The sequence below is a fragment of the Conger conger genome, chromosome 2 (assembly GCF_963514075.1).
Source record: "Conger conger chromosome 2, fConCon1.1, whole genome shotgun sequence".
Classification (NCBI taxonomy): domain Eukaryota; kingdom Metazoa; phylum Chordata; class Actinopteri; order Anguilliformes; family Congridae; genus Conger; species Conger conger.
In genome coordinates this window covers 52,425,604-52,713,961 of record NC_083761.1, presented here as the reverse complement: position 1 = coordinate 52,713,961, position 288,358 = coordinate 52,425,604, and the positions used below count along the sequence as shown (strand labels likewise).

Genomic DNA, 288,358 nt, shown 5'->3' with positions numbered 1-288,358 from the left:
ATATAGTAAAGTATGTCCATAATGACTGATTGCTGTTGCAGTAGTTGAATTTGCATACCTTTAATGCCTACTTGGAAACTGTTCAGTGGGAGCGGCAATATAAACAGCAGTGTATAAATTGAGTATAATGTTCTCTCTAAATTCTGGGCATGAAGCTCAATTTGCTGATCTTGAGTTTGGTTTAGGCACTGACAGCACAAATAAAGGCTCATTCAGTATGATCTTAACTCTGCTGCAGTTATTTAAAGGGCTTGCCTTTAGGACCGTTTCCCTGCCTGATGTAACAGTTCTGTGTCTGTCTCCTGGGGAAGGTTCTACTCGCATTGTCAAGGCTATGAGCCCACTCTGCTGCTCATCAAGACTACAGCTGCAGAGGTACAGCATCCCACCCCCTGTTCACTTACACTGTGACGCCCCTGATCACACGCACACACGCTCAAGCACGCACAAGCACGCACGCACGCACGCACGCACGCACGCACGCACGCACGCACACACACACTGAGGCCCCAAGACCTGCCTCACACACACTGGGGCCCCTCACTCACCTGCTCTCCTGTTAACCCATCTCTACAGCACCTACCCTGTCTGTCATCTCATTCTGAATGGTCCCAGTTCAAACTACCTTTACTCTATCGATAAACTGCATTGTTCGCTTGTGTGGTCTGAGTGAAAATGTCCCTACACACAGTCTTCCCTGACCTGTATCTGACTGTCTGGGGCCTGTATCAAGAAGCAGGATTACTGAGTTAGCTGGATAAGTGCACTGAGTAAAACCCGGAACAGCTCTATTTACCTCGGTCCATGTTCCAGATTTGTGACGATTCCGGGTTTTACTTGGTGCAGTAGCTGGGTAATCCTGCTTGGTGAAACAGGCCCTTGGTGCAGAGCTTGTCATGGTCATGGCACTGCCCTGTCTGTGCCCAGGTGTGTGGGGCTTATCTATCCAGCGACTGGGAGGAACGCAAGCGGGGAGGTGGCAAACTCAGCTTCTTCGGGACCGGAGAGTGCTTTGTGTTCAGGGTGAGTTCTGCGTCGCTGCAGCCAACGGATGCTTCTAGAAAGAAATACCACGGTCGTCTGTTTCTGTCTGTTTGTCTTGCATTCCTTACATATGTGTAAAAATATGTTTTCACTTTATGCAGATTTTAATATGTAAGGGTAGACCAGTGCTGATTTGAACGCCCAGCGGGCACATAGGGATGCAGACTTGGATGGACAGAGAAATAAAGTTTGGTCCCTGAAAAGAAATTAAAAAGGACCACTAGCAGACGCTACGTATTTTGAGGTCACAATAGTTTCAATGCTTTAAACTGTATTGACCTGTCCATAAACACTTAATCATATCATATAATGAAATATTATCTGCTTATATAAGTAAACATAAGTGAATTGCATTCAAAAGTAAATATTTTACATTAAAATGGTTTAAGCAGGTGATTGATCAGAGTACACATTCTATATTTACTGTTTACTACATTTAGAGGAACTTTACTGCCTACTTAACAACTTTCTCATCCTGTGTACTCAATTTACATATGCGATAAGTAAACCGCAAGTGTGCTGTTTTGGACTTGGCCGTTTGACTGTTTTTGATATGTTGTCTGTGAGATGTGGGTTGGTGAAACGCAGCGCAACGAAATCATATGAATATCTGAGTTTAAGATTATTAAAATTTATCAATGATATATTCAGTGACAAATCTGTTAACATAAATTTATCTGAGAAGATAATACTGTTTGTTCCTGATTCTTCGTAATTGTGACCAGACAAGAAATATTTAAGAGTAATGAGTGATGTGGTCACTAGAGGGCGCCAATTTCTTAGGTCTTCATCTTGTGTCAGCGTAATGAAGTGTATCAGAATTGAGCTTCTTCAAAAATATGTGCAAGTTGATTTTGCAGTCAGGAAAGTGTTTCTGGATTTGAATAGGTTTCATTGTGTTGTTGGATGTCCTGTTGTCACTGGCTTAATACAAACCATGAGAAAGTTGCAAAAGAAAAAATTTTGCTCATCCGTGCATTCTTATTTAATAGTCCTATATATGGGCAATTCCACAGTAATGTCAACCTAAGCATGAAAAAATAGATTTACTTACTTCCCAATTAAACATATTATGTCCCAAACTGTCAATTGTGACCATTTTGAAATCTGATAAAATGTGTTATGTGTTATGTGTTATGATAAAATGTGATTGGCAAGTAGATTGTCAAACAATTTCAGATGTGTCACATCCGTAACTCAATTCCATCACATCCATAACGCTGATATCTCCTCTTAAGAACCAAGATGAAGAAATTCATATTTTATAAATTGCTATTTTTATGTTCAGCCAAGCTTCCTACATTACTTGGATATCAAACGTTCTGCATTAGACATTAAAATTCATAGTTTTCATAAAGTGTATAGTCTCCCCAAAATACCTGTCTTTTTGCATCTCATCCATAACACAAGTTATTTGTCACATTCTTTCTGGCTTAACAATGTTTTTAGATTATTGTTTTGGCCCTTCCCCCTCAGCCAAGTGGGTGCTATGATAATACATAAAAAACATTTTTTATCATGTAAGAGGCATAGTTTTTCTGAGGGATTTCATGTCCAAATGTCACATCCGTAACCCTGGAATTGCCCATATATATTTCGCTGAAAAATGGCTGGTAAACATTTTTAAAGCGGTTGCAGAAAAGCTGCAGGTGGAGCCATTTTTCCATGCCCTGCATGAATCATTCAGCTTGTGCTGTGCTACTGCCCTCAATGCTGCAGCCACCAATATCTAGTACACCCGTAACCTGATCCCCTTGAATGAAGCTACCTGATCTGCTCTACACCTGACACCTGACATGGGCTCCAGGCAACCAGACAGTAACAGTCATCTGCCCCATGCCCAGGACACAGTGACATCACCAGCTCTGCTATATGTGATATAGGCTATAACGGCATGAGCCAAATATGGCTCCTCCATTTTGTTTCAAGCTCTTGGTTAGCGCCACGGGCCTTTTCCTTTGAAAAGCCCTAAATGGAGGGGGGTTAATATGTTGCTCTGCCCATCCAGCTGAAGCCGGAGATGGAGAGGTACGAGTGGGTGGTAATACGTCACCCAGAGTTGGCCTCCGCCGCCCAGCCCAAAAACGAGGAGTCCTCGGAGGAAGGGGTGCCCGCCCAGCCCCAAAACTCAGATGAAAACACCCTCCCAGTGGCCGAGTCCCAGGGCGACCCCACCGACCGCCTCTCGCCCTTCCTCTCCACTCGACATGTCCACCCCAACTCCAGGAACACCTCCATGTTCATGGCCGGAAATATGGAGTCCATCATCGTGGGTGAGTGCAAGGAGGCGGTCTGTTCTGCGGTAGCTTTCTCCAGTGCCTCTGGGCACTCTGCTCTTCTGCAGTCTTAATTACATCATATGAATAACAAAGCAGAGGGGAAACGGTCTCCTCGCCAGGGCTTAATTACTACAATGTCTACAGTATATGGAAAGCTATGTCAAGAGTGCCGCTTTTCAAATGTAACCGCTAACGGTTGCGGGTGTGAAGTGATTGCGAGTGTACCTCTCAATCGTGCTCCCCCTTTTTCTGTCCGGCCAGGAGGGGGCGACGGCAACGCCTTGTACATCGACGCGGACCTGAACCACGGCCGCACTGCGCGCTGCACGACGTTCGACAACCCGCCACTGTGTAGCGAGACCTTCCAGGTCTCCCTGCTGGAAGTGTGGGGCTTCCAGGACGGCATGGCGTCCTAACTGGAGCTGAGACGGAGAGGGAGCGGCCCTGACAGCACTGCAGCGCGATGTAGCATCCGGTTCTTCCCAGCATATCAGTTTAACAGGGCATTTCCGGTTTCAAAATAACCAATCATTGCCCCCCCCCCCCCCCCCCCATTAGATTGCCAATCAGAACCAATCAGCTTGATTTATTGTACAGCTGTACAATGTTTTACAGAGGTACAGAGTGTTGGTCCTTCAACTGTATATTTTGAAATGCAAATTTAAGTTACAATAGTCTTGTAACAATGTTTTAACAGAAAAATCTTACCTATTGTACCTGTAAGAAAATGTTCAAGCACATTTATAATAAGACCAGCTAACTTTTTGAACCTTACCCAATTTCGTAGTTTGCATAGTACCAGCTACGTTCCGAACAGGTGTAGATGCATACTCTTAAAAGCTGCATTAAACATACTCAAGCACGTCATACTGTATATACCTGAACATACAAGACCGGTATATATTTCTTTCAGAAGTTTATTCACAGTTAATTTTTCAAGTACATCAAAAATAACCAGGGAACCGGAAATACGCTGCGGAAATTCTACACTGGGGAAAAATTCTACGCTACACTGTACTGGGGCTGGGTGAGAGATCTGGAAACCGATACTTTTGTAGAGTCCAGGGCTATGATGCAGCAAGTGTGATGTTATAGTCTTATCTATTTATTAAGAAACAAGCAAGCACATATACATATGCATTTTTATCATAATTAGTAAAATGTCTTGTTTACATTTTTTTTTTGTTACAGAATTTTAGTAAAATACAGTATCTCAATATTTCTTTTTTATCGTTTTGTTTGCTTGAAGTGTACCAACGTTCCGTCAAAATGGGCAGTGATATTAAGAACCATTGTAGCTACACACTGTTCTTTGTGCAGTTACCTTTCATTCTGTTTTTCTTTTTATTATATGCAGTATACCGTATAATTGCCCGTTTTGCACAGAGCAATCATGTAGACACTTAGGTTTCTTTTAGCAAATTGGCTGCTTACCAGTGGCCAAATACCAGCTCTAATCCGGTATGGAATAAACCCATAAAAGCCATCTTTGGTGCTTTTAGTGCAGTGTATAATGATTAAATATTGGCTGTTCTGTGGAAACAAATAGTTTGTTTTTGTCTGTAATGTATGCAGTTTTTGTACATAGTCAATTGAATTTGAGGTTTGTCCAAAAATGAATGGTTGCACTTTAAAGTGTCCTATTGATTTGGGGGAAATAATTATTTACCATACATTTTAAAGATACTTTATTTGTCTCATGCTTATACAAGAATGTACAGTGAAATCTTTCAACAAGTTGTTTTAATGGGAGCTCAAAATTCATTCAAATGTTACTGATAAAAGGTTAGTGAATTTACCCAGGCAAAATTTGCAATGTATCAAACACTCTGGTGTAATGCCCGTTGTACTACACCATATCTAACCAAATGCTCTTTTTTTATAATACTGCCGTTTATTTACTCATGAACTCACATATTTTGTATTTCAAGCACAATCTTTCTATTTACCGCCGTTGTCCTAATTATCAGGGATATACCGAAACACTCAATGTTGTATCGTAGTACATAGTCATATACTAATGTTCTTTTTGTGAGTTTACTACCCTCTGTATGTGGTTCTTGGTATGAGAAAAAAAAATCTGAACTAGAGATTTTTTTTGTGTTGAGTGTGTATTTTTCATGAAGTAAGCCGATTTTTTTTTTCATTGAAAGTGTTTATGGATCTGATTAAGTCCATATCAGCACAAAACTTGCACTTACGCTAAAATGTATTATGCAATTTGCTCTAAGTTTGGATTTACATTGAATTATGGTATTTCGGAGATACTTATCCTGAGCAACTTGCATAACTGTATCCAAAACGGTGTAGGCAACAAATACCTGATGCTGTTTAATGCTCTGTGCTATACTCCTAATGCCAGCAGATCGTATTGAAGAAGTGACTTGAGATGAAGTATTGGTGATTTAACGGATCAACTCGGTTGTGTATCAATGTATTGTGACATGTATTGTTAAATGTCCCAGTGATGTGAGTAATTATAGTATTTGAAAAACAAATGCTTCTTTGTTTTCCTTTTTCTTTTTCCATTATCGTTTTAAACATGCTCGCAAGTCGCACTTCAATATCAGAGAACATGCAATATCAGTGGAGATGCACTTTTCACATCCGTGTGAAATGATTATTGAAATGGTAGAATACTCGATAATGCGATAATGGGGAACACAGCAGTGAAGGGCAATGGTCCTCGAACAGCGGGAGGAATGTGACCACTCATCTTGTTGTACTCTACCCTGTATTAACGAATATACAATTGTTCGTTTCTCTTCCCTGCAAGTCTAACGAGAATATGCGTAGGTTATATTGTTTTAAACGTTACTGCTTTACGGTAGTAGGGATTACAGCTACTGTCAGTATGTACTCGAGATGTCCTTGAAACCCGTACTAATTACTGAACGGACTTCCATACCCACACGCTTTTACGCAAGCGCATCTCCGCTGTTGACGCCCAAAAGGATAAACCCATTCATGCCGGCACGGCACTACCTCTAGCGTTCAGCGACACTACGCTATGGCTCCTTCGTGCAAGGAAATGAAACTAGTCTTTCCAACAAAAAGCGCTTTAATCCGGTGCAGGTGTTACGCCATTGAAGCATCAGTGCTCGGTCAACATTCACATAATTTCAGGTTTTAAATTATTGGATCGTGTCTTGTGTGTTTTTGTTACCGTTCACGAATTTCATCAGGGCATAGATATTATTCGTGTGTGAGGTTCAGCAGGAAAGCAATCACGCTGACGTAGGCTTGGCAACCCTATCCCGACTGTCGCCAACCCAGCGAGACCGGTTTGTGTGAACTCATTCGACATCTTGCACGTCCTGCTTGAGTCAATGGCTCGACTGCGCACCGCAAAATCTGTACTCAACCCGATTTACAGCGTTCTGCGGTATTTTCAATTCAATTTCATAGCGTAATATTAACCGTTTAATAACTCACTCCAATGTGCCCACAATTAGCTGCAGTGCCATCAGTAAAACAGCGCCTTTGTAGCATATTGAGCATGCTGGGACAATTTCTGAGCACAAATCATTTGAGATGACGCAAGGAGATCGACACTGGATAGACAACATTACAGTTTAGTATATCGTAACACTTATAGACACATCTTGAAAATTTCATATCAAATGTATTAACGCCGCTGAATAGCTTTTGGGCTGTAGAACTATGAGGGAATTTACCATCGCAACTGTCAGTGTCAAATTCCCTGCCTTCTCTGGTTTTTCCACTGTAGTTATCACTGACGATTTGAGCTGAAGTTGAGAGAACACATAGTGCGTGTCACACCTGGCACTTAAATGCTGTAAACCAAAAAAGATAGTTATTGACATAAGCTGCAAGATGCGTAGTGTGCTTTGTTAACGATTCAATGGAATCAACCAAAGTCTTATTATTTTATTTTTTTGTAATTTGAAAAATAATATGTACATAAATGTTCAAACATTAAGGGTGCCAATGATTCTGGAGACCACTATATTTATGTGAAGATTTGGGGCAGGGGGGTTCGTGTATATCATGACAGTAAACCATAATAAGCTGCATTTCCTCTATGTCTGCATGTTCTTCTTTTTTTCAGCCTGCGCATAATGCACACACACACTTTTAACTGGGCACCCTCTATTGATGACATGTTATGACTCGGATCCTGGATATTCACAAGCAGAAGATATTTACTCATGAGGGCAGACTCATGAGACAGTTTCTATATTTGCTGCAGCCTTCCTCTATTTTTGGGATCTGCTGTTAATATACAGTTAATGCAAAAATATTGGGACAATGACAAAATGTTTTAGCTCTACTCTAGCACATTGGATTTGAAATTAAACAATGAATATGAAGTCATTTACATCCATATTGGGTGGTCCATGTAGGAATTACAGCCCTCTTCATACATTGTCCCCCATTTTAGGGGAGCCAAAGTAATTGGACAATTGGCTGCTCAGCTGTTTCTTGGAATGCTGTGTGTCTTTGCATCATTTTTATGCACATGAAAACTAACAAGGTGTTTAGAGTGGATTCTAGGTGTGGAATTTGCATTTTGGAGACTGTTACTCTTGTCTCTCAGCATGAGGAAAATATTTGGGGAGCATTTGCATTTGATGACTGTCTTTTGACAGCATAGTGAACACCACATCCTACTTTTCAAAAGTTTTATTCTTTTTTTATATTCATTTCATATTCATTAACAATATGACATCAGACAATGTTACAACATTTTAACAGCCCCATGGATGAAATGTAGAAGCCAGGCCTAGATGTAAGGGTCAGATGCCAAATCAAAGTAAACACAGGCCTACCTTTATTTTATTTGTATTTGTTTTGTTGAAAATGGCGGAAGGGACACTACCTCTTCTCCTGGCCCATGCATACTTAATGAGCGATCAGGGGAGAATACATTTAAAAAACAGCAGTAGAAGTCTAAAAACGTCTAATAAATACCTAATAAAGTGCTCCACAATGTTCCATCTAAATATTATATTCGTACCACATATTTGTTTTGGATTTACTGTGATGTCACATGTATGTTTGTTTAATTGAAATTAACTTGGGAGGCATTAAGTTAGATGGAACATGACTCAGTGAGCACTTTATTAGGTATTTATTAGACTTATTTTTTAGACTTCTACTGCTGTAACCTAACCACAGAGTTATGATGCGCAGTGTGTTCAGAGATGCTCTTCTGCATATCACTGTTGTATGGTAATGTGTAACTGTAATGTTTGGTTATTTGCGTTACTGTCACCTTCCTGTCAGCTTTGACCAGTCTGGCCCTTCTCCACTTACATCTCTCATTAACAAGGCATTTTTGCCCACAGAATGCTCGCTGGATGTTTTTTGTTTTTCGCACCATTCTCTGCAAACTCTTGGAGAGTGAAAATCCCAGGAGATCAGCAGTTTCTGATATATTTAACCTACCCTGTCTGGCACCAACAATCATTCTGTGGTTAAAGTCACTTAGATCACATTTCTTCCCAATTCTGACATTCGGTCTGAAAAACAGCTGAACCTCTTGACCAGGTCTGCATGCTTTTATGCATGTAGTGGTTGCCACATGATTGGCTGATGAAATATTTGCATTTACAAGCTGGAGTAGAGGTGTACCTAACAAAGTGCTCAGTGAGTGTATGTTCAGCTATTTCACAGCTGTATTGTAATAAAGGACATTTTTGGTAAAATGCTAATTTCACACTGATGTGCTCAGATCAGTTACACAGACAGTATCGCTACAACAGTGACAATTGTGGTGGAAAACTGTGACCAAGTGGTTATGACAAGCAAACAGCGCACACTGACATGTCACATGGTTGTAGAAAGGATCTATTTCTTCAAGTTTTTCCACATGATCTCACTCATCACATGACTTTGTACAAAAAGAATAGAAGGGCCCACATTTTACTGCAAGAGCCACTATGTTTGCACACAGCTGAATTGAAAGAGCTATCACGGACTTTCGATTTCAAGTACAGTAGAATCAATATATGACTGTACAGAAATTCAGTCTGTTGGTCTGACTGGTTACGAAATTGAACATGGTCTTTCACACTTATAACAGTGGTAAAACAGTTTAAAACTGTACAGCAGTCACAGGGCCATCCAGTATGGACATGCCATTGTATGATTGTTCTTAGTCTACTTGAAAGTGTTTCTATGTGTGGGTGTCCATGCTTCAATTTTTTGAAAATCATGCAAAACACATAATTGTGCACACTACTTTTGATTGATATGGCCCTTTTTGTCCCTTCCTCTCATTACCTCAATGTGTTCTCACAATTGTGGCTTTGACCTAACCTCCACAGTTTACCAAAGAACATAGGAATATGCTCACATGCATGCCTAACAGTTAATTTAATGCCATTGTTCACATCCCCTACTTTAACAATTAAATGGTTAAAATGTAAGAAAATGTTCACAGTGAATAGGACCGTGGTCAAATTTGGGAAGTTTAATTAAGCTGCTGACTATAAATAGATCTGATCCCAGATGACTCTTGAAGGAGAATAAATCATTGAGTGGGGCAGATTCTTAGGGCATGCTCAGAAAATAAATAACCAGTAATGCATCCTAAACTATAGGCATTTCCCAGACATATTTAGATAATTCTCTTTAAGAAACAGGAGAAACACCATTAGGATTAATGGGATGGAATGTATATACTGTATGGCTGCCCTCTTGACAGAAGGAAAACACATGCAAAGCAGCTATCAATATATAAATTTAATATATTTCAGGTTGTGTCTTGTCTGTGCAAAATAATTTCAGTTGCCACATTTCAGCATGTCATCTCAATGTACTTGGTAAGCTATGCTCATTTATCTAAATTCATCTGAGATTTTTAAGCAGCTATATTCTTTTTTTTCCATAAAGATAGATGTAAAAATGATTGGTAATGGTTCAGTACTTTGTGTGTACACGGGTACAAGGGTAGCACACAGTACTCAGAAGTCTTCCATTATGTTTTATGAAATTAATAATCATATTGGGGGGATCCTTTATCGTTCCTCAATACACTATCTTTCAAAATACTAGAGCCATGCTTAGAGACCTTGCTAAAACTTGCCCAATATTTTTGCTAAACTACATTTGAGCCCAGGTGCTAGTGATGGGTTTGGTATCAGAAGGCTGCTTATGTTGAAAAGGACGGCATACCTATGGTGAAATATGGTGGTGGATGTTTCATGTTATGGGATTGTTTTCCACATGCTGTTCCTAGCCTCCAGCCTCTTAAGGGCAAAATAATCGTTCTGAAGAACTCAAGTATTCCTCAAAATCAACAGAAAGAGGGTTCATGCATGTGTGAGTGTGTAGTGTTTAGTTCTTGAAACTGCACATTGTTTTCAATATTCAAACAAATGGCTGATTTAAAATATAACTTTAATAAATAAATGTTGAATCAATGAAGAAAGAATATGAGCTTTGTGACCTTGTTTTGATGGTAAACTGCTGTTATATAGCAGATATCGGCCTAAATCAAAAAGCTTTTGTATCGACAATATGAAATATAACAGCAAATAGCTGCCAGAAAAATGCAATTAGGGAGGGGTGCGAGAAGACAAGCCTGCCTGGCTATGTGAAGATTCAGGAGTAAGACGTGGTGGGGGAGGAGCAGAGCTGTTTGATCTCTCTTACTCACTCGCTCCCTCCCCCGTTGCAGGTCCCGGTCTTATGCGCCTGTGCTGGCTGAGAGCAATATACGGTAGTGGGAAACCTCATCCCTCCCCCCTTTCGGCCAAAGGCACGCATCCGTATTTATCCTATAGCTTTCATTGCAGAGCCAAAAACCCTTCTGTAATCACTTCCATTTCACACATCACTTGAGTGCAAAGCCAAGGACACCGCCAAGGGAATTGTTTACAGATAAAATAAAAAAAGAGCTTCATGTTACATGGACACAATATGCACAATGCAGTCCATAAGTATTAGGACAGAGATGCTATTTTTGTTGTTTTGGCTCCGTACTCCATATGAAACAATGAATATGAGATTAAAGCACAGACTCATGGTCCATGTATGAATTACAGCCCTTTTTTACATCGTCCTATTTTAAGGGACCAAAAGTAACTAATTTGACAAATTAACAATCTGAAATAAAACCATACTTGGATGAAAATGATTTGCATTTGATGACTGCCTAAGGCCTGTGACTTATAGACATCACACTGTAAAATTACCCTTGTTAATACAATTCCAACAGAATACATATGAGTCCAACCAAACCTCAATCCACTGGAGAATATAGATTTTGTTGTCACAGAACCATTTCTGTGTAGACTTTGAGGTATGCTTTGGGTCATGGTCATCTTGGAAAGTCCACCTACAGCCAAGTCTCAGCCTTGCAGTAGAGAGAACCTAAAAGCTAAAATTGCCTGATATCCATTACCATTTTATCCAGTGCCCCGATACCTCTTGAATTAAAACAGCCCCACATTTTTCGGACCCACCACCACATTTCATGACGCACATCTCCTTTCATGCATCTGTTTCGACTCTAAATATACTGATGCTGTATCTCACCAAAATTTTCTATTTGGTTTAATCTGACCACAGCACCTTCGTTCAACCATAACTTACCAAATGAGACCAAAATTGAATGTTTTAACGATGATGATTAATTGTTGGGGTTTTTCTGAATCTATAATTACATGAGATTTTTCTGAATCAATTGAAAGTTTAAATACAAAAGCCAGCTAACATTAGGCTACTTCACTGACTGTCATCTGGCGTTCTCTAGTTTTAAGGAATGCAATTTTGACCGCTGACGATAATACAATCGAAATCATAACATACTATTTTTCCGAGCATGGCTTGATTTTACATCTGACAAAAACCATCATAATAACCTAGATTCCCAGCTATAATAACTACAGGAATACTTCACACGCTTCGGTCACAGAACCTGCAGCGGGGCACACCACCATCCATTTAAAACAGGGGATGATATGCGTGTAACAAAAGTAGCACTATTCTCTGCTTTTTAATTTTAAAAAAGAACATGGATTTTATGTAAAGTCTATTCAAATGATAGGTGATATAGTAAACCTATCGGATACGACATGGGTTTGATGAAGCACGTGTAGTTGCATTATTCATCCCTTCAAACATAATGAACTAGACTCTTAGGGTTGGTCAGGTGATATTTTCCGCTTCGCCATTTTGTACTGCTGCACCGGTATTTATCAGAGGAGAGGAAGATTCGTGACTTACTCACTCTCGTAGCTAGCTAGGTAGTCTTTTTACAGCGATAGGTTCCACGTATAATTAAAATAATAATAATAATTACACCGTACAGTATTTAAAAGGAACCCATTTAGAGGACGCGACGACTGCAGTCTTGTATTCTTGTTTTTTTTTTAGCTGTGTGTGAGAAAGAATGGCGTCCGCCGAAAGTCCTCTGTACGCACCATTCTTCGCAGTGATGGGTGCCTCTGCGGCTATGGTCTTCAGCGGTAACGAAACGATTTTCAATGTTTAATTACAAGTAGTGTTATAAGTATGATGTATTGCCATATTTAATAATGGTTATGTATGTAAGGAGCTGTCTGTTGTTCAGCTAACCTACCCATATAGACTAACTTAATTGCTTGTGTGGAAGAGCAAAGGGTGTGTGTTTGGACTGGTTGATCGGCTAGCTAACCAGCTGGGCTAGCTAGCCACCGTAGCTAAATTAGCTATCTAATACTGTGCCTCCTGCTGTACTGCTAACTGCTAGCTATTTGTATAATAATATTAGTGGATGTTGGCTATCGCGGTAGTTGGCTACCTAGCCAACGTTTTCTTCATTATGTGACGGAGAACACTTGGCTAGTCAAACGTTACTGCTAGCGCTTGAGATAACTAACTGCTTGTTGGCTAAATTCTTCAATGTATCGCTGCTTTAAATTCGCTAACACGTTAACATAGCTAACTTAGCTGCGTAATGTCGTAAACGTAACAGAGCAGTCAGAATGGCTAGCCTACTGGGTGTCATGTTAGCCATCGTCTCACCTCCCTGGCTAACTTGGCTGGCTAGGTGGTTTAGAGGGTATAACCATAGAGAATAATGCTACACTTAGCCAGCGTAGCTAGGTAACGTGGAATGGCATGTAATGACCCTTTTTTAATCCCCATCGCTAACGTAGCTAACCAATGAAATGTCCTGCGAGTCTAGCTAACGTTATCTGCCGATCGACAAATGACATGGGCTAGCTAACGTCTACTGGCGAGCTAGTGAACTTAGCTTAAATGCATAGATATCGCAATTGGCTAATGTTAACGCGAAACGGCTACACTGCATTGCTGGTAACTTTAGCTAGCTCCGTGTAAGTGCTAGCTGACGTTAGCTACTGACTAACTTTAGCTACCTATTCTAGATGCGTCGACGTATTTAAGACTAGATTAATTTATTGTTGGCTTCAGGTAGTTAGCTAGAAATCTAGCTACGTGCCTACTGACGCACCGATTTAACACATTATGGGAGCCAGTTATTTAACTTAGCTAAAGCACCTTCGATTATTCCCAGAAAAAACCGTCGCATCCATGTTGCAATTGGACTAAGCACGAAAATCCTGCCTACATTACGTGCATCACCTGCGTTAGCTAGCTAGTCCGAGTTCGAGGGAAAAAATAAAAAATGCTATTCCGTGGATCAGAGTCCCTGTACTTTGTCATAGGAATGACAGGTTTCGACGTAGTGAAGGAGACCATTCTTATCTTTGAAACCAGCGTTGTTGTATGTTGGAAATCTTGTGATAATCAAGACATGTTGCTCTTTTTGTCAGACTTTAATGTCAGTCTCTAATCCTTCCGCTGAATTTCACCATGACACTTTTGTGTATCCCAGATACTTCCTGGGTATACACCTTTTATACACTTTTATACAGCTCCACATTTTGAATAAATTGAATCTTGGTGATGTGCATTACAGTTAATTGATAACCTGTCAAACAGACAATTGATGAATGATTGAATATATGAAACAAATTTCAAAATGGCAATGCAGGCTTGATGTGACCAAAGGGAATTTTTGGAACATGCCAATGATATTTTTCTTAACGTTGATTAGAAAAACACCTCCCTAATAATTAACAATTTGGCCATATCCTGTTTCTATTAAGTCCAGTGATAGCAGCTTGAGTTTGAGAGGTACATGAGCTGGTGTCTGAGATGCGATGTAGAATGGGGGTGAGTTTGTGTCCTGGCGTGAATGCTGCATGCAGACAGGAAACGACTCGGCTAGTCTGCTAACCCCGCTTTCTTTCAGGTTTGCCTGTTTCGATACCGAAAGCTCGTAGATTGCTGGAATGTGGAATGTGACTCCATCTTCAGTTGATAGGAGCATAAGACTTCTTATGGCAGATAAGGTGTTCAGTTGCTTGAAACTGTCATAATGCTCCAGTTAGTGCTGACGACGTTCATGTGAAACCTCTCAACTCACAGCTCTGTGAATGCTAAGTGTTAGTAAGCTGTCTTTAGGCCTGTATTCAAAAGTGCAGCGAAGAACTGTCATTAAAGCCATTCAATAAAATAGGCCCTGCAGAGCACATGGTATGATATTATAATTCAGAATTAACAGGTTCAGCAAGTAATCCTCCTTTTCTTTCTGTAGTAGTTATTTACTGGAAAAACAAGTATCCCCACTTGAGCTAGTAGTCAATCAGGATGTGAGTTACAACTTATTTTGTCACACTTCAGTATGTTTAAAAATAAATTCATAGTATGTATTGATGCCTTTCACTACCTACAGTGTACCTGGGATCATTTTCTGCGGCGAACTGGTCAGCATTGTGTCATACTTGGTACATCAGGACTTGCCCCTTCTCAAGTGAAATGAACCTGCACTGTGAGGGCAGAAATGGTTGGTGCATAGAAGATGCGTAATTATCGTACCATATTACCATCAAACCTCAAGCAAACCGCAGCGACAAACGTGACATTTTTGTGGCATGAGTGCAAGGCTCTTTACACAAGGATAAGTGTTAACTAAATCAGTTCTCTTTACTACTACTACTACTACTACTACTACTACTACTACTACTACTTTGTTAGTCATTTCAAACTTTGTTGAAGCTGGGCAGGTTCTGAACAGCCAAGCTCTTTTTTAGCACGTGTGAACAGTGTGTGCAATGTCGTACCCTGTAAAAACAAAAGGTTTCCCGTGCCGAACTGCTCTAGGAATGAACGGAAATGAAATGTCTCCGTTCATGTTCTGTGACCTTGCAGTGAATATGCAAGGGAGGATGAGGGACATAGGCGTGCAGTTCGCTGTTAAAGTGGTAGGTGTTTTTTTTGCTGTGGCGTTCGCTTATGGTTTGAACTGAGCTGACAACTTGCTTCTAGCCGCAAACTTTGCGACCTTGCACGCTTTGTGACCTTGTTGCAGCTATGCCACTGAGGAAGAGGGACAGTTTTGCTGTTAAAAGGCCAGTAGACAGAAAGCCTATTATTTTGCTGTGGGGTTGGTTCATAGTTCTGAGCTGAAATCTAACTTACTGGTTTAATGGTTGGAGATGACATTCAGCGGAAGCCCAAGGAGAAACTGCACAAGCAAGCTGTTTTTCATGGTCACGATTTTATGCAAGTCTAGCAGGCCTTATGAGTCTTGCAAACTGCTTTCTCTGCATTCTCTGGAGAGAACAGTATTGCTTAATATTGTCTGCTTTTACCATAAAGTCTTGTGTATGGAGTCCTAAGTTTTTAAGATAACCCATTGGGAAAATGCAAGCATTGCCTATATTTCAGATATATTGTTTGCAAACCCATAAGATGCAATATGAAGCAGGACTAAAGTGAGTCCCTGCATCAGGTGAGGTTGCTTGTGAGAATGATCTGTGAGGGTAATTGGCTGGCTAGGTGTCCGGATGGGACATTTGGGGTGGGCAATATGAGATGCTGAGCTGCAACAGGAATCTGTTATAATTGGCCTGGGTTTATGCATGAAACCCAATTTCAGGTGATATAATCTCAGAATGCAACCGTGCAGTTTGCACTAGAGATTCTAATTTAAGAAAATCACCATTTGAATGTCTAAGTGTGTATTCTTTTCCTGTGTCATCACCGTACAATAGCACTCATTGATTCATTGACTCATTAGAAATGTCAAGAATTACCGCCATTGTTTTCGCCATGTCTTTCTCCAATATGGTGGGCAAAGAGCAGAGTTGTAATGGTTCTCAGAATAGGTCTGAGCAGGATGGAATGCTGTCCTGATGGTGGTTATAGCACATGTGCACATGCACTCATGACACGGGGGTACATCTGCTGGAGCTGAGTGTGCTACTAGTTTCCGGACTGGGTCTGGCTCCACGGGGCGCTGAGTCACTGTCACTGGGCAACGCTAGTGAGGATGGGGGAAGTGTGAGCTGTCTGCTCCATCAGCAGGCCTGCTCACCTGTGGGCACGCTCTGGAAGACGTACACATACCCTGCTGCTGCCCTGAACCTGCTGCACCTTCATCTTCTCCTCTGGCTCAGTTCACTCTAAGGGTGCTTCAGTGGTACACACCCAACCTGAAGAGCAATAACAACAATCCTCTAAATCTAGACACAACATGCAAAGGTGTTTATCCCACCTCGTTAAAACCTTGACTTGTTCTCTCTCAGTAGTCACAACGTAAAACAACCGCACCCTTTTATTTTTCAACAAGGAGGAAAATGTTTATCGGTAGAATTCCTCGGATGTTTCTTTTATCTAAAAAACCGACTGCCTGTTGCTGAAGGCGTCTGGCAGGAAGGTGGTTTTCAATCGTTAGGTGAGTGAAAATGACACTGTTGCCGGTGTTACTCCAGCTTTAGCGTCTGGGTTAGGCCTGGTTCTGGTGTGCTGTCTCTGCCGCAGCTGTCAAAGGGGAAGTGTGAACACTGCATTGCTTTCAGAATCCCGTCTCCACTGACTCCCACTTTTCTTTGTACACACAATGTAATGTGAATCAGTGAATTTCTATATGTATTGGTAATTGAGTTAGGTGAAGCCTGTAAATATTTTCAACAAACTTTCAAAAACACTAGGTTTCATAGATGTTAGGATTGATTAATGATTGTTTTCTGTCAGGGGACTCAAGTATAGCTGTGTATAGAGTTAAAAGTAGCCTAATGAAGATGGTTAGGAAGACCCGAGTCATAGTTTCCCCACGCCATGCAAGAGTCTGGTCAGTGTCTGTGTCCTCACAAACAGGCAGTACCACGTAAGGGAAAGTAAATGTAATTTTCTCCTGTTACAACAGTAAGTGATTTTCTTGATACGCATGGGTCTATTTCTCGATTCACACATTCAAATATTTCACGTCTAGAGCACTGCACATTAAAACGTTGCTTGGTCTTTAATTTCGCAACTCAACATTTCTGCTTTAATATGGCATATCCAGATCTATTAAAAATGTAATGTACCTTTGTTCGGAGGTTGCCAAAATCGATTGTTGAAATAGGAACTGGGTTTTGCGTTCCTAGCCAAACTAGCGTCTTGGAACAAGAGACTGCCTGCATGTGTCCTTAACAGAATATTTTTACCATGCTTCCTTTAAATTACATGTTGTTGCATGTAATTATATGTTTACTGTTGTAGTAATGTTTAATGTATGAAAACAAAGCTGTAGTGGGTAGACCTCAAAGCCAGTCGCAGGTTTAGCTTGCTCTCATTTCCCTTATACTTTTCCTATAAACATCATCACATAAACATGCACGATATATATAACTTTCTAGATAAGATAATCTAGTCTATCCTAGATAAGATAACTTCTGAGATAAAAGATAATGGTGTTGACACAGTAAATTGCTTTATGGGCAAAGGACAAATACTCGCTAAATCGTCAATGATGTCAAGATTGCAGGGTCATAAAACATGAGCTGGTAGCTTCTTGCCTATATCGTCCAGTGTAATTTGTCTCAGTTTTAGGAGTGCTTGGTAAAAATAGTATTACATGTATGTGGATTACCTATGACAACAAATGCATAATTTATACACTGCCTTTTCGGGAGAGTGTCAACCACAGTTCTCTTCCAAAATGCGTTTTGTCCCCAGTCTGCTTCTTTTCAAACCTCAGACTGTAGCTAAGCTCATAGAGAGAACCTTTCATATTTGGCTTTAACATGCAGTCTATTTACATTGCATTGAATGTTATTTAGCTGACTGTTTTATCCAAAACGACTTACAGTTGATTAGACTAAGCAGAGGATAATCCCCCCCTGGAGCAGTGTGGGGTTTCTCAAGGCCCAACAGTTGTGCAGATCTTACTGTGACTACACCGGGGATTGAACCACCAACCTTGGTCCCAGCCTTAACCACTAGGCTACAAGCTGCCCTTGATATGGGTGCCCAATTAACCCACGGGGAGCGCTAGATCGTGATGAACCACAGACCCGGGACCATGAGGCTTATCTGTTCACCACAGCGTAGTACTTTAACTGAACAAGCCTTCCTGCAGCCCCAACAATTGCTGAATTTAGAAAAAAAAATGTTCAAATGCGCTACTGTACAAGGGTTTGGCCTCTTCCTTAAACCGAATACTTATGAACTAATGGGTGCTAGCACTCTTATTTCGTTATGTTAAAACTGCAACAAAGAAGGGAGTTTCCTGTCGATGCAGGAAAGCCTGCCACACTAATCTGCCTTGTGTGGCATCTCTAGCCAGCTGCCGTTTTCAATGTTACTGTGTTGACAACCCATAACACATTAACTTTCAACCAATCTAACGCCGACACCGATGTAAAGCCTCTATTTGTTTGGTTCGCTTGTTCACCGTTAGCAGCCAATACAGATAAAGGGAAGTCACACACAGCACAGCAGTTTTTGTTAGATAAAGTAACTGTGTAGGTCGTGACAGGACGCTTATTCGCGGGGACTCAAGTGCGCCTAATTTTACTTTCCAGTCGCACAGTTTAAGTTTTGGTAGCGACCGTGACTAGAATGTTCCTCGTTGCTGAGTCAGTGCTTTTTTCAGTTCTCGTATGCACCCTGCTGTACCAACGGTTCCATCTCTTCCGTTTTCTTTTGTGTTTTTAAACAGTCCTATGAGGAGCTCCTCTGCTGCAGTAGTTGTGTGAAGGCCTCTGGCCCACCGTGCCTGCCTTCCTGTTGTCCTTGGCTTCTGCAGCAGTCAGCTGAGGGGACACGGTACACTGGCTGTGTGGTGCCGAGTACACCATTATAACACATTTTACCTAGAAGTGCTACCTTTTCACTTCTGTATTTCTTAGTGCTTTCGTTTCCCCTAAGGCCGGTCCTCTCATGCTTCACTAAGACGCTTGAACATGGTCTGCTTCTTCTTTTTTCTTCTTTTGTAGCTCCCCCCCACCGTGTTAATAAATCCACTCTTCAGCTGTGATGCGTGTGGACACTAAAATGCATTAATTTGTGTTTTTCTAGGATTGGGTTGGGGGTAGCCTAATCTTTAGCACTTACCTGGGGAGGCTTTTTGTGTACAGCTGTAATCTGCACATCCCCTAACACACCTCTTGTGAATGAATTCCATTATTGACCAACTTTGTTTTATAGCTGCAGTGCTGATATTGTTTGCCACAGATGGGTTTACATAGGGGAAAACACTGACATTCAAAAGCTTTAATTCACAGGCCCTGGGTGTATAGTTTACAGTACATATTCATTCCGAGCATAGTAAAAGCATTTCTGGTAGATTTTTCCATTTTGTTCTATAACATAAAAGAGAACTGGAAAAGTAGACTCCGTCTCCACACCCTGCCGATGTCTGGATCGTCACCACCACCAGTCATGTACTGTTTGCTCAGCATAGGCACAACCTCCTGACTCATCTTGAGATCCCTCTACACTTCACTTGCCGTTTAATTCATTTCGTACCCAAGTGCCACTTTACTGCACTCGTGTAGCACTTGAATTTAGCTTGGTTGTGATTTAATTTTTGCAGTGCAAATGGTTATACAATAAAAAAAACCCTGCAAACCAGAAAAAAACCTCTGTACCTAAGCACAGGATTAGGATTAAATCACAGGGTTTTCATTCCACACCAATTCATTCAGCCCCCCTTTTCTTCACACATTCATATTTTGTTTGGTTTATTGCATCATGCCCTGCTTCTAGTCTGTCATACTATACCCAGACTTATAGCCTATATTTACCATGTTTACTAGATGAGATGTTCATGGCTATAAACAACTGCTATTTTATGGAAATTGTATGTTATCCGTCCCATGTTCTGTAGTTACTACTATGACCTTTGGTATACACTTACTATATGTTGCTTTGGATAAATGCATCTGCTAAGTCTAATGTAACAGTGGGTTGGGTTCAGCAGGCAATAGGTGTGTCTAGTCTCTCTGCCTCTACCCATTGATGGTAGACTCTGCTAAACGTCCTTGTGAGGAAGACTGACCACCATTCCGCTGCCTTGTGAGAAACGTGTGACGTGAGGGAGAAAGCAAAGCCACAGCTCTCATCCGAGTGCCTAGAAAGTGTCTTAAGATGGAGGTAGCGTATGAAGACAGGCCCGTCTGCAGGCCACGGACGGGATAAAGGATGGTCTGCTTTCCTCCCTATTCATCTTCTATTGATTGATTGAAGGGAGGTTTTAACTAAGGACCCCCTTATGGTTTCCCGCTGGCCACAGTTCAGCACTGTGGTTTCAGAGCGTTTGGCGAATCTCTTCTTGTGTCTTAGGCAGAAGTATAACTGGGAAATTCTCCAGGGCAGGGAGGTTGAGGCAAAGTGGATTAGTTCAGCTATGAATGAACAGGTCTGTCAGAGGGCTGTGTTCGTCATCAGGGAGGGATCATTTTTTCCCTCTCTAGTACTTCCTTTCTTTACGCCTTGGTTTCCGCAGTGACACGAAGTAGTCTAAATGTTTGCATTGGTTTTGTTGCTTGGTTGTGGTTTATCGCTGTAAGACAATTTTCTGATGAAAGCTCTTGTATTCTTCAAGGAATTTAACAGACTTCTTAGCTCAGCCACTGATGTCTCATGAAATGGATATTGCGGTGTAGCTTATTCTTTTTACTCCTAATAAATTAAATTAACTCCGATTAAATACGCCGGAGTGTATTGCAGCCTCGTATCGATCCTTTGGCTGGTTGAGTAAATGAATGGGGGAGCTGGGCGGCTGCCATCTGTGCATTTAATACAGGCCGGGGCTTCCTCCCGTCTCTGCGGCCATCTGTCACTGGGGGGCGGAGCTGCTGTGAGGCGCTCAGGGCTCCTGATTCGTGAGAGGGCTTGCCAGCAGTCGGATGGACAGCCTGAATGACACCAGGATTCTGGAAACTTCCGGGCGATTTCGTGGCAACCGACGTCACAAATGTAGTGTATCTGCGTGGTAAAGTCCAATAGAGCTGCATGAGAGACCAACAAGGTTATGTGCTCCTGATGGTTATATAAGCGTATATCAGTTTATTATGTAGCTGTATATCACACACATTTGGCAGTTGTAACGTCTGTTACTAAGGAATTGCCCTTCCCTGTAAATGTAGAGCTTTACGGTTAGCTTTCTGCTTGCACCCAGGATATATTTGTGTGTACATATATATATAATATAGCTAAGAGATATCTGTTGGTATCTGTTTTATTTTTATTCTTCTGTATTTAAAGTGTGTGAATGGCGTGTCTAAGGCTGAATTTCTCCTGCTAATATCAGCCCTGGAGCATCAGGGCGCAGCCTGACGGAAGTCCCTAATCCTGTGTGTCGCGGTGGGGTGGGGGAAGGGGCCGGACCCTTGCCACGGATGTGTCCACTCAGTCCCGTCCTCGCAATCCACCGAACCAATGAGATTCCGCCTCTTCCGCCCCCCCTTCCCCCCCCCCTCTGATCTAAGCCTCTCTCGGCTGCCTGCTCCATTATTTAAGGAGCCCTTTTTCTCCGGTGACCTTCGGAAAAACGCGGAGCGGCGCTCGCTCCGTCTCCGCCGTTCCTTCAGCAGATGGCTGCTGAAGAAGCGCAGGTAGCTACAGAGAGCTATTTTTAGATCCTTTTTGGCACGGCGTCGAGAGCCTAACACCTGGGGCAGGCTGGAAGTGGAGCGCGCTCAGATCTGACGGCTAGCGCGTTGTCAGCCGCAGTGACGCCGGGCTCTGCCGTAACGCAGCTTTGACACTGGCTGCAGCCCTCGGCCGGGCCCCGTTGTGGTTCCGGTCTGACTGCAGAGAGGAGGGAACGCTGATTAAAATGCTGCATCCTGGAGAGGTGTGTGTTTTCTGAGTCATTTATCACACAGCGTCGAGGTGCTCGGCGAAGCCCAGCCCTCGTGTTCGAGGCGTGGGCGTCGAGTCCGGTGTGACGAAACGGGACGGACGACATCTTCACCTCGCTCCGTTTCCGACCCCTCCCTGCCTCATATTCTGCCTCGTTTGCCAGGTCTGCCGTCCGTGTTCAGTCCTTCCCAACACTGAGTCCAGTGACCTCCACTGCCCCCATCACGCATATATAATATCCAGCCTTCACAGTGATGGGGGTGATTATTTTTGGCATAATAGGTGGGGACAGTTGAAACATCCTGTGAGACTTTAGGTTTAGCTGTAAACAGCAACCCAAAAACATGGTATGCTTTATTGCGTAAATGTGTATGTGTGTGTGTGTGTGTATATATATATACCATGAATCCTCAAATTGTGGCCAGGGTCTTTTATTTACTTAGGCTGCACAAAGCACAGGCCTTTATTTGGGGCAGGCTTGTATCCGAGGCAGGCCTTTATTTCTTATTAGGCTTCTGTTGTAGAATTTTATTCTTAAGGATCTTTTTTTCCTAAAGTGCTTTTTATTGTGAGACATACGTTTCGTTTGGAGCAGCATACCGGTAGGCTATCAAAAGATTTTCACTTTGGTTTGGGATTTAATTGACTTTTGGACTGTTTGATTCTATTGCTATTCTAATGTTGGGACTGATGGGCACTGAAATCTGGGGGGTATTTGGTGGTTCACTGTTAAGCTTTATGTAGTTGAAAGAGTGTCGGGATTTCCACCCATCTGTTTATTGCAAGCCAAGGCAGCCGCTTTCATTCATTCATTGAACGTGCGCTGTGCTGTAAATACATGGAAACCTTATTGCATAGCCAAGTAGCCTAAATTGAGTTAATTTTTAATTTTGCCTGATTTACTATTTATTAAATTCGTAGGCTGAAATACCTCCCGGCAACAATTGTGTTTAAATGTATACTGCTTCAGCCTTTGGCAAGCTACTCAGAAGGGGGCGGCAAGCGACTGGTAACTTGAGAGCAACGTGTTGGAGACCCATGGTGTAGGACGACGACTTTTCATTGGCAACAGTATTAAACCAACCAACAATATAAAATATTAAGAAGAGCTCTTTTATTTAATTGAGTTCATTCGAAACAATGTCTTCTAGTGCTCATGGACTGATAGCCCTACTGGTAGGGAATATTACCCCGGCTTGTATTTGGGGGCCGGCCTTTATTTGTCCGAATCGACCACGCCCCTGGCTATTATCCGAGGCCCGGCTTCAAATAGAATCCCGGACACAATTTGAGGATTTACGGTACACGCACACGCACGCGCACACACACACAAGTAATTTAATTTGTAACACAAATTCAGAATCCAAATGTTTAACACCTCAATGACCTTGCTAAGCACTAATAATTTTACAAAATGGTGAGCTAGTTCAGTGAATGCTGCATATGACTGTAGTTGGCCACCAGAAATGTAGATTATGTATTAATTGAAAATGGATTTACTTTGCTGGTCAGCTTGCAACATAGCTAGTAATGTTGTCAGTGGGTTGAGCAAGCTAACTAACTAGCTTTCAGACTAGCTAAATGTATAACTTGGTTAATTTAAACAATGTTAAATTGCTAGTTGAATAAGCTGGAAATGGTTTTATCCAGCCAGTTAATTAGATTGGCAGCTTCCTGACTTATATATATAGAAAATGAAATATGTCTGGCTGATTTTGTTTACAGTTGCACACTGTAGGACAACACGCATTTTCAGTGAAGAATGAAACGGCCACACACAGAGCAAATGTGTCTCAGACGCATAGAAAAGGCTCCTGCCTACTACCCCCTCAATGCCTCCAAAACTACCTGCCCAGATGGGAAGATTACGACATGGCCTAGATGTCATTAAACAGTCATTTACAACCTGATTTTGGCAGCCATTGGGCCAGAACATTCCGGAGTTTGAGAGCGATGCTCTTGGCTCAGAGGCTGGCAGTGACTCTGATTGCGGTTGTGGCCTAGTTGTAGCCGGTGAAGAGGTTTGCGATCGATGCCGTCTCTGGTGTCTGTTTCACAGGGCTGGTGGGGACAATGCAGAGGGGTCAGAAGAGCCAGGGACCAGCTCTTTGCATGCGATTGACTAACATCGGTTACATTTAGTTTATTCAGATGATTAAATGTTATAGGCTGCTTGTGAAGTTACATAAATGATGCAAGAATGCAGTGAGCGATGTGTAGTGAGTGGAGCCATTACACAATGACACTGTTTGTTCATCAGTATGGTCAACGTTAAGCATATTTCTGCAGGTAACACCCCAATCCAAAATGGCTGTAGCTACCTGTAGCACTGTGTGGTGTTGCTTGCAGGAATTGGCTTCAAACAGTCTGATTGCCTCACCAAACCTAAAATGGCAGGTTTGCTGTGGCAATCGCTGACTGAAGAAGACTGGACTGGTTGAATTCCTGCAAAGTTGGAAGACAGTCGGAAGACGTTTTAGCATTTCAGTGTCAGCTCACAGTAGTTATGTTCATTCTACCCCTCAAGCTTTCTGCCATATTAATTTTCATTTGAAAGCGTATTTAAGAAAGGTATAAACGGTTTTTTAAAAATGGATGGATGATGGGTGAGAATGTACACATAATGTTTTTTATCCTTTTAAGACGCTTGCTGAAGTGTGTTTTTAATGTATTTCAGCCTTGGGGGCGGCGTATGGCACGGCGAAAAGCGGCACGGGAATCGCCGCCATGTCGGTGATGCGGCCAGAGCTCATCATGAAGTCCATCATTCCTGTGGTCATGGCCGGTATCATAGCCATCTACGGCCTGGTGGTGGCTGTGCTGATCGCCAACAACATCTCGGAGAACGTCACCCTTTACAGGTGAGTGTCCGTCTGCCAACTGCTGTCATTTTAACTTGAAATTTACATTTTGTCAAATGTATTATTGGAAATGTATTGTGCGCCCTTTCTTGTGCGTTTTACTGTGGGTAAGGTCTCCCTTACAAACATTATCCCAACCGAATTTATTTTGGCCTGTAACATTGTTCAGATAAAATGTGGCTAACCTGTTCATCAGATGAAAACATGCAGTGGCCTTTTTTGGTTAATAGTATTAACAAATCTTAAAAATATATATCTGGACTCCGATTAAACTGTTATTTATTAAAAGGTTGAAAATGCAGCTATATTTTGACTAATAAGCCTATGGATAAGGTCCTTTTTATTGTTGGAAGGTTATTAGAAATGAGCCTTTTTAAAAATAAAAAAAATAAAAAAAAAAGGTTTTGGATTACCAAACGGTTTTGGATCACCACTTGTGCAGGGTAGGAAGATGTCGGTAAAGACACTACACAATCAGACCTGGGTCAAAATCCTAATGGTTTTGTATTCAAATACTTTTTTTATACTTTGCCGAGCTTATCTGGTGTATTATAACCTATGAAACTTGCACTTTCAAAGTGCAAACCCTACCTCCCGGTCCTCTCAGTTGGCTCAATTGTCTCCAGGCAGGATCAATCGAGCACATACAGACATGTGAATCCAAAACCGCTCCGTGTCAGACCCGGCTCCGATAGGGAGACCCCTCAAACCCTCTAACCCCCCCGGCTCCCCTCACACCCTCTAACACCCCAGCTCCGGCAGGGAGACCCCTCACTCCCTCTAACCCCCGGCTCTCCGTCCTCCCTCTAACCCCCCGGCTCCCCACACACCCTCTAACCCCCTGGCTCCCCACACACCCTCTAACCCCCTGGCTCCCCACACACCCTCTAACCCCCGGCTCCCCACACACCCTCGAACCCCCCGGCTCCCCACACACCCTCGAACCCCCCGGCTCCCCACACACCCTCGAACCCCCTGGCTCCCCACACACCCTCTAACCCCCCGGCTCCCCACACACCCTCTAACCCCCCGGCTCCCCACACACCCTCTGACCCCCCGGCTCCCCACACACCCTCTAACCCCCTGGCTCCCCACACACCCTCTAACCCCTCGGCTCCCCACACACCCTCTAACCCCCCGGCTCCCCACACACCCTCTAACCCCCCGGCTCCCCACACACCCTCTAACCCCCCCTCCCTCCGTCCTCCCCCTGCAGGAGCTTCCTGCACCTGGGCGCGGGCCTGAGCGTGGGGCTGAGTGGCCTGGCCGCGGGGTTCGCCATCGGCATCGTGGGAGACGCTGGCGTGCGCGGCACGGCGCAGCAGCCCCGGTTATTCGTGGGAATGATCCTCATCCTCATCTTCGCTGAGGTGCTGGGGCTCTACGGCCTCATCGTCGCCCTCATCCTCTCCACCAAATAATCGCCCGGAGCCGTCTTACTACATTGCTGCTGAATGGGGGAAAAAATAAAACTTAAATTAAAAAACAACGTGGAAAAAAAGAGAATTAAAATAGTTCCATAAGTATGGTCTTATCTCCAATGTGTACAGTTGTCTCGGTTTGGTAGTCATTCTCTTGTAAATGCGCAATGTAACTTAGTGAGTCGTCTGTCCTGTGTGTGTGTTTAGATATATGAAAAAAAACAAAATCTTTTCCTACTTTTGCTCGTACTTTCAGGTTGGCCAAAGTAATTTGTTATCTTGTATTTGCTTTGACTAACCTTCCTTTTCTTGTTTTTTTCTTTCCTTTTTTTTTTGGGTCAATTTCCATATTGATGTTGAGGAACTATCTGTAAAATATATATATGAAATAGCTTTTGTTTTTGTTTTCCACTTTTTATTTATGAAGATTTTGAAATGTTCATAACACTGTTTAAATGGAGCAGTCTTTAATTCCCCTTGATAAATATATATATATTATAAATATATCTATGTATATGTAGATCTATTGCACTGTGGGTATCTGTAATAAGTGATTGGAATTCCTCTGGATGTGATGATAGGTCAAAGTGGAGAATGCCTTTACTGTCCAGATAACGGAGTGAGAGTTTTGTGTGTTTTAATTATGCTGACATTCTCGACACACTTGTAAAATGTTTTCCTGTAGTACAGCTGTTTGATTGCATTAAAGGTGTGTGCCCTATGTTGGGTCTCACAAGTCAAATTTCCAAATAAATTTCCTCAACTTATTCTCACCTCCAAAATTGGGATTATTTTTGGCTCAGAAAGGTATTCACTGAAAAGGTTGAACCAGATTACCACCGTCCCTGATAAAGACATCAATTTGAGTGTGGAGAGAATGCTGGGTGCTCATTGGACCAAACGCAAGGAAAACGGAAGAAAAGTGAGAAAAATGGCTACTAAAATTTGAGGGAAGTGTGAAGGATGTAATGGAGCTTAATTCTCAGGTGTCTCAGGCACGCGTGTGAAAGAAGAGGAAGATGAAAATGCTTTTAAAAGAACTTTTTATCTTGCCATGTTGCACAGGAATAATTAGAGGAACAAAAACTTGCTGATTTCATTTTGAACACATGCTTCTTCATCAGAGCCTGTGTAACCAACAGGACATTGTACATGTAGATTTGCCCATTAAGCAGAGAAAGACTATCGCATGAAAGCAGAAGGAATCACGTGATGTATGAAATATGAAACAATACATGGAAATATGGAACAGTAAAATATTAGAGTAAATTAATACGGATACATTTCATCATTTATATCTATAGAATGCTTTGAATTGCCCCAGATTCTGAAACCTGTACATTTAATCTTGGTCTCACACAGGGTTTGATGAATAATCTTGTGGTCAAAATGTGCTGGTTCATTTCTGTTCTTGCTCTTTCAAATATTCTGGTGGCTTCTGTTTTTTAATGAACTAGTTGGCATGTGACCTTTACTTTATGCAAGACCAGCATCCCCTTTCCATTGTCCAGCTAGTTCCACAAGACATTAAGAAAAGGCTTCAATGCGTGTAACTAAGGAAAACTAAGGAAAGCAAAGTATCTGTTTATAAATGGCATCAGTTCTCTTTTGTTCCACAACACTTAACTGTGGGGTTGTGAAAGGTGACAGAACAGGATTATGGAGCTGGGCAACTACACAGAGTAAAACCCGGAATGGCTGTTTTTACTTGTTTCATTGTTTCTGCTTTACTCGGTTATGCAGGACCCTGGAACACCCCCGTGTATGGAGATTCTGTTCAGACATCTGAGCAGTATCTTAAGTACCAGGAGCTGCATTTAGAGACTTTAAGGTGCCAAACCTTCATTTTATTATATTAAAAAAGCCATATTTGATACCTTTATTATGCCATTTTCGCCATTTTGCTCCTCCGCATGGTTGTCAGGTGTGAAAATCCAAAAAACCTCAAAAATCCCAAGTTTCTTTAAAAATAGGTTTCATATGCTGCTCAATATTTCCATGTCAGACATCATTGTTCATATTCTCACCGGCCACTTTATTACGCCTACTTACTCATGCGATTATGTAATCAGTGGTAAATGGCAGGCATTTATATAGCACCTTTATCCAAAGTGCTGTACAATTGATGCTTCTCCATTCACCCATTCATACACACACTCACACACCAACGGTGATTGGCTGCCATGCAAGGCCCCGACCAGCTCGTCAGGAGCATTTGGGGGTTAGGTGTCTTGCTCAGAGACACTTCAACACAGCCCGGGCGGGGGATCGAACCGGCAACCCTCCGACTGCTCTTACTGCCTGAGCCATGTCGCCAGTGGCAGCAGTGCAATGCATACAATCAGGTAGATACGGGTCAGGAGCTTCAGTTAATGTTCAACCATCAGAATGGGGAAAAGATGTGATTTAAGTGACTTTAATCATGGGATAATTGTTGGTGGCAGACCGAAACTGCTGATCTCTGCTGAGTTTGCAAAGAATGGTGCAAAAAAACAAAAAATAATCCAGTGAGCAGCAGTTCTACAGACAGAAACGCCTTGTTAATGAGAGATGTCAGATGAGAATGGGCAGACTAGTCAAAGCTGACAGGAAGGTGACAGTAACCAAAATAACCACACATTACAACAGTGGTATGCATAAGAGAATCTCTGAATACACAACGCATCATAACTCTTTAAGTGGATAGGCAACAGCAGCAGAAGTCTAAAAATTAAATCTAATAAATACCTGATAAAGTGCTCCGTGAGTGTATACTGTAGGCACTTTCTCTAAAATGTGCTTCTGCTGGATTATCTTCTTAGAAAAAAGAAGTGCTTGATGTGCTCGGAGTAATAGCTTTGTTTCAAATGGAACTCTGGTATTTAGAGTGTGGAAACCACCACAGATGTGGCCAAATCCCCCAAACTGAAGTAATTAGGATATACACTTTCATCTTCTGAGGGATGATTCACCTCGTAATGACAATATGGTCTGTATTGAACTCATCTTTAACCTTGACTAGCAAATAAAGGAAAGCTTTACACTTTTCCAACAAACTCAACTTTACTAGTTAGTTTTAGTTAGTCCTGGTGCACAGAGCAGGATTGCAAAATTGGCCAGGTAACCGAACATGAACAGACATTAACTGTTCCAGGTTTTACTTTGCAGTTTTCTGGATAACTGTAATCCCGGTCTGTGGGACACACACCAGGTCTTGTAGAAGCACTGGACAAGATCAGTTGCATGCTTTGTATGAAGACAAAGACATATTTAAGCAATCATTCACAAAAATTTCTGGACTGTAATCCAGAACCTGAAACTACCCTAACCCAACACTGGTGAATTGAAAAACATGCTGCAGAAACTGATTTGGCCATCCTATACTAACCCAATACTGGTGTATTTAAAAACATGCTACAGAAACCGATTTGGCCCTCCAACACTAACCCAACACTGGTGAATTTAAAAACATGCTGTAACACTATAATTCCATGTCTGCTTTTTGCTGTGACAACAAGGAGCACCTAAAGAGTGTGGTTGTTGTTTTTTTTTTTTTTTCAATCACTAGGATGTTCTGCCACAACAAGACTTCAATGTTAGAAGTACACATCCGGTACTTTTTACATAAAGATAAGCAGCACTCAAAGCCATAGTTTCACAAGTTATCGGCTTGCTAAAAGTAACCACATTACGTGCACCAATGACAACCTAATGAAGCAGTCACAATGCTTGCTCTGATTTTGATTTATTTATATACATAAATTTTAAAAAATCAAGATCATGACAGACACTTTTTGAATTGCTTTATGCATTGGTGGATTCATTTACTGCAGCGTCGGTTATCTTGGCTGACTCTTCTGTCACAAGCATCTTTGGTCTTCTGTGAGACCTTAAACTCTCAGTGGAGCCAACCCAATATACATTACATTTAAAACGAATGTTATTTTATCGGGAAAGAGCGCTTGTAAGAACAGGGCATTTACAGGTCTACTCAGGAAGGCTCTACACTGGCCATGACGGCTTGTGCGATGGTGTTGATGGCAGCAAAGGTGGCACTTTCTGGGAATGCTTGAATGAAATCTTTGCCACTCTCTAGACTGGCGCCGAGCTGGGGGTCCAGGGGCACACAGCCTGCCAAAGGGACAAACGCGCATAGCATTAACGCAACAGCTCTCTCTACACACTCAATATCACTCAGTTTAGCAGTCATTTCTGCAGTGCATGTACATATAGAAGGACCATGGCTATAATCCCCTCATGTGTAATACACTAAACTCAGTTTATTACTTTTCAAAACCACTTACTATTGTTCTGTACGACAATGAATGTTGCTTTTGCTTGGCAACAATTCAATTCATCCGTTGCCAATTTTCCTAGCTGACAGCAGATGCCACTGTAGGCAAGGGTGTGTCTCAATGGAGCTGGGCACTGAGGTCAATAGGACTGTACTGTGATTACACCGAATCACCTGTGTCACAAACCTTACAACCACTAACAGGCAGTTGAGACATAAAATATTGCCAAAATGGAAAAATGCACCACTGACCTAAAAACGGCGTTCCCGTCAGATTAGCCAGGTCCTCCCCTCCGCCTTTTGAGAATATATTGCTGCACTCCTGAAAGGACATGAAAGCACACAATATTGCTCTCTACACAAAAACCATTTCACTTCTGAGCATTGCGCTGCCAGCCTGTCTAACCTGCATAGCCCAGATGTGCATCTTAAGGTGAGAAAAATAAATTGCAACAAAGGCAGCCAATTGTGTGCGTGTCTGTTGGTGCACTCACCGAGCAGTGAGGGCACACAAAGCCACTCATGTTCTCCACAATCCCAAGGATGGGGAGGCCTACTTTCTTACAGAATGTGACCTCCCGCCTCACATCGCCTGTGGAAACAGCCTGCAAAAACACCAACGTTACATCGATGTATAAATATGCTCTTGTCAGAGTTCAGACTAACATATTACAACTGTTGATCATTTACCAATTACATGCACTATTAACATTAAAGAAATTAAGCTAATTATGGAAATTATAGTTAGAAAAAAAGAATTATAAAAGATTTTGGGAAGTTTCACCGCATTGTTGGGCCACACACAAAACCACAAAATGGCTGCTAAGAATTGAGGAAAGTGAGAAAGATATAATGGACATAATTGAGCTTAATTCCCAGGTGTCTCAGCCACTTTTATGGGTGAATGAACACTTTCAATTCTGAAAGGACAGCCCAAAGTGCACAAGGGTGGACCTTTAAAAAGGTAGGACCGTAGCCTTTTTGTGAACGATGCGTACTTGTGGAGTCGTGACCAAGATCGCTCCGTCCAGCTTGTGTTTGCGTAGGTTCTCCACGACAGAGATGTGTTCGTCCGATGTTCCAGGGGGCGTGTCCACCAGGAGGTAGTCTAGTTCACCCCACGCCACGTCCGACACAAACTGACCAATTAGAGCTTTCCCAGGTACAAAGGTAAATGCCATGTAGTGAGTGAAAAAAAAAAGAAAAGATTAGCATAATTTTGTAGTGTCTACACCGCAGGACATTTTATTCTCTGCTCCTCTAAGACAATAACTTGGAGTGACTGAGCAAACAGCAACAATTACCAAAAATGGATACATTAAATACTCAAATGGCCTACTGCATCCAAATTACTTGCATATTAATATGCATACAATTTCACACATATTAAATTATACATCAGTTTCAGGAGCTGCATCTGCTTTAAAATGTTCAAGATACACAACTCTTTTCTTATGACTCAGCACAATGTAGTTTTATTTTGTTCCCCAGACTGTTCTTACAGAATTATAATGTTGTGGTCAATATCAAATAATTTAAAATAATACATTTCATTGTTAGATTAAAATACATGATCTACACCCGAAGTAGGCAACCAGGGCCATGTCGATTTCTACTTTTCATACCAACTTCTGGTCTTAATTACATAATTAGCCCTAACATTATAGATGGCGTAAATGATATCTGACATTTTAGCTACATTTCTTGATAAGTATATGAATGAAAGCAAAGAATGTTTTTGTGCCTTGGTGTCCCTATGTGTCCCCTATGTAAGCCAATTAACGACTTCCAGGGTATTTAGTGAAAACGAAAACATACACAATCTGTCGTCTGGGACCATGATTGCCCAACCCTGATGTAGACTATCAATACATGATTTAGACAGGTTTTATTTCAACGTGATAGTCTAGCTTTTTGCTTTCTTTGCCTTTGTGGCTTTCTTGCACCCCCTTGTGGACGTAACACTCATAACAGGAAACACTAAAAGATTATCCAATACATTTTATGACATTGCATTATGCATATACTGCAATAACCTGAATATTCACATATAATCCAAGCTCTTATTTTTTTTTGTTATACCATATTTAAATATCATTTTTATAAAGTTCACAGCACTATTTTCCTATGTAACTACCATTTTTCTTGGGTCCCCTCCAGACCACAGCATCATCAGGGTTCTCCAGAAGGAAGCCAATCGACATGAGGGCCAGGCTCTTGCTAGAATCTACGTAGACAGGCACCCAGCCAGCATCACACTGGTGAACCTCCGGCTGACCCACACACAGCATGCGGGGGATACTGGGGCCACACAGGTCAATATCCAAAATACCCACCTGACAGAGACAAAGCATACAGGTACTGAACACATCCAGTATACCCGCCTGACAGAGACAAAGCATACTGGTACTACTGATGTGACACAGAGACACAGATACTGAACACAGAGAGAGCACTCACCTTCTTTCCTGCATGACGAAGTGCTAGGGCCAGCTCTGTGGTCATGGTGCTCTTTCCCACCCCTCCTTTCCCTGACAGCACCAATATCACATGGTGAACATCTGCCAGGCTCCCCTGGTCTGCTAGAGAATAGGAGACAGGTCAAATAAATTCCAAGACCAAAACAGACAAAGTGACAAAGTCCTGGACAGCTACACAAGGGATTACAAAAAGGCTACAAGGTGAGCAGAGTATAAGAAGGGTCTGTGTCTCTCTGAAATGATGTACTAGCTGACATGCTGTAACTGTTTGTCCATGTTCCTGCTATTAAGGCCACGGTGAGGGTCAGCAATTTTGTTTTGCTAAACTCAGCCTAGTCACAATTGTGTAAGAGTACAGGAGTAAACTTTAGATTTTCCATATAGGTAACATGCTGATATTGGGCAGAACAGATCAACTCCATTACTGCTAGCCTGTAGTGCCTTTTAACCAAAAACAGTCTAAACACTGGCCTCTGTCCGATTAATGACATGTATTGCTCGATTTTTGCGTTATGTATGGCCGGTACCTGTAAGTAGACGAGACAGATATTTAACGTTATCGGATATGTCCGTAAATTAGTGATATACCACAATTGTGGTAGATAATGCGTCTTGTCCTCCGCTTTCCGTGGGCTCTTTTCTATATGTAACAAAAACTTGTCTTGTAACGTCGTTATGAAACTCAACTAACTACGTAGCTAGCTAGCGGTGTACAACTGAAATTATACGGAATAGTAAAGGAACACTTTGTGATACCCATTCCATTATTTCCCAATGCACTAATACGTAAGAAATCCAATACATTGGAATCCGTAACCCTTGGATAGACATTCGCTGGCTACCTAATGTTATGTTATGTATGTAGTCAGCCAACTTCACAAGCTAGTCAACAACGTGTGAAACCAATGCACTTTAGACACTTGTGCTGTATTCTGTCACAACCTCTTTAATGTGTATTACGGCTTTACACTACAATGCCTGGCATAATCATGTATGAATTATTATTAGCCATCGTTACTCACCATCACTTAGATCCATGTGTGTAAGCTAAGCTAACGTTATATTGTTACGAGAATCAAAATTGACCGAATTGAACAGGCTTCCGTCTCTGCAGTAAGAGGAGCACAAACTGTCCAATGAAATCAGCATGAACAACGTTCAGTGTCCAGCCTCCCATGGAAAAGACCAACCAACTTGCCCGTCTAACCTGACGCGCGGACATTCGCGCGTGCGCCGTCCAATTATTTCAAGTGACGGACGGTTGTTTTCTCCAATGGATGTCCAATCTTTTGTTATTATTTTATTTGTGTGACGCTAAGCTGTATTATTTTCTTGTATTTTAGAAAACAGGGTTCAGGACCGGCGTGTATCTAAAAATTGACTAACTATCCTAGCAAGTAAATTACATTTGGTGATTTTTCATAAGCATACGTTTTTAACCCTTGCTGCAACGAATCAGTCAAGTGTTAACATCATAATGGATAACAACCGATGAATTCCCCTGCCAACTGAAGCATTTTATCGTTCGTTTGACCTGAAAGCAAAACTGTATACAACCACACATCGCTGGCTAATAAGCCACATTTAAACAAAACAACCACATTGTATTTCTAGATGCACGTGATTTGGTACAGGCAATATGTCCGACAAGGTGCAGTTCCAGTTCTTCTTTTCCTAATGCTATTTGCCATTTCCAGAGCCACAAACTAGCCTTTCATTTGAGTGACGGTCATACGGCCGAATCAGTCGAGACAGTCTCACAGTGACTCCACCCGTATAGTATAATGTCCAATCATTGGTAGGTTTAAGGCGGATCGCTGAAATTTATTGTTTACGTCTGTCGTGGAAGTGACCTACTTATAGAGTGAGTAGAAGCTCAAAGAGAAAGAGTTGCAGTAGGCTATTGCGAGTTGTGTCAAATGAATAATTAAAAGCAGCCCGCTGAATACAAGAACAACATACCTCATTGGATCCGACAGGGCGTAAAACACGAGCAAGCTGGTGTTATTCAGGTATGAGGGGATCTTCTAAACCTGCAATACCGAGCTTTAGGCAAATGGGATAGCTTCTCGATTGCGAGGGAGGAAACCTAGCTAACTGACGTGATTTTCGGACAGTTCGATGCAAAAATGCCGATGACCGTATCTATCGTCACACTAGTTACAGTGGTAATAGCTTTTTCTTCACAAAGAGCAAACTGGGTCACTATGCATAGATATGTTTTGCCTTGCGCGGTTATACACTGTTGTGGGTCAGGGAAGTTCCACCAGCAGACATGCATCAGTGTGCAACCGTATTCAAAAGACACCGTCTAGCTGTTCTACTCTGCTATGGTGGGTACGCAGACCTTGATAGAAAAGATACATCGTAAATACTGATTGACAGAAAATTCAGATTAGAGCAGGGAAACCTGTTCCTGGCGGGCTACATGATTCCATGCGTAAATTATTAACTGAAACCTTAAGATCAAATAATAGGAAATAAATGATCACCTCTAAATTGAACGTGTAGGCGAACTTGAATTAGTATATTATTATGCCTGTAAAATGAACATATTATAATTGGGTAACTTTTCACAAACAAGTGGCCAGTATGTTACTGCTCCTAACGATGTATGCATATTTGAGACCCGTTTAGGAGACCTGCCTGGACAGGTTTGGCCGGTACTGCATTTTATTCAGTTAAATTAATGTTACCTAGGTTTGCAATGTTATCTCTATCGCTTGTAATTTCAAGTTATCTATATGAAATCCCAGCTGTCAAAGTAAAGCCTTCTTGTTAAGGTCTAGATATTGCCTCTTGGTATTTATAGATTGCTTGCTAATTTTGAAACTATTGAGCGTGTTCCCCAGATAGCTGTGGATACTGGTGAAGTGTGCACTCTGATCTATGAGTTTCTATGAATTAAGAATCTATTATATGTGATTTATGTCCTTTTTTCTTCCCGTTTTTGAGTTTACGTGGTGATGTGGTAATTGTAGAATTATGTACTATGGTGTATCTTGTTTTATAGTTTGAGGCTATAGCTGAAGATGACGAAAGCCTGTAAAACGTCCCAAACGTCATTGACACTTGCTTATCCGAATAGCACAATTACCTACTCTCTGGCACATTTTTAAAAATTTAAATATGTATTGTGTTACTGCTTTAAACTATACATTTTTAGAAGAACAAACATGTTTTGCATTGTATTTCTTTTTTGACAGGAAACTGTGATCTTGATGTTGATATTGTGTTTGATGTAGCTATCCAGAAGTAACAACTGAAGGCATTGACTTGAGCACTGTACTCCGTAATATATCTGCATCCAGCCAATGAGGGTTACGATGTCATTATCCGCTTGTGTCAGTGTCTCGTATCATTGATTTAAGTTTGAGCTATTTTTCTTGAAAAGTCATTACTTTTTGGATGATGGCTCATGGAATTAGTGATGAGCAAGTCTACTGCCTTCAGAGAACCAATTTCTCCTAGTAGCAACCACACAATCCAAAAATGAGTGCAAAAAGTCAACAAACACGATCCAAGCCCTCACGTCTGGGGAAAAAAAGAAAGACGTTCCTGTGTGATGTTGGCGAAAAGACACAACGGCCACACCGAAAGCGACGTTCCATACAGCTTTGTCTTCTCCAGGGACTTCTAATGGTATTTAGTTTAAGCCTCCATCCTCGTGATGTCAGCAGCTACAAACCTGAAATTGTTTCATGGACCTGTGCACCGGGTTCAGTTCCTTGTTTTGTAATGTTCGTGTCCAGACCTAAAACAGAAGTATGGATTAGCATCATTGCGCATTTCATACTTGAAATAATATTCATATCCTCTTTTATATGGCGTTCTTTCATTAGACTTTTATATAAAAATCCAATGTACGTGCGTTGTGTTGTGTTTATTGTATCGTTCATCTTGTCGGTGAGCATACGGATTCTGTTGCGGCTTGGAACTGGAAGAGATACTGTTGTTGAAAACCAAAAAATCTATGATTCCAAATATAGGCTTTAGGCTTATTTCCCATAGCATTGTACACATTGTACAGCTAGCTGGAGTTTCAAGTTGAAAAGAGAACGCGCAAAGTTATCAAGATGATTCCATGACTCACTGACCGCTGCATTCGTGGTAGTTACGCACATTTTGGTTTATTCCTTGGCTGACATTGTTGAATTTTCATACATTCATGGAGGCAATATGACTGTAGAACTAGCCTATCCAGGGTTAGTAAAACGCAGGTCTAATTCCTTCATTCATTCCACCTCTTACAGACATGGTTATTAAGCAAAAGGCAGATGGCCTTAGGGCTCAAACCTTGCATAGCGTCGGTTGTAGTGCAGACAGAGTTATTTGGGCCAAGTGGAGTGAGCCTCGACTAACCATTTAAGTAAGCCCCAATTCCAGTGCTCAGTTAGTGTGTCAGTGTAAATATAGTGGAGAGAAGCGGGGGCTTACGAGCAGGATGAACATGTGTTTATGAGTGCTGAGAGCGTGCTGAGGCATGCGCGACCCACGTGATGTGATCCTGAATGTGTTTTAAACATTTTTCTGCTATTATCTTTAATATTGACATATTGACGGGGAATAATCAAGTTTAATTTTTTGCATTATAAATGCTATTGATACAGATGAGAGAATCAAATTATGGATAGTTGCTGCAATGAACTGCCTGTTTTCCGTCATACTTGTTTGGGTTTGACTGGCCTGCCTGTTATTATTCATTTACATTTTACATTTTAGTCATCAAGACGCTTTTAATCCAAAGCGACTTACAAGTGCATAGGTTCTACCACAAGTCAAAGCATCACATCCAGAACTAGAAAAATACACCTGGACTGCTGTTCTAAACATATAGTCGTCATCATAAGTGCAAATTTTTTTTTTTTTTTTTTTTTGGGGGGGGGGGGGTTAGACAGGGATAGGGGTATCACAAGGGGGGGGCGGGGTAAATCAGGAGGGGGGACTAAGGTAGAGTTTGAAGAGGTGTGTTTTGAGTCTGCGTCGAAATAGGGGGAGGGATTCTGCTGTCCTGACAGTGGTAGGCAAGTCATTCCACCACTGAGGAACCAGAACGGAAAACAGGCGTGAACGTGCAGCTCGACCGCCAGGTGCCCGTAGAGAGGGAATCGTAAGGCGACCAGAGCTGGCAGACCGGAGTGGTCTAGCTGGGGAGTAGGGAGTGATCAGGGATTGTATGTAATGTGGGGCAGTCCCCTTAGCAGCCTGAAATGCCAACACTAGGGCCTTGAATCGGATGCGTGCGGCAATAGGAAGCCAGTGGAGGCCAATGAGAAGCGGGGTGACATGAGCCGACCTGGGCTGACTGGTGATCAAGCGGGCTGCAGCATTCTGGACCAGCTGGAGGGGCTTGATGGCGCACGCTGGGATACCGGCTAGGAGGGAGTTGCAGTAATCCAGGCGGGAAATGACGAGCGCCTGGACTAGGAGCTGGGTGGCTTTCTCCGTCAGGAGATGACGGATGCGGCGTATATTAAACAGAAAGAACCTGCAGGTTCTGGCAGTGGAGGATACTTGTGGAGCCAGGGAGAGGCAGTTATCAAGAGTCACCCCAAGATTCTTTGCCGTACGGGAGGAGGAAACTACAAAGTCCTCCACAGTCAGTGAGAGGTCGATTGACGGAGAGGACTTAGCAGGGATGTAGAGAAGCTCAGTTTTGGCAAGGTTGAGCTTCAGGTGATGGGAAGTCATCCATGCATCCATTCATCTTTAATTAAGACAGTTAAAGATGAATGGGAGGTCTTGGGTGGACTCTGGCGACGTTTGGGTGGGTTTGGTGTGTTTCTCGGGTTCGATGTTATCCTCTCGCTGCTCGCTCGCGCAGGTCCCCGGGCGCTACCTGCCATGTCGAGGCGGAACAGGAGCAGCCGCGCGTGGCGGCACGTGTGGAGCGACATCCAGCGGGACGCGGACGCCAGGGCGCTAGTGCTGGCCTCCGAGAGTGAAGACTGGGGGTACGAGGGGCTGCAGGTGAGAGGGGTACGCTGTTATGGGGCGTATTTGCATGTGACTGGGGAGGGGGGTATCATCGTGCTGAAAGCTGTATCAAATGGATACGTGTCAGAGTATGAATGGGTCTGTTTGTAATGGTAGTCTAGTTACAGTGTCTCCTCACTAGTGTCAGGAGAGGCGAGTGCCACCTAATGGGATTGTCTGTGAGGTGTGTTTGCCTGCATCTCCTGTAGCCATGATCCAGCACAGTAGCTAATGTTAAACAGGACTTACACTCCTGAGGGCTAATGCATGCCAGCTAACTCCTTCTGAATGCACATCCTTACTTTGGAGGGTGAGTAAAGTTAGATGAGAGAATGCAATGCCAAGCACAGTGTGGGTGAAAGGAGAGGGAGAGGTGAGAGAAGCACACCTAGGTAAAATATGTAGTTGTTATGCTTTGCTGAGCTTGTTTGTTGTACACAAAGTGCAAACCCCGCCTCTGGCGCCCCCCATGCTTCAAGCAGAAGGTGACGAGTGGAGGAATGGAGGATACATTGTTTTGAGCGTCAGGATGGACCCCCTCAGTTGGGTCCCTTCATTCCAAAGCTTCTCCTGCTCCACTGACCTGTTACTCGATCTCTTCACACCGTAAATTTGGCTGCGTGCTGTTTTTAGCAAGCCCTTGCTACATTCAGTGCTGCTGTCTCGCTAATGGGAGGCGTTGACCACATTTTCTAAGGCTCTGCGCTGGTCAGCCAAGCTCTGGGAAACCCAAGCCCTCCTTTTTGGGCAAAGGGTCACTCCGTGTGGACTTTAAAGAAATCGGGCACAGTCCCAGAGCGGGATATCGACTAGCCAGCGCAAGAGCTTCACTTCTGAAAACTGCTACTCTGTGTGGAGGTTACTCTTACTGGCAGCTTGGCCTGAGGCCATGATATGCAAACATTAAAATAATGTTTTGTTATTTTATATACTGTTTTAAATTTACAGTCGAGTGCTGTTCAGCGCATTGAAACAAGGTGGCTCTGAAATGGGGCGTGTGTCCTGTGTTTGTTAACCAGTACGGCGACTCTGACTCGGAGGCCAAGTTCCCTGGCATGGCCCCGGCAGTGCCCAGCGCCGTGCCCGTCACTGGGGAGTCCTACTGCGGCTGCGACTCCCTGGCGGAGCCCAGCTACAGCTCCCGCCTGAGGGGCTTCCACCGCACAAAGGACTGCCACTGCGGAGAGGACGACCAGGGTGCGTACCACGACCACCACTGTACACACAGCGACTGTGGGGATGTCAGCGTTTTCTCATCATAATAATGATGATATTACCGCAACAGCATACTCCTTCACCGGCTGCCACTGTCCGCACAGTGACTGTGGAGATTTCAGCGTATTCTCTTCATAATAATACTACTATTATTTTTTGTATTACATTATTATTATATTATCAATATTAAAAACATACTTTAGCATAGTGGTCTTTTAGTCTTTGACTCATGCTCAACCATGTTTTAGCTGACCGTGTGTGGCTGAACTTAACTGAACTGAATTTTGATGTAAAATGATGAACCAGTATTCGGTTCAGCGTACCTAAATCAAAACCTACTGTAACTCAAAAGCATGTCTAAATCCTCTGAGATTAGTGGAGGTCTTTGGCGTCTCTAGAAGGCAAAAGAAGAGGGACAGAGTGCTATTTATGTGACTCACTGCTATAGTGGGGCAGCTATAGTGTTTCCAGTGACCTTTCACCAGCATTCAGCGCTACAGTCTCAGGGTTCATTGGGTTATAAATTTTTTTGGAGCATGTCAGGTGTGACCGATAGCTGACCGTAATCTAGGCCAGTGTGTCTTCTGTTGTGATTGACCTGATTAATGAATTGTCACAAACCGATTGGTCTGCTCTGGATTTGATAATTTCGTATTGGTCACCATGAAAAACATAAAGTTACATAAAGTAAACATAAACATAAAGGGGATGCAAGCTGAAATTATCACAAACTAAAGGTGTAGTTTTTGATATGCAATGTAACGGAAATGTAACCGTAAATGCAGGATTCTGCGCTTAAAAAAAAAAAATTAAAGGGGCAAAATGCATGGGAAATATGCACTGCATTCTATTAACGCGGATATTAAAAAATATTTTTTAAAGATTACAATGGGCGATGACAGAACAGAATAATTACTCATGTTTCTTTGAGCGAGTCATCTTTTTGTTTGGTATTTGTGTTTATTGATAATTCATAATAGTAGCTAGCCTTGTGTGGTGTGTGTCTACAGCTCTGTAGAATGTAGACAGTGAGTAGCTAGCCTTGTGTGGCGCGTTTCTCTTCAGCTCTGTAGGGTGTAGACAGTGAGTAGCTAGCCTTGTGTGGCGCGTTTCTCTTCAGCTCTGTAGGGTGTAGACAGTGAGTAGCGAGCCTTGTGTGGCGCGTTTCTCTTCAGCTCTGTAGGGTGTAGACAGTGAGTAGCTAGCCTTGTGTGGCGCGTTTCTCTTCAGCTCTGTAGGGTGTAGACAGTGAGTAGCTAGCCTTGTGTGTGTCTACAGCCCTGTAGTGTGCAGACGGTTAGTAGCTAGCATTGTGTGGCGCGCGTCTCTTCACGCAATGGTCCGTGCCCTGCAGGAAATGATGACAGTGTGTCTACCCTGACTGCCGGCCTCCCAGACGTGAAGGTGTCGCTCTGTTTCTGCCCAGACTTCGACTGGGTGTGGGACGACGGCAGCAAGTCCACCGCCTCGTTGCTAAGCAGCGACAGCCGCAAGGTGAACTTCCACACGGAGTACAGCTGCGGCACGGCCGCCATCCGCGGCAACAAGGAGCTGGCCGACGGACAGCACTTCTGGGAGATCAAGATGACCTCCCCCGTGTATGGCACGGACATGGTAGGTAACGGTCTCGGTTTTCCTGGGTCGCTGGTCGCTACGGCTACGGCTACATGACGCACCTAATAGGGCTGCTGGGTTTTTGCCGTTGCAGATGGTTGGCATCGGGACGTCGGACGTGAACCTGGACAAGTACAGGCACACCTTCTGCAGTCTGCTGGGGAAGGATGAGGACAGTTGGGGACTTTCCTACACAGGTACACTGCACCGCAAGACCAGCCCTGTGGTCCTCACAGTGTGGATGAATATTTTTACATTCAGTCTAGATTACAGTCATGGCAATGTGGTAGAACCTCGGATGAATCGGAAGTATAACAATACAAAATTAAGACTTTTAAAATTAGACAAGGGAGTGAGCTTAACAGCTGTTGCGAAAGAGTAGCAAGATGCAAGCGGCAACTTTTTAGTTTTGCGTACTGTTGGTGTACATCCATATGAGTGTGAAAACTTGTCATTTTGCCAATGTCACTGTATGGATTTGTAACTGATTTGGCTGATTTGGAAGTTCACAAGTTTAGCTTGTTCATTATTCAATTGTACTTTACAGGACAATTGAACAATTGGCAAATTAACAATCTTCATTCCCAAAGTGTTCGGTTCTCCAAGGTTCTTCTGCATATTGAAATTATTAATCAAAAATAATTTTATTATGAGAAAAAAGAAATGTGTAATAAGGAAAATAATTGATGATTTCAACAATTTATTGTTGAGAACTGTAAATCTTAGAATGACTTAGATTTGTGGTAGTTGTACAGGTATTATTCACACACTGGGCATTGAGAGTTGTGGTTATATGTACTTTCAACATAACATGGTTTCAAGCGAGTTTACATGAGTGCTCACTGTCACAGGACTGCTCCACCACAAAGGCGACAAGATGAACTTCTCGTCCCGCTTTGGCCAGGGCTCCATCATCGGGGTACACCTGGACACCTGGCACGGCACCCTCACCTTCTTCAAGAACCGCAAGTGCATAGGTGAGCACTGGAGGGAGAGGAGAGGAGAGGTGGTGTGTGTCACTGGATTGCCCCTGTTACTGCCCCTGTTACTGCCCCTGTTACTGCCTGTTATTATTTGTGTCCAGCAGACCTGGGTGAAGTGCATAATTGTTTTGGATTCAAATTCAAATTTAAAAAAATGTGGTGCAGTTGAGCCAACCAACAGGACCAAAAGGTGCGGTTTGCACTTTTTGGGACTGTTTCATAGGTTCCAGCTCAGTAAACCATCAAAAGTATCTGAATCCAAAACTATAACGTATTTGACCCAGGTCTGCTAGTTTGGGCATTTGTGAAATGCCGTGCCGGTGAGCTCACCCCTTGCATCCCACGTTCCTCTGCCACAGGCGTAGCTGCCACGAATCTCCAGAACAAGAAGTTGTACCCCATGGTGTGCTCCACGGCAGCCAAGAGCAGCATGAAGGTGATCCGGTCCTGCTTCGCGCCCACCTCCCTGCAGTACCTGTGCTGCGCGCGGCTGCGGCAGCTCCTCCCGGACTGCGCGGACACGCTGGGCGTGCTGCCCCTGCCCCCGGGCCTGCGTCACCTGCTGCACAACAAGCTGGGCTGGGTGCTCAGCCTCAACAACGGCGCCCTGGACGGCCCCGACCGGCCCGAGGACTCGCCCTCCCCCCCGGGGCCCTACGCCTCCCCCCCGCCGTCCCCCGGGTGCGACTCGGAAGGCTGTTCTTCCGACCCCGAGGCCTGCCAGAGGAAGCGCTGCCGCTGGACGTGACTCCCTACAGGTCCCCCCCCCCCCCTCCTCACCTGGACCTGCTGAACTCGGAAAGGCCGGGAAGAGCAGCTCACGCTGTGAACATTCGGCATTCGTTATTATTATTACGGGACGGGAACGGGACTCTACTTGCGCCGCGGTCCCCGGAGACGTTGTTTGTTGACGGTTTCTTAAGGAGCGGGAGCCGGTGTTGACGGTGCTGGGCTGTGCTCAGTTCTTGCGTTTCCCTGCCCAGGGGTCAGACTCTTGTCTGGCGAGGGAGCCAAAGCTGGTTATGAGGAGTGCCCATGCCTCACGGTAGAATGGCCCAAACCTGTTATGTGTGTCTCTGCCAGCCTAAATACTCATGAACTCCTCTACATCTGAAGTGGACCAGGCACAGCTCTGTACGCTTCTCTTACTCTGTAACATATAGTCATTAAATATGGAACAGCATTCTATTCTTTTGTGCTATTTGCATAATGTGAATAGCAAGCTTTGCTGCATTGGTCAATAACCATACAATGATGCATGTGTAAGGAGCTTGTAGCTGTCTTATCGTGAAATGATAACATACCACAGAATCCAAGAGCTTACGATATGCTTTTCAAACAAAGTTGGCTAAATAAATTATTCAGAATGGAGCATATACAAACCTTTCTAGCGACTTGCAGTTTTTTATACATTGTGCAAGGCTGAGCTACTCTGCGGAATGAGAGCTGTAGCTAAATCTGGTGGAAGTAGAGCCTGCACACAAGAACTCAATATAATAAATAAATAAATAAAGAAAGAAAAAAATATATATATATATCTTAATTTGTGTCAAACATTTAGATCCATAGTGGATCTTTGTCAGGTCGCAAGCTTGACGTGACGAAGATTCAGAATGGACTGCAATGTTGTTTGATGCAAATAAAGGTTTATATTGAGTTCTGATCTGCAGGCTCTACTTTAACTGTAATCTTAACTACCATTAAGATACTGCGTTTCTCCATGCTATTATACCTGGTGGAAAGAGCCTGGTGGAAATGGAGCATTTTCACAGTGGCTTTGATGTGCGAGTAGTGATGTATGGGCACTTCCCATTTCTTGGCTTTAACTCTTTCCCCCCACAGCTGTTATTGGGTGGAACAAAAGAACGCTTGTTGGGTTAAACTGTACATCTCCTTCCTGTACTGGACGTCAGTCGTATCTGAGCCAAATGCAATGCAAGTGCACTGTTAACCTGCAGAGTAGAAGTAATCGTATTCACATAAGTGCATATAGGAAATGTTGAAATTGGTCCATTTTTTTGTTAAGTTCCATCATGTGAATAGAGGTATTTTTATTCATGTAGACATTTCAACATTTACAATGAACCTGCTCGTAGTTATTTTAGACATTTGCTGAAATCCATGTTGATGACTGTAGGTCTGATAACACTATGCACCCAGTTCTTATAACGGTCACACAAAATAATAGCCCCGGTTATGGACTGAATGTGGAGGAGCCTTTTATATTGTTGATGGAATGACTGCTGGCAGTGCTGCAGTTCACAACATCCTGCTTTGTCATCAAGATTTAGTACAGCATGACGAAAGTCATAAGATCCACTGCGGCTTGTTTACATTTTATTGCTATTTACAGGCTCTGAAATGGACCACAGATAATCTCTTAATATATTTTATTGCAATTTAGGAAGAATACAAAATCCAGTGTGCAGGATAATGCAGATGGTAAAACTATGAAGTAATCTGGTTTTCAGGATTGCATACTGGTCACATGGGTATTATCTGGCCAGTTTCATAAAAAAGAAGATGTATTTTGCATTCACTGGCCACTTAGAAATAACTGGCCTAACAAATCATTTTCCTGACCGTCACCTGATATTGTAACTGTTATTTTTGTGATTATGACGATTGTCATCATAATTCACGATGATATTGTTCCTGTTACAAGCTTTGCACTGTTTCTCTTTCGTGTTCAGTCCTAGGCTACTAGGACAGGTCAATGCTGCTTTATAGCACAACTAGTCCTCAGAACATGTGAGGACTAGTCACATCAAAAGAATCCCCTTTTCTCCTGGCTTCAACACTGTGAAGGGGGTCTGTTGAGTTGCTCAGATCTCACCGTCCAGGGCAATGTGGTCCACAGTAGGTGGAATTGGCGGCGGATAAAGTGTTGACTGATGAAGACCTGCAATTCATCACACGATCCCTGCTTGCTCAAATTAAAGGTTGAGGCACAGAATTGTAATAAACACACTTTCCTTTGGTTTGGGGAATAACACATTTTAATAATTGTTTGATCTTGTTTTTACTTAATTTAGATTTTTTATAATTACTTTGATACAAAGACCTTTGCTGACTAACTAATTTACACAAGACTAAATCATACCCTTATTCTGCAATGATTTCACCTTTGGCTGTTTGGCTAAATTCATGAAGCAATTTAAGTTGCAGTCCATATGAATGTAATTTCCTGTAAAAATACAATTCCTGAACAAATTAATGGTCAATACCAAGTTTGATAACTTCAGCAAATATTATTAGGACAGTTTGGCTATTGTGTTATCTTCACAATACAGATTTGTTTATTCATGAAATTGACGGTTTCAATTATGCATTTGAATTTTGAAAGCAATGGCTGGGGAAACTGACTTTATTCTGTGAAATTTGCCCCTTTAAACCCTATGTGAGCTGTCATTTGTAAAGTCCATAAAATATGCTGTCCTTAACTAACACCTGGACCACTATTGAGTTTTACTCAGCTGGCAGGGAGAGGAGTGGTGGGGATTTTGGGAAGAGGGATGTCATGGTGAAAGTTATCGTTTAAACTCCCACATAACCAACACCCTGATACATGACCAACTGGATTTCCCAGCACGTTCCTGTCAATTTCTAATTTTAATTTACAGCCTGGCCAAGTGGTAAGATGGGACTACTGCACCTGCGATTGTCTACAGTCACTGCGCTGGGAACAAGTTGTTTCCCCCCCCAAATAATGTTTTTGCATATTCTCTCTGAAATTTTATCAGCTGCCATGCATATTTTATTTTATTTTAACATATTTTTCCACAACCTTTCATGTACCCACCTCCCCTCTGGTCCCATTGCACTAAGTTATGTGGGAGCTTACTTGTATATTGTAAAACATTTTGTTCTGCAGAAGAACACTTTTGCTCACTGGTTTAATGTATATAATGCATGTCATTATTTCATATCTGAAATACCATTGCGTGGCCCTCAAAGCATGATGCTTCATTTGCAAATAAGACAAAATAAGCCATTTGTACAAAGTTGTAATGGCTACAGCTGATTTCTTTTCTAAATAAATGGTCTCAGATGTTAATATAGTCAATATGGCATCATGTCCCCTCCCCCAGCCTGTCAGATACTTTCCTGTTGCAGCGACTTCAGGATGATGAAAACAAATCAAAAAAGCATTGTTCTCATCTTTATTTTTAATCACCTCCATTTCAAGTATAAAGCCTTTGCAAATATTTGTATCAAAGAAACTCATTGTAAAGGCATTGTAAATAAAATCTAAAATGTCTGTTAAACAAAATGTTAGTGTTTTTGATATATCCTCTAACACAATGACGCAACAATCTTTGTGTTGAATGGTCTTGATACATTGCTGACGCAATTCTGTTGGATAATTTCCTGAACAAGGTCAAATTACTGGGAACAATATTTTCACCACAGTGATACTTCAACTGATAGACCAGTGTAAATATTCTAATCCCCTTAGTCCAGGACGAGTTCAGGATTATGCGCTGTGAGAAATCGATAAACTCTGTTGGAGATTTCTGGTCCGACTCGCCTTTCCCTCTCCCCGCTCTTTGCCAACAGACCTGCAAGTAGTCCTTTCCTTTCACCTTCAGAGTCCAAGTCTTTGTATGCCTGGAAATGGGTTGGATACACAATAAACAAGGTAACTATCAAGTGAAAATGAAAAAGTATTCCAATGTCTGACTATGACTACATTAAAAATAAAAAATTCAAAATTATGTTAAGTGTTCACTCCCTTTGTATTACCAACCTAAATTGGCCCAGGTGTATTCTGTTTTACTTTAAATATCAAAGTAAATGCATTAGTTAAGTCCACGTTGATTTTGCATTCACCTGTATTTGGTTAGAGAATAAATATAGTCGACTTTGTGAGGTCTCACAACTGGAACCACATTTCTCATTAAAAGGCCTAATACTTCTAATATTTGAGAAAGAAAAATCCATAAATTAAAAGATAAGAGGGGGTGAACACTTTGTGAAGGCACTGCAGACCCTCACAGACCTATGAGTAAGGGGCTAACACAGAACAAAACACGGAACAGCTGCGTGCTGAATGTTTTCATTCCTCCTACGAGCTGTTTTGAGCCGGAGTAATACGTACCTTTAGAAGCAGCTGAGGTGAGGGGAACGCTGAAGACACTCCAGCAGCCACTGCAGGGCTCACTCGATTCAGCTGCTGGATCTGCCTGCTCCAGACCTGGCTGAGTCCACTCCCATCCCTCTCAACTCGCACCCCGCCGGCCCATGAGCCATCCAAGCAGAAAGGCAGGTAGTCCTTCTCCGTCAGCTGTCTTGAGTGTAAGTTTAAATATACATTTTTTTAAAGTCATGCATTGATAAGAAAAATTACAGTTAGCTAAGTGACTTACAGTTGATTAGATGAAGCAGGGGACAATCCCCGGGCGCAATCGCAATGTGGTGTTAAGGACCTTGCTCAAGGGCCTAATAGATGCAAGGATCTTATTGGGGCTACAACCACCAACCTTTCAGGTCCCAGTCATGCATCTTAGCCACTAGGCAACATGCTGCCCTTTGTTTTATTTTATTACTTTTTTTCATGGCATAGGGGGAGATGCGGCTTACTTGAATGGCCGTTTGGACAGGGCCTTGGTAATGGCACACGCATGGTCTGTAAGAGCCTGCCAGCTCTCCAGAAAGATGACGGAGGTGTTCCTGTACAGCTGCAGGAACACCAGGGCCTAAGTGAAACAGAAGACCACAAAAACCACCACTTTTCATCTGTGCACTAAAAATGTGTCATAAAAATAACAACTGGTATAGAAGCCAAAGAGCTTACTTCCTCAATATCAGTGCCCTCCTCCCCTATTTGTGATCTGAGCATCTGGTCCTCGTATCGTTGTGAACACAGAGTCCTGAAGACATACATTGTCCAGGTTAATTCATGCACAATCATTACTTGGAAAATGGTAGTAGAAAACGTGAAGTCTTGATACCAGCTGCTTGGATTTGGTCCCATCACTGCCAAAGTGACTATTTTCTCTCCATTTCTGTTGAGATATTCAGATAGCTGCTTGAATAAAGTGTCCACAGTCACCTCAGTCCCTTTCTGTTCAGCCTGTACCAAGGTTAAAACACATAGCAGCCAATGATGATGTATTTGCCTCATTACAGCATTACACATGCAAACAATGTAAATGGGGAGCATACTGTACATGCTTGATGGAGACAACCATGTCCAAGAAGTCATTCAGAGTCAAAACCATGAGAACTTGTTCCTCCAGAACTGGGCTCGGCTTGTCTTCACCCTACATTAAAAACATTGAAAATAGGTAGATCTGGGATCCATGCCATAATACTGTTTATAATACCTGCTAAGTGATCTCAATAATCTTTTTCATTTTCTCAATCATCACTTTTCCCTAACTCCTAAAATCACACATGTAACATTGGATTATCATGGCTGTTGTGTTATATATACTACCGTTCAAAAGTCTGGGGTCACCTTGTCTTTTTCTGCCTTTTCTGATTTAATTATTTATTTTCTCTGTAATCAAACAATTCATACATGATCAAAGCTTTTATTAAAGGGTATTCTTTATACATTTTGGTTTTACCATGTAGTAATTACAGCACTTAAATATTAAAATGTAAATTGTGTACACGGTGACCCCTGTCGTGAGCCCCGGACCCCATGCCGAGCTCAGACCTCACGTTCCCACGAGCAGTACCCCACGAGGAGGTGTCTCGGAGACAAACTCTCTTTTCCTTGAAGTACTTTCGAACGTCCTGGAGAACTGGTAAGTTCTACTGAACTTCCAGCCCAGTCTCGAAGTGAAGTGGTGTGATGCAACGCTGTTATATGATTTCCTGTATTCACTGTATTCCTCTAAAAGACCCTTTCTTTATTAATTCACCCTCTCTCAGATATGATTATAGTCAGATATACTTTATTATAATCAAAAGAATAGAGTTATACAGCTCACAGGTTAAATATCATCTTTCAGTTTGCTAATCACATACATTGCTTTATATTCTTTCAACCGTATACCGGTGCCTTTACGTGATTCACATAAGGTTCATATAACCCCTTTGTTTTTCTAATTCACCTTTCCACCAGATGTTAATGTCAAGATACACCCTTCAAATATCCATCAGATGTTAATGTCAAGATACACCCTTCAAATATCCATCCTCTTTGGCCTTTACCTTATCCTATGGCTCCCCCTTCACGGAGATAAAAGCTACTCCTAGAATATTGTGGGCACGAACACCCCTAAGCTTTTCTACTTTATTCCTACCTTATATAATATCTTACTGAAAAATAAAAGACATAAAAATGAAAGGAAATGTATAACTTTAAATCACCTAACAATGCTACCTTCTACCTTATAAGTAATATAAAATATAATTACCACCCATGCCCCAAATATAGTTGTCTCAAATATAGTTGTCTCACTTTCCGCGGGATTTGATCCCTCCTCCTTGCTGTTGATGAGCTCTTTGAACAGCTGCATTGGTTTGGGAATCTGGGGCAGGATCAGGACCCAGACTTTCGAAAGACGTGACTTTGCTCCAGTCACTGGCTCCTGCCAGTCAGAGGACCCGCTGCTTCTGTAGCGGTACGTGTACTTCCAGCAGTCTTCGAACACGTCGGGGGGGGGGGTTGCAGTGCAGCCGCAGCATGTGCCTCTCCTCACTGACACTGAGGTTAGGGGGGGGGGGGGCTTCAGGTTCTTGGGTGGGTCCAGCAGGAAGGTGTTCTGTAGCGTGGAGGGACCCCGCGTCCCGTCTGTTGGCCACCAGTTGCAGTTCATGGCTCCAAGCATGTCATAAACTCTTTCACCAGCTTTTCTGTACGATGAGGGTTGCGCATGAACACCTCTTCGCTATCAGTCCTGTTGCCACAACTCTTGGGCTGAGTCCGCACCGCGTACGTCACTCCGTTCTCCATATCCAGACATTCCTGGTAATGCGTAGATTCCTCCGTACAGGACTCCAGGTCAAGTTCACGCAGAAGTCATTGGGGAATTGCAGATACACATCACTCGGCAGAGGGAGCGCCCCTCCAGCTTGATTATAGTCTACAGCCCATAGATATCTTGTTAAGCGAAATCCTAAGAGGCTTTTTTAACATCTAAAAGCTCACTCCTTATATATCCTGAAACTTGTATAGAAGTGTACTTATTTTGGTAAGACATTCATCCAGAAATATCCCCATTATACCGACTGGGAAAACACTAGCTCTTATGCAACTTATTTAATGAGCCTATTCATCACTGTTATCTGCCTCACTGTCATATTCTCTCTTAGACTCTCTCCACACTTTGACATCATACAAGCCAGCAGTAAATGCCTTCCACCAGCTCAATACATTCTTCAGGTGCTCTTTCTTGTGTCGCCTTAACGGATCCACAAAGGACATTCAACTTATAGCCAAGTGTAATTCATCACCCAACTCCTCAGACTCTTTAATTTCCCAATCGTCCACATTGTTTACCTCATCTCTTTGCTTTAACCAGGCCTTATGTTCCTCCCCTGTAGGAGCAAGCCCACACCTCTCAACCAAGAATGTTATTATACATTCATGTTACGCATGGCCTCAGTCAGACCTTTAGCCTTGCTCCTTAGTACCCTAAATCTAAGTCCTCCTACTTCAGACTCCTCTGCTGACAAGTAGGGCTGCTCATTATCTCTGAACCACATATTTTTCCTCTTACGGGCGTTCTTACTACCACCTCAATGGCGTGTGCGAGGGGTTAACAATGCATTCCTGCCTAACCCATCTTCTGTCAATCTCTCATCAGGCGGGCCTAGGGCCGGGTCCTCGACACCCCACACTTTTGAATGGTAGTTTACAGGTATGTATGGATAGCAAAGCAGCCAGTGAATCTGTGGCTTTAAATATATATTTTTTGTTGGTGCTAACCATCCAAACTTGCGTAATTACCTGTGGAAGGTCCCTTCTCCATGTGATGCTGTGGAGAAGTTGCTGCTCTTCAATGGCGGTCTTCCACTCCATGGAATACAGAGACCCCAGTAGAATATCTGACCTTTCATCCTGTAGTAAAGCTGCAAAACAAAATTCACTTTAGATGTATTTCAATAACGCAAATAAAATATATTCACTATGTATAAGTCTAGGTGATTGTTTATAACACGTCATGGGTAGGGGACTCTTGGAGACCACATGGAATCCATAGCAGCTGACTTCTGAACTTACCGGAATCGATGCACACTGTCAAACATTTTAAACAGTTCTCGGGTCGGTAACACTTTAGACGCTCTGCGTCTTGTTTTCTCCTTTGCTGCTCATGTCTTTTCTTCTCTTTTTCTTGAGCCTTTTCATTCCTCAGTGTCTCTCTGTCCTTTTTCTTCTGTTCCAAATTCAATTTATCTGCATCAATCTCTTCCTTAGTTCGCCGTCGTCTCTTCCCAGGACTCGGAGTTGAAGGGACGGCCGTCGAGGGAAGGGGAAGGCTGTCTCTGCGGTTTTGCCTTTCAGAACGCCTGACAGGACCATTGCATTCCTCCGTTTGATCATTGTTCTCTTTGACAACATTCTGTGAATTGGGTTCAATTGGTTCATCAATTTTAGGGCCACCACAACTGCTCGTTGATTTGATTTCAGAATCGCGTTCCTCCTCAGATTCAGATATTTCCCATGTCGCTGCCCTCCTTAAAAGTGACATTTTTTCCTTTTCATCTTAAATGTTCATAACACTTTATTCCTCTACTTAATAGCCGGACCTAATACTATCCGATGCCATGGTGTAACGACAGTAAACTGCAATACCGCTGCTTAGAGATAGCCTATGTGAACCAATATGAAACAGGTTGAATTTCCACCATTATAATTAATTAACTTGACTTTTATTTTTAAATTAAGCGCAGAGAGTGATGTCGCTACATTATATTTACCAAAGAAAGGGATTTCCCTTAGTTCGGACGGAACTAAGTTGAAACAAGGTTGCTTGTGGAACACGGAAGAAATGTGTGGAGAAGCAGGGTAGCGAAAAGGGCTGCCATGATCTTAAAAATCCATCTTAAAACGAGGATTAGAAGCCACTTATTTTCGTCGGTGATAACAATGGAAATCTTTTATTATAGTGGTAACCTTCAACTAGTTGGTAAAAGAGCTTTCGTCCGTCGTAAATTAGTAGTCAGTAGGCTACTGAGAAGTGGTTTTGCTTGTATTATTTCGTGCGTTAAAAATGCTTCATAGAATTGAAGACATACAGTGCCCTCCATAACGTGTCTTGATTTGCCACTGATTTGCCAAATTTTTTAGATCTGCAATCACACAATTAGCATGTGGTTAAAGTGCACATTCTTAAATTTCTATTAAAGGGTGTTCTTACACATTTTGGTTTCACCATGTATAAATGCGTTAATACGTTAATACAACTGCGTTAATACGTAGTCCCCCAATTTCAGGGCACCATAACGTTTGGGACACATGGCTTCACAGGTGTATGTAATATTGGTATATTTAATTTCCTCCTTAATGCAGATCTGAGACAGCTCCCAGCAGCTAGTCTTTCCTCTAGTCTTTCGATCACCTTTGGAAACTATTATTGCTGTTTATCAACATGAGGACCAAAGTTGTGCCATTATGAGACTGAGAAACAAGGGTGAAATGGTTAGAGACATTGGCCAAACCTTAGGCCTGCCAAAACCAACTGTTTTGAAAATAATTAAGAAGAAAGATAGCACTTGTGAGGGACCAGGCAAAGAAAGACCTCCATATCTGAGGGCAGAATAATTCTCTCCATAATAAAGAAAAATCCCCAAATACCTGTCCGACAGATCAAAAACAGTCTTCAGTCAGATGTGTCTTTGACCACCGTCCACAGAAGACTTCATGAACAGAAATACAGAGGCTACGCTGAAAGATGCAAACCACTGGTTAGCCACAAACACAGGATGGCCAGGTTACAGATTGCTACGAAGTACTGGAAAGAAGTCTTACCTGTATGCAACTATCGAATGTGTGATGGAAAATGCAATACCATATTATTATTCATTTCTCTAAGCACAAATTATGTAGAATATATTGTTACTGAGCCTGTAATCATAGTCTGTAATCAAATCATATGACCTGTAGAGCTATAATGCATTCTGACTACTAGATAAACACTGTACCACTAGATGTCACTGTAACCTCCATAAGCATATAGAAATGTTTAATGAGTCCATATTTGAAATTAATATTATACAGAATAACTATACACTCAGTGGGAACTTTATTTTTAGACTTATTGGTCTTCTTGTACTGTAGTCTATCCACTTAGAGTTTTGACATGTTGTGTGTTCAAAGATGCTCTTCTGCATACCACTGCTGTATTGTGTGGATATTTGCATTATTGTCACCTTCCTGTCAGCTTCGACCAGTCTGGCCATTCTCCTCTGACCTCTCTCATTAACAACGTGTTTTGGAATGTTTTTTTGCTTTTTTCACCTTTCTCTGCAAACTTTAGAGACTGTTGTACGTGAAAATCACAGGTGATCAACAATTTCTGAGATACTCAAACCACCCTGTCTGGCACCATCAATCATTCCACAGTCAAAGTCACTTAGATTTCTTCCCAATTCTGTCATTTGGTCCGAACTGCTAAACCTCTTGACCATGTATGCATTTAGTTGCTGCCACATGGTTGGCTGATTAAATATTAGCATTAACAAGCTGGTGTACGGGGCGGCACGGATGGTGCAGTGGGTAGCACTGCCGCCTCACAGCAAGGAGGTCCTGGGTTCAAATCCCCGTTGGCCGGGGCCTCTCTGTGCGGAGTTTGCATGTTCTCCCTGTGTCTGCGTGGGTTTCCTCCGGGTACTCCGGTTTCTTCCCACAGTCCAAAGACTTGCATGTTAGGCTGATTGGAGAGTCTAAATTGCCCGTAGGTATGAGTGTGTGAGTGAATGGTGTGTGTGCCCTGCGATGGACTGGCGACCTGTCCAGGGTGTATTCCTGCCTTTCGCCCAATGTAGGCTGGGATAGGCTCCAGCCCCCCTGCGACCCTGTTCAGGATAAGCGGGTTCAGATAATGGATGGATGGAAGCTGGTGTACAGGTCTCCCTAATAAATTGCCCACTGAGTGTATATCGCAGTAATTCCAAAATGATAAAAATTGAGGTTGCCTGGAACTTCAATCTAAAAAAATGGAGTGTGTGTCAAACAATTTCCATGAATGCTGTAAAACAGTTACAGCCTGAATTTTTTTTGCATAGTTTGCAACACAATTACATACATCTCCATTAGGCAGAAACTGGTTATTAGAACAGGCTAGTCCCATCCATCCATCCATCCATTATCTTAACCCGCTTATCCTGAACAGGGTCGCAGGGGGGCTGGAGCCTATCCCAGCATACATTGGGCGAAAGGCAGGAATACACCCTGGACAGGTCGCCAGTCCATCACAGGGCACACACACCATTCACTCACACACTCATACCTATGGGCAATTTAGACTCTCCAATCAGCCTAACCTGCATGTCTTTGGACTGTGGGAGGAAACCGGAGTACCCGGAGGAAACCCACGCAGACACGGGGAGAACATGCAAACTCCACACAGAGAGGCCCCGGCCGACTGGGATTCGAACCCAGGACCTCCTTGCTGTGAGGCGGCAGTGCTACCCACTGCACCATCAGGCTAGTCCCCACTGTTTGAATTCAAAATTACAACCTCAAAGCAACAGGGGGAGAAAAGAGAGCCATTCTCCTCTGGCAATACCCGACTGTCAGTGCAAACCTACCTGTAGAGATAAATGGCTACTCAAAAAAAAAACTTCCAAAAAGAGAGTTCACTTTAATTCATATAGTAAATGAGAAGTGACAAGCTGTGACTGCAATGGTATAAACGTGTTTTGCCGTCAGTAAATTTCAGCCTGACAAGCCAGAGCGAAGTTAATTTCACGCAGAGTGACCTGGAAGGGACAAAGTGCTTCAGAGCGGCATATGTGAATGATGTGTTTTAATGGAGGAAATGGCTGAGCGCATATTACAGCAGGGAGAGGCAGAAGGCAGGGGAGAAACAGTGGTGAGGGATCGTACGTGAGGCTGCAGCTGTAAGGAGGTCAGAGGAGACCTTATTCTGACCCTGAGCGATGTGGCAGTGGCACTTATAGTGGTGTAAAGAAACCCTGCTGCCTCTATTATGCATTCAGTACAGATATCCATATTCACAGACATGAAGGTATAATCTCATACTGAGTATGACTGATTTGCACTGAGCAGTCAAAAGAAGCAAAAAACTGATGAATTTCAGTCTGATGTCTTTCAAACAGTTTCTCTCAAAAGGTCAGTGATATTTAGTTCATTTAAAGCAAAATAACAGGTTATGATGAATTTAAAATGATTTAAATTTTACTCATTTTACATCCTCTTTCACTGCTGAAGAATGAATGTGGTTCATTGATGTTCACCTTATTGCCAAATAAAACATTATTTTCAAGCTTTCTGACATTTTTCTTCTTTGCAAATGGTTATGAAGTATGCTTTTGTGACAATGGTTCTTCACATTCAATATTATCATTCACTTTTCCTTGTTTGGAATTAGCTATCTGTCCTTTGCACAACATATCAAGTTATTTCAGAAATGTTTTTGTGTAAGAAAAACATCTTAGAAAAGTGTACAGAAGACATCACACAAAAGCTAATGAAAACACAGGGGTTCATTGCACAAACAGGTTTAATACATTACAGATAAGAGATGTTTCAGGAGTTAAGTACATAGCAAGGAGGGTAAAGAGGAGAGGAAGGGGTATCCTTACTGCCTCCTTTCAAAGGGAACTTAGATGAGTGAGGCATCAGGCCACACGGTTCTGCTGCTTTACATACAGGGAGGTTTACATATGAAACACAATGGAATCTCACTCAGGGAGTTCATGGGCCAATCAGCTCACAGCTTACTGATGGTCACAGAGGAGAATCAGGGCACTGACCAATCATTAAGTGGTTTAGGTGTAAACACAAGGATATGAGATAGAGCTCTGTTCATGCAATCCCCGGTCTGAAGAACTGCTACTACTGTGTACAGTGTTGATGCATTGCATTGATTTTGGTATTTATGTAAACATCAAGGATATGCATGTAAATGTATTATATCTATTTTTCACAATTTTGTCAGGTTTATGGTTTCATTGATACTGCTTGGTAATTTGCAGCTGTATCACAATCTTCCTTGGTTTACTAGTTCTCCCCGTTTAAAATATAAGAACCTATACCACTGTTTTGCTCCCTGTAATCTTTACTATATGATTTCTGAGGCACACTTCACAAGACAGAGAGTGTCAAGGGGGAATCCCTTAAAAGCAGGTGTCTTGGTCCCCAAAAGGGTTGTCATTCAAAAACAACACTATATCCCTTTTTCTCATTATCAGTGGTCTTTGTCAAAAGTTCAGTGCAACTTGCTGTACTATTTGTCTACAAACTGGCCCTTTTCATGCTTTCGTTTTATTTTAATATGTATATGTTTATAAATATATATTTATGTACACAATAAATCCTGCTATTTTCGGTTCAAATATACAAACACTTTGGCTTCCTGATAAAGCATCTAGAGTCAGTACTGTAATGCTGGTCTGTAGGTTTCTCAGTGCAGTATAAATAGTCAGATTAAGTTAAAGTTACAGTAGTCATGCAATTAAGGGTAAGTAAACTTAACCAGCCATTTGGCTACAGAGATCACTGTAGCAATAATCTGTATGCTCAATGGGTTTAATGGGTTAATGATGTAATGTCAAGTCCAAATGTGTTTCTCCTCTGAATCCCTGTATGTACCCTCCCTGCATGCATCTCTTCTTCTCTGTGGCTCTTCTCACCAGTCAAAACTCGTCATTCTACCTGGAACGCTTCCATGCAACTTCCTGCACTTAAGTTCACACGTTTTTCTGTGTATGCGAGAAATCAACTTGAAAAGCTTTGCGAAAGCTCCCTCATCAACATAACCCTCAACCCTGTTTCAACTTGCTTTGATCCTCTTAGCTTCCGCCCGTTGTGACTAAAAGTCCTTTTCTTTTAACTTCTCTATTCCCATCAGTCTGACCTAACTTCTACATTTTCCCTCGAAACCACACCTTTTCCATTTCCTGAATTCTCCCTTCCGGATATGTCACGCATTAAACCCTGTGTCCGTAGCTTGCATATGAGGAAGGCGGTCATTCTGGAAGTTTGGCGCCCCCTGTGGCCATCAGCAAGCTGCGAGCAGAATGTGGCAGGGGTTTACTGGGTGGGCTCTAAATAGGTCAGAAGCAGGTCTGAATAGAAAGGTTTGGCGGGCAGGGCAGGTAGTGGGTTTAAAGAGTTAGATTCAGCTGTAGCTGAGTTAATTTTATGACTGTTTATTGTTGGTACGGTGCAGGGGAGGTCCGGCTGTGGTTGTGGGGTGGCTGGGGGAGGCGGGTGGGATGGAGGGAGGCTGCAGGAGAACTTTGGTGTCACTCTGGGACGTAGGACACCTGCCACACGATGATGTGACTCCTCTCTGCCTTAGACAGGGCAGGCTTCATCTGCTGCACCTCGCCTGCGTTCTCTTCTGTCTCATCATCCTCTCCGTCCCCTGAGAGAGAGAAAGAGAGAGAAAGAGAGAGAAAGAGAGAGAGAGGGAGAGAGAGTGAGAGAGTAAGCGAGAGAGAGAGTGGGAGGGAGAGAGACAAAGAGAGTGGGAGGGAGAGAGAGAGAGAGAAAGAGAGAAAGAGAGTGGGAGGGAGAGAGAGAGAGCATGAAAACACTCAGGATGAAACAGAGAGCACATTTTGTTTTTGCAAATAAAAATAACACTGGTGTTACTGTAAATAGAAGTAACGTGCAGTTCATATCTATGGTGTAGATAATGTTATCACCGTGTGCTTTGTGCTCACCGATGCGGAAGTCGATGTAGCCCTCTCCCCCACTCAGCACCAGCACGTTCTGTACACTCTGCGCCTCAGACTCAGGGGGCACTGTTGAGCCAGGGTTCTCCGTGGGGCTGTCCAGCACGCTGCCATTCAGGGTGGCCAACACATTGCCTGTGAGACAAAGACAATCAGGGTCAGCAGAGCCACACAGTGGACACAACCAGCACTTTAACAACATACTAACACACCATTAATCCATGAGAAGACTAAAATCCTATCTCCAGATGAGAAATACAAACTGCGACCAGACCTGGGTCAAATACGTAATTGTCTTGGATTCAAATACTGTTCTGTGCTTGAATAATCTTTCCTGGTGCCATTGAGCCAACCAAGAGTACCACAAGGCGTGATTTGTCAAGAGTATTTAATAGGTTCCAATACACCAAACAAGCCAAATAAAGTGTAGAAAAGTATTTGAATCCAAACCTAACTGGGACCCGGAAGGTTGGTGGTTCAAGCCCTGGTGTGGTTATGATAAGATCTGTGCCGCTGTTGGGCCCTTGGGCAAGGCCCTTAACCTTGCATTACTCCAGGAGGGATTGTCCCCTGCTTAGTCTAATCAACAGTCACTTTTGATAAAAAAACATCAGCTAAATAACAAATTATCATTATTATTATTATTATATTATGCTATTGGCTGGGCAGTGATGGACTGAAGCGGGAGGGGCGAACCTGGCACGGACACAAAGAACTTGACGGCGTCGCGGTGTCCGTGGAAGCAGAGCTGGGCCTGAGCCATGGAGCAGTACGGGATGAAGCTCCCGCTGGTCTTCTCTGCGCTGTCATCGGCGTACACATGGATCACCCCGCCTGACGACGTGGGAGACACCTTGTTCGCTGGAGACGGAGAACGGAAACGGCATGAGCGACTGAGCAGGGGGTGCACGACCACACAGAGCAGAGCGGCCCGTTGCCATGGAGGACACAGCCCTTCCAACCCTGCTACCAGACCTGGGTCAAATACGTAATGGTCTTGGATTTACATACTTTTCTGTACTCGACTGATTTTGCCTGGTGTTGCACAGAAAACAAAACAATTAAGTATCTGACCCAGGTCTACACCAAATGGGTATGAGCGAATGACAAAGAAGGAACAAAAAAGAAATAATAAATAAAAGCATACAACTCTAAAGAATGATATCTCCAGAGCTGAAGTTGCACCAACGCACTGCTGGTGGACAGAGCCAAAATGAGGCCCTTAGTCCGAGCTGTACATGCTGCATGCAGATGAAGAGCAACATCCAAATACCGCATCTACAGTGCGACTGTGATTAATCTGATGAGCCAAGCAGGCAACAAAAACAGTACATGAAAGATGCAGAAATAATAGTGACTCAGACAGCTTTCCTTCCACGCCACAAGTAAAAATGCCATGTTACAGTAATTATTTTTTCATATGTTAACCCTGCAGTCCGTAAGTATTTGGACAGTAGTACAAAACCTAGAATCCAGACTAGACGCTGACTACCTACATTAAGGAAAGTGACTGAATACACCTGACTAATCAGAAGGAGCTTAGAAGCCAGCTGTCCAATTACTTATGGTCCCCTAAAATTAGGGGACTATGTATATAAAAAGGGATACAATTCCTACATCGATAAATAAATATCCAGAAATGAATGCTGACAGTCTGCACTTTAACCTCATGAGGCAAAAGAACAAAAATTGTACCATTGTCCAAATACTTACTTGACTGTACTGTACAACCTGTAACTTGCTCTTTTGGAGGATTGATAGCTTTTTCTAATAGGTGTGTAGGCCTCATTTCAGATGGCATCCAGCGACCTTGTTGCTGAAAGAGGGAAGTGACTGAGGCTTCCTCAAAAGGACGTTCCTCTCATGGGCCTTTTTAGCCAGGATGGAAGGAGTTGCTGGCAAACTGATGCCAATGATGAAATGATGAGAAAGAAGCCAGTGAGAGAAGAAAGGAGGGAGAGCTCCGACTTACCCCTCAACCCCAGGAGCTGTCCCCGGTGGAGGACTACAGCTACAGGAGGGGGGGGGGGGGACAGCAAGAGGGCGCAGCAGAGAGATGTAGACACAAGAAGTTCAATAAAAGAGAACCATTTGGGAAGAGCACACAATGACAGGACTGAGAAGCCATTTTGAAGTCAGGAAATATGATGCTGACGACAATAGCTAATAGAGAAAATATCAAAGATAAAAATCAAGACACAGTAGAAGAGTGAGTGTGTGTAAGAGAGAGAGATAAAGAGAGAGAGAGGCCAAAACCTCAACAGTCAGAAAAAAAAGAACATTATATGTTATAAGGGAGAATTAAGATGTAAACTATGAAGTAGTATAGTACGGACTATCTGCAAATATACGTTTTGATGGTTTTTTTCACCTTAATTTATGCTCTCATTTCCTGGATGCAGCAACACAATAGCATTATCCAGACTGAGAGCTGCCAACTTAGGCCAGCTGGCTAGAGTGAGATGTGCTCCATTCACTTACAGGGGGCAGGGAGGCTCCTTTTGCCATGGGGCCCCCTTCTCTTTTCTTTAATCAGGGAGAGCTTTGTGTTAATAGCTCTCTTTTTATTGGGTGTGAAATGTCTTTGGCTAGTGTGAGAGCGTGAGTTTGAGCCTGAAAGCATATGTCTCACACCAAAAGCTTGAGAGCTGGCAACCCTGCATATTACTTATCCTAACCCCCAATCGCTGCTGAGGAGCAAGTTGGAGCCTTGCATGGTAGCCAATCGCCGTTGGTGTGTGAGTGTTCATGTGAATGAGAAGCATCAATTGTACAGCGCTTTGGATAAAGGTGCTATATAAATGCAGACCATTTACCATTAGCACAGAGCTAGCGGTTGACACTGGCAGTGGAGCAGTTTTGTGCTGCTCACATAGCGTGTGTGCGGAGTTTGATTGCTCGTGCCTGAAAGGCTGCAGCCGTACTCACTCTCGGTGAGCGGTATGGAGATGACCACTCCGTTGCCCGTGCCCACCCACAGGCGGTTCCCGGCGATCAGGAGGGCTGTGATTCGCACAAAGGAGAAGCCCAGCTTTCCCGTTCCTGCCCAGGAGAAATAGCAGGCGTGAAATAACAGACAGGCACTTTGGTGGACACCTCTTTAGCACCGCTGCACAACTTGACAGAGGTCTTTTCACTGTGAAAATTCCCCCCTTCAGAAACGCTGAGTAGTGACAGAGCAAACCAATTAAATTCAATATGAAATATATATTATTAAGTACAATTATATATTTTGATAATTATATAAAGCCTGGTGTAAAGATACATTTAAGCATTCATTACATAAACTGAAAAATGCGACCGTCTTTTACATTACATTACATTATTGGCATTTGGCAGACACTCTTATCCAGAGCGACGTACAGTTAATTAGACTAAGCTGGAGACAATCCTCCCCTTAACCTCCCCAGGGTTAAGGGCCTTGCTCAAGGGCTCAACGGCTGTGCGGATGTTATTGTGGCTGCACCGGGATTAGAACCACCAACCTTGAGTGTCCCAGTCATTTAGCTTAACCACTACGCTACAGGCTGCCCTAACAGCCGTCTTACATTCCTCTCTTCAGTTATGTGTGTAGGTAACCTATATAGTCAATATGATGTATCTAATAGGTGAGCAGAACAGGCAGACCCACCGAGCATCTTGCTGACGTACGGCTCGATGTCCACGTCCTGCAGGTGCTGGTGGGTGAGCGCGTGGAAGAGTCGCAGTGTGGAGTCCAGCCGAATGGACACCCACACGCCGTCCCCGATCCAGGCCAGCTGCCGCACCTGGCTCTCCCTGCGCGGGTGCGCGTCGAACGATTTCTAGCAAAGCAGGAGGGACACGGACACACTCAGCATGGAAGCAGCTATAACAAACGCTGATTACATTACATTACATTACAGGCATTTAGCATTTAGCATTGAGCGTACAATAAAGTGCAAATCAAACCCAGGGACGAGTGCGTTGAGGACCATAGAGGAAAGTACAGTTTCGAGTCGTAGAGTGAGCACATAGATACAAGTTGAACCCTTGAAGAATACATCAACTTACCAACTAGCATACCATGGTTGGCAGCTAGAATACACTCTAGAATACATTCAGGAGAGTAACTGACACTTGACTACTTTCAGGATAGAAACTGACACTTGGTGAGTAGGTATATTAAGCCGTTTCATCTGGTGATTGAGGCATTGTGACTTTGATTTAGCACGGGGTGCGACCTACCTCTATCTGCATGGTCTTGGGCTGGATAACGTGCACCTTGTTCTTGTAGCCGCACCACACCTTGTCATGCACCACCGCCATGCAGCGGATCGAGTGGTGGGGGCGCCCAAGGTCCATCAGGTGGTAGTTACTGAGGTCCCACTGGCCGTCTACACACGCACATGCGCGCGTACACACACACACACACACACACAGTAATGTGTTAGTTGTCTCGATACTATTTTTTAAATCAAAATTGTCCTCCAAGACCATTCTATTCTCATCAATGGTTACATGGTCTGGGAATGCAGTGGACTCCACTCCAGCTAACAAAATAACAACACCACCAATCTCGTTGCCATTTTATATATTTATATTGATATATTTATGGAGGTTTATGGATGTGATTAAGGTCATTTGACAAGAAAAACTGTGATTTTGATATCTAAGGGCTCCACTTAAAAAGAATCAATGGAATATTTTGCTTGTCCACATTCTCCAGAACTGATCAATGAGGCTGTGGTGAGCTCTACAGCGTGAACGTGATTGGGTGATCCAAAATTGGGGAAAAAAGAGAGGAAAAGCTTAAAAAAGGCTCAGCTGTGACAAGTGTACACTCATGTACTCTGTTAATGCAAACCCTGGAATAACCCATCTTCCTTTGTGCGTGCACAGTACCTTCTGATCTGTGGAAGATGGCAAGTGTCCCATCTGCTAGAGCCACCAACACTCTTCCCTTCACATGCCTGCAACAGAGCAACACAACCCTGGTGTGAAAGATCACTGAAGCACAGGGACTCTGCTGCGGAGGGGATACTTCTACACATTCTATGGTATAAAACAATTAGTGCTTCTTAAAAGGCAATATTCAGCATACAGTACAGTCAGTCACAAGGGTGTGAAAATGGCCGCTGCCATATCCTGTGGAAAGGCATACATACACAAGGCTGAGTACAGAGTCTTTGAGCTTGATAGAGTGCAGACACTTCTTCCAATTGGAAATGGCAGAGTGCACGTACAGCCTGAGAGAGAAGAGGTACAGCGGTCAATGGGCATATCAGTCAGAAAGTGCTGTTGCCCCCTACAGTCTGTGACAGTACAGCAATATTTAAGTTCTATTATACCCATATTACTATTTTTTTGTTTCAAATAGGAGTGTAGCTATTGCTATATCAGAGGGATAGACAAATACCACACCCACATATTGCCACATATCTAACCGAGCCTGATGTGTGGTTAAGGATAAGATGAATACACACCAGCCATTTTGGGCTCCCAGCCACATTGTTGGAGCAGCGCTGGTGCCTCGGGACTCTTCATCTCCGTCCCCTGTGTCATGGGCTGAGTTCGCCTCTCTTGTCTGTCTGGAATGCCTGCAGGTTGGGGGGTGAGGGCATAGGAGGTTAGAGCCCTGCTGAAAAAAATAGCTCAAGCTAGGTTTTGAAATAGCTGATTGCTGGTTTACCAGTTCAGAGCAGCTCCTAGCTTGACATGGTTTAACTGCTTGACCAGTTTAGACCAGCTCCCAGCCTAACATGATTTGACCAGCAGTTTTGAAACAGCTACCAGCTCAGACAAGCCACCAGAACTAGCTGCTTGACCAGCTCATACCCAGCTAGGCCAGCTTATGACCAGTTTGACCACCACAATTTTGAAGCTGGTCATGCTGGCATAGCTGGATTATACAGCAGGGAGATATACAGTTCAACACTCAAATGGAGAAACCAGGGCAAAACCGAGAGTTTCATTCCATATTTGAAACATTTCCTTCAAAGCCATTGGAAGTGGCTTCGAAGGAAGTCTTTGTTTGTTGGTCTAAGCCAGTTGCATAGCAAATGCTTTAAAAGGAGACAGAGCTTTGGCCTGTGAAGGCTTGGGCCTGCCTAAACACTCACCTGCCCTGGGAGTCTGCAGGAGGGGGCTGGGGGTCTGTGAAGATGTGTTCGGTGAAGGGGCGAGGAGGACCCGACACCTCCTCACTGCCGGCAGGGTCGGGCACCTCCGTGGCCTCCGTGGCCTCCTCAGCAGACTGGGACGGGTTCAGCTTCCCGTTCATCTGCGGAGCCGCATGACCTGGAACACACACTGACACTCAGAGCCGAGCAGTACACACGCAAACACGGATGCGTGTTCAGAAAACACACTCAAACTTATAGAGGCATGTAATACACAAACACAGACATGTACATGGGAAAGCACGCTAAACTCATAGAGGCATGAAATACACACTCAAACTGCAATGTATGTACAAATCACTCAAACTCAGATATGTGAAACTAATGCATTGCCACAACACTGATGAATTTCACAAGTAATAATGAACAAATATCAAAACCAAACCAATAGTGACATACTGTATAAGTGCATGCCAGTTGCAACATGTGGTGCATACCTTGGCCTCTGTCCACCACGGGGGTGTCAGTGCGGGAGGAGCAGTTGCTACGGACGACGCTGCAGTTAGTGGCGCAGCCCACCAGCGTGATGCCCGCCAGCATGCCCTCCATGCCCCCCGCATCCTCCGAGCCCCCGTCACCCTGCTCTGGGAATATCTCCCCCGCAGGGTAGTCATTCTCACTGGCCGCTGAGAGAGAGAGAGAGAGAATATAATATTCTAATACTCAGAACGGCTAACTCATCTTTCACTCTCATGAAAGTGATTAAAATACATACATAAGCAATGTGTACTTACTAATGAGCTATCTGATAGTTACCCTGCTGAAAAAAACAGCTCAACATGGTTGACATGGTTTGAACAGGTCAATGTTTTGAAACAGCACTAGCTGGTTGACCAGCTCAGCTAGACCAGCTTATGAACAGCTTGGCCATGCAAGCTCAATTTTCAAGCTTGTCAAGCTGGCATAGCTGAATCGTACAGCAGAGTAGTTGAAGACTGTGGTCTAAAACCCAAACAAACAGCATGAATGTGGATGTAATGACCGGGCACAAAGTGCAGACCTGGCACGCTGGAGATGCAGAGCACGTGGGCGTTGCAGACGTTGAACTGGTCAACCAGAGAGCCTGGCTGGTTGGCGTCGATGACCACCACGTTGCTGGCAGAGTGGGTGCTGGTGAGGATCCACACTCGGCTGCCCATGGAGTCCGTCTCGTGAAGCTCCTTGGTCTAGGCGTGGCAGTGCAGCAAGTGCAGCAAGTTAGAGAGCGAGCTGCCTGAGACTTGCCAAAGTCCGAGGCAGGATTTGATCCCTGGCCTCACTCACATGCCCAAAGATTTGCAAGTCAAACACAGGCAAATTCACCCCTAGGCCAACAACGTTAATTTGTGGAACCAGGGCAACATTATTTTGAATTTGAAGGTTATGTACAAATTCAAAATAACAACCACATGCCTTCACTTTCCCACATATCATTGTGCTTTTTCTAGCAAACTAGCCGAGCTAACCCTGCTGCAAGAGCATGGTGAGATCATTACACGCTTGCAAGAAAGGTCCAGACATGCAGTGACTTAGTAGACAGAAAGGTGGGCTGCGTACAGGTGGACTTTAGAACATATTTGGAAGAAGACCGATACACGCTGACTTTCAACTGAACCGTTGTGGTAAACCTGAAGGGACGGTACCTTTTTCTTCTCAGGGGAGCTGTGATTGCTCTTGCTCTCCTCTCCGCTGCTCTCTGCCGTCAGGGGGTCGCTACTGCCGGACCGCACTTCCTGTGAGGCCACCTTCCACCCGGTCAGGTCCACCCCGGCTGCACACCACAACTTCCGACAAAAAACACAGGGCATCACACTGTAATAGTCATTCGGCGCAATTCCAGCAGCTGAGACACAGAGAGAAGTGGTCATGATACATCACTGGGTGAACCAAAATAACCCTCCGATTCATTGAGTTTTGGACATTCCAGGCAATGTGGATAGCCCTGCCATGCTATTGTTATACCTTCCTGTTAGGGTCCTTCTCCACCAGGGGGCGACAGTACACAGGAACAGGTACATTCTTCATGCGGTTATCCTCCTTGTCATTGGGGCTCAGCTAAAGGGAGAGACAATGTTGCAACAGTTACATAGAGAGAAACAGCTCATTGTAGGATGCACTTGGAGCTGCGGAAAAACTCAGAGCTTCACTTGTTGAAAAGGATCGAAGCTTGGAGTTTTATTTTTATGTCATCCCTTTCGAAACTACTCAAATTCCTGATCATGAAAGGCTACGGGATTTTAAAGTTCTGGTTTCAGTTGGGACACATAATAACATAACCCAACTAATAGTTATCCGGGCTGAAGCAATTCAGCTTCCTTACTCTGCTTTGGGAGAGTTCATGCTTTAAGAAGAAAAGAAAGTTCCTGCTCTCCAGTACCAGTTGAGCAGCCCTGCGAAAAAAACCTGGGCTGACGGCCATTGAACACGCTCTGCACACCTGCGTGTGACATTCTTTTACTTTTCACACCTCTCCTGGCAGGGCAGCTTGAGACAGACAGAGATGCTGAGTGATAGGGGTAAGAAGGACTGGCGGGAGGAATGGGGAACACAAGGACAATTTTCAGAAACTGTTGAGGGCCAAGGGTTGCAACCGACAGGCAGGTTGACGGTTGGTTTGGAACAATGGAGGGGGCTACCAATGACAGTGTTGTTTTTATGGGGGTAAGGGTTCACACTGAGCTGTGTGTGTGGGGGGGGGGGGTGCAGTGGTTCATGCTGGGACTCTGTCGGTCTCACTTGCCTGGTGCTTCTTCAGGGGCCCCTCCTGCGAGTGCTCCAGCAGAGGGCCTGTCTGTGGGAGATTACAGTTAGACCGCGCCGTCACGCGACCGCCGCGACCGCCCCCCGGGGGCGCCGTCATCACGACCACCCCCCCTCCGCCCGACGCCGTTACCCGGCAACCCGTTTTGTGGAGCGGACAAAGGACGAGGACTCACGGGAATGCCAAGACAAAGAGAGCGGAAACCGGCCTGACTGGTTTAAATCTCCCTAATTATCGCTATCGGACCCAAATGAAAACATCACACCTCCCAGCGTCCATACATCGCAGGACTCAGAAACCTCAAATGAGCTCTGCACTGTGGCTAAGGTGACCAGGAGTCCCGTTTCACACTGCACTGAACAGCATTTTCAACTCAACAGCTCTGTCCCACATCCCACATATTGAGACGATGTTTGCGTTTTTAAGCAAAATAACTCAATTATACTTAAACGTTAACCGACTGATTAAGATTATCGCCCATTAATAATGTCTGACATGGACGTCTCCGCTCTCCAGCTCTCGCTCCTCATCTTGTCCACGTGTTCCTCGTATCGGAGTTCGATTTGTCGTGAAATGGGGCAAAATACATCAACAAGGAGCTAGCCAGCAATATCTCAAGATGGATACTAGCAAAAAGAAAATAACATGCAGTAACAACCAAGAATGTGGAGTGACACGTGCCTGGGTGAGGCTGGTCCCAGGCGATGCTCAGAGAGCTATGTGCATCTTTTGGCATATTCATGCATACTCAGGACAGTTATCCAGTTAACTCGGTAATCATGCTTTGTGATACAGGCCCCTGATCTATGGTTGCATCTTTACTCAAACACAAATACGATAGCCAGAGAAAGTCACTGCAGCTGAGATAACAGGCGTGTATCACACTGTGTACCATTCCTATTCATACAAGTCAGCTGACTGTGTGGGCAAGCTACAACCTGTCATTTTGCCAGACTCTGATATTGCAAAGAAAATACCATTTAGGTGTACAAAAGCCGATTTATATTGTATTTCATTTTTTAATCTTCTTAACCATCCAATTCAGGTCCAGTCGAGTAGATATTTTTGATGTTGACATGCAAGACATCTGCTGAATTTATTTTGTTTTATGCCTAATCATAAAATCAGGTCAAGATTCAGAAGGTTGTGATTGAGCTTTACTGTTAATTCTGACTGTTTTTGCAGACTGTTCACTCATTATTTCTTTTTCTTGCATGTCGGATTATGTATCAATAAAAACCACTCTTAACATTGGTCGTGTCTATAAAGTTATTTTATAATCTGTTAGTTACTCAATAATATTTTACTGTGTGTGCTGACTAGTGGGCAAGAGTGTCACTGCAGGCAGGATATGTGCCTAAGCCTGATACACATCAAAGTTCAATACATTTTGCATTAGTAACCTATAAAGAATCGATCTGTCCCACATAGTCCTGCAAAATCTTACTATTTGTCCTGCATTTGGACTGTATCTGGTAAAGCTGTGGCAAAAAAAGAAGCCCTAAAGTCATAGTCAGACGCCATTTTGGGTCTTGTGCCCATACATTTACTTGGCAATAGTACACAAACTATATACCCATATATCTGCTTGTGCTAAACCGTGAACATAATGGAGAGAAAGCAGAGAATACAACTTAAAGCTCCTACAGAAAGCCGACAGATCCAGTTTCCCCGGCGTTCTGTTTGCTCTGCTCTCTGGAGGAAGCGGTGTTCCTCACAGAGCTGAGGGCCACGTGAGGAAGAAGCAGCTGGGCGGAAAGTGAGCGGGCTCGGCCGTTGAGCGCAGGGCGGCGGGAGGGGCCCTGCGGAGGGGCCCTGGGGCCCGAGGGGCCCTGCGGGAGTACCTGTTTGAAGCGCGGCGGGAGGCTCCAGCCGCAGGCCTGCACCAGCCCATCGTCCCTCAGCATGTGCTCGCGCACCTGCCGGTACTGCTCGCGCCGCTGCTCCCGCCGCACGGACAGCGCGCCTTCGCTGAGGAGAGACGCGACACCGTTACTGGCCAGGCTACAGGCAAGGAGAAAACAGAGCGGGTCAGGAGAGAGCGGCGCGCCGGCGTTCAGCTCAACACCAAACATTCAACACTTCAACACGCCGTGCAGGACCACTCAACATGCAACCTTCACGTCCCACGAAGCCACAAATGTGTTAGCTCGGGAGGGCAGGTCTGTTATTCATTCATCGAGGCATTCCGACATTGTGTAGGCGGCCTGTAGCGTAGTGGTTAAGGTAAATGACTGGGACACCAAGGTCGGTGGTTCTAATCCCAGTGTAGCCACAATAAGATACACACAGCCGTTGGGCCCTTGAGCAAGGCCCTTAACCCTGCATTGCTTCAGGGGAGGATTGTCTCCTGCTTAGTCTAATCAACTGTATGTCGCTCTGGATAAGAGCGTCTGCCAAATGCCAATAATGTGTGCGCGCTGTCTCAGATGACAGACATAAACTCAGACCTTGAAACATGGCTGGTGTCTGTACTAAATTACAATTGGTTCTGAAGGAAAGCCTGACAAATCCCTTTTGAATTCATTAAAGAATTAATGAGGAAGTGAACATATTTCATTGTTAAAAACATTTGAACAAGAATCTACTTCTTACTTGGGTGAAAGTACAGGAAAGTGTACAACAACACACACTACTTTTTCACTGTTAATGGTTGACGGTTATGCCCATTAATTAAGCAGGTGTATTGCATGTGCAGTGAATTTTATAACATTGTGAAAATGTTGGCCGGGTGGACTTGTATCAATTTTAGTGAAATTTGCATGTCACTTCTGTGGCCTGCATGGACACAACACACAGAAAAGGTCCTGCATGGCAACATAAAAACAAAGAAACACCAGGGAGCTAAAACAACAACAACAATATGGAGAAGAATGGAAGAAGAAAGAGCCCTTGTTTGTCACGTCGACGGCAGGGCCATTCCACCGGATAGTGAGGCCATGAGTTGACATTATTTTTCCGAGACAGGAGCTTATCTGAACATAAATGAATGGCAGCCAACCTACTTACCCCTTATACCACAAAGCAGTGGTGTATACTCACCGTGACTACAATATCATTTTACCACAGTGCAATATTCTAGCTGTAATGCTGCAATATGACCCCTACCCTTATTGTACTAAAGTGCAATTTTCTGAGTTAAACAATACAATTTGACCCTCGGTCTATGGTACCACAGGCGAGAATTTTAACACTACACAACTATACAACACAACTGCACATGGCTCAGAATTCAGTATAAACACTACAGCAGAAGCCTTATAACAGGGAACCACGGTCGAGTATTAACTGTAAATATTGCAATGGTGCTCGCTACAGTATATGGAACCGCAGCAGGGTATTTTAACTATAAACACTGTCCCAAATACTACTACACAAGAGTAATAAAGAAGGTTAGAGTTACTGATACAGATTTAGACAAGGATTGGGATTAACTATACATCATCAACAGGTTAAGAGCTAAGAGCTAAAAGATTTGGGCACTATTATGGTGGTATTCACCATGGGATCTGGTTCTATTATTTGCGGGTTCTAACCCCAGGGCATACAACCAAACCCTTGCCATACGTTGCTGGCACTGTATTAATTGCTTCAGGAGTCTCTTCCGGGGCATGCTGGGTCTTACTGGAAAAAATGAACAAAAACACGAGTTAACTGAAGAATGAAAACAATGTGATTGGGAGGTCCCACTGCTCAATCTCACGTCTTTGCAAGGTAACCGAGGAGAACCTCCCAAAGGGGCAGGCAGAAACCAAAAATGAGACACTTTGCCCATACAGAAGAACTGTGCATTTTCAGTGCCATATGTATGTAAACATGTTGAGTGTGTATCACTCATGTAGACAGATTTAAAGAGCGTGTGTACATGTGTCAATGGTTTATTCATGTGAATGCACAGGATATGAATTCGTCTGAATGCTTTGGGATTAAACAATGTGTTTCAATTACATATTGCGCATTATACAACACGTAGTTGCGACCTTGCCATTTTGGCTGAGACACGTGACACAGTAAGTCACTTCTAACTTAGCAAAACCAAACAGCTCTGTTTCTGGCCTTCGGCTTTTTGTCTGCAAACGCAGCACTGCAATGGCAGTATCTCACGGTAAGTCACTCCTAGTGTAGCATTGCATAATTAAGGTTGTTTATTATCATCGTAAATCTCGTCTTGCGTCTCTTCTGTAATGGGCAACAGTGAGAGGACAGGGGTGCAGGACAGACAGACAGACAGACAGACAGACAGAGGTGGAGGACGGGGGGGGGCTACACACTCTTCAGGGAAGAATTCCAGCGTGCGGTTGGCGGTGGAGATCTGGCACATGGTGTGGCTGCGGCGCTGCTGGAAGCCGGCCGGTGAGGGTGACTTATAGTGGATGTTGACGCTGGTGTAGAGCCGCTTGGCCGGGGGCGGGCTGGCGGACGTACTGAAGAGCCGGGCGAAGCTGAGGGGAGGGGATGTACACAACATGCTTAGGGCCTCTTACAACAAATCCTTTATTTTCTACTCCTAACCTCTAAACTAGTCACCACAAGCTCCTCAGTGTGCTATTGTGTGATGACACTGTAACCACAATACACTCTCTCATGCGTGAAATCATTACATACTGCCCTTCAGACAAAACCCTGTGCTCGTGATGGAGATTTTGCATTTGTTTAAAATGAAAGGTTTCATTCTGGACACTCACAATTGCCAGATAGTGGATTTCTTCTTTTCCTGCATCTGGGGACTCTCTCTGGATGCTCTACGAGAGGAGTGAACAGCGCATGTGAACACTGGCATTCCCCCACACTACTGAACACTGCTCACTGCACACCAACAACACTGGCATTCCCCCACACCACTGAACACTGCTCACAGCACACCAACAACACTGGCATTCCCCCACATTACTGAACACTGCTCACTGCCCACCAACAACACTGGCATTCCCCCACACCACTGAACATTGCTCACTGCACACCAACAACACTGGCATTCCCCCACACCACTGAACACTGCTCACTGCACACCAACAACACAGTCATTCCCCCACACCACTGAACACTGCTCACTGCACACCAACAACACTGGCATTCCCCCACACCACTGAACACTGCTCACAGCACACCAACAACACTGGCATTCCCCCACACCACTGAACACTGCTCACTGCACACCAACAACACTGGCATTCCCCCACACTACTGAACACTGCTCACTGCACACCAACAACACTGGCATTCCCCCACACCACTGAACACTGCTCACAGCACACCAACAACACTGGCATTCCCCCACATTACTGAACACTGCTCACTGCACACCAACAACATTGGCATTCCCCCACATTACTGAACACTGCTCACTGCACACCAACAACACTGGCATTCCCCCACACCACTGAACACTGCTCACTGCACACCAACAACACTGGCATTCCCCCACACCACTGAACACTGCTCACTGCACACCAACAACACTGGCATTCCCCCACACCACTGAACACTGCTCACTGCCCACCAACAACATTGGCATTCCCCCACATTACTGAACACTGCTCACTGCACACCAACAACACTGGCATTCCCCCACACCACTGAACACTGCTCACTGCACACCAACAACACAGTCATTCCTCCACACCACTGAACACTACTCACTGCACACCAACAACACTGTCATTCCTCCACACCACTGAACATTGCTCACTGCACACCAACAACACTGTCATTCCCCCACACCACTGAACACTGCTCACTGCACACCAACAACACTGGCATTCCCCCACACCACTGAACACTGCTCACTGCACACCAACAACACTGGCATTCCTCCACACCACTGAACACAGCTCACTGCACACCAACAACACTGGCATTCCTCCACACCACTGAACACTGCTCACAGCACACCAACAACACTGGCATTCCCCCACACCACTGAACACTGCTCACTGCACACCAACAACACTGTCAGTCCTCCACACCACTGAACACTGCTCACAGCACACCAACAACACTGGTCACACTGATACAGGCCTGTCTCACAGAGTTGTGATGATCAAAAGCGAGAGGCTCACCGGATCATCTCAGTCCACCGCACGGCTTCCTGCAGCTCCATCAGCCTCTCCTTGTACTGATTCCGCTCCATCAGGACCCGGGCCATCTCCACCCGCGTGAAGCGTCGCCGCTGTGCCATCGGAACATCGTCCTGGAGCGGAGACGAGTACTGCCACACACACAGGGCCCACCACGGTCAACACAAGTACTACCTCTGCTGAACAAAACAGCTCAAGCTAGGTTTTGAAACAGCTGATAGCTGGTTGACCAGTTCAGACCAGCTCCCAGCTCGACATGGTTTCACCAGCAGAAGCTATGTTTTGAAACAGCTGGTAGCTGGTTGACCCACTACCTGCTCAGACAAGCTACCAGCACTAGCTGGTTTCCCAGCTCATCCCCAGCTAGTCCAGCTTCATGACCAGTTTGGTTATGCTGGTTGCTGGCTCAAACTGGTCAATCTGCCATAGCTGGGTTTTACAGCAGGGAGAGACACCAATACTGAAGAACAATAATACAATATGGAACATTACAGCTATGAATACAAGTTGTGGGATGAACTTGAGCTGGCAGTGTCATATAGGGTTCTACAAGGGTGACGGTAGAGGTGTAATCTAGTGTGCACTTCTCTGGCTTACATCATCGCCACCTTCCTCCTTAGAGTCCTGTGTTGCTCCCAGTGCCTCTGCTCTCAGCCTATAGGGTGAGGAGGAAAGGTACGTGTCAGAGATAACAGGCACAGAGGCGAGTTGGTCATGGCTATAACCATCTTTGTATCCATCACCTCTTGAGCTCCTCTTCCAGCTCTTTGACCCTGGTGTCCACCTTAGTCTTGGACTGTTTCACAGCCTCCAGCTCCTCTCTTAAGACCTCCTGTTCGCTGGACAGCTCGTCCACCTTGGCAATCAGGTCATTCTTCACAATGTTCAAGGCATTCCTGTGGAGATGAGGGAAGCCCCACACAAGATTGACAATGACCCAGAAAGTGCCCTCCCCCATGCACAATCTCAGAAATTAGGGTTCTTTGGCTCGTCTCCATAGAGGAACCCATTTTATTTATTTATGGAACCTTCCGTGATAGGTGTGAAGTGTGAACTCTTAAAGAGAAAGAACTATATTGCCTGACAAAGAATCCTTTAACTAGATAGGACTTCTACGGAATCCCAGGCTTCCTTTTGGAACATTCTTTGCACCAGCTCTGTGAGGAGAGAGATTGTTACTCTCCCTACTGGTTTTGCATCTTACTTGGTTTCCAGGAGCTCTTTGTTTTCTGTGAGGAGGTTCTCCACTTCTTTCCCCATTCCTGAAATAAACAGCCAGGTGTCATTATCAAAGACTCACAGTCCCTGGGCTTGGTTAAGCTTTCCCGTCACCAGAAATGGGTCAAATACACAATTGTTCCAGATCCTTTCTATGCTTTACTGAGCTTATCTGGTGTACCAGAACCTATGAAATACTCTTAAAAAGTGCAAACCCTGCCTTCTGGTCCTCTTGGTTGGCTCAATTGCAACAGACAAGATCAGTCAAGCACAGAAAAGTATTTCAATCCAAAACAATTTTGTATTTGACCCAGAAGTGAGTCACACCCATAACAGTGCAGTGAGTTCTAAACAAGCTGCAACTACAAAGACACCATTCATAGCTATCTTACAGTGTCACAATCCCCAAATCTGGTTTTCCGGATATTGGTGACATGGGAATAACTGCCATCTAGCAAAGAGTACAGGTAAAGTGAGAGAGCAGAATGTCGTTTGTAATCACAGAGACTGAAAATGAAACATTATTCATTCCACTGAGATAGAAGAGGCACTTTAACATATGACAGGGAGAAAGGCAGGACAGGAGGAAAAAAACAAACATCTAGTGGTTTTATGTTAAAATGTTGAGGACATAACACATGCATCCCTACATATAGTTACACGTTTGCTGCATAAATGAAGCAGCATGTGTGTGTATGTACAGTATATACATATATATACAGTGCAGTTTGTAAGTATCTTGACACTAATTAGTCAAAATTGTATTCACTAATTAGTTCCCTCTTCTCTGGTTGAAGGTGTGTTAATTAGTGAAATTAGCAGGTGTAGTGACTGGTTGGCATGACAACCTGCATACTGTCAGCCTTACTAATTACCTCACAGGGAGCAGTGAATTACAGAACTTTTTTCAGAACGTTATCTCCCTCTATGGGGGCAGAAGGGCCAGAAAAGTAACTGCCATCTTATATGGCACACTTTTCACAGTATATTCCACATCATACCAGGATCAAACACAGCATGGGCCAAACACAATCGTTCCACGCTTAAAACTGCTTACTGTATGCAGACCTCAGTTGTGTTTTTACAATGGGTCCCTATGGGAATGAGTCCTTATTTTATTCAAACAAGTTGTTGGATAGCCTAGCCTGTTAGGTACCAAAAGGAAGGTTTATTTTTGCGAAATATAGCACCATCGCACATGGCCAGTGTCTTGAAATTGAACATTTTCCCAGAAGACTTACGTAACTACTACACATGCACATGGCACTTCTGAATAGGAGCTGATAGCTGAGATTGCCTTTCTCATTCTAAGCTCTTTGGCTGAACTGGTACTAATTTATTTAATTAAGAAATGTACAAGTCACAAGTTCATGTAAACTGCAGGGAAAGACGCAAAACTCTAACTGCAAAAAGAAGACCTACAGTATCCCAGACATGAGCTTGTAGATAACTAATTTATCCAACACAGAACATTTCTGTTTACCTGAAACCTCAGCTGCAGAATTGTAACTGTGTTAGTATTTTGATGCATTAGCTCTGCTCTGTTCAATTCTCCAGTAAGTGGCTGATGCTTTTTAGCAACACAATGCTAAAGACCTGTATTATCTGAAAATGTAAAAACTTACACAAGTGCAAATATATCGAGCCAGAAGGCTATGTACTCACTGCTATACGCATTATGATTACACATGGAGTATTTCTCTGCAACTGACATATTCATTTTCTTGTCCTGTTAAGATGTCCCTTTATAAGGTAATTTCATTCACAGAAATACCAGTACTTGCCTAGGATGCAATGGGGTTTAAACGCATTTCACTTGTTCCGAGTAAAGTATTTTAACCAATTTAAGCAATCAGTTTCTTTAGAGACCGAAAGATTGAGCAGCATATGATGCTACAGTTCCATGTAAAAAGACAAAAATTAATTCACTTAACTGCTTTTTTATTACTTGTGTTCCAGGCAGTGAAACACTCCCATTACACCCACCCGCATTATCCAATTTGAAAAGACTGTATCTGGAAAGCCACAATGCATTCCTGAGGTCTCTAATTACCCTCTTTTGTGAATCAGAATGAATTAGAGATACTAAGTACAGTCCCAAACAGACTGCGTTTCCGTCCCTCCTCTCAGTCCTGTTCAGCCGAAATGCAAGCTGGGTAACCGGGCATAAACCCTCAGCGAAATGCAAACAGCACCAGTGTAGCTTTGTGCTAAGCTGAGGCTGCACTGCACCTTAAAAAGGCTGCTGCTACAGCTTCAGTTGTAACACCGTTAAAGCTACAGATCTGATACACCTTCATTAATGAGACGGCGCAGATCAGGGAGTAAGAGGTGTCACCCAACAACATGAATGGTAACAGAAAAAGATGTTTCATATAGAAGATATTACACCACCCAAGCTCAGCCATGATGACAGAGGGGGCAGTTCACATACGCGCAAACACACACACACACACACACACACACACAAACAGGAAGGAGTAGAAAAAAAGCAGATGAAGCAGTGCCATTGTGCAGAGGGAAATGGATGGAAGCTGGTAGAGGACAAATAAGGCCATAGCGCCTTACCGAAGAAATCATCACGCACTAAGTGAAATCCAGCAAGGGGGTAGGCATTAGATAGAACAAAAAGGGGGGAAGGGGATGAGAGATAAACAGAGAAAAAGAGAGGCCAATAAGTAATACAAATTATAGCTATCAGAAGAGAGAAAGAAAAAGCAACTATCGATTTGGGGTGGTGGTGGTGGGGGGGGGGGGGGGTTGAATCTGGATGTGATCAGGATACCTTTAAATGTTTCCTTTGGTATCGTGTACTTGAAAATACTGAATCTAATTGGCTTTAATGAAAATGTGGTTTACAAATAAACTATTCATAGTAGCTGGGGGAGACCCAAAAAAGCAAGAAAATAATAATAAAATAATAATAATAAATCATTTTTATCTGATGCAGTTTAAAACCATACTAAATAAAGCCAAATAAAGGAATACAAAAAAAAGCTGTAGGCTAAAATATGGCCATCAGCATTTAGCTATAGGTTTGTCAATAATAAAAACATAATGACATTATTTATATTGTCTTCGTGGTTCATTCATTCCCCACAGAAAAAAATTAAACAAAAAATCAACCAAAAACCTATATCTAGCCTCATTTTAATTAAGGCTACTCCACTTGTATATCAGGTAGAATCAGCCTTCTGCTGTCAGGTCTAACTGTAGAGCATTGTTCTATTCTAAACCTAGAGCCAGGGGTTGGACTTCATAGTTGAAAAAGGTCTGAGGATGTAAAAAGACAGCATAAGCTCAGCGGCGATTGGAAAAGATTTTAGGGGAGGAGCATCAAAAGATCATCTAAATGTGAGACAAGAAATACCAACCAATCCCGTGGGCGGATACACACCTGAGAACTCCCCTATGGGCGTGTCCAGCAGACGCACATTCCAGGGAGAGAAGGGAAGCATAGAGAGAGGGTCAATCAGTCGCTAGGAGGGGATAAAACAAACCATCTCCAGAGTGAGCAAACCAACAAAAACACATCCATGGGCAAGGAAACTGCAATGGCGGAGGCGCGATTTCTCGGGAGCCTTTGCTGGAAATGACGGGAGAGCTTGGCTGATTGGCGCCTGGCCGGGGAATCACATGCAGGCTTTACATTCGGGAGTTTGCCATGGGTTCAAAGCCACGCTGCACAGTCACCATAATGTACACTGGGTGGGGTGTCTTTATGTGGTGCGTCAAACTTTAAACAAAACAAACAACAGAAAAAGCTCTTTTCTGCTGTAATGAGGTGAAGCGTGCTGCAGGGTAGATAACAGGTGGACTGGAGAGGATTAGGATCAGGAGAGTTTGAATTTTGACCATGAATATGTACACTGTGCTGTTTAGCACTCCAAAAAACACTAGAGCAGTGGTCTCCAACCTTAGTCCTGGAGAGCTACACTGTGTGCTGGTTTTTGTTTTCACCTCATAATCAGCACCCAGTTAAGACTCAGGTAAACCAGGTGAGGTGAGTTAACTGTGTAATCAACTGCTCTGATTGATTAAGTGCAGAATAACATTGAAAACCAGCAAACCCTGTGGCTCTCAAGGGCCAGGGTTGGAGACCACTGCAGAAGACCTTCAGATGTTGCCCCTGCTCCCTACACTGAAACAGTCTATGTCCTATTTAGCATGGGCCTATCTACAGTAGGGTCACCTCCATCAGCAACCAGGAGCACACACTGCGTTACATACCAAGCAACTCTGCCCCAGCATCCACATCCCCAATGATGTCAGACTTGGCGTCCTTGATCTCGTGGTACAGCGAGTCTGTGTTGATGCCAAAGGCCTCATTGACAATCCCTTGAGTGGGGCTGAAGGTGAGGGAAAAGCAACAATAATGAATACCATTAAGCATTACGTACTTCAGCTACGTAATCTATGTGACAGATATAAATAATGGTAGAGGGTGGTAGAGGGAAATGGTGGAAGCTATGAAATGAGGGGTAAGTGTGATCTCACAGAAACCTCCTGTACCTGTTTCCCCCACCGTAGAGACGTGGGTCCACACACATGTCCAGCTCTGGAGTGGAATCAATGATCTCCTGGAACTCTGTCCATTCATCACTGCTGCCCATCCCTGCAAGGAGATACCACACATTACGCACGACAAGGACTGGACCTCACTATTCCCAATCCATACATCACACACTACAAGTGATGGACCTCAATATTCCTAATCCACGCATCACACACTACAAAAACTTGACCTTACTACCCCTAATACACACATCAGACACTACAAGGGATGGACCTCAATACCCTTAATCCACATATCACACACTACAAGGGCTGGACTACCCCTGCCCATATCCTGTTAACTCTTCCCGTGGCTCTCTCATTACTCACTGTCTCAGTAACCTAATTAAAGTGAACTACAGTTAGCGAAGGGCATGTGCAGACCGAGTATAACATCCTGAAATTTATAACTAGCATGTCGAGGACGGGGGGGCGGGGGTTTCATCAAGGGACCTCACCGATGCTAACGTTCCTGGTCTCCTGAGAGACCTGCACCTCCATGTTCCTGCTGAGGTGTTTGCCACCCTTCCTCCGGTTGTTGCTGCGCACTGCCTCAAACTCGGACATGGAATGGAAGCACTCATTCAAGGGCGTGACGCTGGCTGAGGGCACAGAGGAGGTGGGGGTGTTGGACTTGGTGCCCGTGCTGCTGGGTGTGGCTGCCACAGAGGACTGGTCTGATTCGGATTCATCCTCCTGTGGGATTCCAGGAGGCAGCCAGCCACAAGCAAGAAGAAGAACGACCCAACAAACAAACAAACAAACAAACAAACATGAGAAGTTTGTATAGACCCTAACCCATAGAATCCACTTTCTCCAGTACTAGTGTGGTCTACCCTGGTGTAAAAACCAGCTATGACCAGCTTGAAATTACCAGCTATCAGCTGTTTCAAAACATAGCTTGAGCTGGCCAAACCATGTTGAGAATGGAGCTGGCCTGGACTGTTCAACCAGCTATCAGCAGTTTCAAAACATAGCTTGAGCTGGTCAAACCATGTTGAGTATGGAGCTGGTCTGAACTGGTCAACCAGCTACCGGCTGTTTCAAAAGCTACATTGAGCTGTTTTTTTCAGCAGGGCAGAGAAAACTGACTGCAGAACCTGGCCGTTTTAACTGTGCATTACAAGAGCTCTTCCAACTGTGACCTATAACAACAATGTCAAGCTGGGTTTATAAACTGCAACAGCTTACAGTAAGACATCCTATTTCAATGTAATAAATGTGTCAAGAGTTGCCCTTTCTCTCCCCCACTATCTGACAGAGTATCATTTATGCATTTTATTGCTTCACAAATCCTTTACCTCTGGGCATCTCAGTAAACAGGATTATCCAAGCATAAAACACTAAACAGCCAGCTTTTCACAGAAAACAAATCCAATTAATTCTCTCCTACTCTGCTTATTTTCTATAATATGGTTCTTAAAATAAATTAGCAAAAAAAGCTATTGCATGGAATACATGTTGTCATCAGAGTGTATATAAATATAATCCACCTAATCCATTCTCCTCTTTATCTCAACCTCACCACTAAAGCCAAGCACTTCTACAGAAAAGTTTATTCTTTACGCAGCAACATGCAGCTATAATTTCACTCTCTGACACAAATCTAAAAATCATATCCTCTTTGTTCAGTTCCTTATTGTGAGAATTGTAAAAAGAGGCCATACATATGAAATGTATTCACATTAAAACAATATATCTACTGTACTATTTAAATTTGAAGTAACATACAACACAGGAAGCACATCAAATATTGCAACACAAAATACAAATGAACACAGTATGGTACATGTCAACAAACATTCAGTATGCTGGGATGTAGGAAGCAACCAGAGTATTTTTTTTTAAGTAGTTCTTTTTTAATCTGTAAATGAATCTAATAAATGAATACCTGCAGTGAATAAATTAATACCTGCATGATCACAGTAAGGTACCTATAGTGCCTTACATTTCCAGTGGATATTTTTGATACTACCATCTTTTAAATAAACATGATAAATTATGAATGATTTACAGCAATCAAAAATCTTGAATTATTTTACTATATTGGAATTGCAGCGGGGGACATTTTTGATCCGACTATCCATTAAATAAATCTAATAAATTATGAATTGGTGTACTTTCCTGATTTACAGCAATCAAGCAATTATCTCTAATTATGTTAACTGTACTGGAATTGTACTCCCCACTCATGTGTACCCACTGTTTAGTCTTGAAAATGCCATAGGTACAGTGACTTCTTGGAATTGCCAGGTAGGAAGGCATGATTAATTTGAGTGTCAGTCATGAGGGTGTTGTCTATTAGATTACTGTGGTCATCAAGACCACTTTATCTCTGCGGCTTTTGTGCTTAAGGCTACAGCAGCGCTAATCTTCCCTGCACAGGCTAATTGAATGTGATGCTGAAACAAGCATTCTACACTGTACAGGGCTAGAGAGATCTCCCTGGGAAAACATGGGATGGGGTAAATTACCTGCTGGCTAAATGCCTACGTTATGTACAAAGTTAATATAATGAAATGGAAACAATTGGTTTCAGGCAAAATTATGAAATTAAATTTGAATAATATAATCATCAAAGGCAATTGCGTGAAGAGACTTGGGTTCTGAATAAAATTAGATTTTCAGCCACTGAAAATGGCCACTGAAGAACTATAAATATGCATCCTCTTAGCATCCAGCTACTTCCAATACTAGATTTCTGTGTTTGTATTTTGCACATTTTCAAAACAATTGCAAGCTTATATAAATCAGGCGATGCTGATTTAGGTCACTGTAATACATTGATTTTCCTTTCCTTTAACAACAAAACAAACCCTGACCCCTGGAGAATGGCAGTACATGCCCTGCAGGCTGTCTCTCAGTTTGAGCAGGGGCATCTCATAGAAAAGGACACCAATTCGATCAATACCCCACAGAGGACAAGATGAGAAACATAATACTATTCTCCCCGAAAAGTGCCCCAGACAGTGAAACAAAGCAAGGGCCATGTACAACGAGGAAACAACTCAACGTCAAAAGTGTCAAAAACAATCCAGCTACCTTGTTTTTGTGAATTATACCCAAAACAAGCACATGTTGGACTAGAATACAGTCATGATATGCAAAACATTGATACCTCAAATATTGTAATATAAGTAATGTGCTGTACCAGGCCCTACTTGCATATATACTTTCTGTGCATAACACCCCTCAATTAGTTCAGATGAAATAAGGTAAGCTGGATTCGGAGAGGTATTATTGAAACCGAGGGGATAATTGGCTTCTCTAAAGCCTCAGTATAGGATAGTACACGTATAATAGGTTTTATGAATTGTAAGCGGGTGAACTGTGAGTAAACATGATGTACTTTAAGGCTAAGCTACTCAGGAATGGGGCTCAGAAAACATGGAGTCAGAGTGCCACTGCACAAGCAATTCTCCCTTGTAGCCCCGATTTCATCAACTTTGCAAAGCACACATGCCCCAAATCCCCACCACTGAACAGTAGCCTAAAAAAAAGGTCTATTGCTACTTCTGAATTTTAGGATTATCTTTCACCTACATAGACCCCCTGATTTTATAAGAATGTTTAATATATGCAAGATTTAGTTGCAAATCTTTTGCAATCAATGACTTCCTGAAGTCTGTGACCCATAGACATCACCATGCTTGGTATCCTCAGTATAGGCCAGAACTGCTCTTCAGCTCCTGCTTGTTGCCACTGCTGAGCTCACCAGTGTGTTCTTGGTTCTTAACAATGTAACAAACAGTTGATTTTGACACAACTAATTTTTTATGGCTATGTCTCTAATTATTCAGCCGAATGATGTCCTGCTTCCCTGGCATTGACACTTATTTGGTCCTCATGTTAAGAGACAACAGCAGCAGACAGCAAATGGAGAAGGAACTCTTTGAATCAACTCTAGACCTTTAGCTAGCTCTTTTAGGCATGAACTAATGAAGAAACATAACACACCTGTCCAAGAGACATTTGAGCAGCCACTTGTCCAATTACTTTTGCTCCCCTAATATTGTGGGGACTATGTATATAAATGGCTACAATTTCTACATAGTTGACTCACATTTAACCACATAGTGATAGTTCTATTTAAACTGCTGGAATACAGAATGAAAACAACAAAAAAATGTGTCACTGTCCAAATACTTATGTACTCCACTCTATAGGTTCTCTATAGGTTGTGTGTCAAGGCTTCAGTAACTGGCCTGTACTGCTGCACCTACCCTATCTCATCTCAGGCACTGCTATTGTGTTTTTATAGCAGAAGCCATGAAGAACAAAACCCTGCTAATGAGCTCCATTTTATAAACAACCACTGAGTCAAATCAATATAGAATTCAATGACCTTTCACGACACAATGGGAAGCAATGGACAATTACGAGTATGATTTCACCAGAGAAAGTGCAAAGAAAAATAACACAATAACTGCTGCACGAATACAGTATGGACCCCAATAACTTGCTTGAGTCGTAACACAAAACCTGGCAATGCCTTGCAGTTGTCAACCATTAATAAATACTTGCTAATATCAAAATTGCTAAGTTATCCAATCATCTGCACAATAGTCATGTATCAATAAAGCATTTTGAAACCAGATAACTGAAATACATTGTATGAAAGATTTTATATTTTAAATGCTTGGATTCTGAGTGGATATGCAGTGTTATTCATTGAGGTTGCTTCCCATGAATAGACATGGGGCTGACCTATCTGATATTTGCCACCAACCACCTACAGTCTTAGAAAAAAGGGTTCTGAAAGGGTACTTTGGCTTGTCTTCAGGGGGACAAGACAGGTTTGAACCATTTTGCCCAACAAAGAACCTTACACTAGGCATGGCTCCTCTATGGAGACACAGAGGAACATTCTGGAACCCTTTCTTCTGAGAGCGCACATGGGGGGCAGCAGCAGACACTCCGGGTGGAAGACGCAAGCAAGCATATCTGGGGTGTTTTGACGCTGGCTGGACGTGGTCTGACAGGATGAGTGTGGCCTCCTCCCCCAGCCAGGAGGAGTCGGGGGCTTCCGTCAAACCTTGTAGCTGGAGACGGATCGCGGGCGGCTGAGCTCGCAGACCTGCCAGACGTCAGACCCGGGCGTCATCCTAGCCCCCCCCTGACACCCACGTACCGTCCCCTCTGCGCTGGGGAACAGGCTGAGCGATGGCGGCCGCTCCGTCTTGCTGCGGGCGGAGAGAGAGAGAGGGGGGAGGGGGATGCTTCAGGGACTGTGCCAGAGGGCAGGCTGCAGTGACTGCAGAGCTCTTCTACAGAAGGATTCAGCTCTTAATTCACTTCCATATACCAGACACTGAGTCAGCCAGACAGCGCGGAGCAGTACAAAGCTAATAAAGTGTGAAAGCAGACGCATGCACTACATGGATGACTTTGCAACGAGAACTGAAAAGCCAAGCCCACGAGTAGTCAAACAACATTACAGTGTAGGACAAACAGTACGGGAGAAAGGCCAGATGGATATTTTCTGCACAATCAATAGAGGCATAAGGAATGAAGGAGGAGGCCATCTTAGAAGAAGAATCGACTGTGGTAACGCACTCTGCTGTCAATCAATACCATTGGAGAAGTGATGCTGACTCACTGAAGTAAAGGACTAAGACTCAGCAAAATATGGAAAATCCAAAGGGCAATGTGGTCATGGTTAGGGAAGACCACGGAACTGTCGAGTCTTAAGTACTGAGGTCACATGATCGGTGGGGGAAACAGGAGCGGGAGAGGAGGGGGAGGGGATGCAGATAAAGTTCAAGCATACCTTTTCCTCCATGTGTGACGCTGACTGCAGCCACACACAAGACAGAGCAGCACGTGCATATAGAGCGAGACAACAAGAGAGACAGAGATTAGAGATCTCACACACGCGCACACACACACACACACGCACACACACACACACACACGCACGCACGTACACACACACACACACGCGTACGCACACACACACACGCACGCACGTACACACACATGCACACACGTACACACACGTACACACACACACACACACACACAAACACACACACGTACACACACACAGGCACACATACGCGCACACACAGAGACAGGACATAGGCGCAAACGCCACACATACAGGCTGAAGCAACGCCACGCCCCAGGAGAGCCACCCGCTGCATGGTCACACTGCACTGTGCAATGTCACATGACCACACTGAGTCACTGTCATGATGAAGCACTGGATATGAATGCCTTTTCAGATCCAGCTCATTAAGCTCTAGCTTCAGTTAAGTCAGAGTAGATGTAAGGCAATTCTTTCACAATCTGAAAGCAGGGCTTTTTAATTAAATATCATCTATTCTTTAATGTGTGTTTTAATGGATAAACCCAGACTAGAAAAATATACTGAAAATGATACTCGTTGAGGAGACAAATTCATTCTTCATCACTCATAAGACGGATAAATTATGTGAGAAGCTTTCTGCAGGCACAAAGCAGGGATCAGTGAAGACACGCCCCACTTTAAATTCACAATGTATCTCTCTTTAGAGTTCCCAAGGTTGAGCTCCCCTGGGAAGTGATGTATGGACCTTCACCACCATGCAGAGCAGTGTGTGACACAGCATTATTAGCCCAGAATCAAACATTAAAATATGACCTTTTCCAGAGTACAGAAATGATTCATAAAATGATTATGACAAACCAAGAAGCCCCAACACAAATGCACATACTGTATACTCTGGTAAATTTACATATACTCAGGTGAGCCAGAATACAGTCATAAACAGTCAGCCATTTTGAATTTGTACACTTACTGCTCTAATACTGCACTCGTCAAAAGCCTTTTCAGATTTTTCTGAGCGGGACAAAGGTTTCTATTCAAATTCAAAACCAATTACATGCCATCATGTGAATTTGGCCTACTTCTGCCAAGCAGGAGAGGCATACTTAGCGGGAGGGGTACAGCAACTACAGTAAACAACAGTTTAGAAGAGGAACATTACACATCTAGCAAAATTCTGCATCACAGTTTAGTACTTATTCTCTCAATCTATTATAAAGCAGCCATATACTAGTGTTACCACAGCACTTGTACTGCTTTTTTGAGTAACAGCATAAATATACTTTAGGACCCATTCTTAAAAGCCAGCCAGCATGTTCCTTACGTTCTTCCACCACCGGTGCCCTCCGACTGGCTCCCAACCTGCTGCATCTTGGACCTTTCAATGTGTTCCACATACGTCTGAATCATCTGAGAGAGACACACACTCAAATCAGCTTTTTCGGCATGTGTTATTTACAGTGTTAACACAGTGCATTTTAATTTATATTTGGGTGATAAATAGCATAAAAATGTCTGAAACATACTTGGTCAATGTATAAAACACTGTGCCAAAAAAGCCATAAGGCTTCATACCACACTTCATGCTTAATGTACAGTATACACCCATTCCAATTTTACTGAGTAAATCATTAATTTTCTTTGGATAATGAAGTAAAGACAAACAAAAACAAACAAATAGCCCTTGAGTACAAAGGGCTTTCCACATTGAGTGATGATAAGGAAGGCCGTCTCCCCTGACCAAAACTGCCAAGCACGTTCCCAGCTAACACAAAATGTCCTCAGAATGTTACTGGCATTGTCAGTATTTATTTTGTCCAGCATTGACACCTTTTGTAGATGACATTACCATTACATGGCAGCAAAATTGAGAGGATGTTTTGTGTTCGCTGGGTCGAAACTGAAACGGTTTCATGAAGTGAACAGGTGGTGATAACACCACCCTGGTGTAAAGTCCAGCTATCACCAGCTTGAAATGACCAGCTACTATCGGTTTCAAACCATGTTGAGCATGGAGCTGGTCTGAACTGGTCAACCAACCCTCGGCTGTTTAAAAACATAGCTTGAGCTGGTCAAACCATATTGATTATGGAGCTGGTCTGAACTGGTCAACCAGCTCCCAGCTGTTTCAAAACATAGCTTGAGCAGGTCAAACCATGTTGAGTATGGAACTGGCCTGAACTGGTCAACCAGCTTCCAGCTGTTTCAAACCGAGCTGGAGCTGATTTTCTCAGCAGGCCAGGCCCAGCGACTCAACAATGTGCATTTCCAGCCGGTGTCACTGAAGGGATGCGCCTGGTGGGCGGTCGGACACGGCGGAGAGAGGCTACCTCTGTGTGCCGCTGATGAAGAGCGTTGTACTCCCTCTTCATGTCGGACTCCCGCTCCTCCAGCCGCGATACTAGCAGAGAGGAGAGAAGATGAATTACCTTCTGCTCTGCGTGACCCCGAGACTTGTCTTCGCCAAGCGTGCAAAACCTAAGCAATATAATCCTGGTGATTAAATGAAGGCAGACATTATCAGTGTTCCTAGGCCTAGCGTGGCAGGGCAGACATCTGGATGACACTGGCAGAGCTAAGCTGCCCTGTGTGACAGAGGAGAGCAGAGGCCAACACAGCTGCTCAGATACAGCAGGCCGCTCAGCTCCTGCAAGCGCCGTGAGGGGGACGCCATCTTGTATCCGCATCCTCTCCAGGCCACATAATGGACATAACAGCATAGACCCAATAGACTCAACAGATACTCTCTCCGCTTGGTAACACAGGGTAACAGCGCTACATTACAGCACAGCAGGAATCAGCAGCTCTGTCACTTCGTTGTACGTTGCTCTGGATAAGAGCGTCTGCTAAATGCCTTGTAATGTAATGTAATGTAATGTAATGTTGCTTATCCACCCTTGAGTCAGGGGGGAAGGAGAGAAATAAAACCAGGGCTGGATTTGGATTTGAGGGCCAAAGTTGATGATCCCTGCCGTACAGTACTTTGTCATGTCCCTTCACAAATGTTCATAAGAATGATCCAATAGGAAAGTAAGAAGACCTTGCACTGTTAAGAAGAGTGCCTGGTTCAAAACTGAATAATATATGGTAATAAAGAAACTGACCTACTTTCCATTCACTTGCCAGATCATTGTCACTTTTTCCAGATGATTTTCTGGGTCATTTTCTACCTTTTATGTGGTAGTCTGGCAGCCAACACCAGCCAGGATCCACACTCAGAAGAAACAGGTATGAAAAGTGGCTAAAGATGTACAAATGCCTGTCAGGGAGGTGATGCCCTATAGTTACCTACAATTGTACCCCAGCCTGTAAAAGTACAATTGTACTTTTTTGCCTGTAAAAGGTACTCAATCGTGCCCAAATAGAACACTATTGTACTTGCAGGGTACATTAAAGCACTCAAATGTACCTCCACTATTTTCCATTAACCATTATTTTCTGAGATCTACAGAATTCTCATCTTTTGTAAAACATGCATGAGGAACACAGGGGTGCACAGCCAAGGGCCGATCCGTTTCAGGATTTAGAGACAACTTCTGCTCTTAATTATTTAACTAACTCAACCGTATTTGATTTGAAGTGCAAGTGTATCCTAAAGTTAATGTGTTCATGTTCAGGAGTAAATCAGGTCTCCGTAGTTTATAGAGCTGTCAGAAAAGTCAAACTAGTAAAGGTACAAAAGGTAGGTACAAAAACCGGCATGCGGACCACTGCACCCCTGGTGTAAGGGATATGTGCAGCAGGATGTTGATGTGGGGGTGTTGGACACACACAGAGCCGCAGCACAGCGACGGCGTTCCGGTTCCCACTCACTCTGATCCGCATAGTTTTTGGACTTGAGCTCCAGCTGCTTGCTCTGGAGTTCCAGGCTCTCCACCTGAGTCTGCAGGTCCTTCTTCTCCGCCTCCAAGGCATCCTCAAACTCGATGAATTTCTGAGAAGCACAAGAGACTCAGTCACAACACCACACAGGCTGGCAGGCTAGCACCATCATTATCACTGTATGACAGAATTACCACTCATCTCTGGTACACCCATCAGCAGAAAAGAGCTGTGTGTTGACATGAATTATAAAAAGAATATTGTTACTATTGTAAATATAATATATAATATAAATACTTGATGTCTACATTAAAAAGAGAGCTCCCCTTTAAAGCAGCAGGTGGTGAGTGCAGGCCAGCCCCTTTAACTGACACGTCATGTGTTCATGTCTGGGCTGTGCATTTAACTCCCAATGAATAGCATTGTGAGACACCAGGGAAAGCATGGGTTTGTAGTGGGTGCGAAAATAAACCACATCTGGGTTTGAGAGAAAGGTGTAGCGGTTTAGTTTAATCTCAAGTAAAGTTAGTTGTGTTCGCACAAACAAGCAGGTAGCTGATCATAAATACCAGATGCGCTAATAACACGTCATCGCATGCTGCGACTCTTAAAGGAACAGTGCCCGCGAATTGTGCCATTGTGAACATTGTGTGCTCACTCGCCACAGGTTTAAGTCGGTCACAGGGTCCATGGGTTACTGCTGCAATAACTCTTCCTAAAATGCAACAGACAGCTACACGCTACCAGTTGTTATCATTGAGGAATGTGCTTCATTCGCAGTGTGGAAGCAGTCATTGGCCCAATCACACGTCAATGTGCTTCATTTGCAGTGTGAAAACAGTCACTGGCCAAGCACACATGAATGTGCTTCATTTGCAGGTGGAAGCAGTCACTGGCCCAAGCACACATGAATGTGCTTCATTTGCAGTGTGGAAGCAGTCACTGGCCCAATCACATGTCAATGTGCTTCATTGGCAGTGTGGAAGCAGTCACTGGCCCAAGCACACGTCAATGTGCTTAATTTGCTGTGTGGAAGAAGTCACTGGCCCCAGCACACGTGAATGTGCTTCATTTACAGTGCTCCTGGGTTCACATGTCACACCAGTGGCCTGAGAGGACCAACTTCTTTAGGACAGAAAATGCATTGATAGCTCACACACTGGAGTCCTTTTCCACTTTGGCTGTAATACAAAGTACTGTAATGCGGAAATACTCAAAGTGCTGAAATTCCATAATCCTCTGAAAGTATTCATTGTAGGCCAAGGTTCTGACTGGCTGCAGGGATACCCAGAGGACAGAGTGCATCCATTTCTCTTTGAAACACAGGGCACTTTCGCAGAAAGTTGCTTCGTAAGCAAGAAAAAGTACCTGCAGTTGTGGACCCCTTTTGCTATCTACTGTAGTCATAGCTGGATATAGCATATCATAGCATAGTCATCTATTAAAAACAAAACCGTGAGGCCAAACCACAATGGTATGCAATAAATGAAATCCAATGATAACTGTAAACAATGCAGAACGTATGTTATCTTATATGATGGCCATTAATACAAATAATAGACATGAAAGACTGAAAATTGTATTATCTTTTATAAATTCAAGAAACTTCTAGTTATTGTTTTTAACAAGGAAAAAGATAAGATATCACAATCTCTTCTTTTCCCTTCATTTTTGATCAGATATTCCTCATTTAAAAGGGTCCAGTTGCCTTTATTAATAATTACTGCTAGGAGACAGGTTACAGTATCTGGGGCTGACTGCACCAGCTAGATGTAAAGAAGTTGGTCTGTTAAGTGGTTATAGCTACGTCAGACATAGTTTTCAACATCTAAAAATATGACTAGCCGCAGTTACATCCAGCGTAGACAGTGCACGTTCATGTTGATACATTATGTGGTGCGAATGTTGGTACACAGTGCTCGTTGCCTTATTGGTAATTACTGACAGGGAGCTTGGTTACAGTTCCTGCTCTCCTAATGCAATATTGATCTCTCATGAACATCCTGCCAGATCCCAACCACTGTTATACCCTACTTTCTGGAACAAGTCTTTTATGTTACACAGACAAGAAGGCCGGTTGATGTCTTTGTCCAATCTTATCTAATGCTGGTCATACACTACTCTACTCTACTGCAGTTTAACTAATGAAAATTGCACTGGGGTGGAGTGTTATAATGAAGTGCATTGATAGTGTAATATGCACATAGCAATATTTTGCATTTTTGTTGAAGGACATACACCTTGAATAGAGGATATTATTCCCAAATGACTGGTGCCCACATGTGAAGCCATATACTGATAATATATTTCACATTCAACAAACTTTAATGTGAAGGACAAACAGAATTGACAGTATCACACTAGTTGAATATGAATTGCGTTATCAGTATATGGCTTGGGGGAGAGCACCAGCTGTATAACTACTCCGGGAACTAGTCCTCTTTTCTAATTGTATGTGTGCTTCAATACATTTCACATTCTACAAACTGTACTGCGAGTTATTCAGCCGTGATTTTGGCATACATCTGTGGATAGATGTGTACACTCACCGAGCACTTTATTAGGAATTTATTAGACTTATATTTTAGACTTATTCACCTTCTGCTGCTGTAGCCTATCTACTTAGAGGTTTGACGCGTTGTGTGTTCAGAGATGCTCTTTTGCATACCACTGTTGTAATGTGTGGTTATTTACATTACTGTCACCTTCCTGTCAGCTTTTTCCTGTCAGTCTGGCCCTTCTCCTCTGACCTCTAACCATTAACAAGGTATTTTTGCCAGCAGAAATGCTGTTCACTGGATGTTTTTTGTTTTTCGCGCCATTCTCTGCAAACTCTGGAAACATGAAAATTCCAAGAGATTAGCAGTTTCTGAGATACTCAAAGTACCATGTAAACCATCATTCCATAGTCAAAGTCTCTTAGATCACATTTCTTGTCCATTCTGACAATTGGTCTGAAAAACAGCTGAACCTCTTGACCATGTCTGCATGCTTGTATGCATTTAGTTGGTGCCACATGACTGGCTGATTAAATATTTGCATTAACAAACTGGTGTACATTTCTACCTAATAAAGTGCTCACTGAGCATATCTACAGATTTGATAAAGGTGTAATAATCGAAAGCTTAGATGAGAAATTAGATTTGTAATTCAGTGTGCATACGGTGCATTAATTTCTTGGTATATTCTTAATTTTCTACATACATGTGCAGAGATAGTGACAGGTGTACAAATGGTTTCCTTCTCTTGCAAGCTTTTAGTCAAGCCATAGAGCAGTACTGTGCCTAAGAATAGCCTTCTAATTACAATTTAGGGGAAAATAGTCTATATACACATAGGCATAAGCTATTAATTTGCAGATTCATATACAATAGCATTAGTCCTTATCCAATTCAATTCAAACTCAGACAAATTACCAGTGAACATACATTACATTGCAACACATTTTAACTATATGACTTCAATTAACTGAATTCATCATTGATTGCTTTTCTGCTCTTAATTAAATATATCAAAGCAGTAAACCCTCAGCCATGAGTACAGCCTTTGGTCACACATAACTAGGGTAGAACATTTGTGAAGGCATTGTAGGTTACTCTGGGTGGGAGCATCTGTTCTGCCAGCAAAGTAAAGAACCACAACCACAAGAGCGGAGCCACAACAGTATCAGTGGTAACACTATGGTTTCCTCAATCAATTTGGTGTCCCTCACTATCAGAGAGGCAGGTCCATCAGAATTGCACTCTTGTAGTATGCAGCTCTGTGAATCACTGTGCCTGGTACGATCCCGCTTCACCAAACAACACTGAGGAGCCAGACTGTGTGCAAGTTGTTTGCTCACTGTTGAAGATTTCCCAATTATCCCTCATACTCTGATCTTCCAAAGATTACTTAAAAGATTCTTACATTTGAGAGCAAATGTTTCCATGTTGCACAAACTATTAAAAATAAATCAGTAACTGCAAAGTTTACTTGTGTAAACTTTCTAAAAACTACATTTAACTGGGATCACCAAAACTTTTACAACAAACAATCAAAAACCATATGAAGCCAAACACCTCTTTAAAATCTTTATATTACTCATTTTTATCCAGAAGGCCATTGGATACTCAATTGTCATAATAATGTCATTTCTGACAGAAATATTATATTACATGTCACTCTGCTGTGTCCATCAAAGTAAATGTCATCGAGCCAATGCACCGTATTTAACTTAGTAGTTCTGTGTGACAGGATGGACAACAGGGTGAAATCTTAAATATAGAGGTTTACTCTAGGTTCCCCATAGCAACAGAAGGAAGGAAAAGCAGAAACAGTGTCACACCCTCACATCTCTATTGGAGCAGCTGTGTTTTCATCAACTGATTCCTCATTTTCTATGGCATCTGTTGAGAGGGGAAGAAGAAGGTTCTAGATGAAGGACACTCGTCTCTTTTCCCTTTGTTGGGTAGAGGGGTGACACTAAAGGAAGAGGATAGATAATACCACTGTATCCCTTTTTAGATGGACAAGACAGAGTAGGAATGAAACAGGCCATCTCAGTTTCTACTAAAGAAAACTAGCTCGAATTGAAAGCACCCACACTACTCCACAGTGTACAGGATAGCCTACCTCCTCAAAGACAACATGGACATAAAATGTGACAAATCGAAAACACTAGAATAGGCTCTGAGCTTGATTCCCAGCGAACTATTTGTAAATTCTGAATATGTTTGCAACATCGTCAATTGAATGTCAATGCAGAAGGCGAGTGGCCGGGTATGTGACATTTACCCTGAGCGTATTCTAAGTTAGTAATGAAATGCCGTATTTGACTAACTGTAATTAAGAAAGATGTAAACGTGAGATTAGTTTTTTCATGTGATTGTATAACACATTTCTTGAAGTACTTTCTGGTAAGTAGGCCTAACATATGCATTGTTAAAAAAAAGTTTAAACTGCTAAGAGTTTTATGCAGTATACACAGACATACTCAACCTCCTTAAGATAAACCTTACAATAACCTACAACATTAACGCCATCGTCGCAACGCTCTGAAAAGAAGGACATTAAATATTGTTTACAAATTGTCAAATAATGATAAACACCGCACCTCCTCAGCTTGTTTGCGCAGTGCCTTCTCACGCTCGTATTGGGTGATCAGCTGCTCGTTGTCTTCCTTGAGCAATTCGAGTTCCACCTCGTGCTCCTGGTTTTCCGTAAGTACAGCATCAAGATTCTCCAGCACGTTCACCACCAATGGCATCAGCTCTTTCACCACCTCCTCGTCGTAGCTACGGATCAGACGCTCGAACTCCCGATAAATGCTGTTGGCCAGGCCCGACACACGCTCCGACATCACCGACACGGAGCCATAATCGTCCTGGTACACCACCTCGTCGATCTGAAGCTCCATCATTTTGGCAACAGAACCGGGTTATTGCTGCTCGATGCAGCAGTTTACTGGCGTGAATAAAGGCTCTCACTGAGGAGAAATGGGCTGTCCTGGTGTTACTACTCTTGTGTCCAAGCCACTTGCATATAACTATTACTGTATTTATCGCTTTATTTTCAACAATGTATCGGTATAGCCTAGCCTACTTGTTATTAAAATGACACTAAGCTACACGATACACGAATAGAGGCGCAATGGACATCCCCTTGGATCCATTAACCGAGGAGACGGGCATATTTGTTCGATATGTACCCTGAAATCATTTATATTTAAATGGATGTTAAGTACAAGGACTGTACTCTCTCGTTCTCTTGCACCGCAGCCTTACTGAAAGCTCTCTATACGCACCCTGATAACGCTTTCCTCCCGATACCAGCATCCATTTCCTGATGAAATCGGTTTGGTTTGTTTCGACCCATCTTTCAACTATATTAAACACCGCCATAAACAAGTAAACGCTCTCAACAATACACCTGCCGTTCAGCAGCAGCCATGGATTCCGACCAGCACAGTGAGAAGTAGCCTATCAGAAAGAAAATAAATATGAATTTGAAACGCCGAGATGCAACCTATTTTCCTTCCGATAACCCCTCTCTCCATCTAAATCGTTTTTTATTGAGATTGTGGTACCAATCCTCTTCACCGGGTTGTACCGGGCAAGCAACGTCGTGCCTGTGGAGCGATCAGGACCCTCCCAGGATAGATGGAGGTGCCAGCTGACCGATCAGGGGTGACGTCACGCTGTCTGCAGTGAGCAAGCTCGAGCCGTGATGTCTCACAGTGGTTCCCTGCAGCAGTGTCAGGACCAACGCATCACAAACGAACTAACGCTTTTAACACGTTTCATTTACAATAATATATTCTCTGATTTTCATTAACTATATTAGCCTATGCAAACGATTTGAATTTTACGATTGAAATGACACATTTAAAAGTTCAATACATTATTTTGTTAAATCTGGCATGCAACTTGTTAGACACCAAGACATGTCGTGTGACTTACGGCACAAACACTTATGATACGCCAGTATCATCACTATCAATAAATATACACTAGATTCAGCATACCTTAATTGGTATGCTTCATGAGGTGATCCCATTAAGTTAAGGGTGAACTTCATGAAGTTGCTGAATTTTATAATGGCTATTCAGTTAAATCTTTACCTGATTCCAAGTTCCCAAATCAGAGCCCTTTCAAACAGCACAGTGGTCATGGATAATGTATGAGCACCTTGCCTTTCTTAAATAGAAGAGCTTAAAATGCCAGGCACTGATGCCGTTCATATCTTGAACCCTCAGAGACTTAAGCATATTTTGGTGGATTTTCCCTCCTCTTAGTTTTTAACTCATACCTTTTTTTCATAACAGTCTCAGCTACATGAACAAGCCATGCCATTTTATATGTGTGTGAGCTGCAATGAAAGGGCCAAAAGACACGCAGCCAATACATAATGTGTTCCAAGGCTTTTTATTCATATTTCTGCCACACCAAGGCCCAAACACATATTATTGCCCTTACAGTGATAAGTGGCATGTTGAACCATTTATGTATTTTTGTACCCATTAACAGACTTGGTCAATTATCATCTGTCTCTTCTGAATTGACAGCTCTTTGGCTCTTCCCATGCTGATGGATTACAAAGGGATTTTGCATGCTTGTTACCTCATGTTTTTGCTCTAGTGGAACAGCAAGTGATAGAATGACACAATATAGTTCCTTTAGACTGAGATCAACTAAATTAAGTTAAAAAAGACACCTATTGTTTTCAGAAAAAAATAAGATTATTCCATAAAAAACATTGAAACACGAGAATAAATATACTGAAATAAAAATCTATCATTTTCCTATTTTTGAATGTGACATATAGACTATTATCAGATTTTTTTTTTCTTAATACAGCCTTTTTTCTTCATTTTTATCAAGGGTGCCAATAATTCTGAAGCCCACTGTATATCCCAATCAGAACATGAAATCCATATCTTTATTAAATGAAATTATGTTTCTCATCATTATGCTGTATTACTCACTGGGATTTGCCCTGTAATATTAATTATAATTATATATATAAAAAGGATCTGCAATAGCTTACTCCTTTAATGAATCATCATTGCCGCAGCAAAGGATAGCTTCATTTCAATTCCATTCAATTGTATTTGTATAGTGCATAGAGGTCTGCACAAGATGCTTTACAGAGTAACAGAAGGGAAGAAAAATGGGAATTACCAGCCCAAACCCTACAAATAGCATATGAGGTAACCAACTCCCTAATGGGGACAAAAATCCTCAAACAGTGACAAGGAAAAACTGCCCAATTAGAAGAAATCTCGGGAGGAGCCTGGCTGTAGGGGGATGCCCACCCTCTGCTGCCCTATAGGTTGAGATGGTAACAGGTATTACTCTTAGCAGGTACCAGAAAGCCCACACAGAGGGGTGTAAAATGCAGTTCAGAGGGTATCTGCAGCTCTAGAATGTGCCAAAGTGTGGACACAAACCAGGGCAGGAACAGGGCTGCAGTCCACGAATCAAGCCCAATAATTCGATGAGTTAGGTACATTTCTGAGTGTGTACAAAGCTTATTCATATTGTTGTCCTGCGGCCGATCTGCGATAAATGACGCTTTAATAAGCGGTGTATAAATGCGAAAGAAAGTGGCAGTTAACTGTATTACAGACGTTAATGGTCCTTGTATATGCCATCACTCATTCTCTCAAAAAAGTTTGTTTCTTCGCCCAACTATCTCCTGCAACTAACAAGTCCCGGATCAGCGTATTCACACTGTAGACCGCGCGACAAGCTAATGGAGCTGATCCAGGGTCAGCGCTTGTGGTAGAAACTTTGTAACACTCCATCCATAAATCTCAGTATTTTTACGTGTGACGTAGAAGCGTAGTTGCGCACGTGTGATGACTAGGCGGGTCCTATCAGCCACAAAAACAAAATGTTCTTTTAAATAAATAGCTAGCCGGCTTGCAAGTGGGAGATTAGTTACATATATTACAACATGGCACCTGCTGAAAGAGGTAAAATTAATTTCTATATCATTTCATTTGTCACTGGTATTGGTTGGTAACTTGCCTTTGTGAGCTAATTCGTTCAGCACGTTTAGTTGGTTACTAGCTATTGTTAGCTAGGTCAGGAAAATACAATACATCATCGCTCATCAGGTTTATTGCATTCAAAACACTGTAGTGCATTAAAATAGTCGATTTACAGGGCTTGTTATACAAAATTGAAATGTATTAATTAATTCGTTTCAAATCTTGCAGCTGCTGAACCAGCCTTCGCTACCTGGTTTGCCTAGCTAACTATGTGGCTCAATCAATATAAGAATATGAATCAAAAGCTACAACTTTGTCAGACCCTTCGCCGTTAAATAAGTCATATAGCTATAGTTACATAGAATGGTGTCATTTCATAATGAGCAAAGTTGTGTGTTTAAAGGTTTCTTTGAACTTTGAGTCACTGAGAAAATGGGATGTTTAAATGCTGTGCTGTTAATTTCCCCACTCAGCTTTCTATCGCTTCTTGGTGCTGTTCTTCAACTGCCTGCTTACTTTCGGATCTTACTTCTGTTTCGACATCCCGAGTGTTCTGCAGGATCAGTTCCAAGGGGTGAGTCAAGATTTGCCTTCCGGTCACGTGCAATTTAAATGACAGCGGGCTCCAGAATTATTGGCACCCTTAGTGACAAAAGGCTGTATATAATGAACTACACCGATAATAATCGAAGTGTTACGTTCAAACATATGGCAAAACGACATACTTTTATTTTAATACATTTCCGCTGATGTTTCAAACTATATTCACAAGTATAAACGACTAGCTTAACTATAGGAATATATGCGAATTGTCGTATACACGAAGTATACGGTGGGATCCAGAATTATTGTCACATAAGTAAAGTGTAAAATTAGTGGAGGCAAGGTGCTACATGTCTGCATCTGAACTCTTCAACGAAATAATCACTTTGAGAATAATATAAACTATGTAATAAATAAACACCCTGGATATCACTGTGAATCTTTATAATGTAATGTGTGAACATGTATCTTTAGTCCACATGATGAGGTAGTTGTGCTGTCTTGGCCATAGTCATCAGTGCTATGGAGTGAGGCTTCACTGGCTGAAGGGATTTTACATCAGATTTTACAGTGCATCTTGCTATTATCTCACAAGGTTGTTTCCCACACAGAACCTGACATGTCTCAATTCGACTGTGGCAAATAGCACAGTGGAATGCGTAGAGGGTCTGGGGATGACCCCACAACAATATAACCTGCTGTATGCCATCTATGCCTGGACGTGAGTCTCCCTCTTTCAAGCACACTTATGCCCTGATCTCCGAAGCACGTTCTTCATAACAGCGCGTGTGACTGAGCATTTGATACACTGCTATATCAGCTGTTTTCATAACCACACGCATCACACATACCCCCTGTTTTTCTGTCACCACACAGGAATGCAGTGGTGGTGATCATGGCAGGATTTCTCATTGACAAGTTGGGAAACCGCTGTAAGTCCAATCTTGAGGTTTTCAGTGTGCCTACACGATGGGGGGGCCATATTGCATTTGTATACTTGTAAGTTGCTGTAAGCACTCCCAGAACACAGGCTGTGAAATCTGCCTCAAATCTTTTGTGTGGAGAGTGAAAAGGGCAAGTCTGACAGAGAGGGGGTACTTTGAGGCCTGCTTATGTGAGTAAGTAATCAGGCCGGGCCTTAAAAACACTGACTGTCTGTAACATGCATGGTGGCAAGAGGTTTAGGATTTGTTCTATGCAGTGCTGTGTACATCAACATTACATTACATCACATGACATAAGAGCTGGATAAGAGCGTGTGCTAAATTGCATTCACGTGCTTAATATGAGCAATAGTGCCAGACCAGCAAGTAAATGTGCACATTGCACATTGCTGAAGCACTACTGGAAGTTGACTGATACATACATACATAGCTCTAAGAAGTTAAACTTAAAGCCATAAAATGTATCCTAAATGTATATAAATATTTAAAAAAATGATTCCGCTGGTTCTCCTGCAGTTGGCGTCTTCCTCTTCTCCTTCCTGACGGTCCTCGGGTCTTCCATCTTTGCCCTGGGCTCTCACTTCAAAGGAACAAAGTACCTGCTGCCTCTCATGCTAACGGGCCGTCTGCTCTTCGGATCCGGCAATGGCTCCCTCACCAGTAAGGCTTCTGCATACTGTCATCCGCCCCCTCCCGTATCCTAGAGGGAGGAAGTTGGGAAGTCCTCTGTATGTAGTGTTTGAGATGTACTGTGACCAGTTTGCTGAAGCGCTCCAGGGACACAGTCCTGTTCCTGTTCTATTTGACATTAAGACTGCTAGAATGGACAGTTCCCAAACAAAATGGGAGGATCTGATTAAACTTCATGAGTCATGGTTCATTATGAAGTGGTATTGATTGCTGTGCTAGCTAAAATAAAGACACTATGCCACAGTAAAGGCTTCACTCAGTATGAGGATGTGATCAGTCTGGAGTCCAAAGGTTTGGTTAAATTCCATAATTTGGTGTCAGTTACCAAACAACTGTGTTTAAGCTGCACACACAAATTATTGTGGATTTCGCAAAGAATAAAAGCATACCTTTGAGTTTGCAGTCGTGACCCAAGTTGCCCTGCATTTTGTTATCAGGCCAGATAAGAGGTGCCTAACCTACTCAGTGAGGGAGAGGATGAAGGATACCTAGGGTAATTCTCTGAAAACGTAGGCCAAGCCTTATTCTGATAATATAATTGGTTAGCTTAACAATGTGAACTATCTGTAAAAACAGACTTTTGGTTGAGCATAGGAAGTATCCAAGTGGATAGGTAGGTCTTGCAGAAATATTTGTGTAAAATATTCTACAACAACTAAACAGTTTATTTGCATTTTTTATTTGTTCTGTTCAGCAAATGACCACGGGCCTTCTAAAATAAAATTGATTAGTCCACATCCCCACATTTACAAAAATACATAATGAAAATGCTATCTTTACTTTTTAATATGAAAGATGTGCTAGTGATAGATTTGTTTTCTTGAAATCATATCAGTAGCACCTTTACATTTCTTCAAGTTTTCAGTCATTTTTATTTTGTATTTTTGAATGTTCTTATTGCAGGTCCAAGCATTTGCATTTTATGTACTTACCCTAAACACAGATTGGACTCCAATGAAGATCTTGGGCCTTTCAGTTCATGTTCCAAACTAGTCATGTACAATAATATTAAGTGGCTCCATATTCATAGATAGTCTTGCTACATTACACACATAAAACACATTAATTTGCTCTTGGCAGTGGTTGTGGTTTCACGTTTGACCTGTATTAATGCAAAGCATATTAAATTATTCTGATTGTGGCTTAAAAAAAAAAAATGTTAGTATCACAAAGATAGTAAGGACTCTGTATATACCAAGTATGAATTTAGAATATTTCCAATTATGGAACACATAAAACATGTGGTTTTGTGTAGTTAGTCAGTACACCTTCAGCTTTTCCCCTCTCTTTGTGTAGTTAGTCAGTACACCTTCAGCTTTTCCCCTCTCTTTGTGTAGTTAGTCAGTACACCTTCAGCTTTCCCCCTCTCTTTGTGTAGTTAGTCAGTACACCTTCAGCTTTTCCCCTCTCTTTGTGTAGTTAGTCAGTACACCTTCAGCTTTTCCCCTCTCTTTGTGTAGTTAGTCAGTACACCTTCAGCTTTTCCCCTCTCTTTGTGTAGTTAGTCAGTACACCTTCAGCTTTTCCCCTCTCTTTGTGTAGTTGTCCAGAACCGAATCACAGCCTTCTGGTTCAAAGGGAAGGAGCTGGCCCTGGCCTTTGGCCTGACCCTGGCCTTCTCCCGCCTTGGCTCAGTTCTCAACTTCTTCTTCACCCAGAGGTTTGAGGCAAATTTTGGGATGCAGTGGACACTTTGGGGGGGTGAGTGAGCACTTTGATTACTTTCTCAGGTGACTTCGGTTTCCGCCGATATGTTATAATTCTGCTTGTGAGCAGCACCCTCTATTGGCACCACAAAGAGCTGACAGGTTTTGAAATGCTGTGGGGCGAAACGGACTGAATTTGTCACCACACATTTGTATGTGTGTGTGTGTGTGTGTGTTTGCACTCAGGTACCCTCCTATGTGTCATGGGCTTCGTGTCAGCCATCGTGGTCAGTAGCCTGGACAAGGTTGGCATGAAGCAGCTGGGCTTGGATGGGGCCATCCAGGCAGAATCCCGCAAAGTGGTGAGTCAGGAACACCCAGACACACTGCATGTGTTCTTCTACCACACCCCAAAACACACTGTATTACTCATATACCTGTGCTTCCAATGACTAAGCACTGTTAGAAATGTGTGTGCCATCCCAGCTATGCTAATAGGAGTAAGCTCCAGGGCTTAGTACAGTGGATGAGTAAGATGTGCTGGTGTGTCTGCAGAGGGTGCAGGACTTGGGCCAGCTCTCCCTCAGGTACTGGCTGCTGGTGCTCACCATCATGTTCTTCTACAACGGAATCTTCCCCTTCATTGCCGACGCCAGGTAGGAGAATGCTCTTCCTGTTGAACCTGAGTCAATCAGATATCGTAAAAGGTCAATCTTTATGTTCTGTACAATGGCATTTTCATGGGGTTTTAGATTTTATTAAAGTTCAGTAAGGATCTATGAAGGTAACAATTATTGGTATAACTTATACGATCACAGATGCATTGCAGAAATCAGTCATTGTGATCTGTGAAGTGCAATATGAAATTAGGTGAGATTTTCATACTTGTGAAACCTGTTCTTCGTGGGTGTGTAGATACTATCAGAAGCCCCCCTCTTACCTGCACCCACTATGACACATTCCTAGACTCATTATACTGATTCATCTTTTCTCTTTGATGTCATTAAAAGCTCTTCTTGGCTATCGGCCCAATTTCAGCACGCCAACTTTAGTCAGTTTTGCTTATATGGTTGGTTTGTTAGTGCTCTCTGTGTCTGTGTGATTGTGATATTTACCAGTTCTCCCTTCAGTTGGAATGTAAAGCTCACACTACAGGCTTAGTAACTGCTAGTTAGTTTACAACTAGCAGCTACTAAATTCTGCTGCACCATGTGTCCTTAACACAAAACTTACTTAGTAGGGCATAAGTAAAATCTCTGCAACCGATATTGTGTCCTGTGCATCGCACTTCTCAATTTCTCCATAGGCTATAAATGAATAAACTTGCCATTTTCTACCAAACTAAGGGGTTCACTAATATTTTCAACCCAGTTGACGAGGTTTCAAGCAATTCTACAATATATTCAAATCAGTCTACCATTGAAACCTTATTAATTGTGCTGTAATTCCTGGTCAGTGGCTTGTGTAAATAATTTGTAGGGTTATGTTCTATGTTATGTGGTGCAACATGTTTTATTTTGATAACCACTAATGTGTGCACTAACTTACCGATTTGCTCTACTATTAGACTTAATTCTTATTCACAGTGCTGCTTTTTCCACAGCAAGTTTATCCAGGACAAATACAGCGGGTACAGCCAGAATGAGGCCGCCTACATCGCCGGGGCCGTATACGACAGCTCCCTGGTGCTCTCAGCTACCGTGGGCATTCTTATTGTGAGTAGCAGCAGCAGGCGCCAGCCTCTCCGTACAGCTATGAGCAAGTGCCTGCAGTCTCGCCCCCTCACTGTGCCACCCACTGTGTCACCCACACTGGAACAACACCAGTCAGGGATATACTGGGTGTACCTGTAGAGAAGAAATTTAAGAAATGAACAGTGACTGACAAAATAGGATTTGTTGTACTGGCAGATATATCACGGATACATTACACGTATGTACACGCACACCTTTTAGCAAATGTCCTGCTTTCCTGGTGCCAGTTCCTGGTGCCAATAGTTTGGCCAGTTCTGTTACAGGAATAGGAGAGGTACAGAGTAGAGTGGAGATTAGAGATATTTGTATGTGAGCAATAGGTGTGAAAATGGTTCCTGGCAGTTTTGCTCCATCTGGGACTGACCTGTGACTCACAGTTGTTACCATCTGGCCATTTTTCACACTTGTATATGGTCTGAATAGCTAGTATTATTCAGACATGCGACTGCATGCATGCGTGTATTTGAGGAATGTCACAGAACTGAAATTGTACACATTCTATTCATAGTTAAAATGTGGTTTGTATTTATTATCTTTTCAGAGTTATCGTTTCACCTCTTCGCTACGGAGTGCGGATATGTTCAGTATCTATGCATGGGTACATGTAGCCGATAGGGAAGCAAATAATAAAAAATAAAAAAAACTGAAAGTCAACCATTTAACCTCGTATTCATTGCTTTATCTCAAAGCCATGAGCTCATGTGCCGGAGTGCAGAGCCACAACACAAAATTGTGTCCCTGTCCAAATACTTACGGTCTGCACTGTATACTTTCATATTTCTAAGTACCGCAAACACATTTTGAAAGACTTATTTATTGCCACAGATGGTAGATAAATCGTATTTCATGGTTGAAAACTCTATGTGCATCTCCGTTGTTTGACGAGCGGCTCTGTGTGTTTCAGGACTACATAGGTCGGCGAGGCGTGTTTGCGCTGGGCTGCGCCGTGCTCACTCTGCCCGTCTTCGCCCTCCTGGCCTTCACCTACGTGCCCCCACTGGTCTCCACCATCTGGCTGGGGATCACCTATTCCTTCGCTGCGGTGAGAGGCGTGCACCTGTTCACAAGCAGACTGTACCATCCCCACTCCTGGGCACTCAATTAACTCACCGCGAGCATTAGCGCTGGCTGTCGTAATGTCGTTATGTAATTTCCAGTGTTACTAAACGTAGCTAACACACACATATTGGGAATATCATTCTTGTCAAAGTTGAAATTTAATCAGAGATTGAGGATCAGTCTGGGAAAGATAATGCTTCTTCACAAATTATAAACTTTCTCATGTGACCCTTAAATGATGAGATGAGAGCAAAGTACACAAGCTCATGTGAGGACCAGCTACTGATAACAAGCATTCGAGTCAGCAGAGAAAGGGCCCGTTTGCCAGCAGCAGTCACATTTAGGGCCCTCCATTTTCTGTCTGACAGAAGAGAGAAGTCTCATTGGCTAACAGTTGATAGTGAACTCTACTCACTTGACTTAACTGCACTCCCATTTACATGGACATTTGAATGGCATACAGTAGAATGATTGATATAGAGAAGTCATTATTATGATGCAGGGATGATGCTTTAGTTGAGTATTGTATTTGCAGCTGATAAATTAGTCAACTGACAGGCATGGCCTGTAAAATTTAGTAAGATCATTTGACAATGGCTCCCAAACTGTAAGAAATGCAGTAAAGCATTTTGCCCAATTTTAGTCCACAAACAAATTATCGGAAGGTAAGAACATAATGATGTTCAGTCTGTAAAACATGAGTCAAAATGTCATTTTTTTTATGTACTTGTTCCTACAGGTTGAACTAAATGCAATGTCACCATAAGCCAGGGGCAATGAGGTGTCCTAATAGGATAATGTAATGTCCCAGTGTAATTTTTAACTCCATATTGAAAGCTGTGCATGCATACATTTCCCCTAAAATTCACAAAGGAATAGTAAAATAATTAAATTCCCATTTTTAATGTACATTTTGTGGATGTTTGCTGGAATTTTTGGTCTGAAAATGTTAAATGGCTGTTTGGATCCTGATGGCAGAACTGTCAAGTCTAGGCTCTCTCGACATTGTGGCGTGCACTGTATGATAAAGTCAAATATTACGATAAAAGAACCACCCTCCCCTGGATCCAGATATTCAGGCATTTATAACCCAACATTAGGCTAATTAGCATTTTGCCAGCCTTTGGTGAATGGTGGCTTTTTAGATTCACTTGATTGTTGACAGAGCATTTCCATTTTAATAACTATCCCCTTTGTTCATTCCTAGCCTCTGTCCATAGGCCTGTTTGCTTCGGCAAAGCCGTGTGACTGAAAGCAGAACCGTGTCTCACTGATGTGAAATGGCTGAGAAGGTGCAGCCGTGTCCATAGGCGTCACATTGAATGCCAAAGTACACTGAACCTAAACAGAATTCTCCGGCGTGGTGAATTCACTGGAATTTCAGAGCTGTTTAGTCTGTTTCTTTCTTCCGGTCCCAACTTCTGTAGTATCTGGGGTGAAAAGATATTTATAGAACAGGATTTCAAATTGGTCATACGGTTGTTTGCGCCAGCATACTATTGTATTCTGTTGTCCGTTTTAACATTGTCTGTTTCATAATAACTAGTTTTTCTGAGAAATATCTAGTACTTTGACATCAGGTACTTAACATGCCATTAGCTCTGTTGGTTAATAATATGCCTTCCTTCTCCAGTCAAGTATGTGGCCTTCGATTCCACTGATCGTTCCTCAAGCAACCCTGGGCACAGCCATGGGTCTGGCCACCTCTGTGCAGATGATTGGAATTGGCCTCTCCAACCTCATTGTGGGCCAAATTCTTGGAACTACATCCAGGTATAGCCCTGAGAACAGATTATGGAAAATGATTTTTACAGTAATAAACATTAACAAGCCTTTAAAGCACAATGTTTTTTCTTTAATGAGTGATGCTTAACTCTGTGTTGTGTAAATTGGTAAGTAAAAGCAGTAAGTGAATTGTAGTGCTTTTGTGTCCTTTTGTGTCCCTGGTAGTGATGCCAAGATCCCCTTGTGGCGCTGGCAGAGAATGATGGTGTTCATGTTGGCCAACACCGTGAGCTGCATCATCACCGCTGTGCTGCTCAACATCGTCGACCACCGCCAGGTTCGCCCACCGCTCTTCTGCCCGTCAGGAAGCTGCCTTAGCTTCCTGTTTCCTGTTTCCTTCCAACTCATCCACTACTAAAAAAGATAGGAACAGAAAGCGCACTCGTTTTCAACCCGTCGTATTCGTGTAGTATGCGATGTATGCCGTCCCTGTACTGCATGTACGCCGTTAACTGTACTGTTTGAAATCAGGCCATTTTGGATGTTTAGAAATTACTTGTATTTATTGGTTTCCTAACAGATTTTACTCTCTTGCTCTGGATTTGTATTCTATGCACTACTTTCCATTTGAAATGGTATTGTATTGTATACTGTTCATTAAGGCATGCTTCATACCTTCATATTTTGCTTAGAATGAATTGCTGTTTTTGTTTTTTCGTAGGGTGGGACGCTAAATAAAACCACTAAGAAGTCGGCAGCGGAGCAACCCCCAAGCCCTCCAGATAGAGACCCCCTGCTGGAGGGAGAGGAAGTACCGGAGGAAGAGGCATCTGAAAATTCCCCTTCCATCAATGACAGCTAGAAGACTGGGCCGGTAAAAGCAGGACATGGATGCTGAAGGGAAGCCACAGCTTCACACACCACCAGTGTGCCTCTGGATCCGCAGTCCGCCGGCAGGGCTGGAGGAGACAGCTCTGAACAGTGTCTAATGTAGGTTTAGTTTTTATAGTTTCGTTTTTACATTTAAGCCACGGTTTTATTAAAATGACAGGATTCATTGGTCCTCAAAGTATTAAGATGAGTTTAGCAGCTGGCATAAAGAATTATGCAGATATTCAGTGCTATACTGTGTCCCTGTATACCAGGCTGTAAAACATTCTGTACATACTGAACTGAAATGCTTTTCACAGAGTGCAAGGCATACATTTCAGGCAATTTTATGGGTAGTGACTGTACTTTTATGGCTTTGCATGAGGGAAACACGGTCTCAATATTTACAGAAAAATGTCCTAGTCAGACAATGCTGCTGGGTACTACGTATCTGAGGGGAAAAATTTAAGTTTTCAAATATGTACAATTTTAGATTTTTAAATGTTATTTTTTACTCTGGAAAGGTTACTGCTTCTTACTGTACTGTCACTTTCACATGTTGTTGTTCATTTTAATTACAGAAACTGCTCAGTATTGGAAAATACATATTAATCTTTTAATGGCCAATTTTAATTGAAATTGTCACACATTGTGCCTGAAATGGAAATAAAGTGTGTTGTTAAACTAAAAGTGTAAATGGAGCAAAGAAAAGCAAACGAGCGAACAAATATTTAATACAACCATTTTATTGCAATACACAGACCACAGGGATTTCACTCCTCCTGCACTACTCATTGCCCGTCAGGCACAGTTGCATGTAGAAAAGGCACGCATGGAAAAGGCTGGCACTTAGGCTGGTAAGAGTGAACACATCTGGAACACGTCTGGAACACCAGCACACAGTGAGACTTCCTACTTACCGAGGAATCCTCATCTTGTTCGATTTAGGATTTTTATTTTTTATTTTTTCACCCACCTTTGAGAGTTCACATTTGTCTTGCAGTTTTAATTTAAAACATAAAATGCCTTTCCGAGTTTTAATACCACATTCTTTAGTAGAACCAGCAATGGTAGAAATGGGAGATCCTACATAATAGGTATTGGCTTATTTTCCCATATGTAAGACCAACGATAAAAGGAAGTATAAAGAATTCCATTTTGTAGGTTGGCTACCCACTGATTTTTTTTTTTTTTTTTCTCGTTCATTTTTGGTGTTGCTTCCCTGAACTTTTTTCACATTAACAACAGAACAAGACAGAGACACACAATGGAGCTCTACACTAGCGTAAGACTAAAAATACATGATGGCGGTCAGAGGAAAAACACTTCAAATCAAACATTTCTTTGTTCTTATTTCAACACATAGATTTGAAAAGATATTATTTGGTTCAGCTGGATTAGTTTTGCAAGTGAGGAAAACAAGGCCATGGAGTTGTTTAAACTGACACCTTGGCACAGTCTTATCTGGGGATGGATGGGAGAGGGAAAGTGAACCCTTTGAAGTACATTGAAGATCTTCATTTTTAAAACTGCATGAATGAAAGTTTTGCAATTCTGTCTGGTTGTCAAATCAGTGTATGTTAAAAACGGTGAAGACATCATCCAAATCAACACCCATTTGACAGGAATCACAAGAGAAAGGTTTGAAATTTGAATTTGGCCTTTTGAAGCCATTCCTATAGCACCACAAAGACAGGCCTTTGGTCAGTAATTTCAGAAAATTCCTCACTGCAGAGAAAAGAGAAAGTGCAAAGGACAGCTGTAGATAAGAGAGATGGGGGGCTGGTGGAGGCGATCAATAGAAGGCCACGCTGGACTTGCCCCCGGGGGGGTGGATGACCTTGTTGTGGGACCGAGGGATGGGTCCCAGCCGGGGTTCGTGGCTGTCCCCCGTGGGCTGAGGCGGAGACGGGCCTGCCTGTGGCTGGGGAGACTCCTTACTGGGAGTCGATGGCGCTGGCGTGTTCTCCGCTGGGCGTACCACCTGCCGCGGAGCTGGAACGCAATGAAAGGGGGAGAAAATCACGCTGATGTCACTTCCTGTGGCGTGAGACTCTGAATCAAAATGCTGCCGAGTCTTGTAGATAAAATATCTACTATATATTTTTGCCAAACAATATCCACATACTGCTATTCTTCCCAGTGTGGTTAAACCAGTCTTTTTGAATATGGGTAAATGTGTATTTTAAAGTGCAAGGTGCAGGAAATATAAGCCGATGAGCAGATATTTGTAAACCACCCATTCTGTCTCCTCTTGAAGGCCCTTTACCATCAGAAAGTTTATTATGTTGTAGATTTAATTGTAAATGGATAAAAATACATTTTTGCTCATCTACATGAAATCTCCCATAATAACAAAGTGAAAACATGTTTTTAGAATTTCTAGCAAATTTATAAAAAGTCTGGACTTTGGCTGGGCCACTCAAGGACAGTCAGAGACTTGTCCTGAAGCCTCTCCAGCATTGTCCTGGCTATATGCTTTGGGTAATTGTCGTGCTGAAAGGTGAACCATCACCCCATTCTGAGGTCATATGCACTCTGGAGCAGTTATTCTTCAAGGACCTCTCTGTATTTGGCTGCATTCATCCTTCCCTCAATTCTGACCAGTCTCCCTGTCCCTACCACTGAGAAGCACAGCATGATGCTAACACCAGCATGATTCACCGTAGGGACGGTATTAACAGATGGATGAGCAGTGCCTGGTGTTCGCCAGACATAGAGCTTGGTGTTCTGCCCAATTTTTGTCTCATCAAACCAGAGAATCTTTTCCCTCATGCTCTCAGAGTCCTTTAAATGGCATTTGGCAAACTCGAAACTTGAGAGGGGCTTCCGTCTAGCCACTCTACCATAAAGGACTGATTTATGGAGTGCTGCTGAGATGGTCGTCCTTCTGGACTTCAGAACCTCGGTTAGAGTGACCGTTGGGTTCTTGGTCACCTCTTACTCAGTTACTCAGTTTGGCCAGATGGCCAACTCTAGGACCAGCCCTTTCACAATTATTGAGACCACTGTACTCCAGGGAACACTCAAAGCTTTAGAAATGGTTTATACCCTTGCCCTAATCTATGCCTCCCCAGAATTCTATCGCAGAGAATTCCTTGGACTTCATGGCTTGGTTTTTGTCCTGACATGCAGTGTGATTTGTGGGACCGTATTTATACAGGTGTGTGCCTTTCTGAACCATGTCCAATAAAATTCAATTAAATTTGCCACTGGTGGACTCCAATCCAATCAATTTAGACACATCAAGGATAATTAAAGCAAACATATGTACCTGACCACAATTTGGAGTGCCACAGCAAAGGGGTCTGAATAATTATGTAAGGGGGGGTGCTAATCTCAAAATATTATGTAGTAACAAATGGCAGGATGGCAAGCACCTCTTCAAATTAGAACATGTATTTTTGTTCCTCTATCCTCCATTAGAACTGGACTTGGATTGGCTTAATTGTTTTCGCTGACAGGATGTAATGAATACTGCACATCTCCAAAAGAACACACTTAAATTAGCACAGCCAGTGAGACTTCCTCATTCACAATGAATTTTCTACAGTGTTTCTGTGCATCTTCATCAAGGGTGCCAAGACTTCTGGACCTGTAATAGAATCTGGATTCTAATATACAGTGCCCTTCACAATGTTTGGGACAAAACATATTATTTATTTGCCCCTGTATTCAATTTGATCACATGTGATTTTTTATTACAAATTACAAAGTGCACATTGTCAGATTTTAATAAAGGGCATTTTTATACATTTTGGTTTCACCATGTAGAAATTACAGTAGTGTTTATACAGTCCCCCAATTTCTGGGCAACACAATGTTATGTAAATGAAAGCAGTCAAGTTTATAATTTTGTTACAAATCATTTGCATGCAATGACTGCTTGAAGTCTGCCAAATGCCAATAATGTAATTTAAAGACTAGAGGAAAGACTACGTGCTTTCAGTTCTCTTATAACTGCATTAAGGAGGCAATGAAACAAACCTGAGCAATTACAAACACCTGTGAATTCACGTGTCCCAAACATTATGGTGCCCCATGTATAAACGCCGCTGTAATTTCAATATGGTGAAACCAAAATGTATTAAAAATACCCTTTAATAAAACTGAGAATGTGCACTGTAATTGTAACACAATTGTGTGATTCCAAATTCTGGCAAATCAGAGGCAAATCAAGACATATACAGTCTTTGTTCCAATTATGGAGGGCACTGTACATATAACAGTTTATTTCTGAGTCAAAGTTGTCGGCAGAATACTCACCTTCAGGTTGTGGTTTGCCGTTCACGCCAATGTTGTCCTGTGTTACAGACAGACACAAAAATGACATTATATACACAAACATACTCAGGCTTAAGAAATGTATTTGACTTTGTTAACTGGGTCCTGAAGGGCTACGGTGGTGTGCAAGCTGAATACCTTTGGCTTGTTTGGGTGGCTGCGGACAGTTGGTAGATTTTCAACTGCCCCCCCAAAAATATTGCTGCCTTTCCCAGAAGAGGGAACTGGTCTCTGCTGAGTGACAGCCTTTGCGTCATCGAAGATCCCACTGCTCTTCCCTCCTGCACTCACAACAGATGAAAGCACATGCAGTTAATCATTCATGGGCTCACTTTGAGGGGTCCAAAACCAGACATTTGATGTGTACAAACTACATTGAACGGCTTAAAGGTCTGAATGCTGTGTGGGTCCTATGTGGGAATGTTAGGGTCCTGTGACATCCACTCAATATTTCTCTTAAAAATAGATAATGATGTGCCAGGAACCTATTTTAGATCAAGATGCTCTGTATATTTCTGAAGCATCCCAACAAAAAGAAAATATTCTCACAACATTGCTGCCATGTAATGGCAATGTTATAACTGACACAACATTCCAGTAACATTGTGAGAACATTTTGCGAAGTTCAATTTTAAAGGTTGCTGGGACAAGGGCAATTATAAATTTGTTTTCACCATCAGCTACACATTTACGGAAACATTGTGACCAGAAGGAGAGCAAAGTAACGTGAAGGCAATAAAGAGCGTGAGATCCTTCTTTGATCATAGCTTCAGTGTGGGGATCATTTTCATACTTGCACTCAAAGAACCCACACATCAAGACAGAGAACCCAGGTCAGGTCTATTCAGATTATCCAGCAGGGCACACCTGGTGGGTTTGTCCTCTTTGGGCCTCCCAGAGGTTCTTCTGGAGGTGCAAAAATGGTGGAGGCCATCTTGTGTGATCGAGTGGGTGCAGTTGCTTCATCACCACCCCCAAACAAGTTACTAGAGCCTCCTCCAGGGGGTCGGAGTACCCTGAAAACGAAGCCCAGTCAAGTTGTCAACTGCTCAAATACCCAGTTCGCCTTTCTGTCTTGAGCTGAGGGTGTAGAGTAATTTTCCAAAAATATTTCCGTATTAATATTCTCGACCTTATCATTTTCTTGATCACGTCAGTAAACGATACGCCTATGACTGAGGGCTTGATTCTGTTACCAAGGAAATATTCCTAGCGAAATATTTTTTATAATACGCATATGTGACGACATAGCCATAAGCAGCATGTCATCCTGGAAGAACAAATTACCAAAGACAAATACTCGGCAATACCAAGTTCACACCTCGCATCTTGACTTCTTGAATCTGAACTGGAAAAATTCTATATCATATCGTTAACAATGTAAACGGCGTACCCACACCCATTCGTTCCAAGCCAAAAAGGAGTACCCGACGCTTGTAAACATTAACATAACCTTAGTTAATGTAGCCTGTGAAACTAACGTTAGCTAAAGAAATATCGACACCAGTTATTTTGCCGTAATTCAGGTGTAAATAGAACGATCGATTTTGTAAACTACAGTCAATTTCAAATCAGACTATTCTTGCACCGGAATGCAAGCAATGCCACGTGGGAATGTAAATAGTCAGAGTAACAGCACGTTCGCTAGCTCCACCGAACAATTTTTGAACGTTCCACACAACCGGAAGTTACAATATTACGTAAAACGGCCTTAGCGCGCTAGCCAGCTATGTTGGGAGAAGTTAACAAAAAAAAAAAAGGAAGAAGAAAGAATCTCAATCTAAACTATATAACGTCATATTACCTTACTGGTGGTTCGCAATGGAGTTGCTGTACAACTAGTCGCCTAACATGACAGCTAGCAATCCAAAGTTGGATTACATTTAATGTCCTTACTTGGAAATAAAGGAGACCATAGCCAGTCAACTAACACAACACAGGAAGAAAAGATTTTAGCACATTGACTAACAGCAGCGAGAATAACTCAGCCAGCGACGTAGGCTTACTTAACACAGTGCTGACGCAACTAACAGTTTTCTCTTCAACTAAATTCTAGATTAAAACTTGATGAAGAAAGTTAGCTGATGGGCAAAGATGTGTCGTCTTGAATAGTAACAGTTGGCTAGCGAGCTGTAACGGCACTATCCGCAGTTACTTTGTTAAAGTTCTAGCTAGCCGGTTTGCTATTCAATGTTAACCTTACCTTGAGCTTGGTTTGGCACTAGAATCAATGCCTTGAAAATTATTTGTTGAAGTCATAGTTCTGGTTCTTTCCTCCGTTCCACGTTATACTCCGAACTACAGTCTAGGCTATTGAACGTACTACCGCTAGATAGCCACATTCGTTTTGATTGCGTCTAGGGGGGGAAAAAACCCAAAGCGACCCCGCCTAGTATGGGTTGGAAGCTTCTTCCAAAAACCCAAAGAGTTAAAGAGGAGGCGAGGTGTGAGTGGCTCATGAATACATCAGTCAGAGAAATTACTTTTTCCATTGGATGCCTCATTGAAATATTTACTGTATCGTGTCTTATTCTTTTGTTCCTCATTAACTGGCAGAGTAGCCTGGCTTTTGTGTATTACAGTTCAATGGTGTATGTATGCTGATATACAAAATGGGTGTAGGCTATATTTGAAAATTCAACGAAAGCCCACCGTATATTCCTATCTGACTACCCAGGTTCTCAACATATGCGTCTTGTCCAATCAAAGTCGACTCCGTTGATCAGACGAATAAAAAACGCCAATCCTAGCCTTAATACTCAATCATCTTAATACAAAATAAAATGTGCAATTTACGTCCCTGCTTGAAAACAAAAATGGCTGATTCATTAGCATACACAGAGAGTGAGATCGAGAATTACGTTGGAAGCTACATTTATGGCAGTGGTTTATGTCCTGTTTTACCATGTTCTCGTCTCAACAGGAACATGCATGCACAAGCTCCACATTTTAGCTTTCGGAAGGCCTACTCTGGTGATTAATCTATAATTGTTGCAAGTCACCTCAAAATTAATTGAACCGTGTGATAGTTCTGCTTATTGGGATCTTTCGTTAGCAGTTAGCAGCCTATTTGTGTGATCCAGCCTTATTTTGCGAATAGCATAGCTATTATAATTAATTGTAACTGTTATCTCTCTGCCAATGCTTGTTATTAGCAAAGATAGTTATATATTTGGTGATACAAATGCCAGTTGTGCCATATCCTCGTTATTGGTCTGGGTCTGGATTCATTACGACAGTATGTTAAGCGAAATAAATTGACCGCAGCGCCACAAGAACATTACCTTTTTTCTTAGCATGCTGGGGGAGGTTGGATGTGTGGTGCAAGCTGTCAGTAGGTGCGAATCAGTTCAATGGCGCGACTGTGAAAACACGGCAGTAGCCACAAATGAATGAAATTACGTGTGAGCAAAGAAGGGGAGTTGCTGGTCCTGAATGGTTCGTTGTTCGAGTTAGGACATTGACTCTCAAAATACATTGGTATTTGGCCTGCCAGTCAAACCTTATTTAGGCCTATCGTCGTCTGAGTGGCCAATCAGAATGTTTGTTTGTAAATCGTAGTGGGCGTTCTGGCCGCACGAGAAATTTTGACAGAAAGAAGCGGAAATTAGGTGGCTGGCTGCCGTTGAAGGCGAATTCTAGCAGCTGGGATAATCTAAAACCTTGTGAAAGAATACGACTAAAAGGGTAAGGATTATTTCAGATATCTTTGTGCACTTGTAAACAAATATTCACATAGGTTTTGGTGTGCATGGCTTGTGTTCTGTTGGCGGATGGACTGTGTAGCCCCAGTCTAGCTGTTAGCCATGCACGTTAGCAACGGTCCAAAATATAATTTAGCTAGCTCTACCGTAAACTATCAAAATTGGTTTCTGTTTTGAAATAACTGTATGGCACTTTTTAACGGGCAGATGGCTAGTTTGCTGGTTTAACAAGTAATGTGTAAATTAAATTAAATATTTTCTGTAAACATCGCTAGCTAGTATCTTTAAGAATTTAACGTTAAGTTATCTCGATGTATGCTGCAGCGAAAAGTCTGTTAAAATGGGAATCTGTGAGGGAATTCAAGAGGTTGAGATTACTGTTGATTTCATTTTTCATTCCCTCTCGCCTTGCTGGTAAAAACATAAAATTAGGGAGCAGGCGCGGGAGATAACCTTACAACTGAGGTTGATATAGGTCATGTTGCTTTTTAATTGAATGCTTTTACTCCTAGCCACCTTGATGGTATCATTTACTGTCAATGAGTGTGTCTTGATGGAAAATGTTTACGAGGAAGAGAGTTGCCACAGGGTAGTTACATTTTGTTACATTCCGTCATCAAAGAAATAGCTATATTGCAAGGTATCATATAACGTAATCTAAATTGTATGTGTAATTAGGCAAACTATATCTCAAGAGCATTACACTGCAACTGAATTTCTATCATTCGTTCTGTGCTTTCAAAATGCAACTTATTGTGCATTGTTAGAAGTGACCTTTGTAATATCTATGCCTAATACTAATACTTTCAGCTATATAATCCATATTTGTACCATGCAGTCGTGTTTATAGGCCTACTTAATTTCTATATTGAATGGATATATTTCTGTTTTCATTGATAGAATGAAATGCAACTGTACCGCAGACTGTAATGCATATCAATGTAATATTTGTTAACGGAATGCAGTACTGACATATAGTTGTTTGACAATAAAATACGTTTTCCTTCTGAAATGAAACCCATTTTTAGTCGTAATTCTGCCACATGTATTAACTATATGGTGGTTCAGTTTGTTTATTGAACTTAGACTGCAGCGTTGTGATCTAAAAAGGCTCAATTGTTGCTTTGCTATAAAAATTAAGAATTGTGAATATGTCTCTACAACATGACGGTTGTAGGTTTAAAATGTCACATATGTTATTAATCACATGTAAAAATATATATGTTTATTGAAGAAACAACTTTTGAGAAATTTGAAGTGATGACGTAGCAGCAAGCGAAGTTCAGACCATGAGTGAGGTGAAGATCAGTTGCTGCTTTGCTTTCAGTTCAGTGTAAAAGTACATGAAAACAATCGATAGTATCAGTACATTCGCAAAGATTTGGCTGTCTTAAATGTCATACTTAGTCTATACGTTGATCTAAATTAGAAGACCTTTAATTTCAAAAGTCATTAGTTATAACCGTGGCGAGTTTGGACAGAGCTAGTTGCTGCGTTCTACTGGAACAGCGACGAGTTTCAGCCTCGGAGAACCAGGAGCGAGACGAAGATAGTCGCTGGCAGATCCCCGATCTTGCTTTGGAATATGCTCAATTTAACCAAGTCTTATATTCCTAAAACCTCGGATCCATGGTGAGGAGAAAAAAGACACCATCTGCTCCCGAAGAACATCAAAATGGGTAACATTCTTGCAAAATGAAGCACTTTAATCAGCGGTTGATTGTAGCGAAATGTTTTGCGTTGTCGAGAGGTTAATGTCGTTTGGGGTTTTTGCAGGGCGCTAAACTGAAGGCGTTTGTATTTCCACTGATCTTGGATAAAATACAAGTAAAAGCGCGACCAAAGTATAACTAAAACTAAGATAAAGAACGATATAACTGCCTTTCGTTTGAATCGGTATATTTATTGAGCATAATAAATACAATGGGAAAGATTTTTCGGGTTGTTTTGTCGGGACGGTGAAAGGGGATTTGAAACAAACAGCGGCGGCCATGTTGAGAGGGAAAGATTGTCGCCTTTTTAAGTTGTTTAAAAATATGTACTCTTTTAAATGATAAACATTTCGCTTTGTTATGTTTTACCAGGATGACAGTGAAGCAGGGGGATGGCAGTGGGGATGAAGGGGTGAAGAAATTGAGCCGAAAGCTTGAAGGTTGCGAGGAAGAGGAGAGCGCAGACCAGGGGAGTGAAGAGAGCAATACAAAGAGAAACGGAGATGAAATTCCTAATCCATCATCTACGGGTTCGTCAAGTTCGGCACCAATACCCTCGACTTCTTCATCGAACCCGCCGGGACCTAACGTTAGTTCGAACCAAGATACATCCACACCTGTCCCTCAAAGCCAGGATCAGCACCATTTCCTAAGGTCCAGCGTACGACCTCCTAGCAAACGGCTGCGGAAGGATCCCATTGCCTCAGCTATCAATGGTCACAGCGGTGTCAAGGGGAAAGGTAAGGCGAAGGGGGACAAGACTGGTGTACCTATGGATGTATAGTGTACCTTGGGCACCCACCAGACTTTCCTACGTATATGTCGAAGTGTCAGCGGTATTGGTGGAACAAGTGGCGCTTACATTCGTTTGGAGTGGAGCTGTTGTGTGCAGAGTTCAGTCTATAAAAACAGTGGGATGGTTGTTCGTGCGCGTCAGCCGCCCTAAATCACAACCGTCCGCCTTCTATTAATATTACATGTGATAATGCTCCTCTGTTTTATACCACCCTCAAGTAGGCTAACGTGTTGATTCTGACAGTAAGGGGTGACATGTAATTATTTGTCGTTTAAAATGGCCCAGTGCTTAGCCTATTGGACGGTCGGTGCCGTTGTCTAGGTTGCTCAGTATGTTTTAGCTTAGGCATTTTTGATATTTATGATGCTTTATATTAGCTTGCCAGGGGTCACATTTTGGTGCTCATTGCCAAATCATCAGCGTATTGCGTTTTATAGAGGAGACGCTTAATTGTTTTTCGTTTGTTTGTTTTTCGTCCCGGAGATGGTAAATATTGCCAAAACAATGCGTCTTTGTCTTTTAGCTGATCCTGATCCTGAATCTTGTTTACTTCGGCTTATTTGATTAGATTTTTGAATATGAATAATTGATTCCACATTATATTATACTGATGGGTGGGTTTTCGAAATAACTGAGCAATATTTTTTCTTTATACGTAGAATATTATTTGTAATGCTAGTCTAGTTTACACAATTTTGATGCAAGTTATTCTTCCCGCTGTCTTATTTAGATTGATTCATATGAACGTACTCCTGCTCATTTAGATTTAATTTAAATTTGTAGGCTAGAACACCAATACACTTCATGTTGTCAGACAATATGGTTGCTTATAATGGGAGTGCCTCATTTCTTTTCATGATATTCAGTGTTCTCCTCCATACCGTCTGGGGACTCCTGCAGTCTTTGTCAATGCCAGAAGAGTGTTTGCCTTTGCATTGTCATGTCAGTGCAATACTCCAGGGAGCGGACCTGAAGCTCCCAGCTCATTACATATGTTGTTCTGAGTTTGAGCCCATGTTCCCTAGACACACATGCCTACAGAGTAAACCCGATTCGCTATGTTTTATTTTGAAGGAACTGAAGGGAAACCCATAGTCATTGAACTGCATTCTCTTGACGTGATCACACTCCTTTGTGTTCGCTGTTCAGTTTTGTACTGTTAAGGTCATTGTCATGGGTATTGTTCAAGGAAAGCTAAATTCTCACCCTTGGACAAAGAACGTGAACACTCTGTTGGTTAATTGAAAACGAGGTTATGGTGATCGATTCTTGGCAGTGCCATGGGAAGTGTTATTGCAGTCTAACTTCATAGGTAACCGGTTGCTTGGCCCAAATTTCTTGAGCATTTCTACAGCACTTAGACATTATTACTTAGTGTTCCAAAAGTTTTATGATTGACCTTTTTCATTTTTATTTTGGTATTCTGATTTCTTCAATGCTGTGGAATATTTTACTTTGGGTAGAAAGCTTTGATGTGCTTTTAAAGTTAGAGCTGCATATTAAAAATGCCATTGATCATTGGGACCAATCGCCTCGGGTTGCCAGATTGATCTGTAATTGACCTTTGGTACTTAGCTCTGCCTGTAGATTTGAACCTGTGATACTGTGATGTACACTTTTGGGTTCACCCTAACCCTAACCCCCCACACTTACGCCACTGCTGCAGGTACTGAGAATGGGCCTCCTGCCCCGGCCGGGTGTGCCCAGTCCGGTTCCCCGGGCGGGTCAAGCGGCGGTGCGTCAAAGTCGGGGCCCCGGAGCCTGGGGGCCGGCGAGAAGGACGAGGCGGGCAGCAGCCAGAAGAAAGTGCGCAGACAGTGGGAGTCCTGGAGCACGGAGGACAAGAACACCTTCTTTCAGGGGCTGTATGAGGTAACGTCCTGCGTTTCCCTGGATACTACGGGTTTACAGGAATGTTGGCAGCCGCCGCCACAGGTTTTAGGGACACTGTGTACAGGCCCCTTCGCTGTTTGGATAGCTGGGCTACGCCAGGCTCCAGGGCGGCCGCTGAGGGTTTCGTTTCCATCTCCCGCAGCACGGCAAGGATTTCGAAGCCATCCAGAACAACATCGCGCTGAAGTACAAGAAGAAGGGGAAGCCAGCCAGCATGGTGAAGAACAAGGAGCAGGTGCGCCACTTCTACTACCGCACGTGGCACAAGATCTCCAAGTACATCGACTTCAGTAACGGTGAGCACGCTCTGCCCCCCGCCGTCAGCGTACCACACACGCTCTGCGTGCTGCTTTCATCGTGTTCATTTCTAATTTTAGGTGGGAAATGGATATTGTGAACTGTAGGAAGCTTTCTTGTGTTTGTGTAAGTCCGCCAGCCCAGTCACATGAAGGGCCCAGAACCTTGTCTTTAGGAGCAATACTGGTCGTGTATTTGTGTAGCTAAAATACCCGGTACCGGGCGAACTTGAACAGTGCTCCGACACCAGCGTTGCAAACTCTCTGCGTGTGAGAGAATTGGGCTGTGGACTTGTGTGCGTGGCTGCGTGCTCGTACAGTGGCGTGCTTCTGAAACCTGCCGTGACTCTCCTCTCCTCAGCCTACTCACGCGTGCTGAAGAAGTCCTCCCAGGAGCTGTACGGACTCATCTGCTACGCCGAGCTGAGGAAGAAGGTCGGCGGCTGTAAGTGCGACCGTAGCAGCCGGGCACATTGCGGCCATTTTTATTAGTGTTGGCACGGGGCGCAGAGGTGCCAGAGTTCCTGAAGAAATAAATCAGAGCTTTCGCTCCAGAGGGGCAGATTCTGTTCTCTCACGAGCTGAAATGTGAAGAATCTGGGTGATTTGAGGAACGCTGTGAAGCCGCACGAGTGGTGTGAAAATAAACCAGCAGGGTACAGGTAATGATTTCTGTAATTTTTAAACCCCCTGGTTCATTTTCACAACTATGTACTTTAGCTAATTTTATTTTGTTTCATTTTTTATTTTTTCTGGGGGGGGCGGGTGTGGATAGGCACTGGATCGTTTTAGGAGGAAGTTCTTTACTGTTTGCTTATTGCATTTCTGTCTCACTCAGTAATGGACGACAAGAATGTTGCCAAACTCAACGAGCTCATTCAGCATGGGTGAGTACCGTGCAACGTTTCGTTTCAGAAAGCCATTACAGCAGAACATGGTAGTGAGAACAAAATAAATCACATCGAGTCAAACGCCTTCTTTGTGCAACCAAACAAACCTGTATGGCACATGAGAAACATCGAATCTTCATTATTTTGCATGAGGTGGGTTACTTTTATGAACACGTATTCATCATATCGTCTTGGCTCCTTTTTGACAGGGCGACCACCGTACGCTCCAAGGGCAGGAACCTGAGGATTAAAGTGCCCATGTGTCGAGCGCTTAAAAAACTGTGTGATCCTGATGGTAGGTAATGAGTAATGAATTGTCATGGCAGATAAAATTCTTAATAGAAATCTGTTTTCTCTTAAATCCACTCTGGTCGGCCACCATTAACACAAGCATAATTTCAGTGAATATTTCATTCAATATGTGGCCTGTCTCGGGACTCCAGTGGTTCCTTTTGGTTTGTGGTTTAAGGTGAAAGGGTTTAAATCACCATATTTATCAGCGCGGTTTGTTAAATCTCCATTTTGATTATGGTTCAGCATGAAAGCCTGGCACTGCGGTTTGCTTCACACTGTGTTTTACATTACATTAGTGTGTTGCTGAAGCCATAGGCTGTGAAATCAAACTTTCACTGGAATCTTCAGTTCCACTGGTGGTGTTTATTGTGTGTCGCAGTTTGACTTCAGAGTTGATGTACCTGTTTTCTTGTGGTTTTAGTGCAGTATTTGAAATCGTTTTCAATTGATGCCGCCTACTACCCTGCAAACCAACATCAAACATTTGGGCCTTCCCTGTGCATTGTGGTGCATAGGCAGTTGGTGGATTTGAACATAGGAGTTCTGAAAATAATTTGTTTTCAAAGACATTGCACTCTTAGTTATCTGGTAATATTGTGTATCTGCAACCTAAGGTGGCTGAATTAGCCTCCGATCGGACAGAACTGGAAACATTTAGCTTAATTCAATGCAGCATTATTCCTAATTCCACTTCCCTTTCTGTCAGGAATATTAACTGTTTTCATTATCATGTGCACTGGTCCCTTGTTCTTGATATCGTAGGTCAGTATCTTATGGGCACTTCAGTGGATGCATAGACTCAAGTGGGAGCAGCACAAGTAATTGATTATGTCATGGAACGAGTGACAGCAAATGGATTAATTCTCCTGAACAAGTTCATATCGGGAGCCCAACAAACAGATGGGGTGGGAGGGCGGGGATTACAAATCTGTGGTTTCCATGGAAACACGTTTTAAAGCAATTGAAGTGTTAAGTGTGGGATGTGTGATGCATTCTGTGGACAGTTTCAGTTGTTTCCCTCTCTGCTCCTCTCACCTCCCCCTGCCTATCTCTACTTTTCTCGTCTCTTTCTATCTTTCTCTGACTTCTTCTTTCTCTCTCTCTTCTCCATCCAGGCGTCAGTGATGAAGAGGACCAGAAGCCAGTGCGGTTGCCCCTGAAAGTGCCCATGGAGCTGCAGCCCCGCAGCAACCACTCCTGGGCACGGGTCCAGAGCCTGGCTCATAACCCCAGACTCAGGTATGACGATTTATTATCCACACACTGGTGTCTCTGCTCCACCCTCTCATTCCACACACTGGTGTCTCTCCTCCACCCTCTCATTCCACACACTGGTGTCTCTCCTCCACCCTCTCATTCCACACACTGGTGTCTCTCCTCCACCCTCTCATTCCACACACTGGTGTCTCTCCTCCACCCTCTCATTCCACACGCTGGTGTCTCTCCTCCACCCTCTCATTCCACATGCTGGTGTCTCTCATCTACCCTCTCATTCCACATGCTGGTGTCTCTCCTCCACCCTCTCATTCCACACACTGGTGTCTCTACTCCACCCTGCTGCTGTGTGGACCATAGTTGGACACAGAGAAGATATTGCTGGTCGACCTCTCACCCTGAGCTGCTTGTCTTCTGCAGGATGATGGTGGAACTCCACAGGAAGGTGTCCAGCCTGATCGAGTTCCTTAAGCAGAAGTGGGCCATCCAAGACCACAGAATCGTATCCCTTTCGCACAGTTGGCTCGGTGTGCAGCTCAAAGCTATGTTTTTCCTCAGTTTCCTCAGTGCATCATATTTTTATTTTAGGCATTTAGCTGGTGCTCTTATACAGAGTGAATCATAGAGCTTACATTCTTTTTACATTAACCCATTTATACCACTGGATATTCACTGAAGGGTTTCTAGTTAAGCCCCTGGCTCAAGGACTCAGCAGCAGTGCCCGTACTGGGAACTGAACCAATTCCCTACCCAGTGTGCCCTTGTGCTACACTGCCATCCGTATTCACACACATTTGTTTGCATGAAGTGTATGAGAGCATACGAATGCATACGACGGTGTCTGAGAGCGTACGAATGCATACGACAGTGTCTGAGAGCGTACGAATGCATACAACAGCGTCTGAGAGTGTACGAATGCATACAACAGTGTCTGAGAGCGTACTAATGCATACGACAGTGTCTGAGAGCGTACTAATGCATACGACAGTGTCTGAGAGCGTACGAATGCATACGACAGTGTACGAGATTGTACAAATGCATATGACAGTGTTTGAGTCTGTATGTGTGAGTATGAGAGTATTAGAGTGTACATAGACAGCCCATCTCTGAGTATTTGCTTTAACTCATGGGGCCCAGTGGAAGAGCTTGGAGGAGCGGGATGCTCTGGAGGGGCAGCAGCACTCCCCGTGGGGCCAGGAGCGGGAGGAGCTGTTCCTGTACCCGGCCGAGAGCAGCACCCTGACGCCCCTGCCCGGCGTGGCCCGCGTGGTTCACTCCAAAGCCTTCTGCACCGTCCACTGGCTGGAGAGCGGCAAGTGCCGATCCGGGGGCAGGGACCTCCCAGCCGCCCACATGCTGGGCATCCAGGCGGCCCCCAGGGGCCTCGGCAAGCAGGGCCGCGCGGGCGGGGCCGAGGTGCGGCGAGCGGAGGGCCCGGCCCCCGAAGCGGCGGACGATGCCTCGACTGGGAAGGCAGACGACAAAGCGCCGGGCTCCTTGAACCCCCCGAACCCCCCGCAAAACAGCCTTGCAGCTCTCCCCCCTCACGCCCCTGGGCAGAAGGAGGGAAGTGCCCCAGGCCTGACAGAGGGGGCCCCTCCTCTTCCTCAGCTGGAGAGGAGGAGTGGCCCTGGAGAGGAGTCAACCGGAGGCTCCTCGGGGACTGGAGACGCGTCGGGGCCGGGCCTCGCCTCACGGGTGAAGGAGGGACCGTGCACGGAGGTTGTCCTCTCTCCCAAAAATGACCCGCCGGACTCCTCTGGTGACGGAGGAGGAGGATGTGCAGAGGACAGGACTAAAGGGTCGGGCCTCTCCCTAGAGGGGCCTGCTGACGTTTCAGAGTCCCCCCCTCCTCCGGTTCCCGCGCCGCCACCGGGGGACACTTGCACTAAAGAAGACCGGCCCCCCGAGGACCCTGGCGGCCCCGAGGCGGGGCGGGGCAGCAGGAGGGCCGGCGGGAAGGAGGACGCGGGTGCGGCCAGCGGGAGGCCCCCGCAGCAGATTCGGGAGGAGGGCTGGTGCGCGCGCAGCACGGAGAACGTCACGCTGGCCGAGCTCTACCTCATGCTGGGCAAGCCGGGGAAGCTGCAGCTGGAGTACGAATGGCTGCCCGTGTCCCAGGAGGAGGGCCGGCCTCACCCCAGCCCCCGGCCCCGGCCCAACACCCACCGCGTCCTGCGCTGCCTGCTGCGCCTCGTCTCCTCCGAGGTCAACCCCAAACCCGTGAGTTTCCCCCAGCCCGGTCCCGCCGCGCGGTCACTACTGCACCACCCGGCACACGGTCACTACTGCCTCTGTTCTACAGCCGCTTCTACTTCAAGGCAGTGTTACGGAAGTGTGTAGAATGTCTTCTCGGCAACCGGTTGTACTGGTAGGAGATTTGTTTGAGCTTGTGTGCTCCGTTGTAGGCTATTCTAGGCTATAGGGCTAAAGTGCTTGACTGGGACCTGGTGCTTCAAGCCCCAGTGGAGCCGCAATAAGATCAACTGGGCCCTTGAGCAAGGGCCTTAACCCCACATTGCTCCAGGGGGGATTGACCCCTACTTTGTCTAATCGTTGAAGTCACTTTGGCTAATAGTGTCAGCTGAATAACTGTATTATTTCATTGGAGCCCTACAGGGATGTTTGAAGCTCTCTCCACAGTCTGAGGTGCTTTGCGGCACTGAGAGGTGACCGGCTGTAGCCCGTAGGGCCCTTTCAGCTTCTGCCTGTTCTCCTCTCCCGCCTCAGGCCGCGGAGCTGTGCTCCACCGCCACCTCGCCGCTGAAGCCCGGCTCAGAGGAGCAGTCCGTCACCCCGCCGGGGAAGAGCATGACGCTGGGTGTGCGCAGTCCCAGCTGCGGCCGCCACCAGGGCTCCATCCGCGGGGGTAAGTGCTCTCACACACATTTTAATACTTTATTTAGGTTCACATTCGTGAACTACATTATACAGGCTTGAATACATTTCAATTGCATTCTGATGTCCTTCATTCGAGTAGCAGGAAGTATACTAGTCGGGATCTAAACATTCGCATCTCAATTGCTCCAGCAAGGAACATTATGGGTACAATATATCTTCATATACAGCGACTGCCTATAATGGAGGAGACTGAGCAATATTTTGATAGTCGCTTTGCTTTCCATTTAGTCAAAGATTAATCTTAGACCTCTGATGACTAGCCTGTGGACATGGCCTGGCACTTATAACCTAGTTTAGTTTGAACATCATTTTGTAACTGACAACATTAACGGCGGCACTTATGACGGGTAACACACCTACGCACGCGTGTGCTCACAGCTGCCCAAGGACTCGCCCCCTCTCCTCGAGTGGGCTAAAGGTCGACGCTTGCGGTTTCTTGTCCTTGCATGAGTTGTCAATTGGGGCAGGGCGCACAAAGGCTAACGCTGGAGCCTCTGCTCTCCCAGGCATCCGGAACCTTCCCCGCTCGCTGCTGGCCTCAGGAGACACGGACAGCAGCCTCTTCGCCGTCCCCACCACGCTGCCGCCCAACAGCCGCCACGGAAAGATGTTCTCCCCCAACAAGGAGGCTGAGCTGGCCTTCCGCCAGCAGCTGCACTCCTTCAGCGTGAGTAGAGGAGCCCTCGTACCCGGGCTGAAACACCGAGCGAGATGTGCGCCAGTGATGTTCCTCTTATGTGTGTCAGGACACAGAGGAACAAAATGGCTGACTTTCGTAGGATGGAGGTCGCTTCTCGGTTATCGGACGGTAAACTGAGATCAAGGAATCGGTCTACTGATTTTTGGCTTTTATTGCAAACGGGCTGCAGACAAATGTTTGGACCCGCAGTGTCTACAAGTATGTGCTCCAGTCTGATTGGTCTGCCTCACATTCTCCTTAGTTGCCCTTTTGGTGGTTTGATGTACGTTCTTCTAAAACACAGACTGTCATTATGCATTAACAAGCTTGTCACTGAAACAACTGCAGGCTTAAAACAATTTCACACTTGTCACACTTCCCAATGATTAACAAAGTCAGAATTCTATCAAAATTACAGAATTGCACTATTGTAAAATAAAGTCCATGGTGTTTGATAAGGGGAAGAACAAAATCAAACAATTTGCCTGTAAGGCCAAAGCATAATTTGGAATCCAGTTATTATTGAGGAATAAGCTGAACTAAGAAGTAATACTTTAAAAGTAGAAACATAATGTAGGAAAATCATTCCAGTCAAGAACATTCAGATTATAAGAACTGGTGTGTTCATGTCGCTTACCGTAGTTCTGAGTGACTTTGATTCGCAATGCTTTCGTATCTCCGTGCCTCTTCTGCATTTCATCATCTGTCTGATTTGACCGACTGAATATTTCTGTTGAAATTGTGGATTCTGTTTTTGTAGGTTAGTAATGGAGTGAAGCTCTCCAGCTTTTCAGTCATTTGTCCCATGAGCACACACAAAGTGGAAATGTTTTTTCATGCGCTATGGAATGGCTCCTGTTGTATAAGCACCATGTGCCATTATGGTGAAACAATAGTCTGAGAAACACTATGATGTTTGGTTGTTGGTGTGACCTTTGACCCCTGTCAGCTGACCTGTGTGCATTCCTTTTCCAGATGCAATCTGACCTTTTCCTCCCAAAACAGAGGAAGGTCAGGAACCGGCACCTACGAAAGCCTCTTGTGGTGCAGGTGGGTGAGGAACCCTGGGGAGATATGAGTCGGAACAGTTACATAACATTACATTACATTACAAAGCATTTAGCAGACGCTCTTATCCAGAACAACATACAAGGAAGTGCAGATCGAACACAGGAAGAAGTGTGACGAGGACCCTAGAGAACAGTATGGTTCCGAATCTCATCATGACCATACAGATACAATTGGATCCCTTGAAGAATACATCAACTTACCAACTAGCATACTACCGTTGGCAGCTAGAATACCCCGAGTACAACAATACAATATCTAATACAATACAATAGTTGGCTTACTGGCAGGGACAAGCAAAACACAAACACAGTATTCTTTTGACCTGAAAATGTGAAAGTAGTGAAATGAACACTGGGTAAAATGGTAAAATAGGTGCATGGTTACCAGGTGTCTGTTATAATCCTACACTGTCCCCCCACAGAGAACTCTGCTCCCTCGGACCACCGGGGACTCCTCACAGCACGTGTGCTCCTTCTCCATCCTCTCCAACTCCTCCATCGCAGGTACCCCTGCTCCCTCACTGCCATACTGCTCCTGAACATACAGCCATCCCACTGACACATTCTATATGGCAACAGAGATGAAGGCGTCAAGTTACGAATCGGTTTATTCTCCCTCCTTGTTCTCTTCTTTTCTCCTCCGTCCTCTCACAGGCTTAGGCTGTGTGATTAAACGTGCTTGACACGGTCAGCGCTAAACTTAGCACAGAAACGTTAGCGTCTATAAAACACTGTCATGTTTTTGCTGCTTCAGTGCACAGCATTTCTCTGCCAAACTGAAATGTAAACCAGATACAGTGAGATCTGTCAAACCGTGAAATTATTGCAGCAGTTTGGTGCTGCTTAAAGCCTGTTCAAGTAGGTCAACGCGTGCACGCACACACACTTTCTCACTGCTTGCGTGGTACAATCCCACAAGTGGTGCCAGTGCACCCTCCCACACAGTCCACTGCTCTAAGGTCTTTATTTCCTCCTCAGATCGATATTTTTGTCTTCTCAAGCCAGGCTCGAGAAGAATGTAAAAAGATTATATCTACTTCTCAGATTTATAGCCGTCGCATTACATGGTCGTGTGCGTATTATGTTTTGCGGAATGGCAAAGGAGAAAATGAGGGATTTAATACGCCAGGTGGCCATGCCTGAGACTGTCTCAGATATGGGTATGATGTAATGCTGTTTGGTTGATTGCAACGCTCCTGTCCCTCCTCCCCTCCTTCTCGCTCAAGGTACCGGCTCTTTCCGGCCCCTCCAGCCTTCCATGCAGGCCACCTCCCGCCCCGTCCTCCCCAAAGCCACTCCGCAGACCTCCGCAACAGCCAGCCAGCTCTCCAGTAAGGAACCATGCCATGTTTTTTATTTTAAAGAGAGAGAAGGACAGCAACTCGTTGCATGCCGACGAAGGCAGAAGCCGAAAGCGTCCGTGCCCAAATAAAACAGAAAAAGACTGAGTTGCTCTCTCTGCTATATACACACTCACTGAGCACTTTATTACGTATTTATTACTTTTTTTTTTTACTTCTACTGCTGTAGCCTATCCACTTAAGAGTTATGATGCGTTGTGTGTTCAGAGATGCTTTTCTGCGTACCAATGTGTGGTCACCTTCTTGTCAGCTTTGACCAGTCTGGCCCTTCTCCTCTAACATCTCTCATAAACAAGCCATTAAAGTGCTTGGTGAGTGTATACTCCAGGGATTCAGCACCAGTTAAATTTAACGATACAAAGTTGAGCACATTTAACCACATTTAACCAGTTCTCATGATTTTTATTTAGCATTTCCTGTTTGGCTATATTTGGAAAACCTACACCGGACGTGCGAACGTTTGCGGGGAACTATGTTTGCAGCAAACAGGCACAGCTGAACGATTTTGAATTCACATTACATTTCGTTTGCCACCTACGCCTTTTTAATACAAATGGATGCGACTTGAATCTACCAATGAAGCTAGCTGATTAACTGAATACCTGGGATTTTTTGTTATCCCAGGAACAAACATTATTTTACTTAAAGTGCATTATAACAGGCGAATGATTGTGAACTTTTGTGCTCTCGTCGTCATTCCTGTCGGGACCCATTTTTATTCGCCCCACCTTTTCAAACTGTTAGCCAACGTTCGGTAGCGAATATAATTTTTGTTTATATGTTGGCGTACTTTAGCTAACATTTCGAGCCTTGAACGCATGTCTGTTAAATCTAAATAATAGGAGTTATTAGTCTAACTGTATTTAATGCGGTCCATATTTTATGGTTGGAATACAGAGTGCATGGCAATGTGCAGCATTATGGAGTCCGAACCGTCGGTCTGATTCAGGTTACATTTGGCCGTGTTCTGTCCGGTTCGCAGGCGCCATTGACTTGGCCGCCAAGTCAGCTGGTATCATCCCCGGCAGCCCGTCTCACGAGCCGGAGGGACCCGGTGCGGTCGGCCTCCTCCTCGCTCCGGACGCGGTGACTCCGGAGCCCAAACGGGACCACCTCCCTCAGACCCCGGCCGCTGTCGTCCCCGCCGAGGTGAGCAGATGGTGGGAGAGATGGGTATCGCAGCGAGTCCTTGGCCCCAGTTAAACAATTGGCTGCATGTTTTCAATGAACGCCGAGAACGGGCTTTACGGGCTTTAAGTAATACGAGCGTGTCTCTGGTCATTCAGGTTCCCTCCAGGCTTATACATATGTCTGGCCTGGCAATGTAATTCAAGACATGTTATTTGCATTGCGTATAACAGACAGTGTGTAAATGATTAAAAACCAGTTTAACCAGATTAAAGAAGACGGTCGGTATGAGGACGTTATGCTCTGTTCACTTTAATTTCATTCCTTCTCACTTTTGATGAAATGCAACATTTCAATCTTGGACTTAATTATTTGTTATTATTTAAATCGATGTTATAGATTCAGTCCTCTCGGCCTAGCTAATATTGTGGTTGTTTCTGAATTAATTTTGGATTATTTATTGCGACCAAAATTTATTACTGTCCCAAATGTTCAGCCATCCACCACGGGTAGCGTGGGACATGTGGTGAAAACATGGTGTGAGTAGAAATGAGATGTCAGCTCACACACTGCTAAACAGGCTGGTGAGACTCCATTTTGTGATTAATACATTTTACTAGGGCCCGTTGGGTATGTACATGCTTTCATAATGGACATTACCAGCAGACACCCGAGTCCCACACAGAGACTCATTATCTCAATTTGATCCAGATTATTCCGTCCTTTGTCTAGAACCATAATGGCTTCTTGATTGAAAGCAATATAAACGGTACCTGGGAAGAGACAAAGTGTGCAGCTGTGACATTACCCGTCACTAGTAAAGGCTGTAATTGTACAGAGATGGCTGATGTAAAATGGAAGAAAATATGAGTTTGAAATGGGAGGTTACTGAGAGCACCAGTAAAAGGATCAGCAAGCCGACCTGCAGCAGGGGGAAATGAATGAAAATGGCCTTTAGTCTCACAAACCTACCCTCCTGCACAGTGATTTTATTTAGTCATTTTCTTGCCGTTTTCAGTTGTGCGTATTAAAGGTGGGACGCCATCTTACCTCTTATTATCCATCCATTCGTTCTTATGAATCTCAAACAGAAAGCTGTGACGTCACAAATCACATCTCAGTAAGGTTTTCAGTAAAACGCTAGACTGCAAAATGAAAAGATGCCAGATGAAAGAGAGTGCATTGTTGAATTACGTTTGAAGTAAGGTAATTTAATATCATTTCACAGGGTGATACGGGATGTAAAATTGCATTGGGAACTGTAAAATTCCCACCACCATTTTGCACCATTTTCTGTCTGTGTGCTGCCTCTACCTGCTGAGTTGCTCAGTCAGTAAAACACCATGAACACAGGCAGAGACATGAGTTGAAGTCTAGGGCTGCATTGGCTCCCTCTATGCTTTATCATGCACTATGTAGGGGATTAACCTTTTGTGTAGGGTGTCAAATTGTGTTTTTGGTATCCAATTGTGACAACCTAAGTGGTTCACTCTACTCCCCACAATGTGGTGTGGTTAAATCAGTCAAGGTGTAACCTAGCTACACAGTGTGTGGCTAGTGTGATACTTTATTGAACCCTGTGGGCTGGTTAAGGGCCTCGCTCAAGGACTCAACAGCTGTGCAGATCTTATCGTGGACCTGGTCCTGGTCGTGTACCTTAGCCACTACGCTACAGGCTGCTACAGGGTGCCCTGCACCACTCCTCCTATTAGTTGTACAGTAAATTGCCCGTAGTACACTGTGTAGTTAAAATGCTCACTTGCTTATGGGTGCACATGCCATTTCTATTAGCTCATGTTATTATATTCATTAGTGTGCATGATGAAGACCTGTATATGTGAGCTAAAAGTTCAGTGCGCCGATGCTTGCAAGTTGCCTATATAGTCCTGCACCTGTCCCTAACTGGGTTGGATGTACCCACAAACTTGCTGTCCTTCCATATGAAATAGAAACATGACATGCTAAAAGCGTGAACCTTTTCAACACAACTGTAGCTGTGTGAATCTGGACTGGTGTGTATCTCTAGTGTTTTTTCCCCTCCTTAGTTTCTTGTCAATGATCTTCTTTTATTTATTTGTGTTGTAGGTGACGTTGGACAACGGGCTGTCTCCCCTCTCTCCTGCGGGGGACACAGACACTCTCCTGTCCCCTCCCAGCGTGGCGTCTCTGCTGGACATATCGCTCCCGGGCCCGCCAGAGGAGGCCCTGTCCCAGGGCGAGACCGCCACACACATCAGCGACTCCATCATCGAGCTGGCCATCAACTCCTCCACTCACTCTTATGGTACGCGTGTGACTGTGTGTGACTGTGTGTGACTGTGTGACTGTGTGTGACTGTGTGTGACTGTGTGTGACTGTGTGTGACTGTGTGTGACTCTGTGTGACTCTGTGTGTGACTCTGTGTGACCGTTTGTGTGATTGACTGCGTGTGTGTATACCTGTGTGTGTGTGTGTGTGTGTGTGTGTGTGTGTGTATATTCCTGTGCGTGCATATGTGTGACCGTTTGACTGATTGACTGCGAGCCTATTGGATGACCAGTTTGGGTGATTGACTGCACGCGTGCTTGTGTGGGGTGCATTTTCGTGCGCTGACACTCGGTCTGTGCCCTCAGGCGACAGCTCCTCCCTCTCCCCTGCCAAGCTGAACGGCAGTGAGGGCCCGCGGAGCCTCCCCTCCCCCGCCTGCAGTCCCCAGAGGAGCTGGATCGCCTCCCCCTCTCACGACCCGCAGTGGTACCCCAACGAGTCCAGCGACTCCACGCTGAGCTGCCTGCTCTGTGAGCCTCCCCTTCTCTCTCCTGGAGCTCTCGCTCACTGGCACTAGATTAAAGACAAGCTGAAATCAAAATTCACCTTTTCCTCAATTTATTTTTTTATTTTTTATTTTTTTCCATTCACTTGGAATTCAAGATTTTACATCAATGTGTAGTGTACCAGTGGACGTTTATATCAAATGTCTGTCAATTTTCCATTCCCCTCCAATCAATTATCCTTCTCACACAGCGGCGTGCATTCTCATTTGATTTCAGTCAAATAGACTCCCCGCTCTTCAAATCTTTCTCCGAAAGATCAGTTGCGCTCGTATATAAGCCTAGCTAGTGCTGCTCTAACTTCCGTATCAGCTTGTCTTTAAATCCAGTTCTAGCACATTTAAATTCCCTCTTGCTCATTTCCCCTTTGCTCATGGCGTGCCCCTCTCCGCACAGCGAGCCTGATCTCCCCGGAGAAGGGCCGGAAGATGCTGACCCCCTCCGGGCCCTCCAGCGGGACCTCCCTGCTGGGGCCCAGCCTCCTGGACAGCAGCTCTCGAGACTCCTTCCACTCCCGCGGGCTGCCCGACGTCGGAGAGGTGGGCCGAGCCTCCACGCTCCTCCTTATCGCTGTTCACTCACCCTGACATTATTATTCATTATTAGCTGACGCTTTTATCCGAAGCGACTTACAGGACATTTGGTTAGACTAAGCCAGGGACAATCCCCCCTAGAGCAATGTGGGGTTATGGATTTTATTGTGGCTACACCTGGGCTTGAACCTTGAAAACTTTCCGGGTCCTGGTCATGCACCTTAGCCACTAGGCCATGGACTGCCTGTATATGATGTCATTGGACATCACTTCATACACATGCGTCTAGCATTCTCCTGCTATTTAAAAATTAAGTTCAGAAACAATGTAGCAAAACACTACAATGTATCTTACATTTAAGGCTAAGAGGCTATGGTTCATGTCTAGGTTGGTTCAAGCTTGGTGTAGCCACAGTAAGATCCACACAGCTGTTGGAATCTTGCTCAAGGCCCTTAACCCCACATTACTCCAGGCAGGATTGTCCCCTGCTTAGTCTAATCAGCTATTGGATAAAAGCGTCTAGTACAAATTGTTAATTTGGGAAAATTAATTGTTGGAAATCTCAAGTTTTCTGCTGACACTATCATGCAGAAAATTTAAAAAACTTAGTAAGTTTTCCGGTAATCCGGTGTGCCTCAGACTTTTGCACAATGCTGCACATGTACCATCCACTACAGGAGGACTTGTACAGCTTGACACTGTAAGCGGCCATGTTCTGTCCTGCCCTGGATGCTGAGCCGTGCCCTTTGACCCCTCCCCCCGTACAGGTGGACTCCCAGCTGGCCTGCATGATGAGTGAGAGCAGCGTGGACTACATCGCCCGCTTCAACGACCTGGCGCACGAGCTGTCCGTCAGTGAGCCGCCGCCCCCTCCGTCCGCGGGCCAGGGCGGCAGCGGCTGAGAGAGGGGTGGGGGGGGGGGGGGGGGAGCGTTCACTACCTTTCCGTACACGGCTCTCGAACGTGCACGCTGTGGAACACCTCGACGCCATGGGAGCCGGTCTGAGCGTGTGCAGCAGAGGAGAACGCGAGACCGAGCGCGCTCGCTCATCAACGAGGCGGCCAGCCCCGGTGCTGCGGGGTAGGCCGTCTGTCCCCAGTCTCCGCGTGCCCCTCTGCGCTCCTCTGCGCCCCTCTGCTGTGACTGTCAGTGTCACCGGCACGGCGCGGGGCGGGGCGGGAGGAGCCATTCACAGACCTCGGGTCGGTTCTGCTCACACGCGACATGGGAAAAGCCAGTCATCAGCGTGCCCTCTCCTGAAGACCCCTCCAGCAAGTCCTTCTCAACTGAACGTTGTTTACAAAACAAGACGTTTTTCTTTTTTTTAATTAAATGTGCACTGTCTCACTTAGCGGCGCCAAGCGTGCTTGCAGGGCGAACGCCATTTTGTCACTCCAGAGAGACTCGTCATCTCTCGGCCTCTCGTTTTCGGTATTTTAACATAAAATTGGAACAAATTCAGTCTGGAAAACGATATGAAGTAAAGTGCATGACGTTGGTTGCTTCGCTGACGGGAAGTCCTTGAGTATGGTCAGGAAGCGTTTCAGGTGTTCATTCCTTTAACTGAAGAGATTAGTATACAGCCATGCAGTTGCAGCCTTGTACCACAAGAGATGTTCACTATGTAGAATGCTATGGGGTAAATAGTGTTCGCTCCGTCATCTCGACCAGCGCCACTCGACTCCACGTCCTGCGGGCCGCTGTCTGCAGGCATTCCCTCCTACCGTGCGCTACACCATCTGATTTCAGTAATTAGCTTATTATCTGAACCAAGTTGATGAGATGATTAGTGAAATCAGGTGGTGTAGCGCTCGGTATGAGCAAAGACCTGCAGACACCGCGGCTCACAGGACGTGGAGCTGAGTAGCGCTCATCTACTCTGTTCCAGTGCGATTATTTTTGTATCGGACATTCGACGGCACTACAGCAGTTTGTGTGTGTAGCCTCATGTGAATAAATGTGTTTTATTCTTGTGGGTTTGTGCATCAAAACATTAACGGTTGTATGTATATATTACAAAAAAAAATAATTGTGAATACAGAAAAGCCATATGAGAATAACTGAATAACTGGTTTAATCTTTCATGCTGAGTGTGTTGCTTCCGTTTACTGTTTTCGGATGTTTCCTTTACTCTTAGGAACTATGAAAGACAGGAAGGCAAAGTAAATATGAACATGCATTTTCCCCTCAGTTCTATGAATGGAAAGCTTGAGTGGTGCTTAAAGGAGAGATTAAAGGAGTATGCTGGATAGGTTTATTTTCTAGCGTGTTCTCGCTCCGTCTCACCAATTCAATACAGCGTCTCCAACGGCAACAGCAGCTCCAAATGGGGGCTGAGTATGAAGGCCACTGGTCATTACCTGCAACTTACAGATCCACTGGTTTTTCCTGCAGAAAAGATCAAATGTTCAGTTCACTAGCTCTTGCAACTGCATTTCTGAATTTGTAATAAGTCCCCTTAATCAAATTGTGAGTCACATTTTGAGAAATATATGAGAAATATACTTGATAACTTCAAGTTGTTTCTGAAAAGTAATACTTAAATTCAGTATCATAAGATTGATATGGCTGAATATGCGCAGGGTATCACTAGATGTGGCAAAATACTTGTGAACCTGACCAATAGGCGAATCTATTCTAGTCTGGACTATTTTCAAAGACTACCTACATGAATGGATCTGCTAGTGTATTAACAGGAAACAATTGCTACCCGAGAATGCTTGTGCTGCTACAGAAGTGTTAAATGTTTGTTGATCAAATAACATTTTAGTTCCATTTGGAGGAATTTGAATCTTGTGTGTATATACATCCTACTTTCTACAACTTGTATAATTGCATAGTGTTTTCACTATTAGCTTCTGCTTTCCTCCATATTAACTCACACACTTTGTACTTTGAAAACTGGATTTGATATCTGGGGTATTTCCTTATAAAGATAGGTATGTGGAGTTTGTGTGAAGGCAAGAGAGAGATTTGGGGTCCTTCCCAAATGTTCTGATCTTGTCTAAAATATTGTACATTACTTGGCTATTTATTGTTAACAATTGTAAAGGGGGTTGGGGTTTTTAATTTTCAAAGAAGAGTTAAGCTAAGGGTTTACTGTTTATATTTTCCATGTAAAATATGTTTTTATGCTTGTGCTTCTAAATGCAGTTTAGGAAAAAATGTTTTTCTGTTTGTAATCAGGATCATGGTTGAGTAAAATTTTATTTTTAATTAAATTCAGGACAATATGTACACTCCATGACTTATGCTACCATTTTATGTCCCCGAAGAAGGATCTGCATATTTTGAATATCTTTATTGACACAACAGGAATGGGTGAATAATAAAAAAGAAAAAAAACTGATATCCCACTGGACATTTCTTTTTCTTAGGTTCTTCTACAGATTATATTTTAAAGTTGGTTTACTAGACGGGGTCATATTCTGTGTTCATGATCAAACGCTGTATGTATGATCAGTTCGTACACACTTTCCAACTTCGCTCTCAGCCATGTCCAATTTGAGATGTTTTTTGTGGGAAGCCTTCCTCTGACCCCTTGAAGTGGTGGAATATCTTGAGAAAGCCTGCTCTGATGCCTCGGTAGCTGCATGCTCCTGTGATTTAGGTCTTCGGTGGGCGCTCCTGGATGACTTCCTCAGTCCCAGAGTGCTGTTCGGGTCCTTAAAGGGCCGGAGCTTCGGGAAATGAAGCCGCCAGGTCGGGCACGTAACATGGATGTGGACAGGAGTCTTGGTGGTCGCTGCATCCACAACTACAACTTCATTGCAGTCCTCTATTGCTACTTCTGGTCTATCACGGTCTGTGGCAGGCTGGAGGCCACTCTCACATGAAACAAGGCCTTGGGGCTTCACTCTCTTCAGGATAATTTTTAAAGTGCGCTGTGTGGGGCACTGAGAAGACTCCCATAAGACGCAGTCTGAATTCTTGGCTTCATTGGGATTGAGAAGTTGGTTTGGAGGCTGGTCATCCTTGTATGAACCAGACAGTTTGTCTGCGAGAGTAGTAGGGAGACTAGTGTCTTTTCCACAACAGCATTCTTCAGATAACTGAAAAATGGACATATACATTAGCATTGCGTTCTTGATTTATGTGCATTGAGTTTAGCTTTTGAAAATACACAAACACACGAAATAATATATTACCCTCTCATCTAAACTTCCAATAGAAATATAATTTAGCTAGTTTTGTGTTTTCTTTTAATAATGAAAGAAAACTTAAGGTAAACCACTTGCCTTGTCCATTTTTGGTCATTTCTTGAATTTCAGACCATGTATGTTACTGTTAGCTTGTGCTTTTCTGTAAAAAAAAACCCCGATTGTTTTCATTTGTTGTTTGGCAACGAAATATTTCAGAATATGACATGACCATCTTTATTGATCTTCAAACTGTTATATTCTAGAATTTTTAGAATGTTTGGTCAGTACATTTTGAACAACTGTTCATCCTCCAACATCAAGTGTTACTGTATCTACAACCGGCTATTTTTCAGCTTAATGCTTATTAGCAGCATATTTTACTAGTTGCTTTTCTTTTTTTGCTGTCACTAGCAGTTGTTTGAAAATACCACACCATGTCACCATGTCAACGTCAACAGCTGCCCCTCACACAAGGCAGAACCTGACAAAATAAAACTTTTCATTTGCTTTTGCTCTTACATCATGACCATGTATCTTACTCTGAATAGTCAAATAAATATATGAATTAAGCCTTCATGTTAGCAATTTGAGTTTGCTTCTTGCGCTGAATTTTCTCCCGTTTTCTCCCAATTTGATAGCCAATTGTACCCTATCTATTCCAATTGCCGTGGATACACCGCAACATCCCCGTCACTCGGCGGCCCAGGAGGATCAGGATATTAGACAGTCATACGCCTTCAACAAGCCGCATCGTCTCTCAAGTTCCCGCGACCGTGACTCCGAGACGAGTGCAATCAGGGCTCTATTGTACACGGCGATCCTGTACAGCGAGCCGAGTCACACCCCCCACCTTTTACCATTAAAATGATTACAAATCTGTACAGCAGCACAAGCATTACAAGCAAACTTTAAAAAAAAATCTATTCATGTTATTAACAAATGATAATATCTAAACAATTTGGCCACTATCGGTCAATCAGTTATCAGTGGGCATGTGACAAGCATGATCGTCATTAAATGTGTATGTATGTTAGCGCATAAACTAGAGCACACCTGGTTGTGATTTGCACTTTATTGCACGTCGCTCTGGATAAGAGCGTCTGCTAAATGGCTATAATGTGATGTAATGTGTCAAATTGTGGGACAAAAGTTTTGTACCATTGGTCTAGAAGGCTATGTGTCCATACAGTTTAAAGATAAATCATTCTGCATTCTGCTTGGTTCCCGTTAATGGCCGCTTGTAACTATATTTCTATTATTGTCTTTGTGTGAAGGAACAGGCTGATAAGTGTCAGTGGACACACACACACACACACACACACACACACACACACACACACACAAAGCTGGGGTTTTTTACGGACATACATGCACGTGCATTTTGTTGTCTTCGTTCTAACCTGCTTGATTCCAGCGAACACAAAACATTCTCACTATGTTGCTGTCATGTAGCAACATTATTAATATTCCAGTACCATTGTGAGAACATTCAGTGTTGGCTGGGATGTCTGAATACCGTATAGATTTTAAAAAACGTTTGATGTTATAATAATGTTAATTTTAGTAGGCTACTCAATGTAATCTGAATTTGATAGTTTTTTCTTCTGTAATCTGCAATTATTTTGTTGTATTTGTTCATGTAACATGCATACACTATTGTATGAAAAATTTCATTATTAATGGCAGATAATTTGCTAAAGAGCTTTTCTGTAAAGTCTACATTGGAACAGGCTCTCGTTTAAATAAGGAAATCTAGCCCCAGGAGCAGGCACTTTGAGTTTGCATTATGTTCATTTTAGTCTTATGAAATGCAAACATTTGTGAAAGTTTTTCCATATTAAAGAATGAACGGCAAAGGCAAGTTCAAGGAATGAACAGTTCCCCAAGTGCTACAAATAATCCACCACGTGCACAATACAGCATACAATTCCTAAATCAAAATGCTCTTGGAAAGAATGCTTATGATAGTTTTTTGGTAATCCTCCACAGAATGCACATTACACCAACATCATATGCTTGTTCAGCCCATTGTGAGTTACAGGGATGAATAAGTGCAGTTACAGTCATTGGCTTAATCCCCAACTGCTTTACACTTGTGTGACAATTCCCTTTCATCACTGTTATCTGCAACATGAATGATGAAACAAAGCCAGCTAATTTAATCCAAGGGTGCATTTCAGTTGTTTCCACTGGAGTAGTTTGATAGCAGGGAGATTGTGCAGGGGGTGGGGCAGCCTGTAGCCTAGTGGTTAAGGTGTACATGACTGGGTACATGACTGGGTACATGACTGGGGCCCTCAAGATCAGTGGTCCGATCCCTGCACAGCTGTTCGGCCCTTCAGCAAGGCCCTTAACCCCACATTTCTCCAGGGGGGACTGTGTCCCACTTAGTCTAATCAACTGTGAGTCGCTTTGGATAAAAGCGTCAGCTAAATGATATATAATGTAATGTGTGCATAATATACAACCATGTTTTCAGAGCAGCCTGGGGTTTCTGGCGCATCACAGAGGCCATGACAGTGGGACCATGTCTGGGTTGCAGGGTTGTTGAAGATCCAATCTCCACTCGCTCAACTCCCCTTTAAAGCTTTTTCCTTTAATGAATTTTGATTTCACTGTATTGAAATCTTTAGTTGTCCAAGTTTCCTGTTCACATGTCAACACTGAAATTGAAACTGACAGTTGATATGAATAGGGTTTGAGTCGGGCCCCGGTGTTTCACGCAGCTGTGATTCTCTTGAGGTGAAATCCGGCGTGACTGTAGCAGTTTGTGAGAGATTTCATCAGGGTGAGAAACATCCATCCATCCATCCATTATCTGAACCCGCTTATCCTGAACAGGGTCGGGGGGCTGGAGGGGGCTGGAGCCTATCCCAGCATACATTGGGCGAAAGGCAGGAATACACCCTGGACAGGTCGCCAGTCCATCGCAGGGCACACACACCATTCACTCACACACTCATACCTACGGGCAATTTAGACTCTCCAATCAGCCTAATATGCATGTCTTTGGACTGTGGGAGGAAACCGGAGTACCCGGAGGAAACCCACGCAAACACGGGGAGAACATGCAAACTCCGCACAGAGAGGCCCCGGCCGATGGGGATTCAAACCCAGGACCTCCTTGCTGTGAGGCGGCAGTGCTACCCACTGCACCATCCGTGCCGCCTGGGTGAGAAACAGCCTGAGTTTATTCCAAAAATCTCACCCTGCTGTTACAGTACTTTACTGTAAGTTAACATTACAATGCATTTTGATTTCAAGTATTACAGTAGTTCTCTGAAGCTCTAATATGTCTGTGTTCTGCCCGTTCTCTGCGTTTCCCCCATCCCCTCGTGTTCTTGCTTGTATCTCTAACATCTGTGCACACACTGTAGGCAGGGCAGTGCTGAATAGCCTGGGGTGCAGTAAACAAATGCCCACTGTTTATGTACACAAGTGTAATTACAGCAGTTCTGGTTACCACACAGCCATCCAGATGATCTGGACAACACACGCCACCTCATATGTCCAAATCGATTTCCAAATCACAACCTAACACAGGTACAAAACATTAATAAAATTTTAAATATTTATTATATTGTATAATTGAAATTCATTATCTTCATTATGATGGAAACTTTCTCTTAAATCCCACAAACCAATCATTCTAATTGTAATTAGACACTTAAAGGTACAATAGGTAATTTCCCACCCCTTCTCTGTGAACACGCTGATATTGAAATGCCATTGGCTGTGGCAATTAGAACCAATTTCCAACCAATGAGCTTGAATTATTGTACAGCTATAAGGCCCATCAATTGCATATTTTGAAACTACACTGATGGTAGGTATGGACGAAGAAGTTGAAGATATCCAGCCAGTGGGGTTACACAGTTCACGTTATTAGTGGAGTGCCTAGGCCTAGTGGTGCTTCTGTCCAATCTACAGACCCCCTCTCGGAAATGGAGAGTAGAGGGCAGCAGCCCGTGATGACCATGGCGATCTCTGCCGTCAAGCAAAAGGGTCAGGACAACCTGCAGGCTGGACCACTGCCCAATACAGCTTTCTTGAAGAACATGGCTTTGTGTACACTAATCCCGAAGCACAATGCCCATGCCCCACTGCATAGGGAAGGGGAGCGAGGGGAAAAAAAACTGAAATCTTTCTTTCAGCTTCCTGGCAGTGCTGGCAAGCGAAATGCCGCAGAGCCAGCAACTAATCTGAGCCAGTGAACAACATGCCTCCACAACTGAAACGAGGCTTTCATGAAATTGATTTAACACGTGAATGGAAAGCTTGATAAGAAACTTCCCCCAAAACACAAACCCGTGTAATTTAAGATTAATTGATGCTAAACAACAGTGGCGTCCTAGTACTGGTACACCGCCCTCAACATTGTGCTTTTCAAGTAGTACACTTATCACCGTGCTCCAGAGAAACATGCAGAAAAATACATGTACACAGAAACACTTAGAAGATAAAGGAAATTTATTAGAGCTATAGCGCTAAAAATTCACCTTTAAAGAAATACATCTTAACATAATACTGAAGTCTAAAAAGACTTTTATTCTCCCCTTCAGCAACTACAGCCACATACAACTGAGGAACAGGTGACGGTGTACAATGTCTACATTGCAAAACACATGTAAACCTGTACTGAGGTCCAAGGACAACACAGGTGGCATGGCTGAAGAGGCTTTCATTTTCACCTGTACAGGGAAAGCCTTAGTTCAGGATCAAGGTCGGCTGTGAGAGAAAGGTCCGATTGCTGAAGAGTCGATCCTCTTTGGAGCGCTCCAAACGTGTTCTTCCCTGAAGCACAGTTGACATGTCGCTGTTCTCTGCTGAGATAAGAAGCTACTCTGAAGAAGGGGAGAGGACATGCTCCTCTTATTAGTGCTCTGTAAAAAATGTGAAAAAGGTCAGGTCCCTTCATTCAATGTTCAGAAACTGCTGAGAAAACGACGCTGCTTAATCTGCACACGTCAGAGTAGAGTCAGTTTAAACAATGCGTCAAAGCATACAAGACCTCCGCGTGGTAGCTGTTTGATAACCAAAATGAAATGGGCGCCATTTTGATTTTTTTGTGTGCTGTTCTCCTTTTGAGTCAGCTCATTCTGAATGTCATGGGAGGGGACTCCAGTGCTTCCATGGAAACGTCAGCAAAAGTTTACAAGTAGGGAACCTCATTTTGGAGCCTGAGTGAAAGGGAGTATGTTCCACTGCCCTAGAAACTGCTGCTTATTTTAACATGATGCCTGGATTACCACAACGGTGAAGAATGCCAGTTCTGGGCAGCATTCCTTTGAGGGGAAACAAGAGGTCCCAAGCAAACACAGGCTCTGTGATTCAGTCTTCCCTTGCCACTCAACAAAAAAAAGAAAAGAAAAAAAGAACACCACAAACCCAGGACATGCCCCAACATGTCTTAACAGAAAGGGACTGCAAAAGGGTTGAAAAAAATGACGTGGGCCTTTTGTTTTATTCAAAAGGAAAAGGCCTTCAAAACAATGCTTCATTCAACAAAACAAGGACAACTCAAACACCCTTTTCAGAGAACTGTCAGCCTAAATTAAGAATGTCTGTTCCGTAGTATAGAGAGGGTGCAAGTATGATACATCCAAGGAAATGGGGACAATGTCCAAATCCAAAATGCCCCATCAATCAGGAAATGGACTGGATTCCCACACCCAATTACATTTTGGCACAGCCATGCAGTTTCAGATTTCAGGGCAGATCTGCTCATTAATGATTAATGCTTCGTACATGTCTTAAGAAAAAAATGTAAGGAGTTAATCATTTCAATAAAAAAAGTAACATATATACAAAACAAAGAATAAATGACAGTCTGAAATCAGAAAAAAAACTTTTTTTGAAAAAAACTTCAGTTTTCCAATATTAGTATTTACACTACCAACATAAGGATTACGCTATACTGAAGTCAAAGTGCAGTGGGAGAATGATGATTAAATATCCCCCAAAACAGGTACTGCGGGTGATGAGCACAAGTTAATCGGTCCCATTGTTGCATTTCGTCATAAAGTATACCTGGAAAGGGGTGCAATAATTTATACAGCCGTGATTCACAGTCGGAAGGCTTGGTGCCAGTGTACATAGACCTGCGGTTGGCTTTTATTGCGGTAAAACCGGAAAGCAGCAATGCCGCACAGTAAATAAGCTGCAAGGGCATGAGGCTGTGGAACAGGAATCCTACCTTGCATAGGTCTACCCCTGATTTGATATGAAGTGAGACCGTTCCTTCAAAGTTGCTCTTCAGTACTCCCCATGACTTCTTAAATAAATGTAATGTCTTTGCAAATCCAGGGGAACTACTTTACTGAGACACACTTTCATTGAATTGAAAAATACAAGAGTCCAATGCTATTAAGGTTTCCTTCAAAATATTGCTCCTTAATAAGGTTAATTCACAACTTCAGCTACATTTATGCTCTACGTGTCAGGTTTGGACTTTCACATCAATGTTACACTGAAGAAGCTAATAAAATAACTGCAAGCCTTGTTTTGTGGATACAAAAAATTTGAAATGATATCTGGTAATGTGGACATGAGACATACATGAAAAGTACAGACTGCGTTCTCTTATGTTCTACTTATATAATACTGGCTGAAAGTTCACAAAGATTCACAATTCGGCAATAAATCCAAGAGGGCAACCGAGAACACTTACTTATTCTGGAGGGGGTATCATAACCAAGTCATTAGCAATTAAGGCCCCTCACCATGATCTTGAGATACTCAAGAAATGAATGACCCACCTCCATTACAAAATAAAGACATGACCGTATTAGATTGAGAATGAAGATTTAGAAATAATAATGGTCAGTAAACATGAATGTTCAAAATGGCTCCTCTCACAAAGCTCTCAGCACATGCAATGTACTGGAGAATGTAAGTTTGGAGAATAAAGCAGAGGTAAGCCAACCCCGGGGGGGGGGGGGGGGGGGGGGGTGACACTTGAGCAGTACTAAAACAAAATACAATACAGATAATGGTTTCAAATATCCTAAAGTTTAATGAAGATGTGACTTTATGACCTTCATAAATGGTCACAATAAAGCTACCAAGACAGACAAAAAATATCAGGCCATTGTTAATACGCAAAACATTGTCAATTTTTCATCACACTGTCACAACCCTCAAGATATTTTCAATCACCAAACTCAACTTTAGTGTCTAGTTTACCAAGAGTGCTTATGCACACATGTGCATATGTACCCACTGCATGTCACTCAGTGCACCAAAATGAAAAACAGGAGGGGGTGAGGGTGGGAAATAATCATCTTAACCATATCTTTTTGTAGGCAAACAACCAAAACTTGAGTGTCAAAACAACTGCAGAAGCTTAATATCTTTGTCTTTCAAGGTCTTTTCCGCCATTGCCGTCACATTATTTCTCCATTTGTATTTTTCCTTTTCGATTTTTTAAAAAGGAGCTCAAACGATGTAAAGTTCGTAGACCTTCTTGACGCAGTAGGCCAGGGCGGCCAGCGCTATCGTGTTGTGGAGTCTCTTTCTGTGGACGTCGTCCTTCCGCACCAGCACCACGGGCGTGGAGGAGGTGAGCGTGTGCAGCGGGAGGCGGGACAGTTTGTGGCTGTCGTACTCCACCTGGTACTTGCAGCAGGGGTCGAACTGCCAGGAGATCCCGTAGAGGGCAGCGCAGGCTACGCTGAGGGCGCCGGCCGGCAGGGCAACGTAGCGCGAGTACTCTGGCGGCAAGGAGAGGGGGGTGAGGAGGCAGGTCGCCCCGGCCAGCACGGCCGACTTGTGCAGGCAGTTCCCCACCGCGACCCAGCGCGCCGTCTCGTCGCCGATGCGCGTAGGCTCGATGACAATGTACTTGTACTGGGCCTCCAGGGCCTGCTCCAACTCGTACTCAAACTGGTCCTGCGCGTTCTCCCCGTTGTAGATCTCGTGCACGATGTAGCAGTCCGTAGAGCCCATTACTCCCCTGCGCATGGAGGACACGACAGGCGCCAAACACAGGAAAGAGGAGGGGGCAGTTAGAGTAAAAGACAAAAGATTTAATCATTTCTTCTGACTATTATGACATGCGCCTGAACCAATGAAAAGAAATGTATGTTTTTAAGGACTTGCACAAGACGCAGACTCGTAACAAGTACTAGGATTATTACACACAATAATCAGCACCAATTTTGACAGGAACAGATCAGGGGCATCTCAACTGTTTCTTGTTTTCATTCAAATCCTAATGGATTAATCTGTCCATGTTGGTTGGACTGCTGATGTTGATTTGCAATTTTATGCTTTTTTTTATATGTACCTAACTGCGACGCAAAACATATTGATGTTTGACTTCAATTGCCAGCTGAAAAAATCTAGTTTTTACACCACATTCATACCGGTCGAAAAGACCAAGAGGCTACACCAATATATTAATTATGTGTATGACTGGTGTAAATCAGCCTAAATATCTCCTGGGCTTGCAGGAAACTGCAGCGGATATACATTTTCTCTTACTTTCTCAAATTGTCTGTGCACACAGCTGAAAACAGAAAAATCAGTATTCAGCTGTGTGTATCCACCGATCAAACATTTGGGATAATCATGTAATGTTGGTACGCTGCATTCGGGATGTTTGTGTAGGTTACCCACTGCACAGTTCTGTAATTTTACACATCAAAAAAAGATTACCCAACCCCCCCCCCCCCCCCCCCCTTACGCGAACACTAGTTAGCTACATTACAGTTTGCTAGCTAACTTTGCAGTCCTATTGCGGCCTTTATTTAGCCACTAGCTTGCCGAAGCTAACAAGATAAGTAGTTGCTAGCCAACATTACTGGATGGTAAGGGCCACCCAACAAACATATATTGCATGGTGTTAAACGTCCATTGGCTAACTTAGTTGTCAATCTGGTTGGAATTTTTGTAGCTAGGGTTTAGCCATGTAAGATGCTAAACTAAATTTACCCACATGTAACGTTGACAAACGTTAGCTAGCTTACATCCCATACATAACTTGCTAAAATTAGGAGATTATAATATTTAAAATGCAGTAGCTAACTAGCTAACAAAGATAATCACGAGTCACGACAGAAGTGAACAACGTTTAGTTAGCCAAGTTATCTATCTATCTAGCTAGCTAGCCAATAAGCCAGTCAGCGTTAGCGAACACAATGCTATACAAGTAAGTTAGCTAGCTATATCGATTCATAAGTTAACGTTAGCAAACGTTGGCTGAAGCTCCAATTGCATTTGGTAACCAATAACGCTAAACATAGCTAACATAATGGCTAGCGGGTTGGCCATCCATCTAACGTTGGGTAACTAGCCTAACTCTTGTAACGGCGGTGTAATTCAACGGGAAAGCAAGCAGCAACGAGCTAACTACTTCATCACAATATGACCATTTGATATAGCTAAGTGATATGATGGCTATATAGCGAACATTTTCAAACGATTGTGCTGGTGAGCGAATGAGCTAACTCTAGCCAAAGGTCGCTAACTAACCAACTAACTTAGCTACCTAGCAGAGTTTACGGCAAAATAACGTTAAGTATGCTACGTTGATTAAGTTAGCTAGCTAACAGTTACAAGTACCAAGCCACATACGTAGAGTCAGGTCGACCAAGTCTACCAGCCAACAGTGGCTAGTTTAACAGATTTAAAGCGTAGAGAAGGATTACGTTAGTTATATTGCACTTCTAGATAATATGTGATCTGCAGTGACTAACGTTAGCTACCTAGCTAGCTGCAAACTGGCTAGTATGCTAATACCAAAACATTACATTAGGATCACTTATCTACGAATAGTGCCACTTGACAACCAAATTGTTACTTGGTAAAGCATTCTGTAGAAAATCTAATATAACTATATTTTGTTCAAAGTTAACCGATTTGTAATAACTTAGTTTAACAGAATAAAGTATTGCTGACCTCTCCCTCTCGACTGGGACACCGCGCCTCCTTCCGAACGCCGCCATCTTGGGAGACTCATTATCGCTGCGTTTACTGCGTGCGACGATGCACGACCGAAAGTGTAGTTCGCTAGCGTATGACATATTTTGAAACATAGTACAGAGAAATACGACTCCCGCCATGCATTTCGAAAATAACATAAACCCTGAGAGCAACTCATATTTATTAAACCTTTGTGGGAACCGGTGTTTGGGTCTAGGTATCATGGAATAATCCGTAATTCACTTGTTATTCAAAAACGTAAATCTGTTATTTGTTTAAAAACCAAAAACGAAGAAACGGAGCTGTTTTTCGTTTTTGTTGTCAGGACGAAAAACGAAAAGCAATTTTGGTTTTTGGAAACATTTTTGTCACATATCATCCTTATTGAATTGAAGAATGAACGAGTTTCTGGCTGAGCTTCCACATAGCCAAGTGTTTATAAATGATACAAAACTATAATATATCTGAAATAATAATAACTATAATATATCACGACTACCCTAGGCTACATATCACATCAACTAGTTCACGTTTTCTTAATCTGAAGTTACAGGTCACCAATGGGTGAGGTATAACACTTTGCTCTTTTATGATGTAGGCACCAGCGGCTGCTCACGCTTCATCATTCAGTGTACAGACTTAATACAACAGACCTTGTTTCACTTTGAAATGTGGGTAGGTGAGCACACTCACCTCTGGTTGTGGCATTCAGCCAGTGTGTGGGAACAATGAAAATACATCTCCCGTTTCCATCTCCTCAAGAGCCGGGGGGGGGGGGGGTCTTTGCCTGGTGCCTCAGTAGCCGTGCTGATGCTGGACTGGACTGCAAGTACACTCCCCACCCCTTTCCCAACCGTTATGCCGGCTGAGCTTCCCAGACATTGTGGCACATTCTTGTCGGAGGGTTTGGGGATTCCCCCTCTTCTGCAGTTTCACCCCAGTCTCACCCCAGCCTCTCCTCCCAGTACCTGCTGAACAGGGGACAGTCATGGCTGACCAACCCAGGGACAGGCAGTTGATTTACGATGCCAGCATGCACTCGATATTGCCCCCTGGAGGTAGACACCACCACCTCTGTATTGGGGGATAAATATCACCATGAATGCACGAGACTGAGACGTCCTCACCTCACTTGATCCCCTCATATTCAGGGTAATCATGCTACAGCAGTTGATCGGTGCCTCTGTGTCCTTTCCAGCAATCTTCCCAGGGCAATCTCTAGCCTTTTCACGCCACTTGGAAGAGCTCATATGCACCTGTCGAGCACAATTCACTCCAACACAGAGGGTCCTTCCCCCGCAATGAGCAGCAACTTGGGCCCTTGCTGAGAAGGCAGAATTGTAGGAATACCACCCTCTTCAGTTCAGACCACAGGTCTTTCATTGGGTTTAAATTTGGAGACTGAGATGGCCTTTGCAGAACATGGTTGTTGTTTTTACTTAACAAATTCTATGTGGTTTTTGATGTATGCTTGGAGTCATTGTTCTGCTGGAAAATCTACCTATGACCAATACTCAGCTTCCTAGCAAAGGCAACCAGATTTTCTGCCAAGATTTCCTAGACTTTCCTTTCTTTCCTAGAATTCATTGTGCCATTGACCACTGGCAGCAAAACATCACCAAAACATCAATGGCCCACTGCTATATTTGAGAGTTGGAAGGTCTAATTTCCATTTAAATTTGTCTTTAAGTGCTAAAAACACATCAAAACCAGCATACACACTGGCCCTTGAAGACTGGATTTGCCTAACACCACTCATTTTTTGACTGATGGAATAAGGCATGAACTGAAACAGGGACACTAGTATCTGACCATTGTGGCCAGAAGTTCTGCTTGTTTTCATCCCTCCCCACTAAAAAATAACTGAGTTAAACCTGGGACATTAATCACTCAGTTAACAATCAAGCCATATTTGAGTATTTCACAGTAAAATAAAGGGAACACATGAGTTTACATACTTTATATCCAAATAATATTGTAATAATAATGTAATGAACATGCTGAATGTCATTTCAAGAAATCAATAGCAGTATCTACAGTTAATTAATAAAGCACTTAGTCATCCTGTAATGTAGTTGTGTCCTGTTGCTATGAGCTCAATATCATGATCATCATCTGTCATTTTGGACATTATGGAACTTTTACCTCCTGTAAAGGAAATCATGAGAGAAACCAAGACAATAATTTATTTCTGGAGCTCTGCATGACAAAATGTTAATCGTGTGTTAATACTAAAATACTTTTTTGCTCTCCTCAGAAGTCACATCTGTGAAACTCTTGACACTGTTGTGTGCCTTCTGTCCTCTCTATCTGTATATTCGAGAATATAACATCTATCACTACACTGCTGTACTTGGTTATACCTCCTCATGGATATTCATAAGTGCATCAAATTTGAATATTTGCAAGGGTGTCAAACCAAAATCACAGTGTCTTTGGATTTTTGTGGTTTACTTTCAATCATGTGCCAATTAAGGCCTCAAGAACAAGGTGTGTGTATTGTTTAGCCAATAAAACCACTTGTGCTGAAAACATCCTGATCTGGAGTTTGACGCTTGTGTAGTAGACTGAAGGATCAGGTTTAAGAATCAGAGCTGAATGCCTGTTTGGCTGATAGAACCTTTGCTAATCAGGTTGTTGTTTATGTTGCCAGGCCAACAGTATCATTCTGTTTTTTGTGTTACCAGGGCAATAGAATTCTGATACTGTGACATCATAAGATCAAAATAAAATTGACTACTAAAGTGTGGGATATCAGATCAATCATCATTGTTCGCATTCAACATTTGCTGTACCATTTGCTTGAGTTATTCTGTTTCTGCTTTTAATTAATATATACTATTGACATCCTGATGGAGAGCTGTTGGAGTTTTCTAAGACAATGTGGAAGGCCTAGAAGGTGAGGTTAATTTGTTAACTCTTGGCAAATGGATCCTGACTGTCACAGAAGCAGGCTTCAGCTTGATCACTACAGTACAGCCTACTCTGTTGATATGTAACCAACAACCAAATGAAGGTGGGCCAAAGTAAATGAGATGACTGAAACAGATCAGGAAGTAGTTGGGCTAAATAGCTAATGTGTGTGTGACAGATGGATATTCATGCATATGTGGAACTGGATATTATATTCTGTATTTATTCTGCTGCTTTGCAATGTCAAAAAATAAATAAATAAAATACATAAAATACATATAACATAAATAAATTAATCAAGTTTGAAAGTGAACCAAATTGACCCAGGGCAGTCTTCAACAGAAGAGATATATTAGTTGCTTCACTACATTTCAATAGTGGTTTAAGCTTTGCCATTTAGAAACAGCACTATAGCCTGTTCTCTTTTCAACTGCTAGGAAAGTAACATTGGCCATTCTGGGACTTGATAATGCTGGGAAAACTGCGACAATAAGGAGCATTCAAGGAGGTAAGGTTTTATTTGTGACCAGGCAAGTATAACCCATAACTTGCTTGCCTATTTCAGCATGTAGCATGACATACATAATTTTTCTCACTTACAGACCCAACCGATAGTTTTCTTATAAGGCTGACATTGAGAAGCACTGAATACTGTGCTGAAAAAATAGAAAAAGTTTTTTAAATTATTGTTGCCACTATCTGTTCTGGGGGATTCATATCTGTAGTGCCAGGAAGGGAGAGGGAACATTGCCCCCTAGTGGACAGGTATGGCCACAGCTGTGACAAATGGTAATCGCATCAGCTGTGGCCCATTGCCTAATCATTGGGCTTCATAAAAAGGCATTGCTCGCCAGCCTAGGGGATGATTTCCTTAAGAAACTGCTGGGAGTTAGAGCTTGGTGTTTTGGACTGTTGGTGGTTTTAGGGTTTATTTTGTTTTACTTTGCGGCGGTCCTTTCGTTATTTCAGGATTTTTGTTCTGGGCAAAATAAAGGGCAATTAATAGTGATGGGGAAATTACACTTAGATTAGCCAATTCTATCACAAATAGGTTCATTACCCAAGGCCCCATTCAACACAATGCACACTAGTGACACCTGCTGGTAAAATAATGGAGAGCCGCCAAATAATTATAAATCACATACTCTTATCATTAGAAAGAAACATTACTGACAAGTAGCCTAGTAGCAAAGTGTACTACTGGTGTAACCAATAAGGGTTCTCTTGGTATCTCTTTATGATTTTTTATCATTAGGCTATGTTTGCTCTAATTTCTCCCTACTAATTTATATAATATATATATAATATATCATTTCGGATTCAGCAAGTTAGAAAATGGGTCAATAATACAATTATGTTAAGTCAGTTTACTACAGAACTGTTTACAGGAAAATTGTAATAAAGGACAATTTGTGTGGGTTCAACTAGGCAGTAAAAGTGCTTGTGTAACTGCGGAAACTCGGCACTTAATGACCACAATGACAACCGGCGATTGAAAATCACATCTGATTTTCAGAATATTTTAATTTGAGTAAAAATACTGTTTGTTTGGGGAGAACATGAACATTTAAACTATATAGGAGCAAGACTGATTTAACTGACGTATATTTGGAGTCTGTAGCCTTCACACATCATCAGTTCATCTAAAAAAAACACAAAAGATAAACACTTTGGTGAAAATACATTACTTTCAGGGTGCTAAAACACAGATTTGTTAATAACTCTTGATGAAGTTTTCGAATTACTGTGACACACACACAAGAAGTGTGTATAATACATATGTGAAAACAAACCTATCACTATTGCTCAAATACAACTATGCAAAATCCCCATGTTTGCTGTATTTTTATCCCTCTTTTAGAAAACCCGGAAGATGTATCCCCTACTGTGGGATTTTCTGCCGTGGACCTGAAACAGGGACAGTATGACGTGTCCATGTTTGACCTTGGCGGGGGAGAGGGTATTCGCGACATCTGGAAGCACTACTTTGCCGAGTCTCATGCTGTGATGTTTGTGGTGGACTCCAGTGATGTCCAGCGCATGAACGAAGCCAAGGAATCACTGGCCAAAGTGTTAAGACACCCTTGCATCGCTGGGAAGCCAGTTCTTCTGTGAGTATAATTATCTGCACTGAATATGACTCTACCTGCTATAAAGAGGGAATGGGTGGTGCTGTACAGAGAGAGCCAAGTTAAATAGTGTGAACTAACTGTAAAATGTAATTACTGCTGGAGCCTCTAATTCTAATCTGTACTTTAGGATGAGAATGGATAGTTATGGCTAATTTATAGCAATGAACTAAATTTATGGATGAAATGATATCCCTTTTGTGTTAGCCTGGCAAACAAACAGGACAGAGAAGGAGCCCTACGTGAGGTGGATATCATAGATCATCTGTCCCTGGAGACGCTTGTGAACCAGAACAAATGCCTCTCTAAAATAGTGAGTATTGATTGGAGTCTGATGGAGAGGTGATCACGTCACTGCGATGACATTCTGATGTAATGTGTGATGTGTAGTATTTGCCAGTATTATCAATGTTATGCAACATGTAGCTCAAGGAGATAGATCAAGGCTTCAGGTGCAAAATTAACATTTCAGGTGCCGTGTTCTGCTGTGAAAACCATTGGGAAAAAGGCCATTCAGAGTGGACTGCAGTGGCTTCTGAAGACTGTAGCCAATTGCTATGACTTGATCAGTGAGCGTGTGCAGAAGGATACGGTGGAGCAGAGAGAGCAGGAAGAGAAGGAGAGGAGAGAACGGGCAGAAAGGGTGCGCCTGGTTCGAGAGGAGAGGTAAGAGCAGTTTCATCCAGAATCGCTCAGATAAAATCAATTAATCTGTGGCATGTACCCTCCTCCACATGTCTATATGGGCCAATCCATGGCCCCACCCTGAAATGACTTGTGTTATGTAATTTAGATGTGCAAAAAGTATTGATATTTGAAATACTGTGACAGGGAAAGGAGAGAGCTGGAGGAGGCTGAACTAGAGGATAAGTCTGCAGAACCGGAGCAGGAGGCCGGCATCAATGGCGATCCTTTCCAACCGATTGGAGCCGTCATCTCAGTGGTAAGAACTCAGATCAGGGATGAGGAGAGTGAACATGACTCAGCTCAACACACAACACTCAAACAGTGAAAGACACACCATGATCTGAGCAGAAAAGTGCAATTCAAGTGCAATTGCTTCCCTGCTGAAAAAAAACAGCTCATGTTGAATTTTCAAGCTGGGTTTTACAGAAGGGTTGAGTTAGAATATGCTAATGTGTATTTGTGCTCACAATGTAGATGATAGTGAAGAAGACAGAGAGCAAGAATGATAGTGCAGAGAAGATTGAGCAAGGTAAGTGTCCCTCACCTTCCTCCCCAATGTTACACACAGTTGTCTAATACACATAAACACATTTTCTTTAGCAATCTTTTTTTAAACCACAGATGTATGAAGCTGTAATGCCGCCTTTCTTAGAATGAGGAGTAATACAAACTATTTTATAGACTGATAGAAAATGCACATTTACTTAAATTCACAATGGATGTCGTAGTCTGAAAAGGAGTAATAATCTTACCGCACAAGTGTCTCCTTTCCAGCTTCAGCAGACCCCATTCCAAAGAAGAAGAGGAAGCTGTTCTTCTGGAGGAAGAATAGAGTGGTGCCCTTCACACCAGATGACGGCACTCAAATGCAGCGCCATTGCGTCTGAACCAGGGTCGGCTGGTTCAGATGCAACGTGGTGAAGCCAGAGTGACAGGGCTCCTTCATCAAACCTGTAATTCCCCAGACCAAGCCCAAAGTCTCTCCCACTTAACCCCCAACAACTCTGCCAGAGAGAAGACAAAGTGCAATTACTGTACAGTATGTCACATATACAGTGCAGTCTGTAAATGTTTGGACAATAGTACAATTTCTGTTCTTTTGTCTCTGTGAGCAAGCACATTGGATTTGAAATGAAACCACGGATATGAGGTTAAATGAGGCTTTTGCCATCTGATAAAATTCAACCTTGGCCTCATGTCCACAAGACTATGCAGGCTCTTTCAGGTACTTCTAAGTAAACTGTAACCTGGCCTAACTAGTGGTTTGCATCTTGCAATGTAGCCTCTGTAGATATGTTTGTGAAGTCTTCTGCAGAGAGTAGTTACTGACACATCCACGCCTGCCTCCGGAAGAGTGTTCTATTGTGCAGGTGTTTAATTAATATTGGTGAGAATTCTTCAGTCATCAACTTGAGAGGTCTTACATGGCCTTCCTGCTGCTTTGCAATTACTGTGCTCACCAGTGCTGTCTTTCTTCTTAATGATGTTCCAAACTGTTTATTTTTGTAAGCCAATTGTTTGGCCTATATATCTGACTGTATTTTTTTTATTCTTCAGCCTCATAATGGCTTCTTTGATTGTCATTGGCACAACTCTAGTCATTATGTTGTATGTACTGTATGTATGTATCATCTTACTTGTATATTGCTGACTATTAAATATGAAGGCTATACTGTTCATTTATTTGACAAAATATGAAATCTTCACAGACTAACACTTACGTATTTATGGGAATATGAATTTCGGTAAGTAGTGGTGCACTATGGAAGCATTTAGTTATGTGAAAATGCTTGTTGTGGGCCATTCCAACTCCAGGAAGTTCCAACACTGCATATCTTGGATTTTCCTCCTTTTCTGTGTTGGTAGAGATATAAAATTCCTGAAAACTTGAGCTTATATTTAGTTTTCCCGGTAGAGCCATTGAAAGTGTCCCAATAAAAAAACTTCCCAGAATTGCTCAACTTCACACATGTCAATTTCCCCACCCACAGTCATGGACACATTCTGGTCTGCTCCACTGGATTCTGCATCCACCATTTCTCCGGTGTTGACCTCATGATGGATATTGACATCCCCACTCCTGACCCTAAACATGAATGTACCATTACCTTCCATAATGTAAAGGCCATCGATCCCTCCTCTTTGTTTGCTAGTTTCTCCTGAGAAGCCCTCCACCACAGTTTGGCGTCATTTTATCCTGCCCTTTCATTCGACATTCATGTGAATCTCATAGTCAGCATTTTTTACATTTACAAAACATTGCTCATCTCCATTCATTCCGCAGTTACATTACCAATGACAGCAAATGAGCAAGCGCCTGTGGCAGCGATCCATGCCCAAACTATAACACCCCCACCATGTTTCACAGATGCTTTCGTTCCTGGGCAGTTCCTTTTAGCCTCCACACTTTCTGATCTGTTGGGCAGGTGTTTTAATTATCCACAAATTACATGTGACAGTCTGCACTTTAACCACGGTCAAAATACTTACGGCCCTCACTGTAGATCATAGTGGTTTGTCTTACAGTTTCCCCATACATATGGATTATGTAACAGGGTGAGAGATTGTCTCAATACAAAAGAGAATGTACAGGTTACAGTGTAAACATGCTACTCTGAGTGAAGGGAATCTCTCCACATACATTATCTGCTCATAGTGTAATGGTTTGTCTTCATTTAGTGTTTTATTTGGTAATCTGTTCTTCTCAGTTTTTAAAACCATCTTTTAGATCTTAATCACTTGGACCATGGCATATATATTAAAATTGTGATCACTGGTATGGAGAACCTTGCTACATACAGCGACTGTTTCGGCAGTTGGAAAATATGAGCCCAAACAAGTGTAGATTAAAGAGATGTGTCCAAAACTGTTTTGTAATTGAAGGACACTTATGCCAGCATCCCACTGAAAATGTGTTGCACATTCCTTTTTAAGTAATAATTGTACGTATCCCAGTTTAAAATTGTTTGATCATATAGTCCCCATTGCTGTGATTGTCATGAGTGTCTCTCATGTTTGATCATCCATTTTGCCCCTTGTCAATACAAAATAAAATTTTAAGTGCTTTTGCTCAAAGAAGAGATGGAAGTTATTAATTTATGCTATCATTTTTGTTGTGTGCTAATAACATGCAAATATCTGTTGTTGTGGTTTTTATTCAATAAAATCAGTTAAAAACATTCATCTTTTCTTCTTCTTTTTTTACACAAGGGTACATTCATTCTGAAAGTGTGGGTTCTTATTTTAGTTCCATGCTAACTGTCTTATGCAAGACATTTTATAGATTTGTCAATAGCACAAAACTATTGTAGGTTTTAAAGCCATTCTGTCTGCATCACTTCATCTGTCAGGGTACTTGTGTCCTGATTTGAAAAGTTCCCAATTGTGATCCATTGAGGTGATGGTCATTGGTAATGACTCTGCAGCATTCAGCTCTGCAGAAATGTAAGTTTTACAGACAAGGGAAACCTGGCCCATTGCTGCAGTGCTGGATCATAGGAAATAGTTTCAACTGAAAATCTGATTAAATTATCATTTTGGCAGAAGAATAAGGTATTACACACCCAATCCCTGGAGGCAAAAAGCTGCTGAACAAGCTGCCTGAAGTGTATGTTCACTTTTATAGACTTTTATAAACAAAACTTGCAATATGGGTGCACTGCCATATAAAGTATTATGATATGTTTAGCATGTTTTTTTGGTTTATAGAAAAAAACAATATGGAAAAACCTGTTTGAGGTCTAACTACCATTTTTGACAGGACCAGTTCCCTTGTCAGTGCATGAGCTATATTTGTTGATGAAACCCCTTGAAAGTGTCTTTCTAAAGAAATGTACAGAGTGATAAAGAGTGGCAAGCCTGTGGTTACAGTACCATGGACAATATAGCTATTAATAATTTTTAAAATGACCAATAGTTTCATCTTTTAATAGTTACATTTGTGGTATGTTGTGTCAGTCACATACTTTAAACATTTTTTGGGGGGGGGGGATTTCAAATATTGGCAGTCATTACAACATATAGGACCAATTTAGATACATCACAACTTTCCCTCTATTCAGTACAAGCAGGAAGCCACTTGGAAACAAATTAAAAAAGGTCTGGGACATGCAACAGGTTACTTGTCTCAGGTGACTGACTGGACATGTTTCATGGAGTTAACAGTTCATTATGAGCTGGCACCCTTGTTGCTCTGCATACAAAAGGACCTTTGCACACGTTTCTATGTAGAAGCTATTACCCACCATTTTAAAAACCTAAGAATGAGAACATCCTGCTCTAGTTTGAGTGAGAAATGTATGATTTTCTAATGTTCATCATTGCTGTTTTTCTGAGGAGTGCAATCCATCCCTGCCACATGGCAGATGCCACAGTAGTGCTATATTTGAGAGGTGAGAAAGTCAATCTCTGCAGGGCAGAGAAACACATATCTGCAGGCCTGGAACATGTGGGAGAGTCCTCCGTCATTTCATTTTAACCCCCACTCACCAGCCTCCATTTAGATTTTTTACATTTTTAACAAACTGAAATGTGCACAATAAAAGAAATCCAAACTTCACAACAAAACAGAAGTCGGGAATAGATAAACTTTTAATAAAAAAAACCGAAGAAACAAAAAACAAAAAAAACAAAACAAAAAAAAAGAAATAAGTTGTCAGAAAGGTTTTAGGCATAGAGCAGGTTCATTGAAGTCTGAAGTGTAAGTGTACTCCTTCTGGAGTCTGAGTGTCCACTGCAGACAGGCTCTGTATGACAGGTGAGGAGACAGCCTCAGCTTGAGAGTGAGCTGGCATTTGATATGCTGCACAGACGCTCCCCCACCCCCTCACCCTATACAGAAACCTCACAGGCATGAGCCAGCAGTCAGTGTTGAGACAAATGTACTCTTGATTACTGGTCATGTTCATGAATCAAACCTTGCCGACACAGCCAGGTAAGATTTGATGCATTTAGAAGACATGTCTTTTGTCTTGCATCTTGTGTTACAGGACGTTGAAGGTTCTGGTTAATACAGCCCAGTCATTATGTATTGTGCCGTTTCAAGCGTATAAATAAGGACACTCAACTGCCTCTAGATTGCTCGACTGAACCACCTGAATACACACAGAATTCATCGGTCGACTAGAAATGTAACAGACATACGAGTTTATAGCGTTAACTGAGAAATTCCTGGATTTCATACTCCTCCAACTGTGACCCAGACAATGTCCTGGAGCTAGGCTTCTGCGATCTGTATGGCCAGGCACTGACAGATCAGGTGACATTGCAGGCTGCTAATCCCCGCCGCACGACTTGATTAGCGTCCAGGTGACTGTAAAAATAGGTCCTGGTGTCTCAGCACCCAGCGGCTGGAATCCCAAGGTGCCCAGAGAGAACAACAAACCTTCTTGGGTGTCTTGAGTGACATGATAGACTACCTCCCAGGTCATACAGGTCCTCCGGCTGCCAATAAAGAAAGCTGGCCTGCTCCCTTGTGGGAGCCAGAGCGCAGACACAGAGCTTCGACTCTGCTGCGATGCTATCTCGGGTAATACCAGCCTGTTGGTGACGTTTATGTGAGGTGCTCCAGCACAGGGCAGGCTCCTGCACCATAGAGAGGAATCATTTAGCCCTTAGGGAAAAGAACGGGTCTCTTCTGCTTTCCGCATGTCCTGAAAAGAAGATGCCGGCAGGCATACGAGCCACTTTCACCCTTGCCTTTGCATGATGCTGGTGAGAAATGATGAGATAAACATAAGGCAGAAGGCCACCCTTAATCTTGGATATCTCTCCAGTGTGTTCGAGGAGCTTGGGTAGTTACATAAATGAGGTCAGGGGATGTCCTGCGCCTGAGAGCGCATTCTCCCCTTTTCAAAAGACAGCTTCCCCCATCCCTCCCCACACTACGGACCACCCTCACCCGCCCACCCGCCCTAAACCCACTCAGATCTGTGTCCAAGCCCAGAGAAGCAGGCTCTTCTCCCTGTCCCACCCTCTCTCTCTCTCCCTCCCTCTCATGGTATCAGTGAAGGACCCGTTCCAGGTACTGCGGCTGAGGGTTCTCCTTAACGTATTTCTGGATGTACCAGCATGTAAGATGGGCTTTCAAATCCTCTTCAACCACAAAGTCCATGGCAGCCTGAAACACAGAAGCAGCAGTATTGAGCAGAATAATCATCATCAGTGAAGATAACTGAGCCAGCCACACAGCTGAAAGTTCTTTGTATATATCTATACAAAGGAAGCGACTGAACACACCTGACAAATTAGAAACACCTGTTAATGTTTGATTAGAAATCTAAAACTGTGGAATGTAGAGCCAAATCAAGACATAAACCATGCCTTTGTCCCAAACATTATGGAGCTCACAGTATTTTGGCAAAAATCTTTGTGAGCAAAAAATAAACACTCAGCAGTCATGTCTTCTTTCATTGCACAAATCCTGGTGACAGAGCAGAAATTAAGCTACGTTTAGTTAAGACAGTATGGCGTACTGCATGACTTTTAGATTGAATTATATACTGCTTCATATTGAGAATTAAGCACTCTTGTATCCCTGAAACAACATCCTGTAGTCATGGAATGTCTGGTAAAACTGAAATATAGGTTGTTGGCCCAAATTCCATCAGAAACAATGTCTGACATTACATTACACATTAATGATGTCTCTGTGGCTTTACGTGATACGTGTCTCTTTTGAAACACATAAAAAAAAACACTTCCAGGCTTTCTTTCACTTGAAGAATATAGCCAAATTAGGAAAACTTTGTCAGTACATGATGCTTTTGTTACATCCAGATTGGATTATTGTAATGCCCTCTTGTCAGGATGTGCCAAAGTCCCTACAGCTCATTCAAAATGCAGCTGCTCATATTCTAAGTAGAACAAAAGGCTTTGAGCACATTACCCCAGTATTAGCATCTCTCCATTGGCTACCCGTTAAATTTCGTATTGATTTCAAAGTATTCTTCCTCACATTTAAGGCCTCCTTCACTCTTACATTCATCCACGACCTCTTCGTTACCAAAGTGCAGGATTTCCCATCCCTCTCGTTCCGAGAGAGGGTAGATGTACTGTAGGCAGTAGAGCCTTTTCCTATCGATCGCCACTTCGGTGGAACAATTTATCCACTGAAATTTGCGGAGCAGAAGACCAACAAGTTTGAAAAATAAGTCTAATAAATACCTAATAAAGCACTCACTGAGTGTATACATATAATACTGTCATTAAACTCACTGTTTGCCCAGTGATGGCCAGAATGAGATAACCAGAACCGGGCTCAGAAGGGGAGCCTAAGGTTTTCCCTTGCCACTGTCGCCCGAGACTTGCTCTGAGGGGGTCTCAGCCCTGGGCTCTTTGTAAAGCTGCTTTGTGGTGATTTGTGTTGTAAGCAGCACTGTACAAATCAAATTGAATTGAATGTGCTCAATGGCAAACCTCTCCTGCAAGCTCCTAAACAAATACATTTGTATTCTTCTTTTAACCGTTTGCCATTTTATCATGATGCAAAATCATTCTGAAGCATATTTCAACCATGATCTTTCATATCTGACATGACTACCATGAACTTTGACTGCCAGTGATACTCAAATCTGAGGTCTTTCGCTTTTAGCATCATCGACGCACTGGCTGAGACATTCCATTCTCAATGAACAGGATAGACATACACAAACAGTACTAACACTATTAAATATTGTCATAGATGATAAATGAGGAGAAAATGAAGAGCCCCAGTAGTACACATCTTACAACTGATGAACTATCCTACAAAATACAATTTCCCATCATCACAGGCCTGATGGTTGTTAGTTGGCCAAGCCACAGAAACACAAACCTGATGTGTGGTCTCCCTGAGGTGGCAGGTTTGTCATCTGCTGATTCATATACCAATGCATTAGATGCTGTTTCAGTTGAAAAACTCCCTTCTCTATGAAGAGTTTCTACTAAGCCAGATGATGTTTCCTTTAAAGTCAAACGATCCAATTATTTGCTTATACTTGGTCATTTTTATTCACAAATACTGTACGTCTTCACTATGCCTTTTGACTGCCAGTCAAAAGACTTTTCCTTTAATGCAATTTAACTTTTCATCACAGCCAAGAGAACCACTCCTGCCTGCTGCCACAGGGGCCGTGACTTCTGGTGAGTTATTACAGGGAGGTGTGAGAAACGGAAAATAAAACACCTCTCCGAACACTTAGCGAAAGCTTGTTCTGAGGATGTTAATCTATTCGGAATTGTTTTTTTATGGTTCTGGTTGTCAGCATAAACCTACATAAATCAACTTCAATTAATTTTCTGATGTCAAATTGGGGATACAATACTTAATACTGAACTACCAAGAATTAAATTACTGCTGCCACAAGCTGTCACTTTAAATTAGACTGTTTCTATGGAGACATCAAGCCAAAATCCTTTGATCCATCTCTTTTGAAATCATTTGACACCATCTGACCATGAAGCCCCTTGCCAGCTACAATATTAATGCAGACAAGCAATCAATAATTTAAATATGCTCATCTCAAATGGCAAAATAAAAAGACTGATTTATTCTCCTGCAGTTCTGGCCTAAAAATAGTTTCATTAGGGCAAGTGACACTGCACAGATTTAAATTTCCTGCTGGCATTTGCATAGCAGGCTGGGAACTGTTAACATCACCCAGCCTGTCTAGAAACTGTAGAAAGAAACTTTTCAATAGAGTGCCAATGTGTACTTTCACTGTGTGAAAGTCAGTATTCTGAATTATACTATTGCATTAGTAATATGATGAGTTTCATTACGACCATTTAAATATTATGTATTCGTTCTGCAGAAAAAGCAAGCACAGAAAAAAAACCTGGTAGTAAGGCGTACGGCCCCACAGCACCAGCCCATCTGGTAGCAGTATATATAACATGCTGTCAACAGAGGAACCTGCATCAATATTTGTATAGAGAGAAGAGAAGAAAGACATTCCCGGGCTTCCAGGGAGTAGAGGAATCCAAGGACACACTGACTCTTTTAATTACACAGTTTATGTTAAAGCTGACCCTGATGTGTCGCTCAACCTGATTCCGGTTTGCAGGAGTCGTACAGAGTTGATGCTGAAAACTCTCTCCGCTCGAGGACCAAAGTGCTGAGCTCAAGCCAAGCAGCCATAGGGGAGACGCACTTAAAATTCTAGCCTATACTGTGTCACCTTACTGAAAACACCTCTCAAATTCTGCACTGCAAGCAAATCTTACAACATGTCCAACAGTCTCTTCAAGTAATGCATATAAGATTTGGAAATTCAGAAAAACACATGCAATATATATATTTTTAAATACATGCAGGGATGATGGCCACGCAATTAATTTAGTTGCTCCCAATCAGCATACTTCATTTGAGGTATACTTCTGTGTCAGTAATCCTTAGCTGCTTACAAATATGGAATGCATAATACTGCCACATCAAATTTTCCAACAGTGCTAGTGGCTTCTCTTGTTCACACAAACCACGACTATCCGTTATTTTAACATGTTGACAGCATTAGCGCATGAGGGTGCCAGCAATTGTTGTCTGAACAAGCGGCTACATCAAATACTCATGAAGTGCTAAGGAACAGATGGAAGTAGGTCTAGAGCATCACCAAGCCCTATACAGTCCTGAGGAGGTACAAGTTTATCAACTTTGTAGTTTGTTGACCACTGAGCTGGCTAATAATAATACACATACATCTACAGGAACTTTTAAATCTTTTGTATAACTACTATATGAAAATGGAAGTGTGATCGTAAAGGCATATAAACTACTGTGTAGCTGGTTAGTATGGTATTGCTGTTTTTGGTGTACAGGCTCTGTAAAATTTCACAGAAGTAAAGAACAATGTAGTTAAATGGATGTCTCTTGAAAGAGCAAGTTGAATTGTACATGCTTGATTCATTAATGTAATAGCTTTCTTGTCACTGACTTCAAACCACATTTTGTGTTAATGTTAAGTCCATAACATTCTGGACTGGAGTATGGCTGCATATGTGAAAAAGGGCTGACAATCATACCTGCCCCCTAGTGGGACTCCCCCTAATGGTGGTACAATCATGAATCAACACACCCCCCTAAAAGAATGACACCCAAAGAACCAATCAGCATTTCTAGGTCAGAACTGTAAGAAAAGTGAACGGGAGAAACTGGTTTGCAAAGGAATCAGTGAACACAACAAGGAACACAACAGTGAAGGATCTGAAAGAACTGCAGGACCTGGCCGATCGTACGTGAACAGCAGGCAGTCTGCAAGGTCAGCCGCCCTGTTGTTATTGTTTCAGCGCATAGCTAAATAACTTTTCATACATACAACTTTTCATCTGCTACAGTGTGCAGACTTTAGCAATGTCTGCTCATTGCGTCGACGGATGCAATGAACAGAGCCCCAACATTTATTCAACAAACTTGCAATGTTTCATCTGAAATCTTTGTCAGGTCAAACAGAAAAATATGGTTTGCCAGCAAATAGTGTATTTTTTGGTCTATAGCCATATTGGTATATTTTTTCATATTCATTAATATTTGCCTGATAATGTCAAATACTGTGTTATTTTTTATTAAAATTAAAATAATAAAAAAAAAGAAAAGTAATAAAGAAAACATAAAGAAGATCAAACTTATAATCAGCTTTCAAAATTCCATAAAAAGCACAAACTTGTAATAGCTCTATAACTAAATGCTGTGAGCTCACATTGGTTTAAAAAGATTGCAAATTAAAGATTTTAAAAGAAAGTGTGTCGGCCGACTACTTTAAAGGTTTATAGCTAGCAAAATGAATGATGTATTCTTTCAAATTTAAAAGAAATATATCAAAATATCTTTGATATTAAGAAAAATATTACTGTGTTTATCCTATTGAATGATAGGATTATGTCCGAACAGTGAGAACATTGGGAATATTGTGACATATGGGCAAAAACCAGGATTGGTTGCTCCTGATCAACACATATGACTCATAGCCAGATGACACTCCAGTCTGTTGTGACTCCATGAATTTTACTACTATGCCAAAAAACCAAGCAGGTGGTATCAGTTATCTGCAGACTGTAGAGAATGCTATCCGTTTCCACTGGCCTCTTGAACAACAATTCTCATTATCGGGAGGGCAGAATCTCTCTGGTATGCGCAAATTAATAAAATAGTTCAATCATTAACCCAAAGAAAACCTGACAAGCAGGATTTTTAATCAAGGTTACAAATTATTTATGATCAGTTCAACATTCAGTCAGTCCTAGTCCTAGTGAGCTAAGGCATGGTCACTGGTTCCGACAGTATTTTCTTGTACTCTTCCAGAACACAGCTTTACTTCCCTGAAGAAACAATGGTCATGCTGGATTAAGCTGTGTTTGACACGGTTTTAGCTGGTCGACTAACTGACCAGCCAATAGTCAGCTAGTCCTTCAGTTTGGCCAGCAGCTTAATCTTAGCCAGATCAACCACAGACCAAATTTGACCAGCCAAAGACTAGCTTTGGCCATCTTATAATCAGCTGGTCTTAGCCAGAATTTTCAGCAGAGCTTGCAATAAATCAAATAAATAATCCCCCCTATGTTAAGCATTATAGTACTTGGTTTTTAAATGATTTTGGTGCAGTCTGAATGTACCTTTGCTAAGTGTTTAGCAATCCCTCTTCCTCTGTATGCATCTGGCACCTCTGTATGTTGCAGGTCCACTGTTCTCTTGCCCACATATTCGTACAACAGCACTGCACGGTCATGGGAGCCTGGAGGAGACAAGGAGTAACATCTTTTTCAGTTCTGTGAACCTATGTGAGAAAAATGAGATGAGCCTCCAATCACACCTATTTTGTCAACTAAAGCTGGGTAAGGGAAGATTTGCTGAGCTGTTAATATCATGTATCCTTTCAGTGTTGTGTTAGAGAATACTTTCAGCACACATACGATTTAGAGTTATTGAGAAAGTAAATGCACAGTAAACACGAAAGACAATATGTCAACATACATTTCTAATGCTATTGAGTGCAGACATTAAAGGTTATTGGATAATGAATGAACGGTGACGGTGCATGGTGTCCAGTTTTCACAGCGCCCTGCAATCAGTGCGTGTTCCTCTTTCAGATTGCCCAATAGGTTTTGTCTACAGGTGGAAATGTAGGGAACACAATTATTGTGGGATGTCAATCACAGTCATCTACGGAAATTGGAACATACGTGGAAGGGGTCTGCTGGGAGAACTGGAGAGAGAGAGAAAAAAAGAAAAAGAAAAAAAACGTCGTTCGTTTACTCCTCCTTCCTTACAGCGCTGGCTAGGTAACTTGGCTAACGTTAACACTCGATGTTGGCAACATTCACATTTGCTAGTTGTCCTTCATGGCCACAACACATTCAATTGTTAACGTTAGCTAGCTCACACGGTCAGTCATGTCTTTATAGAGGTAAAGTTTAAATGTTAAAGTTATCTGAAACTTTTGCGAATTCAATAAACTGAATTATTTCCATTAACTATAGCTAGCTAATCTAAATGATATCATCAGCTAGCACAGCTAACGTTGTTACTAGTGGGATTTTCTCCGTAAGTTTGTCTACTTCATCTTGGGGATAACGTTTAGTTAGCTAGCTAACAGTTACACTTCAACAGCATAAAATTAAATAGTCCTGTCAGTTTCAAACGGAAACTAGCATTTTGTAAGAGCTAGTCTAGCTAAAGAAATCTAATTTTAAGTTAGTTAGCTAGCTACCCAACGTTACAATAGAAGGCCATTCGTCTAGGTATAGAAACTGACAACTTCCAAAATACTTGGGTTATAATAGTGGGTTCTTTAAAATAGTTAGTGCCTAACTAACTAGCTCGTCAACTACAGTTAGCTAAAGTCACACTGTCCAAAATAGTCTAGCTAGTCTAACACATTTTAGCGGGCTATACCAAGCCAGTTAATTTGTTTGTAAATAGTCAGTTAGCCTAACTGGTTAGCAAGCTAAACCGGGATGTAATGCACGTCTAACAATCAGTGTTAGATTGCGCTGGCTAACTAGCTAACGTTAGCCAACTTACAGAAATCAAACTAGCGAACAGGTCTAGCCACTAATTTACTAGGGTAAATTACTATAGACTAAGCAAAATTACAAGTTAAAATAAACTTTTTCTAATCAACAAAAAGAAAGCAAAACTACGTTTTACAAGCTAGCTAACGTTACGATAGCTCGCTTAACTAACCAGCTAGTTCGCTAAACTAACGTTAGCTACCTATCTAAGCTAACATACCCAACGTAGCCATTTGTTTCAGCTAGCCAGCTAACAGACTAGGCGGAAGTAAAAGGAATGAAAAGTATAGCTAAAACAATGAGAACATTTCAGTTCGTGTCAAAATGTTTGTCATAACGTATACATCATGAAATGCTGTTGCATCGCTGAGAGACCGCTTGCCAACTAGCAAACAAGCGTTTAACGTTACTATCAAAGGATCAGTAACATGTGAACAAAATTAGAAACCCCATAGAAGCTAGCTCGACAGCAGCGTTCCAGATAGCTAGCACTACTAGACAACAGCTAGCTAACAGTGGCAGTATAGATTCAAAAGAAGGTGGGGGAGCTTGGAGGGGGGGCTACAAGAAAGTACATTTAAACCTCGTTTTCTGTACTTTACCGTTTAATCTAACTGTGAACTGTCGTCGTTTTCGGTCGTGCTCCACTGTGATCGGTGTGTTGACTTCGAGGACATTAATCTGTGCTGCCTGTGCCATGTTTTTCTTTTTCAGTGTTGACAAAATTTGCGGCGTGATGATCACTGAGCAATGGTGAAGGTAGACGAATAACAGCAGAGCGAATTCATGGTATACGCCGCAAACTGACAGGGTGGACTGAACCACACATAGCTCAACCCTAGAAAATCAGCTGTAGGATCACATGGCGAAGACTAACCAATGAACAACCCGGCAGAATGTTTTGATACGCTGCATTTTATCTTTAAAGGGGCAGAATCTTTAAAGACAGAATTGCGTTTCATCATTTAGGCATACAATACAGGTATGTTAACAGATTTTCAAACATTAGCATGGGGGTGTATAGATTTTTCTTTATTTTATTACCATTACTCGATGCAGCGAGTTAAATTAATCGTCCTTTTTCCGGAACCCAATTTAACGTCTGCGCTTATAGGCATTCTGTCAGACGTGTTCTGAATGACAAATTCGACTCTGAGAGCAGCCGTACAGTACGTCACCAACAAACTGTTTAACTGTCAGAAAAGTAGCTGCATTGTTGCCGTATATCTGAACAAAATGCAAATGTGGTATATCAAAACAATAACAATTATTGTAAATAAACTGAAACAAAGTGAAAGTGGCAACACAGTTGTACTTAATTTAGTTATTCTCAGTTTAAAGGAACTATAATTCCATCACCTCATTCCAGTTAAATATACCACTTAGCGCTGTAAGGACAATAAAAGGGCAATAATCATAAAAAAAAACTAAAACATATGGAATGGTTGCAAGCATGCCTGGAAGAGGATGCAAGTGCACGTTCCCATGACAGTGAGGAAGATGGTGATGGATTGCAGAGACTGCATCTTGGGGTCACCAAGTCTCAAAAACAATAATAAAATGACACCTCCATACCAACAAACTATTTGGAAGGGTGGCACAGAGTCAGCCCTTACTGAGCACAATAAACAAAACCAAGCATTTGTAGTTTGCCAGACGTCCTTGTATTTATGACTGGAAAAGAGTGTCTATCTATCTATCTATCTATCTATCTATCTAGTGTGCTTAAGATAAAATAAAATAAAATTGTCCTTTCAGAAACGGCAAGAATAATCTGAAGTAAAAAACGATTGAACAATTAAACACTTTATTATTCGATAAACGCGGACATGAGCTTCATTCCAGTAGATGTGTGTAAATTGACTGATATGTACAGTTGAGGTCAACAAACTAAATTAAGTTGTCACATTACAATATGTGCCACAATGAGCTGAATTCATACCACTGTTCACTTAGTAGCAAACAACATTTTTTTTCCTAATAATGGGTATGTTAACATTGATTGACGGTCAATAAATCTGAAGCATTCAATAAAATCTATATTTAGGCCTACTTTGTTCAAGCCAGCCAATCACTCAAATTTCTGAAGCCTATTTTTATGCTGCATGCTTAACTTAAGCTAGTGAAGTTAACTCAGTGCGCTCAATCAATTGCTCCTTCCTTTTTTATTCATTGCTCCCCAGCTAGTTGGCAAGCAAAACCTTCCTTACTTTACAAAATGCAGTCTCTTGTTGTAAACTGCCCGCAAAAATGTTTTATCCATTTAATTTTTAGGAGCCATTGAAAGGTGCTGTTCACAGAATGCAGTGCTGCTTTTCACACATATTTTTATTATTTGGGACTGGAAAACCCTCACATGTACACATATTTTCTGTACCTGTATGAGGAAAAGTGTTGGAGTCAATCTTAATTGTGAAGCAACTGAATGATTTGTGTTGTCTTACAAACAAGACTAATGCCTAATGGTTTACGCTTGTATGTTGAACTATACCATAAAACAGGTAATGGCATAGGAACCTACTGTGCACAGGCTGGTCTGATATTGGTCTACCAAGTCCTTTAACTTCCACTCAGTCCGACACACGATTATTGATCAGCCTGCTCAATTTAAGGCCATTCACATGCTCACTCACTCACTCTGGTCATAAAACCATTCAAGAAAAAATGAGAACTGTTATACTGGTGACAATTGAACAATGAACTGTTAACATTTTTTATTTGTGTTTGGTGATCATTCCTATAAAAGTGATGTAAAAATGTATGATGAAATTTGGTATTTTTCAGCCAGGGACAAAAACAAGCAGAAACATGCTAATCACAAGTTACTGAATGAAAACTATTGGACTAGCCAGACATTAATATTAGTGACATATCCCCAGAAAGATGAATTGATTAGATGAGTGTGTAGGTGTTTTGCTCACTTTCGGTTACTTTCTGGGAGAGGTATTGTGCTACACAAATTAAATGTTTTGGATATAGACGTGTGATTAGTTAGTGTTTCTGGTGGGTATTTGATGATGCAGCATCCTGCATACTGCTGTAAAGTGGCAAGTGGCTGTAAAGAAATGCAATGATACAGCTTGATGAATCATCAAAAAGTGTGACTATTTGGAATCATTTTCCAATTAAACCATCAGGTCTGCTATCACCTGGAAGAGGTTTTGTTGGGCCAGGAGGGGCCTTTCCGCCCTCTAGACCAATATAGAAATCCAGAGCACCAGCAAACTGATGGGGACACTGTCCCATGGAAAATATCATCAATTGAATGATAAACCAAGGTCCTGACTCATGGGAGGTGTTAATAGTGTGTCCTGGTCAAGTACCCACAAAACTGACCTTCAACCCCTTGCCACCTGATTATCTCCTACATCTGATTGGCTAAAACACTTACCAACACTTATTGCCCAAATAGCCACTCCAAAAGATAACTGACTTCTCAGTTAGCCTTCCCAGTAAAATTAATAAATATTATTGCCCCTGAGTGCATATGGCATGAGATAGGCACATACAGTACTGTACACTCTATGGTAAGCAGTGTTTGGATAGTTAACTTTGGTCACTTTTGCTCTGTTTGTTTGTTTGTTTGTTTAAAAAATAAATAAATAAATAAATAAATAAAATAAAAGGCCCTTGTCCTTATCTTTGTTGTACAGGTAGCAGTTGAAATTGTACTTCCCTCTAGGGTCTTACAGCGAACTTATCCCTGGTTATGGGTATGCACTTTGTTGTACGTCGCTCTGGATAAGAGCGTCTGCCAAATGCCAATAATGTAATGTAATGTAATGGTGTTTATATGACCAAACATATTTTCATGATGCAGGAAAAGTAAGTCCTTACTATGTCTAGACATGCTGCATGTCCCTGCAAGCTGCCCCACCCCTTAGGATGGCCTTAAGTATTCAAATACCAATGAGTTTTATACTTATTTGTTTGTGAGTGCAAAACACCTGTGAATCATTTTCTTTGTTTTTCAAGATTGTTTTAAAAAACATGTTATTTATGCAAGGTTCATATTATTTTTTTATTTTATGAGGCAGTAATAACCCCGTATATAGGTAAAATTAGGTCAAAATGGTGAAATGATTGGCTTCAAGAAAGAGACAACATCAAATGTCATAGCTGCAGCAGTTGTTATGGGTTGCTGAGGATTAATTCTGCTCAGTACATTGTTGTCAGTTATGGCCATAATCACTGGCTCAGCACAAAATGCAAGCACAACAACAGGGGCAATTACCTCCACAAGCACAAAAACGTCTCAAATTTGTGCACAATGCAGGCAAGCACAAGCAGGTAAGTCAACTGCAAGACACATGAGTGATGAGAAACTATATTTATCATGAATAACAGTAAAAAAATATTCAATCTTATTTTTGCTAAATACAACATTGGTATTATTGATTTTTATAACACAATTTGACACAGCCATAACACAGCAAAATGTAAATGGTTTGATCTGCATTTGGCGGCTGTGTATGTGTGTGTATATGATTAACTAACCTCAATGAGAAGAGGGTACTAATGGCTGGTTCCGAAGCACATGCTGACATGAATGTACATCATTACACAGATGGATATATTTATGAAAGATATGAACGCTAAGAAACACGTGGGAAGTTCATGAATTTGTTAAATACGTCCAGTTGACCAGCAGGCGGATATTGTGAGAACCACTCAGGCACCCAACAGTGCTGGTAGCTTTAAAACTTTTCGGAGGAAAAAAACCGTTCCTCTTCTCACGCAACTCCATTGGACGACGATTGTATCTCTTGCGCTGCCATTTGTCCAGCTTTGTAGTGCGTTAGCAGATGACGTCATTCATTAAAATCTCCAGTCACTGAGCGAGGGTGCGAACAAAGTCCTTCAGCCAGCAACCTTTTGCGACGAGGTTGCGGTTATTCATCTATTTTTTGTTTGTTTCCGTATTGGCCCCTTTACTTAAAAAATATCTCAACAATAGATCTTACGAATGACTTTACAAGCTACTATAGCATTTAGCAAGCTAACTAGCTAGTTGTATTACGGCCAACTGCTGCTGTTCTGCACGCAGCTCCTGCTGCAATCTGCACCGGTTGCTTGCTAAAATAATATCTGCATTGTTTTCCTGCTTGAAGAAATTCCTGCAACCTCAAATTCTGACGGAAGTTGAATGACTGATTTCTGGTGTATTTTTATTTCGGTGTATCCTCCGTTGGTTGCCTTGGTATACAGCAAACACGTTTTTTCTTTTTGCAAATTGAAAAGGAAACGGATAAGTTACCGTTTTGCATAGTTAGCTAGCTAACCAGCTAGTTAGCTGCGTGCATTTTTGTGTGCAAAAGGAGAGTTTTTAGTGCTGTTAATATCAGAAGGCGCATTCAGGTCAATGTCCAGAGGTACCGGTAAGTAATTTCCTTTTTAAAATGATAAATATAGCTAGCTAAATGTGCACACATTCACAGTGATTTGGCATAGAGCTCCTTGCGGTTAGCTGTATCTCAATCCATATTTGAAACGAATTTACATGCGAGGGGTAAAATGTCTAACGCTACTTGCTAAAATCGGGGCACGTATCACATTGTTTTGCTTAAATTAATTTTAACTAACGTTACCATGAGAGTGCTCCAAATTTAGATTTCTCCTTACAGGACTGTAGTTACCCAAGGTGTCGCCCCTTCCACGATTTCCTGTAGACGAATTTAGCAATGCTTTTCCAGTAAATAGACCACAGCTGGGAACATAGATATTCGTTGTTTGTTTATTCTTTGAAATTTTCATGTTATATTATGTGATAACACGCGTCCTATTACACGACTATCATTGCAAAGTAAAGATTGTAACGTTTGACGTTACATCGTAAAAAAAATATCACTTGTTTGAGGGAGGAACAGGTGAGACTCAGATTGTTGGCTAACGTTAGCTAGCTAAATACATTTTTTGAATTGGATAGTTTGCATAAACTTTCTGGCCGACTAGCTAAGTGCCTAACCATACAAAACTTGTTGTATGAATCTGATAATAATTGGGATTTATGTTGTATGTTTAATGTAGATATAAATCAGTTGTAGGAAGTTTGATGGTTAGCTAGGTCTGTCACGTGGTATTTGGGTGGCTTCATTATTTATAGCTAGGATTCAACTACAGAGGTACATATTTTTGCCAGACTTTTCCAAGAAATTTTGCTTTACATGGCAGTAAAATTAAACGATCAAGTTCTTTGTCCTTTGATTTTAGCATAACCATTTTTATGATCGTGGATAACCATGACGTAGCCTATTATGGTAACTTAAAACATTTCGCTTTGTGCTGTCTTATGTAATAAATTGTTGCACGAAAAACCTGATTTAAAAGTGAAGTTATTCACTTTAAAGACCATTTGCTGCAATTGTCTGTTTGCTCGTGGTCAATCAGGCGACTCATGTCGGTGTTTCCCGGTGAATTGTGATGCTGACTCATTGTAAGCTGAGAGTCTGTGTACAGACAGGAGTGAGTTTCTGCCTGTGTGGGAGGCAGGAAGAAGGAAAGACACGTTTGAAACGAAGGGTGGGTACTGGGTATGGTGAATAATCTTCAATAAATTCTTCTTGCTGTTCTTGTTTCCATAGACGATTTGACCGTGTCTGCCTCCCAGTGACTGACTTGCCAAGGCAGTATTTTTTTTATTAAATTGAGCAAGGTCTTGCCAAAACTTTAAAAGCTGGATCTGGGGTGCAACTCAAGTACCCTGTATATATTTAGCAAAACAAAGAGGTTGTCTTTGTCTTTTAGTACTGCATGTGGAACTCTGGTTTGACCTTTCTCAGTTTTTTGTGTGATTTCAGGATTTTGCATTGAATTGTTTTTGTTTCATATTTTATTTTAAATGCAATGAGCAACTCTCCAACAAAACTGAGAGATGAGAGAAATTGAACAGGAGAGGTCAATGATGCACATTACATTAATCTTTGCAGAGTGGTCTTATTGCAGTCAGGAATTGATTGATCATTTTCCCTGTGGAGGGAACGAGAGACTTAAATATAGTACCCCAGAGAATGACTCTGACAGTTGGCATTTGACTTGCGATAGTTTGTAGTCCTGGCTATGGAGATAAACAGGGTGAGTCAATTGCCTATTGTTGAACTTTCCCACATATATTTTCCCCTGAAGGTATACGAACAGATACTTTTTTCTGTTGGACTTGTGTCTTGAACTATGAGTCATTGAGCAGGTGAGGGACAGAAAGGCTAAAGGATTGTTACATTGTGCATTTGGAACTGACAAGAGGACCGGCAGTGCAGTACAGTATAAAGGCCTCAAGTGAAAATGGCTGAATGAGAATGAAGCAGGTCAAGCTGACACCCAGTCAAGTCTTCCTCCATAGTATCTCAGAGCCATAGTCCCTCCTGCTAGCCAGCCTCCCAGGAGCACAGAGCTTCTCACAATTAGCAGTCGCAAATTATGTATAAAATGCAAAAGTGTAGTGTATATTCATTTGATATTTAACGCGTGAACATTTTTGATAAGCAAATAGGTTAATTACTATACACTCACTGGAGGTAGTGCTTGTAAAAGTAAAGATGTTTTTTGTCAGAATTTTATTTAGGCTATTTTCATTTGTACATACCCCATTTGTCACCTTAATGTCCACTTTGACATGTTGAGTATTGTTTTGGAACACAAAGCACAGAATACTTGGAGCATGAATGTGATAAATATCCAGACCAAGATGAGACATGGCTAAATATTGGGTTAGGGTTATTAAAGGTTAGTGTCCCTTTAGAGATAAAAGTCATACTTCACATTGCGCAACGACGATTACGCTATTAATAAATAATAAATAATAATTTTGACTTACAAAAATTCTTGAATGTTTGCTTGAGTAAATTTGACCATTTGTCAACTATTTTTGTCTTCATGGTGGCACCTTGAGGAGATGAGGGAAAAAAAACTACTCTGAAAAATGGGTTGGCTATGTAATAGCCGAAACAGGTTTATGGATGTCTTCAGGATCTTTTTTTGTTTTGCTTTCATGCATGAAATTTGCCTTGTTGAAAGGTGGGTTTCATTTGTGAAGCAGATTTGAACTGATAAATAGGTGGCTATTCTCCTAACATGGTTTATTGTATAATTTAACTTCATTGCTCCTCTCTTACTAGAGGGCTACCCCAGTCTCATCCAAGGCTCAGTCCGCCAAAACCATTGTAGCTCTTTCCTCAAGTGCTATTTTCCTCTCTCGGTCATATCCCCGCCAGCCTCCAGATAAGAAGCTCTTTCACCCTAACTGTTCTGTTTGGCCTATACTGCACGGTACTTTTGTGCTGTTTAGGGTAGCGGGGATGTTTAGGATGAGGTGGTATTAGTAGGGAATGGGGAACTGTTGCACCCTGTAGGCTGTGTGAGAGGAGGAAGCAGAGAGAGTTCAAATTTTATGGCATTCATGCAGAGGAAAGAGCGCAGTCTCCTGTCTTCTGAGCAACAGATGGCACACGCTGAGACAAGAGGGCCACAGAGAGAGTTTTCGGTTGTAAAAGTTCATTAATGTATACAGAAGTCTCAGAGCAGGGCAGGTAGTAAAAGGGTAAAAAAAAAAAAAAAAGAACGGGAGGAAGAAAAAAGGGCCCTGACCCATTGGTGAGGTCTGCTTTTTGTCCGCTTTTTGAAAAGAACGGTGAGGCACAAAAGCTTCTTCTTTTTTTCACACTGTAGGAAAAGGGAAACCTCAGATGAAGTTGGCTTCTGCTTGTAAAGTCACTTTAGAATTGTCTCTCTCAATGTGGATGAAAATGAGTCAATAAAATCACGGGTTCTACACAGGTCAAGGGGACCACTTAGAAAACAAAGGGACAATTGCCTTTGTTGCTGCCCTTTTGAAGGCGGCACAGTGAATTCTCAGTTCATCTGTACAAAATAGCCTTTTGTCAAAGGTTTTATTTATAGCAATAAAAAGCCTAAATGTCACATTGCAGGGATTCATTTAGATTCTCAAGGGGGCACACACTCAAGATTCGCAATTGTCTGTTGAGCCTTGCATGTTATTAAATACGGCATTATGTGGAGGCCCGGACTCCGTAAAGGAGTGTGGAAGTGTACATGTTGGTGCTGTGTACAGGTGTCTGCAGCGTAAGCGATTCTGTGGTCTGTGGTGTAGCCCGAGTCGTGAGTATGAAGCGCGGTCCTGTTCGTTAGTGCAGCAGGCCCTTCCGATTTTTACAATCACGGGTGCAGCCGTCACCATGACTCACAGCCCCAGGAGTACCGGAGACCCAGATTGCACAGGGAAAGCAAACATGGGCAGGTAACTGTACTTCCTGTCAACTTTTCTTTCTTTTTTTTCTTCTCTCTCGTCGTTCTTTCCCTGATTGGATAACAGTGTGTGGTCATAGTAACCAAATCAGAGTGCTATAAAAGCAGGCCAGGGGATTGCGTGACTGAGCAGTTGTTTGCATGTGTGGGAGGTGCGATGAGTCCTCGCTCCCACATGGCAGAGGCCAGGGGATATGGTGTACGTAGCACTGGAGAAATGCACTTCACTAAATGGGGACATATCAGACGTGTTGACGGGTGCCTCGTTTAAAGCTTCATTTTGCGAATCTGTTTGTTATCTGGTGGAATCCCCTGTTTTTTTAGGATTTGCATGTGAAATGCAGTTGGTGCAGCATGATTTCCCTACTGTGTGAGTCTAGGCCTCCCTTCTGGGGAGTAGACCTTTCTGTTGCATCTTGCAGAGAGGGTGGTATACGGATGTGTGAACAACCACCCTTTGCAATCCCCCCCCCCCCCCCACCTCAGCTTGCACATTCACTTCAGTACAGGGCCTAGACATAGGCTGCATTCAAAACTGCATACTAGCATACTACACTTCAGGCTGATCTTCATTTAAACGTAGTACGAGTAGTAGGCTATGCCATATATGCAGATTCGAACTTTTCATCCTGTTATTCTCTCACCCTCTCCCCCCCACAGAGGGGCGGGGCCAGAGAGGGAGGAGGTCGGCTAACACCATAGTTCTGCTTTCAGCTGGGTAGTTCATATTGGCTCTGTATTTCATTTCCTAAGCTAGTTATGGGATGAGTTTATCCTATTATCAGTGATGAATAATGTTTCTTGAGTGTGGAGTTCTGTTACTTTGAACTCCTTTCTTACTTTGACTGTTCCCGATGAAATGGAACTGAAAGCAGTATGTTTCTTAAAGTGAAATCGAAGAAATTCGATGTTGTGATTTGGTTGCAAATGTCCACGATATGTCTGTTGCACCACAGGCAATATTGGTGTTACTGATACTGAAATATGAACTACATTAACAGATTAGCACGCTCGATGCATGAACCAGCTGTTTTAATGTGTGCTGCCTGCGAGACCTACACTATTTCCATATTTTGCAAATGCACTCAGTGATCATTAAAGCTGAATGTTGAAATTTGCTACTGTGAATCCAGCCCTCTCCTTGCTCATCTAGGTGCTGTAGGCCATTCCCAAATGACATCAAAATATCTGTTGACAAATCCTTGATTGCACGATAGACGCATGCATTTACGTAAGTCGATCCGGATAAGAGTTTCTGCAAATTGGCACTGGATGATATAACATTCATTTAGTTCCAAGCACGTGGAATCAAAGAACAGGTGATTTGTACAGGTGACACAGGTCTGAAACTAGGGCAACCTGAACCATCATACAATCTCTAATCAGTGAATCCTTCATATGCTGTGAGAAGTATCACATCTCAGACCAGTGGTCAGGACACAAGATTTCTGTTCTTCACACAGAAAAGACCCAAAATGCAGGAAATTGCAATTATAATGCATTCATAAAATTGTAAAAAAAAAAAAAGAAGAAATTGTTGCAGGTGTTGACCAAGATTTGGACCACAACAAAATAGTGACTCTTGTTTCTTGAGCCAGTTGACTGTTGGTGTCTTATTGATTATAATATTTACACTGTTTAACTGTCGCATTGCAAAATTCCAAGAGAAAGTGGTTTATTTGAATGAAAAGTGAAAATGAGCTAGCTAGCTTGCTCAACATGAGTAAAAAACATGTGTGGTAAAATTTTGTTTAGATATATCTTCGGATCAATTCACTTGGATTTCCATCTCATACGTAATACTTGCATGACAGGAGAAAGTGATTAAAATGATCATTTAATTAATTACCATCACCACTTCTCATTTCTTCAGCACACACTAGCCATAAAACTAGCCATAATTTCACATAGGACTCACGCACGTATTGTCTTGAGATGGAAAAATGAATTAATGTGACAAATAAAGCAGTTGTAAACATGAGGCAGCATTACTTTGACTTTTGCAGAAGCAAAATCGGCACTCCTCCAAAGTGTTTTCTTTTGTTATGTTTTTTTAATAAACAAAAAACATCAAGTTGAGGCTGAACATGACTAGTTCCCACCATAATGTGCAAGCACAGCCAAAAACGTAGTAAACAAACCCACCCTGCTGGATTTGATTTGATGCCATGAGGTTCATTCTTGCGCCACAGCATGGTGCCTTACCCAGATGAGCCACCCAGCAGCATCAAGATCAAAGTTTTCGATCTTGTCATTATTTTGATATCGTTTAGTGAGAGGAACCATTTGCACCATGTACAAATGTGTAGCGAGTACAAGATTAGTATATTTGAGTAACTAGGCCTTTGTTAGCAATACAAAAAAGTGATTTATTGAGGTCGCCGATACCCAAAAGGAACTGAGGCTGGAGCTTAATGGCATCTCTTGTTTTTGTTCAAATGGATTCATTTTTGAAACAGTGAAGCCAGAGCACCGGTCTGTTTGTGCTAAATCGTATTTGCAGTAGTGACTGTACAGTTCCCTCAGAAGCCAGATCGTTTCCTGTACTTAGATCACTGCCTTGTCCCAGCCCCCTCACTGTAAGTCTGAGCGCATAGAAGAGAGCCTGTCAACCAGGAATTAATGCTGACTTGCTACAACAAGTACGCTGGGAGCCGACGGTAGTTTGGAATGAGGACCAAGGCGGGCGACGAAAATGCCGTTGTGCGAATAGAAGGGCTGCAGCTCTCCGCTAATGGAGAAGCAGAACGACAGACGTTTTCACCTTTCCGACCACTAGTCTGGTGTCAGTGGCCATGCATTCACACTTCCTCTAAGCAGCACGTTGTTCACGTCACTGCTGGGAATGCATGGAGAAGAGGGAAGGTAAATAGGCGGGCCGGCATTTGAGAGCCGACCGAGACATTTATGCCCCGCGTACATCTTGGGCTCTAGACCAGAGGGAGGAAACGCAGTACCATTTGGCAAATCCATGAAAGAAAGAGCCTTGCATGTGTAATATCAGTTACCAATGCTGGGAACATTCATATTTAGGCATTGATACGCTGTTGAATTCATAATTTTCATGCAGTTGTGTTTCGTTGAACACGATCTTTAACACTTTTGCAGTCCAGCGTGCCTTTAATCTGCAGGCACATAACTGAGGGGCTTTAATGGAGGAGGACATTGCGCTGGAAGCGCACGCTTCCATGTCTCTGGAGAGATCAGAATGCTGTAGGTGTTGGCCGACTCTCTTAGCAACAGGCCTGCAGCAAATATCTGCATCCGCCTCTGACAGCGATATCAGTTCTGAATAGGACTGGGAACACGAGCCAGCCTGAATTTATTGTTGCAGAATATTATTTACGAGCCAGCCGGAATTTATTGTTGCAGAATATTATTTACGAGCCACCCGGAATTGATTGTTGCAGAATATTATTTACGAGCCACCCGGAATTGATTGTTGCAGAACATTATTTACAAGTGATGGGGTCTCGGGTTTTAATGCCGGGCACAGCTGGATTCAGAGGGAGGGGTGGTTTCACCAGCCTTTGTGGGTAAGTCTGGTCGCTGTGTTTCACATTCAGCCATTTTGGCGCGGCCCGGCTCTGACAGGCTCCGTGCGCAGCGGCGGAGGTGGCCGTCCTCGTGACCGAGCCCTACGTGAGGTCAGCGTGACTCGGCGTGGGCTCAGTGACAGCGGCAGCGGACGACAACAGCAGCCAGAGTGTGGGAGGCACCCGGTCAGACGCTCGGATGTGGTGAAGGGGGTGGGCGGGCGGGGGGGGGGATGTGTCGTTCGCGCACATGACCCGGCACTGGTGACATCCGAGATATGAGGAAACGAGGCCCATTCATAATTTCTTGTGGTTTTCATGCAAGTGTTCGTATTTATTCAATTGTCCGTAATGCCGCCCATGACCGCCTGCCCCTAATTTTGTACTGGTGTTTAATATGTAAACCTACATATTTTCAGCCTCTTTATGGATTTATTTATTTTAACTTAAGCCTGGCTGTAGTGGTGAGGGAGGAAGCAGAGTGGCCGGTTGTATTGAATGTAAGCCCTCACTCTGAAGGGTGGATGTTAACCAGCAGTCTGCTGTCTGAGCGATGCTGGAGGCTAGATGCGTGTAATAAAAAGTTGTAGTCCATATCAGGACAGTGCGCTACACACATTCCCAGCATAGCACAAGTTTCAGATGCGACTTGGCAGACTCCTATGAGTTTCCTCAATGGGTGAAGGAAGCAGTTTTTATTTATTTAGTTTTACTTTTCCAAGAAAGTGACCTCATTGCTTTTGCTTCACCCAGATTCCCCACACTGTGGAAATAATTTGTGGAATGCCAGTGAACTGCACACATTCAGGCAGTGAGAAGGGAGCATTTTTCATGTGTGCTTAAAAGATTCGGTTTTGACAAAGCTTTTTTTTCTTTACCAGTTTCCACATACTTATTAGCGTGACTTTAACGTTCATCTGCACAATTTAACTTTCATCCGATGGCAAATCTTCTGTACAGCCTTGAATTGTGTTGATTTTCATAGAATTTCTCGCATTTTGCGCACCTTTCAATCTGATCTGGAATTCATGAGAAGGCTGAATTCTGACACTGGAACTCCTTGTTCCGGAACGTTCTCTGCTGCGACAGGCATTCCTAATGCAGGGTTTGGGATACCAGAGCTGCGCCAACATGTGAGTTGTTTAGACGTGTTGCCTGACTAAAAGATTGCATACTTTTCCTTACTTAGGGAATGCCTGGGTGTCTCTTGTGAAGGCGGCCTTTTGGTTGCGTTTCCATAGTGTTACACCCCTTTTGGTAGCTTTTCCATGGTGTTACACCCCTTTTTAGAATCTGAGGCTTTCCTGCCGGCTCCACTCCAGTGTCAAATACCTTAGGCTGTGTCCCAGGCCCTGTACCAGGACACAACTGCTGAGACCATTGCAGTCCTTTAATGTTCCTGATACTGCCTGTATCAGTCCCAGAAGTAGCACATTTACACTCCGTGAGCACTGTATCAGGTAGACCTGTACAGCCTGTTAATGCAAATATTGAATCAGCCAATTATGTGGCATCAACTAAATGCATACAAGCAGACGTGGTCAAGAGGTTCAGCTGTTTTTCAGATCAAATGTCAGAATGTGGAAAAAAATTTATCTAAGTGACTTTGACCATTGATTGATGTCAGGCATGGTGGTTTGAGTATCTCAGAAACTGCTGATCTCCTGGGATTTTCACACACAGCTGTCTCTAGAGTTTGCAGACAATAGTGCAAAAAAACTAAAAATATTCAGTGAGCAGCAGTTCTGCGTGCAAAAAACGTCTCGTTAATGACCAAGGTCAGAGAAGGGCCAGACTGGTCAAAGGTGACAGTATTGGGAATAACACATTACACTCATTACAACAGTGGTATGCAGAAGAGCATCTCTGAACACACAATGTGTCAAACCTCTTAAGTGGATAGGCTGCAGCAGCAGAAGACCAAAAACAGTCAAATACCTAATAATGTGCTCGTTGAGTGTATATTGAGACTGCATTTAGAGAAGTATTATATACCATTAGGTTAGCCTGGTTGTAAGCATATTGAATATGTGGACACCTTCCCGTCCTCACACGGCTTGGGATCATTGGATCATTGGATCATGGGATTCCTGTAATAGACATTGAAGCACATGGGCACAGCTTGGGATCATTGGATTCCTGTTATAGACATTCAAGTACGTGGGCACAGCTTGGGATCATTGGATTCCTGTTATAGACATTGAAGTACGTGGGCACAGCTTGGGGCCATTGTGTGGGAAAGATACTGGGCACAGTCAGATTTAGAGCTGGGTTTCTCAATCACGTGCCACTCGAGCTGAGTTACGGTGACTCACACGGTCACTGAGAGACGGCAGCCTGCAGCCGGAGCGGGGACCAGAGAGGTGGGGCTTTGTGTGCTCAGCCATTCATAAGCAGAGCGTGTTGCCGGGGCTCCACACTTAAATATAGAAGCACATGGTGAGCACATTCAGTGGAACATACTGGCGGGGGTGGCTGGGCTGGGGTGGCTGTCACTTCCCTAGTCTTTGTTTGGGGGGTAAACAGAGGTTGTTTGGCTGTTGAGAAGATTCACATTATAGGCAGTAACATGGTGACAGTTCCCTGCTGTATATGCCCCCCTCCCCCCTTTAATCCCATGTGTGGAATGCCCCATCATATACAGTAAGGTCCATAAGTATTTGGACAGTGACTCAAATTTAAATGGCTGTATGTCCTACCGGACGCACTCCATACGAATGCCCTCAAATTAAAGTGCCAACTGTCAGCTTTAATTTGAGGGTATGTACATCCATATCGAGTGCACTGTGTGGGAATTACAGCCCTTTAAAATTGAGTCACTGTCCAAATTCTTCACTCCATATGCATCTGCTCATTGTAGGAGAATGCGGACCGCGTGCGCTCCATGAAAGCTGGCGGAGCTGCTGTTGCTTCTTATCACTCTGCGATTTGCAGGCCTGAGTTGGAGGAAGACCCTTCATATGCATTGTGCTGGTGGACTTTCAGGCATCGATATGACCACGAGGGGTTTTGCTAGCGAGCGATGAGACGCTAATCCTTGCCAACGGACACCTTCCCATCCTCGCTAGAACCAACTGCACGTTGGCCACTGGCACTGGCACTGCCACTGGCACAGTCCTTATCTGAAACCGGACCGTGCAGCCCTTCCGCGCGCTAGAACGGCACGTTAACAGGATGAGCCGCTGTAATCTCCGGGGAGAAAAAGTCCTGTTCCCTTTCTACGTCCAACAAACGAATGTCTGCCCTCATCGCGACCCTTGACGTTAGTCATAACCTGACTGCAGCGAGTAAACAATGAAACCCAATAGCTTCATAACAAATGAGGCGTCTGTTTTCTCTGTAAGGCTGAATGGAGCTGCACTGTGGTCGATTCATCACAGCTCCCTGCTAGACTGCTGATATTGGGCCGTCTTGCGTGCAGATTTCACACACATTTGTACACGTTGCATCCATCGTTGGGCTAATGGAAGTGAAGGGAGGTGAAGCCCCTTGAAGCAGCAGCCTGGTTGGTTTAACATTGCGCTAGCAGCTGCTGAGGTATTAATACCCAGTGACCGTCAAACCTGGCTCAGGCCTCGTCGGGACCGATGGAAAGAGGAGAGGGAGGACAGGGCAGCCGCACATTTTACTGGGGGACGCGGGTTTAAATTCGGAGTGCCCACTTTCAGCACAGCGCACCCTTCGCTCCGGCCCCTCGTCCGAAGACTTCAAAAAGTCAACAATTCAACAATTTATTCATTCTTATTTAGTATGTTTGCACATTGATGATTGCTCTTCAGTGATCTTAAGAGGTGTGCATTTGACTTTCGTGACTTGTCTGCAGTAATTGTGGTTGTGAAACAGTCACAAAAAGGATTCTAACAAATGTACCGAAATGGAATGTGCAGACTTGTTCCCCAGACCCCAAAAGAGTTTCTTCAGCGGGTGGAATGTTCTCGTGTCTCTCTGATATCAAAGAAGGTGCGTGCACTTCCTGATGAAGGTGACAGGCTGCTTAAAGATGAAAGGTGAATTCCCTCAGACGTCCGGGTGTGGCCGGCGTCCCCCGGGTCGCCTGCAACAAAGCGTTTTTCTCTGGCGGTGGTCGCCAAGTCCGTCTGTCGGCACCGATTGAGCTTCATCTGATTCGTCACCTCTGAGCTATGCTCTTGCAGCCGGCGCACATGAAAGAACATCGCACGTCTTGAATGACTCATACGACACGCTTACCCTAAAACACTGGCCTTTCTTATCTTCCCTGTCATCATACTAGCAGCACGGAAGTCTACGGGCTGCCAGTTAAAGCCTTAATCAGCGTTTGGGATAAGTTCCTTCTTCTATTGCAGTGTCCTCTTCCGGCTCATGCTGGCCTATGTTGGTTGCATGTGGGATTTGAGGATTTGTGTTGATCATTGGGTTTGCTATCTATAGAGATGCCTGGATGCCCTCCATTGTGAACCCCACAGTACAGAACATCAGACACAGGTGTAAATATGTGGAATATACTTCATCACACACAGAAGCAGTCTGCGCTAAGTGAAACGATATAAAAAATATTTAAAAAAAATAGGAACTGAACTTTCTTCTAACTGAACTCACTTCATTTTCAGGAAAGAAGAAAAAGCCTGCATTGAGGATCCCAGATGAGGTCTTCAAGCAAAAAGAGCCCAACCCCGTGTGAGTATTTTTGTAGGTGCCCTTGAGGCCCAATAAAGACCAGGGCAGGGTGCAGCGTATGACTGTAAGCAATCTCTTTTTACTGCACGTTTCACCGGTTTGAACTGAACCTGCAGGAATGCCATATTGATTCATGTCTTTTTAATGGAAAACGCTCTGCTCTTCCTCCTTCTGCAGCCCCCCCCGAAACCTGGACTCCAGGACCTTCATTACCATCGGAGACAAGGTGAGTGGAAAGGAGGGGAGGGTTAGAGAGAGCTGACCACAGCCGCAGGGGCCCTGGCTCTTTTGGCGGAGTTGGCTGCGGAGCTGGTCTCCATGAGGGAGGGAGACCTGGAGGGAGGGAGGGAGACCTGGAGGGTAGGAGGGAGACGTGGAGGGAGGGAGGGAGACCTGGAGGGTGGGAGGGAGACCTGGAGGGAGGGAGACCTGGAGGGTGGGAGACCTGGAGGGAGGGAGGGAGACCTGGAGGGAGGGAGACAGGGGGCTAGCTGAGGTCACGCGGCAGCGACACTCCGAGCCGAGCACACAGACAAACTTGCCCGCCCCCCCCCCCCCCGTCCCTCCTCCCCTCTCTCTGTCAACACTGACATCACCGGGAGCGCTCAGCGAATATCTGCGCTACTGAGTTACTGCTTTATTTATACCTGCAGACCTCAGCGCTGGACAACAACAGCATGGAAAAAGAAGCTGGGGGGAGGGGGGGTGCCTGTGCGCACGTTTGCATATGCGTGAATGTGTGCGTGGGTGTGCGCGCCTGTGTATATATGTGTGTGTCTGCGTGCGTGTGTGTACGTGCGCATTTCTCTGCGTGCACGTATGCACGAATGTGCGTGTGTGCACGTGCATATGCATGAATGTGCACGTGTGTATTAATGTGCGTTTGTGTATGCGTGAATGCGTGTGTGTATATGTGTCTGTTTCTGTGTCTGTGCGTGCATATGTGTCTGTTTCTGTGTCTGTGCGTGCATGTGTACGTGCACGTTTCTGTGCGTGCGCATATACACAAATGTGTTTGTGCGCGTGCGCGCTTGCATGTGCGTGAATGTGTGTGTGTGTGTGTGTGTGTGTGTGTGTGCTCGTGCGCGCGTGTTTGGACAAGTGTTTCTGATAAAGCTTTCTGGCTCTGTTGGCTTTGACAAGCGTCGATGGTAGATGGACAGCTTCGCAGAACGAAGCCTGTGTTTACTGCTGTTTTTCAGGCTCATTTGCGTAGCAGGTTGAGTGTGAAGGAGGTGTAGCTGCAGCTCTGGGTTCGTCTCGTAGTTGGCAGAGTGTTTGCGGCTCTGCTGTAGCATTCCTGTGGGATGTGTAAGGGGGGGGTTGGAGCGTGCTGATCTCGGAGGCGCGGGGTCAGGATGAGCTGCATCATGCCTGCAGCCTGAGGTCATGCTGCCCCAACCAGAGAGAGACAGGTGACCGAGCGCTCGAATAGCATACGGCCCGCTTCCAAGAAGAACCATTACCTAAGCATCCTCTTCAAACCCTCTTCTCTTGCATAGCCAAAATGTCATTTCAAAAGGAAATGTCAGAAATATGCCTGGCCCTGCATGAAACACGCAGTCCTGTGAAGACCGGTCTCGTCGGGGATCAGGCTCGTACAGAGCACTGCGGGGCAGTGCCGTTTCGGGCTGAATGGGAATTCTGCCGGAGGCCACAGTCAACAGGGCCACAGGTGCGGCCTTTGTCAGCGCACACCGCCGCCTCTAATCCTGTTTACGTTCGACCGAAAATAATTAGAGGAAAGTGGTCGACTATCTGCCGAAAGACGGCAACGCTAACACGGTGTTCTTTTTGCGCGCTCGCTTCCTGCCTTTTTATGGCCGGGTATTTAAGAGTCGCCATGACAATGGAGGCTTATGTTGCATCTTCGTGTCACGCTCGCCTGTCCTGTTTGATTCTCGCTGCCGGAGGCTGCAGCGTATCGGGTTACGGGAGAGTCGCTGCGACTCAGAACCGGGCGGTTCAATCCTGGTCCGACCGGAACTTGGCCGCCGCGCGGCTCAGGAAGGCGGCCAGCTGTCCCTGGCTGCGGCCTCGTGCGGACGAGCGAGTCGGGCCAGCGCCGGACAGGTTTTTATGGGCTTCTCATTACTCCCGTTTGGCCGGGCGGGGGACGCTGGTGATGTCTCCATTGTCATCTCAGTTTAACCTTGCGTCTCCTTAGCCGACGAGCGTGAGTCTGTCTCCCTCCCCAGCCCCTCGAAAACAAAACATTGTGTCATGCGCTGGAAAGTTCTCAGACTTAAGATAATGAAAACTGTAACAAATAACTGTGTGCGGGTCTGTAATCTGTATGTCTGTGTAGTGTAGTGAAAGCCATTATCAGGGGCTGCTGGAGGAGCTGGCTGACGTCAAGTCAACCCAAACAAGGGCTTGTTCAGTGAGGCATGTTGGACCAGAAAAACCAAATAATAGGATAGATTAAACTTCATTAACCATCAGGGAAGGGGAAATTTTGTCAGAAGCGGCAGTGCAGATTTTAGGAACTGACATTAAACCACATGCATAAAATACTAGCGCTTCCAATGTAAAAATGGCGTGATTCAAAATGGCAAGTACATTGCTACCTTCTGCCCTGTTCGTAGCATGTTCTGCAGCACGTATGCAATTGGCGCACACTCCACCCACAAGAATAAGTACATACTATAAAATGTGTTGGTATAATGATCCGGGCTGTTATAAAAAGATGGCTTTTCTGCATGCAGGGAGGACAGCCTGAATGGGGTGCCAGAGTAAGGCATCTGAGAACCTCCCACTGTAGCATCAGCGTGCAGTGGGGGGAGAGCTCGGCCTGCTAACGCTACGATATCTGTGCCCTTCGCTGTTTCATGGTCATCTCGCACAAATCTGGAGCCACGCCGTAGGCTCATTGTGGAGTCAGCCCTTTTAGTACACGTGTTGGTTTTTGTTAGCGACTTCCTCCGTCTCATTTCCTTCCTGGGACACAGAGGCGTGGAGCGCAGTGCTAACTGTGACTTTTTGAGAGAACGTGTTCAGCTTGTTACAATGAATTTTCTAGAAAGACTTGACGGCTTCTGAGGAAGAGCTGTGTCGTCAGCATCCGTGTTCACCTGCATTGAGATGAATGAAAATGCAAACCACACATGGGAACCGAATTATGACTTCGTATTGGAAAGTTCTGGAACCTGGATGAGGTTATTCCCTTGTCACTTCTGGAGGGCCTGAGGTCAGATGATCCGATTTTGGATGTGTGCCATCCAACCTACAACCCTACTGTACAAACCTGTAGCCCAAGTTGTGATTTTCTTTAGTCTGCCTTTATTTGAAATAATTACTTTTTTATTACAGAATAGAACCATAACAACATATTTCATATTCATTATTTCTCATCTTGGAGATCAAAGAACAGCACTGGGCTTGCACTTTGATAGTATTTGATAGGTTCCAATACACCATGCAATGCAAGCTCAGTAAAGCATAGAAATGTGTTTGTATCCAAAACATTACGTATATTTGACCCAGGTCTGGAACAGACATCCTAACAGTCCTTAATAACACATTTCCAGCCTGTGTAGTCACACCTCTTACGCTGAGTCACGGCTTGCGTCAGCATTCTCGCCTGGAACCACAAACGAGCACACCAAGGATATGGCCAGCTAAATTATGATGCCTTCATGTTTTCATGCTGGTTCTCACGTGGAGGGTTTGAACGTGTCAGACTTTGCAATGAAAAACAATTGAGGAGACATAGCCGTCCGTGTACGAGTCAGTAGTGATGACTGTGCTGGGAAAAGGAATAGTTTTTAAAGTTGCAAACTTTTTAATTTCTCAGAATGAAGTGCCACTGAAGCTGTGGCAAATTCTGGAATGTGACCTCTCCATGTAACCACACTTGGCAACCAATCACAGCACTGCTTGTTGTTCATACAGCTGACATTGGTGTGCATTAACAGAGATTACTTGATGACAAGGCCAGCCTTTTAGAAATAATACATTTTTGTCTCTCCTTGAATGACGATTTACCATGTTGGATTCACTGCTCACTAGCTTTTTTCCAGTTACATCACTGGTGTAGTGTTGTTGGGGCAGCCTGTAGCCTTGTGGCTACGGTACATGACTGGGACCTGGAAGGTCTGTGGTTCAAGCCCCGGTGTAGCCACACAGTATGATCCTTGTAGCTGTTGGGCCCTTGAGCAAGGCCCTTAACCCCACATTGCTTCAGGGGGGATTGTCCCCTGCTTAGTCTAACCAACTGTAAGTCGCTTTGGATAAAAGCATTTCATTTAATTTAATGATTAAAAACTGGACCAGAGCCTCTGAGCCCTTCTTTGGAAACATAAACCATTTTAAACCCCTACATCGCCCAAAATTGTTTACTCACTGAAAGATGCTAATGCACTTAGCATTCTGACGGCAGTATACTCTGCACACCCCGTTGACCCTGAGTGGCGTGCTCTCCCTGTGTTTGTGCAGAATTTCGAGGTGCAGGCAGATGACCTGGTGTCACTGTCAGAGCTGGGCAGGGGGGCGTACGGCGTGGTGGAGAGGGTACGGCACGCCCAGAGCGGAACCATCATGGCCGTCAAGGTAAGAGGCTGTCACCGGCGTCGTCAAAACCAGCTGAAATGAACAATTTAGTCCATTTTTCATAACCATGCGAAGTATATGTTGCAAAAAAGTTATTGTACTTGTGTGTTTTCACACTAAAGTTATTTTTTTGCCATCCACTTGAAAACTTGAGATTTGATGTCGTTGTCTACCAGCAGCCGTGTATTTGGATCAAATGTCTGTCAATTTTCCCTTGCCCTCCAAGAATATATGCTGCAGTGCCTATTCTCCGCCCCCCATAGCCACAGGCTACGGCTCTGCTTCCCCCTCGTCATTTAACGTCAGTCAAATCAACTCCCCACCCTCCAAAATTTCTGCCTCAAATGCCTATTGGGAAAACTCATACAATTATGAGATGTAGCCTCAAGTGCTTCACTGACGCAGCCCTGCAAAGGAATGGTCAAAGGAAGTCAAGACTGTGTTGATCCAATTCAGACTCCGCAAGACTTAGTTACTGTAGTAATCCACAAAACTGCAACTAGCAAATCTATGAAAGGTGCTCATCCACTAACTGACTGACCTGGTCCTAAAAGACCCTGCTCAATGAAATGCACATGTTTTAATGCTTATTTGTAAAGAACAGGAAAACAGATGCCATGATGTTTAGCCTATTTTATTGACTTTTTATTCTAAAAAAAAGTCTAAACAACAATTTTTTTTTTTTTTTTTTTTACTTTGAAATTAAGAGTTATCCCACACGTTCTTATTATAATAAGTGGACTTCCCTGTAGGTTGTACAATATGTCTGACTGACCAGCCCAGTCCTTAGAGCCTGCATCCTTTACAGAGCTGTCTTTTGTGTCTGCAGAGGATAAGAGCCACAGTCAACAGTCAGGAGCAGAAGAGGTTACTGATGGACCTGGACATCTCTATGAGGACCGTAGACTGCCCATACACAGTCACCTTCTATGGAGCTCTCTTCAGAGAGGTGGGTCTGAAGACTTCATGGCTTGTGTGTATTGTCTTTCATTCTGTTCATGCAATGGGCATGGTCTGATCCTTTATTTATTACATTGATGGACCGGCAGTTGAATTCAAGACACTGATATGATCTTGCCTTAAATACCACAAGCTTAAGATGGAACTGAAACAGATTTTGTGGTTGAAATGTAGGTACTAATCACTGCATCTGTGATACAAATGCTTCAAGATTGGAGGCATTTTTGAACTGATGTGTACATCAATTTACAATTTATTATTTTTTTGCCCTTGTACGTATACTGTCACAAGGTAACTTTATATTTTTAAATGGGCTTCTGTCCGTTTGAAGTTATAACCAATGGTTGACAAAAATGAAACCAGAAGAAATCTTAATGTTATTTGAACGTTCAGTTTTTTGTTTTTTTTTTCGCTTCTTATCTGAACTGCTTCATTTTGTCTTTCCCATGTTTTATTGTTTTGCAATAATGCTAGGCCTATTTGTGAAACTATACAATCTCATTTAGTGTTGGGCTATTTGGCCAAAATATCATGATTCATTTTGTTGGAATAATGGTATTTGGCAGTATTTGCCAATACAAATTACACAATAAGTAAACTGAAATGTAATTGGTCAAAATGCAGTTGCACTATTGTTAAATGGAACATCAACACTATGGTTTGAAATGTTGAATAGCATTGAACATAAAAGACTCTCATATGCAACCTGCAGAACTACTATGCAAAGTAATTAAGAAAAAAAAGAAGAAAATACAACCATCAATTATACCTGATGCAGTTGAAAAAGCCAGAAAACAAAGCCCCCAAGAGAGGCCTTGTGAACTGTTTCCATAAAATAAATGTATTCTTTAAATGTATTACATTTATACCGCTCCTCTGTATTGGGTGTCGATACCACATCCTCTCAGTAACAGGGCTTGCAGCTTCCGTGTGATTGAAGCACATAACACGATCACAGAAAAGATGGGTGAAGGTTATGCTTAGAAAGTTTCAGTAATAGTCAAAATCGTTTATGGCCCAGTCGTGCTTCCACGTAATGCTTAATGTGAAAGTGTGGCCAGATGGAGACTAGGGGGCTTCACCTCTGGTGTCACTTGGCTCTGACTCCCTCATGTGTTTCCACTTCTCCACACGTGTTGTTCCTAACATCACGTCACTTTTTTTAACGAGCTGGTTCATTCAAAACAGACAGTTCGCTTGCAAAATGTTGACATTGCAAATTGTTTATCATACATTTACATTTACATTTTAGTAATTTAGCTGACGATTTTAATCCAAAGTGATTAACAAGTGCATCAAATCTTGAAGTGAAAATGTGTATATATATATATATATAGTTACACACACCAATATATATATGGTATAGAAGATGGATATTGTGGGGTGGGGGTGGGAGTAGATCGGGAGGGGGGACTAAGGTACGGTCTGAAAAGATGCGTTTTCACTGCGTCTAAATATGCGGAGGGATTCTTCCTTTCTCGCAGTGGTAGGTCATACTGCCATTTCTAGTATTAATTGGATGGATAGCAGTAGAAGTCATGCCGGTATCGCACCCAGCCCTGATCCAGTTCCATGTCGGCTTGGCTGGCTGTAAGTCAGCAATGCAGGTTTACAGTTCTACTGCATATCCATCGCTCTACAGGGCAGTTGAAAACCTTACATACAGACAGTGTTTTTGTAAGTAATTAGTCGATAATCATCGCTGTTTTTGTGCGTGCTGTCCTCAGGGCGATGTGTGGATTTGCATGGAGCTGATGGATACTTCGCTGGATAAGTTCTACAGAAAAGTGATTGAGAAAGGGAAGATTATTCCTGAGGACATCCTAGGAAAGATAACCGTGTCGGTAAGTATCTGGCTTTTACGTGGTGTGGTGTAATGGTTCTATCAAGAACGGCAAATGGAGAAACTGTAGATTTTGCCTGATTCTTTGAAGTGTATCTCACGTTGTCTGGTCTAATGCTTAGTCAGCATTGCATGTTCTGTATTCCAGAAGGCTTTTTGAATTATGTATTTCTCTGTGAAAATAGTTAATACTATGGGGTCCTAAAAATAAACAAAAATAACCCAATTACTCTCTCCCTTTTTTAAAATATATTCTCCTCTAGATTGTCAAAGCATTAGAGCACTTGCACAGTAAGCTGTCTGTAATTCATAGAGGTAAGTAGCGCCCTCTTGTGGGATTTTATGATTACGGTTTCATATTTATGGCAAATACAGCCATAGATAGCACAGCATTTTAAGATCGTTCTATACAAAAAAAAAAACGGAATTCTAGCCAACCAAAATCATAACATAAATTTGACTGCGGCAGCTGCCAAGTGCCAGCATTCCAACTTTCTGTAATTAGCTCCTTGTAGCCAATTTGGAGAAAGCTATAACTGTGTTCTTCCTGGTTGATTTTCAGATGTAAAGCCCTCTAATGTACTCATAAACAAAGAGGGACACGTGAAGATGTGTGACTTCGGCATCAGTGGCTACCTGGTGGACTCTGTGGCTAAGACGCTGGACGCTGGCTGCAAGCCCTACATGGCTGTGAGTGAGAACATGTTCATACGCCTACTTTCATCACTGCAGTGCTATTAAAGGAGAGAAATCGAACCTTAAGGCAGCAGTGAGATTAAAATGCACAGGTTTGTTCAAGGCTGTTAAGATAATGTTTCCGTATGTAAAATTAGCTACACACTGAAGGCCTCTCCCTCTACCCTGTTTTCCCCATGTCTCTGTGGGAGTAACCCTCTTCTGTCTTTCTGTATATGATTTACACTCCTCTGTTTCTACTGTGGTTTATTTGAGCAGGGACTGATTCAAACACATTGACAAATTCAGCAAGCAGTCCTCAGATGCATGTACCATAGTGTGTATAGGTTACACCTGCGGTGCACAACAAGTGACGATCTGTTTCAGGATTTTGTGGCAACATCTGCTCTTATTTATTAACTCAACTCAACCATATATTGATCTGACATTTGTATAGGCCCCAGCTACAGGCTGCAAGTGTTTCCTAAAGATTTTACTCTGCTCAAGAACAGGAGTGAACAAGCCTAGTTTATAGGGCTGTTAGAAAACTAAAACTAAGGTAACTGGTTGGAACAAAAACCAGTATGCAGAACAGCCCTCCAGGACTGGAGTTGTGCACTTACACCCTGACTCATTTTCTTGCGGCTGGCTGTCCCTGTCTCTCCTTTGTGTCTTCCATGTATGGTTAACGGTTTCCTCCCACATGTGTGTCTGCAGCCAGAGAGAATCAACCCTGAGCTGAGCCAGAATGGCTACAATGTCAAGTCAGATGTGTGGAGTTTGGGAATCACTCTGGTGAGTCCTGAACCTCTATATACCCATCAGCATGCATCCTCTCACCTGTGGTTTAGCACCCCAATTCATTGTGAGAGTTTTTACAGTATAGCAAATACTTACTGCACACAAAAATGCATATTAACTAAAAGGAATGATTAGCTACTGACCACAGAAATAGTGTCCATTCCTATTGGTTGGAAAGGAACTGGTGTAGAGGTGTTTTGTGCTGGTCAAACGTCAAAAGTACCTGTGACGAGTTGGAGGAAAATTAAACCTTTAAATGACTCATGGTGAACATGGTGCATGGCATACTGACCTTTTATAGGTTTTACTGAAGGAATTATTATTATTTTTAAGAAAATGTACATATATTGTTATCCTAATATTGCTGTAATGGACTCAGCCTTTATTTGTTTCTGTATTCCTACATATAGCACATAGATTCTGACACAACACTTCTTAATGATCAAGTGTTACCTAAGCATGTAACATACAATTTTGGTCATTAGGACCGTAGTTGTAATTGGCTCGTATTCAGTGTTGTCTGCCCACAAATGTCTTGTGCCCTGGGATAATACCCCCTAAACAAAATCAGATTTGCGTCCGCTGCATTTCCACATAAACTTAGTCCTATTTTCCCCATTTAAGGACCTGACTGTGAAACCCCTAACTGAATCCCTTTATGGCTGTTTTCATGCACCTCTCTGATGGTAGTGATGGGTAATGAGCGCTTGTGTCTTGTCTGGTCAGATTGAGATGGCGATCCTGCGCTTCCCGTACGAGTCGTGGGGCACGCCCTTCCAGCAGCTGAAACAGGTGGTGGAGGAGCCATCCCCTCAGCTCCCGGCAGACCGCTTCTCCAAGGACTTTGTCGAATTCACTGCACACTGGTGAGGCGTCCCTACCCTACTGTCGACTGAACTTCTGCCTTTAACCCCTGAACGCATAAACCAGTCGTCCTCACTCCTGGTCCTGGAGTGCTGCAGGGCGTGCTGGTTTTTGTTTTTGCCTTATATCAGCAACCAGTACAGAACCATGAAAGCAGGTGAGGTGAGTTAACTGTATAATTAAATGCTTTGATTGATCAATTAAGTGCTGAGTAGCAGCACAAGACAGCACAGTCTGCAGCTCTCCAGGACCAGGAGTGAGGACCACTGGCATAAAGAGCGAGTCAGGCACCATTTTAACTGCATGGTGTGATGTCACTTTCTTCTCGTGCAGAGAGATGCGAAGAGAAATTGATTTCAGGTGTGGTAGGTGTGCATGCTCAAAATCAACTGCATACACAAAAAATAAAACTTCAACGCTCCTGGCTGTGTAGGTGCTTGTTGTACGCAGGGACCTATAGCCACAACATAGACAGGTCAAGCTTTCGCTATTTCAGTAACAATCCTACTGAACTGGGGCCTATTTGGCCTTGCTCCAAGAAGGGCAGATGGCACTAGTGACAAAAGTTGGGGGAAAATGGAAAGATGTAATACAATTAGAAATGGAATATTCTTTTTTGTAGTATTTGTATTCCAGTAATAATTTTATTTTGTACGTTTTCATTTAGTTTGAAAAAGAATCCAGGCGAGAGATTGAACTACCTTGAACTCATGGTAAGTTGAGTATACATCGAGATTTGCTACATATACTAAATCTTTCAGCACAATGGGGTGACCTTTTATTTGAACCCCTGTATGACAGTGTTATGTCGGCCTTATGGTGAGGAGTTCAAGTAAAGTGTTATGTGACAAAAGACGTTGTCATAGCAGGCAGTTTATTGACTCTTTTCTGTCCTCTGTGCAGGAGCACGCATTCTTCAAGTCGCACGACGCCAAGGAGACAGACGTAGCTTCTTTTGTGAAGGAGATTCTTGATGACGGCCACAACTGACCCATCTTCCTTCTTTTTTTGTTTTTTTTCTTGTTTTTTTTTGTTTTTCTGTTTGTACCATAAAAGTGTAAATTAGCCTCCCAAGATTTTCAGTGGAAAAGTGTGACTCCTCATTTGCCATGATAATGATTTAGAAGCACGGTGGTTTCACTCCCATTATTTACAGTATTTGTTAGTTGTTTTATAAGATAGGTTAAGATATTTACTTGCTGTTTGGTATACAGAGACTTAAGAAATGGCTCTGATTGGTTCACACCAGACAAAACCGGTATAATTTTGTTATTGTTTGCTCATGAGAAATACAGTGTTGAAATTTGGATTTAAAAAAAAAAAAAAAAAAAAAAAAAACCTCCTTGGTCCTTGACATCCATGACAGAGATGACAACTCTTAAGACGAAAGCTATGCTACTGGCCCATACATGCAGCGCATGCGTCGTCTGTGTCCGCTCGCAGGCTAATCCGTGTGTACCGAACACCACCATAAGCTTCGGAGGGGCTGCTTTACTGTTCTGTCTGTATTGTGTATATATGGCAGTGAATTTCTTGCTGAATGTATTCAAAATGGGTGTGTGGGATAAGGTTTTCAGAGTCAGTTTAAAGCTTGTGTTTATTTATTTTACTTACCTGTTTTTGGTTCGGGGAAAAAAGCACTATCTTGCATCTCGGTTGATACAGCTACTCGTAAAAGGTGTAGAAATGTGAAATTGTCCTTACGCAGTGCAGTCTCCATTTTTCAGCATTTCTTGTTGTCCTATATATACGACTTGCTCTTCTTCGATTAGCCTGTTGCTGGCTGTCACGCTGAACTGGAATTGAGTTGGAAACGTGCGTTGATCGTAGCCTTTTTTGTTTAGCGTATGGAGGGTTACGGAAACGGGAACGCAAATTTCGAATTTTGACGGGAAATTAAAAGAAAGGTTCATCTTCTAGTCTCAAGTGCCTCTGACATTGCGAATGGAAAAACTGTACATGCCCTAGCAAAAACCTTGAGGCCAATGCGGTCTCATACGGTCGGTTTTCTCTCACGTTCATAGCAGATCTCAACAGTGTCTTATTCTTTATCTTAGACAGACAGACAGGCAGGCAGAAGTGGTGAGATGACCTATAGTACCCTATATTTTCTACAGAAGCTATTCTGGAATGTTCTCTCGGATCCCCCCTGCTCTGCTTAACGAGCCACACGTTGGCACACGAGCGTTTTCAGCTGTGCCCTAGCGCCACGGGTCGTTCATCCGCTTTAGTTTTCCGAGTGCGTTAGATATAGCCTGTCTGTTCATTTTATTTGGAAGTGACATTTCTATAATGGCACGATGCGGTCTCCCCCCTGTTGCACTACGAATCCTTTTTCTCGGAGCTTCAGTGTCGAGGAACGCGGTGTTCTCCCGCGCGCCGCGTAGCTCGGCTCGACTCGCCCGTCTGGACTCTGAACCGCGTTGCCAAAAACGCTCACCCTTCACCGTTGGCGAAATTTCCCCGAAGCAGGGACGCGCACGGTGCCTAGGGGTGGGCAGTGGTTCGGGGAAAATATGTAGGGTGTGTCACGCAGACGGGCAGGGAGGGAAAGGAATTAAACGAGTTACAGTGCATTCTAGACCGCAGGGCCACTGTGATGCAGTGATGAATATTTTACGCTTTCAGCAGAATCTCTGTTGCTGCGAGACGATGTGATCTGATCTGGGGACAAAGGGGGCATTCTTGGGGTGTGGGGTGGGGGGGGGGGGGTGTGGGCAGTGTGCCTATTTAGTGGCTATTGTAAAGATTCATTTTAATTAGAGAATCTATATATATGTAGGCGGCACGGATGGTGCAGTGGGTAGCACTGCCGCCTCACAGCAAGGAGGTCCTGGGTTCGAATCCCCGTCGGCCGGGGCCTCTCTGTGCGGAGTTTGCATGTTCTCCCCGTGTCTGCGTGGGTTTCCTCCGGGTACTCCGGTTTCCTCCCACAGTCCAAAGACATGCAGGTTAGGCTGATTGGAGAGTCTAAATTGCCCGTAGGTATGAGTGTGTGAGTGTGTGAGTGAATGGTGCGTGTGCCCTGTGATGGACTGGCGACCCGTCCAGGGTGTATTCCTGCCTTTCGCCCAATGTATGCTGGGATAGGCTCCAGCCCCCCTGCGACCCTGTTCAGGATAAGCGGGTTCAGATAATGGATGGATGGATGGATATATATGTATAAATACAAATGAAATTGCATAAATAAAATTGTTTTGATGGATTTGTCCAAAAATCGTTTTGAAATCATCTGTGAGAGTCAAAGGATACACTCCACTCATGTCAAACGGTGAGATGTCTAAAATTCATATTCTTAGTATTGGCTTTTTAAAAAGCATTTCCTATTAACAGATAACAAGCATGAAGTGCAACCATGAACTAGACTAAACTGTGGCAGTTGTGAAGTGCCTGCAAATGTTCTCTACTTGTCAGATTGTACACTGACAAAAGTGAAGCATACCCCTACTGGTTATCATTTTGTATCATGTCACACAGCCTTGGAAAAAATATTGTAAATAATAATACAAGATGAAAAGGAGAAAAATGCTGCAAGCACTGTAAGCCTGCAGGCTGCACGCTGTGGCTCTTGAGATGTCTGCCAAACGACAGCAGTGTTAATCAGTGATCATCTGCCACCACCAGGTTGACTGAATGTACTGAATGGGTACAAACAGAATCCCTCTTCCTCATGCAGTGTGTGTTGCTGCTACGACAGGAGCAAATGTTCCTAGTAATGCAGTCATCAGCATTGAAAACAAACAGCGACTCCCACACACTGAGCTACTGAGAACAACTGGCGACAGGGTGAAAATGTATTTAGAACAGGGGTGTCCAATCCTGTGGTCGAAAGTATGCAGCTTTTCATTTCAACCTGTTTAACAACTACACCTGCTGATTTTGCTAATAACACTCCTTCAACCAGAGAAGAGGGAACTAATTAGTGAAATTGGGTTGTGTAGTGATTTGTTGGAATGAAAACATGCGTACACTCAGTCCTCCAGGCACCCCACATTTAGAAAGGTTCATTATGCTTCTCTTCCAGCTGAGGCCTGCGTTGGTATAAAATAATTCAGAGTACAGATTGGTTGCTCAAAAAAAGGCCCTTTGAATGGAGACGTTTGCTGTAAAATGTGGTGGTGATTCCCAAGAACAGGGATCAACTCTGGCCCTTGAATCCAAATCCAGCCCTGGTTTCTTTTCTCACAGGTGATTGGTGCTGCTGATTGGCAAATCTGTCTTCACACCTGACTCCCAAGTAAAGGGAGGGTGGAAAACCAGCAGTTCCCGGCCTTTGAGAACTGTCCATTGCTGATCCCAATATGCGACTCCCTGAGGGACGAGTACATTTCCTGGGGAACAATATTCCCTCTATTTCTCACAGTTCTCTGCAGGTTTATTTTTGCACACCGATCCAGCTCCCAGTCTGCTGAATGTACTGCCAGCTGTGGTGGAGAGTCCAGAGATCAGAAAGTCAAAGTCCTGCCATGTGTTTCGTCTACCCATGAACTCTGCCAGCTGATTCCACTACTTAGTTCTGCCTCCTGACAGAAGGTTTTTGCTAATTATATATTATATATATTAATATTATGATTAATATTATTATTGGAACAATTTACTGGCATGAAGAAAGAAGCTATGTGTTTCCCTCCGACACAATTATTTCTACGGAACAAATTCTCACAAACCCAGCACAAACGAGTAGCACCACTTTGGGCCGATTCGGAGCATGTTGGGGTGGAAGATGACGTCATGGCTAATAATAAAACACTTCATCTAAACAAACAGCGATTTGGACAATGATGGGGAGGAAAATGTTTAATATGTAAAGAATAAAAATAGTACATCTGTTTCTTTCAATGGCACACGTTAGCACAAACACAGAGCAAATGACCAAAAATACTTTGGAGCGATTTGGAGTTACTTGGGGTGGAAAGTGACGTCACAATGATCTTAAATATAATGTGAAATATATGAAAAACCATGCCGGCACAAATTATGATTTTTACGGCACAAATCGGCACAAACGGGGCGCGAATGAATGAAACACTTCGCCGTTTATACTGTAAATGTTGGAACAAATGGAAATGAGGAGAAGCTGTACCTGAGGCTGTTCTCACGTGTTCTGACGACAATTAGGAGGTGAATTACATTTAAACACATCATTCTCAATTTCTCTGTAATGACATTTTCACATCCCTAACCCCTGGTTTCTCTGCATTGAAAACCACAGACCAGAATACTCCGTTGTCTACATGGAGATTAGCTCAGGCTCCGTTATCCAATCAGAAAGACGAGTTCCTGCAGGTAGATGTTCTGTGGCTGAGGTTCTCTGCTAATCCTGGCTTTGATCGCCTTCTTTTTGCTATGCCTTTATTAATACTTTCCAGGAAAATGGCGCCAACCCAATTTTATGCTTTCAAATAGAGTGTGATTAATGTTGGCAGTCAATGAAACTGCTGTGAACAATTGGTTTTATCTCTCAAAGAACAAGTTGAATCTGTGAGTACAGTACCACAGACATTTAATATATTCAACAGAGGCCGAATAAGAGAATCTTAACTGAACTACACAAAGAACTTGCATGCCTGAAACGAACCATTGGAATTTGAATATACTATATACAGTCCTTAACCCAATTGAGAATGCATTTCACCCGCTGTAGAGGAGATTGAAGGGAAACACCCCCTGAAACGAACAACAACTGAAAGAGGCAGTAAAAGCCTGGAAAAGCACAAAAGAAGAATGCAACAGTTTGGTGAGGTCAATGGGTTACAAGCTTGATGCAGTTATTGCAAGCAACGGATTTGCTATCAAATATTAAGTATTGTTTACTTTCATTTATTTAAATGATCTCTGTTCCAATACTTTTGCTCACATAAAAATTGGGTGGACTGATACCAAAGTTGCTATGTTCTAAGTAGGTTAACGCATCTAGGTGTAAATAGCAAGAAATAAAAGCTGAAATTCTGAACTCTTGTCTCATGTTTGTCTTTTTATCTGAACCCCAAATCGATTCAGTGCAATTCCAATACTTTTTCATAATTTTCACAACCAATAGCTTGCAAGTTTTTCCATTCTAGCATGCTATTACTATGGTGTTTAGTGGTACAACAGTTGCGCATGTTACATCTTCTGTCCACAAGAGGGCATTGCTTAACAGTCCAAAGCTGTTTGTCATTATGTTGCCTCAAGACTGGATGGGTTTTCTAACCTAGATTTCCATGAATCACATAATGCCGACATAAATCTGTCTAATTCACTGAGTAAATAAAAGATTTGTGCTGGCGTTCACCCCCCTTTCTTAGCAATTCCAGACCTACCAGCCTCATCTAAGAGAATGAACTTAATGAGAAACCTTTTGTTATTAGTGGAAACCGAGGGCCAATTAAACTGTCATAACGCTAATGTTCCCTTTGATGTTTTTTCAGGTCCCTGCATATACCAGAAACAAAGCGTGAACACGAAAACCTAATAAGTGATTGGGGTGATTAATATTCGTTGGGGAGGTAAATACATGGAGAAAGCACACATTTTTATTCCACAAACATGAAATGTGTCTTCAATGGGAGCATGAATTAAATGAGACAACAAAATTAGCAGTATCCTTTATGCTAAACTCAGTCTGCTTTCTTGTTTACAGATTTTTATGGTCATTGGAATCCCTATCGTAAAGAACCTGAGGCTCTTTACTTCTGGCTGCGAAGTCCAGCAGAGCCGCGCCTCTTATCACACAGAGTGCGTATCACAAACGGGTTATGTAAAAGACCTCAAAACAAGGTTAACTGAACCCAGCTGAGCTAATAGCACAATTTGCAGGAAAGAATGAATCAACAAATGAATCCAGATTTGGCCTTATGGCCTTCAGGAAAAGCTCCTGTGGTTATAGGTCTTCTCTTGACCGAGCCAGGACCACATCTTCATCTCCCATCTGTCTCCTGAACACTATTCAACCCATCCCCCACTCTCCACCTCCCTCCATCCTTGGTGTGTGTTTTGTGACACTGTGCTCTTGAAATGTACAGGTGTTTGTTCACCAACATTGAGTCATTTTTGGTTAGGAAACAAATACGTATTTTCAGAATTTGAACCAACATATATATTTATAACTAAATATATACATATATATTCAAATTAAACATATAGTTTCCCTAAAGATTAAAGCTCTGAGCACTAAAATGTGTATTGAGGTTTCTAAACGGCTTCATACAACTTAATTTAAACTCCACACAGCACAGTATAAAAAACTGACAGTTCAGCTTATAAGCGTTAATGTCTAACCCAGCTCTGCATCCCACTCCCAATTATTTAATTATGTGAATCATTACCCTACACAGCTTTACCTGAATTGTAAATCCTATTTGCCCATGCCAAAGCAAGACATTTTTTCAGCTTTACCAAAATCAGTTAAAACAACCAATATTTAAAATAGTGTGTGCCTTCCATCCAATGTTTGGGCACCAAGCACTTCATTTTAGCCACCACCATGAGATAGAACTCAAGTTACATCCTTTGAAAGGTCAGGCATGTAAAACAATAACAATGCGATGTCCCGTCTACAAAAAGTGAGAGGAACATCTGTTGTTGATATCAGAAGAACAGTGATTTGTGTGTGTGTTTGGGGGAGGTTATGAGAGACATATCACCCCCTTGTTAGATCTGGAGTTTCTGTGAACAAGTGAGCTGAGCAACAGTAACCCAACAAGACAGCTATATCTTCAAACCACAAACTGTAAAACAGTGTATTATGAAAGGCGGGTGACACAGAGCGAGGCTCCTAGGTGGGTTGTGTACTGAAAGTTGCTCTAGCTGGTTTGTTATTGGGCCCCAGACCGTGTATATGGGCTGGAGCTTAATGAAGGGGAATGAGAAAATAAGAAGTGTGACAAACTGCACATATGACACTGTCAGAGGTTCAGTGGGGAATGTGGGTCTCAGTTATTGAGCCTCTCTAATTGCAACTACCACATAATAATATGTGACCAAATTTGGACAATAGAGACAACTGGGTAAAACAAAAAAATGACTCACTTTTTCCTGTAACTAAGCACTGCACTTCCCTTAAATCTCACTGGCACGGATGCTTCTTTTTGTTACCATAAAACATGACTGGTTGAATTTTGGGAAAACAGAATACAGAGCAGATACTTGAAAAGATGCTGGGGATTATGCTAAAAAATACATGGTGCAGTTAACCTTAACCCTCTTGTTCCTTGTTAAATGAGAGCTTTGTTCAAAAATATGTTGGTGTGCTTTATGTATCAAGTGTGTTGTACAGACAGTCACAAAAATAAGTACAGTTGTCTACTGATGTTATGTGATCGTATAAAACACAGGAAGTCAGAAAGAACACAGCGTGACAGAATTTCCACACATTCTGCAAATAAGAACAAATAAAAGAACATGAAACTTTCTTGGACATGGTAATTATGCACCTCACACTGTTTCCTCAATGTTATGTTTGGGGGGAGGGAGAGAGAGAAGGACAGAGTGAGAGTGAGAGAGAGAGAGGGAGGGAGAGAGAGAGAGAAAGACCAAGAGAGGAGAGAGGCCTTTGTAGACTAGCACTTTGAAACCCCTAAATCCTTAAGGTGCCTTGTTTTTATGCTGCATGGAACAATCACATCCTGCCCAATGAATGAATTCATTATTTTTGCCTGAGGGACAGAATAGAAAACATAATATCCTCTTCCAAAAGAATACACACAGCACAGGTGTTATTTCACCAGCAGAATTCCAGTCAGGAACTCTTCTTGTGTTTGTCACTGCAGCTGAGTTGATTTTGGAGGAGTTTTTGTCAAGGTCTGGCAGTGTGACTGCACTGACAGCCTCAGCAGAGTTCATAAAACAGCGGTGGTTTCCGGATAGCTGAAAAAAGAAACATTTCCTTGAATGGTGCACCTGTGATGTTCTTGGGTGTGTTTATAATTGAGTGTGATGGGAATTGCTAATGTTGCCCTCTGTGTTAAGAGGAAAGACTTTTAAAATATAGTCTTGCTATCCATCCTGTCATCTTGTCTGGTGCGAGGGGCGGTGTAACAAAATATACAGTTTGCTGTGACCATTTGAGCCATTGCTGTGGTCTATCTGGACCCCAGTGGTCACAATTCATCATTGTCTGGGATGGTACTTGAGAGTATCCTTAGGCTGAAGCATAACTCTAACAGTCAAACCCCTTCTGTAACTATCACCTATCAGTGGGACATTATGACATAACTCCAGTACTGCACTGAAAAGCAATTTTGTTAGAAAAGGTGTCCTGGCTACAAGGATGAATTTTCAGCTTCAAGAAAAAAAGCATTATTTGTCACACTTACAGTATATTTGTATTACTATTGTATGATTACATTAGTCTTTTATAGAGTAATTTGTTGATAATGGACATAATATCATTTTCTCTATATATCAAGCTATGATATGAGTCTACACGAGTCTGTATACAGTACTGTATATCTATGTATAACAACAACAGCAGGTTGTCAGCCTGACACAGAAAGCAGGATGGGATAAAACACATAAATACCAAACAAAAGTAAAGACTACCTCAGTTTTGGAGGATACCTTGAACTTTAGGGTGACCCCTCTCTATTTACAAGGCCATTAAGTAACTTTCAAGGATAGTACTTCCTCATAGACAGTTTCAGAATTGAGGTCTTTACACAGAACAGGTTCTTCAACTTTCCAAGATCACTAATGTAGATTCCCCTCAGTTCACAGGGAAGGATTTGTTTCTCAGGACCTACTGTTTGTAGGTCAACTGCAGGTGTGTGAGAGGAGTGAAGTTATCTGGCAGATGGAAAATGCCTGCCTGGGACACACCCTTGGCATGTAAAAATAGACCCTGCTCATGGTACTATATACACTCACTGAGCATTTTATTAGGTATTTATTAGTCTTTTTTTTCTTCTTCTGCTGCGGTAGCCTACCCACTTAAGAGGTTTGATGCGTTGTGTGTTCAGAGATGCTATTTTGCATACCACTGTTGTAATGTGTGGTTATTTGCATTACTGTCACCTTCCTGTTAGCGTTGACCAGTCTGGTTATTCTCCTCTGAGCAATCTCATTAACAATGTGTTTTTGCCTGCAGAACTGCTGCTCACTGGATGTTTTTTGTTTTTCTGAGATGCTCAAATCACCCTGTCTGGCACCAACAATCATTCCACGGTCAAAGTCACTTAGATCATTTAGAACATTTTTCCCCATTCTTACTTTTGGTCTGAAAAACAACTGAACCTCTTGACCATGTCTGCATGCTTTTATGGATTTAGTTGCTGCCACATGATTGGCTGATATTTGCATTAACACACAGGTCTACCTAATAAAGTGTTCACTGAGTGTATATATCTCCAGAGATAGAGATAAGAGAAAAGAAAGATGCAGAGAAGGAAAAAGACAAGGGACAAATTACTTGGAAGAGGTAAAGAATGAGGAAGGGGAGGGGGTGAAACCACATACTATATTCAAGCCAACTTCATCACAAGAAATCACAGTCATGTTAGGCACTCAGTGCTTCAACAGAAATCACACTGGGGTCAGGTACTTCATACATGTATCAAGTGAAATCATACTCATGTCAGGTACTCCATGCTTCATAAGAAATGTCATAATACGTCAAAAGAAATCCGACTCATGTTAGGGACTTAAAGAGAGCTTCAACTCGTCCTGATATCTTACATAATACATGGACTTGCCTGTCAGTCAAACATTCTATCTGGTAATTATATACTCCTGTTGATATATTTTGAATCTGGCACTACAACAAAAATGAGTCTATATATAATACTATGTTATGTAAGTCCATTTGTCTCCTGAGTACAACTGTTTTGAGCCATGGTGGACCAACACAGGCAGAGTTGCTGCCAGGTCTGTGTGTATTTGAGCCTGTGAACAGTGAGAGCACTCATCAATCCAAAGGTTTCTATTAAAAAACCATGATTTAAGAACACTGCACTGTCAGATTCTTAACATTTTAGATACAGTCTGCTAGTAGCGAAACTTACAGTAGGGCACTGGAACTCCTGTGAGGTTGTATTTCTTTTATAAATGTTTTTGGTTTATACATTTCCTGTAGTACTGTAGACAGAAGACTGAAACTTCTCATAAAAATGCATTCATTATGTACAACTATGTATCAGTTGAATAATTCATTAATATTAATATGTCATGGTGTAAAACAGCAGAAAAACATTTATGATAACTAACACCATTAGAACCTCTCACAATGTCTGTGAGATCCACAAATCTAGTGCAAACCTTAATGGATTGACGAAAGTAACAAAGGTCATGGTTAGAGTATTGTGAACTACAATGACATATTGACAAATGACACATAATTCTTTTAGGCTGTCTCTATCAGACCCATATTTTCATTATTACTTTCAGGTCATATACAATGTTGTCCGATCGGCTTTATGGTTTTATGAACAGATAGGAATAATGCAAGCAAGTCATCATATAAACACACCATAATTTGAGCATTCCCAAAATTTTGTATGCTGTGGATGTTTTTAAGTGTACCTGCGCTGGATCAGGCTTTACAGGATCTGCAAACTACTTCAGCTTATGTTTACTAAAGATATTTACAATGCCAAACTGCCTGATTTCATAAACTTTACAGAATCAACAGACTGAAAATGAATAGAATTATTTTTAATTCTAACATGTATCATGCTTCTTTATTCAGGAAATGTAAACTTTACTGAAGAAGTTAACTCTTTGTCTCTCTTTACAAAGAAATCTTCAGTCTTCTATCTTAATTCTTTAGCATGTTACATCAAAATAACCTATTCCACAATAAAATGCAAGATAAATGAAATACAGCACATCTTTAAATGACTACAAATACAATACAAATACAACTACATCTCAACGGGACCACAGATAGAGAATAAATACAAATACATCTCCGCAGTACCACAAACGGAGAACAAATACAAATACTGTATTGCTCTAAAGGAGCACTAATATAGAATAAATATAAATGCATCTGTACATGATTCAAAATGCGGGATAAATGGATACACATCTCCACAGGCCTCCCATTATAGGATGTATATGAAAAAATACAATACAGCTCCAGCCAGGCAGTACACAGAGCAGATCTGTGTTCCCTGTTCAGCCGGCTGTTACATCAGCCAGCCCACAAGTGCTTTGGCACCTTGGCATAGACCGCTCACAGCGATAGCAGCTCAATCCACTGATCTGAATTAGTCACAACCCACAGGTGTGCGCTACCGTGCTCCAGCCACAACCCTCCACACAAGCGCAGATCTCAGGCTATCACATGAAAACCTTCTGCAGTCTGTATCTGTGAAAGGGACAGGTCTGTATCTGACTCATGAGGGGTCAGCATATGTTCAGGGCGTGGCTTCTGAGGCTGGGGAATTGGCAAATCCCAGAGTGCACTGGGAGGGTGGATTGTCGAGTGCGAGGGTACCACTGCACAGTCCCATTCGATAGACTTCAATTTAATGATTATGCTCACCGCTTTGAAAGGCAAACCAATAAAGAATGATGCCATTATCCAATATTAATTCAAATATAATTTGTTATTTGGCTGATGCTTTTATCCAAGACTAGATGCTTTTATTAGACTAAGCAGAGGACAATCTCACTGGAGCCATGTGGGGTTAAGTACCTTGCTCAAGGGCCCAACAGCTTTAAATGTGCAGATTTTTTTCAGTGGGGCGGGAAGTCAATGTGGACAAATAAGAAAGACAGAGAGACACACAAAATGGCAGTTAACCCCTATAGTGAATGCTTCAGGAAGTCTCCAAGGTCATCTGCTATTCACTCCTGCTGGGTGGAAGAGCTGAGATCCTGCTGTGCTGTTTCTCCCATTTCTGAAGAAGGCTGCTGGGTAGAAACGCTACAGAATTCTGTCTTAGTGCCAGAAAGAAAAACAACACATTAAAGCGGCCCCACTGTTTCCCAAACATCAGTCACAGATAGATTAACTCACCAGGGGCCCTGTGTGAATAGGCAGGTGCAACCCACACAGACCCAACCAAACACAGGTTTAAAGGATAGTCCAGAGACAACGCTATGACAAATTTGACATTTTAGTCATTTAAGCAGATGCTTTTAGCCCCAAAGGGACTTACAAGTTCCTCAACAAATGAAAAGCATCCAATCCATAAATAGCAAAGCATGCACACAAAAAGTATACAAAGTCATATACAAAAACAATAGTCACAGTAAGTGCTGACTTGTTAAAGGGTATAGAAGACGGATAATGAGGGGGGGGGGGGGGGGGAGGACGAAGGTACAGTCTGAAAAGGTGCTTTTTCATTGTCCGCATTGAAATATGGGAGGGAGTCTGCCATTTTGACAGTGGTAGGCAACTCATTCCACAACTAAAGAACCAGAGCACAGAACAGGCATGGATGTACAGCCCAATCACCAGGTGCTAGGGTTGCCATATGTTCTGGTTTTCCCGGGATTGATTTTTTGTAGGCTACTTCTAAATGTCAGAGTTCCAAATAAAACCGGATTCTTCCACTGCAATTCAGTTTTTTCCTCTTTACGTGTAGACATCCAATCCCATGTCTGTGAACAGGTAAAAATGAGTAAAACACAGCGACGATTGGCCATATGCCTACTTCTTTTCAATTGGTAGCAGAAATACGAAATTTTACCTTATCACCTAGCAACTGCTGCACGGTTTTATAAAATGGGGGGAGAGACAGATGAGGAGGGTAAACAAACAAAATCAGACAAGCAACCAGCAGCAAAAAAAAACAAAAAAACAATATACAACATACAACTCAGACTAGGCAAAAAGAGATCCCTTTCTGAATGGATAATGGTGCGTCAAATGTCCCAATTTTTCACAAATCAAATGTGGCAACCCTACCAGATGCTCATAATGAGAGAACCACAAGGTGACCAGAGGAGACCGGAGTGGTCTTGCTGAGTTGTAGGGAGCCATTAGAATTTGGATGTAAGGTGGGGCAGTCCCCTTAGCAGCCTGGAATGCAAACACTAGGGCCTTGAAGTGGATGCGTGCTGCAATAGGCAGCCAGTTGATGGCGATGAAAAGTGGGGTGGCGTGAGCCGACCTGGGCTGAATGGTGGTCAAGCTGCTGGACCAGCTGGAGGGGCTTGATGGCACAAGCTAGGAGACCAGCCTGGTGGAAGTTGCAGTAAGCTCGTCCTCTCTTGCCTGGACTAGGAGCTGGGTGGCTTTCTCTGTCAGATGATGACGGACACGGCGCCCGTTGCGGGGGAAAAACCTGCAGGCTCTGGCAGCAGAGGATATGTGTGTGGCGAAGCTGAGATGATTGACATCCTGAAGACGGGGGTACGCTGTGTTGATGGATGTCTGGTGGGATGATTGTGGTTTCCCCTGGTTGTGTCTGTTTTATTTGTATGCTTTGCGACACGCGGCTTACGCTGACCCACAACGCATTTCCCGCCTCAGCTTGCGCGTGCCTCGCCGTCATCCATTCTCAGTGACAGGAGCAACAATAAACAACAATAAACAGCAGGTCGCTGCCACTCTAATCAAGATGGATGGCAGAGGGAACACTTTGCGGTCAAGTTCCTTCCTGGTTATCAGTCACAGCGCTCTCTCTTTCTTTTTATCTCTCTCATTCTCTCTTTGGGGATCCATGGGGATCTGTCCCTGTTTCACTGAGTTTATGGTAGAGTGCCTGCACCTCAGGTCTCCAAATATTCAAGTAGCGGTGAGCATTAGCCTCCGCCTATGGAAATTAAATCTACTCTGTTCTTACTGACTGTCGAAATGGAAAGTCTGGGGGCATACGCACAGAGCCTGTCTCCAGTCCACAGTGATGTGGGATTTTAATATTGCCTTTGGCTGCACCGTTTGAGGGTCAGGGTATATTTAGCTGTGAATTCCATTCTGTTTCGTCTCAGACCAAATCACTGCTTCAGTCCCGATATGTTCACAAGCTATTTGGTGTTCCTGATGATAGCATCAACATCGGAACTTCAAGGGCGTTCTATATACAAGTTGTAGTCTTGTGGTTCCTCTGATCTGCAAAAGCGACTGTTTTTGAAAAATATCACCAAGGTGAAGAAACATATTTGCAAGGATATATGAAATCTCTGGGGGCCCCACTCTATGTAACATTTAGGACGTGCTGGATCTGGTCTGCTGGTCTCAGAGCTTAAACCAGTGCTCTGAATCTGTTGCCATTTTTAGTTACCTTTTAATATTGCCATGCCCAGGTTCCTTGCAGCACCTGATCTCTGTGATCCTCTATCTTACCTGCATGATGCAGAATGGTTCCAGAGCATGCTCTTAAACTGGATTAATTACCTATTTCTTTGCAAGCTCAGTATTGTTTAGAGGCAAAACACAGTAGATAACAGACACAAAACAAAATTGAATCATGTCAGCTTGAGTGCTTGATCATTTTAAAGAAGTGAACAAATACATAAATAAACAAGTTATATGTTTGAAAGTAGTCCACTTCAGCCCGATGATGAAATGACCTGAAAGTCCATTTGAAACGGTGATACAGTTTCACGGCCTGTAGCCTTTAATAGTAACTGCTAAAACTAGCACTCTTCAGTGCAGCGTCCCTCGTAAATGCCACCATTTCTTCACAGTCATTTCTGGCCTGACTTTGGAAATACGAGAGATTGCTGTCGTGCTTTTGGAATGGCCTACTGTACAGTAGATTAGTGTTTCCCAACCGGTATTCCATGGCAATCAGGTACACCGTCAGAGCTGTGCGAAAAATCTTTTTACATTTAAAAAAAAGTTTTATCAAGTGAATAAGGTTTAAACATGTAACATAGGTAACAGGTGCTAGGAGACAAAGAAAATGAAAAAACAGTGTCAATCACACACGAAGGATTAACAAGGTTGTTTGTCTGCTACTCGATTAAAGATTGTTTTGCAAAAAATGTTGCACACTCAATTTTCTCCTTTGCTTGTGTTTACATTTGGCAAGATATGCCTTAATCATGTGCGACGCTCTTATTTTGTTTAGTTATCTCTCTGTTAATCGGCACTTCACAAACCTCTGTGTGTAAAAAATGTAAAAGGAAAATAAATTCAAATTAATTTTATTAATGAAAAGATCCCATTCACAAAAACAAAAATAAATGTCATTAGAATGCATATTGCTTCATTAAAACCCCAAAAGAACATTTAGGCCTTCTGTTGACACATCACATCAATGACAATATTTTGAGACTGGTGTGTCATGAGATTATGTAAATTTGGAAAGTGTGCCATGGAAGAAAAAAGGTTGGGAAACACTGGCCTAGATAAGCCCTCTGAATGTAGAGCAAGGGAAGCCAGAGACTTAGGACAAGAAACAAGACACATGAGGGCAAGTCTGTGTCTTACAATCACGTTACATCATGTTTTAATGTTATATGGGAATGTTATGTAAAAGCTCTTATTTTATTTATTTAAATAATGAAACATTATTACTGTAATAATGTCTATGGCCTCCATCCAGCTGGGGGAGCTATCTCCCTTTCCTAGAAGGTTTAAAATCCATTACATTGCAGTTCCTGACGCTGGCATATGTTTTGACAAGCAGAAGTCTTGACTTGTGCCTTATCACAAGTCAAATGCACAGACATTCAGATAACCTTCATGACCTGTATTCCACTCTTTTGTGATGCCATCAAGTTGCCAACTTTGTATCTGTATACAATGCCATCATACATACAGTACCAATTACGTTTTGGAATAGTTTTGGGTTTCTGCATACCTCTTGAGTTTTCTGGGTGAGGTATGTTTAGATCAATATAAAAAAGTGGAGGTTGTGTTTAATGTAAAGAAGTCTGGCTTTAGATTCCCATTAGGAGTCATTATAGTCATACTTGAATGATTAATGCCTCCCTGTAAGATGACTTAATAACGGACTTAATGCGGTAGATCATTGGGCTTCCCATGTGCTATTAACTACGAGGTATCAAACAATCACAATATTAAATTTAACCAGAAGATAAATTCCTGTTATCATTGCAAAAAATGAAGACAGTGGTTCCCAACCCTGTTCCTGGAGATATATTTCCATCTACTTTTGTTGCTTAAAGTTCCCTCTGGATAACGGTGTAATCGCTCTTGCCTTGAGGACTAGGATAACTGTGGCTAAATCCTGCATGAACGCCCTACTGTAAACACCTCCAATATCACACCAGGCTGGACTACCTTCAAAACAAATCTTCCGGGGGTAAGAAATATGCACTGATTGTAATTGCTTGTGACAGCTTGAGATCTCAATGAGCTACTAATTAGTAGAATCAGGTGTGCCAAATTAAGGTTGAATTGAAAACTTGAAATGATGCTAGACCTCCAAGAACAGGGTTGGGAACCACTGCTTTTGTACTTCAAATTGACCTCAAATTGTACCTCAAATTGAATTCCAAGCAAGCGTGCAGTCTGAATTCTGGCACTGTGGCAACATCAGCTCCGGCCACCATGTAATTCAGAAGGTAAAGAGATGAAGTAAAGTGCCTGTTATCTAACCCCCAGAGAGATGGACAAAGAAAGAGACCCATGACCCTCTGCAGAACTATCTCCCCCTTTTGCCTCATGGGCCCTCAGTGTCAAGTATTATAGAGGCATCGGTGGGTTAATGAAGTTCTCCAGTGACAGCGTAACTGTTTGAGTCCACTGGAGTGTCAGGGACACCTTTCAGCCAGTCAGCAGATCTGAAACTCTTCCCAGATGATTGTAACAGCCGTGCTGCTGGGAGAAGGGTGAAACGCTATCCTGGTTCACATTAATCCTCCATCCCCAGCTTGACAGGGGTCACACTTTAATCCACGGTCACCTCTTCAGTCGTAGCATCTGTGGGCTTACAAGCTATATCAACACTGTGCTTGGTTACATATACATTCACCTCAACGGATACTTCACACCAAAACCTCGGTCACCCAATATAACACTCAGCAGGAGCTCTAGCGTTTTTCAAAAAGTGCAGAAATAAATGTACACCAATGCATGTAACAATTAGGATAAATAAGGACGAAAGTGTAGCCATTTACCCTGACAGTAATGAATGGAGGTGTTTCGAGTTGGTGGTGCTTATCTTTGTCACTGTGCATGGATCCTTCTAATGATGACTATGATGCAGATGATAAATAACCACAGGCCTACCGAGGGAGCAAGGGGATTTGGGGAAAGAGGAAGATTTATTACCAGCATCCTCAATGTTTTCCATCCATATGCATCATTGAAAGACTGTCAGAGGTAACAAAAGAAGCAAAGAACAGGGTCAGCTCCGCAGACCCGGAGCAGCAGGATGGTTCCGGAATGTAAACATTGCGCACTGTGTGTGTGGAGAGCAGCACCGCAGGCTCCCAGTATAATCTGCTGTGAGAAAGAGATTATTCTGAGCATGTCACATGGATCTGTGCATACACATAGTCTTATAAATGCCCTTCAATATTAACCATGTAAAGGGTTTCAATTTCCAAGAACTAATTCCAAATTCATTTAAAACCACGCAGGACATGATTCAAGATGAAGGTCTAAGTGATTATTTTCATCAATTTGCTTTCAGACCTAAAGAAAATTAAAATATGCATATGGATGCTAAGCTGTAATAATACACGCTTTTTGAATAAACAATATTAATTTGAGACCACATTAAACTGAAGCTCCCCCCACCCTCTTAGGATTACTGAAATGCATGAATCAGTCTGCACATTCATTAACATACTTTTCAAGGAGCTTGGTAAAACAGAAGCCTGCGTATCAGCCTTCTAATGGTACAATAGTATCTCCTCATCCTAACAGCATAGGGCTGATTACCTCAAAGTAATGACTTGATGAAGCTCAGGTTTTCAAGAGTGCTGATTTGATGTCACATTAGAACAACTGTGTCTGGGTTGGTTGTACACAGCATACAGCAATCTGTAAAGATTCCCCTGCCCTACCCCTGTCAGGGGGGCAAATGGAGGAACCAGATGTAACCAGGAAGTGAGTAGAGTTGAGTTTTTATTCTCGGAGGTCCACAAACAGAGTTCAATCACTAGCAAACAGTCACCGGAGAGGCAGGCAGAGGCTTTGTCATGGTCACAGACGAGGGGTTTGTAAACAGAATAGCAATCCAAGAAGTGCAGGGTACAGAATCGCCATTCAATAATCAGAAGTCTACTTAACCCAGAAGTGGGTTGATACACAGGTAGACAATCAGAAAAACGCTTGAGAGGATGTGGACAACACAAAACAATCTAGCAAAGAAACTGTGCTAGACATATAAATACACTGGTGAATTAAACTGGAATGACAATCAGGTGAGAGAATGGAAATGAGGAAATAACTAACAGGTGAAATTAATGACTGGAGTGAAGGGTACAGAGCGGGAGTTAGGACAAAACGTGACATGAAACCAACAACGCAAACTAGAACACAACACGGGGTGGAACAATAAAACAGAATGAGACAAATAGATGCGGTGCGAAACACGAAACAGACAATGATGTGAAAATATGTGATCTAAACACAAAACATTAATGAGGGAAAAATACAGAATGTGACAACCCCATCTATACAGTATATAGAACCCCCCCCCCCCCCTTGAAGTTAGTAATTGGACATTCAATGGACATATTTCTTTAAACAAGGCCATTCATGAGATTTAAAGCACCACAGCTTCAAAGACAAATTAGTTACTTCTGGAAAACAAACTATAGTGGCGGATTGTCTTTTGCTAACATGGTTTTTATGTTGTTACTAAGTTTTCCTCAAGCTTTTATTCAATAAGTCATTGTGCTGCTGCTTCTTTTTTTACACAAATGAAGAAATGAGAACAATGAATAATCCATATATTTTCTCGCTTTTATAGTGAATCAAAGAGAAGCTGCTATGCGTAAAGACAGTTTTGTGCCTGTCTAGTGATTCATCGAACACTCCTTCTGGGAAGGGGAAGAGCACAATGTGCAGTAGAGCACAACGGCACAAATGCAGTGCTGTCACAATGTGACGTGTGATTAAGTGTTTAACTATCCTTTCAGAGGCATTCAGCGGGGCCTGCCTTCAGTTTGCTCTCTGCTGACTGCCAGTCCCCTCAAAAAGTCTGAGGAACAAATGAAATGTCTGTTCCTCGCCATAGCAAGGCCTGCTGCCCTGTGGTGTATCCTCAATCAAACGTTATGTTGTGTTCACATGGTAGCACGAAGTATTCAATCTTGGGCAAACCGGATATGCAATGTATTTCAATGAGACAGCGACGGAAGGTCTTGCTCTGGCATTTAATACCGCAAGCTCTGATGGAACCTTCCGCCAATAGCTCAATTTCACCAGCTTGTATCGTCGTTCCGTAGTTGAGAGGCAGACCAGATTTAGATGAGTCCTGCCCTTCCCCATTAATTCTTGTATAGTAGCAAACGCATTTTCAAAATAATAAAACGAACCCACCAAATCACTATAGCAACATTTACATGATGTTTCCCGTCTTGTTATGTAGCTTACACAGCTGCGGTCATCACCTGTTCCATATTAACGCATGGTATAACGTTTTTTGTTTTTTTTACCATCGCACTAGCCTGTTACCAGCCAAGGGGCAGATCTATGGCTTTGCTGAATGCAAGGCGACTCAATTCTCTAAATGCTATTGGACGGCTTTCAATACTTGGCAAATAACCGAACCTGATATGGCGATAACTCACATCCTCGGTGCCAAAGGGAGGGCACGTTCGGAAAATGGCTTGGGTTTAAGTTTGGCCTGCGGGTCAATTAACGTCCGTTACGGGGCAGCTGACGAGACATGTGATCTGGAAGTGAGGTGAGGTCCTGGGGGCCTTAGACGTGCCCACGCAGTGGGTCAGATGCCTCTCTGCCCTCTTGGAGCTGAGATATGAGGAGCCTGGTTAATGACAGAGGTGCTCGGTGCTGGGTTGCTCTGCTGGGGACCAGCACTGAGGTGGGAGGACGATTTGAGCTCCAGAGAAGGGTGAGAGCAGTGGCAGTGTGAGAGACACTGAGGATAAGTTAGACTCGTCTCTGTCATTGCCCTGCAGTGAAGGTGCATGGCTCAGGTCTCTCCATGACTCACTGTGAGCACCGGATATCACCTTTCATTCACTTTAAGGGGAAGAACATCATGTGACATGCACTTTGACAGTCATTATGGGTGAAAATGTTAATTGTACATTGTAACGCAGTTAGTCTTCTTGGATGCATTGTGTATCAGGACTGCCAAATTGGCTGCTCAATGAGATCTCTACCTACTGAATCAGTTGTGCTTTTTTAGTGTTGGAATGAAAACTTTGAGAATAGTAGGTTGGGCAGCCCTGGTATATACTGTGTAGAATGCAAATAAAATATTCTTAAGAAACAGGACAATCAACCGATGTCCTGGATTCCATCAAACTTTATCATTCATTTTGACAAATAGATGCATGGGTTGCTGTAGCGACTAAAAAAAGGGTCACTGAGGTTAAGTAAGGGAGAATAACTGTGACGCATTCGCAGTAATAAATTCTGTAGTCCACATGCTACCCACTGCACCGTCCGTGCCGCCCTATATTCTGCAAACCTCTCAGTAGAAACACCTTACTGAGAGCAGATAGCAATCATCCCGTCAAATGGAACGTAACATACCGATAGGGCAGTTCTTGCGATTGAGATGCAATTTTAGTACCAACACTGAAGTGAAAATAATGTCTGTCATATGCAGAGTAGATTCCTTCAGAGAGGCTACAATGTTGCTGACATTATAACCACCGTACATACTGACAGGAAGTCTCTCCTTTCCAAAAGTCTAAATACGCCACTCTACCTGGCAGCTGCTTTTCCACAGAGTTCAATCCAGTCGCTGATAAAGTGAAAAATATAGTTCTTAAACATTGACATATTTTTCAAAGTGATCCTTTGCTAAAAATGAAACCCCCCTGGTGTGTTTCAGAAGGCCTTGCAACCTAAAAGATGAAGTGGTCTAGTGTTTTCATCTTGCAGACAAAATCCTCATGGCTACTGCCCCTTAAAGGGTTCCACGATCCATGTTCTGGCAAATAACACCCTATAAAATATTTCATAAACTGCAATTGTAATATACAGGATGAAATGCATTTCTGCCAAAATCTACATTGGTCAGACTAAAGCAGACTAGCTTTTGAGAGCTCTAAAGCTGAAGCACTCAAACTCTGAACACAAAACCACGATCAGCACCAAGAATATAGACTAAGCGATTGCGCACCATTATGCTTTTACATTACATTACGTGGCATTTAGCAGACGCTCTTATCCAGAGCGACGTACAACAAAGTGCAAATCAAACACAAGAACAAGTGCCAAGAGGACCTGAGAGGACAGTACAGTTCCGAGTCCTGATGTAAACATAGCGAAATTCAGAACCCTTGAAGAGTACAATCAACTTTCAAACTAGCATACCAGAGTTGGCAGCTAGAATACAACAATACAACAGCCAATAAAAACAACAAGTAACGATATCTATACATAAGTGCCATTACAGTCTAAGGCTAATCATGGTGATTGTGAGTTGGGGAGGGAAAGGTGTAGCCTGAAGAGATGGGTCTTCAGTCTGCGCTTGAAGGAGGTCAGAGACTCTGCCGTTCTGACATCCACCGGGAGGTCATTCCACCACCGTGGGACCAGGACAGACAGCAGTCGTGAGCGTGAAGTGCAGGTGTGGCGAGGGGGAGGCGCCAGACGGCACAAAGTGGCAGAACGGAGGGGTCTTGTTGGTGTATAGGTCTTGATAAGGGATTGAATATATACTGATCGTTTAACTGCCTGGTATGCGAGCACCAAAGTTTTAAATTTGATGCGGGCCATAACAGGCAGCCAGTGGAGGTTGCTGAGCAAGGGGGTGACATGTGAATGTCTGGGAACATTGAATACCAGACGGGCTGCAGCATTCTGGATGAGTTGTAGGGGTCTGATGGCAGATGCTGGAAGGCCAGCCAGCAGAGAATTGCAATAGTCCAGGCGGGACAGGACCATTGCTTGAACAAGGAGCTGAGTGGAGTAGGTGGTGAGAAAGGGTCGGATTCTCCGGATGTTGTACAGGAAGAACCTGCACACCTGGGTCACCGTAGTGATGTTCTTGGAGAAGGATAGCCTGTTGTTCATCACCACTCCAAGGTTTCTTGCACTAGGGGATGAGGTCACTGTGGTATCCCCTAGTGAAATGGAGTAATCAGAGAAGGGAGAGGTTAAAGCAGGGATGAAGATTACCTCCGTCTTACCTGGGTTGAGCTTTAGATGGTGGTTGCCCATCCAGCTCTGGATGTCTCTCAGGCAGGCGGAGATATGGGTAGAGACCTGTGTGTCTGATGGGGGGAAGGAGAGAAAGAGTTGGGTTGCCAATCATGGTTCTGTGTCCTTTTTAAACTTCTGGGGTGTAGAAAAAGTCTCTGCATCACCTAGAGGCGGGGACATTGTTAAAACATTACGCAGCATAGAGGCTTTTCGGATTCAAACCCTCATTAGTGTCTAACCCCATGGATTTAACAAGTCTCTTAATCTAGCATGGTTTTTGTAATTCATAACCTTAAGTTCAAGTAACTTTTATGCTTACTTTTGGTTTAATCTTCCCTATGATGGTATTTTTCATTTATTTTTCTTTACCCTCTGTGTCATGAATTGTTAAGTATGTGGTTACCTGTGCCAGGTATTATCAGCTTCTACACAAACACATCTTAATTGTGTAATGGATGGGAGGGGTTATATCTACTGTACCTCCTGGTGCAATACTTATATTTGTACTCTTGACTTTGAGGAAGACGTTGTAGATATCAAAACGTCATTATTTTCCCTGTTCCATTGAGAGACATTGGAAACCTTGTGATCTCATTATTGATGTACTGTCAGGTAACTAGTTTTGATTATTGCCATTATTGCCAAATAATTTACAAATGTTTACAAAAACATTTGTAAATTATTTTATCAAACTTGCATTGCCAAAATAACTGAAGTAACCTGCTCTGTTAATCATGTGGAATGCTGTCTGTTCTGTCTCTATCACTGCCCCCTTCCCCAAAAACTATGCTGAGAGTTTATTACTTTATGGCTTGGGAAGAAGAACCATCCTGCCCCCAACTCCGCTGCCCAACATTCCACATGCTGAAAGGAAGACCTTTTGATTTTAGGTGAAGACAACTAGCTGAAATCATTGATAGAAAATCTTAAAGTTTGATACAGAGATAATAGTTGTTGAAATCTGCATTTTAGAAGCAATTCCAGCTTCAATCCGAAACCAATGTGGTGAAATTTGGTTTTGTTAGATGGAACACATATATTTCTGATTGTATTTGACAATTATTTAACTTATTGTATCACCTCTATTGTTAGAAGCAGAAGGGAATGCTTTTGTTTGAAGTATACAATAACTGAGCTTGTGTAGCTCTTAGAATATTCATGTTTGTTCTCCTTAGAAAGAGACTAAAATCATGAATCTTTTGATGAGAATATCATACTGCTCAGTCCTGCTAACAACATAAGGGAACTTTAATACATAGATTTCAAGTTTCAGTCAGCTCTGCCTCTCCCAATTTCCAGCTTCCATCTGTGCCCCGCTGAGGGCAAGGTTCTCCCCCCTTTTTCTAAGCACATAAATGCGGGCCTTCCTTGATGGTCACACCGATACTTTCAGGGAGGCAAGAGTCGACATCTTGGGGGTTGATATCTGCTGCTGCTGAGTCTTGGATTCTGCCTTACAGCTGCTGCTCTGGCAATTTTCAAATTTTTCCATTAGTGATTACAAGGAGATTGATCTGCATTCTGGTATTTGATACTTTCATTTTAGTTTCGTGGGACTGTTTTGGGAGACACGCTGGGGTTTGGCACTTTTGTTCCTTCTTTTTTCTTGTCACTGTTACTAGTCTATGTCTTTAATGTTCTTTGTTTAAGGTAGTTGACCCTCGTCTTCAGACTTCGATGTGGATTTTTATGTTGTAACTCAATAAAATCGAAATTAATCTTAATTTCCTTGTGAGAATTTTGATACACGTCGATCCAACAGGTTGCTCTGCCTATCAATGAATTTGGCAATTTATTTGATAAGTGATATCTTTTTATAATAATCAAAACTTTTAATTGAATACATTTATTTTACAAGTTAGATGAGTGATGGGTTTTAACAGTTGATGTGTTGTGCAGAAATGAACCATATTTCACCTTCAATTTCACTTCCCAGACAGTACAGTGGGCTCTAGAATTATTTGCACCCTTGATATAAATACACATAAATGTGCTGTAAACTAAACAATAATAGTTACTGACATAAGTTTTATTTTCCAACATGTCTAAAGTAGTGTGCTTAATTAATGATTTGATGGAATGAACCAACATCTTATTTTTCAATTTAAAAAATAGCTACCACAATTATTGGCACCCGTGGTTTAATACTTTGGGCAAACACCCCTGGAAAGATGACAGCCATGAGTTTTCCTATCATCATACTGTTATATAAATGTGGAACCTGTTTTTTAGGGAAAAAAAACATTTTTTTTGAAAAATGTAAGACTTAGGTTGATTCTACCGAATCGCTAATAAAGCGCACTACTTTATATGTTGGAAAAGAACGCTTAGGTCAATATGTAGTTATAGTTTTTGTTTAATATTTTTTGTCTATTTTGATGGCAGTTTTTGTCTTCTAGATTCAAAAATAAAAAACAGTAAATGATGTCCACAGAAATGTACCACTCCATTTCAACACTATATCCTACTGTAGGTGAAACCAAATATTTTATCAAAAAAATATTCTAAGCACATCATTTTAATTATTAGAAACAGTGTTTGAGTTTTATTTCACAGTCAAGACTCAAAAAACATTATTTCACATTATTTTCACAGTCAAGAAAAAGGTTAGAATATATTCAGCAATTATATGAACACTAATTAACTATCTGAGAAAATGCTTATAGCAAAAGCACTCGTTTTAATTGCTAAAATTGCCTCGGATGAAAGTGAGTTGGTAAATGCGAGGATAATACTGGAAGCTGCATGAGAAACGGAAACACTAAAATTACTATGGAATGGAAGAAAATACTAATGGATTGTGACTGATACTGGATGTTTCTTTGTATAATATACTGAATAAAGACTAATAGCAACTACAACATGACTTCTGTAGCAACATTTACAAATGATCAATATGCATTGCAAGCTTAGCGAGACAATGGTACACACTTACGCCCTTCCTGATGCAACTACCAAGATTAGTGTGGGCAGGACACCAACCATAGGCCATCCAGACTGCATACAAACATGCACATTTAGTACGAGGCTCAATCTGCATGTTTCTTACCACCCACACCACCCTGTTCCTGGCCCTGGATCTCTCCTGCTTTAGACAACAGTCATTCCCCCAGAGAACAACATTTCTCAAACAGGTCCCTCCAAATCATTGATATAGTTCAGCTGCAGTACAGCTCTTCTCCATCTATGAAATATTCCACTCCATACCTCTCTGCATTCTCAAATGATTACCTTTCCCCTATACCCCTTCCACGGGCTCCAAGGTTCATGCACAATGACACCTACACATTCAGATACACATGCATTAAGTAATTTATACATGCTCCATCTAAAAGAAATTGTAGTAAAATGAACTGTAAAATTGGTAAATGGACTGCATTTGTATAGCTCTTTTATCCAAAGCACTTTACAATTAATGCCTCTCATTCACACACACACACACACACACACACACTCACACACACACTCATACTCATACACCAACAGCGAAAGGCTGCCATGCAAAAAAACTTTGTTCCACACCTTCCGAAGAACACCATATGCCTACTGATTACAGCATAGAGCACCGGAAATTGCCTGTTAAAATACCAATGGTGACAATGGCACATTACTTTTCATTGACTATTCATCATTTGTTTGCACGTGGGCAGAAATTGGTAGATGCAATAGCATAATCCACAAAAATTGAGCAAACCAAAATTCCCATATCTCCTACATCAGTTTCCGAATTAAGCAGAGCCATAACACTTAGGGCCACATACTCCATTAATTTTAAATGAGAGGCAATCATTTGCATCTGCAAAGCATGTAGGGATAGCTGGTGACACAAGGCAAGCCAGCAAAGGGACAAAGGCTGGAATTTAGAATCTGTGTAGAACATTAGAATGAATGAGTGAAAAAAAGTCTAAAGATTTGGAGCAGAGTCTCATGCGCATGAATGCTTTGGGGGCATGAGCTTTCACCAGAAAAATATAGCAATGGTCTAGCTATGTCTAAGCAGGTCCAGAAAGGACATTTAGAGACATGTAAAGTAAATGATATTACGGGTTGTGTATGAGATGTAAAATACTATAGATTGCATGATAAACGATAAAATACTTTTTATTCAGAAAAATATGTTCTTACTTCTCTGTCTATCACCCCTCCCCTACCTCTCCCTATTCTTTCTTTCCCCATATGGCAGCAGCAGGTCCAGAAGATTCTAAAAGTACAATAATTGCAATAATAACATCTGCTATACTAATATATTGATTGAGGTCTATTGATAGAATTTTTGGTCAAATACCCAACCCCCAATAACATGTCAAACACATCCCATAATTTCACATGCCATTTATTATTCAAACGCAGACCTGCTCCTTATTTATAAGCTTACAGAATGATAATAAAAAATATTGAGAAAAGTATTTAAATGCTCACCAATATAAAATGGGGGTCACAGCACGTCACTGAGCTTGTGGATTCCCAAAAAGCAGAAAAGGTGAGGCCCCCCTCGCTTGGTTTTCCACCTCACATGTTACAAAATAAAGAACTGTTGTCGCTAAAGCAATGGCATCATAAAATTGTTTATACAGATTGAATTGTGAGTTTTAAATGGTATATGCTGTGACAATATTTGCACCGTGGACTGCGCAAAATTGCGGCATGAAAAAATTCATAAATGCAAAATAACCCACTCCGGCCCGGGTTAATGGTTAATCTCCTAATGAAAACAAGATATTTGATATGTAACATGAGCAGCTTACATGTAGAAATTGAAATATATGCATACATAATGTGTTTAAGAAGCTGACAAAATATTTAAAATGATCTGAAACCTGGGAGGAAAATAACCTGAACATTATTAGTTTAGTGCATTCCGTTTGGCGGCACAGCCCAACCTGTGAACAGGTGATTAATAACACCTGCAGAGCTCCTGTGAGGCATGACCTGTGATCAGGGTCAGAGCGGTGATGGTGACTGTTCATCTGTAACTTGAATCAGCCATCAAATATTTAAGTGCCCCTCTTTTCATAATGGTGGATTGTAAACAAGCATATTATTTGCGTGATTGATACATTATCTCCTTGGCATAGGCCTTGAAAGCCAATATCCCAATGGTAATGAAAAGGCGGGGACAGAAGACAATTGAAATTGAATTCATTTGGTGCAGGGTAAATCATTATCAGGGGCTTATGCAACGAGAACAGTACAAGGAAGTGCATACAAACGCCATGTGATGTTTACCTTTTATGTCATGGCTGCCCATGCATCAGTGTGTTTTATCCATTCACTCTAGCGAGTATGGAAAAAGCTTGCCCGTCCTGGATATATCAGTAATTAACATCTGTTCCTTAGCTGTGTGGTCACCGAGCCATGTAGCAAGTAAAGAATAATACAGACACAATGCTAGACAGTGAAATCCAATATAGCCCTTACATAGTTATAGCTACTCACCTCAGTCATTATCCTCATTAGTGCCTTAATGTCAGCCTCTTCATTCCAACTGTTATTAAATGATAATTTAAGGCACTTTCATCTTGAATGAACTGAGGTCTGCCTCACCTTATCAGACTTGGGTGCATCTCCTTTGAACTTGGTAGATCAAATGGATATAAGAGTTCATTCTAATTCTGATTTGTATGAAGAAAAAAAAGAATTGTCATGCTCTTGAAATCGAGATGCATTTGCATCTCAGGCTCATTATTTTTTCTCCAGCTGTGTTTACAAATATTTACTCCATTTCTTTTCGGCTCATGCCTTCCCAATAAGATTGTTTATTTTTGTGGAACACTCTCTTTTCGACGCAACTAGAAAGCTCAAAACTGACTTCTGCTTGTTTAATTTGAAGACCTTTTAAAATCTTCTTTTGCCACACTCTGACCATAGTGCCAGACTGCAGAACAGACACAGATTTATTTGAAGTACCAAAACTTCATACCAAAAATAAATACAAGAGGCAAAAATCATCTTTGCAATTTCCATATACCTACCCTCTGGAGAAGAGATTACATATAATTTTAATCTCAGTATCTGCAGCTATTTCCCAGCCTTCCAACTGTGAGACTGCTAACAGTTTAAAAAACGATATCAGCCATCTCATTCAAAACAGACCTATAATAGAGAAGCAAACATCTGCATCTTTACTTCAACCAGTATTTTCCTGATACAAAGCAGAATTCAGGTCATGGTAATTCGTGTACCAGCAGCACTAAATTTCAGCAAAGTAAGTCTCCACATTCAGACCTACAGTATGGTGTTGTCTTACGGAGCTCCTGAATTCTGATCACTAACAAACCCACTGTTGTTTCCAAACCCAGTACTAATGACATTATGGGAGCATCTGTCATGGAGGTACAATATTTGGACAGAGCACTCGCTGACATAGTGACAAGAGAAGTTATGCATGTGACAGTAAATCAGATCATTCATCTGAAAGCCAGATCCTGTATTGTAAATCACTGGCAACAAGCATTTCCATTTGTAAGGAATATTCATATAGTCATTATTATTCATATTCACTATAGTTCCTTAGACTTTTGCAATCAACTTCCTCCTACAATGCATGTGACCCTGGCATTTCAGGGGAACTGGGTTCAAACCCAATACCTCCCCTTAAAATATCTCTGCTACAGACTAGTAGAATGGAGAAAAGGTTCATTGCCCTATCACTTTTATGCAAGAAACCCAGGTGATTTCAACTGTTTTGAAAGCTGAAAAAATATGAGTGTACTAATGAGACCTTGATTCCCATTACTGGCTACATGCACTGGAGTTTATAGCTACACAATGTAGAGAAGCCCATTTAAAATATAAAGCCACAGTAATGTAAGCATATGATTCCATTTAGTAAAAGATTCAGATTCTTTAAGTTATTTACATGTCAAATTTCCTTTTCCAATTCAGTTGAATCTCAGGTTTTCTCATGTATTCATTTTAATTGTAACATGCATTTGAGATAATTACACTATGTAACATTTAAGTCACTTTTTGCCAATTGTATTTTCAGAGGAAATAATTTAATTCATGCACATCAGATTGACAGTTTCCCTATGTAATTTATGTAAGCAGCATATAAAATCTTGCTACTAAAACCAGGAAATGTTGAACAAATCGCCCTGGGCTTCTACCACTCCTTTCTACCACACTCACGTTCTGTGTTTCTGTCTCATTTGTTCCGCTGCTGCTCATTCATTTCTAATACCTCTGGACCATATTCCAGTTATGTAACTTTAACGGAAACAATCATATTAGCAGTGTAGTGTTATAATACCAAATACAGAATAGAAAGCATTTGAATATCTGATTTTGGCCATCTCAATTATTTATGTCATCCCAGAGTAGAATAATTGAGAATTGCCTAGGGGATCAAGAAAAATCGAATAAAATAATGAAAACAAGAAACAATGTATTAGTTTTCAGGTTTTTTTTTTTTTTGTGTTTAGAGCTTCTAATTTTCAGGTTTGCAGACAGAAATATGATCCACAAAAAATCTGTTTTAAGTAGCTTGAACCATTTTCTCACCCGCCCCTTTCTTTCATCTCGAATTTAGTGGATGGCCGCGGCACTTGTCTAATAAACTGAATTAAGGTGAATGGACAGAATAAATATTTTCCGTTAATTACGGGAGATGTAGATGGAAAACTCATTAAAAGATGGTATGAATAATTGAGGCGTCAGTGGTGTAGGGGTGGATTGGTTTACATCTACAACGGGCCCGTGTGTGGGTCCCCAGGGAGCGCACACAAAGCTGGGCCTGAGAGGGGCTGGCACCAGGCCAGCGGGACAGTGAAAGTGAGTGATGGGCTGGTGCTGTCAGTGCTGCCAGTTTCATTAGGGAAAGACGGAAAAAGGTCAATCCAGCCAGGAGGTACTGTGGTACAGGGACACCACGGCATGCAAGAGGCGACCAACACTTATTTATTTACTTATTTATTGCTTCCCCTTAATGTCATTTGAGTTCCAGAGAGATTAGAGGGTTAAGGAGGTGATAGTCAATAATGTATGCTCTGTTCCTGCAGGAAGCACTGTATTCTGCCTCAGTATATGATAGCATAGCTCAAAGTTCATGAGATGCTATCATGCACTATTCTAATTCAAAAAGGCACTATCTGTTCTGCATAAAGGTACCAGCCTATTATTGTAACCTATTGTTCTTGCTAAATTAATGTGTAATAACATGAAAGGAAAATTGTGTATTAAAATAGGATTTTTGAATTGTATAATTGCATTGATAGTCATTACATTAAGTTGTACATTCAAATAATTTGAAAAAATAACTTAAAAAACACAATATACAGATGTGTGACAAATTAAAGGGAAAAACCTGAATAAATGAGTGGAGAAACATAACGAATGGTGATGCTTCCATACAGGTGAGCAATTAACAACCTATCATGCTCTGTGTATAAAAATCCTGAGCAGGCCCAGTTGACCTCAATTCTGGATCAAGATTGCAAGAGGAAGAGATCTAAGTGACTTCAAAAGAGGGTTCATTATTGGAGCAGGGACGGCAGGAGATTCAGTCACAAAGACTAAAGTGACGTCTGCATTCATGGGAAAGACATCAGTAAATAAGGTCAGAAATTATGGTCGAAAACGTACATTCAATGCCGTGATGCTCGTGCATTGTGCGATATGTAAGGAAAAACAGAAGAGCAACTGTTCCTCAGGTGACTGAGACTGTCAATGCAGTTTGTGATCAGACTGTGTTGACAATTACATAAAGAGGGATATTGTAGTAGGTTGCAGTTCATAAACCTCTCATTTCCAAGACAAATGCACATTTAAGCGTTCAGTGGTGCTAATACCATAGACACTGGTCTACAGAGAAATGGAAAAAGATTATATTGTCAGGTGCAAACAGTCCAAATGTGGGAAAAACAGTAAGATGTGGGACAGACTGATAATGTCCATTCTTTATAGGTTACCAACTTAAAACATTTGATATAATGCATATCCCGCCTGCAGTTACACTTTTGTCCACTAGGTGTACACAGTATAATATGCTTCAATAAGGATTACAAAAGAAATAGCTATGGTTATTACCATGACCAATGGTAAGTGTGGTCTTCTAGATATTATTTGCATCCAACATGCAAAACAAAATTACAGTCCGCAAAAACAGTTGCAATTAACAGGATGGCTCAATCACAGCGTTCAGACTCATCTGGACAGGAATTTCGATGGCGAGGAGGATTTAAAAATGAAATACCACATATTTTCTTTGCAATCGTGGAGTAATGGAGTGACAGGGAGTAGCTTGCCTGTATTAATGAAAGTGTTGCACGGTGTGACACACTTGTTATCTCAGCTGCAGTGATTTTCTCTGGCTATCATATTTCGGTTTAATTATAAATTCATCCATAGATCAGCCTGTATCACAAAGCATGATTACTGATTACTAAGTTAGCTGGATAATGGCACTGAGTAATACCGGCAATCCACCATGAAAAAAACCCCAGCTGTCATTGCAAATCAATACTAATTTATGGTGTGGTCAACTTTATCTTATGATGAAAATCTATTAAGAGTAGTAGTAGCAGTTTTGATTTGAACTACTTTAGTAGACCAAACACAATTTCTTAACTTGATTAAGGTTAGTACAATGAGTCTGTGCAGAGTGTGTAAATTTTACTTGAGGTGAATGCTGGGTTTTGTTGTGTTGTGTTTTTTGTTTGTTTTAATGAGATGTAAGGGTTTGTTGATCTGAATTGTGGGTGTTCTTTTCTGAAATATTAAAGGTACAATAGGTGTGTGTTAAAACATTGTTACAAGACCATTGTAAATCCCTTCCTATCATTGAAAAAGGCTCACTGACATGTTGACTCACCATCTACCTGTGTTGATAATCCTTAAATTCAGGTTTCAAAATATAAAGTTGACAGACCGACAGTCTGTACCATAACATTGTATAGCTGCATAATAATTCAAGCTCATTGGTTCAAAATTGGTTCTAACTGTCACAGCCAATGGCGTTTCAATGTGGTCTGTACTGATAGATTGGATTCCTAAAGTTACAGGATTGGCCAGGGTCAGGCTGCCCTCCTGGAGGTCTAAATACACAGTATAATGGCCTTTTAAATGTGCATTCAGACCACGTCTCTCCTGAGCGACAGCACGATTCCGAACTGCAAATTTCCGGGAAAAATGTTGCACACATCACTCAACAACAAGCAAAGACACATAGCATGGATGTCCATTCACATGTGTTTCCCCACCAGGTTGTTCTGGTATGAACAGCACTGAGTGCTGCCCACATGGATGTTCTGATTCATCTGTACAATCTGGAAAGTCATCCAAATTAAAACATAAACATTTAGCATTGTTTAATGTAATGCAAGAACAAAAACCTGAATTATTCTGGGCAGGAGAAGGTGATCAACTAGAATGGTTATTTAAAAATTATTATATAAAAAGTATTTAAGACAGCCAGCATTATTTCTAAGGCCTAGAAGAAAAGGCAAGCACAGCTTGTATGAATATATGGCTTGTTTTTGTCCCTGATACTACTGATTGTGGCTATATGTATTATTTGTAAGTAATGTCAGAGTTTTGGCTTGTTCATATATATATGTATATATATATTATTTTAGTTTTTTTTGTTTTTTTGTTTTGTTGTTTCATTTCATGGGGCGGCACAGATGGTGCAGTGGGTAGCACTGCCGCCTCACAGCAAGGAGGTCCTGGGTTCGAATCCCCGTCGGCCGGGGCCTCTCTGTGTGGAGTTTGCATGTTCTCCCCGTGTCTGCGTGGGTTTCCTCCCACAGTCCAAAGACATGCAGGTTAGGCCGATTGGAGAGTCTAAAATTGCCCATAGGTATGAGTGTGTGAGTGAATGGTGTGTGTGCCCTGCGATGGACTGGCGACCTGTCCAGGGTGTATTCCTGCCTTTCGCCCAATGTATGCTGGGATAGGCTCCAGCCCCCCTGCGACCCTGTTCAGGATAAGCGGGTTCAGATAATGGATGGATGGATGGATGTTTCATTTCATTTTGTTTAAAAAGTAATGGTGTCTTATAAGCCCATATGGGCTGGGTAATTGCAGGATGCAAGACATTGGATGAATAATAAAAATCAAATCAAATAAAAAAGTGGAATTTTTGAACTTGTGTTCCTTTGCAATGTAATACATAATGGCAAAATATACACAGGTAACCAATTTATATAACTAAATAAAAAACCTGAATCACTTTAATGATGACTGTCATAAATGATGACCAACATGTTCGTAACATTTCTCACTAAATATTATACTTGCAAACGAAGCCACTTTTATGTCTAAATCTGAATCTATTCTGAATTATTCAAACTGGGTGAGGGACACTTGGGATTATTTTTTCTCTTAACCTCCATACTTGTTTCAGTTCCCTTCAGCACCATGGCGTTGATTGGCAGGCATAATATTGGAAGTTCATACATATATGCAGGACTACAAGTAACCTGGAATGAGAAAGCAGTAGTCTTTGCAACCTAAAAAAATAGATTGTATAAACAGCAGAGAGACTGGGAGGAATAAGGTATTGAAGGTGGCAACTGATGTCAGAGCCCAGAAAAATTTGTATTTATTTTTTCTCATTCATATGGCAGCTCTTATGAGTGTTCTAGGGCTAACAAAGCTTTTGAATGATAAGGCAGTCAAAAAAGTGACCATGGCCACAGTTGTTTTCAGATAAAAACTTATAGGAAACTTTAGACTATTTACACTTACGTAGAAAATGTACGTTTCAAGGTTTGTGAGTCCTGTGTTTATAGCCCTTAAATTCGGATTTCAAAATATGCAGTTGATGGGCCGGCACTCTGTACCAAAATATCGTATAGCTGTACAATAATTCAAGCTCAATGATGGAAAATTGGTTCTAATTGCCACGGCCAATGGCGTTTCAATGTCAGCGCGTTCACAGAGACGGTGTTGGATAAACAGTGTTGTGGTTTGAGTGTGTTTGTCGTTGCAATTCCTCTCTTGACCGTTAGGAGTCCGAAATTACTTATTGTACCTTTAATACATAATTATTTTAAGGTGTTCGTGCATGGCCATTGTGCTGCTGTGATCTTTGCACAGTGTGTAAAGCACCATAAGAGTTCCCACACTTTGTATGCTCAGGTTTTTTGGACGAAGTCTCTCCCGCACTCTCAGGTGGGTTTGCCGCTGTCTTGTTCAAAACAATACGATTTGTCGGTCATGAATATGTAAATCCACGAAATGATATGGTTGACGACGTCGACTAATCATTGCAGTCCTAGTGGAGATAAAGCTTGCTAGGATTAACTACCCTCAGTGAGCAATTTATTAGCAATTAATTCAATGTATTTTTTTAGACACATTGGTCTTCTGCTGCTGTAGTCTGTCCACTTAGATGTTTGACGCATTGTGTGTTCAGAGATGCTCTTTTGCATACCACTGTTGTAATGCCTGGTTATTTGCATTATTGTCATCTTCCTGCCAGCTTCGACCAGTCTGACCCTTCTCCTCTGACCTCTCTCATTAACAACACGTTTTTTCCCAGAGAACTGCCGCTCACTGGATTTTTTTTGTTCTCTAGAAACTGATGTGTGTAAAAATCACAGGAGATCAGCAGTTTGTGAGATACTCAGTCTGGCACCAACAATCATTCCACGGTCACTAAGATCACATTGCTTCCCCATTTTGACATTTAGTCTGAATAACAGTTGAACGTCTTGACCACACCTGCATGATTTTATGCATTTAGATGCTGCTGGTGTACAGGTCTACCTGATAAATTGCTCACTGAGTGTATTTTGACTTTGAAGAGCCATTTGAACACTTTTGGCCATGGCTCAAGGTGCCACTGCCGGCCAATTTCGAAGGGAAGTAAAAGTGACAGGCAACATGAGAACAGCAGAGGTCGAAGTCTCAGGTAGCAGCACTAGCTATAACTGGTATCCATACTGGTGGACAGGCCATGGGGAGCCAGGGATCTAATTTATGAAGCGCTCTCACGCACAGTTCTGTTCCTGTAGTATCTCATGCTTGTGTATGCATAGCATATAGAATGTAATTAAGCTTAGACAATGTGTCTTCTTGTGTGTAAGAATGTGCATAAATAAACTATTCTTAACTATTCTTAAGCATGGAATCCTAGTGGTACAAACATGTAATCACAGTTAGGCATTTGTATTCAACTAGACAAGACGCACAAATGCCATCCCAGTGCCCAAGTACGGTCTACTCTTGGTTTGTTTGGTCACGGGGACATTTCGAAGAGAAATTGGAGGTCTGGCATTTCCTGAATCACAATGAACCGAATACTGCCCACTGTTCTCTGTGATTTCATTTCACTCACCCACACAATGCGGCACAACAGGCAATAGTAAAAATTGACTTCCATGCCACCACTGTTTTCCTAACATAATAGTTGAATAGACTGCACACACAGTGCAACTTCCAGTAATCACTGTGGCATTTTTAAGCATTATAGAACAAGAACCCGTGTTATATTGTGGCAGCTAGCGGTGTAGGGGTGTAACCACCCGGCTACCTGTGCCAATACCGACGATATACCACAGGTCCGAGTTCCATAATGCTTTTATACAACAGTTACCACATTTATCTTTCAAAATTCAAAAGTCAATTGTTTTTGTTGTGGACGTTTATCAGGACACTGCTAAATAATGTGCAGTTACTGAAATAACTCATAGTGCCGCTATGAGTCATAATTTGCTTCACCGGTGTTTGGTGGTCTGGTGGGCATTTCGATCAGAGGATGTTGGCTAAGTTTTATTTTTTTCATTCCTACTCCTTTCCAAAACAAAGGACACTTTAAATTCACTCATTTTATTTTACTTTGGTAGGCTACTAGCGGGCGGCACGGATGGTGCAGTGGGTAGCACTGCCGCCTCACAGCAAGGAGGTCCTGGGTTCGAATCCCCGTCGGCCGGGGCCTCTCTGTGTGGAGTTTGCATGTTCTCCCCGTGTCTGCGTGGGTTTCCTCCGGGTACTCCGGTTTCCTCCCACAGTCCAAAGACATGCAGGTTAGGCTGATTGGAGAGTCTAAATTGCCCGTAGGTATGAGTGTGTGAGTGAATGGTGTGTGTGCCCTGTGATGGACTGGCGACCTGTCCAGGGTGTATTCCTGCCTTTCGCCCAATGTATGCTGGGATAGGCTCCAGCCCCCCTGCGACCCTGTTCAGGATAAGCGGGTTCAGATAATGGATGGATGGATGGATGGAGGCTACTAGCGGTGAGATGATGATAACGTTAAGTTATGTTAATTTCGATTACAAAGTAGATAACGGTGATCGAAAAACATGGAGTAATTTTTAAAGATGTGTGAAAATTCCATTTAGCCGTGTGTATATTGTGCATTGGCATGGCTGGAACACAAACTGACCAATAGAGACGATGGACTGGACCTATCTGTTGTATAAATTTGCTTAAACAATCAATATCAACAATCAAAGTTTGGTTATTAGATACTGGTGGCTATTTTTCAAGTCGTGTTTCTCCCATATTCTCTAATGCCATATACATTATGTAATTTCGTCTAATTACTAAAATCGTGTTAATATAATAGTTCGTTTTTCTGACGCACTCCATAAATAGTTATGATAAAGCTCATTTATACCTCGCAATTAGGCTAGGTTTGCCTTGTCTGGTTGAAATGGCTAAATGGGTAGCTGCCTAGTTGAAATTTTATCAATGAAGCCTTCATTAGCAAGAATATGATCAGATCACACAGTGATTGTACTGTAGGCTACCTTGCTCTCTTTCACGTCATATACGAGAAGGCTACTTCAGATCACTTAATATCCCTGCTATAAAATCCAGCAGGTCAGGCTGGTCATAAGCTGTTCTAGCTGGATATGAGCCAGTCAACCTGCATGGCTAAGCTAGTCATAAAGCTGGTCAACCAGCTAGTGAGCTGGTAGGTGGTCAAATAATAAAAAAGAAAAAACCTTTTGCCACTGTTCTTCTGGCAGGTGACAAGTGACTTCTGGTGCCTGCGGCCATGCAATATCTGTTATGTTTCTAGTTCTGTCTCTTAGTTTATTTGTTAATTTCTTGTAACTTTTCATTATCATATCTGGTTTTCTGTTTTCCATCCATTACTGTTTTTTACATTTTGTCATCCCCTGTGATGTCTGTGTCAGGATGCTTTTGTGCCATAGTCACTCCCCTGTCAACGTGCTGTACTATTTGGGTGGTTTTTGTAGTTTCCAACATTTCTTCTTGGCTTCTCTCGCTAGTTAATGTTTTAAAGCACTATTCTTACTAACAACTACTAATTTAGATATTGTACAGTACTAATCATATTAATACACTTACTGTCTGTCTAACTAATAAACTAACAGTCACTTATTTTGGGTATTTAGATTTATACACGTAACTAACTTACTAACAATGATCTCCTGTTTCTAGTCTACTCTGTAACTCCGCCTCTCTGTTCTATTACTGATTACTTGCTTAGTTTCAGCGAAGTGTTCACACCTGTCTCTCACTATCATTACTTCTCCTAACTCTATGCAAATGTCTACTCCCTAATCCAGAGCCATCAGTATTATGTGTTAGTTTATGTGCATCCAGTCCGCGTTTTCGTTTCCCCCTTGTTATTGTATCATTACCCTATTATGTTCTACTAGTTTGTCAACTTCCCTCATGTATTTAAACCCCAGTCTCTGCATTGTTCCTTGTCCGGACGTTGATCAATATCCAGTCGCTGATTCATAGTAAGCCTGTATATTTGAGATTCAAGAACGACACCCTTTGCCATCGACACCGAGCTTGCCTTATCCTTCTGTTTTGTTTGCTTTTTCTGATTATTTGGTTTTTCATCCTTTTTGCCGAGCCCTTTTTGTACCTCAACCCTGACTTCACAGAATTTTTCATTTATTCTTTTGCATCTCGATTCTGGCATTGTTGATTCTCTGATTACCTGGTTTGATCTGGACTTTTGGATTTTGGATATTAAGTGACTAAATTCTCAAAAAAGGATGGCTCATTGACCAACCTCGTTGACCAGCACCAACTATGCGCAAACTGCTCCTGCAGACATACAAAAAGTATACAAGACAGATTGATAAATGAGACCTCTTGTCTATAGTCTATCACTGCTGTACCTAAGTACCTAAGTACCTAAGTATTTCTTGCTCCTGTGTTTACATACAAAAAAAGTCTATACCCCATTCTGGACCCCGGTTCTCCTTTGCAGAGAACCTTGTGCCATGATAGCAATGAGTCAAGAAACAATGGTCTAATATTATTTAACCTTAGCTTTCATAGTCATCATTTAGCTATTTAACTGACATTACTTGTTTGTATTACTTGTACTTTCTTGTATTTAGTTAGCTAACTTTGGCTAAATGTTAGCTACTGGTGATGCTAGCCACCAGTGGATTTCATTCTGCTGCTCTAGCCTGCTTGCACAATTCTGTAACATAAGCCTACATACTCACAAACGCATCAATTCACTGTCACTTTTGTTTTTATCAGACATCTCCAGTCTTCTGAAAGTCCGGGAGTCTTTTGTATTTAAGCATGAGCTCCCTGGAGAGGTAATATGCCGGTAGAATCTCCCAAAAATATAAGCGGTAATGTTAGTACTGTGCAGTGGGACCAGCTATCACAGCCAGCCAGCTGATGTACTGAATTTTGTTAGCTTATTACACGGCTGCTAATTAATGTTACTGAAATCTGGCCAGCAAATGAATGGTTAGCCTTCTATTGGATCATAGTGTGTTTGACTTTGACTTTTGAGGTACAGTACAGAAATAAAAAAGGCCCATGCCCAGAATAGGCCCAAGCTGTTTTTAGAATAACAAATACAAGTAGACAAGTAAGCTATTGGGCAGAATTGAACACAGACAGGGGCGGCACGGATGGTGTAGTGGGTAGCACTGCCGCCTCACAGCAAGGAGGTCCTGGGTTCGAATCCCCGTCGGCCGGGGCCTCTCTGTGCGGAGTTTGCATGTTCGCCCTGTGTCTGCGTGGGTTTCCTCTGGGTACTCCGGTTTGCTTCCCACAGTCCAAAGACATGCATGTTAGGCTGATTGGAGAGTCTAAATTGCCCGTAGGTATGTATGTGTGAGTGAATGGTGTGTGTGCCCTGCGATGGACTGGTGACCTGTCCAGGGTGTATTCCTGCCTTTCGCCCAATGTAGGCTGGGATAGGCTCCAGCCCCCCTGCGACCCTGTTCAGGATAAGTGGGTTCAGATAATGGATGGATGGATGGATGAACACAGACACAGGTTTACACACAGGTTTCCAGTGTATCATAGTAATGGCTGAGCATGTTTGTTTTATAATATTTTGTGAAAATCCTGCATAGTGTGCCAATAACCTATTAAAAGCATGTGAATGTACTATACTATATGAATGAAGTAAGTGGTGGCACATCCATTCTACATACATACAACATTCCTACTGTTGTATCATGCTGTGAATATTTATCAAAAAAAGTCAGAAATAAGAAATGCATACTAAACAATACCATTACAGACCAGCAAAACCCTTCACTGTTGTGTGTGCTCCACCCATAGACCATGCAGGGACATGATGACCAGTCACCCTTTGTCAATGATGTCTTTCCCTCTGCCAGTTCCATGCTGACATCATCTTAGAGACACAGTGCTCAATTCATTCAGTAAGGCTTGTTTTGGTTTGACTGAATTGCATATGGCCTGAACAAAACTAAACATGTTTGAAAGATTAGTACCCACAGAGTTTAAGAGTTTAAATTATTTTATGTCACAGTACTTTAGTCCTTGAATATATATATATATATATTTTTTTTTTGGAATACAGAAAAATCACACATTGTTATTCAGGTCAAACATATTTCTTTTCAAGAAAATCCTTCATTGTTTGTGGTCTGTTACTCTTTTTTACATCCAGACTGTAAATTGTCATCATTTTGGACCAATTCCAATTCCATCATTTTCCCCTTTAAGTAATTTGACAGAAAAGATCAGAGAAACAGCATTATAATTGTGTAGTGCTGTTTATTCATGAGCTCTGCTGTTTTTGGCCCACATTTTCATGGGGGCTCATCAGGTTTACTAATTTACCTTTTCTATTCTCTCTTTTTTATTCAAAATACAAAATCTAATTAAATGGTTTTCCTTCATCTCAGTCACAAACAATCATGTTACACAGCTGTGAGAGACTAGAGCATCACATTTTCTCCCAGTGGAGCTCTGAGCTTAACCCCATAAGTCACACTGGCCTGGTTTATTTGCATGTATTCCTTTTTTCCACTGTGACATTTTCAGTCAATATGGTCACAGGATATAGCATTTGAAAGTATTGTACTTGTATCTGTATAAACTATTTTTGTATATGATATATTTGCATTTTTAACAACAATAGTTCCTTATTTTATTACATGTGGAGTGGCAAAAAAAGTGTTGAGGGACTAGGAGAAACATCGATATAATATCCATTGTTTTTTTGAGAAATTCATTTTAATTTTTGTCTATTTCTGCATTGCATACTTCCACAAAAGTACTTGTCCACACATACACTCACAATTGTTGGTGCCAGACCTGGGATTTTCATGCACACCAGTCTGTAGAGTTTACTTAGAATGTTGCGAAAAAAAAAAAAACATCCAGTGAGCGGCAGTTCTGCAGACGGAAACACCTTGTGGATGAGAGAGGTCATCGGAGAATGGCGAACCTTGAGGCGGATGGGCTACAGCAGAAGACCACGTCAGTTTCCACTTCTCTCAGCCAAGAACAGAAAGCCAGAATTTGGTCAGAATTTGGTGCCAACACCATGAATCCATGGACCTATCCTACCTTGTGTCAACTGTCCAGGCTGGTAGCAGTGGTATAATGGTATGGGGAATGTTTTCTTGGCACACTTTGGGCCCCTTAATACCAATCAATCATCGCTTAAATGCCATGTAAGCAGAGTAGATGCGTTTATTCAGTTCAGGGCGGATCAGACAGGCAGTGGTCAATTACAGGCACAGACAGGTACAACAGAGGAAATCAGAGACATGGTCGATGTCACAGGCGAGAGTCCAAACACAGTAAGGCTATCCGATAAGGCAAAAGTACAGGGGGTGATCCAGGAGTCAAACACCAAAAGTTCAATCAAAGTTCAGCAATGACAGATCAAAACCAAGACAGAAGGAATATCCAAAATCTAAACAGGGAACACAAAACAGGTTGAAGCATGTAACAGACAGTCAGAAAATCTGGCAAAGAACTAACAAAGACATACGGGTATATAGGCACAAGTAAATGAACTGAAATGACAAGCCGGTGTGTGAGCGGGGAACAGGTAATGAGACATAGGTGAAACTAATGAATGAATGAAAGGACTACGGACATTGAGGGCGGACAAAAAACATGAACACGGGACAAGAAACGGAAAACGCCAAAACAGAAAAACATAGAATGACAACAAATGTGAACACTAATAACTGTACCTTAGGGCCAGCATGTGGAGAGAGGGGAATAAAGGAACGGGTACTAGAGTGATGATATGCCATCACTCTAGTACCAAAGCCAATCGTGCCCTGATAGCAGAGGACAGGAGATGGGCCGGCAGCACTTCTCATAGCTTTACAGAACTCATAGATGCAGAACATAAGCCGGTACATGGCCCATGGACTCAACATTCTCATGAATAGAGCCATTTCATTACATGAACACTGGGTCATCCCTGGCCCTGACCGGTATGTGTCTAAAATGAAAATAACACAATTATTTATTTCTATGTGATGTTCTAATCATGCAGGGCACTGACTCTCCACATCATGGGCTTCAAGTGAAGGCAGCATGACACTTCAGACTCAACATCATGGCCTACAGTGCGGGAAGCTACCTGGGATTTGCTAGCGAGTAAATATTATATTATATTATGTTATATTATACCTACCCATTGCTAGTAATTGTTACATATCATGTTGATTTTTATGGCCTATAACATTACAGTTTGTCCACTTTCATCTGTAGAACAATTACAGGAAATTACAACCAATAAACAAAGCTGGTAACAACAAGGTCTTTAACATCATAAACCCAATAATCATCAATATCATAATTGTACCATAAATTAGAAACTGATTTGCAAAAACTGATTTTAGAAACTCAATTGCAAATGCCTGATAATGAGTATTCTGTTTTTTTGTGCCAGTTTTTGAAATGCAGTGAAGGTTTAAGGAAACCATATGCTATTGCCCCACTCCTCTAAAATTCAACAGTTTGATCCCTCTGGTATGTGGACAATGTACAGCTTTCATGTGGTTTCTATTTATTTATAATTTATCAAAGCTATTCATGTGGAACAAACGCATAAGCTTCAGCACCTTGAAACATGCCCTGGCTTTTGACCCTGTCGGCTTCCCCTTGTATGTTTTATTTGCTCAGTACAGAATAAAGCACAAAGAAAATAAATAGACACATAGAATAACAATAAGCTTGATCTTCGCCCCTTCCTTTACAGTCAGAAGACACTGGGTCTTGCTCTGGGCCTGAAAATAATCTCCACATTCACAGATGTGTTTACTTCTTCTCCAAGACTGCAGGTGAACGGCTGCTCATCTGCCAAGGAGGAATCTGCTTTTCAAAAGGAAATAAACAACCGGTGAATACAAATGGAATGTCAATGGCTGTGTTTTTTCCTTTAAAGCGGCGCTGCACAACTATAAAGAGCTGTGTCCTTCGCATAAGTACACAATGATCTGAACAAAGGAACGAACAAATGACTCTGTAACAATTTTTGTCACAAGCCTTACTGTATGACTAATGATAGTAGGCATTTTTTATGAATACTGGATTGAGATCTGGCAGCAGGGGTGGGAGGTGGTGGTGGGACTAAACAATGTCACAAATGGTATAAACCATCAAATAGTTTCAAAATGAGTTGGTATGATGACTTCTGTAAAATATAATGTGAACAATGTTCAGCAAATGCTGGATAGGGTATTAGACCTTGTTCACTCTGTGAATAATAGATATTTGTGAACTTTCTAACAGTATAACCCATTATGAATGGTCATGTGTCTTGAAAAACGATCATATGATCAAATACAACACTAGTGTCGCATCCATCTGTTACAGGAGAGTAATGTGCAGGTCGCATCCGCCCATAAGGGGTTAATGTATCAAAAGTAAGAAAATCCTGTTAAGAATTCCTTTCTTCACCATCAAATTCCCTTTTTTCTTACTTTATCCAACTTTGTACTGTCAAACAGAGATGGCTTCCAACAACGGCCGATTTCAAGGCAGTTCCATAACTTTTTGCATCAGGCATGCATTTGAACGAATGTATTTAACTGAAAAATGTATCAACTATTTAGCTTACATTATGGTACAGTAAGCTAAAAGGATTTCACTTTATCATATCAATTAACCTAACTGTTCGCTCTCAACATTAGCCTCCCTAGCTCTCCCTCTTTTTCTCCCTGTCTCTCTCCCTCTTGCTTCCACTCTCTCTTCCTCTTTCTCTCTCTCTCTCTCCCCATCCTCCTGTATCAGGTGCTGCCTGAGGTGTTTGAGTGCCCTGGCAGAGCTAGAGGACCTTGGACAGCATCAGCCCCACTCACAGCCAGGGTAGCAGCTGTTTCTCACTGCACACCAGAGCAGCTGATACCAATTGCCCAATTATTAGGATCTATAAAAGGCACAGGGCTAGAAAGAGACCCTGTCCCTCTGGACGTTTTTGCCGTGCTTACGAAAGCTGGTACCATTTGTTCTTTCTATAATATTCTTTTTGTGGTTTATTTCTGTATTTCAGATTTGAATAAAAGGCAGTCAGCTGACAGTTCTCCTGCAAATACCTTGTCTGTTCACCACGTGACAGTGACTACCATATACTGTGCATCCATATTCTGGTGAGCACTATGGTATAAGTCAATGTATGTCCACCAATGTACTGTGACTTCATTCTTCATCTTAGTGGAAATCTTCGAAAGGATAATATTAATTCATGGTAGATTTTTTGTTTTATTTTATCTTGTCATTAAACAGTTGAGAGAAAGATTTACATAAATAAAACCACAGCTGTTGAGAATTAATGTAAAACCCTCCAGCATAAGCGAATGCAAAGTGACAAGTGGTAAAGCAATTGTTTATTCTCTGAAGACCGGCACAAAAAATATCAATATTTAATTTCCCATTAGATAACAACGAATATCATGACCTTGACAGGTTGAAATACATTCGGGGAACATTATCTCAGCCAAATTGGAACCAGACTGGATTGTTCCCTAATGCTCTTTGAAAAGTTTTTACTTATGTAGCTGGGAAATAGTTATATAAGTACTTGGTGTACTTACAATCTAATTATGTTTTCTTATGGCACAACTGAATCGAACATTCCTCTTAAATGTAATGTCTGTTAAGGCAGAGGATGATATTTTTTTCAGAGGACACTTTTTTTATGACATTTTAATGAACAAACTTGCTGTTTATGTTTTTAAGCGGAATGTCAGTGGAATGACATTGCAAATGAGGGAATAAATAGGTTAAATATAATATTAATATATATATATATATATATATATATATATATATATATATATATATTCTCGCATCAAATTCAAAACATTGGTGCTAGCCTTCCAAGCAGTTAAAGGGTCTTCCCCAGCTTATCTACAAAAAATCATCAGACCCTACACCCCTGCCAGACCTCTTCGTTCAGCCTCCACAGGCCGCTTGGCACCTCCCCCTCTCCGAACCTCCACCTCACGCTCACGACTACTGTCTGTTCTGGCTCCACGGTGGTGGAACAAACTTCCCGTTGAGGTCAGAACTATAGAATCTCTCCCCACCTTCAAGCGCAAGCTGAAGACACACCTCTTCAAGCAGCATCTCTCCCCATCCCTCCCTACCTCCCTGTGAATCTTAATTGTTGTCTCTGTGACTTGCTTTGTGTATCGGTATTTTTAGTTGGCTAGGTAAGCAGTGTTTGGATAGTGAACTTTGGTCACTTTTGCTCTGTTCTTTGTTCTCAAAAAAAAAAAAGAAAAAAAAAGAAAAAAAAAAAGGCCCTCGTCCTTATCTTTGTTGTACAGGTAGCAGTTGAAATTGTACTTCCCTCTAGGGTGTTTCAGCGAACTTATCCCTGGTTATGGGTATGCACTTTGTTGTACGTCGCTCTGGATAAGAGCGTCTGCCAAATGCCAATAATGTAATAATGTAATGTAATGTACAGCATGCATCACTTGTATTTTTCCATAGCATATTATATTGTCACTGTACCATAAGCTGTACAATAACAATCAGACCATAAACAGGTTGTGAAGATACTCTGCTGGCCTACTTAACTACTATAAATAAAGCTTGCATGTAATTAGCGAGGTAACTGGACTGCCCTGGATGAATAGGAAGGGCTGGTCAGTATGTAAACATTCACCGGTGCTTTGTGCAGGGAAGCATGTTCTCTTCCATACCTGCCTGTACCACAGCCCTGAACCCTTTGAGATGTGTTACATCCAATGAAAAAGGGAAACTATACCATAACATTTCAGAAAAAAATTGTATACATCAGTTCACAATGCCAAAAAACATGATATGTATATTTCTTACAGCCTCTCCAAGAATAGTGAAACAGCATGTGATGGATGCGTATGCCACTGTTTTTAAATGAAAAATATCAGCTAATTGATCATCAAACTCCAATGCCTGATGAAAGTGACAGTCATTTTCAGGAGGCCAAACACAGCCAAAAAAACCCAAAACCTTTTTCCCAAACGCTCTGACTGAAGGAGACGAGACGTGAGGACGGTGCCCACGGTGGCGTGTGGGCTGGCATAACGAGGAGTAGGCCGTGTTACTGTGGCAACAGCTGAGAGCAGCCAGCAGGGCCAGGGACTGATCCTGAAGAGTACAGCAGCGCTCTGAAGCTGGAGCACTGCTGTCAGACCCTCCCCCCTCACACAGCCTGCTGCACCTGTGCGGGACTGGGACGCCCTGTGCTGCAGACCCCTGCCAAATATTAGCATGAAGATCCCATCAGTAACAGGCTGTACATCTTCATCTAAAATGGTATGCTCCACTGTGTTGAAGCCATAGGGAAATTATAGTGGTCTGCCTCTCACAGTCTTTGGAAATGGTAAATGGTGGCATGCCTGTATAGCAGAGGAGCTCTGGACTGGTCTATTATATTCAGTTTTAAGGGGAGATAGGGGTACAGTAGATGGAGTGCTTGACTGTGGGGTGGATCCAAGGATCATGGGTTCAAATCTCAGGTGCAACATACAGTACCTGTCAAACATGGTGCTTAATATCAGTTATGTATTCAACATTATAAAATGAACTGCATTGCAGTCATTAGCAGATAGAGAGCAGCAAATGAAAACATTATTTAGCGTAAACTCCGAACAGAACATAGGGAAGCGTCTGCTTTCATCAAAAGTTAACATCCATTCAATTCTCCTGAGGAATGTGTTTTAAGATTATGGTTGCTTATTGACTATCCCAGACACTGAAACACTTTGATGTGAATTTGACCAATAATTATTGAGGAAAGGACAAATAACTGTCCCTGTGTAGTGGCCGTTTTGGCTCATGATGGTCCGAACACCGCCGTATACGCCTGCCCGGTTTGTAGTCTCTCATTAGCAACAGCTTGCCCACCACAATGTCACAGTGGATCACTATTACCATGTCACTATATGCTGTTTTTATGGAAACGGAAGGAATTATACTTTACATCCACACAAAAACCAAAGCTGATCTGGAAGTCATTTTATAGGTATTCGTCATGAAATCTGTACTGTTCGGAACATGGTGAGCTAACTTGGTGTTTGGTGCATGGTGAGTTTACGTTACAACATTTGGAAATAGAAAGGAAAATGTATGGGCTGCCACCAAACATTCAATTTCTTACATTATGCCCACTGGCCAACAGGACGGCACATTTTGAAAAACTTAATTTATTTGATTGAGTAAGTGTCACCTGTATTTGACAAACACAGCCGATATGTCCAAGTAATGTTAAATGATTAAGAAAGCTGGATGCTCTATGAATAGCAAACTTTGGACAAATTCCTGTATATTTTTAGGTCATAACTTTGAGATCAGAACATCAAACATCAAACATCAAAAATAAAACTATGTTTTAGCAATGCGTTTTTCAAGAGCTACTATTAGTAGCAAAATACTGTACATGTCTTTTTACTGAATTTGACATGCAATGAGACCCATTGGAATTACTCTACTCATACTACTGGTATGAAGTCTCCTACAGGTAAGAACATTTAACAGAATAGCATGACACTGTATCAGGTCAAGAAGAGTGATAATACATGACATTTTCAGAATAGTGAATGAACACAGCCATGTGGATTAGCAATATTATAGCTCTTATTTTCTGTGCAAATGTATGGTCTTTTAGCTGTATACATTTATCATAGAAAATACAATACATATGTCAGATAAATGTATTAACTGAAGTGAAGCAGCCAAATCTATATGAGCAAGTGACAATTATTGCTTCATGATGATTCCCAAATTAATCTCCTTAATTGTTATCATTCAGTTCTATTATGAAGCCCATTATGATCAATTCTCCACATTCAGAAAATTGATGTTCCTTTGATGAACCACCTGGCAGTTAGTCATTTTGTGCTCATTACCTCTCCTAAAGTCATGCCTTCTCATCCTCCTCACAGTACAGAAGAGTGCAATGCTGTTCTTACCACATTATGAAAATTATGTGTATGAGAGAATACTCTGTTCATTCAGAATAAAACTAAGAAGAGCTCTATTGTCTGCATGTTCTACTGCCTGGTACGGTGTGTCACCACTGTAATAAGGCTCAGTCAGACAGATAACTGACGGGGGGCTGGAAGGGGTCTGGAAGAGCTCTGCAGTCTTACGAAAAGTAGACCTGTAACTCGTCAGCCAGTGAAAGAGTGTCGAGCGTACAGCCGTAACTGTTCAGCACCACACAAACCCGAGGACTGCCGTCAACGCAATGCTGGTGTGGAAACAAATTAGACGGAGGACTAGGTTCATTTGTTACACACAAATGAAAACTGCCGAAAAAGGTACAAAAGCTTGTCTCTGGGGTGGAACCCTGCAAGACGTTCTCCCCCTTGGATTAATGATGAATTTGAACCCTATTTGTTTGTAAAAGATACTTATTTCTACCCAAAATAAAATGTACCTCCACTCTACTCTTATTTCTGAGAGTGCACCGTCCATCTGGTGACCTGACGGTCCCCTGTGGTGTCTCACACTCCACTGATTGACCTGAGTGGTCAAGTCTACACCCCTTTTTAGCCTATTGTGGATATCGATTTTTTTTATTCTTCCTGCTGAACCCAGATGTTCTGGCTCTCATAAGTTAAGAATTCTTTTGTGAGGTGGAACCAAAATGAAACAGGAAAAATACACTGCAAAGAAATAAGCCTTAATGGGTAATCAACTTCATTTTTCTTTACTAAGCATTTTTCAAGTGTTGCGTTACTAGTTTAAAAGGAGGGTTTAAAGTATTTTGGATATTCACCAATAGTGCAAACGTGATGTTTCCAGCGAAACTATTATATATTTTTTTCAGGTTGTTTGGGTTGCCTAACAATGAGTGACTGTATATTGCATATAGCAACACTAATCAGACTGTTGAATGTTCATGCCACATTGAAAAGGATGCCAACACACTTTTCACTTTTGGACCTCATGATATGATAAAGTACTTCAAAATATAAATACTCACCCTCAAATATTAATAATCACCCTGATGTCATATTTCTATTTTAAATTGAATGGCAAATTCTAAAAATTAACAAGAGAAGCAATACATGCTCCAGAAGATGATTCTTTGCAATTTTACAATCCGCATCGTTTTGACACGTCCGATGAAACAGAGCATAATAAAATATAGAAATTTGAAGAATATGAACCAAAACATGAGCCGAATTATTCATATTTCCCAAGACAACACATCTGTGACAAGGAACGAGTTTGATAAAACGAGCCAGATTTTGCTGTTTATTTGTGAAAATTGAAGGCCATTACATAACAAAATAAAAAACAGCAGGCTATAGCTACTGGCCATAATTATGGCGGTTGCCTTGGGTGATACGAAAGACTTACACAAAAATCTTTGCCAATTTCTCATTGCATCATCTCATAATTAATGTGTAAAAATGCTCCATATCAACTACACCCACATGTTCTCTAAATGTATCTGTGATGTTGATTAAATTCGTAGAAGATCAGGTAAGATTCTGATGGTTTGGGAGGGGTATTGTATCATCACCCTTCAAAAAGTATGATTGACTAATGAACTCTAATGACCCTATCCCAGACGATGCAGTTGATTTACATTCTGATCATTCAAGAACACAATCACCTTCCAGTGAACTCTATAGAAACTACCTAATCATGATACAGAGTGATCTGTCTGGTCACTGACTCCCCATGCTCTTACGCCCCAGATACTGTCTTAGGTTTCTTCTCTGCGAGCTTGAAATATTGGTGAATAAACCATTCAGCAAGAGGCCATTACCTTGGTACACACTTGTAGCTGTACAAGTCCTCTGAGAAAGAATAAAATAAATATTTATGCTTTTGCAGGATGATATCATTGAATATGACAGTTCTGTTAAGTAGACCTATTTTTAGTAGTATCTTTTACACAGTGAGCTAACACATTTTCTTTTACAGCCCCTTTACAGATACGTCACGCGTGAAAAATAATGATGAAAACTATATAAAATATTTTTGTCCTGCTGCACAATTCCATGCACACTAGTAAAGCCCAAAGGTGCAAATAGATTTGTAAAATAAAGGATATGATTAGTAACAGACAGGTGTGTGTGTGTGTGAGAGAGAGAGAGAGAGAGAGAGAGAGAGAGAGAGAGAGAGAGAGAGAGAGAGAGAGAGAGTGAAAGAGAGAGAGAGAGATAGAGAGAGAGAAAGAGAGAGAGAAAGAATGAGAAGGAATGAAAGAAAAAATGCTTCCACGCATGCTTCTGCCATCATGAGACAATATTGTATTTCCTTTCTGCTATTTAAAAGAAGAATCTCAAAGTATTGCTGCATCCTTTTACCCATTTCTCATTCCTGAATAGCAACCTGGCACTAGGACCTTCCTCGTAAAAAGATAGAACAGGTTCCTTTCCCTGTTATACAACAGTTATAAAAAACAAAAAAAAAGAAGGAATTATTATTATTTAAAATAGAATGATCGATTAGTCCTGTAGTCTTTACACAAGAAGCCAGGCATTTGATCAATCATGAAATCATGGATAAACTCAGAGACACTAGTATTTTGTAATAGCTCATTGTCAGCTTACATTCCTGGCATATAATACAAAATCACTCATCAGTGCTCCTCTCACCCAAAACACACAGCTTAAACCCAGCACAGAAGTGTTCATGATTCAGATACAAACAAAAGAAAAATTCATAAAGGCACTCGCCCCCCTGTGTGCACACACACACACACACACACACACACACACACACACACAAACACTTCTGTTCATTTCTCTGCTAGCACCATTTTCGTTTAACATTTTCAAGTATTCTTTGTTTTTTGGTGTTCTGTGTGGCAGTGGAAGTAAAGAAATGATATGTTGCCCTTAAACCTCCTTTGCAGTTCATTAGCCATACTGTTCTGCAGCCTTTTGCCATCAGATAGGGAACAGCTCCACTACAGTGGTGGGGACACTGTCTCATGTCCTGGGTCACAAAGCTAGCCGTAGTCTCCACGTACTGTGTTCATTAAAGATGCAGGGGCACTTATCGCAAAGCCTATCGGTGTCATCTGGTTTCTTGGTCATATTCTCAATGTAATATGTCTCTGCTTTAGTTAGGTAAATAAAATCCTTCTTTTATAGCTCAATTGTTGTATTTTTAACATTTGAATATAGTTGCCATGTATCACCGTGTAGAATACAACATACATGGTATTTCAGATAATACTGATTGCTGTAAAGCCCTTTTTGATGCAGTAAAATGACTATGGAAATGCAATACATCATCATCAGTATCCAGGAAGAGGATGCCTAAAGTGAGGTCATATCTCTCTGGAGCTTTCTTCCCCTATTATTTTCATAGCATTCGCATCATCATTGCTTTTCAAGGCACTGCATTGATCCAGGGAAACACAAACATTTTCACTGCTCTGCAAATGAATCTCTAGAGAGAATATAATTGAGCGTCCTACACATTTGTCACATTGCAGGGGCCATCCATTGCTCATTATACTGGCTTTTTTGGGATGTGCCAGATACTCATTGGCAAATAGCTTTACGTTGTATTAACACTAAGAATTTAGATGAGCAATGTCTCACCTGAGATATCACCTGCTAACCTTCTGAATAATGGTCTGATGCCTTCACTGCTCAAATAAAATTCCCTCAGGAATTTAGTGTAACTGATTGCTAGATGTGGTAACATAATGCCTGTACTGTATGATACCTTGTTGAATTATTAATGAGTTACTATTGACACAATATATTATACACATATATATATACTATAGTATATACTAATAATGCAGTATCATAATTAGTATGCTAATGTACAGGTTGTACTATATGTTCATTAGGTACAGTCCTTCATTTGGTACAGTTGAAGGCTTGACCACATAAAGAAAAGAAAAGAGCAAGAGGATTCTAGTAAATAATGACCTCAATGTTAAAATCTATTCTTGGAGGGGCATGCCAGCCTGCACAAGTTGAGGAGGATTACAGTTGATTCAACTGAGCAAGTGAACATATTTAAACTGTAATGTGAACTGTCCTAGAATACACAGTCCAATGCAAAAATATTGGCACAGTGACACAATTTTTGTAGTTTTGTTTTTATACTTTTTATACTATAGCACGTTGTGGGGGGGGGGGCTGATTCCAAATGGTGAGATTATGTACATTACTGTGAAAAAGTCTTAGGCACCCTATATTTCATAAATGTAAATTCGATTTTTTTATTAGATATTTCTTAGATAGTTTTATATTGATTTTTTTCTGCAGTAGTGTGTCAGTACAAAAGAGCAAATCTCAGATTTCCAAATATAAGCTTTCCCAAAAATGTAATGCTACAATTAAATTTTTTGTATTTTGTTAAATAAATTTGCAACTGGAAATGATGAAAAGTCCAGTGAAAGATACCGAAATTGACTTTACCTAGTTAACCAGCTTTTTCCACCTGTTCATGTGCATAGTAAAAACCCCTGCTCCATCACATCCTCAGCCTGTCAATCACTCTGCCCCCTCTAGCAAGCATGGAAGCGGGGGGGCTGCAATCTGCTGAGCACATGAAAGAAGCCAGAATCCGCTATCACCATAGGAAACTGTACCCATGGTTACCATGTTCACTGCTTAGACCATCCAGCGGAGAGATGACAGAGTCAGGAGTGCTTCCTTGAGAGAGGCAGAGTTCCAGGTCACAGAAGGTTTGGCAACCTTTTATTTGCCTCAAACTCTTTCTTATGGGAAAGGGCAGCACTGGGGAGCTTGGGTGGAGAAGCTCCACAGTCGGGAGAAGCGAGAGCCATTCACGCGGCTGTCCAGCTGGAGCGTAGGGTTGAATTATGTCCTGTGGGTAGGGAGGGACTGTCTTGTTGGCTGCAGTGTAGGCCAGAGTCAGAACTTCTGATCCTGGCAGCAACTGGTAGCCAATGGAGTGACTTAAGCAGGGGTGTAATGTGCGAGAACTTTGGAAGGTTGAAGACAAGACGGTTGCCGCATTCTGGATAAGCCATAGTGGCTGGATATAACCATAGCCTGGACTGTGTGGAGTATGTGCTCAGGCATGGTCGAATCCTCCTGATGTTGCACAGAAGGAGTCTGCAGGACTGTCATGTTGCTGCAACCCACTGGTCATCCAGGACCATCCCCAGGTTGCTTCTCAAGTGGGAGGCAGCCACTGTAGTACCATCAACAGTGACTGAGAGTTCTTGTGATCTTGTTGTGGTCTAATTAACCTGTATGGCAGAGGGAAGCAGAGGGAGGGAAAGAGAGGAAAAGTTGAGGATCATTAGCATAACAGTGATGTGAGAAGCCATGTGATGGAATTGCTGAGCCAAGAGATTTTGTGTAAAGGGAAAACAGCAGAGGCCTCAGGAAGTGGGACTTCTGTGAGATGGGGATGAGGAGACAGACCCCCTCCAGGCGACCTGGTGGGACCTATCTGCTAGATAGGACACAAACCAAGAGAGGGCAGTCCCAAAAATGCCCATCTTGGCCAGGGTTAAAATCATAAGTTGGTTGACCATGTCAAATTCTGCACACAGGTCAAGGACGACCAGGACAGAGGAGAGGAATGAGGCTCTTGGAATGGCAAGTTTCTCCATCACAGCCAGGAGAGCAGTTTCTGTTGAGTTCCCGGGTCTGAAGTTTATGGGGGTTAGACACATATGCACTGATTTTAGACTGAAGAAATTATTTGGTAGCAGATGTTTGGTAGCAGAGGTGTGATATGAAGCCAGGTCATGAGAGGATCTGGATTTTGTCCACTTCCTCTCAGCTACCCGCAGTGAGGTAATGCTCGATCTGAAGCCTAAGCAGGGTTAAGGGCCTTGCTCGTGGGCCCAACAGCTGTGCGGAACCACCTTCCAGGTGCCAGTCATGTATCTTAGCCACTAGGCTACCGGCTCCCCTATATGATTTATGAGTCACAATTTAATGTCTAAACACCTACCACTAATGCTAATGAGTTAAACCAGTCACAATTAAAAGCAATGTTAAAATGATAATGCGAAGTACACCCAAAAAGTAAAACCTTTCAGTCCATTCAAGCCAAAATCTGACCTTCTGTAATACTGTTTAATGAAGTTAGGGTGGCCACAAGGAAGGAAACCAATGATTGACTTGCACTGGTGGGGGAGGGAGGGCCTAAAACCGATAAAAACTGATCATGATTGTCTCGTGGAAATTGGAACCCCTAACCCCAGGACTGCTTGAAAGGGTCAAGTGAATAGCCGGAATTCAAGCCCTGATTTCTCTATTTGTTTCACTTGGATGGGTTTGAGGTAGAGAAAATAATTCAAAACAATGTCATTCATAGTACAATAAATATTTGATCTGGAGAGAGCACTGACATTTGCTCAGCTTCCCCTTGCACTTTAACTTTTTTGGGAGACCCAGCAGCTGAGACCACAAAGACTCCTGGACCCTCTGTGAAATGAACTGACGGAGGAACATTAAAAACTTATGCTGCGCCAACACCATAACTGACAAGCATGCTGAAATGCTGAAAAGGGGTCTGGCCTCACCACTAATATATTGTTGATGTGAATTGACTGTCAAGGAAACCAAAGGCAATGTTGATAGACATTTGTGCAGGGACTGACTGATTGCTTTATTTAAACTCAATCTTGACTTCTGGTCAAACAATCATGATGCAACATTAAAGATAAAACATAAAACATCTGTGGCCTTTTTCAAGGCCCATATTGATGCATTAAGACATCACTGGACATTGTATGATTCAGTTTTTTAGTGTCTCAATTTGACCTGGATTGATGCAAAATAGGCCAGGGTGAATGGAAAATACCTAGTCTTGTTCAATATAAAAAAATATGTTTGAAACCACAATGTCCTTTACCTCCAAGATATTAGTGAGTTCAGAATGCAACAAAACCTGGGAACATTTCACTGGCCCTCCTGGGAGTGAGTGGATAAATACAAAGTGACACTCTTCTCTGTATAAAGGACAAGGGAAAACAGGTGTCTTGCACAAGCGTCATTAAAACTTCGACCTTTGCAGATATTCCTGTTAGGGCTGACACTCACGCTACAAATATAATTGCATATAATGAGGAGAGCTTGAAAAGATTCTTGTGTTTGGACACAGAAGTGTCACACACAATTATGCCTCATCAGTCAAGCTCAGTTTGATCATTGATGCAAAAAGACAAGCAGTGAACCAAAATGGATCACTCTGAAATCTAAATACAGAGCTATCAAACGTGGACAAAGCCACATAGTATAGCGCAATTGATTAAAAATACAGTGTCTGATATTTACAGCAAAAGGCGATGCAGGTCTGGAAAATTTTTTAAAGCAAACAGAAATAAATAATGAATGTTTTAAATGAAATATTGAGTGCATAATCACATATCTGTTGAACTATTTTAAATTAACATTCCATTTAGTTTTCCACCAATGCCTTTCCACAAATGGACATGACGGCGTCTAACGATGTTAACTAGTTGATTAGCTGCCTAACTGGATTAGGTAAGGCAAATAATGCATTGTTTAATGTGCATTATAACAGCCAAATGATTTTGTTGGTACCCATTTTTGTTCACCATGCTCTACCTTTTCAAACGGTTAGCTAATATTCGTGGCGACGAATGTCGGCGAACGTTAGCTAACTTGAACGCATGTCAGTTTTAATTATTGGTTAATTTCAACAAATGTACATACTGAAGGTACATAGCCAGCATTTTAATCAAAAACCAGATCTGGGTTGGTTTAAATGCAAACACATTATTCAACACCAATGCAACTATTGACATACCCCCTATTGTGCTGCACAACCCATATTGATGCCCATATGCATTTGGTTTACGTTTCAACCTAAATACCTCAAGGTTATGAACATTCATTCATTCATTCATTATCCTAACCCGCTTATCCTGAACAGGGTCACAGGGGGGCTGGAGCCTATCCCAGCATATATTGGGCGAAAGGCAGGAATACACCCTGGACAGGTCGCCAGTCCATCGCAGGGCACACACACCATTCACTCACGCACTCATACCTACGGGCAATTTAGACTCTCCAATCAGCCTAACCTGCATGTCTTTGGACTGTGGGAGGAAACCGGAGTACCCGGAGGAAACCCACACAGACACGGGGAGAACATGCAAACTCCGCACAGAGAGGCCCCGGCCGACGGGGATTCGAACCCAGGACCTCCTTGCTGCAGGCAGCAGTGTTATGAACATTTACTTTCCAAATTACTTCCATTTCCCATATGGAAATCTAATATATGGACATATAGTATATCTCTAGAGACTAGAGTGCATGAAAATCCCAGGAGAGACGCCAAAGTTTGCATTTACATGAAATGCTTACCAGCCTCTTATTTGCGAAGCAGTCCAATAAAACCTCCCCCACGCCATGCTCATGGTTTACAACCCTTACCTTTTATTCCACAGATTCAGACAATAAAAGGCATATTGTAACAATCCAAATTTTGACATCAAGTTTGTGCACAAATATAAAGTAGTTCTGGGTTGGGCCTTGAGATTGAGATATTCAGTTCTAAACTATAAAAACATAAGGCATTTTGTCATTTGTTTGTATTTTACTGTATCTTATGTGTACACTGTATGTGCATGCTCTGACATAAATTTCTCAAATTTCTGAATGGTGCAAGCCTCTAATACATCAACCCTCCTCATCAAATTCCCTAAGTATTTTCGTACTGTATTTATTTCAGCTGGATAATGATAATGCAAGCTCCTCATGATGAAAAATGGCACTGCTGCCCCCCTACTGTCAGAACCTGCAAGTATTTCTGACCGCTATGGCTTAGAGTGCTCACATTTGCCTCATGGTTCTGAAAATAACAAGTAGTTGCTGTGGGGAAAATAAATGTATACATATTTGCCGCTGCTCAGCAGATCTCCTGAGGGGAGAGTGCCAAATGAAACACAAAACGACTGTATAAAATGGGATGTAATTCCTACACAGATCTTCCAATATAGATGTAATGGTGGACTCTAACCTTTGTCCAATAGCACTGTCCAAATATTTACTGACTGCCCTGTATATATTGTGACCAAACTTCAATCTGGGAGGGTGTGTCTCAATTAATGCTGCTGAACAGGCATAAGATGCTTTTTGTCAGGTAGATTCATAGGACACAGACTGTGGCACTCAATTATAAATAGAAGAGAGACTGGCAGGGGAATTACAGCTGCTGTTTTTTGGACCAGGCAGAAAAACTAATCAGTTTAGTGCAATTTACTCCGTTATTCAGCTTCATGTTTAACTATGAATTATGTCTTGTGTGGAATAGCAGATATGGCATGGTTATAATCCCCTGATTAGACTCATTTTATTTTGAGCTTCCTGCAGCTGGCATATTGTGTCCAGACTCCAGAGACAGTTTGCACTCGGCAACACTGCTGACTGACTACTGGCACAAGGAACAAATGGATACAGCAGCTGTCTGAGAAAGGCAGTGACACTTTATTACGTGAACATTGCACATATATACAATTCACACACACTGTACGTAAGTGCAAGGTGGGCAAAGCAGGGCATCGTGCGCATCAGTGATTTGTGCTTTATGAACACTTCACAGGGGCTTCTGCTCCACTTTCCCCTACCACAATCAATCATGAATTTAAAAAAAACTGCCGATGACACCCTATGGATGGAAAAGGGGACACCAAGAAGAAATCAGCACCCAATCTCTTCATTAAATACCGAAGACAGCCTGACCTTAATAAGTGACAAATTAGATTCTCTTTGCCGTTTTCATCGTGTTTGGTTTTGCAGCCCCGTGAGAAAGGAGATGTGACGCGAGGAGATTCAGACTGCGCAGCACAGGGGCTGATCTTGATGCCAGTGCGATCCATTTCTGTCTGTATAATTACTGCACTGTAATACACTGCCAGCCTTTTCTCTTTAATTATACAGCGTGTCGCACAACGTCTCTGACGTCTCCCTAAATGCCAGAAGGAACAAGCATGTATCCTGTGCTTATTATGCAAATGCTAAATGTGCTTGGGACACCTTTTTGAAATGGAAGCCTTTGAATGAGTATCAATTTGGCCTATGAAGCACCAAGGGAAAAGGGCAGGGGACATATATGGCACTCAATGAGGTAATACAGATGAAGTCAAAATAGCCCCTATGTAACATAGATTTATTGGATTTTTAGCCATAATCTTTGGCTCTATCACTGAGCATCACATTGTTTAGTATACAGTGAGTATACTCTACGTACACTACCTCATCTTAGCACACATGGTCACTGATGTATATTTGGTCTCTCGTGTGGAGAGTATAATTATTGTAGACGGAGGGCGACCTGATTCATAACACCGATCCTAGCAGAGTATAATATGAAATCTCCATCCAAAGGTCACCTTCAAAAGTAAAACTTACCCAGACACAGACTGCATCGTGTTACAATGTGTCTCCAAATCCTGAATGTGATTCAACCTGTGCCTGCAAACCATGTGTGACATTCAGTCAGTAGGATAGCACAATATACTGTAAGACAGAGAGTGCAAACACATATAAATACACATACAGTGCCGTCCATAATGTCTGGGACAAAGACCCATCATTCATTTATTTGCCTTCAAAAGTGCAGATTTTAAGAAAGGGCCTTTTTATACATTTTGGTTTCACCATACAGAAATTACAGCAGTGTTTATATACATAGTCCCTGATTTCATGGCACCATAATTTTTGGGACACAGCAATCTTATGTAAATGAAAGTAGTCATGTTTAGTATTTTGTTTCTGGGAGTCTTCTCTGGTGATGCCCTGCCAGGCCTGTACTGCAGTCATCTTTAGCTCATGCTTGTTTCAAGGGCTAGTCCCCTTAAGTTTTCTCTTCAGCTCAATTGCTAAGTTGGGTTCAGATTAGGTGACTGACTTGGCCACTGAATAATTTACCATTTCTTTACCATTTCTTAGCAAACTTTGTTGCTTCAGTAGTATGTTTGGGATCTTTGTCTTGCTGTAGAACTAACTTCCAATGAGTCTGAGGCATTCACTTGAACTTCAGTAAATAGGATGTGTCTATACCCTTCAGAATTCATTTTGTGACTATCATAAGCAGTTATATCATCAATGAAGATAAGTGAGCCAGTACCTTTGGCAGCTATACTTGCCCAAGCCATAATACCCCCGCCACCATGTTTCATAGATGAGGTGGCATGCTTTGGATCTTGGGCAGTTCCTTCCCACCTCCATGCCATGCTCTTGCCATCACTCTGATAAAAGTAAATTTTCATCTCATCTGTCCACAATACATTTTTCCAGAACTGTGGTTGCTCTTTTAAGTACTTTTTAGCAAAATGTAACCTGGCCATCCTGTTTTTGTGGCTAACCAGTGGTTTGCATCTTACAGTATAGCCTCTGTATTTCTGTTCATCAAGTCTTCTGCGGACAGTGGCCATTGAAAAATCCACACTTGACTCCAGAAGAGTGTTTCTGATTTTTAGTGGACAGATTTTTCTTTATTATGGGGAGAATTCTTCTGTCACCGGCTGAGGAGGTCTTCCTTGGCCTGCCAGTCCCTTTGCAATTCGTAAGCTTACTAGTGCTCTCTTAAATATGGTCAAACCGTTGATTTTGGTAAGCCTAAGGTTCAGCCAATGTCTCAGTCTCATAACGGCTTCTTTGACTTTCGTTGGCTCACCTTTGGTCCTCATGTTGATAAACAGCAATAATAGTTTACAAAGGTGATCGAAAGACTAGAGCAGGGGTCAGCAACCCTGGTCCTGGAGAGCCGCAGGGTGTGCTGGTTTTTGTTTCCGCCTTAATACCAGCAACTGATTCAGACCCAAGAAACCAGGTGAGGCCAGTTAACTGTGTAATCCACTGCTTTAATCGATCAATTAAGTGCTGAGTAACGACAAAAGCCAGCACACCCTGCGGCTCTCCAGGACCAGGGTTGCCGACCCCTGGACTAGAGGAAAGACTAAGTGCTGAGGGGTCTCTTATACATGCATTAACGAGTCAATTAAACACAACCAATTACAAACAACTGTGAAGCCATGTATCTCAAACATTATGGTGCCCTGAAATTGGGGGACTATGTATAAACACTGCTGTAATTTCTAAATGGTGAAACCAAAATATATAAAAATACCCTTTAATGAAATGAAAATTGCAAATGAATACATAATCAAGACATAATGGGTCTTTGTCTCAAGCACATACACTGTACATACACACTGTACATACACAGACATGCACACATGGCAAATTCACATTGCACACCCTGGCGAAGTGGCATTTTCATCATGGACTGAATTGACTGAAATTTATTGAATCATTCTTTTAAAATGCAAGTGGTCCATCTACCCAGAGTGTCTGCAGATACTGTACAAAAAAAAATATCAAAAGGATAAACACACAAAAAAGCCATTTGTCCATTGTGGTCCTTTTAGGGCTGGGGGGTTGTGGATAGAGAATAGGGGATGGGGGGCTGAAGCCGGGGGTGGGGAGGGGGGGGGGGGGGTGGTACGTTGACTTTGATGTGCCTGAGCCCATTTCATAATTTGGTGATTTGCTGTGCGCTGAGCTGAGAGGAGAGGCGCCACAGCCGTTATATCAGTGAAGTTCAAGCAGGGCACTGCAATTTCGGTGTCAGTGTAGTCTGCGATTCCTGCCTGCACCGCCCGCCTGCTCCAACTAGGCCTATGGTGCAAGTCGCAGCCCAGTGTATGGCAATTTGCTCATTTGGGGGCTTGATTATAGCTGATAGCAATGGGTGCATGATTATAGCCAATTTAAAAGATATGAATCCCCCAAGCAGGGAAAATTCATACTTTGCTAGTTGTTAGTCTTTTTTTATATAATGTTAATTTGTGTAATTATTTCTGTTTTTACTTGTTTGTGGTTATTCTTATACTGCACTGTGGTCCCAAAGGTACTGTATTCCTTCCTTTTCTTACACTAAAATTAATCTTTTCATTTTAATTATGTGACTGTAGCAAAAGATCCTGATAGCGACCTGCATTAACTGCATTTGTTATCTCCTCCCAAGAAAATGTAAAATTGTCTCTTCTCGTCTTGGCTTAAGGTGCCATAGATTCTATCATTATGACTTAATCTGAAGCTCCCACACAAGAATGTCAGTTTCCTCTTGGGAGAAACTTAATGTGATGAGTATATCCACGCCATCCATTCCAGTGTTTGACCATGGAAATTGGCAGGACACCAGCTTGCAAAACTCAGGCTCTTAAAGGGAATGAAAAAAGGTAATTTGATTGGCTATGACTGAATGCACCTGCAACACACCCACTGATAATAATAGGCATAATCCAGCCCATTTTGCTATGCACTGTGAGCTGTGTGCTCCTCACCAATACCAAAATTCAGTAGCCACACCCAGTACACCCGTGCGTTGCTCACGCACCATGTGCTTGTGCTATTGATTCTGGGATTGGAGCCCCATGTCTGTGCAGCAACATCCTTTGTCAGTTTAGTGGAGCAAAGACAAGCAGACTCCAAATCTTACAGCAAAATCATTGTAGAACTTAAGTTTTGGTATATACCATTTTCCCACCACATATTATTTCAACCACATATTTTTCCTTTTATTTATATTATGTCAACCATGCCACACGAAGCACATATATTATGTGAATCATTTGTATTCACTGATCCTGTACTGTACCACCATTCTTTTGAGCAGATGCAATACTCACAGATTTGTGGGGGTCTTGGAGATACAATTTAGTCAAAGAAGTCAACCATGGACATACAGTGGTGTGAAAAAGTGTTTGCCCCCTTCCTGATTTCTTATTTTTTTGCATGTTTGTCACACTTAAATGTTTCAGATCAAACCAATTTAAATATTAGTCAAAGACAACACAAGTAAACACAAAACGCAGTTTTAAAATGAAGGTTTTTATTATTAACGGAGAAAAAAATCCAAACCTACATGGCCCTGTGTGAAAAAGTGATTGCCCCCTACACCTAATAACTGGTTGGGCCACCCTTAGCAGCAACAACTGCAATCAAGCGTTTGCGATAACTTGCAATGAGTCTCTTACAGCGCTGTGGAGGAATTTTGGCCCACTCATCTTTGCAGAATTGTTGTAATTCAGCCACATTGGTGGGTTTTTTTAAGGTCATGCCACAGCATCTCAATAGGATTCAGGTCAGAATTTTGACTAGGTCACTCCAAAGTCTTCATTTTGTTTTTCTTCAGCCATTCAGAGGTGGACTTGCTGGTGTGTTTTGGATCATTGTCCTGCTGCAGAACCCAAGTTCGTTTCAGCTTGAGGTCACGAACAGATGGCCGGACATTCTCCTTCAGGTTTTTTTGGTAGACAGCAGAATTCATGGTTCCATTTATCACAGCAAGTCTTCCAGGTCCTGAAGCAGCAAAACAGCTCCAGACCATCACACTACCACCACCATATTTCACTGTTGGTATGATGTTCTTTTTCTGAAATGTGGTGTTACTTTTACGCCAGATGTAATGTGACACACACCTTCCAAAAAGTTCAAATTTTGTCTCGTCAGACCACAGAGTATTTTCCCAAAAGTTTTGGGGATCATCAAGATGTTTCCTGGCAAAATTGAGACAAGCCATAATGTTCTTTTTGCTCAGCAGTAGTTTTCGTCTTGGAACTCTGCCATGCAGGTCATTTTTGCCCAGTCTCTTTCTTATGGTGGAATCATGAACACTGACCTTAACTGAGGCAAGTGAGGCCTCCAGTTCTTTGGATGTTGTTGTGGGGTCTTTTGTGACCTCTTGGATGAGTCTTCGCTGCGCTCTTGGGGTAATTTTGGTCGGCCGGCCACTCCTGGGAAGGTTCACCACTGTTCCATGTTTTCGCCATTTGTGGATAATGGCTCTCACTGTGGTTCGCTGGAGTCCCAAAGCTTTAGAAATGGCTTTATAACCTTTTCCAGCCTGATAGATCTCAATTACTTTCTTTCTCATTTGTTCCTGAATTTCTTTAGATCTCGGCATGATGTCTAGCTTTTGAGGATCATTTGGTCAACTTCACTTTGTCAGGCAGGTCCTATTTAAGTGATTTCTTGATTGATAACAGGTGTGGCAGTAATCAGGCCTGGGTGTGGCTAGAGAAATTGAACTCAGGTTTGATAAACCACAGTTAAGTTATGTTTTAACAGGGGGGGCAATCACTTTTTCACACAGGGCCATGTAGGTTTGGATTTTTTTTCTCCCTTAATAATAAAAACCTTCATTTAAAAACTGCATTTTGTGTTTACTTGTGTTGTCTTTGAATAATATTTAAATTTGTTTGATGATCTGAAACATTTAAGTGTGACAAACATGCAAAAAAATAAGAAATCAGGAAGGGGGCAAACACTTTTTCACACCACTGTAATTTAAAAGTGATTAACCAGTGTCAAACTAAATCACTAATCAGCAATCTGGTCTATTTCTACATTAGCTCATCCCAAAAACTTCTTCTTTCTTCTCCCTTTCTTGTTCATGTTCTTTCCTTAGCTGAATTTGCATTAAGAAGTACAACTATGATTTTATTATTTGGATGTCTTACAATGAAGACAATAAAATAATTGACTCAGTGTCAGAGCAGGTAGTATTTGAGTGATTTTGTGAGAAATATTGCTGAGGTAAGGCAGTCAAATTCCATGTAAGCTAAATTCCCACTGGTTGTCGACCTACACAATATAAGGATACACCATAAGTATTACTTGATCCTATCAACTATTTCTGCTATACTACTCTATTAATCATGATTAATACAAAAACTATGAATAAGATGCATTTGGTAAACTCACATGCAGACCTGTAGTGTAGGCCTAAGTTTCTCTTCTCTCGACCCTGGCCTTACCGCCTTGAGGTTCTGTTCAGTTGCTATGAACTCGCTGAACTGCCAGACATTACTACTACAGGAAATTAATCCCAAAATATCCGAAAAACACAGCACACATAATCAATTGGATGAAAAAGATTAAAACGGAACTACTAATGCACCTTAAAATTTACCTAGTTGCCTTAACAGAATTAGTCTTTAATGGAACATTGGAGGGGTAATGAGTAAGCCAAGCTCAATATTTCACTGCCTCTAAATGAAATTAGAAAATGTTCACTATCATTTTTTGAGTTTATTCTATTCCAATGGTGGCGGTTCTGCTGTAAGCAGTAAATGTCCTAACTACCATTTGCAATCGGGACATTGCACATCAGCTATCACATTAATTTCATGGTATCTAACCATTTAAATAAAACATTTGCAGAAAAAAGGAGCCTACTCATGTCCAGTGGCACTCAAGTACAGTCATGCTGAGGCTCCTAATGCTTCCAGACACACAAAATTAAATCTTTATAACTAGATAAATATTTTAAAGATGCCAGTGTACAAAAATAAAAACAAACTAGGGTAAGGGCAAGTCACCTCTGATAGTATAAACCGAGTATGTTAAAGTGGTCTCAGGGTTTTGTTTGCAACTCTCACCTTTTATATTTAAAGTAAAAGACAAAGCAGAAGTCAAATGCATAGTCTCATGGCTCAGCCAGGAATGAATATCTGAAAGTTAGAGGGGCCTCTGATGGTAGGATTCTTTTTGCATGTCTTTGGAAAAAAGACATCTTGAAGTGATAGGGAATTGTACCATCTCCGGCTGGATACATTATCCCTTTCATACTTAATTTTCAACCCTGTTACGGACATAAGCATTAATAATTGAAAAATGTGTAAATACCCTAACTACATTACCTCCCTTTCAGATGATTCATGTTTTTTAAATATTACCGTTTATGGCAGGGTAACTGATTTTCAAGTGACACATCATATATTTATTGGAAAATACATACAATGCAGCTATTATACATCCTTTTGGTTAAAAGTGTCTGTTATACAATGTCATGTAATGTAATGAAAAAATGCACAAAAAAACATGCCTACAAACATCAAACCAATTTCTCTACAACCAACTACAGCTTACAGTACAATAAGTATGGCTGTATAGCGAACGTTAAATAGCTAGCTCTGGTGATAAATTAGCTGAAGTATGCATTGAAACATTAAACATGTAGCTAACATTTAGCAAGTTAATAATAATCTGTTTCTCTTATCTTTTGTGTTACTAACCTATAAAGAGAAGCTGAATCTAAATGTATTTATCCCTTTGTGTATATTACAATATCCTCTATATCAGCCCTCTAAAGGCTCTTGCCATCTAGAATAATTTTAATGAATCTTTTCACTTTGTCCAAGAAACAAATTCATGCTCCCAAGACTGAAATGTATGAAATGTTTCAAGGGAGGATGATGACCTCACATGAAGTTTAAGTAATTATTTTAGTGGAAGCGTTTGTATTACGTACTACCAACATCAGGCGTAAAGTAGGCTAATTGGGACAACATGTTTACTATTTTCTTGTTTTTCATTCTTCATTCTTCTTTTGTTTTTCATTCTTCTTTTATCCGTGTGTGTGGCGCCCTACCCAGGAAAAAATGGACAGGCAGAATGAGTCCTTATTGGTAAGATTTGATTGGTAAGAAATTGATGAGGCAGAGCACGTGACTGGAAAGAAAGGGAATGGAAAATTTAACTTGTGTGACGGCTCCCGGTAGGCTTGCTCAGTGGCACTAGTCACATGTGGATTTCTAAATAACCACTAGCCTTACCTGCAACCATCTCCAGTGAATAACCCTGGTAAAATCCAGCTATGACGACTTGACTAGTGTACCGGCTACCAGCTGTCAAAATTGTATGTGAAAACATTACTTGAGCTGGTCAAACAATGTTGAGTATTGAGCTGGTCTAACTGGTCAACCAGCTACCAGCTGTTTCAAAACCTAGCTTTAGCTTTCTCAGCAGAGAAAATAATAGTAAATACTGGAAACACCACCCCCTTTTTTTCGACAGAGACAGGGGTTTTGAGTGTATTCATTTAAAGTTCTTATCTGCTTTCACCCATGTTTCGAGAAGACGTAATACATCAAGACAATAATCTGAGATTAGTTAAAGAGGTTCTTTACATTAAAGGGATCTTACATTCATCCAAATTTCAGAGTAGTATTATTGTTGAAATTAATATAAGTATTTTATTTTTTCATAGGCGGCACGGATGGTGCAGTGGGTAGCACTGCTGCCTCACAGCAAGGAGGTCCTGGGTTCGAATCCCCGTCGGCCGGGGCCTCTCTGTGCGGAGTTTGCATGTTCTCCCCGTGTTTGCGTGGGTTTCCTCCGGGTACTCTGGACATGCAGGTTAGGCTGATTGGAGAGTCTAAATTGCCCATAGGTATGAGTGTGTGAGTGAATGGTGTGTGTGCCCTGCGATTGATTGGCGACCTGTCCAGGGTGTATTCCTGCCTTTCGCCCAATGTATGCTGGGATAGGCTCCAGCCCCCCTGCGACCCTGTTCAGGATAAGCGGGTTAGGATCATGAATGAATGAATGAATTTATATTTTTTCATATGTAAGAAGTTTTTGTGGTTCACAGTTTTTGGAAAGGCTCCAGCAACCCGTGCAACCCTAATGGATGGATAGATTATTTGTAATTCGGGGGACAGACACAGTCTATAGCGTAAAATCTAATCAGCGATTTAGAGAAGCAAGCAAACATCTGTGCAGGATAAAATGTCTGTGGCCTGTCCTTAGCACCAAGTAGTCAATTTCGTAGGCTAGGTTTTTAGATAAGAGTGGTGTCCACCCAGGATGGATCTCCTTTCAAAAGGCCGGACCTTCGGCAAAATGTTCACCAATTTTCTATGAAACTCACGTTATTTGATGCACACCAGTCTGCTAACCAGTGATTTACCAACAATAATGTGCTGTCTGTATACCGCATATATATTTTTTCTTATTTCTCAGCCTCATGGCTTCCTTATCTTTCATTGGCACAATTCTGGTCCTCGTGTTGACAAATGACAATAACAGAGTCAAAAGGCAATCAAAGTCTAGAATCAATGCTAAATACTGAAAGCTCTCTTGTACTTGAAAGCAATTGAATATACTGGACTAATGAGAAATACTTGTGAAGCCGTTTGTCCTAACATTACGGTACCCTGAAATTAAGGGGTTCATTTCTACATGCTGAAACAAAAACATTTTAAAATGCCACTTAATAAATGCTGCACTATAAACATGAGTGAATTGTTTCGATACAAATAAAAAATTGTGGAGTACTTCCAGAAAACATACATGCACATTTCCAGAAAACATCCGTGTACATTTAAATGCAATATTAAAAATACATGATCATGGGTTTCATCGCAGGGACAGAGTGACACCTTGAAAGCCTCTTATTGATTTATCCATCCATTCATTTGCCCAGAAACACACACCAGCATAAGGCAGAGGGTGGCTGCTTGTCATGAAAGGGAATCTGCGGGGGAGGACGGGCCTCCTTGATGTGCCACTGAAAGGTCTGGCAGTGATGGGGCAGACAGGCGGGGACGGAGTGGTGTCCAGTGCCGACACCCTGTCAGCATAGAGAAGAGCGGCCGACACGTGAGGGTGTGAGTGGCCCTCGTGCCACTCCAGCAGACTTCCTCTTCTCACCCAATTAGCCTAATTAGAAGCGCCCCCTGCCCCCAGCAAGCTGAATGATCCTGGGTCAGTGTGAAACTGCAGAGGACTGAAGCGGGTGTGAAAGGGGTAAAGCTGCAGAGGACTGAAGCGGGTGTGAAAGGGGTAAACCTGCAGAGGACTGAAGCAGGTGTGAAAGGTGTAAAGCTGCAGAGGACTGAAGCAGGTGTGAAAGGTATAAAGCTGCAGAGGACTGAAGCGGGTGTGAAAGGTGTGAAGCTGGCTACGGGGCCGTGCTCGGCTCCTTGCGGCACAAGGCACTTCGCAGGAACACGATGTTTTGATGTCATTGCCAGGAACGGCCCAGTGTATTTGTGGTCTGTGTGCCTTTGAAAATAATGAGCCGGAAAGTTCCATCAGGGACCTGTCCTCCTTCACCTCTGACTATAGCCCCGCTGCCCGTCACCACGTGGATTGGAAAGAACAGCAAAAAACAGAACTGGTCCCAGCGGGAAAGCAATTCACAATTCCCTTGAATTACTTTGGTGAATTCTTTCCTGGAAACTTATTTCTTAAAGACACAGTTCTGACATTGGCATTATAATTCCCTGAACAATATTGAAGCACAAAGCAAAGAAGAGAAGGGGGTAAGGAAATAATTAAACAGTTTGCCATGAAGATACCTGAATGTCTTTTAGGAACGTTTCCTAAAAGACTGAGCACACATGTTAGTGGATGACATCCGGTGGAGGTATGGGGTCTCTAATAGGAGCACTGCCATGTGCATTTTTCGAAAACCGACAGGAAATAAAGTGCAGAAAGAAGAACACACTTTCCAATGATGATTGTGCATTTATTTGTAATTCTAGGATTCATATCAGAAGAGTAGTACCTGAACATGACATGCTACTGATTTTGTACTGATGTTGACTACAGTATATGGACCTTACATGCAGCCCCTGGTTTTCCCTGATATACTGTATAAGCCTATGAATTGTAATACTGTGTTTTAGTTACAAGGTCAGGTATTACTGTAGCAAGTTTGCACAAAATACATCTCTGTATATTCAGTTAATATTTACAAACCCACTGATTGCCTTTAAAATACAATGCAGTCCATAAGTATTTGGACAGTGGTATAGGTTCTTTTGGCTTTGTAATCCTGGATATTAGATTTGAAATGAAATAATGAATATGATGTTAATGTGCAGGTATTTACATCCATATGGGGTGATCTGTGTGCTTCCCTTTTTATACACAGTGCCCCAATTTTAGGTGACCAAAAGTAACTGGACAGTTTCTCAGCTGTTTCTGGTGTACTCAATCACTTCCTTAGTGCATGTATAATAAAACAGTTCTAGTTTTTTTTTTAATTCAGTATCTAGTCTTGATTCTAGGCTTTTGACTGCCATTTGGAGTCTGTTACTGGCATGTGTCAACATGAGGACAGTACAGAGGCAAAATAAATTGTGCCACTGTCGAATACTTACAGGCTGCACTGTATGATCCTTTTGGGGATTTATTTTATGTTTATTCTAAAACACTGTGAAAATAATTATTTTCCGGTAAAACTATATTGGATTCAAGTGTGGAACTCTTTCTCACTTGACTTCTCAACTGTGAACAGTACCTGTGGCTGCAAGACTCTCTTAGCACTGCGACTCTATGGATCTGCTTTGTGACGGAAACACAGAGGGAATCCTTAGTGATGCAGCTGTTGGAGTCTGCAGATCAAGGTTAATATGTGTAAGCACTGGCAACAACAAGGGTCCATTCCTGCTGTTCCTGCTGAACACCTTTACAAGTCATTAAATCCATGTTTCCCCGTTAATTCTCTCTGTCAGGACCCTGCACAAACAAGAAACATGAACACCCTGAAGCACAATGCAGTGGAATATTCACTATTTATTCGCCTGTCATAGTTAACAAATCAGTGCACATATCATGAGCGAGAGGCTTCTGAGAGAGCAGGGCCGAAGTCCAGGGGTTAGACTCAGCCATGAGACTCAGCCATGGCCAATATTTGACATTTAACTGGATGGCTAATTCCAAAAAGGAATCATTAGATCCATAATTAGTTCAAAAATAAAATTCAACTGGGTTTTGAACGTATAAAACCTCCTCCATGAATCACATATAGGCTATCCATATACTGTAACGCACAGAGACTTTCAGACAGAACGTACAAGAAAACCTACATTTGTGACACTCACCATAGACACAGAAGAGAATGCCCACTATGAACACAATACGAATCCTTCCTACACTGGCCACATCAATCTGCTGAGACAAAGTAGAGGCTATGAAAGGTCATGCGGTACAGAGGGAATTTTGGACTGGGAAAAGGTGCCATCTTTAAATGGGGTGTTCCCTAAGACATGCCTGCCTATCTCAGAGAAAAAGGCCAGCTGGTCATTCTGCAGGAATAGAACTGCTATCTCCACTCCATTTGCACCCTCTACCAGTGCAAAGGCCTTGATAGAGGACTGACCCAACCCTCTGTCTGCGTCATTCTGGAAGAGCACACTCCTGCCAGTATCTCCTGGATGGTCTTCAACATCATTAGCTGTACACCTGCCTCTCTCATTGCCAGCAGCTTCATGGCAGCCCTTTGCACAGTCAGAAAAAAACCAAATCTCACTGGAAATAAAGGTCACTTTACCAAGCAGTCTGACAGTAAATGTATATCTTGGCACTGGGTTCTAGCTGCACTGTCAGGTTAGACTGTGGCTACAGACTATGTAATATTTCAATTGAATAAACTACAACATCCTTAAACCAAAGCTTAACTATATTAATGATCTTTCTAAGCAGCTCTTTCTGCAATATGTTCATGACTAGTATATGTAAATGATCCCAGGTTTCACCTTGAAAAGTGAGCTTGCTTTATATTTTTCCTTATTTCAACCTTAATCGCAAGTTGCAGGTTGTCCTTACTTGCTTGCTGTTGCCGTTTCTGAGTTGAGTGCAATGCTTGCTCAAAAGTGTCACTTCCAATCTACTACATGATGGGGAAATAGCTCTGCAATGATGCTTCAAAGGACCTTTGTGCAGTTCAGCTGCAAGATAACTGAGGAAAAGCCCTAGAAAAGAAGTAAGGCAGTGCTGATCTGGTGGTTCTCAGGAGTGTAATGCCAAACTGTCAAACTAATAAAAGAACTCAGTGGTCATCTGGCAGTTGCAATTCATTACAGTGAAGGGGAACCCATTGATGTTCTGCTGATTGGGCCACTTAGGACAGTATTATGGAGTTGTCACAAGCATCTACTGGGAGCTTTATAGGATTGTTGAATTCAAACTCTGCAGTGGATGAAGAAAACGATTTACGTTAATTGTCTGTTTCTTTGTGTCAAGTTTGAGACAAACAAGGCAAAGGTCTGGCCTTTATTTTCTCTCTCTTCTTACACTTACGTTTAAAAATACTCCATAGGAGTTTCAAGGTTCAAGAGGTGTATACAAGCAGAAAAAGAGTAAAAATTTTAGGTTCCAGCTCCACAACATTGAAGTTAGATAAAAAATAATAGTGAGAAAAAAAATGATATGTGCAAAAGGGATATAAGTGCAGAGACGTTGACCGGTTCAATTGTTCATAAATCTATGAGCCTGATGGGAAAGGCTGTCTCGCAGCGTGTTCAGTTCCTGGTCTTAATGCTGCGGTACCACTTGCCAGATGGTAACAGCTGAGTTATGATTGATGCTTGGGCTTATATTAAATGAAGTCAACTTATTTTCTCTGTACAAGTGACAATTCAATAAGTCTGTCTACCGAACACTGACCTGACACATTTCTTTAAATAAACCATATGCCCACATTTTTGACATGTGACAACCAACAAATCACTCTAGATCCAATCCAAAAAATGAGGAATCTAGATTAGTAGGAATGGAATCCTGAAACCCTGACCTTAATCATACTGTTATTAGAATTACCTGTTTAATGAGCATACGTTTAATCAATATCTGATAAACAAAGCAATCTCGGACATCTCTTCACATCTCTGCCAGTAATTTCAATCATAGTTTCCTGGTAATCTGCTTTTCTGTGATGAAGGGTGCTGCTAAAGGTTTCAAGGGCATGAAGACAGAAATAAGGGAGCACTAGAGTGTGTGCGTGTGTGTGTGTGTGTGTGTGTGTGTGTGTGTGTGTGTTCATGCATTCAGGAAGAGAAATAATATGTGCCTGTGTGTATTCTGTACAGTACAATATGTGTGTGTGTGTGTGACAGAGAGAGAGAGAGAGAGAGAGAGAGAGAGAGAGAGAGAGAGATTGAGCAAGTGAGAGAATGCAAGAGTATTTGACAGTGGATGAGTGTGTGTGTGTGTGTGTGTGTGTGTGCGTGAAAGACAGTGAGAAAGATTAATCGGTGAGCAGTGTCACAATACACTCTCTTAATACACTGGATGCTGTGTCAGTGTGCAATCTAATACTCTGTTTCATTAAAAACAAAACTTCCTTGTCACATCATACACTGAATAATAGCATTTGAGATTATTTGTCAAAGTCAAAGTCTGAAAGGTGTTGCCATAGTAAATTCATTCTTATAAGCTAATTTTATGAAAAAGCTATTCACCATGAGAATATTTTCCATGTCCACGCTTGCTGCCTATTTGTTCCTAGCTCTCATAATTCATTGTAGCATACCTTCTCTTCTGGGAAAGCTTGTGAATTTCTCTCAGTTCAAAATGGTCTGCTTATGGTCTTGCCAGCACATTCGTTTTTTGAAAAACAGTAAAAAAAAAAGTGGTAAAATGAAAACAAATATTTCAATGGCAAAATTAACAATACCAAAAGGAATCTCCTCCCTTGGTGCTTGGTATTATTATTATGTCCACATGCTATGTACCATGCTATGTCAGAATTACTATACCATTAATGGAACCATTTATTTACACTCTGTGTTTGATTATGTTTGTTCACCTTCACTGCTTTTCCAGCAATTGAGTAAAGCCCCCCCGCTCCCCCCCCTTCCACCATCATCAGATTGGCAAACACAGGTACCTTTCATACTCAGATTTCATTGAGCTCATGTCCAGACTACACACTGTGCACCCACAGGGAAGAAAACACCGAAAAAATTGTTTACAAAACATAAAAATGTACTTCTATAAATATATGGCTCCACATGGGAAACTCAGGACAATTAAAAATTGGATGACCTTTAAAAAACATTTTCCAGTGAATGGAACAAGTCCATGGCCCTGAGTATTTCTCTAGGGTCTGAAACTCTGCCCCTGCTGCACTGAGCTACCATCTTATGCCTGCCAAAATTCTCAAAGGGAGGAAACATTTTAAGTGAAAAATATTCCAGCTGTCACTCAGTTAAGTGAGTGGAAAATGCCTGGTTGCATTGTAGTTTGGCGCTAGCAGGTTTAAGGACCTGCGGTCCTGTGTTAATCACAGTGACCCACTGCACCCCATGATGGGCATGTGATCAGTACTCTGCTCTAGATTGCCTGTGAGTCACACCCAGATTTTAAACCCTTCACTTCAAAATGGCTGCATTCTAAAGCTCTTCAGAATTCTGACACAGGCAAAGAGCTTCAGAGTGAAATACCAACCTTCTTTTTTCAAAAATCAAGCCACTGGTCTCTCCAGCGAGAACAATGGTCCAAGTGAAGTGACAGATTGGATGTATCAAGCAATTAAAAAGCAACGTTGTAAGGGTTCATTGTTTATATTTATGTGTGCCCTGTCAAGATGAGAAATGGATAACAAAGGGCGCAAAAGTACCAACAAATTCCCTTTAAGCCTGAGTGACTATTCCCTTGCAAATTACTGTATTTATGAACTACTATTAGTTATTTATGATAAATGTTTAAAGCAATTCATGATGTTATTATGAAACTGATTACCCACCACATCCTGCTGTAGTTTCTATGTGAGAAGTCTAACCATTTGTTTTGATATAAATGACCAAAATTGTAAATATAAGATAAGCACTCATATACATACAGTAAATATGATTATTGAAACTTTAGAAGCATATAATGTGACATTTAACTGTGAAGTGACAGTTATGGCCATATCAGACATTCATATTTAATTTCCTTAGTAATAGTTCAAAAATCTATATAAATAAAATTTTAATTTGCATCATTGTCGGCATTAAAATCTGAGGTCAAGCCTGTTCACACCAGACTGTCTCAGAACGGTCTCAGAACTGTCTCAGAACTGTCTCTTTCTGTTTGGAGCAGGACTCCAGCACTACAGCCCAATGCAGCTCAATATACCTGAGTGCAGTCTTAACCTCAAACCCAGCAGCCACTGCTCAAACCCCCGCCCATGCCCCCCTACCCATCTCATCCAGTGTAGGGTGAGCGTTTGTTGGCTCAAAGGCAGCTGCTTATGTGGCCTTTTAGCTAATCCTGCTCGGTGGGGTGATGTCACCAAGCTTTGATATCCTGATCCTGTGTCAGAACTAGTGGGTTGAGAAAGGGAAGAGTGATTTTCCATGGCTCCCCCCATCCTGTCGATTCAGCACAGTACAGAACGCATGCAAGAAAGCGTAATAATGGACAATACCATTACAGCCACTATACCAACAAGTGGAGTACATTGAGTGGCTTCAGAAAGTATTCAGACCTCTTCACTTTTTGCACACTGTGTTGTAGATTGAATTTTAAATGGATAAAATGTCTATGTTTTGATGGAGATTGGTGTCCTGTCCGATTCACAGTGAAGCAAACCTGTGTCAAATACATAATTGTTTTCTATTCAAAAACTGAGCTTGTCTGGCTCAAAACGTGAAAATAGTGGGTGATGCAGTACTGCTATTTAGACAAAAAAAATTCCCCTGAAAGAAGCATCTTGGAAGACAGATGGGCTGAGGTTTAAATTAGGAAAGCAACTTGCTGCTTTCAGTGCAACGGAATATGTGTGTCACAAGACAAGGTGCCAGTCATATCAAATGCTAGATTCATGCTAGCACCTCAAAACTAAAAACGGTACATCATGTTTTATTTTCACTCATTATTCACAAATTATTGTTAACTTCTTACTGCTTTTCTACACATTTATCTGAAAATGTTCTTGTTATCCAGTGACGTACAATCAATTCTGTAAACATAGAGCCAACTGTATAACTTGCAACTTATATGGTTAAAGACAAGGAAAGGAGGTCAGATTTAGCCATTTAATTTACTTTATTTACTATATTTAAGCTTTTAGGGCTAGCACCATCTGTACAACACCTTTGCTGTGTTTAACCTTATTTCACCTTATTGTACACCTAACCAGAGTCACTTCCAGTCACTTCCATTTACAGCAGCAGACAGTCCCCAGTAATGATAGGCACTCTGGTGTATATTGAAATCAAGCCATCTCCACTAATTTCAGATTTCAGGAAGTGAAGGCTCCTCTGGCTTCTGCCACCATGTGGATTCATATTACCTGCACTGTATACATAGACTAAATGTTATTTATGCATTGGCTGTTATCCACACTCAGTGAGCACTTTATTAGGAATACCTTTACACCAGCTTGTTAATGCTAATATTTAATCAGCAAATCATGTGGCAGCAACTAAACGCATAAAAGCATGCAGATGAGGTCAAGAGGTTCAGCTGTTTTTCAGACAAAATGTCAGAATGGGGAAGTAATGTGATCTAAGTAACTTTGACTGTGGGATGATTGTTGGTGCCAGACAGGGTGGTTTGAGAATCTCAGAAACGGCTGATCTCCTGGGATTTTTATGCACAACAGTCCCTAGTTTGCAGAGAATGGTGTGAAAAACATCCAGTGAGCAGCAGTTCTGTGAGCAAAAACACATTGTAAATGAGAGAGGTCAGAGGACAAGGGAAGACTGGTCAAAGCTGACAGGAAGGTGAAAGTAATGCAAATAACCACACTTTACAACAGTGGCATGCAGAAAAGCATCTCTGAACAAACAACAAAAAAGGGCTTCCGAACTTTTGCCAAGAAAGTTCTACTTTATTTTAAGGCATAAAGTACAGCACTTAAATTTTTTGGTGATTGGATAATGTTCAGAATCAGATACATTGTATATTTAATGGAGAAAGTAATTTCCTCTTGGTGGCATGTGGTCATTGGCTGCAAATTCAAAAGTTTAATTGACATGCAAGATGGAAAGAATAATTTATTTTGAGAAAGGAGCCAATAAAACATTGGTTTGAAAATACTGGATGAGAAAGCAGTTAAATCTCTGTTTTGCATGCTATGAAGACACCTCTACAGTCCTGCAGTGGTTTAGTCCCCAGCATTGTGGAAGAGGCCCACTCGTGATGGAAAAAATTGTTTCCACTGAGATCAATCTCTCACGTTATGAACTCTGACTGAACTAGACAGACGACAACAGTTTGGCCCGAGTGCTCAAAAGTAAGTGAGGCACTCCCTGGGACCCCCGAATCTGTCTGACTTCCTGTCCATGTCGGTGTATGGTAGCTCTGCCACTTACAGTAACGTTCTCAAGGCTTTGGTCCTGAGAACCATTTCAGGCCATGAATCAATGGCACGTTTGCTGAGAAACATTTTAAGAACAAGCATAAATTCTTATTGACAGGCTGGAAGGAATTAAAAGCAGTTTTCTCTTTGGAAAGGACTAATACATTCTGTTTCTCTTTTACCATGGGAAATGGTAACTGATAAGTTACTAATGAATTAGATTAAGTTTATTCAGACAAAACATAGACTGCCTGGGGTGCTAGACTTTCTGGAGAAAGATTCTAAACATTTTTTCTCCCCGGGAAGGTGATTCTTCCCCCAAAAAAGTTCTGTCTTTTAAGGTTTTACCATTTTAAAATATAATGGATGGGTTTGACACTGTAAGCACGGTTACGTTACTGCCTGTGTTTTTTCACAAATTTCGCTAGGGAGCGTTCACCCATTTCTGGAGTGGGAAGACCCTTGAAAAATCGGTCACATTTTGAAAAGAAAAACGTGTACGGGATAAAAAGAGGGTTACCCCGGGTCAATGGCACCCAAATCTGGGTTAGAGCCCTTTCAACGATGACCCACGCAGCACTGCGAAACGCAGTAGCTCACTGGAAGCGTTGGAAAAGTGGGGCTTGCGTGTAAACATGAGCCCGCAGAATGAATTTGCTGAACATCCTCCATCCTTTAAATCCCAGTGCTCTCAGGGGAACAATGGAAGAAATATTTTAACTTTGGAGCCAGTGTCTAGAGCCATTCAGCACGCCCTCTGGGATCGGATGCAGAGCATTAGTTTAAAGCCGCAGAAATAATAGGGGTGATGCAACGCGTCAGCTATGGCCACAGATTTTGACACTCTCTGGCAAAGTACACTAGCTTAACCTGGCTCCGTTCTCTTGTACTTCCTTTTTTCTCTTTTTTTTGACGCATGTAGGAGCTTTCCATCTGAGCTATACAATGGTGACTCCACTTACATGCTACAGGAAACAAACCTGGTTTAGCAAGCACGCACAGTGCATCATATCAAGTTTAATCGCTCTATTACAAATTGAATTCATAGTAGGAAACAGCACAATTGGAGGACATGAAAGATGCTAATGTGGAGTACAGTCATCTAATCTGCAGGAGTATGAGCATGTCAGTTCTTACAATGAAGCATCCTAGGCAAGGTACTGTACTTCCTACTGTAGAGGTTGATGTTCAACAATTAAAAATAAATCTTAATCTGGAATTCACATGCCCCGTATTACAACAATGAAAGTACAAAGTGCATATGCCACCCCCACTCCTAACCCTAACCCCACTCCCCTCCAGTATGTATCTCTCCCACAAGCCATCATCTTGTGTAGATGGCCTTGGCTAGAGGATGCCTACAAGGCGCACTGCCATATTATGTCTAAACAAAGCAGCCATATGTCTTCCATTTTAATTATTTCTACTCTCGCTACACACTGTATTGCACAATAGCAAACCCTTATATTGGCAGATATCATAGGCCTTTAATTTATGTAGATTTGTTGAAAGCACAATACTTAGACTGAGTTCACAAAAGAATGGGTTTTACAGCAATATTGCAACGGAGGTATACCGTAGCTATGCCCTGTTATTCCTCAGCCATTTAGCAGATACAGAGATCTCTTTTGAAGAACCATGTTGTGACAACTAGGCTGTTTTACCCCTGAGAGCACCTACTTCAGAATGCTTAGTTAGGGCTTCTGTGGAAGTGGAAGCTTCTTCCGGGACTGCTTCATCGTGACCATTTAAGGGGCCTTTTGTGTGTCTCCCAGAGATAAAATTAGAGCTCAGAGGGCACCGAATGGAGGCTGCAGATGGAGGGAGGGCTCCCAGGATGCCCAGACTGGCTGGAAATAGCTCTCCGCACACACCGGGCTCCAGAGGGAGGGCAGCGTTCGGACTTCAGGTGCGCTAAACCGGCCCCGCTAATTCTATCAGCATTGTTGCAAACAGCACAGGAATACAATGGGCAGCCACCCCTGAAAACACACGCATGAGCACACACACACGCTCACACACACACAAATACACACACATACACACATACAGTACATGCACACAGATACTTACATACTGTACATACACACACAGACAGACACGCACACACAAATACACACACATACAGTACATGCACACACACATACTTACATACTGTAATACACACACAGGCAAACACACAGGCACACACAGAAATACACACACATACATACAGTACATGCACACACACATACTTACATACTGTAATACACACACAGGCAAACACACAGGCACACACAGAAATACACACACATACATACAGTACATGCACATACACATACATACATACTGTACATACACACACAGAGACACACACACACACGCACAAATACACACATACATACATACAGTACATGCACAAACACATACATACAGTACACACACACATACACACACACACACAAGCACACGCACCCATGTGAGTGAACGCAGCAGTGAATGCGCTTTGCAGAAGCGTTGAACAGCACTGATCAGTGAATCTGGAGCACACCGAGGAAAAGGAATGAATCAGGGCGCTGTGAAATAGGTCCCCTCATGCTGGCACAGCTCTCTCTGTGAGTGGAGTCGCCGTGAGCTCTGTGGGTGCCCACCAGTGCAGCCTCTGTTCAGCCGACCCCGCTGACTGTACTTTCATCACAAAAAACTCACCTTGAAAGACATGGGCCAGCCTGCTGCTCTCCATTGACTTACTGAGGCATTAACTTTCACAAAAGTAGAATGTGACACAGACAACAAGGTAGCGAGATGTTTTAGACCTGTGTAAAACCGGGCTCTTTCTTATGCCTGACACATCCATAATGATCTGGGCTCTACGTAGCGTCGTGGTTAGCAGGAGGAAAGCAGAGATAAGGGGGTATAACAGGGAAAACTTTCCTGCCACAAGTGCAGGACATTTTTTTTTGATGTGACCCCAAATGAATGTTCAAAACTTACACAACCCCAACACCCCACCCACACACTTGTGTCTAACAACACCCTTTAGCCATGACTATACTGGAAATATAACACAACCTCTCCTGCCTCCTTGCTTTATTATATTTTGGTTGTTGTAATGTTAAACATGTAGTGGCCTACATTCACAAAAAAATACATTTTATCTTTTCAGGTGACCCCATCCTGAAATTGAGCTACCCACAGTTTGGGAACCCCTGCACTAGTGGGTTCAGGGGGGGCCTAGAGGAGGGGTGTGTATGCGTGTGTGTGCACATGCAGGGGTGGGGGGCATTGTTCATATATTCCTGCACAAATAATTTGTTGATCTGTCCCTGATGGTTAGGGAACTGCGCATGTACTGTAACTCTACATTCTATTATTAGGTCTGATTCCCAGGTGGTTTAAGTAAAATGGTTCTCCATAAAAAATGTAACAGTTACAGTGCACCACTCTGTGCCTTCACAGTAGCCTGTGTCACCTCTACGTCATTGCCGACTGTAGGTTGCATACTGGACTGTAGGTTCAGCACACACTACAAACCAAACAAGGAACTGATGAGTTCCACCCTTTGCTAAGCCCTACCCCCTTTGGCTACTGTTGCTATGTTCGTCAAGTCGAGTTCTATGAAGCAAATGGCATGCTCAACTATGAAAGCAGGTGAACTACCCTATTTAACAACCAATGTAAATATTTAGCCTAGCCATTTAGAAAAATGGATCTTCAATCTCAGAAAGAAGCAGTAGGCTGTGACTTGAAGGCTACATACATAATGGCCAAGTAAATTTTACAGGAGACCACAAAAGATGTGGGGAGTCAGTACATGGTCAAAAATGAGATAGCAGTGGATTCAAATTCCTGAAGTATTCATCTATCATCCCCCTTTTTGCTGTAACTGAAAGTGATTTGTAAATATGAAGGAAATAATTCAATATTGAAGCAAGTTGGACCTCCAAGAACTGGCAGGGGAGAGAACTTCAACGAATACACCTTGGACACCTTTTTGGTATTGAGTGACATGACAAACACCATCATTTCGTCCTCTGATCAATGACTGCAAAAAAGTGTCAACTTGTACGATAACTTAGCCATGTCACTAATAATGGTATAAGGTTAGAAGGTTGCCCCCTGGATGCTGATTCAGGATCAGTTTTGTGTATTATTGTACACTGGTTAAACTTAGAATTGGATTTGGAAAATCTGCACATAAGGGCCACTTCACCCTGTAGCTGTGTATCAAAGTAATTTAAAAAAATATCCTTCCAGGCAATCACTAGAAGGCTATGTCGTGCACTCAGCATCGTAAACTAGTCTGTTGCCCTTAAACTAAAGAACACAATGCAACTGTTTAACAATCGTAATCAATTTTGAGTGTGAATTTAAATAGCTCTGTATACTTTTGTAATGAATTATTATTGCGACACTGCACATTCAAAATTATTCATGGAGTACAGCACTATTCAAATCTATCCATTAAAAGCACCAGTTATTTTTCAGAAAGTGGATTGTGTGCTGCGAACGTATGCAAATTGAAAAAAGCTGATTTCTCAGAACTGCAGTGTGCAAAATTATGTATAATGTTCTCTTTAACATACCAGCCAATGTATTTGCGAAGTATCTTGGTAAGTGACACCGCATTTTGTAGCTCTGAATTGGTAGTTTAGTTTCATGTCATACATTTAAAAAACAATCTTCTGGAATTTATTAACATTTTTTGTAGTCGTTTGAAAAAAAAAAATGTAAGACTACTTTGGTCACTGGCCTAAATGATTATGCCTTTATTGTTTTGGGGGTGGTTTTAATGCCCCAGAAAGCAGCAAATGACTTAAGACTTTGTATAAGAGAGCAAGCTAAGTGCCTAAAATGTAACCAGTGAAATGAAGTGAAAGTGAAATTACAATTAAAACAGTGGGGACACACTACAAAGATTATGAGGAATGTGTAATACCCAAAATGGTTTTGTAATCTAACATGCAAGCTGTTAAATGGGAAGCTTTTAAAATATTTATATCGTCTGTGAACATAACAGGGTAGCTGAGACTTGTTTGATTACATTTCTTGTTCTTGATTAACACATTTTCATAATTATTGCTGACCATTGGCAGGCAGTTAATTTAGTCTATTTGAAGTCATATTATTATAATAATATAAAAATTATAATAATTCAGTAAACAAATGGCATGTTGGCTGAGAGAATCAAGCAACAGATACACTCACACATACTGCATACAGTATTCGCTTCATTTGCATACTTTCATTTGGCGATATGTGATATGGAAATAAAAAATTGTTTTGAAATTCGTACATTTTAAATTTACATTATACTGTATAATGCCAACTGTATGCCAATGCCAATTGTATAATTACCTTTATGCCTTGTAGCACTGAACAATAGGTTTGACAAAGGAAAAATACAATCGGATGGAAGCTTATCCATGTCAGGATTTAAATGGGTGCATACTTCAAGAGATAATATGCATATCTTTGATGCGAAGTGTCCATATTCCTAAGTTATTGACCAGCACTCTGTGACACTTAGAAGATATGCTTGACCACCAAAACTGTGGTTAAATGTGAAATTCTCTAGTGGTATTGTGTGAAACCCCATTTCACCAAACTCTCATGCAGTGGAGTTCTATTGGGAAAGTCATATACGTAGTAATCTATGTGTGAGGCAGGCTGTATTATTGCTATGCCACTTGATTCTCAGGAGGCAACAGTACAGCACTGAATAGAGGAAAACTGGACTATAATGCAGAATTGTTGGCATCCCATCCACTTGGTGATTGCTTAACTGAGAGGTTTGGGAGGTCATTCTTGCCAGCTGCCATTTGCAATTGCACTATGCTCTGATTTGGGTTTTTATAATTAGGGCCATTAGCATTTTTCTTTACCCATGTCATAGATGTCATATATTTATCTTATCTCTGTCTCTGTCTCTCTCTCTCTCCCTCTCTTCGGAACTTTGCAGGTCATTACTGAGTCCATTAATAATAATGAGCAAAGAAACGTGGGCTGTAATTATACCGGACGAAAACTGATCCCTTATCTCCTACATTTTCCCACCTTGCCCTATGTCATTATTTAATAGAATTTTTCTGTCTGTAAATATTTCATCTGCATTTTTTAAGGGGAAGGCCTCGCTGCCAGTGCCATACATTTGACTTCTCAAGCAGCTTCACTTCATGATCATGTCACTCATTAGGTATACCACTTTGAAGGAAAACCCAAGTACAAATCTACACTGATAAATGAAACTTCTATGAAGAGAACATTTCCAAGGTATCCTCCAGAGGCTTGTTACAGTATAACTGTCAGGGATGCTGAATGCTGAAGCTGAATGAGCCTGGAGCGACTCAATGATTATGTAAACCTACCTCAATATTTTCAATGAACCTTGCGTGATCACAGGTTGACAAAAGTATTTAAAAACTTAACCACACAGTTCTCATGAGCATTTACATTTTGTTGCCTCCACTTGTAATCATGACATTTTAAATATGAATGAATATTTATGAGCTAAGCAACTATTGTTTGGAGGAAGGTGAGAATATTTGCACATCCCTTTGTATTTTCCTTTGTTTCTTTGAATATTTGCTGACATTTAAACCATTGCAACCACAAAAGTGCTCTGTTTCAGTGTCACTTTTAAGACGTGTGTCCACAGTTTGTAAGTCAACCAGATAGGAAGACAATGAATACTCTTATAAGGCACTCTGATTTGTCTTGTGCAAAATGAAATTAAATATTGATGTTGTTACTGGATGCAAATGGCTTAAAATGTCCAGGAAAACTGCCTCGATTTGCAACCCAACTAACAAAATGGTGAAATAGAACACAAATGCAGCTATCCATGCATCTTTGCATCTCTTCCTAGACTCACTCTCAAATTACCAAGATTTGGAGTCAATCAACTGATTTGTGGAATCCATGCCCTAATTTTGACAAACAAGTTTTTGTTTTGTAAACTAGCAGTGCTACTCCAAATTTGGGAAATCCTAAATGCAATGGTTTTGTGGCTAATCTTTTCAACATTGATATTTTGCACTTGAGATTCATTCATTTAATCTTATTTATACTTCATTATTCCATTTGTATTAAACTCTCTTTAAGTGCCTTGTGAGCAGTTGTGCTTGTCCCTGCCTGTGCTTATGACTGTACTTATTGTTCCCATAAAAAGTATTTATGTACTGGCTGTGATCAGAGCCTTGGGTTACACTCTGTACATTGACAGTATTATTATTGATATTGTTTTGAGCAGTAGGAGGTCATGGTCTAAAAATACAGCCATGTTTGTGTGTTGCTTGAGGGTGAGGCAGCACAGTAATTGAACAGTGCAGGGAATGGCAGGCAGTTGTGGAGGGACATTTATCAACTAAAGAAGATAGAGGTGGAAACTGATCTGCTCTGATTAGACAGCTCAGTATTGAACCTGTTTGCTCTCACTCTTTCAACATCCTGCACACTGGGGAGATGTGTGTCTGTAAGCAGGCAGAAGTGCAAGAGCTCACTCCGGCAATGGAAACTGGGGAAAACGGTGCAGCACCCACCATGAGCAATGCGATATCGCAATATTCCACAAATAATAAAATGAGTAGACCTACGCAACGTGATCCTGCTGATGTTGGACAGTTTTTCAGTGTTTCCACAAAGGGAATGTATAAATAAACATCAATAAGGCATAAACTCTTGTTTGCTCATGAATGCTAGCAAGCTAGCTAGTTTGGCTGAACAAAAGAGTTTACTAACGTTGCATAGCAACTGCCTGGCCCTACAGTATGTTTGAGCAGAACTGAACTACTTTTTTGTAAAGTATTATTGCTATGACATTACCAATAAAAACTGTTTTAATTCGATTGTGTCTATAATATCTATATTATCATATTCGGTAACTGTTTTATTAAAGAAGTAACTCACTGCAGGTTGCGGTATATTGTGCTTTTATCACAGCTAAGGGGGTTGCATACTCAAGTATATGAGTAGGTGCTGTGGAATGAGGATGGCATAAGCTCGCACATGAATGTGTGCTGTACCAGTGGGTCCAGGCCACAGTTCAGTCACAGGAGATGGAAACAGACTCCCACAAGGGGATGCCTTTCTTCACCCCCACAGCCTCAGTGATAGATAACACCTTTTAACACACTCCAGTCAACACAGTGATGGAGGCTGGGATTCAATCAGCCTTAGTCACTTAAATGAATGCACAATTTCAGGAACACAATACAAAATTACAATATTTATTAAAATGATATGTTGTCATGAGAAAATGTACATCCCAATAAGTTCAATTTATCCCCTTAAGAAATGTCAGTGAAATAGGAATTACTCAAATCTAAAATGCAGTAGTTCTTGATCCAGTCATGAATTATTGCTTCATAACAGACAATCATGATGCACTTCAATGTGGTGTGGCCTGGAAAATGGCAATTCCACAATGGGAAGTTAATCTAAACAATTATGGACATTAATAAACCGCTATGGTTCATCAATTTCAATTCAAGGTCACATATTGTTATTTTTAACTTATTGTGAGGTCAAGGGATATTCAGGGCATTCAACCTTTAGGAAATTTCCAGCTGCCAATAATTAGCCAACATTGGCCTACTGCAATTAAGATTACCCAAATGATCTCACTCAGGAACAGTGCTAGTCTAGTTGTTTCATAACAAAACAAAAGTGTTTTCTTTTTAAAGCTGTGGGAATTTAACGTTGAAGATAGGCACACCGGTTCATTAATTCCGGGATGGGTTAATCCAAAAATAATATTTATATTTAATATTCCCTTTTCCTTTCTTAAAATCTGTGATAAGGTTAGAGAACACTTTTGGAGGGATTTTTGACTATTCCTCCAAGTATAACTTTTCAGAATCATTGATATCCATGGGAAACCCCGCTCATCAGTTCAGACCACAGATTCTTCATGGGATTTAAGTCTGGAGACTGAGATGACCATTGCAGAACATGGTTTTTACGCAACCAAATCCATGTGAATTTTGATGTATGCTTGGAGTCATTGTCCTGCTGGACAATCCAACTATGACCAAGACTCTATTGCCATATTGGACAGTAGGTATGAGGTGCTTCTCCTTGTATGCATTCCATTTTACAGCCAAACATGGCAATGGTGTGTATGGTCAACACATTCAATTTTGGTGTAATCTGACCACAGCACTCTCTTCCAGTCATAATTCCAATGAGGTTTGGCAAACTCAAGGTGCTTGGTTTTGTTTATTGTGCTCAGTAAGGGCTGTCTTGCTATCCTTCCAAAGAGTTTGCTGTTATGGAATCTCAAATGAAAAAAGTGTAGAATCTGCATTTGTGGATCAAATGACACGTGCATTCAGTGACGTGAGTTTGTTTCCTTTTTTATTTTTTTTATTTTGAGACTTTCCTTTTGCAGTTCCTGCCCAATCCACAAATGTGGCAAGCTGTGTATAGAACGCCAAAAGTGTAACAGTTTACTAGATTTTCTCCATGGTCCCTTTGTTCAAATGGCTAGCGTGCTTAAATAAGACCTTAGTATTACATTATTGGCATTTGGCAGACGCTCTTATCCAGAGCGACATACAGTTGATTAGCAGGAGACAATCCTCCCCTGGAGCAATGCAGGGTTAAGGACCTAGCTCAAGGGCCCAACGGCTGTGCGGATCTTATTGTGGCTACACCGGGATTCGAACCACCTACCTTGCCTGTCCCAGTCATTTACCTTAACCACTACGCTACAGGCCGCCCTATGAGGTATTCAGCTTGCTATTTTAATTTGTGTGTATCTAACAATGGCAGTTTGTTAGCTGACCAGCTGGCTAGGTCTGCAAATTATGTGAGTAATGTCAACTCAAATCTAATGATTTGATGGGGGAACAGAGTTTGACACACCCAATTTTACCCAGCTAACTCAGTCGTCCTACTTCATGATATACACCCTGAACAACTGGCTCGACATAACTGGAATTATCGTGAAATTGGTCATATTCAGCTAATATACAGTTAGCTAGCTGGCTAGCTATGAAAATAAATGCTTAGCCTGCTTAGCGTTAGGTTTGGATCGAATTACTAAGCTAATGTAGCATTACTCCCAGCATTTGCAGACCTATTCAGCTTTTGGGTTCACAAGCACAGTGGTAGGGGGAGAGGAGAGGCCTGTGTGTATAACGTTAACAAACAATGGCAGCAGACAGTTGAAAACACATTAAGAAACTAAACATTATACTGCTAACTCAGATTGTTATTACAGATCTGATTGAAGCATGCAAATCCACTGATAGCTTGTGGGAATAATCTACTTTACAGTAAAAGCCACAGACTCACAAAGTCCTAAAGTTAGAAGTTGTACTTATGACCTGTTCACGGTATCTCTCGAAGGACCAAGCCATTGAGGAATGTATTCTCATGGCATCGCTTAATAAATTAATCAAAAGTTGCCCATTAAATCCTCTCTGCTGTGTGCCAGCATGCCCACTGTTGAGTGGGCCTCCTCAGACAACACTGTGCTTTTTAATGAGACAACTGAACATGCCCAGCTGCCTCCTCCATCTCCCACTGTGTTCTAGGACTATATTTCAGGCCCAAAGCTATTTATCATCACTAGAAGCTTGTGTGGTTTGGTCTGTTCTCCTTAAAGTGGCCTACTCCTTGCTTCAACAATTCAGTTTTTGCATTGTTACTGAAACAATACACAGTGTTATTTGGATGTATTATGCTTTCTGCTTAGTACAGCAAATTAGTGCAAAATCTTGAAGACAGTGCAATCGTGCAGACTGTCACCTTTAATTTGAGGGTACTCACATCTATATCAAGTGATCCATGTAGGAATTACATCCTTTTTATACATAGCCCCCTATTTTAGTGGACCAAAAGTAATTGCACAGTTGGCTTATCAGATGTTTCTGATTAGTCAGGTGTACTGTATGCAATTACTTCTCTGTTATACCTGCAGGTGTAAGAAACCTTTCAGTATCTAGTCTTGATTCTAGGCTTTTGATTTGCCTATTGGTTTCTGTCAATGCGAGGGCCAGAGTTGCGCCAGTCAAAGTAAGGTAGTAATCATGAGCCAGAGAAATTAGAAAAAAAGCAGTCAGAAACATTGGCCAAACAATAGGCTTACCAAAATAAACAGTTTGGAAAATCATTAAGAAGAAAGAGAGCGCAGAATAGCAAGGTACCGTAGGAGGCAGAGTGTGAGTAAGAGGCGGGAGCGTGCCTGTCCCTGATGTGACCTGAGCCGGGCTGTGGGCCAGCTCTCCACTCGCACAGGTGCACCATTTTCAGAGCTACCAGAGCATCACAGAGCATCAGACAGTGCCGGAGAGTGCCAGAGACCGCTGTGGCCCTGGTCCCAGCCCACCCTCATAGCGGCTCTCACCATGAGCTTCACCTTCAGTGACCCGACAGACATTTTGAGAGAGAGGCAGAGAGAGCACTCCATACCAGCCCAGTTGGCCTCAAACAACACATACTTGTATTCATGTACAACAAGTACATCAATAATATTGTTATTAATAGTCTTTTTTTTTTGTGTTTGTTTTGGATTCAAATTCTTGGATTCTGCATTTGACTAAGCTTGTCTGGTGTGTTGGAACGAATGAAATGATCCCAAAATTATGAACCCCGCCCATGTGCTCCTCCTTGCAGGCTCAAATGCACCATGTCATTTGAATCCAAAACATATACTATTCAAACCCAGATCTGTTAATATAATTGCTTCTAGTAGAAGTAGTATCCTAAACTGTAGTATCAATTTTAATATATTTGTACTGTTTTTGTCAAGAATAATTAATAAAATGAATGAATGCTAACAGTAAAGAACTGTATGATGATCTGTAAAAAAAACATCTGAGAAATGTGTGGCTTACAAAAACAACATAGGAAAAAATGGAACATGAAAATTCACAAGAGAACATAATGCTGAAAACCAGATGCAATGAAAGAAAGACAGCAAATATTATACACTGACAGTAAGAGCAGCAACGACAACAGCATTATGAGCCTTTATTCAGAATTCCCTGGTATTTGTCACTTGTCAGTGAGAAATAACCGACATAAGCTACCCAAAATCCCCTGTGGTGTTGGGTTACTTGTAATGCTTTAGCCATCAGTAATAGTGAGATTTTCCTTACAAGATTAAACCTTTACCCCCATCCCCCAACCCCCACAACTGATCGTTAAACATAGACCTGATTAAAATGAACCTGTCTCTGCTTCACAAGGAGCTGTGTTGGGGATTTTGCTGTTAGAGGTTTTTCTAAAATATGAATTGTGTATTGCTGTGCTGTTACGGGTCCAACAGCTTGATCTGCATTATTAATCGCATAAATGAGCACATGGGTCATTTATAGCATGCAACCTTAAAAGCTTGCTGGTAATTTGGCCATCTGGTACTAGATCACAGATGACGGCGTGGACTGGATCAACAGATCAGAAATCAATCATGCATAGTGCTGCCCTGCCGCTTGAGCAAGGTCGTTAGGATTAGGACAGCATGGCTCTTTTTGGTTCTTTGACTTTTTTAGCAGTATATTGAGTGTTGCCATGGACACAATGGTGTGATGTGATCAAGCCCTTTGATCCCCAGGCCTCTCAGTAAAAGCAATAATTGGATGGATATATCACTTTACCAAATAATCAAGATAATTATGTAGCTGATCAATGCCAAAACAAGCAGACTTTTCCCCCTCGTATTTTAAAGAGGGTAGTACAGCGCAGTAAATTATTGTTCTGGAAGCCAAAGGCCCATCGATCCACCAACAGTCGGCCAGTCCATCAGCGGCTGAAGCTCAGTTAACAGCACTGCCTTACATAACAGCAGGTCAATAGACTCACTGGCTGATACGACAAATCCCTGCCATGCTGGCCAGGGCACAGGAAAAAAGGAGCACTTTATTCCTCGAAGCACACTGAACTAATACACATCAACATCACAGACCTCTACCTGAACTCTGTGCGTGCAGTCAGGCGCAGCACGTATCTGTACAGACGCAGTGACTTACCAAACGAAAACGACAAAGTAATGAAGACCGCAACTCTTCACACAAAGTAAGGGTTATATTAGAGTTATTTATATATATTTATATATATATATATATATATATATATATATATATATATATATATATATATATATATATATATATATATATATATATAAATATAAAAATATTATTGCAGCATTTTATGGAACCTGTGCCATAGGCCCAACATTGAAAGTCAGAGGCAGGGCAATCCATCAATAATCGGCTATTCTATGGCATCCATTCTAAGTCTCCGGAAAATGAGTAACAGTCTTGAAGAGAGCCAGCTTTCTCTCATAATAATAACTTCCACTCCCCACCTTAACTTTCTTTGATCGATTGTATTAAGGGCACTAGGAAGTGCCTTTTTTGTAATAGTGCCTTTTAATTTGTATCCCAGTAGCCTGCAATCTATATGCTGTACAAATACTACAGAAACTACAGAAAGCAAATGCTTGGATACAAATTCTTAATTGACCAATGCAATCTCCTGATTGTGACCAAGACATCAGTGTTTCTAGAGCCTTTTGTGCACTTTATAGGAGAATATACAATGATGGGAAAACATAACTTAAGTAACCTATATCAACACAAATAAATATTTGAATATTGATTGGTAAGAGTAATGTATGATCATGCAAGTGAATTTAAATTACACATTTAAAAAATGTCTGCTGTCACAGCTTTCACCAAAACATCAATACTGTTTCTGTGGTCTACGTGTTTTTGTGTGCTTACTGCTTATGAGCTAATTAAAAAAGGTTTGGGGTTGCAAGAAAATTTGTGTGATAGTAGAAGCAGCAGGGTGCTGAAAGACATCCCAAAATCCTGTATGTGCCAGTGTCAAATGGAGCTGTCCTTTTTGTGTCAGAGTCAAATGCAGCTGTCCTGTATGTGCCAGTGTCAAATGCAGTGGTCCTGTATGTGCCAGTGTCAAATGCAGTGGTCCTGTATGTGCCAGTGTCAAATGCAGTGGTCCTATATGTGTCAGTGTCAAATGCAGCTGTCCTTTTTGTGTCATTGTCAAATGCAGCTGTCCTTTTTGTGTCAGTGTCAAATGCAGCTGTCCTTCTCGTGCCAGTGTCAAATGCAGTGGTCCTGTATGTGCCAGTGTCAAATGCAGCTGTCCTTTTTGTGCCAGTGTCAAATGCAGTGGTCCTGTATGTGCCAGTGACAAATGCAGCTGTCCTTTTTGTGCCAGTGTCAAATGCAGTGGTCCTGTATGTGCCAGTGACAAATGCAGCTGTCCTTTTTGTGCCAGTGTCAAATGCAGTGGTCCTGTATGTGCCAGTGACAAATGCAGCTGTCCTTTTTGTGCCAGTGTCAAATGCAGTGATCCTGTATGTGCCAGTGTTAAATGCAGCTGTCCCGTATGTGCCAGTGTCAAATGCAGTGGTCCTGTATGTGCCAGTGCCAAATGCAGTGGTCCTGTATGTGCCAGTGACAAATGCAGCCGTCCTTTTTGTTCCAGTGTCAAATGCAGTGATCCTGTATGTGTCAGTGTCAAATGCAGCTGTCCTGTATGTGCCAGTGTCAAATGCAACTCTCCTTTTTGTGCTAGTGTCAAATGCAGTGGTCCTGTATGTGCCAGTGTCAAATGCAGCTGTCCTGTATGTGCCAGTGCCAAAGGCAGCTGTCCTTTTTGTGCCAGTGTAAAATGCAGTGGTCCTGTATGTGCCAGTGTCAAATGCAGCTGTCCTGTATGTGCCAGTGTCAAATGCAACTGTCCTTTTTGTGCTAGTGTCAAATGCAGTGGTCCTGTATTTGCCAGTGTCAAATGCAGCTGTCCTGTATGTGCCAGTGTCAAATGCAGCTGTCCTTTTTGTGCCAGTGTCAAATGCAGTGGTCCTGTATGTGCCAGTGTTAAATGCAGCTGTCCTGTATGTGCCAGTGTTAAATGCAGCTGTCCTGTATGTGGCAGTGACAAATGCAGCTGTCCTTATTGTGCCAGTGTCAAATGCAGCTGTCCTGTATGTGCCAGTGTCAAATGCAGTGGTCCTGTATGTGCCAGTGTCAAATGCAGTGGTCCTGTCTGTGCCAGTGACAAATGCAGTGGTCCTTTTTGTTCCAGTGTCAAATGCAGTGGTCCTGTTTGTGCCAGTGTAAAATGCAGCTGCCCTGTATGTGCCAGTGTCAAATGCAGCTGTCCTTTTTGTGCCAGTGTCAAATGCAGTGGTCCTGTATCTGCCAGTGTCAAATGCAGTGGTCCTGTATGTGCCAGTGTCAAATGCAGCTGTCCTTTTTGTGCCAGTGTCAAATGCAGTGGTCCTGTATGTGCCAGTGCCAAATGCAGTGGCCCTGTATGTGCCAGTGCCAAATGCAGTGGCCCTGTTTGTGCCAGTGTCAAACGCAGTGGTCCTGTATGTGCCAGTATCAAATGCAGCTGTCCTGTTTGTGCCAGTGTCAAATGCAGTGGTCCTGTTTGTGCCAGTGTCAAATGCAGCTGCCCTGTATGTGCCAGTGTCAAATGCAGTGGTCCTGTATGTGTCAGTGACAAATGCAGCTGTCCTATATGTGCCAGTGTCAAATGCAACTGTCCTTTTTGTGCTAGTGTCAAATGCAACTGTCCTTTTTGTGCTAGTGTCAAATGCAGCTGTCCTGTATGCGCCAGTGTCAAATGCAGCTGTCCTTTAAGCAGTTTGTTGATCAAAAGGACACAGGTGTCTATGGAATTCAGCCAAATAATGTGATTTCACTGAGTCATACTAAAAAAAGAAATGTCATGTGGAAAGAGCCTGCACCAACTTGATATATGAGGCTTTTTAAAAGAGCTTCTGTTCAAACATAAAAAGGCTGAGCTCTATAAGTGCTGCTGGGGCGTTTCCACAATTTCCCCTTATTGAGATGATACACTCTCAAAAGGTTCAAAAAAGAACCCTATAGGTTATTTAATGATTCATTTCAGAACCCTTCCTCTGTCACCAGTTCATATTTGAACCTATGTATGTTTGAAAACAATCCTCTTTAAAAAGGGTCCTAGGGTTCAGCATCCTAGGGTTGCTTGAGGAACATTCTTAAATGAAGTCCTTATTTCTGGGGTGTCTTGATTTCTTGGACATATTCAAAACGTATAATCAAAACATTTAATTTATTGTCATAGACTATAGATTTATTTATATGTCTCATGTTTGTTTTTATATTCTAAACAATACATTATTTTTATGTGATCTAGCAATGTTGTTATTATTATGATTATTATTATGATTATTATTATGATGATTATTATTATTATTATGGGATATAACAGGCTTTTCAAAAGGTTCCTCAGAGAACCTTAAAAAAGGGTTCTTTTAAGGAGTTCTTTTCATTTAAGATTTTAGAGTGTAGGGTATGTCCATATTGGTTTATTTGTATTAAACAATTATTACCACATTCTTTTATTCTTTCTTCTAATTTGGAAGGTCCAGTACTCCAATGACCAGTAGCAGTCCAGTACGGCCATTCGGCCACTTTGCTGGAATCCTCACAATACATTGTCATCTTCACAATACATTACAAAATCATAGTCCTGTAATATTGTATTTCTGATTCTACTTTCTAGTTATGTTGAACAGATGTTTTTCAGGAATCAGGGCCATAAAATAAAAGGGCAAGTCACAATTCGATAACCGTAGAATTACAAGGTGAAGTTCATTATCTCAAAACCACGCCTTGTAATTGTAAGGTCACAAATTCCTGGGATCAGCTGAGATGAAGAATGATCTTCTCACTACCATTTTTGGCTCCTGCAGGGAGAACATATGGCTCACATGAGTATCGCTGAACAGGTTGAAGCAAGTTGCTGGAGGTACCATTCAAAACAAAACATTTCACTTGTGTGACAAAGGTCTTGCGAATACTCTCATTGAGCCCATAGGTCTTTCATTGTATGTTCATGATAGTTTTTATCCAAACCCCTTTATTTCCCCCCCATCTACCCCGCATTCTGCTTCTCATTCCTGCTCATTTACCATGATTTGACTCCAGCTCTATGTTTATCGGATCAGTGATCAGCATCTGTCACAGCTGTGCAACGATGGAGCCAGATAGCAGTACCAGATAGCAGTTCCACAGACAGCAGTACCACAGACAGCAGTACCACAGATAGCAGTACCACAGACAGCAGTACCAGAGACAGTACCACAGATAGCAGTACCACAGACAGCAGTACCAGAGAAAGTACCATAGACAGCAGTACCACAGACAATACCACAGACAGCAGTACCACAGACAGTACCACAGACAGTACCATAGACAGCAGTATCACAGACAGTACCACAGATAGCAGTACCACAGACAGCAGTACCAGAGACAGTACCGCAGACAGTACCATAGACAGCAGTATCACAGACAGTACCACAGATAGCAGTACCAGAGACAGTACCGCAGACAGTACCATAGACAGCAGTATCACAGACAGTACCACAGATAGCAGTACCAAAGACAGCAGTACCACAGACAGCAGTACCAGAGACAGCAGTACCAGAGACAGTACCACAGACAGCAGTACCACAGATAGCAGTACCAGAGACAGTACCAGAGACAGCAGTACCACAGATAGCAGTACCACAGACAACAGTACCAGAGACAGCAGTACCAGAGACAGTACCACAGACAGCAGTACCACAGATAGCAGTAACAGAGACAGTACCAGAGACAGCAGTACCACAGATAGCAGTACCACAGACAGCAGTACCAGAGACAGTACCAGAGACAGTACCAGAGACAGCAGTACCACAGATAGCAGTACCACAGACAGCAGTACCACAGACAGCAGTTTCTTTCATTTTTAAAATGATTACAATCCCCCTGATCAGGGTGGAGGCAGATCAATGGGCATAAAACATGTACCACATAACTACAGTCAGCAGAATATGTGCTTTGATGTGTCTTCATTTTAATTTAGGTATCACCACTCCCAGCTGATGCAACAAGTCTGAAACAGCGCTTGAGAACAGTTTACTTGTCAACTAATGACATAAACTAAGTTTATGTCAATTTACATGTCCCAAAAGTCAGTTGATTCTTTTTACATATTATTTTTGCAATATGACAGTGATTGCCCATCTCAAATCAAATTATGTCAAGGAAATAGAAAACAAGGGATTGTTTGAGACAATCCAGAGGGGCAGACTCTGAAACAGATTAACATGAAATTAACATGATTGACGTGAAAACGCTAATAGGTGGTATCTAAAAATAGTGTAACATGGCCCCGTTTTTGCCTTGTGGGGATCTTTAAATTTTCATGCCAATGTGACACAAAAAAGACACAAAAATGAGCGAGCCTCTTGGTTGTTCACTCGTTCTTAAACTCAGCTGGGTCAGGTGTCATGTTTCATAAATGCTAATGTAAGGACTAGAAATCAATATCAATCAATGAATTTAAAATGCCCAAATGTGTAATGGTGTAAGACTCCTCAGTTGATAATAGCATATAGGCCTACATCAGATTTTTCAAATGTTTTTAAGAAAGGACCATAAAAAATAAATCCTGTGAAAAGTGAGAATATGTTCCAGTAGATCCGTAGAAAGACAACTCCATCCATAAAAATGATGAGCAGAATCATGTTTGGAATTTCTCCAAAAACCCTCCTACTGTAGCTCCAAGTGCAGTGGGTGTTCTATCAGTGCATAAAGAGTAGAAAAAGGCTGGCTTCACTTTAGCTTCAACCCCCCTTCTCCACTCTGGCTCTTGGCATCCAAGATACAGGCTTGTGTCTCATAAAAACAAACTACGGAGCCCCCACAGATAATCACACAATCCTCCTATTCCAACACATTTAATTTCAAGTGAATTCACAAACACAGGGCCTACAACACAGAGCACAGTCACGCGAAGGGACTGTCTCCTTCAGAAATAGTCTCGCTATAATGCTGATGCGTTTGGGTATTGTGCCAAACTTAGAGCTTAGTCCCATCTGCATAAGCAAATGAGATTCAGTAGCCAGAACTGCCTTTTTTATGTTGAAGACCTTTGACATCTGTTTCTTCTGTATTTTAAACCAATGGCTAAACAAATCAATTTTTTGTCTCCCAACCCAGATTAACTAACAAAGCCCGTTTAACAATGGCAGAAAACCTCTTGACAAAAATTTCTGCAATTGATGGATTGTTCTTTGGCTTCTTATTGGCTGCCCATGGATGTGAATATGAGCAGCGTGCCAAGAAGG

At 42.2% G+C, this 288,358-nt stretch overlaps 13 protein-coding genes across 28 annotated transcripts in view; 7 read left to right on the top strand and 6 right to left on the bottom strand.

The window, feature by feature from the left end:
• The window catches only part of tbc1d24 (TBC1 domain family, member 24), a 12,428-nt gene extending 6,607 nt beyond the window's left edge, over window positions 1-5,821 (top strand). For both annotated transcript variants that reach the window (XM_061233216.1, XM_061233217.1), the window contains exons 4-7: window positions 312-375; window positions 928-1,023; window positions 3,053-3,317; window positions 3,585-5,821. In XM_061233216.1, the coding sequence (XP_061089200.1) occupies window positions 312-375; window positions 928-1,023; window positions 3,053-3,317; window positions 3,585-3,739 (580 nt within the window). In that variant the 3' untranslated portion in view covers window positions 3,740-5,821. The remainder of the gene's footprint in view (window positions 1-311; window positions 376-927; window positions 1,024-3,052; window positions 3,318-3,584) is intronic.
• Window positions 5,822-12,462: 6,641 nt separating this feature from the next.
• On the top strand, window positions 12,463-27,491 carry atp6v0cb (ATPase H+ transporting V0 subunit cb). The gene is made up of 3 exons (XM_061231765.1): window positions 12,463-12,763; window positions 25,120-25,303; window positions 26,520-27,491. Exons 1-3 carry the CDS (start codon window positions 12,688-12,690, stop codon window positions 26,722-26,724), a joined length of 465 nt encoding a protein of 154 aa, XP_061087749.1. The 5' UTR covers window positions 12,463-12,687; the 3' UTR covers window positions 26,725-27,491.
• A 2,941-nt stretch (window positions 27,492-30,432) lies between these two features.
• nubp2 (nucleotide binding protein 2 (MinD homolog, E. coli)) lies at window positions 30,433-35,062 on the bottom strand. Of its 2 annotated transcripts, none has more exons than XM_061231367.1 (7): window positions 34,500-35,062; window positions 33,458-33,576; window positions 33,135-33,333; window positions 31,996-32,150; window positions 31,492-31,602; window positions 31,250-31,319; window positions 30,433-30,834 (listed from the first exon to the last, which is right to left on the bottom strand). In XM_061231367.1, the coding sequence occupies exons 1-7, from the start codon at window positions 34,513-34,515 to the stop codon at window positions 30,695-30,697; spliced, it is 810 nt and encodes a 269-aa protein (XP_061087351.1). In that variant the 5' UTR covers window positions 34,516-35,062; the 3' UTR covers window positions 30,433-30,694. The 2 variants fall into 2 exon arrangements, with proteins under 2 accessions (XP_061087351.1, XP_061087350.1); XM_061231366.1 differs by having other exon boundaries at window positions 33,458-33,579; window positions 34,500-35,061.
• Window positions 35,063-35,302: 240 nt separating this feature from the next.
• LOC133121952 (SPRY domain-containing SOCS box protein 3-like) lies at window positions 35,303-46,271 on the top strand. Of its 3 annotated transcripts, none has more exons than XM_061231548.1 (7): window positions 35,303-35,489; window positions 39,302-39,447; window positions 40,473-40,650; window positions 42,023-42,282; window positions 42,377-42,479; window positions 43,134-43,259; window positions 43,625-46,271. In XM_061231548.1, exons 2-7 carry the CDS (start codon window positions 39,322-39,324, stop codon window positions 44,011-44,013), a joined length of 1,182 nt encoding a protein of 393 aa, XP_061087532.1. In that variant the 5' UTR covers window positions 35,303-35,489; window positions 39,302-39,321; the 3' UTR covers window positions 44,014-46,271. The 3 variants fall into 3 exon arrangements, with proteins under 3 accessions (XP_061087532.1, XP_061087530.1, XP_061087531.1); XM_061231546.1 differs by lacking the exon at window positions 35,303-35,489 and adding an exon at window positions 35,529-35,810; XM_061231547.1 differs by lacking the exon at window positions 35,303-35,489 and adding an exon at window positions 35,534-35,810 and having other exon boundaries at window positions 42,095-42,282.
• Window positions 46,272-47,414: 1,143 nt separating this feature from the next.
• Window positions 47,415-53,162, bottom strand: LOC133121951 (probable crossover junction endonuclease EME2). Its single transcript, XM_061231545.1, has 8 exons — window positions 52,447-53,162; window positions 52,174-52,295; window positions 49,439-49,531; window positions 49,220-49,341; window positions 49,063-49,138; window positions 48,849-48,964; window positions 48,367-48,556; window positions 47,415-47,876 (listed from the first exon to the last, which is right to left on the bottom strand). Exons 1-8 carry the CDS (start codon window positions 52,913-52,915, stop codon window positions 47,721-47,723), a joined length of 1,344 nt encoding a protein of 447 aa, XP_061087529.1. The 5' UTR covers window positions 52,916-53,162; the 3' UTR covers window positions 47,415-47,720.
• Window positions 53,163-56,893: 3,731 nt separating this feature from the next.
• LOC133121918 (C-Jun-amino-terminal kinase-interacting protein 3-like) lies at window positions 56,894-95,566 on the bottom strand. 12 transcript variants are annotated; one of them, XM_061231492.1, is made up of 34 exons: window positions 94,546-95,566; window positions 89,445-89,565; window positions 87,962-88,032; window positions 86,956-87,041; window positions 85,593-85,616; window positions 84,954-85,005; window positions 80,281-80,518; window positions 79,781-79,883; window positions 79,499-79,617; window positions 78,666-78,677; window positions 77,837-77,854; window positions 75,255-75,312; window positions 74,794-74,946; window positions 74,648-74,705; window positions 74,033-74,181; window positions 72,659-72,715; window positions 72,245-72,415; window positions 69,818-69,977; window positions 67,953-68,003; window positions 67,175-67,267; window positions 66,856-66,996; window positions 66,234-66,399; window positions 65,671-65,859; window positions 65,174-65,351; window positions 64,538-64,651; window positions 64,220-64,300; window positions 63,957-64,024; window positions 63,300-63,448; window positions 62,725-62,896; window positions 62,022-62,135; window positions 61,066-61,104; window positions 59,790-59,954; window positions 59,082-59,228; window positions 56,894-58,780 (listed from the first exon to the last, which is right to left on the bottom strand). In XM_061231492.1, the coding sequence occupies exons 1-34, from the start codon at window positions 94,849-94,851 to the stop codon at window positions 58,659-58,661; spliced, it is 3,945 nt and encodes a 1,314-aa protein (XP_061087476.1). In that variant the 5' UTR covers window positions 94,852-95,566; the 3' UTR covers window positions 56,894-58,658. The 12 variants fall into 12 exon arrangements, with proteins under 12 accessions (XP_061087476.1, XP_061087468.1, XP_061087470.1 ...); XM_061231484.1 differs by lacking the exons at window positions 77,837-77,854; window positions 78,666-78,677 and having other exon boundaries at window positions 84,858-85,005; XM_061231486.1 differs by lacking the exons at window positions 77,837-77,854; window positions 78,666-78,677 and having other exon boundaries at window positions 69,818-69,944; window positions 84,858-85,005.
• Window positions 95,567-97,768: 2,202 nt separating this feature from the next.
• On the top strand, window positions 97,769-107,847 carry mfsd1l (major facilitator superfamily domain containing 1-like). Its single transcript, XM_061231512.1, has 13 exons — window positions 97,769-97,908; window positions 98,400-98,500; window positions 99,081-99,190; window positions 99,346-99,401; window positions 99,930-100,073; window positions 101,646-101,804; window positions 101,996-102,111; window positions 102,305-102,405; window positions 103,353-103,464; window positions 104,408-104,545; window positions 106,196-106,335; window positions 106,513-106,624; window positions 107,009-107,847. Exons 1-13 carry the CDS (start codon window positions 97,890-97,892, stop codon window positions 107,147-107,149), a joined length of 1,449 nt encoding a protein of 482 aa, XP_061087496.1. The 5' UTR covers window positions 97,769-97,889; the 3' UTR covers window positions 107,150-107,847.
• Window positions 107,848-107,887: 40 nt separating this feature from the next.
• LOC133122582 (jupiter microtubule associated homolog 2-like) lies at window positions 107,888-113,859 on the bottom strand. The gene is made up of 5 exons (XM_061232625.1): window positions 113,645-113,859; window positions 112,309-112,457; window positions 111,580-111,722; window positions 111,424-111,460; window positions 107,888-109,152 (listed from the first exon to the last, which is right to left on the bottom strand). The coding sequence occupies exons 1-5, from the start codon at window positions 113,698-113,700 to the stop codon at window positions 108,953-108,955; spliced, it is 585 nt and encodes a 194-aa protein (XP_061088609.1). The 5' UTR covers window positions 113,701-113,859; the 3' UTR covers window positions 107,888-108,952.
• Window positions 113,860-116,448: 2,589 nt separating this feature from the next.
• Window positions 116,449-133,625, top strand: LOC133121255 (protein cramped-like). Its single transcript, XM_061230460.1, has 20 exons — window positions 116,449-116,824; window positions 117,230-117,597; window positions 119,320-119,525; window positions 119,689-119,842; window positions 120,204-120,287; window positions 120,681-120,729; window positions 120,942-121,027; window positions 122,142-122,265; window positions 122,662-122,743; window positions 123,379-124,464; window positions 124,972-125,110; window positions 125,649-125,809; window positions 126,797-126,871; window positions 127,314-127,395; window positions 128,118-128,222; window positions 129,235-129,401; window positions 131,466-131,664; window positions 131,993-132,157; window positions 132,587-132,729; window positions 133,491-133,625. The coding sequence occupies exons 1-20, from the start codon at window positions 116,775-116,777 to the stop codon at window positions 133,623-133,625; spliced, it is 3,660 nt and encodes a 1,219-aa protein (XP_061086444.1). The 5' UTR covers window positions 116,449-116,774.
• Window positions 133,626-143,857: 10,232 nt separating this feature from the next.
• On the bottom strand, window positions 143,858-146,899 carry LOC133122315 (transmembrane protein 11, mitochondrial-like). Its single transcript, XM_061232242.1, has 2 exons — window positions 146,767-146,899; window positions 143,858-144,820 (listed from the first exon to the last, which is right to left on the bottom strand). Exons 1-2 carry the CDS (start codon window positions 146,889-146,891, stop codon window positions 144,304-144,306), a joined length of 642 nt encoding a protein of 213 aa, XP_061088226.1. The 5' UTR covers window positions 146,892-146,899; the 3' UTR covers window positions 143,858-144,303.
• Window positions 146,900-149,630: 2,731 nt separating this feature from the next.
• LOC133121254 (ADP-ribosylation factor-like protein 13B) lies at window positions 149,631-153,406 on the top strand (the record flags this gene model as incomplete). The annotated part of the gene is made up of 8 exons (XM_061230459.1): window positions 149,631-149,689; window positions 150,141-150,211; window positions 151,565-151,814; window positions 152,040-152,145; window positions 152,305-152,498; window positions 152,664-152,775; window positions 152,994-153,048; window positions 153,294-153,406. Coding segments are annotated over 8 exons (960 nt in total), but the record flags the coding sequence as incomplete, so codon positions are not given.
• Window positions 153,407-158,444: 5,038 nt separating this feature from the next.
• Window positions 158,445-166,358, bottom strand: natd1 (protein NATD1). Its single transcript, XM_061232558.1, has 3 exons — window positions 166,106-166,358; window positions 164,106-164,224; window positions 158,445-158,637 (listed from the first exon to the last, which is right to left on the bottom strand). The coding sequence occupies exons 1-3, from the start codon at window positions 166,200-166,202 to the stop codon at window positions 158,521-158,523; spliced, it is 333 nt and encodes a 110-aa protein (XP_061088542.1). The 5' UTR covers window positions 166,203-166,358; the 3' UTR covers window positions 158,445-158,520.
• Window positions 166,359-170,313: 3,955 nt separating this feature from the next.
• Window positions 170,314-195,346, top strand: LOC133122061 (dual specificity mitogen-activated protein kinase kinase 3-like). The gene is made up of 12 exons (XM_061231741.1): window positions 170,314-170,881; window positions 182,887-182,953; window positions 183,131-183,179; window positions 187,391-187,504; window positions 188,334-188,453; window positions 190,192-190,308; window positions 190,571-190,622; window positions 190,870-190,997; window positions 191,700-191,777; window positions 192,510-192,649; window positions 193,315-193,360; window positions 193,551-195,346. The coding sequence occupies exons 1-12, from the start codon at window positions 170,866-170,868 to the stop codon at window positions 193,635-193,637; spliced, it is 1,014 nt and encodes a 337-aa protein (XP_061087725.1). The 5' UTR covers window positions 170,314-170,865; the 3' UTR covers window positions 193,638-195,346.
• Window positions 195,347-288,358: the final 93,012 nt, after the last annotated feature.

What these genes read in the sequence shown, in the direction of transcription:
- LOC133121918 (XM_061231484.1), bottom strand. Translation starts at nt 94,851, where the DNA reads ATGATGGAGCTTCAGATCGACGAGGTGGTGTACCAGGACGATTATGGC. An exon ending in GACCAGGAACGTTAGCATCG is followed by an intron (nt 79,884 to 80,280) that starts GTGAGGTCCCTT and finishes ATCTCCTTGCAG; the next exon opens with GGATGGGCAGCAGTGATGAA. An exon ending in GGCCCCTGAAGAAGCACCAG is followed by an intron (nt 67,268 to 67,952) that starts GCAAGTGAGACC and finishes CTCTCCCTTTAG; the next exon opens with CTGAGCCCCAATGACAAGGA.
- natd1 (XM_061232558.1), bottom strand. Translation starts at nt 166,202, where the DNA reads ATGGCACAGGCAGCACAGATTAATGTCCTCGAAGTCAACACACCGATC. An exon ending in GTTCACAGTTAGATTAAACG is followed by an intron (nt 164,225 to 166,105) that starts GTAAAGTACAGA and finishes TGTCTCCTCCAG; the next exon opens with GCTCCCATGACCGTGCAGTG. An exon ending in TTGCTAAACACTTAGCAAAG is followed by an intron (nt 158,638 to 164,105) that starts GTACATTCAGAC and finishes TCTGTGTTTCAG; the next exon opens with GCTGCCATGGACTTTGTGGT.
- atp6v0cb (XM_061231765.1), top strand. Translation starts at nt 12,688, where the DNA reads ATGGCGTCCGCCGAAAGTCCTCTGTACGCACCATTCTTCGCAGTGATG. An exon ending in TGCGGCTATGGTCTTCAGCG is followed by an intron (nt 12,764 to 25,119) that starts GTAACGAAACGA and finishes AATGTATTTCAG; the next exon opens with CCTTGGGGGCGGCGTATGGC. An exon ending in GAGAACGTCACCCTTTACAG is followed by an intron (nt 25,304 to 26,519) that starts GTGAGTGTCCGT and finishes CTCCCCCTGCAG; the next exon opens with GAGCTTCCTGCACCTGGGCG.
- LOC133122315 (XM_061232242.1), bottom strand. Translation starts at nt 146,891, where the DNA reads ATGTCATACGCTAGCGAACTACACTTTCGGTCGTGCATCGTCGCACGC. An exon ending in GTCCCAGTCGAGAGGGAGAG is followed by an intron (nt 144,821 to 146,766) that starts GTCAGCAATACT and finishes CTCCATGCGCAG; the next exon opens with GGGAGTAATGGGCTCTACGG.
- nubp2 (XM_061231366.1), bottom strand. An exon ending in GAGGGGACCCAAGAAAAATG is followed by an intron (nt 32,151 to 33,134) that starts GTAGTTACATAG and finishes TACCTGGGAAAG; the next exon opens with CTCTAATTGGTCAGTTTGTG. An exon ending in GACGGGAACGCCGTTTTTAG is followed by an intron (nt 30,835 to 31,249) that starts GTCAGTGGTGCA and finishes TCCCTTTGGCAG; the next exon opens with GCTGTGTGCCCCTGGACCCC.
- LOC133122061 (XM_061231741.1), top strand. An exon ending in CAAAAAGAGCCCAACCCCGT is followed by an intron (nt 182,954 to 183,130) that starts GTGAGTATTTTT and finishes CTCCTTCTGCAG; the next exon opens with CCCCCCCCGAAACCTGGACT. An exon ending in GCTGTCTGTAATTCATAGAG is followed by an intron (nt 190,623 to 190,869) that starts GTAAGTAGCGCC and finishes GTTGATTTTCAG; the next exon opens with ATGTAAAGCCCTCTAATGTA.
- LOC133121952 (XM_061231546.1), top strand. Translation starts at nt 35,753, where the DNA reads ATGCATCAGTGTGCAACCGTATTCAAAAGACACCGTCTAGCTGTTCTA. An exon ending in CTGCGGAGAGGACGACCAGG is followed by an intron (nt 40,651 to 42,022) that starts GTGCGTACCACG and finishes CGTGCCCTGCAG; the next exon opens with GAAATGATGACAGTGTGTCT. An exon ending in CAAGAACCGCAAGTGCATAG is followed by an intron (nt 43,260 to 43,624) that starts GTGAGCACTGGA and finishes CCTCTGCCACAG; the next exon opens with GCGTAGCTGCCACGAATCTC.
- LOC133121255 (XM_061230460.1), top strand. Translation starts at nt 116,775, where the DNA reads ATGGTGAGGAGAAAAAAGACACCATCTGCTCCCGAAGAACATCAAAAT. An exon ending in TCTTTCAGGGGCTGTATGAG is followed by an intron (nt 119,526 to 119,688) that starts GTAACGTCCTGC and finishes CATCTCCCGCAG; the next exon opens with CACGGCAAGGATTTCGAAGC. An exon ending in CCAGGGCTCCATCCGCGGGG is followed by an intron (nt 125,111 to 125,648) that starts GTAAGTGCTCTC and finishes CTGCTCTCCCAG; the next exon opens with GCATCCGGAACCTTCCCCGC.
- LOC133122582 (XM_061232625.1), bottom strand. Translation starts at nt 113,700, where the DNA reads ATGACTTCAACAAATAATTTTCAAGGCATTGATTCTAGTGCCAAACCA. An exon ending in GCCACCCAAACAAGCCAAAG is followed by an intron (nt 111,461 to 111,579) that starts GTATTCAGCTTG and finishes TCTGTAACACAG; the next exon opens with GACAACATTGGCGTGAACGG. An exon ending in CGGCAAACCACAACCTGAAG is followed by an intron (nt 109,153 to 111,423) that starts GTGAGTATTCTG and finishes ATTGCGTTCCAG; the next exon opens with CTCCGCGGCAGGTGGTACGC.
- mfsd1l (XM_061231512.1), top strand. An exon ending in AGGCAGAATCCCGCAAAGTG is followed by an intron (nt 102,112 to 102,304) that starts GTGAGTCAGGAA and finishes GTGTGTCTGCAG; the next exon opens with AGGGTGCAGGACTTGGGCCA. An exon ending in ATTCTTGGAACTACATCCAG is followed by an intron (nt 106,336 to 106,512) that starts GTATAGCCCTGA and finishes TGTCCCTGGTAG; the next exon opens with TGATGCCAAGATCCCCTTGT.
- LOC133121951 (XM_061231545.1), bottom strand. Translation starts at nt 52,915, where the DNA reads ATGTCACTTTTAAGGAGGGCAGCGACATGGGAAATATCTGAATCTGAG. An exon ending in GACAGTGTGCATCGATTCCG is followed by an intron (nt 52,296 to 52,446) that starts GTAAGTTCAGAA and finishes TTTGTTTTGCAG; the next exon opens with CTTTACTACAGGATGAAAGG. An exon ending in GGACCAAATCCAAGCAGCTG is followed by an intron (nt 49,139 to 49,219) that starts GTATCAAGACTT and finishes GTATGTCTTCAG; the next exon opens with GACTCTGTGTTCACAACGAT.